At 44.0% G+C, this 288,358-nt stretch overlaps 2 protein-coding genes and 1 pseudogene across 6 annotated transcripts; 2 read left to right on the top strand and 1 right to left on the bottom strand.

Moving 5' to 3' along the window:
• The first annotated feature begins 58,809 nt into the window (after window positions 1–58,809).
• Window positions 58,810–59,973, top strand: LOC129494298 (L-lactate dehydrogenase B chain-like; annotated as a pseudogene).
• Window positions 59,974–68,415: 8,442 nt separating this feature from the next.
• Window positions 68,416–81,662, top strand: RCN1 (reticulocalbin 1). The gene is made up of 6 exons (XM_055301202.1): window positions 68,416–68,687; window positions 73,306–73,499; window positions 74,669–74,847; window positions 76,503–76,563; window positions 79,441–79,640; window positions 80,526–81,662. Exons 1-6 carry the CDS (start codon window positions 68,434–68,436, stop codon window positions 80,631–80,633), a joined length of 996 nt encoding a protein of 331 aa, XP_055157177.1. The 5' UTR covers window positions 68,416–68,433; the 3' UTR covers window positions 80,634–81,662.
• Window positions 81,663–88,480: 6,818 nt separating this feature from the next.
• On the bottom strand, window positions 88,481–261,512 carry LOC129494345 (uncharacterized). 5 transcript variants are annotated; one of them, XM_055301203.1, is made up of 4 exons: window positions 261,427–261,480; window positions 201,753–201,898; window positions 177,086–177,331; window positions 88,481–88,880 (listed from the first exon to the last, which is right to left on the bottom strand). In XM_055301203.1, the coding sequence occupies exons 3-4, from the start codon at window positions 177,301–177,303 to the stop codon at window positions 88,496–88,498; spliced, it is 603 nt and encodes a 200-aa protein (XP_055157178.1). In that variant the 5' UTR covers window positions 177,304–177,331; window positions 201,753–201,898; window positions 261,427–261,480; the 3' UTR covers window positions 88,481–88,495. The 5 variants fall into 5 exon arrangements, with proteins under 5 accessions (XP_055157178.1, XP_055157179.1, XP_055157180.1 ...); XM_055301204.1 differs by lacking the exon at window positions 201,753–201,898 and having other exon boundaries at window positions 261,427–261,512; XM_055301205.1 differs by lacking the exons at window positions 201,753–201,898; window positions 261,427–261,480 and adding an exon at window positions 259,678–259,773.
• Window positions 261,513–288,358: the final 26,846 nt, after the last annotated feature.

Genomic DNA, 288,358 nt, shown 5'->3' with positions numbered 1-288,358 from the left:
CTGATGAAGAAATGAAAATTCGCCGAATTTCTGTATATTTTAGCTGTTGCTTTTGGCTTTATTCATCGTGGCAGATACACGAAGATGACTAATGAGGATTTCATAAAATCTTAATCAGATTATTAATTATCCCTGCACTCTCCATCAGCATTGTGCTTTGCAGTTTTCAAAGTATCTTCATCCACTTAACCAATTTCAGTTCAATTAAGCAAATATTTTAGTAACACAAATATTAAAGGCATGGCCCCTGCCTGGATTCAATCCGGGAGAAGGCATTTGATCCTTAATCTAATTCTATAGGGTAGCAAAGATGTTTTAAATAAGGCCATACCAAACTCATACTCACCACCTTTTTTTTTTTTTTTTGCAATAAATAAATGAAAACATGCCCAAACTTGATCAAAGTAAGTAAAAGCAAAGCTCGGCACAGGCATTTAGAGACTCCAAGGAACCCAAGGGTAGCAACCTATGTAGAACCAGGCCTCCAGTGACTAGAATGGCAGGCCGAGATCCAAAGCTGCTTTGCCTCTAGAGGCCACATGGTCTCCCTCATCCCTGTTCTTCTTTGGGTTTCTGCTCACACTCTTCTTTCTTGACCAGTTCCATTCCTTCCTCTTTCATACATGGTCCAACATGGACCTATCATGTCTGCTCAGCTCCACTGTGCATCATCAACCACCTATAACTTTGTCTCTTAATGTAAATATCTGGACGAAGTAATCTGGTTGTCTGAATGCTTTCGTATTTAGAAATAGCAAATGATGATTCGCTTGCTAGCTGGGCCTCTGGACAGAGCAAGAACTAAAAGACATCTCTAGGACAGCAGATCAAAAATTATGATCTTTATTTGAGAGCTAAGGAAACTAAACCTCAGACAGGTTAAGTAACTTGCTGAGATTCACAGATTATGCGGATGCATCATGTCTACACTCTCTCTCAGTCAGTGCCTTTCCCAGGGTCTAGAAATACTAAACTCATTAAAATAAGAGATTACTATTATGTATAATGCACACAACTGCAGGCTTTATTTGTTATCTTTCATTTTAGTGATTAACTTCAACACTTTTTCCCCTTAACAACTGACAAGAGTACAAATTTAGTTAAAGGGGACATTCTGTTGCTTTAAAATGAGAAAATGAATTATTTCGTTTTGGTAGTTAATACAACTAAAACTCTCATTTGTACCCTATTAGCCAATATATTAGCTATTAATATCACTTTATCACAAAGATGGTGAAGGAGGTTAACAATGACTAAAATACATTCGAGAATTTAATTTGGAAGCCAAATGTTACATTTTTTTTACACACCGAATGCACAATAGTGACGGAGTTAATTTCATTTTTGCCGTGATTACTTTATTGTGGCAGCCTCATATTTCGGTATAAAAATCTAGCTTTATCATGAATGGGATCCAAAAGTACCCTGAATGATTTGTTTTGAATCTTGGCAGAAGAAATTATTTGGATCCCCTCTCTACCATCACCACTGCCACCAGAAATGAGGTGGTTTTGGAGAAACATTGTCTTACATTTTCTGAAATGACCAGTTATTATAAACCATTGTCCAGGGTGGAATGTGTGATATGCAATGGTAAGAGGAGGACAACTGCTGGATGTGTGTGCTGGTGGCTTTTTTAAAGTGGGCACTCCAGTTTGGTTCACCACATTGTGGCTTTAGAGCAGCAAGCTACAAAACCACACAAGCCTTGTATATACAGGTCATTTCTGGGCTGATCCTGCAATTTAAAGATTGTCAAACTCACAGCAGTTAGACAACTATGCTGATTCTCCCCACCTCCCCCATACATCAATCAGTTTTTTTTTATTTGTAATTGTTGGAACAGTTTTATTGAGATATTATTCACAGATCAGTTCACTTAAAGTGTACAATTAAATTGTTTTTAATATATTCACAAATTAATGCAGCCAACACCATAATCAATTTTAGAACATTTTCACCACCAAAAAGGAAACTTCACATCCATTAGCAGTAATCTTTCAGTTCCTCTAACCCTAGCGAACCACAAAACTACTTTCTCTAAAGAGGTGCTTATTCTGGACAATTAATATAAAGGGAAATGTGTGCTCTTTTGTGACTGGCTTCTTTCACACAGCATAATGTTCTCATGATTCATCCATGTGGCATGCGTCAGTACATCCTTTTTTATGGCTGAGTAATATTCCACTGTATGGACATACCACATTTTATTTATCCAGTCATTAGTTGGCAGACACTTCGGTTGTTTCCACTTTTTTTTTTAAAAAAGATTTTGTTTATTTATCTGAGAGAGAGAGGAGAGAATGAGCACGAGCAGGGTGGGGAGGGATAGAGGAAGAGGGAGCAGCAGACTCTCTGCTCATCAGGGAGCCTGACATGGGGCTCGATCCAGGACCCCGGGATCATGACCTGAGCTGAAAGCAGACACTTGGCCAACTGAGCCACCCAGGTGCCCCATGTTTCCACCTTTTTTTTGGCTATTATAAATAATACTGATATGAATATTCATGTGTAAGATTTGATATAAACATATATTTTCAATTCTTTTGAGTACGTACCTAGGAATAAGAGGATTGCATTAAAAATACGCAACAGGTTGGGAGGATGGGCAAAATGGGTGAAGGGGCGTGGGAGGTATAGGGCTCCAGTTATGGATAGGATAAGTCACAGGGATAAAAAGTATGGCATAGGGAATATAGACAGTGGTGTTATAATACCATTGTACAGTGACAGATGGTAGTGATACTGGTGCTGAGCACAGCATGAAGTATAGACTTATTAAATCACTGTCCTGTATACCTGAGACTAATGCAACATTGTGTGTCAATTATATTTTAAATTAAAAAAAAAGAAAATTGTAGAAAAAAAACAGTAATAGATATTTGAAGAACAGGATTTAATGTCCTTTTCGGTGATGATCCATTGAAATATTTTGCCCCTGGTTTAAAAACAAGTATACAAAAGACGTCTTGTATATGTCAGAATTACTTTTCTGGAACTCCCCGTCATTGGTCTATCTCCTACCTACACAGCAGAACCCTCAAAGGTCTTCCCTCCCTCAGTCTAAGTACTGCAAAAGACTGCCTAAAACTCAGCTCAAAGAGGTTCTTTCTTTCCTTTTACCTTATCTGTTCTAGTCACCTTTCTTTACCTATTCTTGTGCTCGGGTCTGTAGTTCCTTGGCCTTTCTGGTTTAAATCTTGCTGCCTTGCTGTGTCCTACATTTTCCCTACTATTTTCCTTTATCTGTACAAATGTAGCAAAAATTTCAGGCTGGTAGGTGCTTCAGAGTACCGAAGTGTGTACATGAGGGTGTGTGAGAGTGAGGAGCTGCTGGGCCACAGGGTGGTGGAGGATGGAGAATGAGCAGAAAACATCACAGAGACTGTAATTAGGCTGCTTCCAGTCACTCTTAACATTGGGATGTATCTAAACAAAATCCAACTCCGAAAAAATATCTTGAAACAGCAATATACATTTTACTGAAGAGTACCGAGGGCAACTGCCTAGCATGACTCAGCCAGGGTCCTAATGATTCTCGTCACTCATCTTTCCCAACAGAACCCATTCAGCATGACAGGTTCTCCCTTTCGCCCCTTTGCCTCCCCACAAATCTGTGAAATCTTACATACAAATGTCTTGAATCCTGTCACATGCATAAAGTAATGGCATTGGGCTAAACTGTCTCTTCCATCTGAACAGCCAACGGTTCCACGAAATCTGTGTTCTCAAAATATAAGTGCTTTGCAACAGGGAATTCAGACCCTGAATGAGCCAAATTTTAGAAACTGTGCCTTCACAATCTGCAAAGCAACTGGCAAGCCCTAAGTCGTATGCCTAGGGTGGTGGACAGGGGCAAAGGGTAGTTCACAGATCTATGAACTCTGACATCAGACTTCACTAAATTCTTCTCCTTTGGAAGAAGATGCTAGGTTTTTATCTGCTCAACATCCCTCATCTGCCAAACTTCCTCTAGTAACAAATCTTGCTTCTTCTTGTGCTACTCACAACCCCTCCCTGGTCACCATGATTGACCAAAGAAGATGGCCAAGGGACTCAAGACTGATCAGAGTGTATTTGGGGAAGATTTTCCCAAATAAAAACTAGGAGAAACAACTCCTTTTCATCTTTGTAACAAGCTGTGAGAATGGAATCCTGGAACGGCCCAAGGTCATGTCTCCTGTCATTGGGAGAATCTCATCTAGAGAGTGGAGACAACATGCAGGACAAGCAGGAGAGAAAGGAAGGGAGCATCATCCTGGTGGTGAAGGTTCTGGATCCTGGCTTCCCAGAGCTCAGATCCACCTTTCTTTTCCCACAAGTTTGAGTCTATGAACTAATGAAGTCTGCCTATTTTGCTCAAGCCAATTGAAATTGCATTTGTATCAAGTGCATCCAAAGAGTCCTAATAATTGGGAAGAGTCAGCATTTTGCAGGAGCTAAGGGACCAGAGGTTCTAGAGACATACCATGTATTCTTCAATTTGCTTGAGGAATGTAAAGTGGCTAAAGGTCTTTATGCCTGTCTCACTTTTTGTGGTTGTTTAAATAAAAATCGAATGACTCCTTGAAAGCAATTTCTCCCTAGTTGTGTTAGGAGCAGGTCTTCCGTGTGTCATTCATTCATTGGTCCTACCCCTCAATCAGAGAATCCTTCATCTACTTTAGAGGGCATTTGTAACTGCCACAAAATGCAGATTTAGGCTATTTCCTTTCATTTTCTGATAATATCATTTATACTGGCACTTTGTATATTACACATCAGCCATAAGATAGGCCATCAGTTTAAAGAAGGCAAAAACTGCAAGGTTTTGAAGACCAGGTGATTTGACAAATCAAAGGTATTCATATGCATGTTTGCAGTTCATGAAATGAGTATCTATGTAGTATTATTTTTGAGTTATTTGTACTCCAACTTTTTAATCTAAAAGATTGATTTCTTTTTTTTAAAAAAAAAAAACAAGGTGTTAAATCCTCTTCTATTTGAGGAAAATGACCGTATCCAAACACTCACTCTTTTCCCCTGAATCTCAGCAGTATGAGAAGCTTGGGATAGTTTATTATCACCAATCTTGTCACTGGAACATGATAGAAAATGAGCTCAAGCTATACCAGTGTCTCCATATTACCTTGGAGGGTCATTATGGCCAAACTTGGCATCCCTTACTAGAGGTATCTTATTTGGGTGAGTCTGCATCATCCCCCCCCAAATCAAAGTTCTTTAAGGTCAAAAACTGTAATCCATACAGCCCAGTTCCAAGGAGAGGACCTGGCATAAGGAGGTACACAATAACCCTGATAATGGGTAATATTTTTAAAGCACCTACTACGTGCCGGCACTCATACCACTCTCATCATGTTACACTTCGGGCTCATTGGCCTTCTCTCTTCCCTTGAACTTGCTAAATCCATCTCTGCCTTAGCATGTTTGCACCAGTCCCCTTTGCCTGGAATGTTTTTCTGCCTCTCCTAGCTCTGATCTGTTGCCCAGGTGTTCAGCTCAAATATCATCTTCTCAGAGAAACTTTCTAGATGACCCTGTTCCAGTTCTCTGTTGCCCTGTGACAGATCCCCACCCCCCAATGGCTTAAAACAGGAATAATCATTTGTGTAGCTCGGGAATCTAAGAGGAGTGAGTTCTCTCAGGTGGTTGCTGTCAGATAAGCATCTTGAAACTTCTTCATCCTACACCTGGCGCCTAGGCTGAAGAGACTCAGCCGAGGCCTGGCATACTTGGCTGCTCAGGTATCTCTCCCTCTCTCTGTGTCCCTCCCAGGGGTCTCTTCACATGGTAGGCCTGGGGTAGCTGGGCTTCTTACACTCAGCTGAAGATGCCTAGAGTTCCTATTCTAAGAAAAACCAGCAGAATCTGCATGGAGTGTCACTTCTCTGCATCCTATTCCTCCAGGAAGCCAAAGGCCCACCCAGATGCAAGGGGAAGGGATCTAAATTTCTCCTCTTAGCAGGAGGAATGCCAAAGAATTCGTGGACTTGTTTTGGAAACCACCACATGGCATGTATGAAGTAGTCTCACGAGCATCTGTCTTGGCATAGTATTGGTGCTACCTTACATTCTCATTGGTTCATTATCTCTTTAAACAAGCCCCCACCCCAGATACAAATTTTGAGAAGAGAGACCTCATGTGTCTTATTTATCACTGGGTCCCTGTGTTTAGTAGAGCAGAGGCTGGCATTTCGCGATAATAGATATATATCCAATGAATGCAAGATAAATGACAAGGGCTATTTTGAAGTGGCCATCTCATTGAGGTTGATATTTGTGGGCTCCATTTTGGATGATGGGCCCTCCTTTCCTTCCTTTTTGTACTCTTTTCTCCTCATCTCTCTCCCCGTTCTCCCCCCACCCAAATCATTATGAATCCCTGATAAGAGATACCTAGAATCCTTAGTAGAATTGGGATCCACTGGGGCGAGCTTTCACTTCCCCACTTTTCTGGAGAACAAACACACCCAAGCATGCTGACTTCATCATTTGGCTAAGTGAGGGATACTTACACAACCCTACACCTTGTTTATTTTACAGATCGTAGAATGGCCTGGATCTTGTTTGTTTGTTTGTTTGTTTGTTACCTGAGATTTTGTTTGTTTGTTTTCTTTATTTTTTGCCTTTCTTCCAGCCAGATAAGCTGAGACCTGGTCTGTTTCCATTTAAGGGCGCTCATCTGTCTACCCTTCTCAACATTTCTGTCCCTGAGATTCAGCTAGAGATTTCACAAGCTTTAACATTCTAACTACATGTCATTGCCACCATTGTCTCTTGTCACAATCTTAATTCTATGTTCTGATAATAAAACTTCATTAGTGTCTGCACCTCCTTTCCCTTACCTTTGAAATACTGTCTTCTGCTGAAACGATTAGCAGTGCTCTGCGTCATATCATTTGGCTGTCTGACAGCCATTGTGAGTGAGCTAAACTGTGAGAAAATGAAAATTTCTGACAATTTCCATTATCGTCAAATGGAGATATTTACTTGTACAAATATTAAAGGTTATTTAAAGATGTAAACTGACTTCATTTCATTAGAGGTTTGCATAAGGTATTAATTTAAAACAACTACCCATCCTCATTTAAATAAATTACCAATTCAATTTCTGAAAGAAAAATGCCACTTCTCTGGGCTGTGTTTTTAAGTGCTTGCGATGGTAGAAGGATGAAAACAAAAACCTATGAATATTTCAGAAGAAGAGATGTTCAAGTTCTCTTATTGAGTCAGACAATGGGTTATTGTTTGGGAAACCTGACTGAGAGTTGCCCAACCAGATGAGACAGTGAAACATCGCTGACATCAAAATGGGTCTTAGAAAGGGGGTCTTAGCAACTATGGTTAAATCCTCCTGAATCTCAGTTCTAGGAATTTATCCTGACAAAAAAAAATCAGGGTGTGTGCAAATATTTATCGATCTTCAGGGATGTTCATCCCAGTGTTATTTATAGTGGGAAAGAAAGAAGGAAGCCAAAGAAGAAAGGGAATGTGGATATTAGGGTGTAGACATATGATGACCTGGAGGTAAAGGTGATTAAAAATCATATTGTAGAAGAATTCATAATGACACATGGAGCTGTTTGCTGTATAAAAAGTGTAAAGGCAAACTCTAAAGATATATAGGCTATGATATTGTCTATGAAAAGATCAACACCTATTCTTGCGTTGAACAAGGCTCAAAGGAAATAGATACTGATTGATAACTTGGTAGTGGGAGTACTGGTGCTTTTCATTCTTGTGCTTTTATAATGTGAAAGATACCAGTAATCCAGTATTATTCAAGCGTTTGCAGCTTAATGGTGCGTTTTTTCCTGCTTAGCTGGATCAGCTCCTCTTTTCATCCAGCACAGCAGGGAATATCTCTGGGTGATTCAGTGAATTAAGGCTAGTGCTATGGGTGTTGGCAAAAGGAGAGCGGGTCAGTCTGATATTAGGCAGGAAGTTCCTTACATTTCCAGGACTTGGCACCTTGGGGTCAGTCCTTCCCTCTTATGACCTTTGGTATTAGCCAGTAAAATACTCTCTAATTATTAAATTAACTCCCTTCCTACAAAACTTTCAAAAGGCATTGTTTTTTTTTTTTTTAAAGAGTGAATTAGTTATCAGTGTGGCCTCTGTGTCACAACGCTCCTCTCCCTCCACCTCCCCCCCAATACGTAAAGCACTAGGGTAGTTTTCTCTCTCTCCGGATGTCCACAGCTGGTAATGAAGAAACCTCCCCCCCCCTTGTAAGTAGGGCCAGCCCTAACCCAGAGGCAGCCCATCCAAGCGTCTTCCTGAAATTTTAGCAACTAAAAGCATTCTGTTTACAATAAGAAAACCGTTTCCCCCCCCACACACCCTGATTGGAATGTCCCTGAATAGGTTCATGTTGACCCTCCCCAAAATCAACCTGGATGCCATGCGACTCCCGCGGTTCTTTTGTCTTTAGGAAGTTTCTTTCCTTTTGCCTTTTAAAAGATCCCTGTAATTGCTAATCGGGGCTCTTTTCCTCCTCGGAGGCGGAGAGCCCGTTTGCGCAAACGTTCAATAAACCCTCTTGCTAATTGCATCTGCCTGTCTGGGGTCTGAGTCTCTGGGGCGTCCACCGGGCCACGGTGGCACCCGTGAGCCAGGGTCCAACATTTGGGGGCTCGTCCGGGATCTGAGACGCCCCAGACTCAATCCTAAAACCGGCAGGAGGTAAGACCGAGCTCGCTAAATGTCATATCTGTCTCGTCCGTTTGTCTGACTGGCCGGGTCTGTTTTGTGCCGGGTCTGTATTGTGCCTGCAGGACGCTGTACTCTGTATTCTGTATTTGGACCAGCGGGGGAGGCAGACGTGCCCGAGACCCCTGGTCCCCCTCCGGAGTCGGACTCCGGAGTGGTCTGGAAGAGGAACGGAGCCCCGGCACTCCCTCCTCTTCGGGGAGGGTCGTGGTTCGCGACCGCTCCCATCTGAATCTGCCGCGCCAGTCCTGTCGTTCGTGTGCGTCTGTTCCTTCCGTGTTTTTCTTCCTTTCCTGTCCTCCTCCTTACCGCTCACCTCTTCTCTACACCCATGGGGCAGACTGTAACCACCCCTTTAAGCCTCACTCTAGATCACTGGAAAGAAGTCGCCGGCCGGGCACACAATCTCTCGAAGTCAGAAGACGAAGATGGGTCACCTTCTGCTCCTCAGAGTGGCCGGCTTTCAACGTCGGGTGGCCCAGGATAATATTGACATTATCTTGCAGGTGAAGGCCCTAGTCTTCCAGCCAGGACCCAATGGACACCTCCACCAGCCGACCTAGGATGACCGCCAACAGCTCCTGCAGACTCTCCTCACCACGGAGGAGAGACAGCGCGTCCCGGGGGCGGATGGGAGGCCGACCCAGCTGCCTAATGAGATTGAGGATGTTTTCCCCTTGGTTCGCCCGACCTGGGACTACGACACTGTTGCTGGTAGGGAGCGGTTCCATCTCTATCGCCAGGTACTCCTAGCGGGTCTCAAAGGGGCAGGGCGTCGCCCCACCAATTTGGCAAAGGCACGTGCTATAGTGCAGGGAAAAGATGAGACGCCGGCAGGTTTTCTGGAGAGGTTAATAGAAGGCTACCGCATGTATACTCCCTTTGACCCCTTGGCTGAAGACCGCCAACCAGATGTAATTATGTCCTTCATTGGACAGTCGGCCTCGGATATTCGTAATAAGTTACAACGGTTGGAGGGACTTCAGGGGTACACTTTACAGGACTTAGTGAAAGAGGCAGAGAAGGTTTTTAACAAGCGAGAAACTCTAGAGGAAAGGGAGGAAAGGATCCGTAAAGAGCAAGAGGAACGGGAGGGTAAGAGAGATAAAAGACGTAATAAAGAACTGACTAGGATACTGGCCACCGTAGTACAGGGCTCAGGGCAGAGTAAGTCAGGACAGAGTAGGGACCTGGGAGACAAAAGAGGACCACGGGTTGAACGAGACCAGTGTGCCTACTGCAAGGAAAAAGGACATTGGGTTAAAGATTGCCCAAGGAAGGGCCAAACGCAGGGACCTAAAAAGAAGCCCATTCCTGTTTTGTCCCTAGAAGATGAAGATTAGGGGTGTCAGGGCCAGGAACCCCCCCCTGAGCCTCGGATAACCCTTAAAGTGGGGGGACAGCCGGTGACCTTCCTGGTCGATACGGGAGCTCAACATTCAGTTTTAACTGAGGCAAAAGGACCCTTGAGCTCTAAAACGTCTTGGGTTCAGGGGGCAACTGGAGGCAAGTTATATCGATGGACAACCGAACGGAAAGTCCACCTGAGCACTGGGCAAGTAACGCATTCCTTCTTACTGGTCCCAGACTGCCCTTACCCTCTCCTAGGCAGAGACCTTCTTTCAAAAGTAGGGGCCCAGATACATTTTCAGCAAAAAGGGGCCACTATTACTGGCGCGGGAGGGCAGCCCCTCCAGGTACTGACCTTGCGCCTAGAGGATGAACACCGGCTGCACGAGGACTCTCCACCGGCCGTGCAGCCCCTAGATTCTGAATGGCTCACTAACTACCCTCAGGCCTGGGTGGAAACGGCTGGAATGGGACTAGCTGTAAACCAGCCGCCCATAATTATAAACTTAAAACCCTCGGCCACCCCCATATCGATCCGGCAATATTCAATGAGCAAAGAAGCCAAAGAAGGCATTCGGCCCCATATACAGAGACTATTACAATTGGGCATTTTAATACCTTGCCAGTCGCCCTGGAATACTCCTCTATTACCCGTAAAAAAACCCGGCACAGGAGATTACCGGCCGGTACAAGATTTACGAGAGGTTAACTGGAGGACAGAGGACATACATCCCACGGTGCCAAATCCCTACAACTTGCTCAGCACCTTACCCCCAAGCCATGTCTGGTATACGGTGTTAGATCTAAAAGATGCATTCTTTTGCCTAAGGTTAAGCTCTCAAAGCCAGCCTATTTTTGCTTTTGAATGGAAAGATCCTGAGACGGGATTCTCAGGACAACTCACTTGGACAAGGCTGCCGCAGGGATTCAAAAACTCCCCCGCTTTGTTCGATGAGGCCTTGCATCAGGATTTGGCAGATTTCCGAGTTGGCCATCCGGACCTCGTCCTTCTGCAGTACGTGGATGATTTGCTCCTGGCGGCTAGGACAGAACAGGATTGTGTAAAAGGTACGGGGGCCCTGCTTGAGAGACTGGGAGAACTGGGGTATAGGGCCTCCGCCAAAAAGGCCCAAATAGGCCAGAGACAAGTGACCTATCTGGGATATCTCCTGGAAGGAGGCCAGAGGTGGCTGACGGAGAGCCGCAAAAAGGCTGTAGCCCTGATCCCAGCACCCACTAATGCCAAAGGACTACGAGAGTTCCTCGGCAGTGCTGGGTTCTGCCGCCTCTGGATACCCGGGTTTGCGGAGATGGCGGCTCCCCTATATCCTCTCACGAAATCCAACACCCCCTACCACTGGGGAAAGGAGCAGCAATTGGCTTTTGACAAAATAAAAAGGGCCTTATTGACCGCCCCTGCCCTGAGCCTCCCAGATGTAACCAAGCCTTTTATGCTATATGTTGATGAACATAATGGAATAGCCAAAGGGGTCCTAACTCAAAAACTGGGACCCTGGAAAAGGCCCGTGGCATACTTTTCAAAAAAATTAGACAGCGTGGCTGCAGGATGGCCCCCATGTCTCCGGATAATAGCGGCTATGGCAGTCCTGGTAAAAGACTCAGACAAGTTGACTTTTGGCCAACCCCTCACTGTGGTGGCCCCCCACGCCGTAGAGACAGTCATCCGCCAGCCCCCTGATCGATGGCTCTCAAACGCCCGGGTCACCCATTATCAGGCCATGTTACTGAATTCTGAGCGGATACAGTTTGGAACGGCTACATCTCTAAACCCGGCCACCTTGCTTCCAGAAACCGAGTCCCCCTCCCTAGTAATGCATGATTGCCACCAGATCCTAGCTGAAGTCCATGGCACCAGAGGGGACTTGACGGACCAGCCTTTGCCAGATGCTGAAGCAACCTGGTACACCGATGGGAGTAGCTTTCTACGAAATGGCTGGACAGAAGCTTTCCCCACCAAGCGAGAAACCGCCCAGGTGGTTGTCAAGAAAATCCTGGAAGAAATTTTCCCCCGGTTTGGACTGCCCAAGGTAATAGGGTCGGACAACGGCCCCGCCTTCGTCTCCCAGGTAAGTCAGTTGGTGGCCAGATTACTGGGGATAAATTGGAAATTACATTGTGCATACAGACCCCCAGAGCTCAGGTCAGGTAGAAAGAATAAATAGAACAATTAAAGAGACCCTAACTAAATTGACATTGGAGACTGGCACTAGAGACTGGGTCCAACTCCTCCCTATGGTTCTGTTCCGAGTCCGGAACACTCCCGCGCGCCATGGGCTAACTCCTTACGAGATTCTCTATGGAGGTCCCCCACCAGTAACGGACTTACTAGATTCTGCTCTTGACCCTCTTGCTAACACTCCTGGTTTACAGGACAGGCTAAAGGTGCTCCAGATTATCCAGCACCAGATCTGGAAACCCCTTGCGGCTGTCTACCGCCCCGGAGACACAACCGGCCCACACCCGTTCCAGATCGGGGACTCCGTCTACGTCAGGAGACATCAGTCCAGGACGCTTGAGCCCCGCTGGAAGGGCCCATATACTGTCCTACTGACCACCCCAACTGCCTTAAAGGTAGACGGCATTGCTGCTTGGGTCCACGCCTCACACGTCCAGCGCGCCCCATCAAGGAGCACCGCTGACGCCAGCCAGGACGGACCGGACGAGCCACTCCAATGGAAGCTCCACCGCACCCAAAACCCGCTCAAGATAAGACTTTCAAAAATTGTTCAATGACAGTTGTTATATTCCTACCTCTCCTAGCTCTCTTCACCTCCGCCAAAGGTGACCCTCATGCCCTCAAAAGGTTAACCTGGCAGGTACTAACGTCTGGGGGTGACGAGGTCTGGTCTATAACTAAGACCGCCCCCGTGGGAACCTGGTGGCCTGACCTATATCCTGACCTATGCAAGCTAACCATAGGGGCCCCTAGCCCATGGGACCTAGAGGGATACTTCGACACCTCTAGAGCCCCTAACCAAGAAAGCCCTCCAGGGTGACTGGGATTAGACCCATGGGGAGGATGTGGCACGCCTGACAGAAGGGCCATGCTAAGCACTCTTCCCTTTTATGTCTGTCCCGGGCACCACAGAGATCGCAGGCTAAATCCCACCTGTGGAAGAGGGGAATATTTTTATTGTAAAAATTGGGGGTGCGAAACTACTGGGGATACAGAATGGAGGCCCTCCTCCTCCTGGGATTATATCACTGTCAAGGCTAACTATACTCACCCGACATTTAGCAAATGGAAAACCCTTAATTATGGGCCCTGCCAAGGGTGGTGTCATCCCCTACGGATATCCTTCACGGAGCCCGGAAAAAGGGCTACTTACTGGGCCAATGGATATACGTGGGGACTCAGGTTATACAAAGAAAGAACAGATGATGGTTTTATATTCAGAATTAAACTAAAAATAGAATCCCCAGACCCCGTGGCGATCGGGCCTAACGCGGTCCTCGGGGAACAAAGAGCTCCTGCTAAACTACCAGCCCGGCCCTAGCCGCAGAGAGCGCCGCACCCACTAACTTCGCGGTCACTCCAACCCCTCGGTTGTCACCCGAGACGGGACAACGACTGTTTAATCTTATCATAGGGGCATTCCTGGCCCTTAATCGAACCAGCCCCGATGTAACTAAATCCTGCTGGCTCTGCCTTGCTTCCCCTCCCCCTTATTATGAGGGAATTGCTACTTCAGGGACCTATAATAACATCACTAGCACTCAGGGATGCACACCCGACTCCCAACCACAATTCACCCTTACAGAAGTTACAGGACAGGGAACCTGCATAGGAACACCCCCCCGGGGCTACCAGAGACTCTGTAACACTACCACCCCGATTTTGGGGACTGATTCTTACCTGGAGCCCCAGCCGGGAACTTGGTGGGCATGCAACAAAGGCCTCACCCACCCCCTGTGTGTCGGCTAAGGTTCTAAATAGCTCAAACGACTTCTGTGTCATGGTGCAGATCATACCCAGGGTGTTCTATCACCCTGCTGAAACTCTAGAAAATCAGTATGATAAACATCCCACCCGTTTTCGGCACGAACCTGTCTCCCTAACCTTAGCCATTATGTTGGGACTAGGGGTCGCTACTGGGGTGGGTACTGGCGCAGCTGCTCCGATCCAGGGCTCACGGCGTTCTATAGAACTCCAAACAGCTGTAGATGAGGATCTACGGACACTAGAGCAGTCCGTTTCTAAGCTAGAACAGTCCCTCCCCTCACTCTCAGAAGTAGCACTTCACAACAGGAGAGGCTTGGATTGACTATTCCTGAAAGAGGGAGGACTGTGTGCGGCCCTGGGAGAGGAATGCGGTTTCTATGCAGACCATTCTGGAGTCATCAGAGACTCCATGGCCAAACTCAGGGAAAGGTTAAATAAAAGACAAAGGGACCGGGAGGCCCAGCAGGGCTGGTTTGAAAGCTGATTTAATCAGTCTCCCTGGTTGACCACCCTAATCTCTACCATTCTGGGCCCTCTAGTTATCCTGCTCCTGCTGCTAACTTTCGGCCCCTGCGTCCTCAACCGGCTGCTCCAGTTCATCCGAGAAAGATTGTCTATTACCCAAGCTCTGGTATTAACTCAGCAATGTCGGGCCCTCCAAACTGAAAAAATAAATGTTCCCTAAGATTTTAAGGTTAAAATCAGCCCAAACAAGAGGAGGGAATGAAGAAACCCCCCCCCCTTGTAAGTAGGGCCAGCCCTAACCCAGAGGCAGCCCATCCAAGCGTCTTCCTGAAATTTTAGCAACTAAAAGCATTCTGTTTACAATAAGAAAACCGTTCCCCCCCACACACACCCTGATTGGAATGTCCCTGAATAGGTTCATGTTGACCCTCCCCAAAATCAACCTGGATGCCATGCGACTCCCGCGGTTCTTTTGTCTTTAGGAAGTTTCTTTCCTTTTGCCTTTTAAAAGATCCCTGTAATTGCTAATCGGGGCTCTTTTCCTCCTCGGAGGCGGAGAGCCCGTTTGCGCAAACGTTCAATAAACCCTCTTGCTGATTGCATCTGCCTGTCTGGGGTCTGAGTCTCTGGGGCGTCCACCGGGCCACGTTGGCACCCGTGAGCCAGGGTCCAACAGTAAGGCATTCCAAGGGTGAGGATTCCAGAGACTGCTATCCTGTTGCTTTACTACTCTCAGCACCCTAAGTCGTCCTCATAGTAGAAGCTCCAGCCATAACAGAACATTCTAGAGGGCAAGGAAGGCAGAAGAGGAAATGGGGCTGTGCCCCTACTCTAAAGATCACAGGCAAGACTTTTGTTACACCCCATTGGCCAGGACTTGGTCACATGGCCACTGCAAGGGTGCGTTATGAGATAAGAACCCAGAAAATGTGTTTATTCTTACCTGACTCAGTTAAAAGTTTTAAGGAAACAAAAGAGAAAATGGACACTGGAGGACAAGTAGTAGCCTCTCCCAAAAAATCATACATGTGGGCATCACAGGATGTCATTAGGCAGAGGAGACAAACCAAGTGTAACTGTTTTCAACATGTTCACTTCCATTCAACCCAGAAAACAGTTCCTGATGCTTGCATTTATTTGAAAACAGTCTACATGCTGCCGAATTCCAAGATATGGTCTCTGGGGAAGAAATAAAACAGCTGCAGCAAATAAAGCAGATGGGAATTAAGAATGCTGGAGAATCTCCAAAATATGATCCCATTGTCCACTGAGTGCCAACTCTACAAAGAATGTATGCTCCAAAATAGAAACTCTATCAAACTTTGAAGCATTTGATTAATGTAAACCTACATGAATAATGCAAGGCTGTGCACCAGGGCTTAGATGTGAAGCAGAGGGAGGAGAAAGATTAGCATGTTCATCTTGGCTTAAAATAAAATTAAGAAGAATTCACAGAGGGAACTCGGGCATTTTGGGGTGAGGGGTGTGACTACTAAAACGGCCACAGCTGACATGATCCTTGGGGGCCTCAGAGCAAACACCAGCTGGCTTGCCAAGGAGATCCCCTCCAGAGGGTAGGCAGAGTTTGTCCTCCCAAGGGTCCCCAGGTCTAGCCTTGTATGTCTTCGGGTAGAACAGACTGAGCCAGTCATGCATATGTGACTACATGCAGGCCCTCGAGACTCTTACTTGCTCTGTAAATATCTTTCCTATAGTTTGCCAAGACCAGACAGCCTTCCATCAGACATCCTATCCTTTATGTGAATGATTTATCTTCTGTTGAAATGCAAACTCCTCTGGGAGGGATTGAACACTCATATTATTCTAAAACCCTGCCCCTTCTCTTCTGCCTACAAAATTTCTTTTACGAACTTTATTACAAAATATTTTAGATGGGTAAGGAATCACCCATCGCCCCAAATCACTGTGAAGTGTTACCAATGAAGCTGAGGGCCCTTTGACTCCTTCCCTAATCACAAACTATTCCCGGCCCCTAGGAGTAACTACCATCTTGAATACAGTGTGGTGTATCATTCTTAAGCATGGGAGGTCACCTGAATTTATTATCTGGCTCTCAAGCCCATATATCCTGTCTTTCTACTGCTTCAAGCCATCATCGTTTTTCACCAAAGACATTCATTCAGGACACTGTGAGCATCTACTCTGAGCCAGGCACCATTAAAACAGTCTTCTAGCCTCCAGAGTCTTCTAGCGTCCATCCAGCTCATCAACATTATAGTGACAATGTTATATTCCTGCTTAAGAACTTCAAGCGGCTTCCCATTGTCTATATGATAAAGTCTAGGCTCCTTAGTATGGCTTCCAATGTCATGTGACCACATTGCTAGGGCTCCTCCCAGAGCCTTGGAAAGGTTAGGGTAAAGATTAAGGTGCACACAGGACTAGCATTAACTTCACAGCAAATGGCCCTCTGTGCAAATGTTTGCGTGACTACAGTAACAGATTTCTGGGGTATATCTTTACACTTTTAGTAGAAGGAATTAATCAGACATGTATTCAAATCCCAGCTCCGCTTCTTGACAGAACTTGGGCAAATTGCTTCACCTCTTTGAGTTTCTATTTCTTATTAAGAATAAGACCATCTATGGAATAGACTTATCCACAGACTTATCCATTAGACTTTGGCTAATCACTGAAGTCCATTTTGCCCTTCTATGGTCCTGGAATGGTAGCCAGGATATTGTTGTCCATCTAAGAATCACATTTCCCAGGCACTTGGGTGGCACAGTCAGTTAAATGTCTGTCTGAGGCTCACTCAGGTCATGATCTCAGGGTCCTGGGATCCAGACCCCTGCTCGGCAGGGAGTCTGCTTCTCCCTCGGCCCTTCCCCCCTGGCTCATGATCTTTCTCATACTCTCTCTCTCTCTCTCAAATAAAATCTTTTTTTTTAAACACATTTCCCAGCTTCCTGTGGGATGTGATTTTACCCTACTTACAAACTAATATGTTAACTTTCTACTGTCTCATTGATGGTGATAGAAGACATGAGACTCCTAAGTCAGAGACAAAGGATTTTATCACCCATGATACAATAAGCAGCATGAACGTGTTGGCATTGATTCCTCTTCCCCCCAGGTCTCATGGGGATGATGTGACACACACAGAGGGATGTAATGCATACAGTGGTTTTGGGTTACAACTGAGGAACACTGAGCTTGGGGAATTCACCACTTTTATAGCAGAGAATGAGCAAGCCTGCTCATTGTTCTTGGGGTTTGTGAATGTGTGTGTGTGTGTGTGTGTGTTCATCTGTTAAGGTTATTATCTGCATAAACAGCCATGAGAAATGGCTAGGGTAAAGGGCAATGAGGGCTTCACAGTCTTGGTGCACCCCAGCAAGACATATTAGAGACCCAAGCAGTAATCTCTCCCCACACCTTTTTTTGAGTTTAGATGTGACCATGTGACTTAGTTTTCTACAAGAGAATTCAAGAGGACCTTCTCGGGTGACAATGTAAGATCAAGCCATGCCTCACCTACTCCTTCCTTCCCCTTCACATTGGCTGGATGGTGGGAATGGCAATGATAAGTGAAACCTCAGAAACCCAGTATTGAAGAAGGCACAGCTGCCTTATGAGCCTGAATCCTTGAATGACTATGTGCAGCAGAGCTGTCCCTCACCTGAGAACATTCATCTCAAATTGTCATGTGAGACAGAAATAAACTTTTTATTCTAGGAGGCACCTAAAAAGTTAATGTGTTACAGTGACTAGGTCTACTCTTCACTGATCCAGCATCTAACTAAGAAAGTTTATGGGAATTAAGTAAAGTTGGAATGGATAGCATTTATGCAGAGCTTACTAAGTGCCAGGCTCTGTGCTAAACATGTACACATATGGTTTCATTAAACAATCACAATAATATTTCAAGGGAGGCCTCACCATCTCCATTTTATAATTGGAGATCAAAGAGATTAACAAATGTTCTTAAGGTTCAAGGACTAGAAAGTGGCAGAAATGGGACCAAATCCAGTTCTGACAAACGCTAAGCCCATGGTGGTCTTCAGTAAGCCACATGCTCTCAGGTCTCAGTTGCAGTTTCTTTTCTCTCTCTCTCTCTCTCTCTCTCTCTTTCTCTCTCTCTCTCTTTCTCCTTTTCTGTCCCACCAATTCCTGATCCCCCCTTTCTCCTTCCCCTCCCTCTTTCCTCCCTTCCTTAAAATTGGATTCCACTTTCATGTAATATAGGATGCTGTAATGCAATAAATACTGCAGTCAGGAGATGGGAGTGATAGTTTCAGCTTTTACAAGTTCTAGTGTGTGAACTTGATACATCATCTAATTCTTCTGAGACCCAGTTTCCTTGCTAAAATAATAGTATGTCAATAGTAGTTGCCTTATCCCTCTTATATGATGACCAAGAGGCTCAATTAAAATAAACTGCATCAAAGGTCTTTACAAATTATAAAACATTCTAGAAATGGCAGGTGTTTTTCTCCACTTACCCTCATTCCATATGCCAGTAGTACACAAAGTATGGTCCCTCAACAGCAGCATCAGCATCACTGGGAACTTGTTAGAAATTCAAATTCTTAGGTCCCACGTAGACCTGCTGAATTAAAAAATCTGGAGTAAGGCCTAGAAAACTGTATTACCAATCCCTCCAGGCGATTCTGATGGACACTCAAGATTGAGGAGCACAGTCACATGTGCTTGGGCATGCACACACACACATGCACACACACACTGACATCAGATGAAAACAAGTTTAAATAAATATTAAGTAGAAAAGAAGTCATGGAAGAGCAGCCTGAGGATGGTGTTTGGAGAAGAAGGTTCCTGGGAGGGAGGAGTGGGTTGATGACATGGATGGGGTGCCAGGACTTCTTTCCTTAGTGGAATTTCTCCCTTCTCCCAAAACCAGTGCCATGATCCATGGCTCAGCTACACCAGTGGAAGAAGAGCAGAAAAAGTGAGACTTGACCTCATATTTATTAGGACTCTTGTTTCCAAGTAAGGTAAGCCCATCATAGACAGTTTTCGTTTGTTTTTACAGAGGAGAGGGGAGGGCAGAGGGAGAGAGAGAATATTAAGCAGGCTCCACACTTAGCATGGAGCCTAGCCTGGGGCTCTATCTCACGACCCCAAGATTATGACCCGAGAAGAAATAAAGAGTCAGACGTCCAACCAACTGAGCCACTCAGGCAGCCCCCATCATAAATGGTTTTAGACAAAAATGCAAATGTATTGGCTTGCAAAATTAAAAAACTTCAGGGGTAGACTGACCTCAGACACAAGCTAGATTCTTAGGCTCAAACCTCATCACTGAGATCCTGTCTTTCTTACTTCTTGGTTCTAGTTTCCCTGTTTTTCTCATTACTCTCAGGGTCTTCTTGTGTGGTGGTAAAAATGTCCAGAATTTATCTGTTTAGCAACTCTAGTGTAAGGACAATGTCTGTTTTCCCATAGTTCCAACAGAAATCTGAGGCTGACTCTCCTTGATCCTTCTTGGGACATAAGGCCGCCCTTGGGCTGATTAGCATGACTCTGATTGGCCAGGCCTAGGTCACATGGCCAACCCTGGAGGTCAACACAACTGCATGTACTGAAAAAGCGGAGTGTGTTCCCTAAGAGAAAATAGGGCTGCTGTCACCAAAAGGAGAATGGTTTGAACCAGGCAGGTAATAACAGCAGATGTTTGCAAGAGACCCTAATCTGCTACCTCTGGAAAGACTGGGCTTGTGAATCAGCCACAAACTCCTGCCAAGGTTCTCATCTTGCCTCTGAATCCTGAGAATTATCTGTGGCAGCAGTGACTGATCCTGGAAGGGGAGACACAGCAGCCAGGGAACAGCAGCTTAAAAAATACTCCTGACCATATCTCGGTTTCAGGCTTGACTCAACTTCTCCAGTCTCAGGAAATCACCCAGAGCAAAATCTTTAAGCCTCATCGCTCATCCAGCCCCCACTTCCTTTTGCAGCCTTCTGTGGTAAATAAAACTCCACTTGCCTCACAGAGAGAGGCCTGGAATCTTCAAGGTCTTTTATGTTTGAGTCCACAATCTGTAGATCAGTGTTATGCAGGAGGACTTTCTCCAGTGATGGAAACATTCTCTAGCTACACTGTGTAATGTGGGAGCCATGAGCTACTCATGGCTCTTGAGCACTTGGGATGTGGCTGTTGTGACTGAGGAATTAAAATTTTCATTATATTTAACTCTAATTAATGTTCAGTTTAATAGCTGCCTGTGGCCAGTGGTTACTGTCTGTATTCTGAATTCCACCAAGCTCAACAGATGGGTTTCAGTTTGAGGCTACTCACTTCCTAGTCTACTCTTCTTCTTAGTAATAAGCTCCTGAGCTTTAGTGGATCCATGGTTACCTGGCAAGAGGCTCTGCTTGCCAGGCCTTGAAGCTGGCAGGGGGGGTGGGGTAGGAAGTCACATGTTAACCAGTTTATGGAATGTGAAGAGAAGTGTTGTGCGCAACTTTTGGACTAACTCCTTAAAGAATAGTCCCTTGCCCTGGACTTTATCTTCTCCTAGACTGGAAGGCAGAGGTGGAATTGAACCAGCCTTAGTCCTCTCAGGACTGCACCCTAGGAGATGGTGGACCATAATGATGGAAAAATTCTGGGCTGCTGAAGTATGTGAGGGAGCAGAGATCCCGTATCAGCCATGAGATGCTCACCTTAGGACCGTGTGGTGAGAGATAATAACACACTTTTATTTAAGCCATTGGGTTCTTGGGTTTCTGTGTCACAGCAGCTTAGCCTGTAGCTACTACATCATGTACCCAGCAAGGCAGCAGCGTGGGTCAATGGACTGGCGATTCAGATGTCTGGCTCCTCATCAGTTCCACAACTTGCTATGATGTGATCTTAAATTTCAGTGTCCCCTTGGTAAAAGAAGGCATTTGGATGGAATCTGGGATGCGGGAAGATGGAACTCACTTGAGCAAAATAGGGAAAATAATAGCAACTACTTTGTAGGGTCACGAGGAGTAGAGGAGATAATGTGTAAAGCACACTTAGCCCAATGCCTGAGCGACAACAGATGCTCTATCACTATTAGCTATAATTATTGTTGTTATTATTATTACTATTAAGTTCTGACCCTGACAGATTGCAGGAGGCTGCCTGGAGTGCTGTGTTGACAAGGAGATGAGACCCCTCAGGACCCCATCAGTGCTCGCTGGAAACGAATGCCAGAATCATCCGGCAATGTCTTCCGTCGGCACAGGAGGGGGAGTTCCCTGTAATGAAGTGGAATGCTGGATTCCTAAGGCCCCTTCCCCTTCAACTTCACAGAATTGTTTCTATCTATATGAAGTAGCGGAGTTGTGTCCCTTTCTCCTTCTTCCCTACACACACACACCACCAAATACTTCAAGGAAAACACAAACAGAGTGGCCCCTCCCGTGGTCTTTCACTCTCTAGCCCTCTCTGAACCCCCCTTCTCATTTTTTTGATCCTAGGCCCTAAATCTGGAGACTCCAGATTTAGAAAAAATGCCTAGACATCTCAGTCTTCCCTTTTTATTTTTTTGGCCCCTCAACCTAACTCAAGTCACCTCTCAAGGCCTGGAAGTTGCTGTGTTAAAATGATATTGTTTAGCCAGGTCCTTAAAAGGGAAGCATTTGGAGGACGGAGGTACCCAACAGGCACAATCCCTTCTGAGGATGATTTGGCCTCGCCTCCCTCAATTGGCCTGATGACATGTGGACCCTGCTAACCAGGATTCCGGTCTTCTAGAAATCCAGTCACTAACAGCTTAGAAAATAACCCCGGTCAGAGAAGCCAAATCTGCATTCCCATCCACAATTTTTAATCTTTTCCAGATGTTTTATTTTGACTCTTTCCCAAAGTCACCAAAATGAGAGAAACAGTGTGAAGAAGGTTCAGTGGAAGAAAACTGGAAACCAGAATCCACTCAGTATTAATAGTGTTTGGTTTGTGCAGGGTCAAGTCACTCTAACACTTCTATTCCTAAGTCTTTATATTTATCCTTTTATATTGGGGTCAGCAAACGGGCCTGCTTTTTTTTATATACATATTTATATTTTTTTATTGGAGTTCGATTTGCCAACAAATAGTACAACACCCAGTGCTCATCCCATCAAGTCCCCCCCTCAGTGCCTGTCACCCAGTCACCCCACCCCCCTGCCCACCTCCTCTTCCATTACCCCCTGTTCATTTCTCAGAGTTAGGAGTCTCCCACGGTTTATGTCCCTCTCTGATTTTTCCCACTCAGTCCCCCTCCTTTTCCCTATAATCCCTTTCACTATTTCTTATATTCCCCATATTAGTGAGACCATATGATGTTTGTCCTTCTCCAACTGACTTACTTCACTCAGCATAATACCCTCCAGTTCCAACCACATGACAGCACATGGTGGATTTTCGCCATTTCTAATGGCTGAGTAATATTCTATCGTATACATAGACCACATCTTCTTTATCCAACATCTTTCGATGGACACTGAGGCTCCTTCCACAGTTTGGCTATTGTGGACATTGCTGCTGTGAACATTGGGGTGCAGGTGTCCCAACGTTTCACTGTATCTATATCTTTGGGGTAAATCCCCAGCAGCGCAATTGCTGAGTCGTAGGGCAAATCTATTTTAAACTCTTTGAGGAACCTCCACACAGTTTTCCAGAGTGGCTGCCCCAGTTCCCATTCCCACCAACAGTGCAAGAGGGTTCCCCTTTCTCGCATCCTCTCCAACATTGTTGTTTCCTGTCTTGTTAATTTCCACCATTCTCACAAGCACATGAAAAAATGCTCCGCATCACTTGCCATTAGGGAAATACAAATCAAAACGGGCCTGCTTTTTCCAAGAAAGCCAGCATCTGTTTTTTTGGATATAAAACTTTATTGGAACACAACCACATCCACTCATGTACGTATTGCCCAGGGCCCCGCTAGCCCTGCAACAGCAGAGTCCAGAGATGGCAACAGAGACTGTGTGGTTCACTAAACTGAAAACGTTGACTGGCCTGTCCCTTTACAGAAAAGGTTGGCCAATTCCTGTTCTATATTTCAGCAACTTCATTTCAGGCCACTGTTGATTTCTGACTTCAGTCAACCCACCAAGTTGACGCAAGCACTCCCATCTGCCCGTGTGCACTTGCTCCAGTAGCTCTGGTAATGGTGCCCACAGGGGCTGTTTGAGTCTGATCTATGTCACTCCTCTCCTGGTCCAGCACCCTCAGAATCCAACCCCACACTCAAGGAGAGAGGAGAGAAGCAATTCGCTTAGGGAAGCCATAACACACCTTGGTTCTCAGAGACAGCCGGGAACTCAAACCCCAAGTCTGTCATTATCTTTTTGGAAGTTCTCTTGGTCTGTCAGATGAGGCCAGCCCACCTTACAGTGTGGCTGACAGGAGTCGCCCCTCCTCTGTGGTGGGGAGAATCTACGAAGGGTGGAGATGGTACAACTGGAGAGTCCTTGCTGGTCTAAAGTGGGCACCACTGCTCAGTTGAGCTAATTACTGTTGTGGGGGAGCACAAGGCCATGTTGCCAGATGTCTAGTTTTTTAAAGGGAATCTGGAAATCTCCTTTGTTTGATATTATTTCCTTTCCTTTCTTTTTTTAAGGATTTATTTGTATTTTAGAGGGAGACAGCAGACGGAGGGGCAGAGGGAGAGGGAGACAAGCAGACTCCCCACTGAGCAAGGAGCCCAACTCGGGATTTGATCCCACGACCCTGAGAGCATGGCCTGAGCCAAAATCAAGATGTCAGATGCTCAAACGACAGAACCACCCAGGTGCCCCTTGTTTCCTTTTAAAGGCAATCACTACACACTGAGATTTGGGGCTAATACCTGATGATCCTACGTAAGTTCATCTGCTTTTCTTAAGTATGGTGTCCCCAGCTGTAGAGGGAGGAAAGCAGGAAGAAGTATACTATCGCATGAGGGTTTTAGGAAGCTTCCCTGTTATAATTCAGGTAAGGTTCTTAGAATGGAGCCTGGCTGGCATGGAGTAAGTAGCCTTCGGGTTTTTGCTGGAGGAGCTCTACATTAAGGTCTCATCTGTGTCACCTATCTTGATTCAGAGTAGAAGGTCCCATCTCCCAAGGCAGGGACAGTAGAGCCCACCTAGAAGAGAGAATCTTCAGAAGTCTCTGGAGTCCCTTGTATGAAGTGTGTGTATGGGGGCGGGGGGGGGGGATACTGCAAGGAACTGTCCCAAAGCACATCTGCTGAGACCTTTTCTACTTAACGGAAAATAAAGAAATAAAGACAAAAAGCTGGAAGGAAAGAAAGAAGGAATGAAGGAGAAAGAAGAAAGAAGAAAAAAAAAGAAAGAAAAAAGAAGAAAGAAAGAAAGAAAGAAAGAAAGAAAGAAAGAGAAAGAAAAGGAAAGAAAGAAAGAAAGAAAGAAAGAAAGAAAGAAAGAAAGAAAGAAAGAAGAGGGGAGGTGGAAAATTAGGCTTAGTAAAAACTCAGAGCATAGACAACGTTGTAATTAGTGCATAAGATAATGCCCTAGAATCACGGTACAGGGATGTAAAAAACTGCTAAGAAACATCATGTTGCAGATTATAATTAATGATGCGTACAGATACTTAAGACATATTGTTGTGCTTGAAAATCAGGTTACAAAAAAAATCAGGTTACAAAATAATGTGTTGAATGAGACTAATAGGGTGCATGTATTTCCACATATCCAAGTAGAAAAAAGACTAGAAAGAAAGCCAACAAAACAAAACAAAACTGGTAATCTCTGGGTGACGGGATTGCGCTTTTTGTGCTTTGTCTTACTTATCTTACTAACATGAACTTTCTAAATTGTCTTCAATAAACCTGTGTAAGTCGTATAATAAGACAAAATGAGAGGTATTAAAAATAATCATTAGGATTGTCATTTTACTACTTAGAGCCAAACTGGGACTTTCAGATTCTTTTTCCAAACTTCCAGCAGGTGGCGCAATGGCAATGTCAGCCTCTGGCCGAATTTCACTCCAGCTTCGCTGGATCTCAGATGCTTTGCTGTCCACAGGCCAAGGCCGGCTCCTGCCCGGGGCGCCCTATGGCAGAGGGCATGTTCCCCCCGGGGTGGGGGCTCTGGGAAGAAACAACCCAGACCCAGGGGCTCCTCTCCCTCAGATCCATGGCCCCAGGGCCCCATTCTTCCCACCCCAGGAGAGACAACATTGTCAGAAATGCAAGGAGATGCTTTCTTTTTCTCTCCTCCCTCCTCCACTCACCTCCTGGGCCATAATTTGGCGGAGGGCAAAATTCAAATTCAACTTTTTGATGGGCATTTCTGGATTAGATTGGATTTGCAGCTCATCTCAGACCTCATGGAGGGGAAATTTTGAGCTCAAAGGCGTAAAAGAAAAAAGAAAAAAAAGGAGGTAATTCTATTTCCACAATGCTCTCTTGTTGGGGGGATCCTTAAGGAACAGCAAACTCCATTTGCAAAAATGGCCGTTTCGGTCACTGTCAGCCTTGGGGCCGGGAGGGCAAGGACCCTGGCAGCCAGGCTAAGCAGCCTCCAGGGAGTAAATGGGCCAGAGTCTCTTCTCAGGCTTGGACACACCCAGGGGGATGGATGGGGCCTAGCTGGGGCCCAACGCTCGCTTGCTCTGGAAAGGGAGCAGCTCTCAGAGGAATCACCTCCACTTCATTTTTACTATCGTTTTGAATCTTAAATCATTTGCCCCCAAGAAAAGCATTCTGAAGGGAATTGAAGAAAAGCATCCAAAAAATTGAATTAAAAAAAAAAAAAGGCCACCAGAGTGTACCATAAAGAGTCTCCATCCCACCCGGACCAGCAAACACGCACACAGTCTGGACATTAGGAATGTTCTGAGCCCTTCACTATTTCTCACGGTGCTTCAGTAAGCCCCGCCTCGTGCCTGTCTCTGTGTTGACATGAAGGAAAGGAAGGGAGGAAGGCAGGGAAAAGAGGGACATCACAGCTCATCTTGGCAGAAAGAAGCTAAGAGGCTCCTCCTGCCTGGTTTCCGAAGTTTTCACTCGCTGATTCTTATACCTCTTCACCCTCGTGGTGATCCAGATGCCTTAACAGAGGACTGACTTGCATGTGGCCCTCATCTGGGTCAGAGAATCAAAGCCCCGGACGTGTCGCGGTTTCTGATCTCAGACAACCCAGGCAATCAGAAGGATCCACAAAAATGATGGACAACAGGGATGTGGCCGTGACTACACGTGTATATGTAGCTTCACCCCGCAGATGTCCATTCCTGTTCCTGTTCTCCACACCCCCCGCCCCCACATACACACATGCACGTAACACAGGCTCACACATGGGGCATTCCTCAAGGGCCCTGCAAGAGTGGAGATCACACAACAACAGGAAGATGAGGCTAAGTGACCCATCTGAGACTATATATCAGTGTGGTTTCAAGGTTAAGAGCTTTGGAGTCGCACAGCCTAGGCTCGAATCCCAGCCCTGCCCCTTCCTGTTGTGATACTTTGGACGGATTACCTCAACTCCGAGTCTTAATCTCCACCTCTGTTAAATGATAATAGTAATGTCTACAAGGCACAATATTGCAGAGGGGATTCGACAAGATTCTGCATGTGGAACGCCTGGTTCAGTGCCTGGCGGTGAGCAGCACTGAGTACGTGTGTGTGCCACCAACTATTTTCTGAAAGCATAGGATAAAGGGGCAGTGTGAGATGGCCAAAGTCGTTTGTCAATTGAAGGGAAATTTCACCAGAGGCAGTTATGATCAGTGACAAGACTTTTGTTACCGAGACCATTTTAAAAAGACAGTTAGTATGCTTCAAAGCAGATCCCAACACTTTTTTGGGAGACAGGCCTTTAATGTCACTATCTGGAGACATCTGTGTGATGAGTTAGCTGGGAGGGTCTGGTGATCCTCAAACTAACTAACAACCAGCATGACAGGAGCACTAGTCGATGGGAAAGAATGCTGGCCCTGATGCTGGAGCAGGGTCCTAGAGGACCCCTGGGTGCCAGGCTGCTTCTGTTGGATTTTGGGGCAATCTAGGGAATCTAGGGAGGGAGCTGGGCATTAAGAATCCAGAGGGGACTTGGCAGGGGCTATTGACTAACTGCTACAGAAGAATTTCAGTATTTAATGACCTGCATGGACCTGCTGATGCGCCCCAGGTCTGTATCAGTTCTAGGTCAAGGTATACGGTTCAGTCTCACTCACCTGAACATTCCTTTATCCATCGGCCAGACTGTACAGCCCATTTGGAAATATGCCTTCTTTGGCAAAAGAGATCAATGAAAAATATATGAATGATTTAAGAGCAATCTCTCCTCAGTTCTGGAAAGGTAACACAATGCCAAAATGGCGTGTGCTTGGTTCCTATTCTTTTGTAATGGGTAGAGGCTAAAATATTCAGGAGCCCCACCCTCTAGCTGTCAACAGCCCAGGAGGGAGCTTACTCCCAGAAAGAATGAAAGGAGAGCCCACTAATGCACAAGGGATCTTCTGACGTGGACTTGGTGAGGCACAGGTCCATGAGGGAATATCCCATAGGTTATGAGCTCTTGGGGTGAAGAGCAGCCCAAGCTCTGTGTAACCCCCAAAACACTGTGCCCAATCAATACTCAGTGCGGCCAGCTATTAGTGTGGAACTGAAGCTTTGGTCAGAAAGGAGTGATCATGTGTCTGGGGGCAAGTTTCACCAAGGTGAGGAAGATGAGGAGATAAAATATGAGAGCATGGAGAGGGGAGAATTTAAACCCAGCCTCTGTGGTCCTGTGTATGGGCTCCAGAAAAAGAGGGCTACGAGGCGAAGCTGGAAGTACGCTTTGTCCCCATATTCTTTGAGAGACAATGGGAGGGTGAGGCAGTGGTCCTTTGGAACTGACGAGAACGGAAGAGGGTAAGAGAAGACACCATTCACCGATCGACAAAGGGCCTAGAGTTGGTGCAGTTTGGCCTCCAAGCCAGCAGAAGAATGGAGCCCCAACAGCTGGAACGAGCTTTGGGCAGCAACAGAAGTGGGAGACACCTTCTCTTGACAGCATTTTCAAGACTTTGCCTGGAGTTTCCCCCCAAAAGCTCTAGGATCTCTGAGGTGGGAATCAGACGGCCTGCTGCAGTGGGGCAGCGAGCCAGAGAAATACACGCCACTCGACGACAGTGGCCTCCACATCTGGAGAGCCTCCTGCAGTTTACCAAGCACTGTCTCAACCCTAACTCTTCCTAATGAAGGTTATTATTCCTAGTATCTAGATGAGAAAGCAAAGACCCAGGGAGGTTGAGGGACAGAGTCAAGGTCTATCATGGTAGCTGAGGCCAGACTGGGTCAGGTTTTCTGACCCTCAACGAGGTATTCTTAATCAGAGAGGGATGCAAGTGGGGCACATGGGGTGCAACATATAAGGAGGGAAGGACCTGATGAGGGAGGTAGCTTGGGGCACAGAATTTAAGAGGCTTGAAATGGCTCTCAGGGTTGTGCAAATGCAGTCCGCCATCTTAAATCCAGCCCCTAGACGCCTTGCCCACCTCACCCATGCCCAGGCCTTCCTTAAACGACGCGTCTCATTTTGGGGGTGGAGGGCTTTGCCAGAGAATCATACTGTTGGGATTGCAAACTGGATATCTCTGGCCCCCACTTGCCTCCTGAGCAAGCTCGGGACCTCACCATGGGGTACGTTCCTTACAGAGAAGTTGCCTGGCATCTCGGTCTGTTTTTGCAGCTAAGAGAGGGAGAGAAAAGGAGAGGGTTGCCACCAGATACGCCGGGCACCACAAACAAACAACAAAAAAGATTCATGTGTTCAATGGAGCTGAATTTTAATTGATACTTTCTCAAACAGTGGTTCTGAACCAACTTCCCTCAGCCCCCAAAGATGATGAAGGGGGTGCGGCTTAACGCCACAATTAGCAGACAACCCCACAACAAATACAGTAAACATTAATCATATTAAATATTGAACGCAGACTTTGGTACGCTTGAAGAGCAATGGGTTTGTTTTTTTTTTAATTTTATTTTACAGAAGACAAAGCAATGATTGTGGAAGAATTATTCCAATGTCAGTGCTGAAGGGAAATAATGTAACATTCTGGAATTTATATAAAAATTACAGCTTTGTTGTGTTTCACACTATATATAGTGATTTAATCATTTGCAGCTGATTAATTTCAGTGAAGAAAATGTAGCATTATGCATCCCTAATGGGGTTCCAAGGTTTGAATTCTAATCGTGAGTTGGGCACAGTTTAAGTCTAAATTAGCAATTAGCTCGGGCAAGGGACATTTAGGTTGAAATGGAGTCATCTGTTGACATGCACTGAGTCAACAAGAGAGCGGCAAAGAGAATCATCAGAAAGAGGTTCGCCGCAGAACACTCTTTGCTAGGTTAATAATTACAATTCCATCCATTAGCAGAATGCGGTTGCACTTTAGAAAACGTTTTCTTGTACATTTGTCTCATTTGCTTTGGTCTTCATCTAAGTCTGCGGAGTGGATATTTGTGCTCCATTTTTACAGCAAGGAAACTGAGGCTCAGAGAAATTAAGGTCGCAGTCAGGAGGAACATACTGTGCCAGTCTTTGGACCCAGATGGTCCAGTTTCAAAGCTGGTGCATTCGATGGTCCTCAACTAATGATGGCTCGACTTACAATTTTTTTTGGCTTTATGATGGTGTGAAAGCAATACCCCCAGTAGAAACCATACGTGGAATTTCGAATTTGGATCTTTTCCAGAGCTAGTGATCCACGGTGGTGGCCACAGCTCCCAGTTAGCCAGTGGAGGGCAGTGGGGAACAGTGGTACACGTAACAACCATCCTGTACCCACACAACTATTCTGTTTTTCACTTTCAGTGCAGTATTCAATAAATTACATGAGATGTGCCATGCTTTATTCTAAAAGAGGCTTTGTGTTAGAGGATTTTGCCCAGCTGTAGGCCAGTGTAAGTGTTCTGAGCATGTTTAAGGTAGGTTAGGCTACGCTAGGATGTTTGGTAGGTCATATATATATATATATTTAAAGATTTTATTTATTTATTCATGAGACACACAGAGAGAGAGAGAGGGAGAGGGAGAGAGGCAGAGACACAGGCAGAGGGAGAAACAGGCTCCATGCAGGAAGCCCGATGTGGGACTCGATCCCAGGTCTCTAGGATCAAGCCCTGGGCTGAAGGCAGCGCTAAACTGCTGAGCCCCCCGGGCTGGTATATTACATGCATTTTCAACTTATATTTTCGACTTCACGATTGTTTATCAGAATGAGACCCTATCGTGAGTCAAGGAAGATTCTCTGTGCCTCAAGATATTTTCTGGGGAAATTTGCTCCACCCTGAGATTCTCCAGAGAGTTGCGCAAAGGTGACAATGATACTAATAAGAGTGACCCTTGATGAAACTTTCACAATGTATCCAGCACTGTGCTAAGTAAGCACCTTACAAGCGTGAGCTCAGTTAATCCCCGGGCACACCTATGAGGCAAGCATGATTAACAGCCCTACTTTTACAGATGAGGCGTAGATGAGTTAGGCTACTTGTCCGGGGATCTGTTGGGATCAAGAACCTTGTTTTCAGTCAAAACACTTTGCCCCTCTCAAAGACAGTTCTTAAATGCCAGGCTAAGGCATCTGGATTGCTTAGTTCATTTGCAATCTGGCGTGTTTGGTTGTGATGCGCATTTGGGGCCAGGAACTAAGCAAAGTCCCTGTACCGGATATGATCACATCCATTCCCCCTTCTCTGCTTGCTCTGAGCCAGGAAGATGAAGCTTCCTGGTGGAAGGAAGCTGAGTGGTGGATGGGCTGAGTCTGGCCAGTGGGAGCAATGGCAGGAGAGAGATAGGAGTGAGGCTCCCGTCAAGCGGTCACAGTGCCCTCCTTGTCTCCAGGTTTAATAACTGTGCCCTGTCCCTGCCCCTCCAGGCTCGGGTTGGACACGGTGACCATCGTCACCAGCCCTGGAGCTCAAGGCTCTCCCTTTTCACAATTTCTCTACAGTCTGCCTTTGACCAATGAATGACACATAGAAGACCTGCTCCAAAGTACAAACAGGCAGAGGTTGCTGTCAAAAAATCGGACACAGAGGAGTGAAAGACAGTCTTTTGATATTTTGTTTAAACACCCACAGAAAGCTGAGACCAGGATAAAGAGCTAGAGCTGTGTTACACTCTTCAAGCAAACGGAAGAGTACAGAGTGTGTCTCTAGAACCGCCGATCCCTTTGTTCATGCAAACTCCTGACTCCTTGTGCTGTTCCCAAATATCAGGACTCTTTGGAGTCAGGTGACATGAACTCAAATTGGCTTAAGCAAAAGCCAATTTCATTAGTTCATGGACCCAAAGCGTGGATCTGGGCTCGGGGGAGCTGGGATCCAGGAACTCCACCATAAGGAAGATGCTCTCTTCCATTTCTTTTCTGCTTCTCCCTGAACATTGTCTTCACTGACAAATGCAGCCTTGTCAGTGATGCCACTGACAAAAGCAACATTAAAACCACCCATCAAGGCGGGGGGTGGGGTGACTGGGTGACGGGCACTGAGGTGGGCACTTGACGGGATGAACACTGGGTGTTATTCTATATGTTGGCAAATTGAACACCAATAAAAAATAAATGTATAAAAAAACCCCACCCATATAAATAAATAAATAAATAAATAAATAAATAAATAAATAAATAAATAAAATAAAATAAAACCACCCATCAGATCGGCACTGGTGATTTGGAGTGAACTTCACTGAATCGGTCAGAGTCCTGGCAGGAAGCTGAATTTCTCAGGTGGTTTAAATTAAAGAGATTTTTTTTAAAATTTTTTTTATTTATTTATGATAGGCACACAGTGAGAGAGAGAGAGGCAGAGACACAGGCAGAGGGAGAAACAGGCTCCATGCACCGGGAGCCCGACGTGGGATTCGATCCTGGGTCTCCAGGATCGCGCCCTGGGCCAAAGGCAGGCGCCAAACCGCTGCGCCACCCAGGGATCCCAAATTAAAGAGATTTTTTAATAAAGGGACTCTTTATAGAGATGTGGACAGGGTTAAGTATACAAATAAGAACTGCTGAAGCACCCAGGCTGGAAGAGGAGGAATCGATTAGCCACATAAGACTGAAGAAACAGGACTGCCGCAGCCAGGAAGAGCTATGCATCAGAGAAGTCACCAGGTGGGGACTCAGGTGTGAGGGACGCAGCTACTGCCAGCAATGAGAGCTGAGGCAGGGAGGGGTTGGGGCACCCTCACCTCTCTCCTCTCCTGCTCTTAGAGGTCTTGCCAGTAACATGTTTCCATAGGCCTCACCTGACCAGAAACCCAATTACAGGTGAATTCAGGTGGGACACCTGGGTAGCTCAGTGGTTGAGCACCTGCCTTTGGCTTGGGTTGTGATCCCGGGGTCCTGGGATCGAGCCCCACATCAGGCTCCCTACAAGGAGCCTGCTTCTCCCTCTGCCTTCGTCTCTGCCTCTGTGTGTCTCTCATGAATAAATAAATAAAATCTTAAAAAAAAAATAAGTGAATTCAGGTGGTACAGGGTTCAAGGGCAGCCTCCCAAGGCATAGAATAGGACAGAAAAGGCAGATGGTAGAACTAAGGAGACAAAGGGAGACAAAACTGCATGTTTATTTTTTATCTTTTTGGGAGCTAGGGGGTAGGAAAAGTGAACATACCAAAGAATGTTTTGATTTTATATGAGAATTTCCTGAGCATTCTAACATCAACGAAATAACTGACTTTTCACAGAAATCATCCAGAGTTGCTAAAACCATTGAGTGATTAGTTGGTTGGCCACCAGGATATTTGCATGATCTCAAAGAACCCTCTTGAAGATTCCGTGTTAATTACAAAATGGAAGTTATCGTCATGCCAGAGAGACCTGCCAGGCAGCTGCTTAACCAAGCAATCCAGCTTAGCATCACCAGTAATAGGACACACTGACACCATGTGCCTCCTCACAGGTTGCGATGGGAGGTACACGACTTCAGCCTTGCTGCATTCTTGCAAAAATGTAAACATTTTACATTACACTGTCTAATCTGGAGGAAATGATCAGGCAAGTCCAGATCACAGGGCATTCTGCAGCACAACTTGCCCAGACTATTCAAAAAAGTCCATGCCCTGATCAGTAACAACCGCAAATATCAGGGGTAATTCAAAGATTTTTTATTTATTTATTCATGAGAGAGAGAGAGAGAGAGAGAGAGAGAGAGAGAGAGAGAGGCAGAGACACAGGCAGAGAGAGAAGCAGGTCCCATGCAGGGAGCCTGATGTGGGACTTGATCCTGGGTCTCCAGGATCACGCCCTGGGCCAAAGGCAGGCGCTAAACCACTGAGCTACCCAGGGATCCCCATCAGGGGTAATTCAAACCCAGACTACGGCACACAACTTGGACAAATCTCACATACATAGTATTGAGCAAAGGAAGCCAGACTCAAAAGAGACTTTATAAAATGTGATTCCATTTACGCAAAGTTAGAAAATAAGCAAAACCTATTTGGGTGTTAGAAGCCAGGACAGTAAAATAAATAAAAATAAAAATAAAAGAATAAAAGAATAAAAAAAAGAAAAAAGAAAAAAAAGAAGCCAGGACAGTGACTTTCCTTGGGGATGAGGCCAGGGAGGGGGCCCAAAAGAGAATTCCAGGTTGCTGATAGCATTCTGTTTCTTGATCTTGCTCGTTACAAGGCCATATTCACTGTGTGGAAATCTGTTGTAGCTGGTGCACTCTGTGTGTGTGTGTGTGTGTGTGTGTGTGTGTGTGTGTGTGTGTGTCTATCAGAGAGAGGGAGAGAAAGATAACATTAATGTGGCAAAACATTGCCAACCGATAAATCTAGGTGAAGGATATGTGAGCACTGATCATTCATTATGTTATTATTTTAATTCTTCTCTAGGTTTGAAATTTTCCAAAGTAAAGAATTGAGAGAAAAATAGAAATGGTTTAAAATTATTTTTTAAAATGTTCCATGATGCACAAATGGCTGGCATATTATTTATCAGCAGGGGCCTCTGCAATACATTCACATCAGTCACCCACTTATTTAAATATATGCAAACTGCTCACCCTCAGCTAATAGAAAACAAAGAACAAAAAACACAACTATTTTGCATTCATCATGATGCCTAAACAGAAGCCAAATACCTCATCTGGTGCTCAAGCACAAAAATAGCAATCTTTTCCCGTGTTGAGAGAAAACCCACTGTGTTGGGCATACTAAGCTAGCTATAGCTTGGAAACCGCAGAACCATACCTACCGGGCTTTGAATTCCTAAAGGTTATTTTAATGGTAGATGATCTTTACTCTGCTCACTGAATTTAGAACCCAGCTGACTCAGCTGTGACATCGCTGGCAATGTTAAGCAACATTCGAACCTTGTTTATCCTTTAAAACATATACTCTTGTTGGGGTAGCAGGAGGAAGAAAACTCAGATTTCCATCTCCTGATGTTTTCAGGCCCAGGCGTGGATAGAAAATCCCAGAAGAGGGGCAGACAGTAAGAGCTAACAAGGAGAACTGCTCTTTGGTTTTGTCCACCTCTAATACAAAATGGCAAGTTGGCCAGAGACCAGGTGCAGGAGGGCCAGTGTGGAGGGGGGTCGCTCTAGAAGTAATGGTTCTTACTTTCAAAGGTCATCATTGCAAAATCCTATGCCACCCCCGCCTCCATCTCATCCCTTTAACAGCCAAGGCTTCAAGAGGGCACGAGTAGTGTGGCCACTTGGCACTCTGGGAAGTGGAATCTGCTCCTGACCCTCCAATCTTCCAATGCAACTCAAAAGACACTTTTAGATCAGCCCAACTGCCAGCTGTCTGTGAGCCACACTCTGGCGCATTCCTGGAACACGGTAGATGCTCGATAAATATTTGTTGGCTAGGTGAATGAGCAATGGAGAGAAGGGCTGCAGAAGAAGGTGAAGGAGTGGCTCTCATGGAGGACTCTGCAACTCAGAGGGTTTTTCACTGACTTCTGCTCAGAACCCAGCTCTGGAGAGCTCAAGGATGCCATCTAGGATCAGTAGAGATGCACCCTCGGATGGACATCAGCAGGGACCTGACACTTGCAAGGGGCCAGAGTAGGAAAGAAATATCATAGCTGTGAGCCAATTAACAGAAGACATACTAATTTTTAAGTCTGCATGTGATACCCCCAGGAGTCCTTGACTAACTCCACGTTTATAGGGGACTAAGGGGGTGACAGCATAAAAACATGAGAGAAAGAGTCAATGAAATTGGGGTGGCTACTGTTACAACTAGTCCAACATTGTGCTCCAAAATTCTGTATTAAGAGTGAACTATGTGCTAGATCCCGTGCTGTGTGCTTTAAATATATTTTATGTAATTCTCACAGCAATCCAATTAGAAATCTATATTATAGAGGAAGAAGCTAAGGCTCAAAGAGGTAACTTACCTTATAGGTGATGGTTAATTTTATGGGTCAACTTGACTGGGCCATGAGGTGCCCAGATATTTGGTTACACAGTATTTTGGGTGTGCCTGGGGTGGCCTTCTTGGATGAGATCAACGTTCGAATCAGTAGACTAAGGAAACAGATTGCCCTCTGCCAGTTTGAGTGGACCTCATCCAAGCTGTTGAAGCGCTGAATAGCGAAAGAGTAGAGTAAGAGGATTCTTTCTCCGATGGACTGTCTTCAAGCCAGACATCGGACTCAGTCTGGAACTACACCATTGGCTCTCCCAGGTATCTAGCCCAGCTGCAGATCTTGAGACTTATCACACGAGCCGATTCCTTATAAGTGTCTCTTTGTATTTATATACAGATTTCTTTACCTTTAACTCAGTATTTCCCCAAATATTATTATGTGCTGCTACTCTGGAGAACCCAAACTAAAACACGAAGATCATGCAATTATATACTGGACATTCTTCGCTGAGACACCCCACTCCCCTTACTGGTAGGACCCACCTCCCACTATGAAGGCTTAGAATGCCAGGTACTCCCCTCCCCAGCTTCTCATTCAGGGCACAGGCATGCAACCCCCACCTAGTCATGTGGAGCTAAAGGAGAGTTTCGAGGGCGGTGTGTGTGGGGAGCGGGAAGGGTCTGCAAAAGAGTTTCTTTCCTAAAAAAGGAGCCACCCCGGAGGAAACGGCTCTTTCCAACTTCGTGGAGGATTGCATCTTCCTGGTGCCAGAAACTACAGCAACGTCTTGCAATCAGAAGGAAGACGCCGCCTTTGTGCTCAGGAAGGCAGAGCACAGAAAACAAAAAGAGAGTCTGAATTCATGACACTACTGTAGAGCCGCTGAATTAACCAAACCTGAAATCACCTGGCCTCCAGATTTCTTACATGACATTATATTCCTATTGTTTAAGGCCCCTTTACATGGAAGTCTGTTTCCTGCATCCAAAGCATCCTAATTAGCTGATTTAATTTTCACTCTGTGGTCTCACATCAAAGGCTGTCAGTTCATCTAGTCACAGGTGTACTGACGGCTTCAGTTACCCTTCAGTTACTCTTCCTCATCTACAAATAGTCCAGCAAAATGCTACACATGTCTATACATCTATGCCCATATCATCCATCCCTGCATCCCTCCATCCTTGCATCCTTCCATCCCTGCATCCCTCCATCCCTACATCCCTGCAACTCTCCATCCCTCCACCCCTGTACCCCTGCATCCCTGCATCCCTGCATCTCTTCATACCTGGATCCCGCCATCCCTGGATTGCTGCATCCCTCCATCCCTCCATCCCTCTGTCTACCTATTATCTATCATCTATCTATCTGAGTTCTGTGGTCAAAAGAAAGTTTGGGAAGCTATGATTGCTGCATTTTATAATAGTTCCTGGAGAACGACGGTGAACATTAGCGAGTTAGAGTCTCTGAGAGGTTCTGCAGTAAAGAAACTTCTTTAACTCAGTATTGTCTCGACTTTTTGTTATCTAATCACAGAACTCTTAATTTGTGCACACACTGTAACAGCAGCCTCGTTCGGGAAACACACATACACACACACACACGTGACTGGGTAACTCTCTCCTGAGGTCCCTACACACACACACACACACACACACACACACACACACACACTGTAAGAGGGCAATTGTTCCCTCTGAAGGCGGCACTTGTTATCCTGAAGCGCTGAAGCAAAACCTCCAGCACAGGGAGGCCACTTGGAATTTGCTTAGCAAATGTTTACAGAGAGCTGATGTTAATTTTTACACAAAAGATATGGTTCTGGCTTTGACTTATTGTTTATGATTCACAACTGCATTCCAGGACCCTCGAGTCTGGCCCGTCATCCTGCTTGAGCTAACCATACTTGACACAAACAGCTCCCATTCATGGTGGCCCTATCCCCTGTTTACACCACCCACAGCCCAAGAGGCAATCTCGTGCTTGTGCTTTAACATAAACTTCAGATCACATGCATACTAACACTACTTCATGAGCAAGAAATTATTACGTCTGGTTCATTGACATTTACTTCTGGGAACCATTTCAATCAGATTAATCCGTTTATCTAAATAATCTTCCACTCACTTCACAACATCAGAACTCACCAATACATTTTCTATTGATGCTTCCAAACCTCCTCCTTTATGTAGACCAAGCTGCAGGATGATTATTACCTGCCGGTCTGCAGACTGGACCCTCATCCAGTGGGCTATGGGGTTGTGGGGGAGCCCCAAATAACCTGTGTCCCATCAGAGTTCAAGAAGGGGGAGAAAGAGCTGGACAGCTAAAGGTGTCGGCGTCAGCCTGTTACTAAGGAGGAGGCTTTGGGGAAGAGTGGCTCAGACTGGCAGGAACAACACACCGAGTGTTAGTCAGGACAGGTAGCTCATGCCCCAGTAACCACCAACCAGGAATCTTGGTGGCTGATCAAAACAAAGGCTGGTTTTTTTGTTCACACCGCATGCCCACTGCAGCTGGCTGAGGGTCTGCTCGGTGTCATCCCCACCCAGGGCCCCAGCAGGTGGAACACTCGCTATCTGGAACGCTGCCAATCATCCTGGCAGTGTGTGGGGGGGTACGAGTGTGGGGAGACCCGCCCTCACTCTTGGAGCTTCTACCCAGAAGGGAGCACCTCGCTTCTGCTCATGTTTCATTGGCCATGTGTGAACCCCATTGCCACAGGCCCCTTACCACTGAACCCCAGAGCCAGACAGATGTGCTCCCCTAACAGGCCTTGCCAGGGAAGCCACAGGCTGTCCTTCCTGCCACGTTATCCCTCAGCAAAGAGCAGATGCTCTCCGCAGACAAGAAGATCCCAGAGGGGGGTCGATGGGGGCTAACCTGAACTCCCATCAGGTAAGAGGGCAGACCATGGCCAGGCAAAAACAGTCAAATCACAGCAGGACTTTGGCACAACACATTATTCTTTCATCACGGTCTTCAGTTTTAAGTTCCCCACCTCACTCTTGAACCCCGTTTGCTTCAGTGTGTCCTCCACCTTCCTCATCATTTACTCTCCCATCACTGTAGCCTGCTTCCTGCTTCTCCAGCATCAGTGGGGAGTCCCACTCCACTGCTGGGTGCCCTGTGACAGGAGCCAACAATCCAGTGGCTGAGTCACACACAGGGAAGTTTATGTTTTGATCAGTGTGTGACAGGCTCATCTGTGACTCGTGCCCATAGGAAGCCTATGGGGAGCACTAAGCTTCAATGGATCAATGAAGAGAGAATGATCTCTTGGATCAAGGAGGAGATCATGTCCGGTGCGCAGTAAATACATTCAACATGAGTTTCCACCCCCAGGGCCATTGCTTATCCTGATCCCTTGTGGCATGCCCCCCCCCCTTTTTTTCTCTTTCTTTATCCCAGAGCCAACAATTCAATGACAAGCTCAGGTCCCACCTTCTCAGGATGTGTTCATACTTCTCTGGCCAACATGGAAGTAGGACCCATAGCCATGGTTTGTCTACGTCCCCGTGCCAGTCCTTGGGGCTCTAGTTGTCTGACCTCCATGGTGATGCTTGACTCTACAAGTTACCTGGAAGTTCAGGGGGGTGCAGGCGATGCCCCATATGCCCTCTGGCTCCCTGACAGTGCCCAGGCCAGTGCTAGACACAGAGAAGCTTTATAACAACTAGTTTCTGGAATGCCTTGGTGTACAGGCTGTGCAGTGCAGTCAGCGAGGTCTGCTCCTGTCGCAGCGGGGGACACCCGATCACCCTGAAACCCGGGAGACTGTCTCCAGGGTGGTCCATGACTGGAGGTAAGAGGAGACTCTTCTTCCTGGAAAGCATGTCAGAGCTGCTAAAGGGAGAGTGTTACTCCCCTGAAGCCCGTATGGAGATGAAGGAACGCAAACACACATTTTATTATAATTATTGTATCATTCAGTGCTCCAGGCTTCTTGGTCTTTCATTTGCTTGTTTTTATTGGATTTTAACAAGTAAAGAGGTTTAGGGGATCCCTGGGTGGCTCAGCGGTTTAGTGCCTGCCCTCGGCCCAGGGCATGATCCTGGAGACCTGGGATAGAGTCCCGCAGCGGGGTCCCTGCATGGAGCCTGCTTCTCCCTCTGCCTGTATCTCTGCCTCTCTCTCCGTGTGTCTCTCATGAATAAGTAAAATAAAATCTTTAAATTAAAAAAAAAAACAACTAAAGAGGTAGAATTTTCCTTGTTAATTACCTAGTAGTTTCATTTGATTCTGGCTTGATGTCAGCGGCTTTTCAGTGAGGTGTTGATGGCAAATGGACTCTCTTGCATAAGTCATTTGCTGTCCTCAAAACAAGAATTCACTTACTATGAGGCAGTTCCTTTTCCAAACATATTATTTGTATTAATCCATTGGATTTTTACAAGAACTATACAAGGGAGGTGCTATGAACGTCAATGTCTCAGAAATCAGAAAGCAGTGTAGCAGAGAGTTGAGTTATTTGGCTAATGTTCCAGAGCCTGGGGTGCTAGTACCAGGGTTTGAACCCCTGCACTCTGCCTGCAGAACCCAGGTCCTTAACCTTTGATACTAAAGGGCAGGTGGACCAAGAATGGGAGGAACCTGGGCCTTCTGAAATCCATCATGTAGGGCATGGCCTTGGGAGACAGACAGACATGGGTTCAAGTTCTTGCTTTACTGTCTACCAGAAATTTCCTTTTTTAAAGAAAGAACCTATTTTTTAAATTTTTAAAGAAGATTTTATTTATTTATTTGAGAGACAGAAGGTATGAGCAGGGGGAGAGGCAGAGGCAGAAGCAGACTCCCCACTGAGCAGGGAGCCTGTCATGGGTCTCGATCCCAGGACCTGGAGATCATGACCTGAGCCAAAGGCAGGCACTTCCCCAACTGAGCCACCCGGGTGCCCCAATTCTTTTAATTTTTATTTTTATAAAGAGAGAGAGTGTGGATGAGCCAGTGGGGAGGTAGTAATGTAGGAATGAGTTAGGGGCAGATGGGCTAGGCAGGGAACCAAAAGGGAAAGGCCCAAAGTCAGGCTCCTAACTATCGCAAGAAAACACAGAGAAGACAGGAAAAATAGAGAAAAATAATAAACCTGGCTCCCTAGCTCCAAAACGTTTGGGAGCATCTCCCTTTAATGGCTACTAAGTAATCGCAGAAACCCATCAGACCACAAAGAAATACATCATTAAGATGTTATCCATAGTCCCTGCTCAACCCAAGACTGCACAAGAGTCTCAAGGCCGTGGGCTCCTTGGCTAGGTTCTCAATAAAAGACTGTCACTCAAAGCCCTCAGTGGCAACCCTGTGGGACCCTCTCACTTCTCTGTATCTCTGCTTAATAAACTTCTATGGCTTAGTTCACTCTCCATTGTCTGCGAGATTCATCTTCGACTCCATGAGACGAGATCCTAGCCCTCCCATATCAGTAGGGCAGAGGGAGAGGGTGAGAAAGAGAATATTAAGCAGGCTCCATGCTCAGTGCAGGGCCCAACTCGGGGCTCGACCTCATGACCCTGAGATTATGACCTGAGCTGAAATCAAGAGTCAGATGCTTAACGGACTAAGCCACCAGGCGCCCCTAGACATTTCATTTTAGGCAAGTTACTTCACCTTGCTAGGTCTTAGTTCCTTCATCTGTAACATGGGGTTAAAGGAAATCAATATATAATGTATCTGGCCCAAGTAAATGCATAGTAAATATTAGGTATGAATTGTTCTCCTATTCTCTTTTCTTCTAAGACTAGAATCGTCATTTCATTCAGACTGCATCCCATCAGAACTCTTCTTACTCAGTTCTGTGGGTTGCAAACAAAGGAAAACAGAAGTGGGGCAGCCTGGGGGCTCAGCAGTTTAGTGCCTACCTTCAGCCCAGGGCGTGATCCTAGAGACCTGGGATCGAGTCCCACGTCAGGCTCCCTGCATGGAGCCTGCTTCTCCCTCTGCCTGTGTCTGTGCCTCTCTCTCTCTCTCTCTCTCTCTCTCTCTCTCTCTCTCTGTCTCTCATGAATAAATAAATAAAATCTTAAAAAAAAAAAGAAAGGAAAAGAGAAGTGTCTGATGAAGGGGACTTTCTAGGCTGGGCAGCATTGAACAGATCACCAGGCACCTCTGCACAACATCTGCACTCAGAAGTTTTAAGATCTCTTATGAGACATCAGATTCCACTGCTTTCACTAGGAGTAAAGATGTAGCTGAGAGGAAAACAAGGTCCTTGAGTATTTATCATTACATCTCCTTAACGCCAACTCCCACCTCTGACTCTTAATCAGATATTTCCAATTTGTTAATAAATCCCAAGTCTAATGACAGAGCTACAAACAGCAAAAAAAAAACCAGGGTTTCCTCACGGTTACTTCATAATATGACAGAGACTCAATCTAGCTGCAAAGAGGGGTGAGCTGGTTAAGTTACCTTTTTACAAAAAGAGGAACGCTCTTCCATCCTATTTTAGTTCCAACAATACTGAAGGCAATTTAATAACTTCATGCAAAAAATAATAATAATAACTTCATGCAAACTGGCCACGTTTCTCAAGTCACTGCCTTCCCTAACCGAAACACTGGTTTGGGCAAGATTGCTGGGTGGGCAGTGTGTTCTGGAGACAGTCCGCCCGAGCTTGAGCCCCACACTTGTTATGTGGCCTTGGGCCAGTCCCCTACCCTCTGTGGTAGGCTGGAAAACGGCCACTCAAAGACATCCCTGGAAATTGGGAATGTTACCTCATATGGTAAACTGTTTGTAGCTGTGATTAAATCAAGACTTTTGAGATAAGACGATTAGCCCAGGTGATCTGGGTGGGCCCTCCATGCCATCGCAAGCATCCTGACAAGGGAGAGGCACGAGCTTAGGCCCACACGGAGAGGGCAGCCTGTGACGTGATGGCGGAAGCAGGGGGACAGGTCTGAAGACGCCATACTGCGGGCTTTGGAGATGAGGGAAGGGGCCAGGAGCCAAAGAATGAAGCCCCAGGAGCCGGGAGACAGGGGGAGCGAATCCCCCCCCAGAGCCTCTGGAGGGAATGGAGCCCGGCCTGTGCCCTGCTCTCCGGCCACCCAAACTCATGTTGGGCCCCTGGGTTCCAGACCCACACCAGAGTACGTGCCTGTCATTTTCAGCCAAGAAGTTAGTGGCACTTTGTTAGGGCAGCCCTGGGCGACTAACAGAGCCTCTAGGAGTCGTGGCCTCCGTGACCAGCAGACACAGAACGGGGCAGGGTGGATGCACAGCCGCACCTGGAAGGGCCAAGGGGAGCGCCCCTCAGCGGGGCCTGGTCCCAGGGACACACCTGGCGCTTCCCGAGCCCTGCAACTCACCACAGATCCTGCGGTTCTGACTCAGTTGTGGGAATCTCACTTTGCCTCTAGGGGACCCTCTAGGCCCAGGTCCCCAAGGCCCCAGGGCCTCACCGGGTACACAGCTGGTGCCTCCCCAAGCAGGCGTCCTGCAGCCCTCTCGGTGGGGGGACTGAGAAGCAGGAGGGCCTCCAGGGGTCTTCCCTCTCCACCAGCCCCTTCAGCTGGACACCGGGACTGGGAGAAGAATGGTGATCCCCGAGACATGCAGCAGAGCACCCCACCCCTCCCTTGGGGGAGAAGGGCCCCCAAGGTCAGCCCGCTGACGGAAGGCCCTTCCGCCTTCCCTGCGCACGCCTGTCGAGCCCAGGCATGGGTAAAGCACAGCTCCCCATGAGATGTTTTATTTATTTATTTTTTTTAAAGCTTTTATTTATTTGAGAACCAGAGAGAGAGAGAGAGAGAGAGAGAGAGGGAGAAGCAGGCTCCCCACTGAGCACAGAGCCTCCCTCCCCATGCAGGGCTTGATACCAGGCCCCCCCGGGAGCATGACCTGGGCCAAAGGCAGACGCTTCCCCGACTGGGCCACCCAGGGGCCCCTCCTAGTGCAATGTTTTAGAGCAGGACCACTGCCAGCTCCAGAAGGCTTTTGTGAAGGCTAGAAAAAGTTGCCCTTCTTGGGAGACACAGCCCTGCGGGCCCACAACTGGGCAAGTAGGAGGCCTCTTTGTGTAAAGAAAGAAGTACCCCCTCTTCCAAGTGGGCGCAGCGTGTGCACAGGCTTGGCCGAGCAAGGACCGGACTGAGGCCCTGCGTACCCTTCACCCGGGTGGCCTGGCTGCATGCAAGGCTCCGACCAGATGCAGTGTCCCCCTCGTCGTGCTTGAGAAAAAGTGTTTTTCTTTGAACACAGTGGACACACGATGTGATGTGAGTCCCAGGTGCACAGCCTAGAGATTCAATTTCTCGACGCTTCGTGCTGTGCTCACAAGTGCAGAGATGGGCTGTCACCACACGACGCCACTGCAGTGCCAGTGACTCTATCCCCAGTGCACCTTTCACCCCTGCGACTTGCTCAGGCCAGAACTGCAAGCCTGCACCTCCCACTCTCCTGCACCCACTTTGCCCATCTCCTGATCCCCTTCCCCGCCGACGACTACCACTTTGTTCTCTGTATTTATGGGTCTGCTTCTGCTTTTTGGGTTTTTTTAGTGATTCGTTTGTTTTGTTTTTTAGATTCCACCTGTGAGTGAAGTCATATGGTATTTGTCGTTCTCAGTCTGACTTCTTTCTCTTAGCAGGATGCTCTCTAGGTCCACACATGTTGTGGCAAATGGAAAGACCTCATCTTTTACGGCTGTGTATCGTTCCCTTGTCATACCCCACAGCTTCCTTGCCCATCCCTCCAAGGATGGACACTTGGGTTGTGTCCATATCTTGGCTGCTGTAGATAACACTGCAGGAAAGATGCATATATATTTTTGAATTAATGTTTTTGTTTTCTTTGGGTAGATTCCCTATAGTGGGATTGTTGGATCATATGCTATTTCTATTTTTAATTTCTTGAGGAAACTTCCTACTGTTTGCCATAGGGGCTGCACCGGTTTGCATTCCAACCAACAGCATCATACATTTTTCTTAAGGCTAACGGTGCTCGGTTCAAGGGCTTCACCTTTATTCTCTCCTTGCACTTATGAAATGATGGCAATAGCAGACGGCACCTGCTTGTTTTATCTCTTTTGTGATGCGTTCTTTCCCCCAACAAAATTAAGTTGGCAACTTTGTCGGTTCTCCGTTTGGGACATCTTTCCGGCCTGTAAAATTTATAACTTGGGACATCTCCGACCGATGGGAGGTGCTGCGTGGTGAGAAGCCCTCTGTTCAAGCAAAGGAAAAGTCATTGCAAAACCCAGAGCTGGGCAAGTAGTAAATTAACATCAGTGGCCCCGAGCTGCAGCCATCTGCATGACATCTCAGAACAGCTAGGTTGCTATGGTTATCACTCTACCTATGTAATTACCTAGGAAGTTGCTGTCTGTGTGACATATGAGGCCCATGCCATGCAGATATTCAAAAGAGGAGAGATTTTTGTGTCTGAGAAATGTACACACGAGCCACAAACGCCACTACTGGAAAGCAGCTGCATGCACACAGGATAATAGTCATGCACCCAGGAGCAGCATTGTCTCTTGCCGGCTTTGGTAATGGGATGTGCCTCATGTGAAGTCCACACAGCTGTGGGAAACAGGCCTTGGTTCCAGAGACAGATCTTTCTCAGCCAGGATTCTTTCAATTGCTGGAAGCAGAAAAGTGGTCTCAGTGAGAGGGGAGTGAATTGGCTTGCCCAACTAAGAACGGAGTGTTTGCGTCAGGAATAGCTTGATCCAGGGACTCAGTGACAGTAACAGGACTTGGCTTTCTCCCCATCCCCCTGACACTCTGCTTTCCCCCGTGATTACTGGGCACGGGCTCTCCCCTGTGATGGCCTCACCACATGGTCAGCTGGCTGCCAAAGTCCTAACCTTGGATCCACCAGAAAAAAAAAGAGAGCTTATCTTTTCCAACAATTCAAACAAACAAAGGTTCTGCGCCTGGGCCTCATTAGCCTGAGTTAGATCACATGCCCAGAATCTGGAGCTGGGTTGTGGGGGAGCCTTAGTTCTCTAGAATATGGTCAGGGTCAAGGGATGGGGCCAGCCAAACTTACTTTCACTCCCAAAAGGAGTGTGTTCTGAATAATCCCCAAAGGGCTATCACCCAGGCTGCTCATTCTCTTGCCTCTGTCTGCCTCCTTCCTGATCTGCTCTCCCCTCTGACATGCTGCCCTGTAGGGATTTCATTCCCAGGCCCCTGGCCGGCTGGGGCCTGATTGGATCAGACAATGAGAGGCACCAGCAGGTGATCTGAGGAGGGAGGGAGGAAAGAAAAAGAGGTGGGGGTATTTCTTCCACTGCCTCCAGGGCCCCTCTCTCACTGGGTACCAGCCGTGCTGCTTCTTCCTCTGCTTCTGTGCTCCCTGGGCCCCCCCAGTGCCCGTAGTTTGTTCCTTTGATCCTGTCCATATATTGTACATGGCCCCTTAAAGTCTTTTCATTTAAACCAAGGGTTAGCAAATTTTGGTCCCGTCCCAGCCACTTTTCATAAAGATAGGCTTCCTGAATGGAACTCAGCCACACTGGTCACCTGTCACTTAGGTGCTCTGTGTGGCCGGCTGCGACAGGGATGACGTGACTCCCCAAAATAAAAATATTTATATCTGGTCCTTCACAGAAAAAAATTACCGACCCCTGGGCAAACCGTCGTGATGGATTTTGTTTCTGCTGGGACCCTGTCTATAACATTTTCTTATAAAATCTAAGAAGAGAATGCTACTTTTGCTGTGAGATTGGCATGTACATATTAATTTAAAAGGTCAACCCTAAAATAATAATAATAAAAAAAAAAGGTCAACCCTGCTGGCTCAAGGAAAGACCACATAGGGGAGACAGGTGTAGCGATTTTTTTCTTTTTTTTTTCCAATCAGTGAGCCCAGCTCTCTCCCAGTCCTTGAGTTGAGGAGTCTAGGACAGAGGATGCTGGCCCCCCCGGCTGGCACTCGTACAGACGGCACACCTGAGTGCTCCAACTCCATCGGAGCATGCCAGTGAACGGGAAAATCAATATGTAAAGAACCAAACCGAAATGCTGGAAGAAAAAGATGAACATTGCTAGGTTTAGAAAATAAAAATGTTCTAAACAGATAAACAGTAAGCATTGCGCTTTGATTTGTACTGTTTTCCAGGCCATAAACCCCTAATATCCACCGACGTTTCATTAAGAGCTTCCATGGCCCTCGGCGTGCCTGCTGCGGCTTGAACAGATTGCTGCAAAAATGTTATCCGAGCTGCAGACCCAATCTTTAGCAATGTTTTACATGGGTGCTAAATGGGGGAGAAGTCTGATCAATCATGAACAGAGCTCTAGTTTAGGGGAAAAGTAAATGCTAGAGTTAAATGAACAATATCTATCATTCTGCAAACCGGTTCTTCCAGGCAATCAAAAAAAAAAAAAAAAAAACTGTAGGCAAAGAGCATTTAGTGGAGTGAGGAACAGAAAAAAATAAAATAAAATAAAAACAGCAATGAACACATGCAACCATATCCTTCGGCTCTCAGAAACAGGGAGGATTTATGTCGTGAATAATAACTTCAGTGAAATAAATGTTCAAATTATGTTGGAAAATTGTTCATTTGGACTCCTAGCCTTTTGCAATCTCCAAAGCTAATCATACTTCAGCTTATGAAATCCCTTGCTAATATATCAAAGCCTCTTCATCTGTTGTCATACTCATTCCCCCAGTGACCACCCCCCCCCAAAGCTTTCCGAATGACTGGCCAGAATTGAAGGCACTATAGAGGATGCCTTTCTTTGACGATCTCCATCCCATGACTGCGAGGAAGAGGAAAAAGCCCTGGATAAGAACTTGGCAACCCAGAAGTGGATAAATTCTAGGCTGAGCTGAGAAACCCTGGAGAAATTATTAAATCACTCTCTGAGACTCAGTTTCTTAATCTGTAAAATGGGACCAAACCCCTCTGCCTCTCACCACCCAGGTTCTTACAAATTCATCTATTTCCATCTGATGAGCATTTACTAAGCACCTTTTACGGGTCAGGATGGTGCTGGGTGAGGAGGAGGATGCAGCCCTTCCCTTCTGGAAGCTCACACACAGAGAAGGGAAGGCCGGTGACAGCAGGGACAGCATGCTGTGACAAGCCCGAGGATGGCCAGAGACAGTTCTTCGAAAGCACCCAGGAGGCACCTGTGGGCCAGAAAGAGCTTCCGGAAGGAAAGGATCTCTAAAGAATTCTTGAAGAATAAGCCAGAGAGGAGGGATGGAATGGAAGATATTAGGGCGCCTGCATGGCTCAGCGGTTGAGCATCTGCCTTCAGCTCAGGTCATGATCCTGGGGTCCTGGGATCGAGTCCCGCATCGGGTTCCCCCCAGGGAGCCTGCTTCTCCCTCTGCCTGTGTCTCTGCCTCTCTCTGTGTGTCTCTATGAATAAATAAATAAATGAACTTAAAAAATAGAATGGAGGATATTATCACCTCACAGGAGACAAGAGGTACTGGGAGCATCTTTGCGTGTCACATCCTAGGATTCAAGATGGGGAGGCAGAGGCCCTGGGAAGGAAGGAGTGCTAAGCAGGACCCAGCCATCAAAGGCCTCGTGGTTCTGCTGCAGACCCCGACTTAACCTCCTCAATGGGGAGCCCACTGAAGGGCTTCTGTTGGGGGAGGTGGCCTTTTAGGAAGGCCACCCCCACCCCACCACAGCTGCCAGGTGGATGAGTTAGAGGGGAGGCTGGAGACAGGGAGACCCGTGGGCCAGTGGAGGCGCTCAGCTGCGGAAGTAGGATAAGGGATGAAGGGTGATGAAGGAAACGTGGAATCGACAGGAAAGCTTGATAGATTGCTGGGGCGAGGAGAGGAAGGGATGATGCTAGGGTTCTAGCTTGGACAAAAGGGCAGGTGTTGGTTCTGTCCACCGAGAGAGCACATGCATGACCGTGGTGCTGGCACAAGGTAAGGTACACAGTAGGTGCTCCATAAGTGTTTGCTAACTCCAAGCAGAATCTTATTCTCCTAGCTTCATTCTCCTCCCACCCCTGGTCCCCACCCCACCCCCCTCCACTGCCCCCACCTACCGTACCTCATCCTGCACATCACTGCCTGGTAAATCTTCTTAAAACACCAATTTGTCTGTCAGATTTAAATGGCTATTTTAAATGGCTCAGGATTTCCCCAGGCACCACTCAGAGCCCCTCTGCTCAGCCTCTCTCATCCAGCTCCCCCACACCAAGCAGCCTGGTTTCTGTCTGGCCTCAGCCAGGCTGTCCAGACAGTGGCCCCATGACCTACTGGCTGTTAGGCTTAATTCAGGCTGTGCTCCCCTCCCTGGAGCACCTACCTTGCCTCCCCTTTATTCTCCAAATTCAAATCAGAGGATCACAGAGGAGACCAGGAAAAGAGAAAGCAATTCTCTCTGTACTTCTGTTACTTCTGTTCATTCAAGACAGGCTTAATTCTTTGACATCCAGGAGGCTCATGGGGTCTGCGGTTAAGGAAGTTGCGAAAGGAGAGAAACAAGAGGTAAGTTTATCTAGATTATAGATAAATTGGCTAAGCAAATGTGCCTTAATACATCCTCCTAGCATTCCAGACCTTCAGAGTCCTTTTGATTTTTGAAATGCTTTTTTAAAGCATGAGTGGATTATGACTGTTGGGGGGGCAGGGGAGTGGGAAGCAGTTTTCTTACTGGCCTTAAGCTGTGGAAACTGCTATTCCCGTTCTTTCCACAAATGAACCCACTTTAGTATGTCCCGCTGGGAAATGAAGGCAATTGCTTTATGCCTGGGAATTACCAAAGATTTACTTGAAAGTGCTACCTCACACTCAGTGGGAAATAAGTCTAAATGAAAAGGAAGACAATTAGCCCAAATGTGCCAACTTCGACAGTGTTGGTTGGTTGATTCTGAAAGCCCATTTTTATTTCTAGAATCAAAATTTGCAAAAACAAACAACAAACAACAAGGCCCCCCAGTAGTTCTCTAGTCCAAGAATGAACAGGGTTACTTTGCAGGCCACCCATCTTTGTGTCTGAGCCCCTCCCAGGACCTGGGAAGAGTATCCCACTGGACAAATTGCAATCCCTCAGGTCAAGAAAGCTACAGAGCTGACTGAAACAACCAGCAGACCCAAGTTCTCTTGTCAGTCCACCATGCTTCCCCATTGCAACATGGCACATCCTCTGCTCCAAGTTGTCTTCACTTCCTTTCCAGCCACTAGGGCAGCGTTGCTCAATCTAGGGTCCAAGAACTATCTACACTTGCATTAATGCACAGTCCCTAGCCCGTGCTTCTTGAGCACAGATCTCTGAAGGTAGGTTCATTCTTCAACTCACTTGTGTGTAGTCAGACTACCAAGGCTTCTCTTTTCTTCTAGTATATCGCATTTTCCTTCCATTGTTGTTCTTATCCAATTTAAGGTATCTGGGCCATCATTTTATTCTAAGTATCCTTGCAATTGTTCCCTGCTCTGCAATTCTACTCTGTTTCCCCCAGAAACTCACTCCTCACCCACCTCAGTAATGTTGTCAAGTCTCTTCTACTCTCTTAGAGTTATAATTTCCTAATTACTAATCCCACAACCTTGTAGCATCGGACCTCAGTCCCTAATTCTCTAAGGATTTAGAGGCTACCAAATGAGAATTCTCTCCTCCTCTAGACACACACACACCACACACACACACACACACACACATACATCCCTGTCTCCACTGGTCCCATCCTTCACCTTGACTCTGGACCCCACCTTGCCCTCTTTCTCAGAACCTTACACTTTATTATGCCTTTTCTCTCCTGTGTTTTTAGGCAGGTTCTTTTAATTGAACCTTTCCCTTTGGCTTTCTTTTCTCATTGTAGAGCATCACTAGAGTAAAAATTACTATGGGAGTCCCCTCCAATATTCCACTTGGAGTATAATTGCGTTGATAAGGACATGTTCTATACTCAGACACCACACTTGAATATTGTCCATAAATCCTTAATAGAATGAAGAATTATTTAACTTAGTTTTTAATACTTGTGATTATAGAAGTTTTCAAATATATTCAAAAGCAGAGAAACTAGTATAAGGAGCCATCACTTACCCATCACCAAACCTCAGTAATTGTCATCAGTTCATGGATGTATTCAAAAGCCAATCCCATGTATCAAGAGACCACAAGGTGCAACTCCAGATGAAAAGAGCAGATTTCAAAAAATATAACATCCATCCATTATTATAACCAAATAATGGACAGTGATTCCTTAATATCCTCTAATACCCAATCCATAGTCCATTTTCCCAACTGTCTCAAGATGTCTTTATAAGCTGGATTGTTCAAAATCAGGATTCAGTCAAGATTCCCACATTTTATCTTTGTTATGTTTCCAGTTGTTTTTATCCTGTAATAGTCTCCTTGCCTTTATTTTTTTTTGAAAGATTGATTTCTTGGGCCATTTGTTATGCAGATTATCCCAAATTCTTGATTTGGGTGATCATATCCTTACAATGTTGATACCTTGTGTCTCTATCCTTCACACTTCTGGTAAACTGGTAATTACACCAAGAGATTTCATTAGATTTAGGTTCAGTCTTAGTAAGAATACTTCATAGGTCATATTTTTTAAACATGACATAGTAGAGATCACTTTTAGAAAACTCTCCCTCATATCACATCCTCTTCCAACTATTAACCTTTCTATCTCCCCATCCACAGCCAAACATTTCCAAAAAAGGCTGTCTTCTCTTTCTTTCTTTCTTTCTTTCTTTCTTTCTTTCTTTCTTTCTTTCTTTCTTTCTTTCTTCTTTCTTTCTTTCTTCCTTCCTTCCTTCCTTCTTTTCTTTTTTTTTAATTTTTATTTATTTATGATAGTCACACAGAGAGAGAGAGAGAGGCAGAGACACAGGCAGAGGGAGAAGCAGGCTCCATGCCCCGGGAGCCCGACATGGGATTCGATTCTGGGTCTCCAGGATCGCGCCCTGGGCCAAAGGCAGGCGCCAAACCGCTGCGCCACCCAGGGATCCCCCTTCCTTCTTTTCTTTCTTTCTTTCTTTCTTTCTTTCTTTCTTTCTTTCTTTCTTTCTTCTTTCTCTCTCTTCTTTCTTTCTTTCTTTCTTTGATTTTTTTTAAATTTTTTAAAAAAATTTTTTAGCTCCTACCCGCTCTTTAACCCACTCAGATCTGGCTTCTGCCCATATTGCTCCTAGAAACAGTAATGACTTCTATATCACCAAATCAAACAGACATTTTTTTTCAATTCCTATTTTGTTCCAGTAGAAAATTTAGGAGCTTAAAACAAGAATTTATTTTTATCTCTCATGGTCCTGTGGATTGACTGGGGTCAGCTGCACAGTTCTCACCTGGGGTTTCTCAAAGGGCTAGAATCATCTTGACATTCAAGATGGCTTCTTTCCTCACGTCTGATACCCAGGCTGGAATAGCTGGATTAACCTGTGTCTGGCCAGGCCTCTCTCTCTCTTCTTGGTCTCTCTCTCTCTCCCTCTCTTCTTCCATGAGGCATTCTTACAGTTAGTTTGGACTTCTTCACAACATGAATGTCTAAGGAGAAAAGGATTTCTTACATGATGGCTGGCCTCCCTTTGAGCAAGCATTTCAAGAGACCAAGGAGGACATTGAAAGGATTCACATGACCTAAACGCAAAAGTCCCATAGTGTCCCTCTGTGCAGTTTAGTAGTTGAACAGCGGCAACCCTCATCCAACGTGAAGGATGCTCCACAGAGGTATTAATTTCAGGAGGCACCATTCATTGGGGGGCCATCTTCAGAGACTAGGTGTTATATTTCTTTGACTTTTTAACAATTATCAGAGCCTCTGTGGACTATTTATTTTTTGAAATACTTTATTACCTTGTTCCATAACACACCACATTTTTATTCTCTTTCTGCCTCTGATAAAAGTCTATCCATGGTCTTTGCATGCCTCATCTTCCTCTTCCCTTGTCCTGCAGGCCTGACCCTAAGCTTCTTCTTTTTTAGGTCTCCTCTCCCAAAGCCATTTCATTGTCCATAGTTTTGATTAATTCCTAAAACATTCATGATGAAAATATTAGTAACTCCATTCCCATCTATCCTCTGAGTACCATACCCTCACTTTCTTGCAACCTCCCCTTGAATATCCAAAAGTACATTCAACTTAGCATGTCCAAACTGAACTCTCAATGAACCTCTTCCTCCAACTGGGGCTTCTTCCAGAATTTTCTATATCATCCAATGGTACCATCATTTCCTCTTTTTGCACAGAAACCTGAGGGTCATCCTCAATATCTCCCTTTCTCTCCTTTATTGGCTCTATTCATTCTTTCACCAAAACATTATTTCTAACATATTTCAGCTACTCTTCCCCACCTCTATCTCCATTATCACCACCTTCTATCCAGGTTACCATCTCAAACATGTCAACTTTAGGGCTAACCCTTGAAGAGGGTGAGACCCAGGGCAATGCAAGACAGTGCAGAGTTCATCAAAAATACTGGCCCTTGAATGGAGGTCATTATGCATTGGCATCTTTCATTGGCTCTTTGAGATACTGTTAAAAACAGCAACATCAAAACTGAATTGTAGTGATGTTGGTTAAATGATGTTCATTCTGCAACTTCCCACCCTAATTGTAGGACTCAAGAAGATTCTCCATCCAAGGGAAAGGCCTGCTATCTGGTCTCCTTGCATCTACTCTTGTACCTTTAGAATTTCTCCATGCAGTAGCAAAAGAAACCTTTTGCAAAATGAAAATATGGGTCATGCTCTCTGCTTAAAATTCTCTAATGACTTTCAATAGATCTTAGGATAAAGGCAGAAAAAAAACCCAGTCCTTAACATAGCTTCCAACATAAATAAGAGACATGGTCTTCTTTTTTAAATTTTTTTGAAGATTTTATTTATTTATTAGCGAGAGACACAGAGAGGCAGAGACATAGGCAGTGGGAGAAGCAGGCTCCCTGCGGGGAGCCTGATGCGAGACTTGATCCCAGGACCCTGGGATCATGCCCTGAGCCAAAGGAAGATGCTCAACCACTGAGCCACCCAGGTGCCCCTACCCCTTCTTTCTTATCATGACATTTTGACCATGAGTACGAGAACTCAGCTCAATCTTGATTGAACAATAAGGAATTTCAGAAGGTATATGCCCCGTATGACAGGAAGTCCTGAGGTAGCGTGGCCTTGGAGCAGGTTGATTCAGCAACTCCACCTTTATCAAGGGAAAGGTTCTTTCCATATGGCTACTCCACCACCCTTGCTGCCAGCTTCATCTTCAGGAGGAGAAGACGGCTGCAGCTGCCGCCCGCCCCCCCCGACTCCCCACCCCTCACATCCAGATTTGACAAAACTCACAGGAACAATTAAAGACTATCTTTTCTTTTGACTCACACTTAGGAACAAGGAAAGTTGGAAGTCCACAGGAAACTTTCCTTCTCTTCTCATTTGCAAGAATCAGGGCACAAGCTGAATTAAATTTCTGGGAAAGGGACCACTCCCTTGAACTGGGAGTGAAGGCAGTGTCCCCTGAGACAAAACACCGTGTTCCAGGACATCTGAATTCCTGACCAAAATGGAAATTGTGCTGGGAAGGAAGAGAGATGTGGGGATTCTGGGTAAGCTCTCCAGTTTGATCTCACTCCAAGTTCCCCTGGTTCTCTCCACCACGGCTACATGAATCTTCTTTCACATCCTTGTCTGTACCTGCTTCTTTTGGTCAGAATCTTCATACATGCTATTACCTGCCCCAGGAATGCTTCCCCCTGGGTAAATCCAAAGTATCCTTCCAAGCTCGGCTAAAGCATTACTTCCCCTTGGACTCACCCTGACACCTGCAAAAAGATCAGATCTCTCTACTAGATAGACCCTCTTAGAACCATGGATTTCTCCCTTGTAGCATTCACCACTGCTGTAGTTCCACGTGGATTTCTGTGATTATCTCATCAATATTTCTCTTTGGAAGTATTTCAGACTGAAAACAGAGACCACTACTTTATCATCAATGCCTAGTACACTGTCTGACACAGAACAAAACCCCAAAACACAAAACTCAAAGAATCATGAGTTGCATGAATGAAAGAGTTTGAAATCAAAGGGAGTGATTTTAGTTAAGGTGACATTTACCTGGGCATTATAAGATCTGTAATCCAAAATGGAAATCTTTTGAGAGTGAAATTGGTTCACTTAATAATTAAGCCAAGACAATTGGGTAAACCAAGACAGTTCCATGAAAACCAGGATCTATGTTTACCCTCTCTGTCCCTCCACATTATCTAGAGTCTTTCCAATACTTCTGTTGTTGTTGTTGTTGTTATTTGTGGGCATTTCTTTTTGTTTGTTCATTTCAAGTTTTTCCAATACTTCTTCAGGAAAGAATAGGACATGCATTTCCAGAGAACCACACTCACACTGGGGTGCCTCTCTTGAGACTTCCAAGGTGACCTTAATTTTCCTGGCTTATGTCTATGAGCCTTTGGGGGCACATCATACAACTTAAGTACAGATCCGTGGAGTGTCCATAGTTTGCATATTTTTCTATACACGATAGTCATCGAGAAATCTGCTCTGTTACTTGCTGTTAGTGGGAATGTAATGGGGTCTACCTTTCTAGAGCACAATTTGGGAGTTTATCTTCAGAGTCTTCAGAAAATGATATACCCAGCAATTCTACTTGTAGGGATTTGTTCCACAGAACAATCAGATAACACGCCAAGATATTCGTACAAGAATTTACTGTAGAAAAAGTCCCCAGTCCTCTACCCCTCCCTGGATCCACACCGTTTGCCCATCATTGTGCCAAGCTGTTCTACTCTGTGTGGTTGGCCACATGGCTTGCGCTTTGGCCAACAGGATGTGAGCAAATAGGACACCAGTAGAGGCTTGCAAAAGGGCTTGCACATTGCTGCCTCGGAATAGCCACAGGAACACGCTGGGGCTAGCCTCCTGAAGGATAACTCACCCGGACAGACCAGAACTGCCCTGGTTGTCCCAACTGTGAGCATCCTAAAGAAGCCAGTAGCCACCCAGTCGCAGACATGTGAACAAGTCAAAATAAGGATTGCTCAGCTAACAGGGAGCTTACTGCAAAGGTATAAGTGAGCCCAGCAGAGAACAGCCCAGCCGAGCCCAGAGTAGCTGAACTCCTGCAATCTTGTAAAGTAAACAAATGTTTATTCTTATAAGCCACTGCCATTTTATGGTCACTCACTAGGTAGCATTATTGTGTCAAAGGCTACCTGAAACAATTGCAGTACATCCAATAATTGAAGAGTGGCAGGATATCATGCAGCCATTAGGAATGTTGTGTAGGAGGGATCCCTGGGTGGCGCAGCAGTTTGGCGCCTGCCTTTGGCCCAGGGCGCGATCCTGGAGACCCGGGATCGAATCCCACGTCGGGCTTCCGGTGCATGGAGCCTGCTTCTCCCTCTGCCTGTGTCTCTGCCTCTCTCTCTCTCTGTGACTATCATAAATAAAAAAATAAAAAAAAAAAAAAAAAAGGAATGTTGTGTAGGGGATCCCTGGGTGGCTGGGCAGGTTTGGCGCCTGCCTTTGGCCCAGGGGTCAATCCTGGGGCCACGGGATCGAGTCCCGCATCAGGCTCCCGGCATGGAGCCTGCTTCTCCCTCTTCCTGTGTCTCTGCCTCTCTCTCTTTCATAAATAAATAAATCCTAAAAAAAAAAAAGAAAGAAAGAAAAAGGACACTTTTTTGTTGTGTAGATGGACACTGACTGGAAATGTTCACAAGAGACTGATAAATTAGAGAAGGAATGCAAAACACTGTATACAATATGACACCATTTTCATAAAACATACATGTCTGCACCTGCAAATGAAAGTGTCAGGTCTGATATACAACAAGAGGCTTGACATGGTTATCTCTGGGTGGTAGGATTTGGGGTGTTTTTCATCTTTTGTTTATCCACATTCACAGTTCTATAAGAATATGTGTTACTTGCATAATTTTTCAGGCAGAGAAAAAAACATATTTGTTATGGAGTACAACATCTGTTTGATGACCTTTCGGTTTACCAGTAATAAATAATCCTGAGTGGCTTTCAGGTACCTGTTAGGGTAGGGTCATTGGTACTTTATGTCTACAACATCCTGTGCGGGGAAACTTGGAAACATCGCCTCTTCTGAGATCCACCAAGGAGTGTGGGTAGTAGAACATACTTCTCTAATCCCCCCACCCCCCAGCAAACCTGAGAAGAGAAGCTCTGTGGGTGGAGGTGGCTTCACACCAGTTTAGAAGAAACCTATGTTTCCAGCCCCCTGTTAGAGCCAGGACACCGCAGAACCCCTTCCCCCAGAGACAAGGGCTGAGGACACTGGGAGCAGACCAGAGCACCCTGGCAACTTCCTGCCTACAGGGCTTAGTTACAACCCTTGAACAAACAAAAGAGACCTTTCTCTAAATCCCTACTGATGGCTATCAAATTCCATACATTCAGAATAAGGAATTCAATGCCCTAGGGCAGACCAAGCATCCCTAACACTAATTCCTTCCTACCTCCCACCCTCCTCCCTCCCTCCCTCCCTTCCTTCCTTCCTTCCTTCCTTCCTTCCTTCCTTCCTTCCTTCTTCTTTCCCTCCCTCTCTCTCTCCCTCCCTCTCTTTCTCTCCCTTCCTGCCTCTTTCTCTCTCCTTCCCCCCTTCCTTATCCAACATTTTACAGTTAGATCCTCATTTAAAATCTGCCCTACTTTATAGCAACTCTATCCCTGCACTCTGTCAATCCTCAATTTGTAATAAATCCCACATTCTTTTTTTTTTTTCTGCCACAAGTGCTGCTGTTGCTCACACCTGCTTCACAGAGCTGGTGAAATCACACATCAGGCTGAGGGGTTCTACAGCAGCCATATAATAATAGTATTATTATATGTAATCTCATTCCAGCTAGCTGTCCCTAAAAACCTGGATTTCTTTTTCACATTACTACTTATTTCCTCATTTCCCCCCTAATTTGAGTGGATCTTAAGCTTTTCAATCTTTTCTATGCCCCAAAACCTCTGCTTTCTGCCCCCTCATACTCCATGGAGACACTGAGTCTTAACATGTCAGATCCAAAAGCTGGCCTTCCTCCTCCTCCAACTGCCTTCTTGTGTCCTGTTAACCAACACGCCCCCCCCAGCTGCCACCCCCATCTCCCGCCAAAGTTCTTGGTCCCAATCCAACAGGTTTCCCCAGGACAGACAGAAGTCCATAAGGTGCTCCAGGTGATGCGTGGATCTTCTGAAATTAATGCAGAATTTTGTTCTTATGTCAATGTTTAGGTGCGAGTACCTGGCTTCCATCTAATTTCCTTGATGGAGAACTTTGCTTCATCAGTTGCCTATTCTTTCTTGCATTTTTTTAGGCTCTTCCGTTTTCCACTGGCATCCTCTTCCCTCTCTACAAATAATCTAGGGCCGTGGACAACCATAAAGTATAATTGCCAGGTATATTAGTCTATCCAGGCTGCCATAACAAAATATCACAGGCCGGGTGGCTTTAAGAACAGATTTATTTTTCCATGTTTTGAATGTTGGACATCCAATATCAGAGCCCCCGCGGCTGGTCTCTGGTGAGGACTCTTCCTGGATCATAGATAGCCACCTTCTTGCTATATCCTAAGATGGCCTTTCTCTGGTGTGTGCATGCAGGCAAGCTATGAGGGGGAGATCTCTCTCTTCTATTTCTTCTTCCCTTCATAATACCATTAGTCGTATCAGATTACGCCCCTGCACTCATGAGCTCATTTAACCTTTATTACCTCCTGAAGACTTCATCTCCAACTATTGTCACACTGGGAGTTCGGGCTTCCACGTATGATAGAGGGAGGGTAGCAGGCAGGAAACACAGTTCAGTTAATAGCACCGGAGATAAAAATAGCTTGGTCTGAGATATCAAGGTTGTACTCTTTGTTAAATTGGCAATGGTTTCCTAACTCATCTTCCTGCTCTTTAATCCTGGCACAGTCATCGTTAACTGGAGGGAGAGACAGGGAAGTGCCCTTCCCCCAGGTAAGATAAGGCTCTGGAAAGTCTTGTTCACTGGAGAGTAGTTCTTTGTCATGGAGAGCACTCTGAGCCTAATGGTTACTGGGTTCAGAATGGTTACTTTAGAACATTGTCTTTTTTTTTTTTTTTTTTTTTTAGAACATTGTCTTCTTCACACGACTCTTACAGCCAGTTGTCTCGGGCACAATGGCAACTCTTAAGGGAAAACTGATTGCACCAGTTGCAGAAGAAGAGGTAGCGATCCCAAACAATAAGATCACTGTAGTTGGTGTTGGACAAGTTGGTATGGCATGTGCCATCAGCATTCTGGGAAAGTCTCTGGCTGATGAACTTGCCCTTGTGGATGTTTTAAAAGATAAACTCAAAGGAGAAATGATGGATCTACAGCATGGGAGCTTATTTCTTCAGACACCTAAAATTGTGACAGATAAAGATTACTCTGTGCCTGCCAATTCTAAGATTGTGGTGGTGACTGCAGGAGTCCGCCAGCAGGAGGGAGAGAGCCGCCTCAATCTGGTGCAAAGGAATGTTAATGTCTTCAAATTCATTATTCCTCAGATAGTCAAGTACAGTCCTCATTATATCATAATTGTGGTTTCCAACCCAGTGGATATTCTTACATATGTTACCTGGAAACTAAGTGGACTACCCAAGCACCGTGTGATTGGAAGTGGGTGAAATCTGGATTCTGCTAGATTTTGCTATTTTAAGGCTGAAAAATTTGGCATTCATCCCAGCAGCTGCCATGGATGGATTTTGGGAGAACATGGCGACTCAAGTGTGGCTGTGTGGAGTGGAGTGAATGTGGCAGGTGTTTCTCTTCAGGAACTGAATCCAGAAATGAGAACAGACAACGGCAGTGAAAATTGGAAGGAGGTGCATAAGACGGTGGTTGGAAAGTGCCTATGAAGTCATCAAACTAAAAGGATATACCAACTGGGCTATTGGATTAAGTGTGACTGATCTCATCGAATCCATGTTGAAAAATCTCTCCAGGATTCATCCAGTGTCAACAATGGTGAAGGGCATGTATGATATTGAGAACGAAGTCTTCCTGAGTCTTCCGTGTATCCTGAATGCTTGGGGCTTAACCAGTGTGATCAACCAAAAGCTGAAGGATGATGAGGTTGCCCAGCTCTAGAAAAGTGTAGATACCTTGTCGGACATCCAGAAAGACCTAAAAGATCTGTGACTTCTGGCTTCTAGGCTGTAGAAATTTAAAACCATGATGTGATTAACTGTGAGCCTTTAGTTTTTCATCCATATACATGGATCACAGTTTGCTTTTATCTTCCTAAATATGTGAATCTGGGCTCACAGAATCAAAGCCCATGCTTGGTTTAATGCTTGCAATATTAGCCTTGAATAAATACAATTAACTATTGTAGTGTGGAAAAAAAAAAAAAAAGAATGGTTACTTTCCCCTTCTACCTACCAGAGACAGAAGGTGATTTTTCTCTTGACACTTCACCATGAGAACCTGGTGGCATTCATGGCGGTAAAACCCATAAAAGTCTGCCCTCTGCCCTCAAGCCTATAGCACTCAGGAGATGCTCACTCTCCCTGTAGCCCACACATTGACTCCAGCAATTCAGCAAAATTGCCATTTTAGTGTTCCTATCAGTTTTTGCTTCCAGCAGCTTCTGCTCCAGGTAAACTAACCGTGGCTCTGCATTCACCTATCTGTCCGGATTTGAGGGTGATGGTTTGCTCTGCAATCTCAATTTTCTGGTGGGTCCAAGAAGTCACTGATTCTCAGTTTGTTCAGCTTTTTTTTTTTTTTTCTGTTATTGTAAATCCAGGAGTGACAACCTCTAAGGTCTTTATTTGTTGAAGCTGAAACTGGAAGTCCTGAGATAGGCTAGTTTTTCATTGCCTGAGGCTAGCTCTTTCATTGGCTACTTCGGCTTTGCCCCTGAAATCCAACAGTTGGTAGTAACAGGCCCGTCCATTTAAATTTATTGAGACTTGTTTTATGGGCCAGAAAATGTGTTATCTTGGTGAATTTTTACACTTGAGAGTAATATGTGTGCTGCTGTTATTGGGTGGAGTTTTTTAAAACGTTAATCAGGCCAAGCGTTGCTAGAGTTGTTCAAGTCTAGTATATTTTTGCTGATTTGCTACTTGTTCCATTTGCTATTGAGGGAGCATTTTCTAAAAACTAATGGCTAGAGTTGTGTATCTGTCTATTTCTCTTTGCTATTTTTTTTCCTTCATTTATTTTAAAGTTTTGCTATTAGGTGCATTAACATTGAGGATTGTTATACTCACTTGATTAAGTGATCCCTATGTGGTTGTGAAATGTCTTTCTTCACTCTTGGCAATATTCTATCCTCGGAAATATTCCTTATCTGATATAAATGTAGTCATTCTAACATTCTTTTGATTAGTGTCAGCATGGTCTATTTCTTCTATCCTTTTCACCTATTTGTATCTTTATATTTAAGATGCATTTCCTGTAGGCAGCATACAGGTGGGAGTTGCTTTTTTATATAATTTGACAATCTCTGCCTTTTAAACTGGAGTGTTTCTACAAATTACCTTTAATATGACCATTAACATGGTCAGGTTTGAGTCTATCATCTTGCTATTTGTTTCTACTTATCTCCTCTGTTCTGGGTTCTTTTTTTTCTCTTTGGGATTGAGTACTTTTTATGACTCCATTCTATGACCTTTGTTGGTTCATTCAGCTCTTTGCTTTGATACTTCTGTGTTGCTTTAGGGTTTAGAGGAGACTTCACATTAACAATGGGAGTTGAAGAGTCAATTGCTAAGGATGAAGATTCATGGAACCCAAAATGGCCATGCTTACAGAGACATATAGATATAGATGTAGATGTAGATATAGATAGATAGATAGATAGATAGATAGATAGATAGATAGATAGATAGATATCTCCACAGTAAATACATACCAACATTAAAGTAAAAACATGCATCCCAACCAAAGGCCATCTCACAGTGGGGGGGTCTGGAAATGTCTGAAGGAGTCTTCTATTGCCTCCTTTTTCTATAAGGGCCACAGAGCCAAATGCAGTTTATGTCTTGGATCAGGAACCACTGTTGTGTACCTTGAACACCTCAGAAAAAAGTAGCCCCAGATGGCACCTTGTCCATTCATGACCAGTCATATTCTTGCTACATGGCGGACTCCTCCAGGAGTCTCAATCAATGATGCCAGAAAGTTGTAAAAATCACCCCCAAATTTCTTGGACCCTTGGTTTCAAGGCAATACTATGAATGGGTATGTTTCATGCCTTTGCTATGCAGAAACTTAAGCAAAATAGCTCAGATTAAGTCCTAACCCACTGGAATTAACCCTTACAGCATAATCTTTACTATGTCATGGTCTACCATCCAGTGATACTTCACTACTTCATGTGTAATATAAGAACCTTAAAACAACGGACTTCGATTTGTCTCCTCTGGGCCTATATCCTATATACAGTTGTTATTATGTGTCTTACTTATGCATGTGTTATCAACCCCACAATACATTGTTATTATAGTTGAGAAATCAATTACATTTTTAAACGTTTTAAATAAGAAAAAAATGTCATAATATTTACCCTTTCGGTGACCATTTCTGATGCCTTTGGTTTCTATGTGTTCAGCCAGATTTCCAGCTGGTGATGCTTTCCCTCTGCCTTTTTCGTCTCTCTGGTCCTCCTTTACTGCTTTCTTTTGCATTAAGTGAATGTTTTCCAGTGTAGTATTTTCAGTCCCTTACTGTTTTTTTTTCAACCATATATTTTTTGAGTTATTTCCTTAATACTTGACCTAAGGCCTATGTTCTACATCTTAATTCATTAGAATCTACGTTAGATATACGAACTTAATTGCAACGAAACATAGAAATGTTCTTTCTCAATAACTATTCTCTTTTCCAGCATGTGCTATTATTTTTACACATATTACATCTACAGATATGTTACAAACCTAACAATACATTGCTATAATTATTACTTTATATAATTTTATGTCTTTTAAAGGAGCTGAAGAAAGAAGGTAAAGCAAATATATATTTATAGCTTTTGTTATATTTACCTTTTATTTGCCTTTTCTGGTTCTTTTTATTTGTCCTGTGGATTTCGTTTTATTTATCATCTGATCTAATACAGTCCAATATAGCTTTGTTCCCATCCACTTCCTTTATACTGTTATTGCCAAATATATTATGTATCTGTATGTTATAGGCCTAACAATACGACTATATACATACTTTACATATACATTTTAAAATCAGTTATGGGGAGAAGAAATACACATCTATATTGCTTTTTATAATTACGTTATTATCTTTACTGGTGCTTGTGTGTGTGTGTGTGTATGCGTGTGTGTATTTGAATTAGTTTCTTGGGTCGTTTGCTTTCTGCCTGAAGAACTTCCTTTAATACTTCTTGTAAGGTGGGTCTGTGAGCAACGAATTCTCTGGTTTTGTTTATCTGGCAATGTCTTTATTTCATCACTACTTTTGAAAGGTAGCTTTGCTGGATGCAGGATTTCTGGCTGGTTGGCTATAGGATCTGGTTTCCCTCATTGGCACTTCTTGTTGCCTCTATTTTTTTTTTCCCTGTCTTGTAATTTTCTTTGAAAACTGGATTATTTTAGATAACATAGCCTAGAACTCTAGATACTGGTCTTCCTATTCTAGGTCTTCTCCTTGTTGTTTGCTTATTTATTTGTTGATAGTCCAGTTGGCTGGAGTCTTTTAGGGGAAATCTCTTCCCTCACATTGTGAAGCTTCTGACATTGCTCCTTTGGAGGTGCTACCTCAGACATGCATTGAACCACAGTGGTTTAAGCAGTGCTCTTTTTGACCATTTCCTAGACCACAACCAATTTTAGGCACCACTAATTGCCAGCTAATTGCTCTATAGTTTTAGCCAATGTCCTGGGGCAAAGACAGCTCCCCAGTCGGATCCCATTAAACTCATAATCCTTTCCAGGGGTAATTTTTTGAGATTGGTGTTTGAGGTGTGCTCTGACCCCAGGAGGGCTCTTCTTGGCTGTCTGTTTTCCCGGTTCTCTCTGGTAAACTAGCGGGCTTATGATTTCATGTGTGTTTTTATCACTTAATTAGCATCCTTTCTTTTTAGCTTAAAGACAGCCCTTTAATATTTCTTGTAAGGCCGGTTTATTGGTGAACCCCTTTAGCTTTTGCTTTTCTGGAAAACATTTTATTTCTCCTTCAGTTCTGAATGATAACCTTGCTAGGTAAAGGTAAAGTATTCTTGTTTGGAGGCTTTTCTCCTTTCAGCACTTTGAATGTATCATACCACTCTCTTCTGGCCTGCAAAGTTTTCGCTGGAAAATCTGCTGATAATTTTATGAAGATTTTCTTGTAACACATTTTTTCTTTCTTGTTGCTTTTAATCTTCTGACATTTTTATTGTAATGTGTTTTGGTGTGGGTCTCTTTGGGTCCTCTTATTTGGAATTCTCTGGGCTTCCTGGATCTAGATGTCTATTTCCTTCCTCAAATTGGGGAAGTTTCAACCAGTATTTCTTCAGATAAGACTCCTGCCCCCTTTTCTCTCTTTTTTCCTTCTGGGAAACTTATGATGAGAATGTTAATGTATTTGATGTTGTCCCATAAGTCCCTAAATGATTTCTACTCTTTTTCACTATTTTATTTGTATTTTTACTGCTCTGTTTGGGTGAGTTCCACTGCTCTTTGAGTTGACTTATCTTTTCTTCTGCTTAGGCTATTGAAGGGCTGTAGTGTATCTTTGAGTTCAGTTATTGTATTCTTCAGCTCTGTGACTTCTGTTTGGTATTTTCTTATATTTTCCACCTCTTTGTTGCACTTTACACTGTGATCATCCCCTTTTCCCCATTTGGTGAACATCTTTATGACCATTACTTTTAATTCTTTATCAGAGATAAGTATAAGTCACTTCTCTTCATTTTACTAAGGCTTTTACTGAGGTTTTATCTTCTGTTTTTTTTTTTTTTCCTTTGGAACATATTCTTCTGTTCTGTTTTTGTTTTGTTTTGTTTTTTTTCTGTTTAGTTTGACTCTCTGTGGTGGTTTCTATGTAGTAGATGAAACAGTCCCCTCTCCCAGTCATGAATGAGTGGCCTTGTATGGGAGATGAAACTTGTCACCCAACCTTGCCTCAGGTCTTTATTGTCTCTCAAACCTTTGCGCTTGCCCAAGTAGTCTATTATAGGTTTAAAAGCTCCCAGTAGTTCAGGATGTACCAAGACTTGATAATGTCCCAAAGAGGAGGATCTCAGCAACTAGTAAGTCAGACTTACTAGAAGTCAGACTCTCAGGCATCAGTTTTTAAAAATATGCAAATATATATAGTCCTGTGGGATCACAAGGACAAGCCCCACTGGCCACCAGAGCCAAGCAATGTAAAAGTGTCCCCTGGGAGCAGCCATCAGAGTGGGCACCAGACATGGGTACCCTCTAGGAGACACTGGTGCTCTGGACTGCAGCAGAGGGTGAGCCTAAAGGTAGAGCCTGCCCTCTGATTATCTCTGGAAAGGATCACAGCCCCCCTAGATGGATGTGTAATTAGAAGTCTGCTCCTCAAGTCTAAGCCTGATGATGCTTAGCTAATAGGCCTCTTTCACAGCTCTAAGCTGCCTCTTGCTGTGCCCTGGGGGTGGCAGCTGTTTAAGAATTCTGCATCCTTTGATTATAGTGCTGTGGACCCACTAAAATAAGTCTTACTGGCCATCAGAGCTGGGTGATATAGAGGTGCCCTCTGGCAGCAGCCACAAAAATTGGCACACCAGATGCAACTATGAGCTCCTTTCTGGGTGACACTAATTATTAGAGTCCTACAGGACAAGGATTGCGAACTCCTTGGTCTCTGGAGCCAAGTGATCAAGAGAACTCCCCAGGCCACAGCAGCAAAAATCAGGACACCATATGTGTGTCAAAGCTCCCTTCCAGGAGGTGCTGGTGCTCTGGCAAACGCTTTCATAGGAAGTGGGGAACCTCCTTCACTTTAAGCCTGGGTGCAATTGGCAGTCCCTGAGCCTGAAGCCGATGAGCCTGAGGCCCAAACTTCCCTGTTTCTTGGTTTCTTGGCTCACTACAATCTTGTGGGTCTTGGGATATGAGCCCCATTGTTTTTCAAAGTTAAATGTTTTGCAAGGTTGTCTCTCAACTGTATAAGAGTTCAGATGCTCAATGTGGGTCTCAACAGTTTACAGTAGGTGAACTGTTATGTTTTTTCTACTTTAAATAAATTACATTTTTGAAATGGTAAAGGAAACCTAAACTCCAAATAAATAAGGTATTTTAAAAAGTAGAGGGTGGCGATGGGAAGAATAGTCATTTTGACATTTGAGGTTCCATCAAAAGAAACAAAAAAAAAATGATGCCATCCCAGGGGAAATGATATAAACTCCTTTGGATTCACAGCAGTACTAGAATTCTCTGGTAATTCCCACAGGAGCCAAGACTACCTCTGGAACAATCTAACTATTGGAAACCACTAGTGTCTGGCAGAAAGCCAACTAGAACAGGGCAGAGGATGTGCCGCCCTCAATCCCGAGAGTCTGGATCAGTCCCAGGGGCCCAGGCCTGCCTGTGGCAAAGTTGTGAATAAGCAAAGCAAAGACTGTCTCCAATCTCCACCCACTTTCCTACTCTCTTCCCAATCCTTCTCCTCCTTTTAAGCCTTGATCTCTGGGCCTCCTCCCACTCCTTCTTCTCCCCCCTACTCAGTTCACATCACAGGCAGGATGTGCCTGTGTGATGAGCACCGAAGGTACAAAGCCACCCACCTCAGTGCCCTCACATTTTAATAGGGAGCTCACCTGCACCCGAAGTAACTGTTGCTTTATTGCTGGAAATTTAAGCCTCTATACTGACAGTGGGTGACATATCTCTTTTTAAGCACTGCATTGCCTGCCCTAAGAAGGTTGTGACACTGAGGTTGACGTCCCCACATCTCACCGTGGGCAGTGGGGATATACAGGGTCACAAGGGCATGACCTCAAACTCCACTGCTCACACCAACTCACACAGGACCTTATTTTCCCTCATATACCCACAGCCCTGCGGTCTGGCTTAGCCTATCATCTTCAGCCTCAGTGTAGATGTCCCTTTCTTTGGGAGGCCTTCCCCCAATGGATCCCCAAATGTGGGTCTTGTCCCTCTGATGTACCCCCATAATACTGAACACCTTTTTCCCTCAGCTCTTGTCACACGGACTTGCCACTCAGTTAACCAGGACTTCTCACAGTAGTCTGACATTTAGCAGGTGCTTAGTTTATTGAATGAATGAAGGATCTGTACAAACGCTCTAGCTCCGCGGACACGATGACTGTCTTGTTCCCTGTTGTATCCTCATCATCCAGTCCAGTGCTTAGGCCATGAAGGTTACACAATAATTATTCATTACTTGATTCAGATAACGCTTCATAAGAAAAGGTACTTGAATCTATGTTGATATGTCCTGGTATCCTTATCACACAGCCCAGTGACCTTTTCTAGACCATCAGGATAGGGGGACAGAAAAAGATAAAGGAAATGTTCTGGGAGTACCACTGTCCCCGGCTGTGGCAGTGGGCTCCTCTCTTCAACCTCAGCTTTAGTGCTCCAGGGATGCTTAACCTAGGCTCATCAGCGGGGCTTCAGAAGATTCGTGAATCTCCTGACACTTTCATCAAACACTCGTGCCAGTGGCCGTATGTGCATTTTTCTGGAGGGAGACCCCTGGTTTTCAAATGAGTCCCAAAAGGCTGTGACACGGAATCTTTGCTCTTAGACCTGTACCGTCCAATACTATAGCCAGAGCCACGTGCAGCTATTTAAGTGTAAACCTAAAATTAAATCTTCAAAGCCTTAGTTACATTAGCAACCTATCAGGCGCTCATAACCACTGCCGGCCAGCCCAGACACGGACGGTTTCCATGACTGCAGAAAGTTCTACAGAGCTTCTCTGTGTCGGCAGCACCCCTCTTGCCTTCAATTTACAGACAGGATTTGTTTAAAGCATGTAGTGCTCTGCAAAATGCGCTGCCATCGTCTAGAAGGGAAAGCATCAGACAGCTGCAATCCCGATTTCCTTTGGGAAACGGGACCATCCAGCAGCCCGGGTCCCCCACTCCGGGCCCTGGGAACGCACAGGGCTGCTCAGGCTCGCGGGCCGCGGCCTCGGCGCACGGGAGCTGCTCGCTGGGCCCTCCTGGACCTTTGAGTTTGCGACCCTCGGTGGTTCCAGGGGACCTCGGCCACCCTGGTTTCTTTCCAGACTCTCGTGTTTGGGACCAGACTCTAAATGCGAGAGGGGAGTGGGGTTGGATTTGGTTTAGGGGCGCATCTTGGGGCGGGGTCTAGGGCCGGGATTCGGGCGCCCCGCTGGAAGTTGGGGAGGGCCAGCGCCTCGCTCCCTCCCTCCCTCCCTCCTCTCAATTCTGCGGAACTGGAGGACGAGAGGGCGCATTTTATCCAGAACATCTGTTGCTTGACAAAGAACTTGCGCGTCTCCCAGGAGCCCTCCGGCCCCCAGCCCCGCGCGCCGGGGCCCGCCCCTCGCGACCAGACCGCGGGGAGGGGCCGAGGCGAAACCCGAGCCCCGCGCCCACCCCCCGGGCCGCCGACGTGGCTCGGGCCCCCCCCCTGCCCCCCGCAGCCCGGCGGCCAATGGGCGCGCGAGCCCGGCCGCCCGAGCCTCCCTGCCCGCGGCCCGGGGCGCGCCCCCCGTCCGCTCCCGCCCCGCCCCGCCCCGGCCCCGTCTCCGTCCCCGTCCCCGCCGCCGCCGCGCCCGAGCCCCGCTGCCGAGCCGCCGTCCCCGCCGCCCGCTCGGCGCCCCCCGCCGGCCGCCCCCCCGCCCCGCCGATGGCGCGCGGCGGCCGCGACCGCGCCCTGGGGCTCGCCCTGGGGCTGCTGCTGGCGCTGGCGCTGGCGCCGCGGGCGCTGCGGGCCAAGCCCACGGTGCGCAAGGAGCGCGTGGTGCGGCCCGACTCGGAGCTGGGCGAGCGGCCGCCCGAGGACAACCAGAGCTTCCAGTACGACCACGAGGCCTTCCTGGGCAAGGAGGACTCCAAGACCTTCGACCAGCTCACCTCGGAGGAGAGCAAGGAGAGGCTGGGGTGAGCGGGGCGGCGCAGGTGCCCGGGGGACGGCGGGGCGCGCGCCGCAAAGCGAAAGCGAAATCGGGTGCGCGGCCGGAGGGCGGGGGCCGCGGCGGGGACGGCGGGAACGTGGCCGCGGCCGCGGGAGCCAGGGCGGCGAGGGCACCCCCCCCCCAGGCCCCTCGGGGCAGCGGTGTGCTGCTGCACGGTGGCCTTTGGGGACAGTGACAGGCTTCTCGCCCACCCTCCCAGTTTCCACATTCCCCGGGTGGAGGGCTTGTGACACTGCCAAGAAGGTCCCCAGGATGAACGTACCCCAGGGTAAAAGACTGGTGGGGGGGGGGGTTGCGGATGCAGGAGAGGCTGATCCCGGTGGGAGTTCCTGGGTGGGGGTGGGGAGGGGGGCCAGAGGTGCCCTGGCCTTCGGCCTGATAGTAGGGATGGCAGGAGGAGGGATATAAAAAGCTTGTTGAGGAGACAGAGGGGCATCAGGGGACAGGGAGTGAGAAGCGGGAATGGAAACTGGTCCCCCGAGTTTGTGCTTCCAGCACATGTGAGCGGAGGCACCCGGTGCTTTGGCAGTGAGGGCAACAAGCTGGAGGGTGTGGTGGCAGATTGCAGAGCTTCGCTGGTGAAGCCAGCTGAATCGGGAGCCAAGCCTGGAACACAAAACTTCGGTACATCTCTGCACCCTCTCCAGGTCCCCTGGGGATTCACTTGGGCTTGGGCAGAGATATCTGGGACCCTTCCACAGAGGAACCAGCAGCCAAAACTTGATCCCAGGTGGAGGCTGCGCTGGGCTGGGCTGGGGGAGGAGGGGGAGAAGGGGGGGAAGGGGGGATCCCAGTAGCCTTGCCTAATGGGCACCAGGCCTTCCTCCCGGAACCTGCTTCCTGGGGGTGGAGGATCTTCTTGTCCTGCTGCATGAAAAAGAACACAGCCATCCCTGTGCTGAGGAGGGCTACCAAAGGCCAATGTGGTTGGTTAAAATAGGAGGTTAAATTATACCTATTGTGTAGGTGCACCATCTGCCTGCTGATAAAAAGATCTTTCAACTTCAAAGTCATCTCCAAACAATCACCCTTTATTTTGCAGAGAAGTACTTTTCTCCGCTGGTTCAGGATTTAACAATGGGGGCCATTGAGGAGTTCGGCCTATTGTATTGCTTTGAAGCACTTGGTAACTGATGTATTCTGGGACCCTGAGAGGCAGCCATGTGCCACGTTGTCATCTGGGAGGAGGACGAGAGGTCTGGGGATTTGGAGTAAGGAACTCTGCAGTTTGCGGTCCTAACATCTTCCGGCTTTGATGCCTTTATCCTGACAGGCGAGCCTAGTGGTGAGAAATGGGGCTGGTGGTTGGTCTCCATCTGATGCTTGCATGAACACCTCAGCTTCATTCATTCAGTCATGCAGCAGACATCTGAATGGCTGTTGTGTGTCAGGCACCAGGTTGGCCGGCTGGCAGACACAAGCCGTATGCTCTAGGCCTCAAAGTACTTAGAATCGCCTAAGCAGACACTGCATGAATGCTGGGATGGCCGCATATACAAACCCCAGCGCACAGGCTCGGGAGGAGGAACCCCCAGAGCTTCAGGTTGGAGAGAGTGGCTTCGGGGCTCAGGGTTGTCACCTGATGAGAGCTTCTGGGATGGCTCAGAGGTTGCCAGGTGTACAGGCAAGGACAGGCATTCCTGCAGAGAAAACAATCTGCTCATAAAGGTACTGAAACCTGTTCTGGGGGATGGGGAGTGTTGGGACAGTAAAGGGACAGCACAGAAGTAGGAGGTGGGAGTGGAGGGAAGCTAAGGGCAGAGCAGAAAGGACCTCTGTGAGGTGGAGATTAGATGTTATCCCGTACACGATCAAATGACATCATCCCCCAAACTTGTCAGGAATGTCAGACGGCAGAACAGAGAACATAACTGAGGCATGGATGGGGCGATCAGGGGCAGGGAAGTGGCCAGGAAGGCCAGAACCAGGCACAGCCAGTCCCAAGGGCCGGAGAGGGTGGATCCAGACACATGTGGGAGGTAGAACGTGGGTACTTGGCTCTTGACTCGATGGGGCGGGGAAGACGAGGGAGGAACCCAGGGGGTCATCTGATCTCTGGCCTGAATCACGGGTTGGGTAGCGGACGCACCACACACCTGAAGCCAGGCCACAGGTGGAGGCTTGGAAACGATGGGTGCCATTGGGGACGGGATGGAGAATGAAAAGCCGCTTCTGTCCACAGCTCCCCGTGCACCAGACACCCCCTCCCAGCTTGGGCTGCTGAGGGAGGAGTGTGGCTGGATCCAGGCCATCACCACCTGACCCTGGTTCTGAGAACGTGACCGTTCTGAGGCCCCTGGAGACACGTAGGCCAGGGGCCCGCAAGGTGGAGGCCCGCAGGCCACACGCATTCACAGACATGCTACATGGTCTAAGAGAAAACGGAAACTACACCCTGAGGGCTTTCACATACAGACCCTCATTTCTGGTTTCTTTGGACACCCGGCGACTTTTATTCCCACGTGTCCGTCATTGTCTGGAGCAGAGCTGGGCCGCTTGCAGGAGGCTGGCCACAGATGTCCAGGTTTGCCCGAGGCTCTGCCTGGAGGCTCTGCACACTCTGTTACTCGCTGGGTGTTTGCTGAGCTCTCGGTCTGTCTGATCTAGGGTCCTGTCCTTCGTAAGGCCAGGCACACATTCTCTGCTTTATTTGCCGCAACATCCCATGTAAAGCAGGCGTTCCAATTTAGAGTCAGGGAAATTGAGACCCCGAGAGGCTGTGCTTCCCTGGAGTGGAGCCTCGAGGCTCAGCTTGTTAGTCTTGAGACCTGTTAAAATGGCAAGTGAGGGGATGCATTAAAGCTGTTAGGAGTGCTCAGGCTTTGCTGAGAAAGAGGAGCTCGGGCTACCCAGATTCAGGAGGGCGATGGGGACTTCACATGTCCTAATGCATTCATCCCCCATCTCTGTTTTTTTTTTTTTTTTTTAATTTAAATTCAATTAGACAACATATTCATTGGTTTCAGATGTGGTGTTGTCTAACTTGTCAGTTCCAAATAACTCCCAGTGCTCATCACATCACGTGCCCTCCTTTTTTTTTATCACGTGCCCTCCTTAATGCCATCACCCAGTTACCCCATCTCCTCACCCCCCTCCCGTCCAGCAACCCTCAGTTTATTTCCTAGAGTTAAGAGTCTCTTGCGGTTTTTCTCCTCACTTGTAGTTCATCAAAGAGTAACTGTCAATTAGGACTTCTGTTGACAGTAAGAAAGTTTTACCACTGAATTGACAGGTTTCCAGCCCAAAGCAAAGAAACAGATCCCTAATTAGCCTGGGTGACCCCATCGCAGGTAAATGGACCACTAAAGGAATTCTTTCTTTCTTTCTTTCTTTCTTTCTTTCTTTCTTTCTTTCTTTCTTTCTTTCTTTCTTTCGTATATTTTTTATTGGAGTTCAATTTGCCAATATGTAGTATAACACCCAGTGCTCATCCTGTCAATGCCCCCCCCTCAGTGCCCGTCACCCAGTCACCCCATCCCCCCCGCCCACCTCCCCTTCCACTACCCCCTGTTCGTTTCCCAGAGTTAGGAGTCTCTCATGCTTTGTCACCCTCTCTGATTTTTCCCACTCATTTTCTCTCCTACAGGGAATATAAAAAATAGTGAAAGGGATTATAGGGGAAAGGAATACTTTTTTAAACCTTAGAAATAGCTTCTGGGTGTCCTTGATCCACAGGGAGAGCATCCCTAGCTTGGGACCCTTGGACCTAGAGATGGACACTGGTGAGTTCTCAACCTGAAGTTTGCTCTGCATTAGGGTTTAGGGTGCCCCAGGCGAGTCCAATGGGCAGTTGCTGGACCCTGGGCCAGCTGTGGAACAGGAGACACCACTCTTGGACCTGGGCATCTTCACCCTGAGGTCAGGGGCATCGGCTCCTGCAGCTGCTCAGCTGATCCAGTTTCTTGAATAATTTCCGTGGTGTGAAGGCTCTTTCATCGCTGACATCTTAGGCTTTGGTCAATAAGATCTGGTCTCTTTCTGCTTTAAGTTTCAAGTCTTTGAGTCCAAAGTGGTGAGATTTAAAAAAAGAAGAGACGCATTCACTTATCTTTTGGTTTACATAGAATGTTCCTTTTTTATTTCTTCTTTTTTTTTTTTTTTTGCATTGGCCCTAAAGCCCAGAGATGTAATTTCTTACCCTGATCATAGCACATACTAGCTGTGTGATCTCAGAAAAGTCATCCCATTTCCCTCCGCCTCTGTGCCATCACTCTAAAACAAGGGTGTTGGACTGCACCCGGAGGAGACTGCTAGGTTTCATCTTACACATCAACTCTGATCAGTTGGTGGTGTCCTCCTGCAAAGCATTGTGTTGAGAAGGCTTCTGAGGCACCTCTGGGTTTATCAGGACATGGCCCTCTCTGGCAGTGTCTGCCATTGGCATGGAGTCAGGGGGAGGCACATTGTCTTCAGAAAAGAGAAACTTCAAGATCCTTTGCAGCACCATCGGATCATTGATTTTATTTAGTTTATGCATTTTTAGATTCTGCGGTGTTTGATCTTTTTCTGGATCAGGATCACACAAACCTTGATAATAGCCTTGTGGGTTTTTTTGTTTTTTGTTTTTTTTTCCTAAACTACAGGAAGATCGTTGATCGAATCGACAGTGATGGGGACAGCTTTGTAACCACTGAGGAGCTGAAAACCTGGATCAAACGAGTGCAGAAAAGATACATCTATGATAATGTCGCTAAAGTCTGGAAGGATTATGATCGGGACAAAGATGATAAAATTTCCTGGGAAGAATACAAGCAAGCCACGTATGGTTACTACCTAGGTAAGAGGTGCTGCACAGCTGTGGCCCGCACAACAAGCTCCTTGTGGGAGCCTCTCTTCTCTCTTGACACATCTACCACCCGCTTGTGTAACATCCTCCTCTGCTTACTAAGAATGTACAGAGCTGCTTAGTCTGAGTCTGTAGGTGGTGAGCAGTGGGAGGGGTCTGGGGTCCAATAATAAGTGACTTAGCCTAGGTGGCTCAGTTGGCTAAGCATCTGATTCTCAATTTGGGCTCGGGGTCTTGAGATTGAGCCCCACGAGGGGCTCTGCACTGAGTGTGGAGCCTACTTAGGATTCTCTACCCCTCTCTCCCTCTCTCTCCCTCTGCCCCTCCCCCACTTCCCTCTATTAAAAAAACCCCACAAAAGTGACTGAGGTTGCTGTCCAATCTGAGCTGACAACCTCAGAGGCAAAGAGAACAGAGCAGAGGTGAAGCGTGTCTGTGGTACAGTTTCAAAATGTTGTCCAGTTTCAGAAAGCAAAGACCAAGTGGGCTGGAGCAGTCAAGGAAGGCTTCCTGGCGGAGGGTGGTCTGGGAGTTGGGCCTTGAAAAATGGATATATATTTGAAGAGATAGAGACAGGAGGGGAAGGTGGGCCAGCTGGAGGAACAAAGGGGCAGTAGTGCATTCAGCAGTGGGCAGGGTTTGAATATAAGACATGCTTGTTCGTGGGGAACGATAGAGGGATGTGGACAAAGCACAGGGTGCAGCCCCACTGGGTACAGGATAGCGAGAGCTAGGAGACAGGTCTGAGGAGAGCCAGAGGAGCACACACTCACGGCTGGGTTCAGGGAGATCGTGAAAGCTAGACAGAAACCTGTAGACAGAATGTCATGGGTACTGGGGAGCCTGTGCATGTTCTAGAGCAAAGAATGATATGACGAAAGCAGAGTTCTGCAAAGAACAGCATGGCAGTAAGGCCCAAAGCCCACACTCTTAACCACTTGCTGTAATGCCCCCATAAGCTCTTAGGGCCTGGATTATGGGGCGGGGGTGGGGGTGAAGGAACAGACCCTAAAGCCATCCTGAAAGAAAATGTTTCAAAGAACTCAGTGGCTCGGGACCTTTTGTCCTGTGTGTACCATTTGGGCACGAAGGATGAGTGATCTGGGAGGAGACGCTCTCCTTAGCGGCCCAGTTTAAACACTTCCGCGCACATCCTGCAGGAAACCCTGCTGAGTTTCAAGACTCTTTGGATCATCACACCTTTAAAAAGATGCTGCCCCGTGACGAGAGAAGGTTCAAGGCTGCAGACCTGGATGGTGACCAGACCGCCACTCGGGAGGAGTTCACCGCCTTCCTGCACCCTGAGGAGTTTGAGCACATGAAGGAAATTGTGGTTTTGGTAAGACAAATAGAGCCTGAGCCAGAGCCAAATCTGTACTAAAATCTTGTCCCTTCTTCCAAAGAGAGAGCATTCTTCAGCTTGACAGGAATTAAGAGAAGAACCCTGAAGTGGACTAGGTGGGAAATACCCGCCTACCCGCTGGCTTAGTCGGGACAGGCTGCCCGCTGTAACAGCCCTGAGCCCAGCCGTGGAAAACAGAGCTTCTCCCAAGACTAGTGCAGGTGGTTCCCCAAGTCAGGTGGGCCTTCTGGGCACTTCTCCAAGTCCTGTCAGGTACCCGGGCTATTTACACCGTGTACTCGACCATCTTGTGGCTTCCGGGTCATCCTGGCGACAACCAGCTAGGAGACCAAGGACAAGAGAGGGAAAGAAAAGAGGGCAACAGTCTGCCATGATTGTTCTGGCCAAGAAATGGATCCTCCCTCCCTTTCACCTTCCGTAGACTCCTTCTAGAGAGGACGAGGCAGGGAGCTCCTGTTCAGATGTGGGCCGGGCAAGAGCAGATGGATTTAGGGATCAACTAGCTGGACTCTGTCCCATTTTTCAGCCCTGAGGGAACAAGAAAAAGACTCTGAAATGGACTGGTTGATTGTTAAACCATTGGGGAACTTGAGAGTGGGGAGAAGGATGTTCTTCATAGGAGTAGGGCTTGGGAGGGCGCATGGGTCTGATTTTGACCCAAGGCTTTGAGGAATGGTTTCCATAGTGCTTTCCATGGCATCAGGTTGGGTCCCAAACGTCTTCATTTTCCAGAACAGTAAAATAATTGCCATCATCTATTTCCCGGGCAGATGTCCCAGGCCAGTTCTAACTGCTTCGATGCTGGGAAACAAGTGGCTTAAGTGTTTGTTCATAATCAGCCCTGGACTATTTCCGTTGCCCAGTTGGTGGATGGGGCCCGCTCTTGCCTCATGCTTCACTCTTCGTGATCACCATGACACCGAGGACTGGGCAGTGGCTCTAGGGATCTTTTTACCACCCACCATCCACTTAGGATAGGTGATTTGCCAGAGGAACTGAATTGTCCACAAGCGCATCCTGTGCCCCTGGATTGGCTCTCTGCTCCCGGGGTTGGCTGTTGTCTTCCATCCAGGATGCCTCTGAGTTGCTGTGACGGTGGATCATAAATTCATTTACTTACTCACCCTAGCCGTAATCCCAATTAAGTCAAATATACTAAATGCAGAACATACACGTTCAAAGGTCAGATATGCTTTTACTTTTTAATTGCCCACTGTTTCATATTTTTGTGACACCAGCTTAGTGTCCGTCGTCCACTGAGCCCCTGCATCTATTTTTTGTGAGTATTTCGTCCTCTGGTACCGCAGGAGATGGTTTGGCTGGATGGTGGAGATGGTTGGCCTGGCAGGGCTTCCTGATAAAAATCAGAGCCCTTCTGGGCTTCTACTTATATTTTCATTTGAAGAGAGTGTTCTGCTCTTAAAATGGTGGGATGGGGGGGGGAGGAACAGAAGCCACTGCCTGTTTTTTTACAGATAAGAAACCAATGCCCAGGGAGGTAAGGAGACCAGCCAAAAGTGGCCAAGGATTTTCAGCCATAAAGCCAGACAAAGGAGGACAACCGGTAGACTTCTCAGATTTACTTGGGGCGTGTAGCCATCTTGCCTTCTCTGTTCCCTTTTGCTTCCCAGGAAACTCTGGAGGACATCGACAAGAATGGGGATGGGTTCGTGGATCAAGATGAGTATATTGGTGAGTATGGCCTGGAGTCTTGCTCTGCTGGCCCAACTGGGCAACATTCCTGCACCCCCACATCGAGCTACTTTCCCCAGACGTCTCTGTTAGCAACAGCTGCAAGTCTGATGTCGTCACTCCTGTGCCCTCCCACTGGGAAGGGACTTGTCACACCAGCCCTAGTGGTACGGTATCAGGGAGGCACTCTGGAGACCTCACACGGTGGCTGCGAGCGGGCCCCATGGCTCTGCGAGGTGCCCCCCACCACACTGTCTAGTTTTACCCTTGCAAAATGGACATGGAGATCCCACAGATTCCCAGTGAGGCCAGAGCAGACTGTGCCAGGCGAGAGCCCCTGAAGTCACACTGTGGGGCCCAGAAGTACAGAGCAGATGGAGCTGTGATGATTCCAGCTGTGGAGATGCCTAGGCATCTGCAGAGGGGTAGGGCTGACTCCTTTTACAGAGTGCATGGCTGCCCCCTGTTTGGCCATTTGGTGCCTTTTTTTTTTTTAAGATTTTATTTATTCATTCATGAAAGACAGAGAGAGAGGCAGAGGGAGAAGCAGGCTCCATGCAGTGAGCCTGACGTGGGACTCGATCCCGGGTCTCCAGGATCATGCCCTGGGCTAAAGGCGGTGCCAAACCGCTGAGCCACCGGGGCTGCCCCATTTGGTGCCTTTACTGGGACTACGGAACCTGGCATTTTGTTCTGATGGGCTCCACTTAAGCAGGAAGTTTTCCGGTACCAGGCACCCACCCGTGGAGCCGGAGTCCACTTAACGGCAGCTGAGTCAGAAGCTGCCTTGCTGGTTAGAGCCCTTCGGAGCTGCATAAAGGACTGGGGGAGGCAATTTGGGGCTCTGGCACGTGGCTCCAAGTGGCAGGTGCCTTCTCACAACAGCTCTCCTGCTCCCAAGTGTCAGTAAAGTATAAGCTGGCAAGTCTTTTGAGGGGTGGGACGATGCGTAGAATTTTTGTACGCGTACTCAGTAGAGGCAGTTAATCATCAGTTAATCCCCGTTCAGTGTGAAACTGGAGCCTGCGCCGCCATCGGTCTCTGGTCTGTGGCTGTGTCTGACTTTGCCACCCCAGGCCCAAGAACAAGCGCCTTTGGTAATGAGGAGCAAAGTTTCTTCTAATGATGAGAAATGATATTTGATCCGAAGGCCCGCACGCCGGTCCGTGGTTAACAGACAGGTAGCTCTCACCAGAGTAATTAAAGTGATCTTGGCGGCCCTACCTCTGCAGAGTAACAGATGCTGACAGGCCCCTCGTCAGGGCAAGCAGCAGAGCCTTCCTCTTGCCCGGTGTGCGTGCGACGGACGGTTCAGAGCTGCGGACGCCTCACCTTGACGGTGGTGATGGAATTAGACAGAAAAGGCTGACGGATCGAAACGAGCAATGTAGCACTTTTGATTAAAAGTGTGTGCTCTTCCTGGCCCTCCTGAACTCCGCATTGAAACAGCGCAGAATCAGGGGCAAAGCTCTGAGTGGCTTTGCCTAAAAGAAACATTCCCTCCTTTATGTTGTGGGGGGTGCATGGTGGGGGGCCTTGTGCTTGAAAATGCAACTCTGAGCACCTTGCAGTCGGAGCGGCCTGATGTGTGGATTGGTCCAGCAAGTGACTTCAGGCACGGAGGAGCCTTCTTTTCTGGTGGGAGTGAGTGGAACACCGGTGGTGATGTGGGGCGCTGGGAGGAGCACTGGACTCAGGAGTCCTGGCCTCTCCACTTTCTAGCTGTGTGACCCTGTGAGAGTCACATGATCGTGATAAGCCTCAGTTTTCTCATCGGGAAAATGGGAATACATAGCCTACATGCTTGCGGGAGTAGATGAAGCCCAAGTTAGCTAATAAATACAGACGACCTTCTCTCAAAAACAGTCTGCAGGTGTCAGGTGTGGGTCTGCCCTGTGGCTGAACCAAGGGTCTTGCCTCTCTTTTTCCTTCGTTCATGACCTGCTCTCTCCACCCCCTGGCATTTCCAAGCCGTGTTTCCATTAAAGAGAAAACTGCCCACAGGGTAGGTATCTCTCTTTTCCAAGGAGATCTAGTCACTTAGCAAACAACGCATAAACTTTGCCTTCTTTTTTTCTTTTTTCTCTGTCATTTTGTAAAAGACGGATAATGATTCATCTTACGGAATTGTTGTAAGGATGAAATAAAACGATCTATGGGAAAGCCCTTTGGAAATAATACAAACAACAATAGGAATAAGTGGTTAAGACCAGGGGTGGAAGCAGAGTAGCCCTGCCCCTATGTAGTCTCAAGCTCATACAACTGTGGGTCTTTGGGTTAAGGGTAAAACTCAGTGTTTTCATCTATAAAATGGGAAAACCAACAGTATCTACTTCATAAGATTATTATGAAAGTTAAATGAAAAAATTATACTTAAAATATTTTATATATAATATATAATACTAATATAATATTTTATATATAAAAACATATATAACATATATAATAAGGACCAACATTAAGCACATCCTACAGGAAAAGGCTTTTCACCTATACAGTGCCAGTTTGGGTTGTAGAGTTTTTTTCACAGAAAGTATCCTACTTAATCTTCGTAATAACTCTGTGATTTGTAAATTATTACCTCCACATACCAGATAAGACAACTTAAGACTTACTGAATGAAGGAACATAATCCCAGTCACTGAACTAAGTCGAGCCAGGATCCATCTTCTGGCTCGTAAGCTCCCTTCTTCTATTCCACAGAGCAGCCTTCGTAGTGGATCAATCACTGCGTCGTTCTCCTCAAGAAAGCGCCCACCAGACATTTGGGTTGGGGCTCTTGATTGGTCACCATCTTTCCCAAAACTCAAGAGGTCAGGCTTTCCTTGACTTACCTTCCCACTTATCTTCATAACCAAGGACAACCTTCCCTTCTAGCGGATATGTTTTCCCACGAGGAGAACGGCCCTGAGCCAGACTGGGTTTTGTCAGAACGGGAGCAGTTTAATGAGTTCCGGGATCTGAACAAGGATGGGAAGTTGGACAAAGATGAGATTCGCCACTGGATCCTCCCTCAAGACTATGACCACGCTCAAGCCGAGGCCAGGCACCTGGTGTATGAGTCAGACAAAAACAAGGTATTTCACGATCTTCTAGAATCATTCCTTGGAGGGACACAGTTTACATAAGATTGGTTTTGTTTGCTTCTTTGGTGATAGCATTGGCCCAGGTCCATGCAGCCACATCCTGATCGACTGCTCTCACGCTTGCCCTACATGTGACTTGTAAACTTAAGCCAATACCATGATAACCCATGTAAACTCATTAGGCCCAGACATTCCCGAACAGTCTGCTAAGGGCCACACACTTAATTCACTCCCATCTCCCAGGATTACAGAAACGGTAACTTTGTTTGCTGTGGGCCAGGCTTGGATTTAAGAGGTATACCCTGAGTTGCCATTAGATAGGTTTGTTCATTCATACAATCAGCAGATATTATCAGACATTTGTAATGCATCAGACACAAGGATGCCCATCCCATTACATCCAAGCAAGCTCGTACTGCTGGCTCTGATGCCCAGCACTTCAGTATCTATTAAAAAATATCCAAATAAATAAACAAGATTTAGAAAGAAGTCCTGCTTCTTCCCAATTTGATCACTGCCCCCAGTTCTTGGGAGACAGGAGAGTTTTATAGTCAAGCCATAAAAGGGAAGTGGAATTCTTTGGGGCATGTTTTGGGGAATGCCAACACTGCTTGTAGACATAACTGGATTCTAGCTTCTGAATTCCTTGAGGACTTGCTTGCTATATTTTACCGCAGCTCTTAAGCCAGGAGGCTGTTCCAGTTTGGTTTTTGGTGGGCAGTGACCGTGGGTGAAGGAGGTGCCTAGCAGCTTCTTAATTATGCCATGTACTAATTTTAAATGTTGAAAATCCATGAAATTATGAGAGCTTCATGCTGAACAACTGCTCAGAGTTCCCAGAACTTCTGTGACAGAGGTCTTTCCTCCCTCTTACAGGATGAAAAGCTAACTAAAGAGGAGATATTGGAGAACTGGAACATGTTTGTTGGAAGCCAAGCTACCAATTATGGGGAAGACCTCACAAAAAATCATGATGAACTTTGATGCATCCTCCCCATAGTACATATAGCAGACTGTCATAGGCTTTCTTTTATTGTTTTGGATGGTTGCTGCAGTTGTCTCATTTACAGCACTTGTGGCCTCCCCAAAAAGCAAGTTTATAACCTCGGATTGGGGTTAAATTGTTTTCCACCCAATATTTACTGGAAAATAGTCATCGCTATTGTTTCAGTAAGACTTCTCTCCAAACACATTAAAATCTTGGTAAATCACCATGCTCTATGGGGACACTTGCTAAAACATGATTTTTTAGCTTTTTGCAGTAAACATAAATGAAAGGGGGAGAGAATGTGAAAAAGCCTCATATTCAGAAGGTGGGTGGGCTGGGGGGCACCGTGTGGAGCGACTGCTATGTATCTTAACTGCACATTTTTTACATTTGCCACTGTTGAATAGTCGGTGAGCAGAAAGTCTGATGAAGCTACAGTGGTATCCTCCTATGCAGGCTTATTTCAGAGCACGTCTCATATTCCAGATTCTTCCTTCTTTACTTTGTACTCTGAGCTGTCACTGTAAATGGTATATAAATCCTCTGCATTTTGCTATGCGGACCTGCTCATGTGCACAACAAACCCGCATCTTTGTGTTCTTTGTTTTTACAGTAAGAAGCAATCAAGAAAGATAATGTGAAAAAGAAAGGAATTTTAGAAGTAGGGGAGAAGTGAATGTCAGGCATTCACAGAGCTATAGGAAAATGATCAACACTATTATACTTGAGAAAATTTTCTTGTCATGCAAATGAGGTAGGTCTGATCTTTGAAAAAGTGAATAGAAATACAATCCATTTCCTCACTGATCGCCAGTAAGAATGAGGCAGTGGGATCCTGGGGAAGCTGGCATTGTGGAGTTTTGGAACCCCTCCGTCTGGTCCCCCGGACCTGCCCTGGGGACCACCACACCCGGGAATTAGGAATGTTCCAAGCCGTTGACCGAACTGGTAGAAACAACTTTTACAGGTTGAAATTTTACTTTATAAATAGTGAACAAAATAAAAGGATCCCACTGAGGATTTTCTCCTGTGTCCTGTGGTGTTTGACCTCACATGTGCTATTTGTGACATTCTTGTTCATACAGAATTAACAGCAGGATGGGATTCCATGTGTAAGATGCTAAAGGCTCTGGACTTTTAATACAATTACTAGAACGTTTAGAACATGCTCACATTTACTTGTTTAACAAATAACATAACTTCCTTCTTCCTCTGCTAGTAAGGGCATCTGCAAGTCTTTGTAACTCTCTGGGACAGGCTTCAAGGCCTCCAAGGTCCGACAGGGTCTGGTCCCTTCCTGCATCAGCATCTCCCTGCCACACTCCCCTCCACCTTCCATAGACAGCCCCACTGACTTTCTGGTCCTCCAACATGCCGAGTTTATTCCCAGCTTGGGCCTTTTGCACCTGCTGCCCTCAGATTCAGAACACCCAACACCCATCTCCTGCATGGGGGGACTCAGAGGGTACCTCTACCAGGGGGTCTTCCACACTGCATCATTTACAGTGGTCCCATTTGAGTCCCTGTTTAGATTTTTGTCTCATTTCCACATTTTATTTTCTTGGTACATATTGCCATTGAAGCCACTGCTTCCTAGGGTTGATGTACAAATTACCTCAAAGAGGGGGGCTTACAACAGAAACTTAGTCTTTCACAGTTCTCCAGGCCAAGATCTGAAATGAAGGGGTTGGCAGGGCCGCGCTCCCTCTGGGGCTCTCGGGGAGAATCCATCCTTGCTGCTTCCAGATTCTGGTGGCCCCAGGTGTTCCTTGGCTATGGCACATCACTCCACTCTCTGCCTCCATTTTATTGCCTTTTCTTCCTCTGTGTGACTTCCAAAGACACTTGTCATTGGATTTAGGGTCCACTTTGATAATCCAGGATGACCTCATCTCAAGATCCTTACAAAGACTATTTTTCCAAGTAAGGTCACATTCACAGGTTCCAGGGGTTAGAGGTAGACATATCTTTTGCAAGGAGCCACCTTCAACCAACTGCAACACTTGACATGTTCTTGTTTGTATGCTGTCCATCTTCCCCATGCTGCAGTGTGAGAGCAGTGGCCTGGTTGCCCAGGACCTAGAGCAGTAGAGTCTAGTCTATAATAAGTACTCCATAATTACGAGCTGAATGAATGAGAGGTTGTTGGCTTTCATCAAAGAGAATTTCTTCAGGGGGAAAAAACTGTATAAATAATTAAAAAATAGCTCACATTCACTGAATGAGAAGTTAAGTAATTTGCTTGACTCCACGGTGATTAAATGGCAGGGCTGGCACTCAAATCCAGGTGTTCCTGGCCCCAAATCTCCACTGAGTTTTTTTTGGGCGGTTTTACGCTCCAACCTTCAGATCTGATCCACGTTCCCTTTTTTTCTTGGCTCACCCATGACATATGATCAGGGAGTGAGAATAACTCTTCTTACCCAGAATTAGGCTGACACCTTTTTTTTTTTTTTTTAAGCAATGAAAACCTGTCTTTTAAAAAATGAGAAAATAATATCTTGTAACCTAATTAGAAGCATAACACTTGTAAAAGGTGCTAACATTATTTTCACCCTAAAAGGGAATGCTGGTTGATTTATTAAGTTATGCATAGTAAGATGTTAAATATATTTTGAGCACTAAATTTTTCCTTTCAAGTCAGTGCACATAAGAAGAGAACCCTCACAGAGACTAGTGCTTCTGGGGCTGAATTTAACACTATTTAAAGAAAGAAAACCTTAGCTAGAGGACATAACTGTTAACATGGTGATTTGTAAAGCCTTAGATTTCTAATAGGGTCTGACTGTTTCAAGGAAAACATATTTTGTTTCTAGGTAACATTTCAAGTCAGATTATGGACAAATGCTACAAAATTGATCTGTAATGGGAAATACTGTAATGTCACAAAGCATTATTTATATGCTTAATGTAACTCAGAGCATTAATTGCTAGGAGCCAAAATCTGTCCAAGCAAAACATGAACACACATCTCGTACCTCTTGTCTCTTACTATAGGTTTTTGAATGAATTCGAGTGTAACAAAAAAAAAAAAAAAAAGGAGTTAGAAAATCAGCAACACCTGAAGGTTTTCTTCACCTTCTTGGATTATTGTAGTTGTTTCTTGTTAGCAAAGGCATGAATCCTATCTGCTCAGAAGTGCCCAGCAAACAACAGCGACGTGGCTACTTGTTAGCCGCCCAACGAAAACATCTTGTGGAGTTAAGTGGTGGATGGCTGACTGTATGTTTTTAAAAGTCTATCTAGACTGATTTTGCCACCTTTATAAAAATCTGGCTTCCAAGTACATGCAGCTAAAATCTGGCTCTCTCTAGGGTCTTAAAACGAGTTTATAGTGCTAGAATTTACCCCCTAAAAGCCAATGAGCACTGTAACGTTCACTGTTTTGGCTCATGCTAAAGTATTAAAAACTTGGATTTTTAAGTGGAAAGACTGTGCCATCAGTACTTAAAATGCTTGTGATTTATGTGAACTTGGCGCTCTTTGCACAGAATCCATCTGTACTGTCAATTCTGGTCAGTTCCGAGTCCGAGGCTAGCTAAACGTATTGTAGATATAACACATCCCACCATCCTGTGTGTCTTCCGTACCTCTATCACTTTTAAAGTAGAAATTGGGCGCACTTGGGTGGCAAATTCAGTTGTGTCTGCCTTCGGCTCAGGTCATGGTCCTAGGGTCCTGGGATTGAGCCCCTCATTGGGCTCCCTCTCTCACTGCAGCTCTCCCTGCTTGTGTGCTCTCTCTCTCTCAAATAAGTAAATAAAATCTTAAAAGACAGAAAGGAAGAAAAAAAAAAACAGTGTGCAACTCCCACTGAAGCACAGGAAAGAAAATGAATGTAATTACTTTCCTATCTTGGAGGTGCTTGGGTAGCGGGAGCACATGGCATTTCTTTTCTTTTACACTAACAGGCACAAACCAGCCACTATTCCCAAGTTCCTGCACACATTTCTCTGAGGCTGGTACCCATTGGGAAGAGGAAGAAGCTGTGCTGTGGGAGCAAACAACTCCACCATCTCAGGGGTCTAAAGCAACAGAGTCCCGTCCACAACAGCTATGGTTGGGGGGTGTGAGCATCAAACATAGGCAAGCAAATGTGTTTGCACCCCCAACAATGCCCAACGTCAAATAGCATCCTCCTAATTAGAAATGGCAGGGCCAGGATACAAATCAGGTTCATCTGATGGGGGACCCCCACCCTCATAATTACCCCACTATGTTGCCCCCAATTAAAGAGCCTTTTGGCGAATCCACTGTTAATATTGCTGCCATTTTAAACACTGGTGATCATGCATGGTGAAATTTGAAAATTCAGGACCATTGGGATGAGATGCAGAGTTGGTGGCATGGAAAGATGGGTCCAAAGGCCTGGCTGGATTGAGTTTTCGCTCTGCTACAGAAGTTTTGTAGGTAAACAAACAACTCAATAGGTCACCTTCCTCCTGAATCCCTATTGTAACGTGGACAATAATAATAATACTCAGCCCTCAGAGTAGTCACAAATACGCATGACACAATGCACATGCAAGAACCACAAGGACTGAAAAGTGACACACGCAGAAAAGATTTTTTTCTTTTTTTAATTATTTTTTATTGGAGTTCAATTTGCCAACATATAGCATATCACCCAGTGCTCATCCCATCAAGTGCCCCCCTAAGTGTTCATCACCCAGGCACCCCTACCCCCCGCCCACCTCCCCTTCCACCACCCCTTGTTCGTTTCCCAGAGTTAGGAGTCTCTCATGTTCTATCTCCCTTTCTGATATTTCCCACTCATTTTCTCTCCTTTCCCCTTTATTCCCTTTCACTATTTTTTATATTCCCCAAATGAATGAGACCATATAATGTTTGTCCTTCTCCGATTGACTTACTTCACTCAGCATAATACCCTCCAGTTCCATCCACGTCGAAGCAAATGGTGGGTATTCATCGTTTCTAATGGCTGAGGAATATTCCATTGTATACATAGACCACATCTCCTTCATCCATTCATCTTTCGATGGACACCGAGGCTCCTTCCACAGTTTGGCTATTGTGGACATGGCTGCTAGAAACATCGGGGTGCAGGTGTCCCAGTGTTTCATTGCATCTGAATCTTTGGGGCAAATCCCCAGCAGTGCAATGCTGGGTCGTAGGGCAGATCTATTTTTAACTCTTTGAGGAAACTCCACACAGTTTTCCAGAGTGGCTGCACCAGTTCACATTCCCACCAACAGTGTAAGAGGGTTCCCTTTTCTCCACATCCTCTCCAACATTTGTGGTTTCCTGCCTTGTTAATTTTCCCCATTCTCACTGGTGTGAGGTGGTATCTCATTGTGGTTTGGATTTGTATTTCCCTGATGGCAAGAGATGCAGAGCATTTTCTCATGTGCATGTTGGCCATGTCTATGTCTTCCTCTGTGAGATTTCTCTTCATGTCTTTTGCCCATTTCATGACTGGATTGTTTGTTTCTTTGCTGTTGAGTTTAATAAGTTCTTTATAGATCTTGGATACTAGTCCTTTATCTGATACGTCATTAGCAAATATCTTCTCCCATTCTGTAGTTTGTCCTTTAGTTTTGTTGACTGTTTCTTTTGCTGTGCAGAAGCTTTTTATCTTGATGAAGTCCCAATAGTTCATTTTTGCTTTTGTTTCCCTTCCCATCATAGATGTATCTTGCAAGAAGTTGCTGTGGCCAAGTTCAAAAAGGGGTGTTGCTTGTGTTCTCCTCTAGGATTTGGATGGATTCTTGTCTCACATTTAGATCTTTCATCCATTTTTAGTTTATCTTTGTGTCTGGTGTAAGAGAATGGTCTAGTTTCATTCTTCTGCATGTGGATGTCCAATTTTCCCAGCACCATTTACTGAAGAGACTGTCTTTTTTCCAGTGGATAGTCTTTCCTGCTTTGTCGAATATTAGTTGATCATAGAGTTGAGGGCCCATTTCTGGGTTCTCTATTCTGTTCCATTGATCTATGTGTCTTTTTTTGTGCCAGTACCACACTGTCTTGATGACCATAGCTTTGTAGTACAACCTGAAATCTGAAATTGTGATGCCCCCGGCTCTGGTTTTCTTTTTTAATATTCCCCTGGCTATTCGGGGTCTTTTCTGATTCCACACAAATCTTAAGATGATTTGTTCCAACTCTCTGAAGAAAGTCCATGGTATTTTGATAGGGATTGCATTAAGTGTATAAATTGCCCTGGGTAACATTGACATTTGCACAATATTAATTCTTCCAATCCATGAGCATGGAATATTTTTCCATCTCTTTGTGTCTTCCTCAATTTCTTTCAGAAGTGTTCTGTACTTTTTAGGGTATAGATCCTTTACCTCTTTGGTTAGGTTTATTCCTAGGTATCTTATGCTTTTGGGTGCAATTGTAAATAGGATTGACTCCTTAATTTCCCTTTCTTCAGTTTCATTGTTAGTATATAGAAATGCCACTGATTTCTGGGCATTGATTTTGCATCCTGCCACACTGCCGAATTGCTGTATGAGTTCTAGCAATCTTGGGGTGGAGTCTTTTGGGTTTTCTATATAGAGTATTATGTCATCTGCAAAGAGGGAGAGTTTGACCTCAGGAGTTTTTCTTAAGGCCCTTTCTGAGCAGGTCAAGTGGGAGCCCTCAGGCAGGCCATGCCTATGGATACTGGCTGCTGGTTCATAGTCTTCCCTTCTTGTGCAAAATGTTCTATGCAAGATGGATCTACTACTGGAGGAAACAGACTGCATTAAATGTCAAAGGAATCGCACTCAGCACTGTTTTTTTTTGTTGTTGTTGTTGTTGTTTTTTTATCGTGGTGACAACATTCCCAAAGCCCTGTGTGTATGCAGCAGGGATTCAGAACTTAATTCAAAAGCAGATCAAAAGAGCTCTCTGCAATTTCAAAAACAAAACAAAACAAAACAAAAAACCATCCAGGGCCCCAACTGAAAAAGGTCACATGGGGTCTTGTTTTCAGAGGTGGAAACTGAGGCTCAGAGAGTCAGTTTGTGGTTCTCCCTTTCTCCGGATTCAGGCAAAGTTTAGACTAGAACTCCTTCTCCTACTCTAGCAAGTTCACTTTAAAACCTCTGCGATCTCATCTGAAAAATGGTCACAGTAATCCCTACCTCCGAGAAGAGGAATGGGGATTGATCAAGGAAATGCCCAGAAAGTACTTGACAAAGCCAGTGCTCAGCAAAAGGTAACCATTTTTATTAGTATGCCAAGCAGGGTCCTTACACGGTTCAGCTGCAGACACTACTTATTTGTGCTTACTTTTAGGTTTCTGTCCATGGCAGGAGTGAGTAAGCGAAGTGGATCAGAAAACTGTCAGAGGGTTGCTTGTTTTAAATACATGAAAGAAAGGTATTGTTGTTGTCGTTGTTTTTTTTTTATGCTCTCATCTTTAAAAAAAAAAAAATAGAGGTCGCATCGTTATTACCAGTAAGAAGCTGAGCAGATTTAACCAGTCCTATCAGATGGGTGGTGATCCCAACCCAGGGACGTGTGTGGCCGTGCTGCCAGGATATTATCCATAAAGGTGCACGCAAGAGAGCACACCCGGGAGACTGAGAATCAGATGGACTCCCCAGCTGGAGGACTCTGGGCCGATTGTTTCGACTCTGCAAACCTCCTTTTCCTCTTCTGAAAAAGGCCATAAGAGTACTACCTGCCCCACCGGGTGTCTGGGGGAGACTGTGTAAAGCACTCTGCCTCTGGCCGTACACAAACAGACGCTTGATCAGTGGAACCAGATGACTGTTTACAAAAACTTTTAAGGAACTGACAGTCATTTTGAGGGTTAAAAGGTATGCCAAGGAAATCTAAAGAAAGCATTTTAGAAGATAAGCAGAATTTTATTTTCTGATGAGCAAACTTCACGGATGATTCACACAGAAGCTGCACTCATTAGCCTCAGAAGGCCCTTCCTGAAGTCTTCTGGAAGGCCCATTGGTTTGCTGGTGGCTGGATTTACAAAGACATGGACTGAAGACCCAGTGGCACAGGCTAGAGATTCAAAATGGGCCAGCTTGGGGTGGCCAAAGAAAAAGCCATCACTGAGGTCCCAATGATTGACAGAAGGCAGCTCCTTGGTGGCCTTAGGTGGGAACAGAGCCAGGCGGTAATGCACGCTGGAGTGACCCATTTTCTCCACAGCCAAAGCAGCCACTGGGACCTGAGGAAAGCCGATGGGTTTGTGGAAGGTACACTGATTGGTCACCATGAACCCTACCATGGGAGATGTCAGCAAGCTGGTTTTCAGGCCGCAGTATCTGGAAGGTTGAATGACAATGCTTATTCCAGGCTCCTGTGACCTTCTCTCCCAGCCCAAGAATATGTTTCAGAGTAAAGGGCTCTAGCCTCAGAGGGCCACCATTCACTAGCTGAGTTACCTGGGCAAATTATTTCACTACTTTGTATCACAATTTATACAACAGAATGTTCATAACCATAACACCTACCCCAGGGGCTAGCAGTAGAAATCAGTGACGCACGTCACTTAACACAGTGAGCATTGTCCTACACGAACAGTTTCTAGATATATAAGCGCTCATCAAACATGGGCTATTATTAGTATTATCAATTCCATCTTATCCTTCTTCTTATTGCGAATAGCTAAGGAACTTTGGCATCAAATTGAGAGAGAAAACTCACTTATACAGATGTTTACCGTGTCTCTTATCTGTGCTATTAGATTATCATTTCTTTAAAGGACAGTGGCTGTGTCTTATTTATTTTTTAAGTCAGTTGACTAGAAATGAGGTTGCCTTGAGATAAATTTGGAAGTTGAACAGGATCAGAAATAAAAGCATAATGCTGAATGACAGTCTCCCCACCACTGCTACCTGTAAGACCCACTTACGACCTAAACATTTTCAATGCACTGCCTTACTGTTTTCTTTTCTTGAGAAAATAAACTATGAATGTGGGAATTCATTGTAAGGGAACAATCAGGGGCTGCAGAAAGGTTTGACTACCAAGTCGTTCAGTGAATCACTGTTCACAGAAAAGCCACCAGTCTGCACCCAGGGAGGGCACGGCAAATACCTGCGGCCAGCCACCCCAGGCACCTGCCGATGTCGCCCATGGTGACATTAGATAATGTTCCTTTGCTGACATCGAAAACTGTTCAGAGGGACACCTGGGTGGCTCAGTGGTTGAGCACCTGCCTTAGGCCCAGGGTGTGATCCTGGAGACCCGGGATCGAGTCCCACGTCAGGCTCCCTGCATGGAGCCTGCTTCTCCCTCTGCCTGTGTCTCTGCCTCTCTCTGTGTGTCTCTCGTGAATAAATAAATAAAATCTTAAAAAAAAAAGGAAAGCTGTTCAGTGAGAAAAATCAGGTTACAGAATGGTATGTACCATCTGATCTCATGTGTCATATAAGACATGTTGATTGATGTACTTATTGCCTAGAAAACATTTTGAAATTTGAAAGGATAGACTCTAAAAAACGTTTTCAGTAGTCATCTAGCAGTGGAGTTTTTGGCTAACTTTTTTCTTCTTTTTGCTTGTATGAATTTTCCAGAATGAACACGATTTGCTTTTGAAATAAGAAAAAAAAAGTTATTTTTAAAAATGTCTGAATACGAATTTTATTTTTAAAAAAACCACCGGAGTAGGATGCCTGGGTGGCTCAGTGGTTGAGAATCTGCCTTGAGCTCAGGTCGTGGTCCTGGGGTCCTGTGATTGAGTCCTGCATCGGGCTCCCTACAGGGAACCTGCTTCTCCCCTTGTCTATGTCTCTGCCTCTCTCTGTGTGCCTCTCTTTCATGAATAAATTAAAAAAAATAAATTTAAAAATAAAAAAATAAAAAAGCACTGGAGTGATGAGTAGCCTAGAAAAGCAAAACTCCTTCTGTCCATTAGGTCCCGCCCCTGGCTACCCTCACTTAGGAGGCTTCCCCAGGAATACCGGAGAGGGAGAAGGGAAACAAGGAAAGAAAAGCCTTGACTCCAAGATCTAGTGAGAATCCAATTCTTGCATTTTCATTCCCATGCTTCTTTGTTCCTATTGCTTTCCTGTTTCTCTGCCACTGGTTTTCCCATTCTTTTAGGACACTGACAGTAAAGAAATAATGCCTCTTCCCACAGGGAGAGGAGTATTTCATGAGCTCCTTGTATCTCTGAGCCGAACCATTGTACCCTTAAATAACTGAAATGCAGAGGTACTTGCAACAGTCTCATCTATGGGCACCTGGTCGCCAGGGTTGTGCCAGGTGCTTTACATTTTATATTTAATCTTCCAAACAACCCTGCAAGGCAGGTCTCATTTTCTCTATTTTACAGGGAAAAAAGTCAAGAGGAGAGGTTGAATCAATCTCCCAAAGGCAAGTGCACAGTAAGTAGTGGCTTAGGCCCAAACTTCAGGCTCTCAAGGGTCAAAGTTCCCACTTTCTCCTCCATTCTGCTTCTAGCCCAAATCTCCATTTTAGTCCAGCAGATGAACTGCATGTTAAGTTCTATGCCTTTAAGGATTACATTTTCCTTAAGTGTTGCAAGTCAGTGTTATTGTGTTTGGACAATAGACCTCCTACTGGCAAATTCATAATCCAATCTGATTTCCCTGGTGGTAACAACAGGGTACTTGGTGTGAAATTTATCTATTGTTTCTTTTCTTTCTTTTTTTTTTTTAAAGATTTGAATTTTTATCAGACTTTATATACATGTACATACTCTGAAGAGTTAAGTCATTGCTCAAGGTGTGTTACAAAAAAATAGTAGTTCTCTGACTGGTTACGTTATGGGTTATAATCTAGGTCAAGACGTTCTTAGAATGACCTCCACAGCACACTTACTCTTTGTGAGATACTGAGGGCACAGCACTGAGTAAGAGAATTCCTGCTCTCGTAAATTCTCAATTTTAGGAGATTGAGGTTGGGGTGCAATGTGTGCGCTCTTGTCCTCCCTTTGGAAAGAAGGAGTGGCTAGTTGCCTTCCTTTCTGGTTCCTCTTCCATGCTTCCCTTCATTGTTTTCTCTCCTTTTTTTTAGGACACTTCGTGCACTACTTTGTTCCATACATGTGCTAGACATAGAAGAGAGAGCAAGGAACAACCTAGAGAGTGACTATTCCTGCCCTCGTGTAGCCTTTCTTGGTCTAGAGAGCATGCCATCATGTTGCCATGTGATGAATGCTATGCCAGGGAAGGCACAGGGGCTCTGCAAGCTTGTAGCAGGAGGCCTGACTCGATCTTGGGTATCAGGGAAGACTTTCTGAGGAAGTAAGAGCTAAGTGGAACATAAAGAAAATGTCACAGCTATTGAAATGAATAGTAAGGGGAAGAGTCCTACAGGAGGAGGAACAGCATATGTAATGGCCCAGCAGCCAGAGATAGTAGGGCACATCCCAGGGATAACACAAGTCCCAGATGACTGGAACACAGACTGCCAGAGGAGGCTGGGGAGAAGGCAGGAGCCAGACCGGGGAGCATCTTGTTGGGAATCTATCCTGGGCCAACAGAAAGCCAGTAAATGGGCTGTATGCAAGGCTGAGGCAAGATCAAGTTTGTTTAATGAGCATTGTGGCTTTGAACTGAGCAATGGGTTAGAAACAATAATGTCCCCAGGAGAATAATCCAGCAACTACCACAGTCCTGGCAAAGGCAGTAGTGGCATGGGCTAGGATAGTGACAGTGAGTCAGAGAAAATGGAATGGAACCAAAAGAGATTTTGCACAAGGTCTGATGTCAAGTCAGACTGAAGGAGACAAAAGGGCCCAAAAGGGCCCTAGATGAAGGGCCTGCTTTCTGGTGATTTCATTTGTGGAAAGAGGGAACGTGGAGAGACCGGGGGTGAAGGTGAGGAAAGTCCTGGGCTCTGTTTTGAACACTAGGATAAACTGAGGTGCCCACAAGACAAGAGGAGGTGCACAGTAAGGATAATAATATCACTAATGTTTACCCTGCCCTGTCCAATGTGCCAGGTCTTCCATTAAATACACAACTGGATTCTGTCCCCAAGAGACCTGTGGGTATATGGGCCCAATGCTCAGAGAGAGGTCGGTGCTGGACACAGGAGTAAAGACACTGCATTAAATCTAAAATTGGGGTCTAGGCAGGTAATGTAAAGGATTGAAGCTGGATGTGTGTGTCACACTCGGGTGTGGTGGGCTCGTGGTGAGCCAGAAAGTAAATACCCAGTCTGACCCTACATGAAATAGGCTTTAAAAAATACTGGGCAGACTAAATAAAACTTGTGTGTGGCTAGCCTAGGTTTGTCTTTGTGGCCCCCAGTTTGTGACCTCTGGGAGAGATGGTAATTAAGCCATGAGCGGGAGGGGTTGCCCAGGAGAGACTGGAGAAGGGTGTGAACTCACATGAAAAACTGGCTTTGGGTAAGCTCCCAGTTGGCTATTTCTTGGGGTGCAGCAAGTGACTGATAAAGTGTCTGATTCCGATGCCACCCAATCACTGTGTGAGGCAGATGCCTACCATCTGTGCTTTCTTATCACCAACTGGGTAAACTTTAGAACACAGGGATGTTTGGGAAGACCCCTTGTGTTCATCTAGTACAGGGCTCACCAACACTGGTGTGGATCACAATCTCCTAGGGAACCTAGGAAACAACCAGATTCCCAGTATCCCCCTGGACCTCCCAAATCAGTCTGCAAGGGTCTGGGCACCCTGATTTTGACAAGCTTCCAGGGGATTCTGAGGCACACACCTGGCACAGCCGTGGCTTCTCTAGGCCAACCACTTTGGATAAGGAAACAGCTCAGAGAGACAAAGTAAGCTGCTCACCTACGTGCAGCTAGGAAGGAACATGGTCCACCTACACTCTACTCTCACTCTAGCCCTTTCAGCTGGGTCCGTTAACCTTTCACACCCAGACTGACTCCCAGCCCAAGGCTGGGACCAATGGGTCTGTGGATGGGTCATGGCTCAGGAAGAGGTAAGCGATGCTCATGTTCCTACACTGACTCTACCCAACTCCGACAACTGGAGTCGGCGTCACCTCATTCCCCTCTTCCTAAGCTCCTGCCTCATTCCTTGAGTCCATAACTAGGTTCTAGCTTGACCCCCGTGCCAAAGCCCCACACTGGTGTCTCCCCATGCTCTGGGTGCCCCTGGAGCAGATGTGTGCACCATGGTGCTTCTGGGTCTGTATCAGAAGCCCTGCTGCCATCTGAGGTCTGGAGAGAAGCATCTTTCAGATGGTAGGAGGCCAGCGGGCATATGGCACCGGCGCACCTTTCAAAAGGATGAGGCTATTTTTGTCATTCACTATAAATAGCAGAACTGGCTTTAGCTTGTGGTCAGTTACCTGGAATGCCAGAGCAGGATTCTGGCAACAAGTCTATCCCACCCTCCTGAAACTAAGAATAAGCACAAGCTTGGCAGCATGACCTTAGGGCCATGCCAAGTCCTCAAAGAGCATCACACAGGCAGCTGAAAGGGATATCAGCTCTGGGGAGTCTGCACAAGGAGGCCCCTGCCCAGGTGGTGTTAGTAGGTTATATGTTACAAGGAGAAATAGAGACTTGGGGGAACATACTTTACATGTGAGCATGTCTGAAGTTAAGAGATTAAGATGATAAAACTAACACGTAGGAATGCAGTGTGTGTCTTGCTATAAATACTTTATCTTCAGTCAAGCCTATTGGATGATTTTGCCTTTACAGGATGATTCTGGACAACAGAGCTCATTGAAATTAATCGTATGCAATGTCAGCCATTCCCACCGACGGCAGCCTGCACTGGTTAAGAGCAAACGTGGTTAGATCTGGGTTTAATTGTGGCCCTGGCGCTGTGTTGGTGAGTCAATGTCCCCAGAGCCTCAGTGTTTTCTCATCTCTAAAACAGAGATAATAACACAGTCCTGGACTTTTGTGTAAATTAAATAAGGTGATGTGTATTTTATATGTCTTGGCTGATTTCTAAAACTTAAAGTTTTTTGTTGTTATTGCTGCTTGTTTAGTTTTTGAACCTTTGTGAAGTTTTGGCCTCTAGGGGTGGAGACTTACATTCGTCTTTGGGCCAAACTTTTCCCTTACTTTGGGAAGCCTCCATGTGTAAGGACCCGGGTAACCAGCCAGTGTGTGAACGCTGGTGATCTCCCAGGGGGGCTGTGGAGAAAGGCCTCTGGATTGTTCCTTCTGGTGGTTTTAGGACAGCGGACAACAGCAAAGGAAGAGCAGAGGCTGGATGAGGCTTGGCGGCTGCCACACTTCAGAAACTTCGAGGAAGAGCCAAATGAATGGGAAGAGAGGATGGGTCCTGCAACTGAGTCAGAATAAGTTTGAGCCAATGTAACTTGCATAGTAAATACTATAGAACTGAACTAATGTTTGCTGCATTGTTATAACAGACAGGAATTTACTCAAGAGGCACAAAGTCTTGCCTGGTCTGTCTGTGGCAATGGTGTAAGCACACCCAACTGTGGAGTTAATTCTCTTCGATGGAAACCGGCAAATCAATCTAGACCACATCTTGAGTTTTTCTGACTTAACCACATCTCTGGGTTTGGTGCTGGCACCATGGCAGTGATCGGTTCTCTTCTCAAGTGGAGCTTAATCAAAGAGAGACAATAATGAATATGTGGAAACAAACTGAAGGTTTGTTCAGCAGGAGAGAGATAGGGCCGTGTGAGATGCTGTAATGAAGGAGCCCTCCCCCCCGCCCCAGATCGAGGCAGGTGGGAGCACAGAGCTTCTAAGGGACCGAAGGGAGGCCAGTGAGGCCCTGTGGCAGGACCACAGGGCTGGAGCGGAGAATGGTGGTGGATGACGTGGGAGAGGAAGGTTGGGCCCAATCATGCACAAACTGGATTTTAGCCCGAACAGAATGAGGAGCCATGTGGAGCTTTAGAGGGAAGCCGAGTCATGATCACATTTGCATTTCAAGCACAGCCCTTTAGGGAACAGGCTGCGGGAGGCCAGAGTGGATGTAGAGGCACCAGTGAGGAGACAAGGGGATGATGAGAACTGGGCCAGGTGGCAGCGGTGGGATGAAAAGCTGTGGCTCCAGAGACATTCAGGGAAGGGTTTGAAGGACCAAAATCTGTGCCTTCTCGGCTGATTGGCTTCCACGTCTCACAAAGGTCAGTGTTTGATAGTAACAGCACCTATAGCAAAAGTGGGGCCTCCTCCAACTACCTTCTAGTCTTTGGGGCTATTTTCCCACTTTCTAGTAGAGTATAATTTTAGGTCTAGGGTTTCCAAGTACTTCAAGAATATTATTCCAAACCTAAAGGAAGTGACCATGCAAATAAATTCATTTGCAAACTTTTAAGCTGTTTTATTTCCCAAAGGGATGAAAGGATATTTTGAACAAGCATGACCTGAGGAATCCTGAGTTTTTCCTTCAGTTAGTTTTAGCACATATTGGCTTTATTTTAAAGGACAAATGAGATCAAGAAAAAAACAACAAGAAAGAGTCCTTAGAACTAAGGTCCAGGAAGACATGATACTGAACAAATATCTAAGCAAGTCTTTACTCCATGCTGTGCTTATCTTGTCACTTGGCAATATAAAAATAAATAATGAAAATGATATTTTTAAACCAGGTTGCCTATCTCCAAACATAAGAAGCTGATGTAATGAGCTGGCGGTAGCTCACATTAAGAAAATGCCCAGACCCAGTGGACTGCAGATCATCACCACTGCAATTTCCACAGCGTATGCACCGGGTCCCCAAACTGAGCAAAACTAATGACAATCATCTGCTGTCAGAGCAGAACAATTTCTTCGCAACAGTGTTCTCGCAGGAAGTTCATTCTGGTAAATCAGTATCAAAATGACAAGAAAATCCAACATGTCTCAAGAGGTACAATATATAATAAGCAAAAATCTCCAAATCTGTGTTCAGAAACTGAACGTTAAAGGGGCTGATGAAGAACTCAAGACAAGAAAATGAAGGAAGTGGAACAAATTCATTAAAACATTTTGAATAAAAATAAGAAGACCGTGACATTATGCTCAATTAACAGGAAAACATAGTCTTAAAGGGTAAATGTGGTAGACGATGATCCGATTTTCTGGGACATCCAGAAGCTGAATCAACCATTAGAGATGGCTCTGCAAGACAGACGAGGGGAGAGAGAAACTTTTAACCTACACACTAACGATATCATAACTGTCGTGCTTTTTGTCTTTGCAGGAGCTGCAGCAAAATTAGAGTGAGAGATTTCAAAGAAGGCATCTCTGAAAAGCGAGATTGTTCCATCTTCCAAGCCCTCAAATTCAGCAGGCCAGGGATGTAGTGATCATTCTTGCGCCTGCTGAGAGCAGGTGGGAACGCAAGAGAAGGAGGTGGGTGACATTTCCCCTACGCACAACACTCAGGGACATCCCTAAAATACAGCATCTCGCCATTAGTTAGGGACACTGGGAGCACAAGCAGCTGAAAAAAACCTACCTTAAATCCACCGGGTGGCAGGAAACACAAAGAATACACAAAGAGCACACAAAGAGCAACCTAGAATACCAAATACACCAGAATGACTCTCTGAGGGCTCTATCTTAAGAAGGCAGAGCCACAGGAGACAGAGGATGGGGGATACAGGGTTTTCTTCTTTAGATCACCACAGGGTGATGTTGGAAATTGGTAGAATGTCAAGCTTCTACCAGGAAAAGAGGTGACTGAAGAAGGCAAATACCCCAGCTCAGAGGGCCCCCCATCAGTCCACGCCTGTGCATGGCTTCAAAGCTTTTTGTATCCTTTGTTTCTTTACAATATTTACTAATTAATTTTGTGGCACAATTAATGCATGTGCAGTGTAGAAAGAAGAGAAAACAGAGATCAACCTAAAGAGGAACATTTAAATTACACTTTATTTCCTAACTCAGCAATGACCAGCACTGACATTTTGGTACACATCTTTCCAGACTGTTCTTCAGAAAAGGAGATTTTTGTTTTATTCTGAATAAAACCAAGAAAGTACTGCAACTTGCTCTCTTCAATCAATTCTAAGTCAGGAACTTGTTTTCACATCGATAAATATATTTCTTTTCATTATTTTTGATCGCTGCCACACATGACCTTGTATGGATATGACATTTATTGCATCAATCCCCAGGCAATTTTAAAAACTTTTTCGTCTTGAAATACTTTCATAACTTAAGGAAAAGTTTGCAAGGACGGTACAAAGGATGCCTGCATATCTTTTATACAGAGTCATCCATTTGTAACACTTTGCCACATGGGCTTTAGCATTAACTCAGATTACTTCTGAACTACTGGAGAGTAGGTTGTGCACCTTCCCTCCCAAATACACAGCTCAGTGTGTATTTCCTAAAAACAAGGAAAGCCTCTACCATAACAATAGTACAGTTAGCACACTCAGGAAAAGGAATACATTTTATTCTAATCTAATAGATAAAATTCCAAGTTTACCAGCTATCTCTAAAAAGTGCTTTGCTTAAAAACAAGGAGGAGGAGGAGGGGAAGAAGGAGGAAGACAAGGGGAAGTGGGAGAAGGAAAAGAAGAAGGAAACTTCTTTTTTGTCTGGGGCAGGAGCTGATCCAGGTTCACATATGACATTTAGTTGTCATGCTTTAACCTGGAACCGTCCTTACCTTTTATGACATTGATATTTTTCAAGAATATAGGCCAGTTATTGTATAGCCTGACCTTTAATTTGGGTCTGCCTCGTGACTCCTCATGGTTGGATTGCGGTTATGTACTTTTTCTGGAATGCTATGTAAGTGCTAATGGGCCCTTCTCAGGTCTCACATATACAGGCCCATGGTGTCCATTTGCCTTTGATCAGTGATGTTAATTTTGACCACTCGATTAAGGTATTTATTGTCCAGTTTTTCTACCGTAAAGTTTTTTTCCTCTTGTCTATTTTATTTATCATGGTAAAATAGACACAACACAAAATTTACCATTTTAACCATTTTTAAGTGTATAGTTCAGCAGTAGTAAATATATTCACATTCTTGTGTATCTTTTCTGTAGATTTCATTAAATATTTATTTATTTATTTGAGAGAGAGAGAGAGAGAGAGAGAGAGAATGCATGTGACCAGGGGAGGGACAGAGGGAAAGAAAGGGAGAGAATCTCAAGCAGACTCCCTGCTGAGCACAGAGCCTGACTCGGAGCTCGATCTCATGACCCTGAGATTACGACCTGAGCCGAAATCAAGAGTTGGACGCCCAACTGACTGAGCCACCCAGGCATCTTCTCTACTCTAGTTTTTATTTTCCCTTTTAACAAGTATTTTGTGGGGAGATACTGAGATAATCATAGTCTCCGTCTCAGATGCTGTTCTTAATAACCTTTCCCTCCACCTCCTACCCCCCTATTTAAATAGTATCCACCAATGACCCCTGCCAAGACAAAAGAGTAAGGCCTTACATTAATTCCGGCCCTTTCCCTCATTCCAGAGACATGGGTAGAAGCTTTCTATAGTCATCGGCTCTGAGTCTGGGTGAGGAAATGCTCACCTGGATGATTTCCAATGGCCATTTCTGCCCTGGTAATTTCTGATACCATGTTTAGATCGTCAAATAACTCTTGGTTCTACTCTGAGCCCAATTCTATGCTGGATGTCAAAATATAAAAATGCATAAAGCAACAGTGCCTTTTCTTAAGCTATTTACATTTTGATGGGAGAGACACAAGTGGTACTTACAGTGCGATGTGGTAAAGGCAACGTGACACTCTGGGCATGGAGGTAGCTCCCGGAGTACAGTAGGAACACAGAGAAGAGGCAAGTCTCACAGCTAGAGTCCAGGCTCATGGAGGTGAGCAACATGTATCTGTAGGGGCTTGGGTAGTTAGGGAGTAGGAAGGGAGTGTGATCCTGCACATAAAATATCAGCAGGGAGCAATGGGAGATGAGGCTAGAGCAGAGGCAGGGCGAGAGCATGGACTTGATCTTGAGGATGATACGGTGTAAGCAGAAGATAACCCAACCAACAAGGTTTGATGATTCACCCTGGAGGCAGCAGAGAAGTCAGGCAAAAGGGCAGCAAATCCAGGGGCAGGAGACCAGTTGGTAGGATGCTGTAATAGTCTGGATGAGCAGAGTCTTGCCTGATGAGGACAGTAGGGGTGAGAGTTGTAAGGAGACAACAGATTCAATAAATACCTAGCAGTACCTGAGCATGGCAATGATGGGGAAGGAAGCATCAAGGTTGACTTTCACGTTTCCAAATTTCAGAGAAAAAAAAGTCACGAGTGATATTACTTATCTCAACTATAAGTATAGTTGTATAGTCGATCACTAGAACAACTCTTCAGATAGATAGGGCCAGTAACTATGATATCCATCTTACATATTATTAAACTGAAATATGGAAAGTCAGAGCGACTTGTAAAAGGCCACACAACCATTCAACAGGACCGCAGAGATACCAAGTTTATCATAGCACATGTACAAAGAGATGATACAGAATTATTCAAAATGCTGGAACCAGAGAACCGTATGCAAAACAAAACAATGACATGGATCCATACCTCACATTGTAAATAAAAACTAAAAATGGCTCATAGATCAAAATTTAGGAGACATACAGAAGAAAGCACAGGAGAAAATCTTAGTGGTTTTGGGTTTAGCAAGATTTTCTTAAATAGGACATAAAAAACAAGCAATCAAGGAAAAATCGAGAAACTGGACTTTACCAAAATTAGTATCTTTTGCTCTTCAAAACCCACTAGTACAAAAAATGAACAGGCAAGCCACAGACTAGGAGAAAATATTGGACAAACCTCTCCAACAAAGGACTTGGATCTAGAATATAAAGTATTCTTACAACTCAATAAGAAGAAGATACACACTACACTTTTAAAATGTGCAGAAGATTTGAACAGATACTTCACCAAAGAACACATACGAATGGCAATAAGAATGTGAAAAGATGTTCAATATCATTACTCTTTAGGGAAATGAAAATTACAACCGCAAGGAGATACCCATCGCACACTCACTAGAATGGCTAAAATTAAAAAGATGGATTATACCAAGTGACAGTGATGCCAAGAACTGGAAATGTCAATCCTGATTGCTGATGGAAATGTAACATGATACAACTGCTTGGGAAAAAACTTTGTCAGTTCCTTGAATAAAAGTAAACAATGCACCTACCATATGAGCCAGCCTTTTCACTCTTAGGTATTTACCCAAGAGAAATAAAAGTCCAGAAATTCTTGTACACGAATATTTGCAGCAGCTTCATTTATAATAGCTGGAAACAAGCCAGATGTCGGTTCACAAGTCCACAGAGTGCGGTACATCCACACTATAGAATATGAGTCATCAATTAAAAAGGAATGAACACACAACAGTGTGGATGAAACTCAAAATAATTATGCTGAGTGGTGAAAGAAGCCAGACAAAAAAGAGTACACAGTGTATGATTCCACTTACATAAATTTCTGGAAAATGCAAACGAATCTCTAGTGAAAGAAAGTAGATCAGTGGATACCTGGGGGTGGGAAGGACCAGCAGGGACAGATGACCAAGGAGGCACCAGGAAACTCTGGGGTGATGTTCATTATCTCAATTGTAGTGATGGTTTCACAAATGTGGAAATATGTCCAAAGTCATCAAATGGTATGCTTTCGGTATGCACAGCTTATTTTATGCCGGTGATACCTCAGTGGAGATGTTTTTAAAAATACTACAATAGAGGGAGATAAACCAATATCTTAGCAATAGCAAATATGCCAACATCTTAACAAAAATCAGGCTCTGATCATGGGATTATGCAATTATTAATGATAATCCCTTTCTTTTTTTTCCTGAATTTTCTAAATTGCCCAAAATGAGCATGTATATTACCAAATTTTTAAAAAGCTACCTTTGTGGGGTCCTGGGTGGCTCAGTCAGCTAAGTGGCTGGCTCTTGATTTTTGGCTTAGGTCATGATCTCAGGGTCCTGGGATTGAGCCCAGGGTCAGGCTCCATGCTCAGTGTGGAGTCTAAGTTTCTCTCTCCCCTCTCCCTCTGCCTCTTCTCTCCCCCACTTGTGCTGTCTGTCTGTCTGTCTCTCCCTCTCTCTCCCTGAAACAAATAAATAAAAATCTTTTTTTTTCTTAAAAGCTACTTTTGTGGAAAAGAAAGAATTAGGTGTACAAAGAAATTTGGAGAAAACAGTCCGTGCTTATGACTCAAGACCATCAGTTAGAAAAATCAAAGACATGACACTTTCTAAATGACAAAGATCCTCTATCGTTTCAAAAGCTGTGGCAGCGGGCAGCCTGGGTGGCTCAGTGGTTTAGTGCTGCCTTCAGCCCAGGGCCTGATCCTGGAGACCAAGGATCGAGTCCTACGTCGGGCTCCCTGCATGGAGCCTGCTTCTCCCTCTGCCTGTGTCTCTGCATCTCTCTCTCTGTCTCTCATGAATAAATAAAATCATAAAAAAAAGCTGTGGTAGGCCAGAGGGGTCTATGTGAGGGTTTTATGTGTTCCACAAGAAGAAAAATATCTAACTGTAAAGAAAGAAGGCAGCACATTAACAAAATGTCTCATTTAGCTGGACAGTCCAGCTCGAATGTCTTCCAAATATATCAGGCAGAGACAGATACAGGGAACAGGGAAAAGAAAGAGACAATGCCAGAGAGCAACAGAAGGTGAATTTTCAGATGATGTCATGACCCATCATTTCTTGAGTTCACCCAGAAGTATAAGGATTAAGGGATAATCCAACATAATTAGCAAGTAATCGACATTGTATATCCTTAAAAAGAATACATGCGGCAAAGCGCAAGTCAGACCATGGAAAAACACTATTCCACAACTGACCAAATATGGTGAAGAATTATTTATCTGAGTTTCCACTCTTGGAAATATTTGCTAACTCTGTCTGTACCGGGCTTAGGATTCACTCTGGATTTTTATTAATAGTGAAAATACCATTTTTAAAAAAGCCTTCAGGGAACATATTTCACCGACTTAGATGGTAAGCAATTTTTTTCAAGCCCTCAGTATTTAGATATCAAGTATTGGGTCTTATCAAGTAGTTTTTCAATGTTCATTTATTCAAAAAAAAAGTCACTGTTAGCAACTGTGCTGTGTCTAGGATATAAAGAAACAAATACAACCCACCCCCTCTTGGAGCTGTTCATCTAAAGACTAAGAAATCTATAAACAGTTGCAGTGCAAAATGTCTGTGGCTTCGGAGAATTAAAAGGAAGTCAGAGCAACTACAGAGAGGAGTAGGGTTTCAAAGGCTATGTAGGAGTTCTCTGCTTAGGAAAAGAGAGACATTCTACGCAGAGAGGGAGGCACCAAAAATACTGAATTATTCAGTAAACGGCGAGAGCTTCGGCGAGGTTTAAGAATAGGATCCTCTTGAAGGTGACAGGACTTAAAGATGGTGGCCCTTTATCCCACACTGGAGACGTTCAGGCTTTACCTTAGAGGGAGCAAGGAAGGGATGTTGGTTACAGCTCTTCATTTTAACAGAAATGAATTCATATGATAGACAGACAGAGAGAAAGAAAGAGATGGTCATATGTCTTTAGAGACCTCAAGGACCTCATGCAGTCATGCCTAGAAAGGAGATGGAAGCTTTCCAGAGGGACTCTCCTCTACCTTTTGTCTCATTTTTTCTTTCTCTCTTCACATCTATGTTATATTAGCCAGGAATTCTTTTGGTCATAAGTGACAGAAATATAACTCAAAACAGTTCAGGCCAATGTAGATTTATTGGCTCTTAACAGTGGGAAGTCTAGGCAGATGCTACAACCTGAATGAATCCTGAAGATGTGGTAAGTGAAATGAGCTACTCACCAAAGGACAAACATTGTAGGATTCCACATATATGAGGTGCTGAGAGTTGTCAAATCCAAAGAGACAGAAAGAATGGTAATTGCCAGGGATTGAGGGGAGGCGAGAGTGGGGGAGCTGCTGTTTAACGGTCTTAGTCTGGGGAAGATGACAAAGGTCTGGGATGGGTGGTGACGCTGGCTGTACAACAATGTGAATGCGCTTAATGCCTCTGCACTGTACGCTTAAAAATGGCTTAAATGGTAAATTGTATGTTATATAAGTTATCATAAGAAAAAATGGGAGAAGTCTAGATTCAACACGACTTCAGGCACTGCTAGATGCAGGGGTCGAGGGACATCCTTGGGATCCCGGCACTCTGTTTCACTCTACTTTCTTCTGTGACGGCTTCATTTTCAAAAAGCCTATCCTGAAGTGCAGGCAAAGATGGCCACTCTCAACTGAAATCATCTGTAGAGCTAATGTTCACAGCCAGAAGCAAGCCTCTCATGTGAAAGTTCCAGCAGAAGTTCAGGGGATGACTGCTCGGTCTGGCGTTGGGCCATGGACCCTTCTGAACCAATCACTGTAGTCAAGGAGTAGAGTGCCCCGATCAGCCAAGCCTGGGTCATGTGTCCAAGCAAATATTGCCAACCCCAGCTCGAGTTACTCTTTCTCTCTAGTCAAGAACTTTTAGCTCCAATTCAGAATCCCTGGGAGAATCTGACCAGCACAGCTTGTCCAATGAACCGTGATGGTGACAATGGGGAGAGTCTTAGGGATAATATGGCAGCTATCGGCCCACTTTTGTGCAGATAGGGGTAAGTTACAAGGGTTACTGGAGCAAGACAGATACCTCAAGAGGTTTCTATTACAACAGATAATAGACAATTTTACAGCAAAGTGGTGTGAGCAGTATGTATGAAAATAGTTTTGGCAGCTAAACATAGGATAGGCTGGAGTAGGAGAATCTGATGACAAGAGGATGAATCACAGGGCTGCTGCAAAAAGATGACTCTGAAACTTCTAGCTTAGGAGAATGGAAATATAGTGGGGCTGTTCACCAAGAACGATACTATAAAAGGAAGATCAGGTTTGGGGTGGGGTCGGAAGAAAAGGATGATGAGTTTAGCTTCAGAAGTATTTCCTTCAAAATGCCTATGGAACAGCCTGGGGGAGAGGCTCAGAAGGCAGTGGAGACCAGAGTCCTGGAACCTGAGAAAGAGAGCAGAGCTGGAGCCAGAGCTTCAGGAATTGCTGGTAGACAGATGGGTGTTGAAGTCAGAAAGCATCTGGCAGGGTACATGGCAAGCACGGAGTGGAGGTAGAGAAGAGAACAGAGGGCGAACCCTGCATTTTGGGGGCCATGACAGATGCCTTCCCATATCTGCTCAGGGCTCAGTTTCCAAATAAGCCCATGGCATCTTACTGAAACTCTCTTCCCCAGGGCCTTCTCTTAGGTTGAGCTTGCTGCAGGCCACAAATCCCAGGGTTAACAGTCCCCAGCCAATGGCTGATGGGAAGTAGAGGGTAACCAGTCTAGCTTTCTTACTTAAGTGTGTCCCACACCACCTCCCGGGGTCTCCCTGGGATGCAGCCCCAGCTGTCCACAGCAGTTACTTCCTCATTTATCTCTGCTCTGGCTTCCTTCACCTCACTGCCTCAACATGTCTATTTTACCTGCTTGTCTTAGGACCACCTCCCCAGTAAATCACTTACATTCCAACCCTTGTTCCGAGGTCTGCTTCTAAGGAGAACCCAACTTGGGACCCAGGCACACAATGAAGAGAGCTCTGAGAAGAAGAAGACTGAGGGACCCAGTGATGTGAGGAAACCCAGGAGGCAATGATTTCCTAGGAGCCAGGAGGGAAAGAATGAGAGAGGAAGTAGGGCTCCCCTGGAAATACTTGAGTAGTGCCAGATCCAGGAGGAGGGAGCTGTTCCCAGACATCATAAGCCAAATGTATCTGAATCTTCTCTCAGGCCTGCCTGGGCACCCTCATACTTCTCCATTTTATAGATGAGAAAACTGAGGCTTGTCTAGAGTCATAACTAGCAATTGATAGCAGTGAAACCCAAACATAAATCTGACTCCAAAGCCCATCCCTCGAGACTGCTTCAGGAAGAAGCCATGTATTTGGTTCAGAAGAACATAGGGAATCTGTGAAAAAGACCTGGTTGGGAAATGGGCTAGAAAAGGCTTGGAGAAATTCCAGATGTGAAGGCCCGGCTGGCAGGCAGGCCTATGAGAAGGGAGAGAAGGGAGAGGCAGGCTGTGATGGGGCACAAACACAGGGACAGGTTTTAGATGTGGCTGGGAGCAAGCAATTTGGACACAGAGGTGAGGATGGGGAAGCTCCTGTGCCAGTGCCACAACAGAAAGCACATTTCCTCTCATCAATGACGGTTCGTAATGATGAAGAAATTGTGAACGCGGGCATCTATAATCCAGTTAAATGGTTTTGTGAAGAGAAATGGAGCGTACCTTTCAAGTGGTATCCACTCAGAGATTAATAGGAGGTGTTGGACTATGGTTGCAAATGGTGCTGGTGGATCGTTAAGGTACATTGCACCTGTGCTGATGTTACAGCTTGGGAGGTAAGGAAGGAAGGCGGTGTAAGGGGCCCTCAGAGCTCGTGCCTACGTCCTGGAAGAGCATGAGCAACAGCAAACAGAGCATCACTGTGGCGGCACCACTCCTGTACGGGATCTTCTGTGGTCTCCGATGGCCAAAAGGCTCTGGCTGGGAAGGTTATCACTGGGACAAAAGCTTCACCCAACCACTTGACTAGAAAAAACTCAGTGCTGTTTTCCTCAAAGCTTCTTCCAGCTGCAGGTGATAGAAAGTCAGCTCAAAAGGCTTACACAGAAACGGAGAACTTTTAGCTCATGGAACTGGGAAGTTTAAGAGTAGTCTCAGGTCACTAGGGATTGAAGCAATGTTCCCAGAAATTAGCCCTGTCCTGCTTTCCTATCTAACTCTGCTTCTGTTTGGTCCTGTGGACATGTCTTCCTGCAGTGAGAGAGGCTCTGTCATCCCCACTTGACCACTCACCCCAAAGGGAGCGAGCTCCAGCCTGCCAGACCTGAATATAAACTCTCACTGGTTCACCTTCAGTCATGTGCCCATCTCTGGTTCAATCAGTGAGGCCAGGTTGACAGTGTCATGACTGCCCCCTGGTGTGGTGCTGAATCCACAGCTTCACCAGAACCACATGGAGGAAAGGGGCACTTCTCACCAAGTAAGGGGGTACCATTATCTAAAGGAGGAAAGGGATGCTGGGTAAATAAAAACTGAAGTCCCTTGATTAACAGAACTTTCCAAGGGATTCTCAGACCCAGAGCAATGGCTAATATCAAGGCTATATAATTATTAAGAGGCCAGGGCCTTCATGTCTTGATAAGACAGCGAGGAGGGAAGAGTTGACAATCCCTGGGTGACTCCTGTGTGACAGATAGTTCTTGTTGCACACACTGCTTCATCTACTTTTTGTAACTACATCATCTTTATTATATAGATGAAGAAACAGAGGATCAGAAGGTGAAGTAATTGCCCAAAGTCACCCAGCTAGTAAGTCTCAGAGCTGGTAAATGGAGGTACAGGTCTCCATCCTCTGGCAGTGAGAAAAGTGTTGATTTTTGGTTCCCTTCCTCATCAAGCTTCACTCTCAGAGCCCAACAAATACCTTTCATGACCCTCCAACCAGATTTTCTTTGGGCTGTTTCCAAAGCTCAAGATGTGCAAGATGTTTCCTCTTTCATCTCTATTTCAGGAGGATGGGATGGACTATTTTAATGTCCCTGGACAGACACAGAGGGATGTGAGACAATGGAGTGAGGTGGTGTTACTTACACTGCCAAAGCGGTCATAGGAACCCTAACCACATTAACTGGCACCCAGCCTGGCTCTTGAGCTTCTCCTGTTCTTCTGCCTTGTGTAACAAGTGGATGTTGCAGACTCAGAACATCAAGGATAAAGCAGGAAATTGGATTCAGTCCCAACTGTCCCTAGTTCCTGCCTTGGCTACGTGCTGGTTATATGACCTCTAACAAATTAGCCTCAGTTTCCTCATCTGGAAAATGGGAAGGATCACACCTGCTTTAAAGATGCATTATCCTCATTCTAGTGGTTTTGTCTACAACTTCTGTCCCTTCTGGCCACAGTGGACCAGGGACATACTCTTGACCCAAGGGAAGAAAAATCACTAGGTGATAAGAAACCACTGATGTTCTACAGAGAATTTCAACTGAGAAGAGTAAGGCCATTGCCAAGCCAGTGGTGGGTGCTTCAGGCAAAAGGCCCTGGATGAAGGGGGTTGGCACAAGCTCTTTGGGCCCAAGCACAAAAGAGATGAGCAGAGGAAGCCAGCCAAGAAGAAAGAGAGCTTTGAGGTAAACAGATAAGAAAGAGAGAAGCAGAATGAGAACAATGACATGGCTCCTGAATGACAGAAAAAGAGCATGGGAGAGCCTACCCTTGGCTCCTTTTTCCTTGGTTTGAGTGACATCCCAGTCTCCATTCCACCCGAAGTTTCCATTCCTTGTAATAAAACACTACAGAACACAACACTGAGAGGAGCAAAGGAGTGTTGTGAGAGTTCTTGGTGGCACATAGTAGGTCCCCAATCGGCATTACCACAGTTCTTCCCCTGAACTTAACTGAGAGAGATAAAATTCACTCAAACTAGCCCCATGTGACTACAGCCAGGTCCGTTTTTGGGTCATCTGCCCCTCTATTCCAGAAGCCACGGCCCAACTAACTCTGCAAGATATACTGCACAATTAGTGTGCACCTCTTAGCCTTGGCTAATTACCTCTTTTATCAATTAAAAATATTTTCCCATTAAACCAAGGAGTGGAGAGGGAGAAAGGAGTCTCCTCTATTTCTAAAGCCTCTGAAAAATCCAGCAAGATAATGTCACTGATTTGGTTAATTTCAGGTGCACATCGGGCCATTCAACCTAGGTGAATTTAATGACTCAGGACAGGTCGGGCGATGAATGTCCCTGTAAATCATTTATAATTGCAAGCATAAAAATTAAAAATCAGTCTGAAGAGCAAGATAACGTAATGCTAATGACGGAGGGCAGTAATCTGAAGATAGAGGTTCCCCGCTTTAATCAGGCCCATTCGGATGACGGAGCACTAAGCCTCTAGGGGATTGTTCTGGAAACAAAAGGCTGGGAACCTACTTCAGTCTTTAATGACTCACCATGATAAAAGAAATTAACTGAATTTTCATATTATAATTATAAAACTTAATAGGGAATTTTTTCCCCCTTCATACTTTTTATTTTTCTCCTGGTCGAGATAAACCAACATACAGTCTATTCTCCTCACAAGGCTGACTTTAAAAGGCCAGTTATGTTCGGCTACATCATGTTGAAAGTCCAGTTAATAAATTATGTCCAAGAAGAGAAATTGCCAGTGCTCTATAAAAGAGAGAGTTTCTAGAAGCCTTAAGAAACTAGAAAATTCTTTGCCTTATTTCCAGTGTTGATGTATATACTGCAGCCCTCCAGGTCAGTCAGAATCAAGAACAGGATGAGGAACAAAACACCAAGTTTGTCCCTTGGGATACTTTCCAATCACAAATTAAACACCCTCTTTCCCTCATCTTTACTGCCTGGTGGATGCCAAATCCCTTTTCCAAGTCTTGAATTCAGGTGGAACTTCTTCCAGGAAGCCTTCTCTGACCACCACCTCTCCTTCCTCTTTTCCCAGAACTTTCCTACTCTGAAGGTTCACCACTCTTTTTTTTTTTTTCTGCGTTTCCTCCAAACCTCGTACATAAACCTCATCCTGGACTTTTCATGCTACATTATGACATACAACATAGTAAGACTGCATTCTCTCCTCCAAGTTCTTTGAGGGGAGACTATATGGGGAACATGACCAACTGACCCTCCAAACACCTGGCCCATTGCAGACATTCCATAAATATTTGTCAGCTAACTGAGATATATCTTAACTATAGGCTAACCTAGAATAGTCAAGGGAGAGAAAAATCAAGAAAATACCAAGCCCTTAAGCACTGATGAATAAAAATTACAAAGAGAGATGAGAGTGGAGGGCAAAAAGGTGGGGGTCTTCAGTAGATAAACTTCTGCATGCACACACACACACACACAAATTCTTGCTCTTGATGATAAAGAAAAAAAAACATGGGTATTTTATCTGAAGCTTTTAAATATTTTCAAGAGTTCTTGATAAAATTACAGTCTTTTCCTGAGCAGCTGGGGAGATATTGCTCCATATAATTTCCTCTCTACATGAACTGTATGTAGTCATATTGTGAGGTGCTTTAGTAGAGATTTTTTAGCTGCAAGCAAAAGAAACTGCCTTCAATCAACTTAAGGGAGAAAAAATAAGTCCAGGCATATTCTATTATTTGGACGTAAAAGTAGCTTGGCAAAGCCAGGAGAAGGCACATGACCAGCTGGGCATCAGAAGGAATGGAACTGAGAACTGGGAAGTTATTCCATCCATAGGAGCTCTCTCTCTTTCTCTCATGGATCATATTCCCTTGGTCCCTATCACCCTCTATACCAACTTAGTGTGTGTCAGAATCACCTGGAGGACTTATTAAAATGCAGATTACTGGGCTCCTCTCCAGAGGTCTGAGGAGGAGCCCGATAATCTGCATTTTTCACCAGTTCTCAGGCCACGCTGCTGTTGCTGATCCGAGCACCAACCAGGAGAACCATTGGTCTATAACCATCAGTACACAGTGCAGGAAGACAGCCACCAGAGCTGCTACGTTCGCAGGTCACAGCTCTAGCCACCAGTAGAAACTCACTCTGGTGCTGCTGTCAACTTCCTGGGAGATAGAACTGACTGATGAGTTTGCAATAAGATAATCCAGCCTGGGCCCCCAGCTATGGCCAGACATATAGCTGATCGTGGCCAGGTGGTACGATTCCTAGGAAGGAGGAGTGGGACAGACACCCCAGTGTGACTGTCATGAGACATAAAGAAGTCTCTCATTTTTACTGGACTAGTAGAAGCGTGGATGCCTTTATTACAAGAAAAGCTCAGGACTCCGGAAATCCACCCTCAACTGAACTAAAACTTGGACTTGCTCTCACGTCTGCAAACAATAGCCCCTATCAACATAGGGAGGAAGGAAGTGAGTCTTACATCAGACTGTGTGAGACACTCCAGCAGAAAGTGGAAGAGCTTCATCTAGACCAGTGGTTCTTAACCAGGGAAGACTGTGCCACCTTGGGACATTTGGTAATTTCTGAAGACAGTTTTGTTTTTCACAACCCAGGCTGGGGGTTGGGGGTGAGGTGCTCCTGACAACTAATGAGTAAAGGCCAAAGATGCTGCTATAAGGCACAAGACAGCCACCCCCACCAAACAATTTTCTAGTTCAAATGTCAGTAGTGTCAAGGTTGAGAAATCCTGGTCCAGAGCCTACAAGATCCTTAAAAACAAACCAACACACCAAAACCTACAGCCTTTACATCCACAAAAGGGACAGCAGTGCTCCCAATGGTTGAATCCCAGTCCCACCTGCTAAACAGGGGTCCTACATTGCTGCTCGCTGGCTGGGTGACCTTGGGTAAGCCACAACACCTCTGAGCCTTTTTCCACATACATGGAATGAGGTAATCGTGGAGTTGGATGGAATTCAATGAGTTAATAGCTGTAAATAATTTAGTCCCATTCCTAGTGCATACATAGTAAATACTCATATGGTTGTTACATATCAATATTCTTATTCTTATTAATTTGTGAATAGAAATAAGACTATCAACAGATTTCTTAACAGAAAGTTTATAGGCCAGGAGAAAGTAGAATGATGTATTCAAAATACTAAAAGAAAAAAGAGTCAACTAAGAATACTATACTAGCAAAGTTGTCCTTCAGAAATGAAGAAATAAAGATTTTCCCCAAAAAACAAAAGCTGAGAGAGTTTATCATCACTAGACATGCCTTACAAGAAATGCTAAAGGGTGTTTGTTCTTCAAGCTAAAATAAAAGAATTAATATGCATGAATGTGTAAAACTCACAGGTAATAGTAAATATATATAGTCAAAGATTTATATTATAATGGTGATGCATAATTCACTTATAATTGTTTAAAAATTTTAAAAGTATCTTAAAAACTATATTAAACATATTAAAAACAATTAAAATAACTTGCTATTAGATACTCAATACAAAAAAATGTAATGTCAATAACCTAAAATATGAGGTGGGAGTAAAAGTATAAAGTTTTTGTATGCTTAGAAGTTAAGATGTTATCAGCTTAAAATAGAATGTTATAAATATAAGATAATTTATATAAGTGTCATTTGACAACCAACAAAAAACCTTTAGCAGATACACAAAAGATTATGATAAAGAAGTTAAAGCATACCACCACACACACAAAAAAATCATCATACCACTAAGGAAGGTAGCAAGGGAGAAAGCAAGTTTCAAATGATCTACAAAACAGTCAGAAAGCAATGAACAAAATGGCAAATGTATATTCTTGCCTTTTCATAATCACTTTGAAAGTAAATGGATTAAATTCTCCAATCAAAAGCCACAGAATGGCTGAATGTAAAAAAACAAGATCCAGTAATAAGCTGCCTATAGAGACTCACATTAGCTTTAAGGACATAAGACTGAAAGTGAAAAGATGGAAAAAGATATTTCAAGTGGATGGTAACCAAAAGAAATCAGGGGTACCAATACTTATATCAGAAAAAAAAACAGATTTTAAGCTAAAAATAGTAAGAGACCAAAAAAAGTCATTATATAATGATAAAGGAGTCAATCCATCAAGAATATATAACAATTCTAAATATTTATGCACCAAAAATCATTACACCTAATATATAAAGCAAATACAGAACTAAAAGGAGAAATAAATAGCAATCTAATAAGAGTAGAGGACTTTAATACCCCACTCTCAACAATAGATAGATTATCCAAAGAGAGGATCAATAAGGAAACCATGGATTAACAACACTATAGACCAAATGGACTTAACAAACATATAGAACATTCCTCTAACAGCAGCAGAATATATATTATTTTCAAGTATATGAACATCTTTTAGGATGGATTGTATTGTTAGGCTATAAAACAAGTTTCATCAAATTCAAGAAGATAAAAACTGTATCAAATATCTTTTCTAAAAAAATTTATCTTTTCTGACCACATGGTATGAAATTTGGAGGAAAGTGAGAAAATTTGCAAGTACATGGAAATTAAACACATTTCTGAACAACCAATGGATCAAAGAAGAAATCAAAAGAGGAAAAAAATCTGAAACAAATGAAAATGAAAACACAACATATCAAAATTTGTGAGATATAACAAAAGCAGTTCTAAAAGGGAAGTTTAATACTTTTTTTAGAGATTATTTATTTATTCATGAGAGAGACAGAGAGAGAGAGAGAGGCAGAAACACAGGCAGAGGGAGAAGCAGGCTCCATGCAGGGAGCCCGACGTGGAACTCAATCTCGGAATTCCAAGATCACGCCCTGGGCCGAAGGCAGGCACTAAACCGCTGAGCCACCCAGGGATCCCTAAAAGAGAAGTTTAAATAAAAGAAAGATCTCAAACTTCACATTTCCAGGAACTAGAAGAATAAGAACAAAGTAGGCCCTAAGTTACTGGAAGGAAGGAAATAATAAAAATTTGAGCAGAAGTAGATGAAATAGAGAATAGGAAAAAAGGGCAAAAGATTAACAACATAAATGAAAAATAATAAAGTAATTCAATAAAGTTGCAAGATATAAGAATAAAAATATAAAACCATTTGTGTTTTATAAACTCTCAAGGAACTATCAGAAAAAGAAATAAAGAAAACATTCTCATTTACTAAAGCACCAAAAACAATAAGACACTTAGGAATAAATTTAACCAAGGAGGTGAAAGAGGGACACTAAAAATTATAAGCATTGATAAAATAAATTGAAGAAGACACAGATAAATGGTAAAATATACTATGTTCATGAATTAGAAGAGTTAATATTATTACAATGTCTATAGTACCCAAAGCAATCTCAATGCAATCAATCCTTATCAAAATGATTTCATGGATTTGACACCAAAAGTATAAGCAACAAAAGCAAATATAAACAAGTAGAACAAATCAAACTAAAAATCTACTGTATAACAAAAAAGAAAAAAAAAATCAATAAAGTGAAAAAGCAACCCAGAACATGGGAGAAGATATTTGCAAACCACATGTCTAACAAGGAGTTAATACCCTAAATATGTAAAGAACTCCTACAACTCAATAGCAAAACAAAGAAAAAAAACCCCAAAACTCAAACACTTGATTAAAAAATGGCAAAGGATCTGAAAAGACATTTTTCCAAAGAAGACATACAGATGACCAACAGGTATTTGAAAAGGTGCTTAACAACCCTGGGTATAACCACGGTGCTCCCTGATTACATCAGGGAAATGCAAATCAAAACCATACTGAGGGGCAGCCTGGGTGGCTCAGCGGTTTAGCACCACCTTCAGCCCAGCATGTGATCTTGGAGTCCTGGGATTGGGTCCCACATCAGGCTCCCTGCATGGAGCCTGCTTCTCCCTCTGCCTGTGTCTCTGCCTCTCTGTGCCTCTCTCTGTCTCTCATGAATAAATAAATTAAATACTTAAAAAAAAACATGCTGAGGCACCACCTCCTACCTGTTAGAATAGTTATTATCAAAAAGACAAGAAATAACAAGGGCTGATAAGGAGAAAAGAAAACCCTTGTGCATGTTTGGAGGAAATGTAAATCGGTGCAGCCACTAAGGAAAACGGTATGGAGTTTCCTCAAAAAAAAAAAGAATATTAAATACGATCCAGCAATTCCACTTCAGGCATTTATCTGAAGGCAATTAAAACACTAACTTGAAAAGATGAATGCCTTCCCATGTTCACTACAGCAGTATTTACAATAGCCAAGATATGGAGACAATCTAAGTATCCACTGACAAATGAATGGATACAGAAAATGTAGTGTGTATATACAGTGGAATATTATTCAGCCATAAGAAGAAGGAAATTTTGCCATTTGCAGGAACATGGATGACCCTTTGAGGGCATTATGTTAATTTAAATAAGTCAGAGAAAAATGAATACTATATGATCTCATCTATATATGAAGTCTAAAAAGTACTGAACTCATAAAAACAGAGGGCAGATTGATGGTTGCCAGGAGAGAGAAGTGGGAGGAATTGGTGAAGGTGGTCAAAGAGTACAAATTTCTAATTATAAGATGAATAAGTTCTGGGGATGTAATATACATACATTGGGGGATGTAAGGGTGACTATAATTTACAATACTGTGTATTTGAAAGTTGCTAAGAGTGTAGATCTTTTTTTAGAATATTTTATTTATTTATTCATGAAAGACAGAGAGAGACAGAGAGGCAGAGACAGAGGCAGAGGGAGAAGCAGGCTCCATACAAGGATCCTGATGTGGGACTCGATCCCGGGATCCCGGGATCATGCCCTGAGCCAAAGGCAGATGCTTAACCACTGAGCCACCCAGGTGCCCCAAGAGTGTAGATCTTAAAAGTTGTCACCACACACACAAAAATTGTAACTATGTGAGATGATAGATGGGTTCACTAATCTTACTGTGATAATCATTGCACTGTTCGCCTTCAAGTTATACAATGTTACATGCCAATTCCATCTCAATAAAGCTGGAAAAATCTAATATTAAAAAAAAAGGAGGCTAAGCTTTTCTAAAAAAAGAATAAACAGGGGGTGGAAGAAGGCTCGCATTTTTCAGAAAGGAGATACTAGACCTTGTGATCAGCATCATTCTGCATTCTCTCTCCATCTCATAGCAAAGTGTTCTTATGTTGGCACTTTTCATACTGCATTAGGGAAAGAGAATATTAATCTGAGCTGATACTAATCACCCATGACAGAAAATTCCCACTCTGATCAAACTTTCATAACATATTAGGAGTAAAAAGCCCTCTCCTGCCTCTCACAGGTCAATCTCCGTGCTGCTTATAAGTGTATGATCCTAACAAACATCTGTCCTGCAAAAGGCTCCTTAACGTAGACCAGTGACAATGTGGAATTGAGACTGCAATCAAAATGTTAAATGGCCAATTGACAAGACCAGCCTCCATCACAGTGGACGGTAGTATCCAGTGTTTCCTCGATTCTCCAGAATGCCAGCATAAAGCTCTGCCCACAAAGATGCCACATTGGGAAAGCATTAAATCTTGGAACTTTTGAGTTGAAAAGACTATAGGTATCTTCTAATCCAATTCTCTCACTTTTGAGTTATCAGTTCCGGAAAGGGACTACTGGAATTTTCTAACCCCAAGATATTAAATCTTCTGTAGGAACTGGACATTAGCCAGGGCACAGGAATCATCTGAAAGTCTTTGCCTCCCAATATAATTTATGATGGACAGTCCTTTAAAATTGAGGGTTTTGTGGTGTTTTAATTTTTACTTGGTTTTGATCCAGTCTGATAGTCTTTGTCATATAATGGATTAGTTACATTTCTTGTGATTACTGAATTGCTTCTGACTTCATAGTTTGTTTTTTCCATTACCTAATCCATTTTCCTGGCTTCTTACCTCCTTTCTTTTTCTGGCTTCTTTTAGAGTGACAAAATTTTTTAATAATTCCTCTTGTTTATTCAGTTGGTTTAAAAGCAATGGCTTGTATTGCTATTCTTATAGTGGTTATCCTTAATATCGTAACCCATCCACTTACCTTTATATTTGTACAACAATGTTCCAAATTAATCAGTAGTTCTATCTTCTTCCCAAATGTGACACAGATGTTAGCATGTGAAAATGACCGTATGGCCCTGAAATATTTACTATCTGAAATAGTTTTCTTCCAGAAAAAATTTGCAGACTCCTGCTTTAGAATAATGGTTTCATGGGGTAGAAAAATTCTAGGTTGACAGTTACTGTCCCTTTGAATATATTATTTCAGAATCTGCTGGTCTTTATTGTTGCTTATAAAAAATTATACTTTATGTTTTAAACAGTTTTACTATGATGTGTCTAGATATAAGTTTTTCTTTATATTTACTGCTTGGAATTAAGCATGCACTTTGAACCTAAGGAGGTCATGTCTTCAGTATCTTTTCAGATACTATTTCTATCTGTAGTATCATGCCATTTCCTGTGTTGTAGTCCTTGATCCATCCTCCATGTCTGATGGTTTTTTTTTAAATATTACTGTTTTGTTTCATTAAAGTGTCCTTCCTGCTAGTGCCATGTTCTGAATTATCTCCTCAGTGCTATCTTCCAATTCATTAATTCTTTCTTTAACTGTGTATAATCTAGACTTTATCCTATTGCTTTTTTAATTCAGTGATTATAATATTTTATTTCCAACATTCCTAATTCATTATTGATTGATGGATTGCCTTTCATTGCTTGCTTAACTCCTCTTGTGTGACAGCTCTGCACTTACGTCCAAATTTTTTTTTTTTATTTACGATAGTCATACAGAGAGAGAGAGAGGCAGAGGCACAGGCAGAGGGAGAAGCAGGCTCCATGCACCGGGAGCCCAACGTGGGATTCGATCCCGGGTCTCCAGGATCGCGCCCTGGGCCAAAGGCAGGCGCCAAACTGCTGCGCCACCCAGGGATCCCTGCACTTACGTCCATACAGGATACCCCAATTAGATATTTTAATGGAATTTCAGGGTTCCTGCCCCATGTATTAATGGGAAAACAAAGATTCAGTCATGAGATGGGGGGCAACTTGGTTAAGTTCTTACTTGGAAGGCTCTGTGTTCTCCAACTTCCATCATTTTTCTAGCCCAGTGATTTCAGTCAGGGCTGATTTTTTCCCCCAGGGCATATTTGGCAATGTCTGGAACATCACTGGTTGTCACAACAGGAGGTGGGCGTTTGCTATTAATAGCATCTGGTGGGTCAAGATCAGGGATGTTGCTAAACATCCTACTGTGTACAGAACAACCCTACTACAAAGAATTATCTGGTCCAAAGCATTAATGGCACTGAGGGTGAGAAACAGTGGCACAGCTCCAGGCAGCAGTCAGCACTTTTAGCCCTTCCACAAAGGAGCTGCACCTTAGCTCTCAGCTTCAGCTCTGAACATGGCCTAGTGAACACTATTCATCTTTTTTACTCCTCACAGGTGGACTTCTTAATCATCCTTGTTGACTTCCAGATCCAGAGTCAGTAAGCCCAAGGGCTCAGCCCCATTCATACTGCATTTCTTGTCTACATAATTATCTTATTTCTGAGCCTAGCCTTTTATACCTCTGCAGTTTTCTACTTTAATATTTTATCTTTCATTACTATGAATTTGGAGCAGAGATATTGGGCCAAAGCATGAACAACCCGCTGAGCCACCTTGATCGAGGCCAACTCCCTAATGAGGTGAGTCTACCTAAATCAACCATTTTTTTTGGCCCTTTTATTTAATGGATAAAAATATCAGATATTGTGCAACACGCTCTGACACAACTCATGGAAAAAAGATACTACCTCCCAGATAGAATCTTCTCAGTTACTTTTTAGCAACTACAATAGGGCTTTCAATAGACTTCCACCTAAAAAGCCTGTAACTGGTAGGTATAAAAAGATACCCCCAATGAATGCCTGTGCCTTTTGCAGGAGCTTCTTTTGCATTTATAAAATGCAGGGTGGAGATTTCTGAGAATTGCATTTCAAGAAACACAGATTCCTCCCTTGTGACATATGCTCCCATTTCCTTGTGTCTTGGCGATCCTGTGAGAACTGCTGTATAGAAAAAGGACAACTATGAGATGCCTAAGGCAGAGATCTCCATCTCAGACAAGATACTAGAAGCTGAGTGTGGAAAGAATTGACCCCTTTATCATTATATAGTGACTTTCTCTGTCTCTTTTCACAGCAGACCCTAAGGTTTTCTGACACTGGATGGAGCACAGCTGTCATTGTCATCTAACATCTTGCTCTTCCAAACCCACTGGGTCTGAGTGATTTAGGGGCAAGACCAGGGCTCAGGTATATGTAGCATTTCACACAGCTTCATCTGATTCAGATGTCACACATCTCCTCCAGCGTCTCCCCTCTAAGGAACCTCCAGCCTAGGCAGAGGTGTGTTTCCCAGAGATGTGTACAGTGTCTCCTCTATTATTTATCATGGGTCTGCTTCTCACTCACTTTGGACACATTTGATTGTATTCATGGGACACAAGGTCCAACTAACTTCTCTCTCTGAGGAAACTGAGTTTGGGTCATGAAGACATGGTCATTGACCTGTGGGGAGCCTAGCTAGAAGGTTATGTAGGATTGGGAGCTTAAGACATCATGTTGGGTGCACTAAGATAGGACCATGTGTACGTAGGGCCAAATGTATGAGAGCACCCAACTGGGGAGCAAGTGGGCACCGAACTCAGCTTGCTATGCTATGTGCCCAGGAAGGGGCACTTTTTCCTAATTTGCACAAAGTTGTCACATGAGCTAGCAGTGAGTCTTCTGTGCAAGTAGATGAACGTGGAAAGACACCTTCAGTCTGCAAAGATAAGAACAAAGGACATGGGCAGCAATGATGTAGCTTCAGGGAGAAGCAAAGAGGGAGACGCTGCCTGGGCCCAGAAAGTATCAAGAAATTTGTTCCAGTTTCTGTAATAACCAGCTCTACTTCCTGTCCTAGGCTTGTAGGAGATGCCCTATTCTTCTTCTGAAAAATGCCCTTAAATTAGCTTTAATGAGTAGGTTTCTGTTTCTTGCAATTAAAAATATCCTGTTGTAAAAGTATATAAAGTATATATATATAAAAGTATATATATATAAAAGTATACACACACACACACACACTTGTGTTGTGTTTAAGCTGCAGGAGGGCAGGGGCTGTATCTCACTCACTACTATATGCTCAGAGCCTAGCACGGTGTCAGCATATAATAGTTGCTCAATAAAGACTTGCCAAATAATGAAACTATATCTCTATCTATTTTAAATTTATTTATTTATCTATTTTTAAGTAATCTCTACACCCAACATGGGCCTTGAACTCATGACCCTAAGATCAAGAGTCACATGCTTCACCAACTGAGCCAGCTAACTGCCCCTAAGATTTGCCAGATAAATGCCTGGATGAGAAAGCAGTGACATGAGTGGTTTAAGAAAGTGGCAGCATTGGAGACTCCTCAGCAAATGCACCTGGAGCAACATAAGGATGAGAGTTTCTTCAGTGAAGTTAAATCACTAACATTTTTCACCGGAAGCCACTGCCAAAATTTCAAGTCTAAAGAAAACAGTGTGAGCCCCAAGACTCAGAAAGCTGTAATGCTCCCTTGACAAAAAGAAACCTCACCTCTGTGGTGAAATAAAACCCCTGAAAAATTTTGGAATTAAAAGAAAATCAATACGTTTAAAAAAAACTTAATTCCTTCTGGAATCATAGATATTACAGCTGCTACAGCCTGCAAAAGATCAGTCCATCCAGCACTACTGTTTGAAGCAGTAGCTCAGAGAGGTTCAAGAACTTACAAAGGTCTCACAGCAAGGGTAGGGGAAGAGAACCTGGATCCCATGTCTTTGGCCTCTGAAGACAGTGTTTCCACTATACCAACCTTGGCAAAGGAGGTTTTTGCCTTTTCTCATTTCTCTGCTACTACAGTGAAAAAGACACTTCTCATGATACCCATTGAAACAGTTCCCATTTACTACTTCCAGTTCTTTTAACCCTGGTCAAATGATTGAAGAAATGACTGCCTTTACGCATTTATAAATTGAGCACACATTTAAGAAACAACAACCCATCAAATATGTCAGCTTCACTGCAGCTAAAGTTTTAAATGACCAGGTTACCAAAAAAAAAAAAGTGCAATTTTCTACTGTATTATTGCCTATGAAATATTACAAGTGCAGAATGTAATTACCTTAATGCTATTTTTGATATCATATCAGCAAATTATGCTCAGTCCCCACTGTGACACTTCTATCAGGGTAAGCATTATCCTGTTGTGAGTGTCGATCCCCAGGGAAAATGAAGTCGCTCTAACGGTTTGGATGCTCCAGCAATTAGCCACCTCAAGACAGCCAGGAAAGGCTGATTCTGAGCCACTTATGGAATGTTTAACCTGTAAACATCTAGGACATTTACCTCCTGTTTGTTTTTTTCCCAGTGAAGCCCCAGAGATTCATGTAAGCAAAGGATCATTTTATATAATAAGAACTTTTCTCCTCCTATTTTCCTTCCTAATCAACAGCAAATCCCCTTCTGCTATTAAAACGCACACCACGAAAACTGGAAAGAGAAGTATTAAGTACATACCATGCTGAAGACTAATACCCAAATGCCATGAGGAGAAAAACACACACAATGTGATGTGTTGGAGGATTAGCTATCTTCACATTGAGCAAACAAAAATAATAACTTCCAGCAATCTCTGGAGGCCAGTGATTTGTTTTCTGAGGTTCAGAAGCTTTATCGGGAGATTAGAAAGGATACAAAACACACACACACACTGAAGCTTTGCAAAATAGCTTCATTTACTTTGGGTATAAATACACAGTGTGCTGAAGTCAGATACAACTTAAAATTTAAAAAAAAACTGTGCAGAACTGACTCTGGGCATACCTGAGGTACCAATAGCATGCAGACTTTCAAACAATTTCTCTACCAAAGTGAAGGACTCTATCCTCATCTCACTCTCTCTGAGTTCTGTTAAAATTTAAACTGGAAAGATCTTGTGATATAAATGCAATAGTAAGTTGTTAATAGAATTCAGACTTGTGATTGAATTTGGTAAAAACTGAAGTTTTGAGGCTGGAGATTATTCATAAAGAACTATTTTCTCCGCAGTAAAAAACCAACCTCTCAGAAAAGGAACAGTTGCCTCCAAGTTGGCAGTCTTTTCAGGTTTAGTTGCAAAGATGAAAATATTAAGGTCGGTTACTAGATCTTGAGCATCTCTACATTTTCAGTGTCTATTTTGGGTAGAAAATCACCCCTTAGGCTGCCATTCCATCTGGAAAATGTAATTAATAAATCATCAGCTCTCAGCTCTGCACACTGCCTTATAAAGTGTACCAGAGGAGAGAGAGAAAGACTAAGATCTATTTATTATGTATCAGGTCCAGCACTGCCCTGCAGACTTCAAGTATCCCTGGGTTTCTGGGAAAACAAGGCACTTGGATGTACCTGGACAAACCCGGCTCTCTCTTCCAAGCACACAGAACTGTCCTTGCATTATCCTGTTGTGAGGGTTCTCCAAGCACGGGCTTACAACCCATCTCCACATAGCTGGAAAGGGGAGGGAGAGGCTGAAATACCCCAGTGGGGCTTCAGGGCCCATCCAAACTCCCCTCCTGTGACGACAGCTTCAGGAAAGCCAAGTAGGAAGGAGGAGACCTGGTTGGGAAGCACCAGGAACATCCTTAAATCAGAATCAGATTGAACAGGTTCAAATCCAGGCTCTATGTGGCTGTGTGAAGTTGGGAAGGTGACTTCATCTTTCCAAATCTTGGTCCCACTCCAGAATAAGCACTTGACTATTAGCTATTAGTGTGATCTACATGAACTTATTTAGAAAAGGGAAACACCTCCTGGTGGATTCTGATTTGTCAGGAAAAGTCATCTCAGGATGCTTGGTAGAAGTTGTTCAGTGACGCAAGCAGGTATTTTAATGTACATTTTAAAGAGAAAACTGCTGCACAGAGATGTAAATGGCCAGGCCAAGGTCAAGGTGGTGGCTCAGCTCCCTGGTTTAAAGTCTGCCTAAGACCCTGGTCCCACCTTCACAAAGGCTTCATTCCGTCCCTCTAATCTGAATATGTCTCTTATCATCCTCAGGCCAGAAGAACTGTTTTAATGCTACATCAAACCTAAAGGCTTACCTTTATTTTCCTGGGCCTCTTTCGCTTTGAATTTACAGTATTTACTCCCTCCGCCTGCAGTCCTGATTAATTTCTGAATTCGACCATTGCAGTGTGTGTGTGTGTGTGTGTGTGTGTGTGTGTGTGTGTACAGATATTTACATACAATCCCAACCCTCCACAGCTAACTGGAGTATGATCTTACTTGGCTTCTGGGTTTCTTTACCTCCCTGCATTAGAGCGCCAGGTATTTGGGATTAAATCCAGCCTGAAATGTTATTTGCTCTGTTTAGTGCTTTTATGATGATTCTCTTATTATCTGCATGTGCTTCAGTGCTAATTGTACATTACAATGGTTGTAAGCAGGCTGCCTGCAAGCAAAACAGGAGAGTGGTGGGGGTTTGGAACAAGCTGCAGCTCCACAGAACCCAGGGAAGAAAGGGCCAGAGCAAGAGACACCAATGAAAAAGAGAAAAGGGGGCAACCTGACTTTGCAGTTCCCTGAAAACAGGGCCCTGTGATGCCCCGAGGGCCCAAGTAACTGTTTCGAGGCATGTAGCCAAGTGTTCCACCAAGAAGATATTTAAAAGATAAAAATAAATGTTATTCCTAAAATCCTAGGAGGGTGCCCGAAATAAACCTGAATCTTCAGACTCTAGAATCCATATGGTTATATCCAAGGGATGTTTAAAAAGGGAAATATACCATTTAAATTATTAAAACAGACGAAAGACTTTGATGATAGTTGGCATACCAATACAAGTTAAAATAGCCAAATAATAAATTCCCAATCCTGAGTTTGAAAAGAAATTTCAAAATCACCCTTGTGATATCCATGCTACTAAAAGAACTCAGAGGAGCCAAGTATGCTTCACCCTCCACAAAAATATTTCCAACAGCTGAGAATCACATTGGGCCTCCGAGTCATGATCTCTAGTGAAAAGCTCCATTTATGTTACATGTAGTTTGCAAGTTTTTTTTAAAGATCACATATGGCACTATAATGTATCTATGGAGGTTTGATAAATTGCATATAGAAAACAAATTATGTAGTAGTTCTTGGCATTTTTATTAGCTTAAAAATGATTTTAGCATTGACATTTTGCACAGGGTAATGAAACACAAATTATAATTAGAAAACATCTTGGTGTTCATTTTCAAATTCATCTTTTGCAATTCCCAGTTTTCTGACAACTGCTCAGCCACCGGAGATGAGGAACAACCATTACCAGCCTTAAACCGAGCCTCCCCTTCAGTCTCTAGGATTTCAGCTCCTTCCACATTTCATAACTGATCTGGCCGGGACCACTTTACATGAGGTTACTATAGCCTTAGCGTCAGGCCCCTGCACTCACTGGGGTCCTTTTCAAGGCCCTGGATCTAATTTTGTATTTGTTGTTCTGTATTCTCTTTTGTAAACAGAAGTCTTCCCGAATGTATAGATTTCAAACTGCATAAAACTGCCCCTTGGTAGATGGATGAACCTTCCTTAAGCATCTCGGTCAAGTCATGGAGAGCAAAATGCCAGCCCCTTTCTCCTCCCTTCACAACCAGGGCATGCTCGCCTGATGTAGCATAACACATACAGACCAGTGCACAGTGGCTGATACCATGAATGACAGGGTCTGTGGGTGATTCTTTTGTACAATGTAGGCCAATACTATATAGTAAAAGATGGTTTCGTGAGATTTTTCTTTTGTGAACAGAAGCTTGTTATCAACTAGTCCTTGTTTTTCATATACAATGAAAATTTTCAGATACCTCTGGAGTGACCCTTAGCATTCCAAAGTCATGATTTTGACTGATTTTGAGCAAGCTTATGTCTTTTAAACTTGCAAAATGGTAATATACTTTGGCTTTTTTGTCTAACCATTTGAAAATTTCCTAAAAATTCCATTTCTAATTTTACTTGGATTTAAAATTTTAATTTATGGAAGCATAGCTCAATCCAAAATGTTCTGCAAAGTTCATAAAAATATCTAAAATATCTAGTCTCTTTTTCATTTTATCCAAAAGTTTGCAGATTTCACAAAATAACTATTTCTCTACAGATTGTCTGGAATCTTTAAGTCACTATGTAATCACATTTCACCTTAGAACTTCTCATGAATACAGCATTAAGAAAATGGGCGAGATCTAATTTTATTGATCACTTCACTCTTCCCAGGCATTTGCTAGTATGTAGCTAATATAAGCCTCAGAATAATTCCATGAGGTAAATACCCCATCCTTACATTATACTCATGGAAACTGAGGCTCGGAAAGGCAAAGTAACTAGTTCAAATGAAGTCACGTAACCAACTAGCAACTGAATAAGTGTGGAGTCCAATCAATTCCATGACACTAGACAACTAGGTATGTCAATACACACATAACCTTTCTCATAGTATATGTGAGAAGAATCACTAAGAAAAGTGATTCTTCTTTTCTTTTTGAAGAAGGGGAGAGAAAGAAAGGCAGAGAGAGGGGTAGGAAGAGGCAGAGGGAGAGAGAGAATCTTAAGCAGCTCCACACGCAATGCAGACTGCAATGCAGGGCTGGATCTCAAGATCCTGAGATCATAATCTGAGCCAAAATCAAGGGTCACAACTTAACCAACTGAGCCACCCAGGCACCCCTCCCAAATCTGGTCATGTGTTACCAGCAGCGTGACAGGCAGAAATTGTGACGAGTTGAAGACAAAGCATAATACGATATTTCCCTGAAAAACAAGTAAGTGTGCTGAAATTCTTGGGCTGCTGCTCAACACTGATCAAGGTTACCAAGTTACCAAGTCCTGCATCCTGGAAAGCATGCTCGATGCTTGAGATTTCAGAAAGAAACAGACACTCTATGGAAACCAAGACCAGGAAGTAGGGGAGATCCTTCTTAGAGGTACTGGGCTTGGCACCAGACCCCATACTCTGAGAAGAAGAGAAGAGGTCGTCAGGATGGAATCAAAAGACAATATCTGTTTAGAAGGAAGTTAAGATTCTGAAGCTGTAAGCTGAAGATCAGAAAAGAAGGTCATTTATTCCAGAAAGTAATGTCATTGAGATCTCTCAGTGGGGCTCAGTGGAGATGGAGGAGTGCCCACCCAGTTATAAAGCACGAAACTGACAGATTGAATGAGAAATGGGCAGAAGCTGAAACACCAAATCAAGGAAGATGGACAGTCTTTGGCAAGAGAAGAATGGAACTCTAAAATGAATTTGGGGCATAGGGTTGATTTTAGGTCTTCTGGCATCGATAAAAAATGACAGCAGCACTCGATTTGATCCTGAGAATCAATGCCAATTCCTTATTAAACTGTCAATCTTTCTTAGTGTCAACCTTAAAGATCTTGATTCTGTGAATGTACCAGTGAACCTGAAAGCTGCAAGTTTCAACAGCCCTCCTTGAAAAGTAAACACCAGCCTCTCACCCAGAATTTCTGGAACTTCTGGTACCATTTGGTGCTACTTTCATACTGATTTTCCTAATAAGCTACACTGGACTATTTGCTTTATGAATAATTTGCAGAAGATGTCTAATCTTGAAAGCTACTTTTAAAATAAATAGCGGGTACTAATTTCTCTAGAGCTCCCAAATAACGAAAATCTATTACTCCCCAGGCTCCACTGGGAAGAATTGTGGCAACAGCCATGCTGGCAACTGGAAAATTTATAAGACCTTGATAAATGTCAATAACTTTGTCCAAATTATTTCTCCCTAAAAGATCATTCCCGTATCATCAGCTCACTTGAGTTCCTTTCGGGCTGCGGAGAAGCCAGAAAAAGGATTCAAATCTGATTTCTCTTTTGGGGGTAGAATATAGGAGCTCCTTAGTTTTGCAGCTCCCAGAGAATATGGAATATGGAATATGTGGTGACTTGCGTCACTTCTTTGTCTACACCAAACTTTAAAGTAGGCTGATTCAGATCACCTAGGGAGTGAAGCACTAGCTTGAGCTCAATTACGATTCCAACCTCGATCAACAGTCTACACCAAAACAGAGAATTCCGAACTCGACCCCGCATCATCTTCATTTCAAATCTGGGCAAGGCAAGTATATTTACATGCAGGATCTCCTCTCTTCTATCCCAGTGAGGCAATGAGCAGGATTTCTCCAACAAGAATGAAAGATCAAGACCATTAAGGACGATGTGGTCATCAATGCAGATGCATACATGGAAATGTATATGTAACACATAAATGCATTTGCTGTGTGCCAGACACTGTGCCAAGCACTTTACCTACAGTCTTTGATTCCAGCGCCTGGTACCATCCACATATATCTGCCCATATACGCCCATGACCCTAACTGCCCACTTGCCTTCTTTTAAAAAATACTACCTGAATGCCTACCGGTGTCAAACATGGTGCCACAGCCAGGAGGTACACAATCTGGTAGAGAGGATGGGGCATATGATAATGTAAAACCGAAGTAGATATAGGGTATAGAAAACATCCTTCTGGGGCACCTGGGTGGCTCAGTAGGTTAAGAAACTGCTTTTGACTCAGGACACGATTCCAGGGTCCTGAGATTGAGTCCCGCATTGGGCTCCCTGCTCCACAGGGGGCCTACTTCTCCCCGTCCTTCTGCCTGTCACTCCTCCTCCTTGTGCTCTCTCTCTCTGTCAAGTAATAAATAAAATATTTAAAAAGAAAGAAAGAGGAAAGAAAGAAAGAAGAAAGAAAGAAAGAAAGAAAGAAAGAAAGAAAGAAAGAAAGAAAGAAAGAAAGAAAAACATCCTTCTGCCCAGTGGTATGGGAAGTGACTCTAGAAGTGACTCCTCCTGGCGTTGGTCCAGTAGGTGTAGGCAAGTCCTGGAGGTCATTCAGCAAAGCAGCCTGAGCAAGCACATACTGGGGGACATCTTTCTTCATCACTGGATCACTGTCTGGTTTCACTGGGGTAGTCCTGCCTGACATTACCACAGAGACGTATTGCTTGAAAGATAACTCCCATGAGCATCAGATGGGCTTTTCTGAGATTGTCCATGGAGCAAGCACACCCACACTACAGAGGGGCAGCCCGTCTTGGGCTTCTCCTTCCACTGTGGACATCTCACCCAGCTCTGCTGCTACAACCACCATGGTTCAACCCAGCCCTGACCAGCAGACCCAATTCAATGGAGGCCGGAGAGTGGTATGTAGATCGGGCTTGGCTCAAGTACAATAACCCAGAAGAACACACGGTTGGGTCATCTGGATTAGGAGGGTCAGCTCTGTCTCACTGCCAACTGGGGCCCTTAAAACCCTTTCCCCACCTGCTTCCATCCTGCCTTTGTGTGGCCGAAGCCACATTCCCAATTCCTACTCCAGAAATGTCTTCAGGCATAGCTAGAAACTTCTTTGTCTAGAACCAAAGAGATGAGCTCCTTTCTCTAGCTTCCAAGGCTTCTTTCCCATCTGAGGCCTCCTCTTTCCCAGACTTCCAGTCTAGGATGGTCACCTTCTTCAACGGAGACTCTGCATTTTCCTCTCAGGTGTGTGACCTCACTCAGGACGTCACCACATCAGGTTACGTCTATGGAAAGGCTGCCAACAAAGTGGAAACACAGGCTGTGAGCCTTTGCTGATGGCTGCTCTCACCGGCAGGTTTAAGTCATGATCTAGTCACTCAAAAACAAACAACGTGGAGAATTCTCTCTGGCATACAAAGCAAATGAAATGTCTCCAACCTCGAGAGAGGCACTGTCCAACAGAAACATAACAAGAGTCACACAGGTAAAGTTAAAATTTCCACATCAGTAGCCACATTAATAAAAAGTAAAGAGAAGCGGGTGAAATTAATGTGAACAGTTTATTTAACCTCATATATCAAAACATTATTGTTCCAACATGTAATTAATACCGACGATTATGAGAGAGATACTTTAGCTTTTTCATACTGTATCCTCAAAGTCCCACCTATATTTTACATTTACAGCACATCTCAGTTCAGACTAGCCCCTTTCCCCAGTGGCCACCCCGGGCTACTGGCCACTCCACTGGACAGTGCAGCTCCAGACCCTTACAGTCTAGTGGAGCTGAAAGTTGTTCCCACTCTTTCTACGACATAAAGTGACGTTCAGACTCAGAATCTGTCTCCCTGGTTTAACCCAGGGATGGTGGGTGGCCCAGGACTTTCCAGGGTGAATTTCTCGGCTATCTGTTAACACTAACTGCTCTGTGGATGAATGGCTCTATTCCAGGCAATGGAGCAGGCCCCCAAAAGTGGAACAGGGCCAGTGCCGAGCACCGTCAGCACCCCAGACTGCCCAACCCTGACTGAGCTCCTTGGGATTCCTGCTATGGTTATGCTTTATAAGGGGGTAAAAAGACTGTTGATACTTTCACAGCTGAAAAAAGTTACCCAAAAGTTGTCACAATTGCTGCCTTTGGCTAAATTTTATTCTCTTATCGATCTCTGACCAAGTGATTCTAATGTGGGGGACACTTTGGATATTAGTGAAGGTAGCGGTTAGGAACGCTTCAGTTGCAAGTGATGGAAACACCAATTCAAACTAACTCAAGCCAAAAATAGGCACAGGGCTTGAGTGCCTGATCAGGACCCCTATAGGGGTGGGGGGCCCAAAGAGGGTGAGCTTCAGGTGAGGTGGCATCAATTCCGAGGACCTGACTTCACAGTCTGTCCACTCTGCCTTCCTCCACACTGACAAGACCTTCCAACCTCACTTAGCAGTCGCCCGCAGCTCCAAGTAACCACCCGGGGTCTCAGAGTGACTTCAACAGCAGTGACCTCGCGTCCAGCAGAAGAAAAGCAGCCTCCTGGCTAGTTCCCCACAAATTCTCGGATTTGTCTTCTGCCATTGGCCAGAACTGGGTCACAATGTCCATGTCTGAACTAATAACTGCAAGTGACCCATGGCTTCCTCAGCCGGCTTAGGCCAATCAGAGCCCATCCCAGGAGCCAGAGGTGGGGTTCATCCCACCTGAACTGTACCCTGAGGATACAAGGGGGTCCCTCCACGTGAGAAGCCGAAGGTCAACACTGGGGAGGCTCCCGACAAACATCCACCACCATCAGCATCATGTGTCTGGGGTTGTTACTTTATCTTGCCGGATGCGCGGGGATTCGACTGGAGGATTGCTGAATTCTCTGGTAGCTTCAACTATGTCTCACTAAATTTATTTCAGTCCTTCCGATGAGAGTTATGAGAGCTTTCCTAACTCCTAGACTTCTCCGGATGGACAGAAATCTCCCCAGCACAAAGCCTTTAAGAAAGCAAGCCCTCATTTTGGATGGATTTTCTCCAGAGTGCTTTATCGAAATCTTGAATATAATCCAGGCATATTAAAGACATGAATGCCTCCTAATAGTTAAAAGCTACAGAAAGAGATTTTATGAACAAAGCTCAGGTGTTATCAGCTGGTACCCTAAGATTACACAAGGAAGCCTGGTCAAGCGCGTGCCTAGCACATTTTTCAACAACTAGTAAAAAAGATTTAAGGAAGCCTGTGATGTCAAATCTCTGTGATGGGCCCTTCAAATGCATTTTTCCCCTCAAGCTCATAAAAGCTTGCCGTGCTAGTTTCTTCTGGTGACAAGAAGGCAGGCATACAAGGGGGGAAGGGGAACCCCAGAAGTAAGAAGCAAAGGATGCTCTTTGAAAAAGAATAATTCTTGACACTAAAGTATCCTTTAGTATATTTCTGCTCCAGGGGGCTTTAAAATCTCACATTCATTTGAAAGATGGAATGCTCCTCCTAAGTTTATAATCTATAGCAATTACTGTAATTAATAATCAGTGACATCCATATGGGCAGGAACTGTGTCCGCTCTGTTCACCACCGTGAACCCAAGTCCTGGAACACGGTAGGCATTCAGTAAATATTTGATGCAGTGAAATCAGATTGAATTTATTTGGTAGAAGGCAACCTATTTTAACACACAGCCTGGGCCTGGAGACTATTCCACTCTTCTAATGTAATTCCTCTAGGTGGTTGGGATTGAGGTGACACAGGTGGTGATGGTGGTCAGGGAGCAGTCAAGAACCAAATGCTTCAAGGTGACCTAAAACCAATCCTTCCAACAATTCCACCCCAGATTGCTCGGTGTGGGGGATCCAGAGATGGAAATAACACAAGTTCGTAGATGCTCAGAGCAAGAGGAACACCTGTGTAGTGATAACACAATGGGATAGAAAACAGAAGGAAATGTAAAGTGTTGTGGGCACAAAGATGATCCCTCGCAGGACCAGGGAGGATTACAAGGAAGAATTTTGGCTTGTGACTGTTCTCACCAGCAGCCTCCACAAAGACAGTATTTACTGTCTCTGGAGACCCAGAGGAGTGGTGAGTAGGAGGTGGGAAGATCAGAGGGGCCGTGTAGTCCCTGGAGCCTTTAACACTGTCTTCACAGATGGACGAGTCCTCCCTTTGCTGCCCCAGGACCCTGGATGCACCCATCGCAGGCCCCCGGGGTCCCCGTCCGCTGGGAACAGAGCCCCAGCCGGGAGGCAGCCCAGTGTCCCAGGAACTGAAGAGTTTAGCAGGGACGGATGGAAAGTACTTGCTTTGAAAGGAGGCAGGGGGTGGTTCCTGCCGTGCTATCTTGTTTCTGGTGGGATGCAACAGACAGTGGTTCTAAAGAAGAGACCACATCCTCTCCGCTAGATAGATCTGTTTTTGCCACATGGTTTTCAGTGTTCCTAATGAACTGTTAACAAGCTGTCAATTAAGTGCACAAATTAGGAGAGATGACACGGAGAGGTTTCTACAACAGAGCATGCTCCCGGGCTGCAAACTACAGACCCTTCCAGAAAACCTGAGGGCCTCCCATTTGGACTTTCCAATGGGAATGGGCACCTTTGACCCGGTTGGGGGAGCTGGTGCCTGTAGGTCCCAGTCTGGGGCTAGGCCTTAAGATGTGACCTAAAAAGTGATATAATTCTTTTTTTTTTTTTTTTTTTTTTTTTTGGCCTCACACGCTCAGTGCCAAAACTCCTCTTGGCTCCTAGCAAATCAGTTAATTCTCTGCTGCAACCTGTAAACCTGTTTTACTTAAATGGGTGCTGACGGAAGACTTTAATCTGTGTGACTTTTACTGTCATTTCCTTTCCAGCCAATTGGTCCCGTGGGCTCTCGGCGGTGCCTTCCCGGGCCCCTCTTCAGGGAAGGAGCTCCTCACAAAAGAAGGAAACTTTTAGATGCCATTCTCCCTGCTGCTCCTTCCCAAGGGAGACTCCTACCAGTCCGTCTCACTGGGGGAGCCCTAAATCTCGCCGGCCCCGTTTATTGCCTGAGGTGGGATGTGAAGGGAACGGCTGAGGGCAGCGTCAGGGGCGCTGAGGAGAAGAAGGCCGCTGAGCACATCCTGGGGGGCGGCGTGGAGCCCCTCACACAAAGGGACATGAAAGAGAAAGGAAACAAAAATCAGAAGTGCTCCCTCGGTGGGAATTGTTGGAAGGGTCCTCACACAGAAGTGGGATAACAAAGAGACCAGTTACTGGTTAACTTGAAGAAAGAGCGGGGCGCGCTGGGGAGAGGGCGGGGGCCCTAATACGCTGAACAAAACGGCCCGCCGGCCTGTCCGTCCCCGGAGTCAGTGGGAGGACTTCTGCTGGGCCGGGACGTCTCTAAACGCATGGAGCTGACGGGAAATGACTGTTCCCATGTCACACCCCAAAGTCGATCCTTTCCCCCCAGAAAGGCCTCTGCTGGCTGGGCCCTAAGACTCGTGGGGCTGACTCCCCAGCAGCCGAGGCCCTCTGGGACTCAGTTTCTCCACCCACTGAAGGCCTGGAATGATGCCCACTCTCTCCAAATGAAAGGAGACGCCTGGGGGCAGGACCCTTGGCCCTCCCAGAGCCGAGAGGCCAGGCTGGGAGGAGGGCTCCTGTCAGCCTGGGGGCCTAGGGCCTCCCCACCCGCCGAGGCCGGGGACCTTCTCCCCTTCCCGGGGCACTGCTGCCTCCTGCTGACCTGCCTCGTGAGCGTCAGGTTTCTCCTCAGTCTGGCTCATCCTCACGGAAGCCATGACCCTCTCCCCCTCCACTCTCAGGCCCTCACCCTACCTGGCTGCGGGGCAGGGGGTCTGAATTTCGAGTCAAGACCCGGTTTCTGTCCTAACTCTGCCATTCACGGAGTGACAACGAAGACATTTCTTGGACCCTCCTCCCCTCTTTGCTTCCTTTTCTGAAAACAGGTCACCGAGAAATAAAGCTGTTGCACGACTCAAATGAGGAAGCAGAAAGTTTTGTAAACCAGAAGGCAATACACTAGAAGTTCAGAAATTCTCCCTCCTTCTTTCTTTCTCTTTGAAAGTAGCCGCATCCCCTGTTCCGTGTAGAAGGGACGAGAGGCAGAGCCTTCTGGTCCAAGCAGGAGCAGGGCCCCGCCCCTCGGCCGCACCCCCCAGTTGTGCTCCGGCCTCAACATCTGAAAACCACTCCCCTCCACTAATAGTTGCTATGCATAATTGCTCATCAAAAGCATCTGGATTACAGCTATGCATAATTGCTCATCAAAATCCATGCGATTACAGATAACGCGAATGGAAGCCAGCCCCCCCCCACCCCCGGGCCTTCCAGGGCTTATTCACATCAGACCTAAAGGGGGGCAGACGTGCACCGCTTGGAGTTTATCCATTCATCTTTCGATGGACACCGAGGCTCCTTCCACAGTTTGGCTATTGTGGACATTGCTGCTAGAAACATCAGCAATGTTGGGTGCAGGTGTCCCGGCGTTTCATTGCATCTGTACCCTACCGCTTGGAGTTTAAATCTCTTGTCACAACCACCTGGCGTCCTCATGATGCCACCTGCCTCATGCACTGCACCACCCTGCTCTATCCTTGTCTTACACCCACGGTTACTTATCCTTTAGAAGAGGCATCGCCTGTCCATTTTGTGACTCAACCCTACACACTCATCAGTACACACACACACGTACACAATAGCTAGCTCAAAGTACAGATTTCTTAAAACCGGTCCAGGAAGAACGAGCCACAGACTCTCTGGAAACCCCTACTAAGCCCCATTACCCGTCGAAAGAAGTTTCCCAAAGTGATTACAGACAGTTGTCCCAGGCTGACTAATGACTCTGCAGAGTCAAGGACGGCCCCGGTCACCGAGGCCCAGCTTTAATTCCAAGGAAGCGTTCCTGCAGGATTCACCACCGCCTCCCCCTCTTTGCACTCTGCCCATTTCATTAAGCATTTCTCCCTCCGCATCTAAATGCTAACTGTCTGGCAGGCTGCAGAGCCGCATTCCCTACCCCCAGCCCCTGAGAGGCCCAGAGGGAAGTCAGCAGGCACAATTATAGCTTTCATGTGTCTTTCTGGAGAGAAGACTTAAGTGTTATTTTATATATTTTCTCTGAACCATGTCAGTGATTTTCCTCGGGAAGCCCCAGCCTCAGGCTTCCCCCCCACCCCCACCCCACTCAGATCCCCCATGAAAATTTCATAGAAAACTTAGGCAGGCTAAGAAAGGCAGCATTTTCTTTTTCCTCCTGAGAGCTATGCAGGCTGCTTTCTGCCACATGGCTCCTGTTACAGAGTCACAGACAAACCCAAGAAGACAGAGGAGGGCTGTAAAATATGAACATGGAAGAGAAGGGGGGAATGAGAGAAATCAAGAGAGAGCAACTCATTTATAGGAAAAAAAGAATCACAGATCGCTTTCTTTACAAATGAGAGAATCAGGCCTGCAAGGGGCCTCTTTCCGGCTTCCCAATCCCCAAACCAACGCGCCAGCCCATGGGCATCCGTGGCTCTCTTGTGCCCTCTCGTGGACGAAGGTGGTCACCGTCCTTCCCTGAGTGACAGCCAAGAGTCTCTTATGCACTTGTCGGCCTTCTTATTACATCATGAATTTTGATAAGCCCATTAGCCAGCCAGGCAGCCAGGAGGAGGATGTCTTTCTCACTTGATGACTACACAATGAGGAGTAATATATTTTAATTTAAACACCATAAACCTATTGAGTGCTTAATTAACTTTAACCGTCTTTAGGGGAATGAAGCCAATTTGAGGGGGTCAAAAGGAGTTGTTTCAATATCAAACAGTTTTACATAGTCAATCCATTCATTCGGCCTACAGCTACTGATTAACACACAAAATTAACATGTTAGTAAAAATTCATATTCAGGCCTCTAGGGAAATTAAGATGCGCATGCACAGGGCATGATTAGCACAGCTATTGTTTTCTCCCAACAATATAATTTAATGGGTTTTTAGAATTACAGAAAGAGAGACTTGGTGCTGGTTTGAATTGATTATTTACCACAATGCTTTGAAATATAGAAAGGAGAGAAAACATCTCAAGCCAAAAGGGCCGGCGAACAGAGGCGGACGGGCTCAGAGTGAGTGTATCTTACTAAGGAGCTTGGCCAGGATGAACCGGCGGAGAGGCAGGCTGGGCACCACAACCAGACGTGAGCTGGGGCCAACAAGAGGAGCGGCTTTTTGGCTGCATGAAAAAGCACAGTAAGAGCTGCCTTCCCAGGGAGGAGGAAATTATTTCATTTAAGATTTAATCATATTACACACACCCAGCCTGTTTCCCAGGTGTAGGGAGATAGGCACCTTATTCAAACACAGATAAAGAGAATAAATAAAAAGAAATTTAAAAAAAAATAAGAAGTCAAGGAAAAAGAATAGAGAGCAATAGAATGAGGTAGTCGCCACATTCACAAAGCAAATTTAGTTCTGAGCTTCCTGGCGGCCAAGGAAAAAGTGGCAAGGGCACTGGGATATCTAGTCCTCATTATCCGACGTCCTTAAGGTAACATACAAGTCTGTCTGAATAGAACGTGTTTCCTTCCTCACCCTGAATTAGAGAGATGGATTGTGTGATGGCTTACAGAAAGGTCATTGTGGAAGAGGGACTGCAGGTGTGTTTTGGGCTTAGCAAAAGATACAAAATCGTGTTTTCAAAAGTACTTCTTTGTTGACACTCCATAGCAGGCAAGGGCAAAACTTGATGCTGAAACTGGCAAAACCATTTCTGTAGGGTAATCATATAATGCAGTCTGGGTATATGCTTTCTGGTGAACCTTCTAGAACCTCCACGGTAATCGTGGTAGCTTTAGGACACAGACTAGCAGGAAGCCAAAAGGACTTGGTCCTCACACACAATTTACAGGGTCTTTGTAAGAACCTCATAACTGACCTGATTGCCTTCAATCTCTCCCCCTCTCTGAACCATCTCTACACAGCAAGAAACGAATCCTTCTAAAACACTTCCTTAGTATACTCCTTCGCTCAGAATCCTCCAGAGCGTCCTTGCTCCCCACATGGATCTACTTTCAGCCTCGTCTCTCAACACTACCTCACACAAAGCCTCCGGCCCACAAGGCTGGTTTTTTACCAACCACTCACCGGGCCCCCAAACCCCTGTTCACACCATCTCCCCATTCCACCCTGGGTGGCCTTTCCTCATCTTCAAATCCTTCCTCCTCCACCAAACCTTTCTCTCCTCTCCTCAAAGACTAATTTTCTGCACAAGTAGTCAAGGAGGCCCTTCCCTATCTGACCCCAACCCTACTCCTGCCATCACCACTTCTGTAATTCCAGCTTCAGGCTATGAACACCTGCTTCTCCCCAAACTCACTACCAACATCTCTGCCCACATCCTCCTCCTGCCTTGCTCTCCACCCTCTTGCTTTCACCACACACCCTCCTTCAAGATGCAGCTCATCACCTCTTCTGTAAGGTTCCCACCCACCAGCAGGTCACCTCCTGGCCGCACCTCTACCCACACCCCTTGCGTACCCACCACAGCTCCCTGCCAATATGTAGGTCGGCTCCCACCTCCCACCTGCCACACTGGGAGCTCCTCCATGACTGGGTGAGCGTTGCGATGGCTTTTTCTTCTTCTTTTTCAGTCTCCTGTGGTTAACAGTGCCTGGCACTTACTAGGGTCCGTTGAATGAAATCACTAGGTAATCCTCAACCACAGACTCAGAGCTCCCAGGATACAGGGCCGCAGGGCTCTGCTTCTCAGTGCTTCTCATGGGCTGGGAAAGCAGTCCTCCTCTCTGCTTGCTGTTGTAGGGAGACCTTTCACTGTCTGATCGACTCATCCACTGTCGATCTATCTGTCTGCCTCCTCCCCCTTATCCCTTTTCTCTCACCAAAGAAGCCTCTGGCAGGTGCTCAGTAGGTTGAGCATCCGAAACTTGATTTCAGCTCAGGTCATGATCTCAGGGTCATGAGGTTGAGCCCCCCACCTGGCTCTGTGCTCAGCAGGGAATCTGCTTGAGATTCTCTCTCCCTCTCCCACCCCCTAATTCTCTCTCATGAAATAAATAAAATCTTTACAAAAAAAAAAAAAAAAAAAAAAGGAAGAAGCCTGGCAGGCAAAAAGGACAGATACAAGGAACCAGGTGGAGAAAAAGCTAGTGGTTGAGAAGACTCAAGAGCACAGCCTCGTTCCTCCTACTTTGACCCAGCTGGCCTTGTTTCTTGGAGCCCTGGAAGGTCCAAGGTCCAAAGGGTTTGCTAAAGCCCAGTGCTTTAGTGAAATGAGCAGACCGGCAGCTGTTGGGCCACTCTACGGGCTGGGGTCAGGGTGACGCAGACAGACACTGGGTTGGCTGGAGCGCAAGAGACAAGACTGAGACTTCTGTACAGGAGAAGCTGGGATCTGGGAACTGTGTGTGTGTGTGTGTGTGTGTGTGTGGTTCGGGGAGGGGCAGGCCAGCAGGCCAGGAGGGAGGAGCCTCGGGGTGTGCTCCCAGGCTGGCACCAGGCTGCACCAGGCCTGTCCTTGGAGGAGTGTGGCGTCTCCAGGCCTCAGTGACCCTGGCCTGCTTCCCCTCCTCCTAACTCTCCCTCTTCATTAACCACGTGAGCTCCCTGTTTTTCCACAGGTTTCAGAAGAGGCAAACATTTCAAGCCACATATGTTCACAGGGAAAGTTTTGCACTATTGGATGAGGGGAGTGTGAGCAAAAGCTGCTCAGAGGCACACACCCAATTCTCTGGCTTCAGTCTCTCGGTTGGGCGCGTTTTGTTGGGTGCTTCGCTTCCACAAACCATCTGACAGAAGAGGCCGATCCTATCCAGCCACAAGCTTTGGGCGCTCACACTCTGATCCCCCTGCCCGGCTCCACTGCACTGTTCTACTGAATAAGCATAGGCACACCGCAGAGCCATCGGATAACCCAACAGGGTGCTGCTAAAGCAGTTACAAAGCCACCAAGGGAAAGGGATCAGCTCTCCATCGGATGTGCAAAGGCAAGGTGGCTCCCCTGGGCATCTGAACTGACCACCCCGAAGGGCACCCCTCAGCACTGATGGGGACAGGCTTTCCGGGGGGCAGTTTGGCATACTCGCTTAAGTCTTTAAATGTGTGCATTCTCAGGATTCTCAGTTTATTTAAGAATTTATGCCAAATAAATCATCATGGATGTGCTCTATATAGACATTCATTACAGCATTTTTTAGTGAAAAGCTGGAAACATGTTCAATAATAGATTGATTAGTTAGTGAAATTATGGCGTCTGTTCAATAAAATACCATCAGTCTAAAGTCCCTTAATATTTATCGACAGAAAAAACATATATCCTATCTTATTAAATCAAAAAAGCATAAAATAAATGTTTCTATAGGATCATCCCATTTTCTCTGAAAATATATGTATGTGAATATATGAAAAAAAGTTCTGGAAGGACAGCTACCAAGGCGTTCACAGCAGTTATCGCTCTGTGATGGAGTCATGGTGCCTTTCCATTGTCATTTTTTTTTTCATTAATCCGCAATTTTAAATTTTCTAACAATAAAATTGTGTTGCTTTTATAAAAGAAAAAAGACAACAGGAGTCATTTTTAATTATTTTTTTAAAAGCGAATCATGCAGCTTTACAGCTATTCCTACACTTTATTACAAATATGATCCTGGATTTTACAAAACCATTACCTTCCTTGGCTAAAATGATTGCCACCCAGCACCTGCTCTTCGCCTCTATGGTAAAAGAACCCCATCGTTACTCCGGGTGACGCTCACTCAGCTAAATGACTGCCTTTTCCAGCCTCCCTTGCAGATGCTGTGGCCTTGAGACCAAGTGATGCCCAACGGGATGGACACAGCAGTGCTGTCTGGGGCTCCCAGAAAACTCTTCAAAGAAGCCGACTCCCCTGGAAGTTCCGCTCAGCATCTGTCCTTCCTGCCCTCCTCCTACTTGCTGCCACGGGGGTTGAAGTTCTAACAAGCTTTTCTAAATCCATTTTTGTATGAAAAAAAATGACATTCTTGTTTAAGCCCCATATTTTGGATTCTCTGCACAGGCATCCTTACCCCTCGCTGCCACCGTGGGACAACAGTCGGGGGAAAAAATAAAGGAGGAAAAGAACTTGAAATTCTAAACTGGGGTGGCAGAGAAAGCCGGCAAATACATCAGGGCCGGGGTCTCATGTGCTATTATTTAAAATCATAAATGCTGACATTTACGCAACCGAGGGAGGAAATGCCATTATTGCCGGCATTAGCCGCACGGAGCTATAGCAAGTTGTTTCACTTAGAAGATGTTTAACACGGGTACCGTGATTGTCACTTAATGGGTCAGGGAACCCAGAGAGACCTGCCTTTGTCTGTTAGAGCTTCCTCTCTGCAGATCACAAATATTTCCTTTTATGTTTAGGAAATGTAATTACGTCTAATGCAAATTACAAACCAGAATACCATCACCACGCTTCTTGCTTTTGTGGGGCTTTAGTCTTTTCATTATTTCCAAGCCCTGCAGCCCCCAGAAGGCAAAGCGTAACTCCCGAGACCCTTGGGGGAACATTTAATCATGCCCTTTGAGGAACCGGTCACTGAGCCTAACTAACACTGATGCTGGACAAGGCTCCCAAGGTGACCTTTTAACCACATGCTTCCCCGAACTGAAGATTTCAGGCACCTCCCTGTTGTTGCCTGACTTATCTGGGTCCAGTGTCCCCTCCTCCCGGTAAAGCTTGGTTAGGGCCTGGTCGCTGGCATTCCCCTAATACGTGCAGTTAGCCTCTCATCATAATAGCTGCCACCTGTCGAGTCCTTACTACGTCGGGACGCTGTGCTAATCGGTGCCTCATATGAGCCATCACACGGGACCCCACAGCAGTCCTAGGAGGTGGGTACAAGTATATTTTATAAATGAGGATACGAGGCTTAGAGAAGCTAATAACCTACCGTAGGCCTTGTAGGATGATTCAAAGATTATGAAGTAATGATCCAACCAAAATTCACCTGGTCCTGGGCACAAAGTCGTACTGTCTTGTAAACCAGCGGCAGCCTCTCATGATGCCATGTGCTTCCCATGGCCTGCGGTGCTCAGCAGCCAGTAGGTACTCAGTAAATGTCAGCTGAATGACTGGGTCCACCGTCAGTTCATTCCTATCCAACTCTACAGACGTAGGTTAAAAATCACCAGATGGAAATGACAATTAGTCCCCAAGGCTGGAAGAAATAACCGCAGAGAAACGTGGCTAAACAGAAGTCTATTGACAGGGAATGGTGGCCCATAGCTGAGGACGGAAGCTCCTTTCAAGAGGCACCTTTGTATTGCTGAGGGATGAGTGGTTGGGAAGAGACCCACATTTCTTCCTCACGATTCCTCACAGACACAAAACAGAACCCACGGCAGCTTCAAGAACCCGTGAGAAACGGCAACCTGGCAGCAGACCCAGCCCTGTGCTCTGATTCCAGAAGACAATGGCTCCGAACTCACAACAGGACATAGAGGGTGTCCGTGAAGAGGCTCCAGAGACTCGCAGTGGAGAGTCAGCTGGGGCTCGGCCAGAAAGGCCCAACCAATAAGGCTTTTCCTCAGCCTCACGATGAGGCTTGTCCCCGACATTCTTACAAAGCCTGGTGCTAAATTCTGGTTTAGCGTTGAAGCTGCCCCTACCGAGTCATTATGGACCTGGCACATGATCCTGCCCCGGGAAGGATGTGCGGATTCAGGCAGGAGAGGCCTCTGCTTCATCCCGGACACTTCTGGAAACCAGGAAGGGACACATCGCGCAAACTACAGAGACCAGGTGGGTTGCCACTCCTCCCCTTGAGCCCTCAGAGAGAGCTTTTTCACAGGCCTTTTTTTTTTTTTTAAGATTTTTATTTATTTATCCATGAGAGACACAGGGAGAGAGAGAGAGAGAGGCAGAGACACAGGCAGAGGGAGAATCAGGCTCCACGCAGGCAACCCGACGTGGGACTCGATCCCGGGACTCCAGGATCAGGCCCTGGGCTGAGGCAGCAGTAAACCGCTGGGCCACCCAGGTGTCCCATTCACAGGACCTTCCGACACCTCTCTCACTCTCTCTGAGACCACCTCAGCAAGGCTCTCCGTGCTTATGGCTGCAGACCCCAGCAGTGGGGAGACTGGGCCCTACGGGGCCAAGCACAGGACAGCCGCCATGACAGAGAGCAAAGCCAAGTGGAGAGCATGGCTTCCAGCAGCAGCACCTGGCCTCCTGGCAACTCCACTGCCAGGCTTGGAGTTGTGCCTGAGTTTTTTGTTTCTGATTTTGACAACTCCCCCCAACCCTCGTTTCTTTTTTTTTTTTTTTTTTGCTTTCCAAATAAGATCCTCTTGTCAAACCCCTCTTGTGGCTTTGTGAGGGGCCAGATAGCACCAGTCCTGAATGGCTGCCCTCATTTTGCTACAGAAGCTATCTCTGACTCCTTAATCAACCACAGGCTAAAAGCTAGCCTCCCTGAAACTGCAATTTTGATTCGTGAAATGACAATGAAACCCCTTGTCCCCTGGCAGTCCACCAAGGCTGCTTTTGCTAAGGTAGCGCATTGGGGGGCAGCTACCCTGTTCTGCAACGGACGCTGGGCAGGATCGTCGCTGGTCTTATCGGTGACCTCTGTGAGACGTTCCCCTCCTGAAGGGGAACATGGCAGACTGGCGACGTGGAGGCAGACCCTACAACCAGGTGAGGTTTGGGCCAGACACCCACCATCTCCCCAGTATCCTTCCTGTGCATCTACCATCACCAAGTGCGATAAAGGCCATGTCCTCAACAGCCGCTTTATGGCCTCTTCTCTATGCCCAGCACCAGAAGGCCAGCCATCAACACCTTCTGTCCGGGCTCCTGCAAAGGCTCCCATCTTTCCTCCACCCTGCCTGCCCACACAGTGTGATTGTGTCCCTCCCACTCTCCTCTGCCACAACACCACAAGCTGGCTCACGTGAGACTTTCCATCCTCATCCTCATCTTTGACAACTCCTATCCCATCTCTACTCTTGCATTGTGCCCCACCGACACCTACACACCTGTTTGTGGGGGAACCCCTGCTTTAAGTCCATTGCTCACACTCCTTGTTCTTCAAAATCCAGTTCACCACCACCCTCTCTGGGATGAAGACTGTTGAACTACACGCTGCCCACTCCAGGCTGAGTAAGTCACTCATTTTTGCCACCCCCGGGAGACTGTTGAGTCTAGAGCATGGTGTGAATTCACCTTTGGGTATCCAGCACCAATATGGCTTCTGTCTTAGGTAGGGACACTCCATTGTTCCTCTGTCACCACAAGCTCATCTGGATGGAAACCAAGCTCCGCATATTCACTTCCTCTGTCCTCATCTCTGACAGCTGATCAATAACTGGCTTATGTCATTCTCACCACCACAGTCACATATTCCTTGCCATCTCTCCTTCGCATGTCCACTTCCACTGCCCTCAGGAGGACCGCATCATCCCACACCTGACCTATGGAAGTGACCTCCTTGGAGCTGACAAGGTGATTATGTCACTCTCCTGCTCAAGATCCTTCAGCGGCTCCCCACTGCCTACAGAATAAAGCCCAAACTCCTTCACTTGCCATTTAAGATCCTCTAATGATTTAGTCCCACCTTAGTTTTGTCATCTCATTTCTGAGCACCTGTATTACGAGGACGTCGCCCTCCTTCCCAACAGAATGATCTCTTCCTTTCAATCCAGATAAAATATCCCCTTCTTTCCGGGTAAAATCAATCCCTCCATTCAAAGCATTTCTGCAACACACAGTTTATATGTTAACAGAGCACTCCTTTCATTCTGCCTATTATTACATTTGGTTGCTTTCATGGCAGACTGGCCTGCTAGCCTGAAAGCTCTCAGGGGCAAGAATCCTGCCTCATCCACCTCTAATCCTCCATGTCGCCTTGAGCACAACAGATGCTCAGTGTATTTCCATTAACCGCAAATGAAGCAAATGAATCGAAGTTATGAGTTGGGTTTAAATAGGTTCACGTGGGTTTGAAAAGCACCACAGTCAAGATCATGTTAAGCAGCAGCTCAGGATGAGAAAATGGCTCTTAAAGAGCTCACAGTATATTTGAGACAACACAGGTGACCATCCAGACATGAAAAGCCACAGAGTAATGTAAGGAAAAACAATGTTCTTCAAACATGCGTGCAGAATGAAGCAGAAGTTGCACACAATTTCTGAAGCCCACAGAGATGTTCTCATGCCACGGCTCTCAATCACACCTCTAGGCTATAAAATTCTATCAGCTTGTTTGGAGAAACAAAGATCCTCTGAAAACTCTTAATATTGTTGCACACGACTGTTAGATGTGTAATCATGATGGGTCCACAGAGGGAACTTGCCCGCGGGAGGGGAACTCTCCTGCAGCCTAATGGTTAAGAGCCAGACCGCCTGAGTTCAAATCTCAGCTTCATCACTTACTCCTTGGTGACACTGCACAATGCCTTAATCTCTCTGTCTCACTTTTTTCCTCCTACAAGTGGAGAGCCGAATAAACACCTACCTCATTGGATCTTTAGAAGAACTGATTGAGTTAGTATATATAAGGTGCTTAGGACATAGTAAACACTATATCAACACCGACTCTTATTTTTAACTAGACCACCTTTCCAGACAGGGATGGAGACCAATCAGCTAACAAGCATTTGTGTAATATCTAGTATGGGGGTACACTATTCTTTCTTTCTCGTTGATTTTAGAAACTACTTTTTAATGGGAAGTTTGTTTTTTTAAGAGGTTACCATTTATCAAGGGTTGACTCTTCTCATACAGTATATCAATTACTCATTTGGGAACACGGTATAGCAGCTAAGAGCTTGGACTCTATAGCCAGGGTGCCTGGATTACCTGCGGGTATCTCCACTATGTGACTTAATCTTTCTGGTTCTCAGTTTCCTTGTTTACAAAAATGGGATAGTAACAGGATCTACCTCTGGCCATCCTTGTGAGGATTAATGAGTTGGGACAGGTAACGGCACTTTGGGATGTTGTTAGTGCTTAATACGTGTAGCTAATCTTATCCAATAAAGATACTGAGGTACTAAGGACCTGCTATGTGCCAGGCACCGTGCTAGTTGCTGGGGATCCAACAGCAAAAAAGGACAAAGTTCCCACCCTCTAGAGATGTATGTGCTATTATTATCAACCTCAATCTTGAAATTGGGACTTAGGGCATATTTAAATCTGCTTGAAGTAACCTGCTAGTAAGTAAACAGGCAGTGGCTTAAACCCAGCCAGGGCTTACCCAGAGTATGATCTCCCTTCAACATGGAGCCTTTGGAGCCAGCACTCAGTCTTTCATAACCCTAGGGACCCTGCCCACTGCTACAGAGTTAGAATTTCAGACTGTTGACCATGGTACCATCTTTACACCCCTTACTGCGGGAAGCAGCCCAAGGCTGATCCTTAAGAAAGGCAGAGCCCCTAATTGGACCACAGGTGGGTTCCTGACCCCAAAACAGTCCAACTATAGGCTTCCCCTGATCCACGATGAGGCCAGCACAAAAACTTTGCTCAGTAGGGATAATGGCAACTAGAGAACTAGTGAAGCCAATCAGGCTCAGTCTCCCTCCAGGATGTGAACAGAAAACTTTAGAGAGAAGAAAGTCAATGGGATAGAGGACTCAGAATTAGAAAACACTGAAAAAGATGCAGAGAGTGCATGGGGCAGCATCTCCGTTGCTGACAGAGGGCAGAAGCAAATATCTCAAGCGCCAGGTACTGAGGACAAGACCTTGGACACAGAACAACAGTGAATCCATGGGATCTTCACCCACCTATAGACCCCACAGCCTGGCAAGAAGCCCCTGTTTTCTGAGAGAGCGCCTAAGACTCTGTGCAGCCATTCAAGGCTCTCCAACCCCAACTTCCTGCCCTGCTTCCTCCTCTACTTTTGCTTTATGCATAACACTCCTGGGGCCCAAACAGACCATGAGCGTCCCTGTTTATACTCTTCCTTGCCCTACGCCTGTATCCTTCAGGCCCAGCCACACTCACTGTCTGCCTGATGCCACCCTCAGCAGGTGTGGCTCACCACCTGTGACCCTTCTGATCTCCAGTTTCCTCCTCTGCCCACAAATCCAAGTCCTGTCTCCCCAGCATGACTCCAATCATTCTGTGGGCCTAGTGCCTTCTAGTATGTTGCCAGTAAACATTTGATGGTTGGCTAGACTTCTGATAATGCACAGAACCATAGGGCTAGAAAAGGAGTTCTCAACCTTCAGCTCTAGGGAGTGATTTGCCCTCCCCTCCCCCATCCAGGGGACATTTGGCATTGTCTGGAGACCTTTTTGGTTGTCACAACTGTGGGGATGTGCTAATGGCATATAGAGGGTAGAGGCCAGGGATATGATCAATGCCCTACAATACACAAGACCTCAACCTCTCCAAAAAAGAATTATCATGCCTAAAATGTCAGTAGATCTGACATTGAGAGACTCTGGACTGGGTCCATAAGAAAATTAAAGAGAAACAAGATTTGGGGAATATACTTACAACAATGACATATTGTTAGAAACGGAATGTTTGGCTAGATGATATTCCTCTGAGTGGTGTTTATGATTTTAGATAAATTACAGTAAAACCCTGTGGTCTCAAGCCCCAGGATAATGCTAATTTGGATATAAGGCAATCAACAATTGGCAGCAAGTTCACCCCAGCAACTCCATTCATCTCTCAATAAACAATAGTGTGACCCTACATCTTATGTGGTGGGGTTTTCGGACCCCACTGATAGCATTACGGTGGGGTCAGATTGCAGCTCCACAGTGTTGGCAGAGATCATGAGCAAACTAATGCCATCCTGGCTGGTGTGACAATCTTTTATCCAATCTGTGGGCTTCACAGGGTTTGGTCCTACTTACCTTCTTTCTAACTTGAATGGCATTTCTCCCTTTGTGTTAGTCACACACATGGCTTTGGAGAACAGAGAGCCAGACTCCACCCTCAGTTTTGCCAGTGACCTGAGCCTGCACAGCCCTGAAAGGCAGGACCGTGCCCATGTCATCGGCCACCGCACACTCAGTGCTTGCAGGGTGAGGGTGCTTGGGAAACACTCCATTCTCCAGAAATCACTAGAATAACGCCCATTCTCTACTCTCATTTCATTCAAACTCAGTTTCTTCACCTATAAGATGGAGAAATTAGCACCAAGGACAGCAGCTGTTGCAAGAATTAAATCAATGAGACCATGTGTATCAGGCTCCTGGAACAGAGGTGGACACACGGTTCAATTAATGACTCTTATCCCTCCCACCTTAAAACTAGTAAAAACACCTGCTAGCTCTTCCAGAATCTTGAAAGGTCCCACGATTACCTCCCCAAACCCTCTGTTCTTCAAAGAAGCACTAGCATGCCAGAGGAAGCTCTAAAGCGCTGAGAGTGGAATAGGTTTATATCTCAGAAACTAATTAAAAATCAAAAGTTCGGCCACAATTTCCAAGTCAAACTGATTCTCACATGTGGGCTTCGCATTTTAAAGTTTAATTTGATTATGCACCCCTCAGACTAGCAACAGGAATGGATGAGGGCCAGGGTTCTGTCGTTTTATATTTTTCTCAGCATTACCCACCTAACCGCAGGTGCCTACTAAACAGTAAATGAACAAAAGAAAGAACCACAACTTCAAGTCCTAGCGACCAGATCTCCTAAGGGTGAAGACTAGCTATACAAACATGAAAGCTTAGCTACTTGTACTCTGGTTCACAACTGGACAGAAAGCCATCAGGATGAAGGCGTTTAATTACAATTAACTTCAGGTAAAACCTCACAGCCCCCATGGCTGCTGCGAGAATTTCCACCAGGCAGTATCTGTGAGTGCACACAGACCGGGAAGTCTGCATGGCTGGGCAAAGCAGTCAAAGGGGCTGGTTCCCAACCAAGCTAGGTTCAATCCCTGGCTGCACCACTTCCTTACTGCAACATCAGGTCTGCATTTCCTCATCTGTAGAAGAGCACTAATACCCCCCACTGCTCTGGGCTGAATGGTGTCCCCCACCCCACCCCAATTCATATGTTGACATCCTAACCCCCAGGACCTCAGATTGTAACTTTACTTGGAGAAAGGTTATCTACTCTAGTGCAGATGAGGTCATCAGTGGGCTCTACTCCAGTATGACTGGTATCCTTCCATAAAGGAGAAATTTGGAGACAGGCCCACAGGGAGAATGTAGTGTGAAGATGAAGCCACCAATAGAGGTGATGCTATTACAAGCCAAGGAGCACCAGAGATGACCAGCAAACCTCCAGACACTGGAGGAGAGGCAGGAACAGATTCCCCCTCACAGCCTTCAGAAGGAGCCAACCCTGCCAACACCTTAATCTCAGACCCTTAGCCTCCAGAACTGTGACACAATACACTTCTGTCATTTAAGCCACTATGGCAGCAAACTAACAGAGAGCCTTGGTGTGCAAAGTTGGCAACTGTTGTTATTACTGATTAGAGTATCACTAGTTGAACATAACACAGGGAGCAGACACAGGTATATGCTGAACACAGGAGATGTCATATTGTCTGAATATAAAGCAACTCCCTAAATGCCAATCTCCCATTTTTCTATGAGAAAACTGGGGGGAACCTTTTCGGGATATAGATGAAATAGCCCAGTGTCTACTTACAACATTCAGTTTAACTCAGTTACACACACACACACACATATAATCACATGTATAAGAAAACCATACACTGATTTTAGAAATGCTTTTTCTAGTTTCATATTTTGTGAAATAATTTTATTCTAACATCAGTCTTCATCATCTTTATTTATTTATTTTTATTTTTAAAAATATTTTATTTATTCATGAGAGACATAGATTGAAGGAGAAGAAAGAGAGAGAGAGAGAGAGAGAGAGAGAGAGAGAGAGAGAGGCAGAGACACAGGCAGAGGGAGAAGCAGTCTCTATGCAGGAACCCTGATGTGGGACTCGATCCCGGGGCCCCAGGATCAGGCCCTGGGCCAAAGGTGGTGCTAAACCACTGAGCCACCTGGGCTGCCCAATCTTCATCATCTTTAGAACTTTTTCATTTTTTGAGTTATTTTTAAGAGAACTTCATCTTGGTTTCCACCTAAGTTGTTTGAGATGTAGCACTTTTGAATCTGTATCTGATGCTAATGGGAAAATTTTGTCCTAACCCCCAAGTACATTTTCACATACCACGATAACTATTGGGTTTTATTTTTCGTTTATAGGTATATTCATGATCTTCACTGTGTAACCACAGTGCTGTGTAGCATGATTTGTAAAAGGTGCATTTAAGACAAATTCCAACAGTTGCCAATGTGAAGTCACACCCAAAGGAATAATTCCTAAATCAGCGCTGGCATTGAAAATTAACCTTGATTTAGGTCATTTCAAGCTAATGTGGTCCTTTGAAATAAAACAGTGGAAAGAGAATCCCATAACATGAGGGAACTTGCAAGATTTGACACTAAGGCATTGCTTTCTTTTCTGAGGGGCAATTCTTGGGGGGAAAATCTGTTACTTTAGTTCACACTACAAGCAGCTTATGCACAGTGGGCTTTATCAATCTCGATATTTCTTGCTTATGTCCCACTGATTCTCATCCATCAAGACCAAGTTCAAATGTCCTTTCCTCTCACCCACAAAGTTGGAATAAGTCTCTTATCACTTCATTCCCCACTGCAAATGCCCATTCCCCATAGTTTTCTCTAGTCCTGAGACTGGGTCCTTGTCTTAACCACTCACACACAGCATCCTGGTTTGCAAATAAAAAGTTCCTTTTGGGGGGTACCTGGATGGCTCAGTTGGCTGAGCAACCAACTTGATTTCAGCTCAGGTCATGATGTCAGGGTTGTGACGCTAAACCCCACATCGGGCTACACACTGGGTGTGGAGTCTGCTTAAGATTCTCTCTCTTGGGATGCCTGGGTGGCTCAGTGGTTGAGCGTCTGCCTTTAGCCCAGGGCATGATCCTGGAGACCGGGGATCGAGTCCCACATCAGGCTCCCTGCATGGAACTTGCTTCTCTCTCTGCCTGTGTCTCTGACTCTCTCTCTCTGTGTGTGTGTGTGTCTCACGAATAAAAAAATAAAATCTTAAATAAAAAAAAAAAAGATTCTCTCTCTCTGCCCCTTCTCCTGCTCTCTCTCTAAAAAAAAAAGTCCCCTTTTCTTTAACAAATGGAGAAAATAACTGTACTATTTTATCTGATTATAAAAGTAGTGCATATTCACTGTAAAAAAAAGTCAAATAGTATAGAGATATTTTGAAAATAAAGTATGTCTGGGGCTCTGGGGTGGCACAGTCAGTTGGCTGACTTTGGTTTCGGCTGAGGTAGTGATCTCCTGGTCGTGGCATCAGGCCCCCTTGCAGGCTCTGGGCTGAGCATGGAGTCTGTCTATGTTTCTCTCTCTCTCTCTCTCTCTCTCTTTCTCCCCCTCTGCCCCTCCCTCCCAGAAATAAATAAATCTAAAAAGAAAATAAAGTGTATCTTCCAAAACTCCCCCACTATTAAATTTTTTGTGTATATACTTCTAGAATTTTTACTATGTGTACACATGCATGCTCATACACATGCATATACACACATACATAAACACATTTTAAACAGATAAGGAATCGTGCCATAGCATGCTGTTTTGTAACCTGTTCTTATCATTCCATAAATTACATAATCTCCCTATGTAAAGAATATAAATTTATATTACAATTTGTAATGGCAGCATAGTATTCGAACACAAAAATTTATTTAGTCATTCCCCTACTGATGGATATTTCAGTTATTTCACATTTTTTAATAAACACAATGAAAAGCTTTGAAATTACAGCTTAGAAAAATGATCATTTCCTTAAGATAAATTCTGAAAAGTAGTATGCTAGTCCAAAAGGGTATACTTAATGTCACTTTTAACCTCAGCTAAACTACAGTTATAACTACTCCCAATAACAATGATGTCACACCTTCCACCTTCTGGTAGAGAAGTACTGCACCACCACACAGCCACAGCCACAGTGCAAGACAAGTGTGGCAAAGGGGAGTGTAGGAGCAGGCAAATGTCCCTAACTGTGTGCAACAGGAGAAGATTTTGCTGCAGATGCAGGTTAGAGAGGGTCAGAGAATTTCTTTGTATCCAGGAGGAAAGGAAGAAGTTGTGAAGGGGAAGGTGTGTTAAGAGGATAAAAAGCCGTCTACATGTCATGAGCATGGAAAGGAACACCTGGAGACAGCAGAGGCATTTTAGGGATGACGAACACCCCCACCCCCACCCCCAGGCAGGCAATCAATGCTCTGGGAATCTTTGTTCCCTTTGTCACATCCTTTAGGAAGCTAGAATCCTGAAAAGGAAAAGCTGAGGAGGATGGACAGAAGCTAGAGCAAGGTTTGTAGCTCCTGGCCTCACTGAGTCGTCATTCTTTCTCATGAGCCAGGTGTGAACACTACCTTCTCTACAGAAGACAAGGCCAGAAGAGCCTCAAAGTGAATGGAGGTTTTTATTTTTAATATATAATTTAAAATGTGCATTCTTTTTGTCCTGGAAAATTCTCCTTCAGAAGAGTCTTCTGATTGCAGAAAATATTACAATGGCACAAATGTCCAATAGCAGGGTCTGTGTTCAATATATGAAGGTATCTCCTACCCACACACACAGTATAGTTACTAAGTTAGCGTTGAAGGAAAAATACTTACTAGCATGAACGATGTTTGTGATGCTGTTCAGTAAGAGAAATTAAATCGTGAAGTAGTGTTATGGTATTATTCAATTCTTACAAAAGAAAAAAAATTAACGTATGAAGAAAAACACCGAAGTGTTCATGGTTACTGATGATTGATGAGTGTGGAATTACTGGTGATTCAGGCTTATCTACATTTCCTAAAGTTTCCATAGGAAAAATTTGTTACTTTTGAAATAAAAAAAAAAAGACACCAAGAAATCAATTTTAAGTGTTCCTCCCACCCAGGGTCAAGACCTAGAACAAGCATACACCTGGCTACAAGCCCTGAGTCTTATTTCTGTGACCTGGCTTATTCCAGGGCACAGAATTCAAGGCTGGGTAACAGAAAGTAGAGTTCCATTCCATCACCACTATTTCATTCAGTGGGGAAAAAAATATCTTCGTGTGGAGTTCATACCTAGGGTGTATAGGCTAATTCTTCAGTTGTAAGAGCTGCCACTTGTTATGCATTGTCTCCATGCAGGGCTCTGTGCTGAGCATCTTCAAATGATCTCATTTAACCCACCAACAACTGTGAAAGTTAGATACCATGACTTCCATTTTACAGACAAGGAAACAGAGACCCAGAGATGCAAGTCACCAGCCCAACCCCTAAATGACCGGTAACTGTAAGAACTGAGTTTCAAACTCCGGTCTGTCTGACACAAAAGCCTTGAGTCTTCATAGGCAATTCTTCCTTCTAAAGATCCAGTTTGTTAATATTTATGGAAAATGCATATGCATTGAAAGAGGTCTTCCAAATGTCCTCGGTCTGGCATGAAAACCTCCCTCCAGGAAGTTACCAAATATAAGGTAATAGAGGGCAACTGACAATCAAGCAAATTATATCAAACAACAAAGGTAATGAACATAGCACCCAAACTCCTCACTTAATTAATTTACTACCTTTTCTACTAACTGCACTCATATCTGTGGGGTGGAAATACTATCCAGTGGTATGAAGCTCCGTATCACTCTCCACCTCTGCATTCCATGACATCTCATGGGTAGCTTGAAACAAGCTACAGTGGTAGGATTACACCATGAAAATCAGCAAAGACTAGAAATCACGCTTGATTTATTGTTTTGTTGTCTAGACTTAAGGAAGTTATAAAGAAAATGTTACTATAGATCACACTTAAACTTTGCCATCTTTGTAGCCATTTTATTGTGAACAGCACAAAAAAAAAACTGAGGAAATATTCCTCCAGTGTTTGAAAGCTAGTATGTACCTCAAGAAAGAAGTAGCTCATGTCATTGACCAGAAGTAGCGAGTCAGGTTCTGGTCTAAGTCTTTGTTGTCTCATTCATGTTGGAACTGTGCTCCTTTACCAGTGATGTGAATAACTTCTTTGCTGAACCAGATTGCAACACCCATTTATTTATGGTCTGATTTTGTCACAGTGGTTAGACTGCAACCACAGGTTGGCCACAGATATGAGGTCTGCAAAAATCAACGAGAGCACTCCTGTGATAATGAGACTTACAATAAAGTATGTTGCCTGTGTCAATATTATTTGTAAGTTGGGAGCTATTCCTCTTTTATGTCAGTGAAGTTTATAATAAACTTTTTTCCTGGACAGTCACCTGTGAAACCTGTAAAGCACACCACTGGGTAGAACTGTGGACAACTTACCCAACTTTAGTGGTAAATTGGTAAATTCTTGTAATTGTACAGACAAGATCCTTAGTCCCAATTACCCCCAAGGAGGTGAGATTTCAGACCTTCCCCTTCCTGCAGACACAAGCCCCAGTTCCTGACTTCTTAAAGTCATGTGAACTCTGGGCCCTCTTTACGAGAGCTAACCACAGGTCACTCAATAGAGAGACATTCTCCTCTGGACCATGAGCTAGAAAAAAAATAAGCCTGGTGAAACAGTAAGCTTTCCTGAGCCTCTGGAGAGAAGGTCACCACATTTTCTTCTTAGTTACTTGTGAATATCTCCTCAGCACATTTACTACGTGACATTGTTTGTTACTGATTTACATGCCAATCCTCTCTGCTGGACCTTGAGCTACATGGAAACCAGGGTGTCTCTGGTCCAGGCCTTGCTGAGCAAGTGTTCAATATTCCTGAGCTCGTGTATGAATGCCTGAACAGACAGAGAAGAGAGGAAAGGATCTCCTTACAAACCTGGCATTGGCAGAAGTCACACGGCTCATTGTGTTATTTAGGTATTTCCTTTAGGATTCAAGAGCAATGTTTCCATTCTGATGCTATATCCAAATGGGTGCAATAGCAAGTCAATTGAAAAAGTCATCCACATTTTTCAAAATATGCTGTATATACTTGTTACTCCTCCTATACAAGGCACATGACCATCACATTAATTAACAACATCCATGGAGTTCATACAAATAAATAAGCTGCCTTTGCAGATATGGCTCTTAAATCCACAAATGTGTGGACTAAAGACACTGTACAAGTATGATGTAGACTCATCACCTCAAGTTCCATATTTGGAGAGAAGAGGGAAGAACAACCCATGAGTGGTTGTGTGCCTGTGTGTAGCAGGAGCAGGTTCCACATGTACAATTTTATCCAGAGGTGATTACATCTACTTTGTTTCAGAAAATCCGGGAACCCATGCCCAGGACACTTTGTGGACAGGAGACTGAGATGCAAAGGGGGTGACAGCTACTCTCCAGAACACAACTGACCCTGAGAGAAATCACAGACAACACTTATACTTGACTTTGCTGCAAAACCATACAGAGCTTAGGTACTCTTCTACATTGTCCTGGAATTTTTTAAGAAGGTGGTGGAGGTGAGGGGGGTGGGAGATGCCAAGCAATACACATGAGATAGTTAAGTCATTGTTTAATTCAATCACTAAAACAACAGGCATCAAAATAGCACTAGAACTTTCTTTCGGGATCCATATAGATTTGGGTACTGGCCCACCTTCCTGATTTCCACAGTTTTTAACTTCTCCTTTCAAGGACTGCAAACCAAATAGACAATTTTATCCTTGGAAATTCTCTCTCACTAGGAACTGGGAATTTTCTGACCTCGCAAGCTAATTCAGAACACGTTACCCCGGCAAGGGTTGCCTTGCAAATCACCCAGCATTGAGGGGTTAATCTCACACATTTACCATCCTCCCTCAAACAGGAGCCAGGAACAGGCTTCTATGACAACCTTCCTAAGATGGTGCTACTTCTTCAGAGCACAACAGTTAAAAAAAAAAAAAAAAAAGAGCCGTGCAAATGGAGATGAATGGTACGCAGGCCACCGAGGTAATTAAAAATGTATTTTCCATCTCCTAGTAATTGAATTGTGTACAAGCTGCAAGTTAATGAGGTCATCTACCCTCGAGCACTGACAGGAAAGCAGGAATAATTATCTTTCAATTTTTTCTTATGTAGCAATTAATTTTAACCATTCGCTTACACCCCACTTCCACTCCCCTCAATCCCAGTCAGTCAAAGTCATGGCTAAACCGAATTGACAAGCAATTGATACGGTGGCGGCACGGAGCTGCCGAGGCGGGCAAGGTAATCAAGGGGCTGCAGCTGTTGAGGGCCAAGCGCTTCCAGGTGAACGTCGCCAGAGATTTCGCTTTCTGCCACTCGGAGGACACAGGACACACGGTGGAGGCTGACAGCACATCTGGTGCCAGGTGGGCTGGGAAGAGGCACCGCTGACTTGGGAAGGCAACAGAAGGATGGACAAGGATTGATGGATGGACAAGACTTTGAAACAAAATGTCACTTATGAAAAGGGTCATCCAAAATCAGGGGAGAGATGCTCAGCCACTCGTTAACCGTGTCCTGAGCTTCTTGGAGGGTTCTGGTCCCCATGGGGGGGGGGTGTTGCTAATGACTCATTCTTCTAGAAGCCACGAGCACAAAAAAGTTTCTTTCCTCATTTAGCTCACCCATCATCATCCTGAGCCCACAGTTCTGGTTCGGGGAGGTGCTGGTGAGAGATTTATCACAGTTTTGCTGTTATTCGATGGACTCAACCCAGATTGCCTCATGTGGCCTAATGTCAGGAGGGGCAGTGGCTGCAGTCTGTCCCTCTGTGACACCAGTGCGACCGATGCTTAGATCAAGTCCTAGTCATTCCACTCCCACCACCACTCCTCCACTTCTCCAATTGATTAAATTAGGGAAAATTCTCATTTTTGACAGGTTTCCACCAACATGACTAAATATTTACAAGTGATAGAGAAAGAGGTCAGGCCTTCGTTCACTTAGCCTATTAAGTCTTATGAAGACTAGAAAGCTCTTAATACTAAACATGGTGGCCAGATTGCTCAGTTGGTATCTTCTTGTCCTGATGCAGCTGTTCACAGCATCTACTTTCATCCCTGCAGGTGTCCCATTACGGATGACAACTTATACGGCCACCTGGTCACCCTGCCCTAGGGTGAATGGTGGGATACAGCGAGGGTACAAGCTTCCTCAAAGGGAGAAGCCCTCCTCACTCTGGAGAATGGGTTGCCATGTCTTATTCTTCTTTTCTTCTGAATGTCTCCATGATATCCTGCACGAACACAGCAGCCTTGCGCTAAATGCGCATCAATGCCCTTGTAGAATCCGGCCGGAGATCACAAGTCAGTACGGGGAAGTGATGCCAGCAAGAACGTGGTTTTTCTATTTGTGCTGAAAACACAGATCTGAGATAAAGCTAGTTTCTCTATTCCCAAACCAAGTTGGGCTTTTTGAAGAATGTCGAGCCAGGCAGAAATACGTGGCTGGAAATCTTTCCATGTTCCTAGAGACTTGCCAAAAGAGAATTTCCTTTTGAAAGTATGAACTGATAGTTTAGAATTAAAGAGAACGATCATCCCAGAGCAAAGCCAAATTCCTCAGAAGGTACCCACTTGGATACCAAACAGAGTGTCTTCTAGTCGAGGAAGCGCAGGAGGCAGCATCCTTTTCCTGTGTTCCTGGGGTTTCATTTTATCTGCATTCACATGTCTACGCCATTGCCCCAAGGGGACCACAGAAGGGAGAGCACCTTAAAGCTAGCCTTACTTTTATCAATGTAGGGGTGACCCTCTTGCTCAGCAGTGATCAGTCTTCAGTCCTATTTTGACCTTCAACTGATCAGATGAGGCCCAGCTACATTATGGAGGGCAATCTGCTTTACTCAAAGGCCTCTGATTTCAAGTAAATCTCATCCAAAATACCCTCCAGAAACATCCAGGATAATGTTTGACCAAATATCTGGGCACCGTGGCCCAGTCATGCTGACACATACAATGAACCATGATAGGCACACAGGAGTGACAAAGCTGGTGTCATTCCAGAGCATCTCCTTGGCTAAGACCAGGAAGAGGCAGGATTTCTGTGCAGCTTCCAGCCTTCACATCATTTTTCTGTTTTCCCTTTTCTGTTTCCTACTCATGAATGGAGTAGAGAAAGCATTTAGGATGCTTATTGGGAAAGACATATGCTAAAAGGTAATGGAAGAATGTTTTAAAGACAGGATGTAGTGGAGCATGTGTCTACACTGCAGGAGTGATCCACTGGAGATATAGAGAGGTAGGATTCAGGAGGGACAGGCAAGACTTCTAGACTAGAAGCTGCTGGTAGAATCATAGAACCCCAGAGCTAACGGGGACTTCTGAGCTCCCCACACCCTCTGCCCACCAGAACGGCAGGGTTAAATAACACAGGCAAGGCTATTCAGCTAGTTGATGGCCCACGCGAGACCAGACCCCAGGCCTTCTCAATGACTTCCTGTTTACTGAGCCCTTACTATGTGTTAGGCATTTATTTTACAGAGAAAACTGAGGTTCAGAGTTGTCCCAACTTAGACACCTCCTAGGGGCTGGAGCTGGGATTCAAACCTGAGAACGTCCGACCCAGAGACCTGAATACTTACTTCCCACACTGGACATCGTCCCGGGCCAGCGGTCCCCTCGCCCTGCAGGGATGAATCACCAAGACTCTGAACTCCTCACCTGTAGCTGCTCACACCCTTCTCGGGGAGAAATAGAGCATCCGAACTCTTGGAAGACAAGGGATGATTCTGTCTCCATCTGTGACACACGGCCTCTCAAAACAAGAGACAAGCCTGAGATCAGATGCTTGAGGGAGTCTGTCGAGAACACCACACACATGTCCACACACGTGGAGGTGCTCACGAACAGACGGCACCACTCCACGTGGCTGTTGAGCAGGAGAAGGGGCCACCAGCGGGAAGCCCCATCATCACCTGCTAACGACTAGCTGTTCTGTCCCCATGCCGAGCCCTGGAACCACCGTGCGCTCTGACACAAAGCAGCCCAGCTTCGTTCTTAGCAGCCAAATTGCCATCCAAAGAAAAGACTGCCCAGGACAACAGATTTCTCTGGGGAGAACACAAAAGGGTGAGCAGGTGGTTTCCCATCAAAAAGCGTCACCCCATAACTTTCTTTCCAGAGTCCAGGCTGCCTGGTCAGGCCTGGAGAGGAAGACACAAACTGGCTCCAAACAGAGACGTTTTTTTGAAATGCAAATGTACCTTTTGAGTTGCTTTGGGCATTTTATTTTCATAGATAGAAGAAACTTCTTGCAAAAAGGTAAAATGGTGATGATGGTGACGACTACTGATTACACTTGATAATAACAGTAGCGGGGATTTTATTGAGGCCTTAGTACATGCCAGGAACTTCACCTGCCCTCTTTAACCTGATCTTCACAACACCTCTGTGAAGGGTATTCTCTTCCTATCACCATTTCACAGAGGAGGAAGGGCAGGCTCCCATTAATTCACTCTCCAAAGACACCTGGTGTGTACATATAGTCACTGAGGTTTAAATCCAAGTCCACCTGATTCCAAAGCCTGTGCTCAGTGTGTGTGTGTGTGTGTGTGTGTGTGTGTGTGTGTGTGTGCATGTGTGTGTGTGTACAGGCAGATGACCTCACATAAAATGTAAAGCACCCTGGGCATTAACAGTCCAAGAAGCAGGAAGGACACAGAAGGAAGTCAAGCTCTCTCCTCACTTTCTCCGTTACCAGGTCCACACGTTAGGAATATACAGGCAAATGCCCAAAGCGCCCCTGTATTCAAGGGGCAAAGGTGGAGGCACCTCCTGCCCTATTGCATTTCCCGACTTTTTTAGTTTTCTAGACATTAGTAAGAAACCCTTTTCTTGTTTCAGGCATGGCACTTGGGAGAGTCCTGTTAGAGCAACCCAGCCACTAGCTTACTCATCCTCTTGGTCTCTGACCTGATATTTAACTTGCCCCACTCTCCTCCAATCTCAGACCTGCCCTATCCACCTGATCCCACATTCTCAGCAGACAACTAGATCTATTTCAGACAGAAAAGGAGGCCAGCATATGGGAACTCTCCCTCTCTCTCAGTTTCCATTATGTAACCTTTTTATGTGACATCTGCACCCAGCCTGCTCCTCCCTTCCCTGCTGGGACTCCATGGGAATGTCCCACCTCCTGTCCTGGCCAGGATTTCCTTCAGGGCTTTGGGTCCCATGTCCCCACTTGCCCTTCAGGGAATATCGGTCATCATTATCGGTCATCCCTTCTCTTTTATAATTCAACGCCTTCCTCCCAACTGTATCCACAGCAGTATTTAAACATGCTCGTGTCTTTTTCATCATAATGATAAAAAAATACATGTATTGATCACACCACCACCCCTTACCCTCAAACCATCTCTTAGTTACTTCCCAGCAACATTGTTTAAAAGAGTTGCTAGGGCAAGTCCCACATCAGGCTCCCTCTCAGTGGGGAGTCTGCTTCTCCCTTTCCCTCTACCTCTTTCCCCTGCTTGTGTGTTCTCTCTCAAATAAATAAACTCTTTAAAAAAAAAAAAAGAGTTGTCTATGCTTTCTGTTCCTACCTCTTCAGTTGGCCCCAGCCTACCCCCCTAATAAGAGCTATACCCCAACACTGCACAAAGAGTCCCAGTTAACTTCTCCAGTGACCTCATGTCAAGAGGTTATTTCTTCCTTGCAACTGTCCTCCATGACATCCCCTCCTGATTTTGTTCCCACTTCTCTTACAGTCCCTATTGTATTTAATTTTGAGCAAATCTATGACGTAGAACTATTCCTATCTCCATTCCAGAGAGAAAGAAATAGAAACCTGAGATGCTAAATAAGTTGCCCAAAGTGATACAGCAAACTGACAGATCTAGGATTGGAACCCAGACTGCTTACACCAGAGTCAGTGTTCTGAACCTCCATGTGATGTTATCTTCTAGACTCAAAAGGCATACGAGTATGAAAATAGTTGATGGTTTCTTTCCCTACAAAGCAAAGGCAGGCATGTAAGGAAGCAGCAAACTCTTTAGCAAGGGCATCTTCCCTATTCTAAGACTGAGTTTTCCAGGAAAAACATGGTCAAATTGCAAAGGAACATGTGACCGCATTGGAAGTTATGTCATTACAGTGCAAGGACTCCCATCTTTGGAAACCCAAGTAGCGGAGTGGAAAGAGACTTGAATTCCGGTTTAGGTTCTGCAGTTAATTACCTATGTAACCCTGGACTATACTTAACCTCTCCAGGCCTCAATCACCTCCAGCGGAATGATGTAATACCTGCCTTCGCACCTCATAGAGTCTTGTGAAGCTCAAGTGATATCATATAACAAAAGATCTTTGACAAATGGAACATACTGCTCATATGCAAATAGAAGCAATGGGAAAGATAAACTTGGGGAATCCCCAGTAATGCTTGAGTAATGAATTCCTATCCCCACCTTGTGTGTCTTGGAGAAAGGAGAGCATAGCATGCCAAGTTCTGATCTACAGAGCAAACACTGGCTTAGCTCCGGTGGTGTCACCAGCCACTCATTCTCTGACCAGTGTTTCTCTTCCCCAAGCCCAGGTACTCCTGTGGTGTCCCACTCCCATTAGAGACTGAGCCATGCCCTCAAGGAGTCAGCTAGAGTCACTGGAAAGGGGCTCCTCTCCTAAAAGCATGGAATTAGGGAACCTCGAAAGCCAGTGAGAAGAGGAGAGGAGTAAGGTTGTGACCAGGAAAGGGGATGTCTGGGGCCATTCAAATCGCACCAGCAGGTGGCTGGCACTGTGCACAGAGCCTAAGAGTGAGAGCGCCGACAACAACAGCCTACAGTAGCCAGCGCTGTCTGCGGATGTGCCAAGTATTCTTCTAAGTGCTTTACCCAAAATCCCCTAAGGTCAGCATCCTTATTAACCCCATTTTCAGGTGAGGAAGCTGAGGGACAGGGAGGCTAAGCCCTTGGCCCTGTCCTCCATGATTCCAACCTATGCGATCTGATCTAGAACTTGCACTGACAACCACCATTACCCGGCATGGCAAGAAGACAGACCTCCCACTTCCCGGGCTTTCTCGCCCTTCTCAGACTCCTTCTTCATAATTACAAAACTTACAAGGTGTATCCGAAAAGAGGCAAAACCTCCATCACTTTTCAGCCAGGACACTTCCCTTGCCAGTAACGATAGCAAAAGAAAAAGAGCTACAGAAGCGGAATATAACTGCAGTGTATTCTTTTTTTGTCCTCTTCCCATTTTCCTTGGCCACACCAGGTGTTCTTCCCAAAGGGATGCCTCAAACCATTCTATTCATGCACCTCTTACCCTTGACTTTACATCTCTCTGTGATTTATTTTTTAATTTTTATATAAATTTATTTTTATTGGGGTTCAATTTGCCAACATATAGAATAACACCCAGTGCTCATCCCATCAAGTGCCCCCCTCAGTGCTCGTCACCCAGTCACCCCCACCCCCCGCCCACCTCCCCTTCAACCACCCCTAGTTCGTTTCCCAGAGTTAGGAGTCTCTCATATTCTGTCTCCCTTTCTGATATTTCCCACTCATTTTTTTCGGAGAAGGACAAACATTATATGGTCTCATTCATTTGGGGAATATAAAAAACAGTGAAAGGGAATAAAGGGGAAAGGAGGAAAAATGTGTGGGAAATATCAGAAAGGGAGACAGAACATGAGAGACTCTCTGTGATTTAGAAACACGGTCACCCGGTCACCGGCAGAGGGGGAGGTGGCGCGATCAAGGATCCACACCACCTGCAGGGCCAGCCGCTGGGAGCCCTCCTAGCAGCCTCATGCTCAGCGGAAGGCTTTCACATGGAGCCATCGAGGGGACCTTCCTTTAAAAATAAACTATAGGGGCCAATGGTGGACTGACAATCCATTTCTAATGTGGAATGAAAATCTGCTTCTAATACGGAATGCAAATCTATTTCTAATGCAAAGTGAGGGAAAAGCAAGTATGTCTTCTCAGTTATTTTAACCTGACACAACCTGAGATGAAAGTCTTCCCTAAACTGGCCTTATTGAAGAAGCTCATGTATAAATGTTTTACTTCCATGGGCAGCGCTAGTGGCTCAGTGGTTTAGCGCCACCTGCGGCCCGGGGTGTGATCCTGGAGACCCAGGATTGAGTCCCATGTCGGGCTCCCTGCATGGAGCCTGCTTCTCCCTCTGCCTGTGTCTCTGCCTCTCTCTCGCTCTCTCTGAATGAATAAATAAATAAATCTTTAAACAAAATAAAAATAAAATAAATGTTTTACTTCCAGGAGCATGAGAGCAAGTACAATGAATCATTCGCACCCTCCTGGATGAACAGGGAGTGCTCCTCACTGCTGCTGTTTCGGACTGGCAAGTCACCTGCTTTCTGATAACTAACACTGCTTTGTTATATTTGATCCACACAGTCATCAAGTTTACCAAGGGCATGTTTCTTTTTATTTTTTAAAAAAGATTGTATTTATTTATTCATGAGAGACACAGAGAGAGAAGCAAAGACACAGGCAGAGGGAGAAGCAGGCTCCATGCAGGGACCCTGATGTGGGACTCGATCCCGGGACCCTAGGATCAGGACCTGAGCCGAAGGCAGACGCTCAACTACTGGGCCGGCCACCCAGGTACCCACTAAGGACATGTTTAATTCCTGAGTTTTGGGGGGAATTTTTAGGGTTGGGCAGGGAGGGAGGAGTCCCTGCAGCATGAACTCTGACCAAATCTACAATCTTCAAAAACAAGAGGACTGTTTCTATGAGCCAAGCTAAAGGATCAGTTCTTTTAAGTCTTCTAGAATAACCGGAAGCCAGCCTGTGCCTTAAATCAGAGTAGGTCTCCCCTCAGGGCACCCCTGCAAACCAACCAGGGAGTGGGTGCCTCTTATCTCTTGCTTTGGGAGCTGAGCACTAAAGAGACAAAAATCTCCCCTGCGGTAAGAGGGCTCAGTTGAGTTCCCTTGCAAAATAGGGCCAAAGAGGACACAGAAGATACTGGCTGCTTCATGGTACCTGTGGAAAGTACCATGGAATCATCAGGGTCTTTACTCCCTCGCAACCAGACACCACCATCATCATCATTACTGTTGTTACTGCTCTTGTGGTTCCAACAGATTTCTCTGGCCCCCTCTGTAGTTTATAGAGAACTTCAAATACAGTACTCTCCTTATGCGCAGCGTCACTCTCCATGGTTTCACTTACCTGTGGTCAACCGCAGGCCCGAAGCAGACGTGGGGTCAGAGGGGCTACATCATAATGCCAATGTCACACACCTCACTTCATCTCATCACGCAGGCATTTTATCATCACACATCATCACAAGAAGAAGGGTGAGTACAAGGGAAGGCTACCAAAGCGAGAAGATACTTAGAGAGAGAGAGAGAGACCCCACTCACATAACTTCTATGATGGATTGTTGCTATAATCATCCCATTTTATTATTAGTTATTGGATTTGGGGTTTTTATTTTATTTATGTATTGGACAGAGAGAGAGAGAGAGCATAAGCAGGTGGAGTGGCAGGGAGAGGGAGAGGGAAAAGCAGGCCCTGCACCGAGCGGAGAGCCTGACAAGGGGCTCAATCCCAGGACCCCAGGACCATAATCTAAACCAAAGACAGATGCTTAACTGACTGAGCCACCAGGCGCTCTAGTTGTTATCATTAATCTCTGAGTGTGCCTAATTTAGAAATTATACTTTATCCTAGGTCTGTATATACAGGAAAAAAACACAGTATATTTAAGTTTCAGTACTATCTGAGGTTTCAGGCATCAAACAGGGTCTTGGAATGCACCCCCTGTGGAGAAGGGGTGCTATGGTATATTAGCAGAGCTGGCCCAGGGCTTTGAACACTCAGTGCCCCTTCCTCTTGCACCTGTGTAGTCAGGTCACACTTGGGTCCTCTCAGCAAGTAATGCTGTGAGGTCCTCCTCACATTCTCATGCTCATCTTGCCCAGACACCAGAGTTCAACGGTTCTACTTTGAAATATCTACTCATCTTTGCCCGACCCCTCCTCCCCTGCACTTCGACTTTATTATCATAAAATGCAAGCAATAGATATATAATCTCATAGGGTAGTTGTGAAGATTTAAGTATATTATACAGAGATACAGACAAAGACATAGATACACATTATAATCAGGATTTTGCATTGCGACCCACAGAAATGAAATCTGGCTACTTTAGGATGAAAAGGGATTTATCAAAAGAATTCTGGAGAGCCCACAGATCTCTCGAAGGGCTGAAAAACAGGTTTAAAGCCGATATTGCCAGGAATATCACCCAAAATCACATCACAGAGGGAGTCCCTTGAAGAAACCTCTGCCACAGCCACTGTCCCCAGACACATGCTGGATGTTAACACCAGAGCACTGTCATGATTGCCACCTCAAGCAGGATGTGGCTGCCATAGATACACCCCCCTCTCAGTCCCCATCTCAACACATCAGCAGCTCCCAGTTCACAGCCTGGGGCAGATGCGTTGCCAAAGCCTGGGTCATTGGCCAGAGTCCTAGCTGCAAAGGAGTCTGGGAAAACAAGTATCTGGCATTTTCAGCCTCCATAATGTGTATGTTGTGTGGAGATCCCTGCAGTCCTATGAAGTGTGTTTAGTGGCTAATAGCCAAAAAGAAGGACTAATACTCACTAAGCAAGGGAAACTCAATCCAGTACCTGATGTGTTAGCACCCTGTACCTTATGTCATTGTACCTTGTGTGTGTTGACAAGTCGGCCAGAACACTGCATTATAAAGATATTCACGACTCTCCCCCCCACATCCCCCCAAAAAACTTCCAACCTGTAAAACCCCCCTATTTCTACACATTGGTCTCTTTATTCTTCTCCCCAAGAAGTCAGTGGCTGCCTGATAAACAAATCCCTGCTAAATGTCTGATAACCTATAATGGGGCACTTAGTGGGATTCCACCCCACCCCCCAACCTCAATCTTTCTATTTACACAGGAGATTCCAGGAGCCTCAAAGCTTCAAACCCAGCAGAATTTCAGGCAGCTGTAAAGTCTACGTAGGGGAGTTTGAGGTCCTTAAAGGAAGTCTTTGGACTGAGGCAACCACCCTCTAATAAACACCCTTAGGAAACCAGTATCACCAACTCCCTAACACCCCCTTAACTTTAGGGGGAACTCACATGCTTCCCCAGGTTTTATGTCACTCAATCTTCCCCCAAACCCCATGCGATCTTCAAGGTAAGTGTGAGGGCCTTCATTTGGCACATGAGACCTCCAGAAAGGCTGAATGAACCTCCTAAGGCTCTAAATCTGGTGACCAGGGGCACCGAGACAGGACACAGGTTTCCTGACTCCTCATCAAACGCTTTCACTTTCTACAGTCCCTGGCGTCCTTCTCCAGGTCTCCACAACAATCACAGTGGTGTCAGTGAAAAAGAGAACATGGGGATCCAAGAGACAGGCACTGGGAGGCAGGAGGGGCTGTCAGGGGGGAAGAAACAACCCCAAGATGATCCCCTTCCTAGAGCGATTCCATTTGCTTTGATTTAACTCTGAGTGTTTTCAAATGAGTTCTGATTCCACAACATTTACATTCACCAGGAGGACTGAATATAATTACTCCCTTTGTGTCTCAAAAATTGCAAAACTTACAGGATGTACAACAACCACAGAAGGAATCCAGGAGCCAGCCGAGGTGGGGGTGGGGGGTAGGGGGCGGGAAGCCCAATCTGCAAAACCAGTGTGAGCCTTTTTAGCCGCAGCGATGGGGAAAGTGTGCTGTCTCGGAGCTCCGTGATTAAAGCAACTGCAAATTAGTTTCTGCAAAGGTCTTTCCCCTTAAATTGAAAAGCACCGTGTAATGGAATTTCATAGATGCTGCTTTGGAAATGACTTCATACCTCACTCTGTTCAGAGCTGAGAGGTGGCTGCATGGCATGAATCATAAGAGGCTGAGGCTCTCTTGGGGCTGCCCAACCTTCCTCCCACTTTCACATCTACACAGTCTCGGGCTGCTCACCTCATCCCTTAACCCCGGCAGGGAATTAGTGAGCTCGGAGTGCCAGAGTCACTGCTACACGATTAGCAGTCTTCTCCTGCCCCAAACCAGGCTATCTAGCCACAAACCATGCTTTCCACCAGTCAGGCTCCTGGGGTTGCTAATTGCATAAGCACTGCCCCGGGAGAAATGCATCTTAAATAAAAAGGCTTTGGAAGACTATGGGGTTTCCAGGCTCTTTAAGATTTCCAGTAGAAACAACTAAGTCAAGGTGACAAAGATTTAACGAATGCTACGACGTTGTTGTTGTTGTTTTTTCACTGTGCTTTCTTCAGGGCACCCCTCAAAAATATAAAAATGAGATTTCCAAATTGTCAGCTGTTTTGCAGAGGAATCAAACAGGTTGCATTCCCGTATCAAGCCTAATTGACTAATATTCCCAGACAGCCCAAATCCTCAATGCACTCATGCAAGAAAAATGTATTCACACCTACTATGTGCCAAGCCCTGGGATACAACAACGAGCACAGCTATTAGTCACTGCTTTCATGGTGCTTGCAAGCAAATGATGGAGACAGGCTGCTTTCAAATCATTATTCCAACAAATGAAAAACTGCAACTCTGACAATGCTATGTGGCGGGTGGTACCGAGAGAGCCTGGGAGAGGGGAACCAGACCTAGTCAGCGCCTGGAAGGTGTCCCCGAGGAAGTGGCCTGTCAGCTGAGAACTAAAGAGAAAAGTTAACCAATAGAAGAGAGACAGGAAAACCCTTGAGGCAGAGAGCCCAGCAGGTGCACAGCCCTACCTGGGCAGAAGTGCGCTGAGGACTGCGGAAAAGGCTAGGATACATTCAGTCTGGTGAGCACGGAGGAGCATGGCACCAGAGGAGCCTGAGAAGGGACCAGACCCTGCAGGATTTTGCAGGACATGCAAAGAAGTTTTGTCTTTATTTGGAATGCAAATGGATGCCATGGAGAAGTTGTAAGTGGCAGTGTGGGTGGAGAGACAATATCACACCTGTAGACAGTGGCTCTCTGGCTGCAGCATGGAGAAGGCCACATTAGGAGGTGGGGGTAGGGCTACGAACTGTCTGGCAAAAACCTATCAGGGTGTTCAGGGCCTTACCTGCCATGGCTGAGACCTGACTCACCCACAATCACAAGGGAAATGGCACAACCAAGTCAGGATTTCAGGGTACCAGTCTCCTACCCCGAAACACTCTCCACCGCAGCATTACTTTGTAGCACAATTTTTAAGGTGTGACGTCACCTAGGAGTAAGTTGGTAAATCAGAGTGTATCCCTAGACCTCTCTGGAAAACAGCCCACACACACAGACAAAAGCACTGACGATGATAAGTAATATAATAATAAAACAGTAAGGTACTGACTCCAATAATGGGATACCAGCACCCACTGGGTGATCTCTTTCCAACCACCTCTGTCTACATATCCTCTGCCTAAGAGAGAAGTTCAATTGTGTGCCCTTAAAAATCATAATAATAAAAACAATTTAACTTCCAGCTGCTATCTATGTGCATTGACGCCTGAGATGAGGGAGAGAGCTGGTCACCCAAAGGACCAAACCGTCCAAACACAGGCTCACCTCATGTAGAAATTTTTTATTTAAGAGTTAAAGTACATTGTGCTCTGTCTTAGTTTGGGCTGCCACAAAACAAAATATTGTGCTGTATTGACTGGGTGATTTAACAGATATTTACTTCTCACACTTCTGGGGGACCTGAAGTCCAAGATCCAGGTTTTAGCAGATTTTGTTCTGGTGAGGGCTTTCTTCCTGGTGTAAGGTGGCCACCCTACTGCTATGTCCTCACAAGGCTAAAGGAGTGAGCTCTGCTCTCTTTGTCTTCCTAATTTTATGGGGATCATGAAGGCTCCACTCTCATGACCTCATCCAAACCCAATTACCTCCCAAAGTCCCTGCCTCTTGATACCATCCCATTGGGAGTTAGGACTGCGACATAGGAATTTTGGAGGGACACAGTCACGTAGTCCACAACATGCTCATTTTGGTAGATTATTTCTTATTAGTTTATAATTTAATAAAAAGATCTACCCAAGATAATGGTATTAACTTTTAAACTATTGTCAATATTTTTTTCTATTTATAACAATCCTGTTAATAAGCATGTTGCACAAATAATCCACCCACAGTTCAGCCCCTTCCTCTCTGCCCAATCTGCTGGGGTGGCTCCCATGCTCTTTATCTCTCTGTTTCTGTTAAAAATTAATAATTATGCTCCTCAGAAGAGTTTTACGTGAGCCCATCAGTTTCCTTTAACCACATCAGTCTGGATTAGATTATTTAATTCGTTAGAAATCAGGGCTCTGCAAAAATAATGGAAGGGAAGACGGATGAGCTTTGATAGGGAAGCAAAAGAAGGTAGAGACATAAAAAGGCAGGCCTAAGTGGGTTCCCGGGGTGGCAACCAACAGTCTTGAAAGCCTCGGGTGCTAGTAAAGGGAGGTACCAAATCCCAGGTTCTGGTATATCCTTGGTTTGTCCTTGAAGAAGGCCAGTGTGGCAGGAAGTGCCTCATGTTGAACAAACTCCATTTCCTTTTTCTCCTGGACACACTTCTAGACACTTCTAGACATTTTTACTTAGGTGAGGCCATGTGATTTCTGCCTACGAGAGTGTGGGTGGAAGTGATGTATGCCACGTCCAGACACGGCTTATAAAAACCTCTTGTAGAATCCTCCTTGCTATATCTTTCCGACTCCCTGAGGAACGCAGAAGGCTCTGTTGTCTTAGAGTAATGCTTCTCAACTGGGGACAAATTTGGCCCCTCTCCCCAAGTGTATCTGGCAATGTCTGGAGATATTTTTGGTTGTCACACTGGGACCTAGTGGGAGAGACCTGGGATGCAGCTAAACATCCTACAATGCACAAGATAGCCCTCGGTAAAAAGGAATTAGTGAGCCCCAAAATGTCGATAGTCCCATTACTGTGAATTCTGAGCTAGAGGGGGGCAGAGCCACAAGGTGGGTTCTTGAATGACTGTTTGGACACATATGCACACACACACACACGCTGACCTATGTTAGTCATTTTAGCAAGAAGTAAACATTTATTGTGTCATATTACTAAGATTTGGGCGTGACTCTATAGCAGCAAGCATTATCAACAAATACAAGAGACAGAGGTTAGTCTTTCTGTGGAGGACAACTCATGTTGCTCTCTTGGCAACAGAGTCCCATCACTTGACAGTCACTGTGGAGGTTTGTGGGATAAAAAGTGAAGGGCAGTGAATGCTTGGTCCTAGCCATTAAGTCCCTAGGCCTCACGCCACCATGGCAGTGAGTAAGGTCAAGGATGCAGAGGACTCTTCATAGCTCTTTCATTAATGACCAGGGTGGTACCTTCATGGGGAAACTCCTAGCAACTCAGCGGAGGAACACAGGAGGACCCCACACCTGTCTGGGAAAAACACACGAACCGCCAGAAGCAGAACCAGTGCTAACCTCTCTCATTTTCTTCTTTCATCGTCCCTTGTTTGTGCGACAGACTAGCTGACAATAACCAGCAAGGTCCGTTTAGTGTATGGTCTGGTCTTGCTGTGACTAATAAGATGATTGGTTGTATATATCCTCTTTATGGTTGTTCATTATATCACCCTAACATAAAGTAATTTAATTTCAGTGGGATAATTAGGGTATTTTTAATCTAACTGATAGTCTGAATGAAATGAGATTCTCAGAGGGAGATTTGTGTATCAGGAGACTGGTGACCTCCGGCCCCAATTTTCACACAATGTATTAATCTGACAGCCCTACTTCCCAGGCATACTGTATCCGTACATTTCCGAGCCTGTGGGTTATAGAACACACCCGCAAATGAGATTACTTTATTTATAATGAGATTTCCTTGGGCTGAGGGAGACAGATCATAGTATTTTAACTGAGGCCTTCAGACTGACACAGTATCCATCCGTTAATAGAAGCCCTCAGATGCAAATGTATTCAAGAGGGAGTGTGGCCTTGTCTGGGGTCTGGGAGATGTCACTCAGCAGGAGAAATGACTGAGCCCCTAGGATGCCTGCCTGCCTGGGGCAGCTCCAGGCCTCCCCAGGGGAGAAGCCCTGAGCCGGCTGAGGGCCTCAGGAAGACTGTTCTCACCTGCCCCCATGAGGAAGCCACACCTGTAGAGTCTGCTCGTGGAGCCAAATTGGGGAATAAGGAAAGAGACCACGGGAAAGTGGAAACCGCAGAGGCTGGTGAAGGTCAGCAAGAAGGGCAGCTGAAAAGACCTACTGGCTACTCCTCAAGCCCCCAAACATACCCTCAGTGACAGTCCCAAACCTTACCAGTAGAGTCCCTCTTTTATACCAGTCATCAGAGGCAGGATGCCGCCTCCTATGAAAGTCTGCTATTGAAAACACTTCCCATTATCCTTTTATTCATTGAGCACCCACTTGCATCAAGCACTGGTCAAGCCCCAGATAAAACCCCTCTTTCTAGGCTATTTGCATCCAGATGATTTTTACTGTTCAAGCCTGCTTGGGAAACTCCTTTAAATCCCTTTTGGAATTTAATTTGAGAGGAGGGAAAAAAAAGCCTGTTTCTCTAGAAGAAATAAGTTTTCTTCTATCAGGTAATGAGAATTAGGTGGCTCATCTTGTTCCCCTGTTTTCTTGGGTGCCAGGAAGCTCAGAGATTAAGATCATGCCCTGGGGAGGTCTCTGCCCCCAACCTCATGGGAGGTTGTAGGAATCTGCTAGATAATTCTGACACATGCACAGACTTGGAAAAATCAGGGAGCTAACACCATGTAGGGCAAGACTCTTCCAATGAGGGATGGAACCAGAAGTGCTCCCCATTTTTGTCCTGTGGGCAGACAATTCTGAGGCCAGTTCTACATGGCTCCTCAGGGACCCCCAGCCACTGTTGCCCACACTGTTGATCAGCACATTAACATTGGGCTGGCTTTCCTTCTTCTAGTTTATACCTCCTAGGTCCCCACTCTTGCTGCTTGGGATCAATTTCTAAAGCAAACTATAGGATCTTGTAGGCAGGATCTTGTCTCAGCTCTGCTTTGGGGGGAAAATCAAGACTAAGACACTACAGTTCTAGCTTGAGGAGTTCAGATTAGGGTGACAGGGCATTACAAGAGGAAAAATTCAGTAATGGTACATTAACAATCTATGAGCAGTGACTCAAGCTATTAAAATCCAAGAGCACAGAGAAAGTAGAATAAGTAGGGTGCTACCATAAAGTTTGATTGGAACACAGCCACATTTACATATTGCCTATGGCTGCTTTCCCACTACCACAGCAGAGCTGAGTAGATGCAACAGAGACCCATGGCCAACCAAGCCTAACATATTTAGTATCTGGCTATTTACCAAAACATTTGTGGATCTCTGATATAGAAAATCCAGGGCCCTATGGGAATAGAGAGGATGGGCACATAGTCTACTCGACAGGTGGTGGTGGGATGGTCACCAAAAGCTGGGAAGAGACAGGATGCAGAAGAACAGGAGCAGGGGCATGCCAGGAAGAGGCATCATGTGGACCAAAGGCACAGCTGAGCCTCAGCAAACTGCTTGCAAGGAATCATAGGTAGCTTCCTGTTGCATAAGAGAAAAGAACCACAAGGGAAGTGATGGGAGATGAGACTACAGGCATAGATTTCCTCCAGGAAATCGTTGCTGGGTTATTTCTCTCATTTGGGGATATTTCTTTCAATAGACAAAGACACTATAACAAAGAGTGACTGCAGAGCCCGGTTTATACCTTCGACCAAAGGGACTTTACGTGAAATTCCTAACGCTAATGCTCTTTTGATGAACGATGGGAGCCCCTGTTCATAAAGCAGCCTGCTTTGCAGCTGGGCATTCCTGACTTTAGAGACCCACTGCTTTGCCCTCCTCAGGTTGTGTGCCTCAGAGTAGGCCAGCTGGGGCCTCTTGCTCCAGATACACAGCTGACTCCTCACCAGGACGGTCAGCCCCCACCGGGTGCTCTCACAGGTCTCCCCCACAGGCCTGCTTCACAGTTTCCTGGTGAGGACGAGGCACTAACAGGGGGCAAGGACAAACCTGAGAGACAGACCTACTGCACAGCCCCAGGAGGTGGTGGTGTTTCTTCACATTCCTGGGAAAGAAAAAACCCCGGGTGACCCTGGCTTGTCGGACAGTGAGTTGGTTTGTGGTGCTCTTTCAGGGAACACTCACGTAGGACAAAATGTGTCCGGCAAGACAATGCACTGGGTATATATAAATGACTAGGGTGCTCACAGTCTAGTGGGGGAGGTGGACATGCTATTGCCAGGGCAGGGGGAGCAGTGCCAACTCTCCTCTGATGGAAGCCACAGCTCCTGAGAGGTAAAGCACGGGGCTGGGGAGGGTATTAAAAGCCTACTAAACATCCTAAGGGAATATGCTTTAATGATCATTTTGGAATAAACCACCCTTACCATGTCAGCTGCTGACTGGTGAACGTATGCACAAAGTACTGAAAGAGACTCCAAAATAGTTTATTCCGCAGAAGAGCTCCAAGACTTCCCTGACAATACATACTTCTACTCTTGGCTGACTTGGTGAACCATTTCTGAAAAAAAGCAATGCAAAGGTAAGTTTCAGTCCCAAAAGGACAGAACTTGAACATAATTTGGAAAACAAATTGATGATACCAAGGTGCTGGCACGTACCCATCCATTTTCAACTGTTTCGGATTTGGCTGTAAAAGCTAAGACGGAAGTGGAGAAAACCAGCAGTGAGGGGCTTTGTTTTGTTTTGTTTCCCAAAGGAAGCAGAACAGTTAACATTTACTGAGTATGTGCATCTTGTCAAGCACTGGGCTGAGGGCTTCATCATGCACACCATCTCCCTGAATCTTCGCAACCGTCCTCTGAGGTCCATTCGAGCACTGTGACTGTCTCCACGTTACAGCCGAAGCAACAGAGCCACACAGAGTGAGGAGTGAGTAGGTTGTCCTCCAGCCATCCTGGAAGAGGCAGGTGTCACCTGCCAGTTTACCCACCGGGGCCGCACCCTTCACCATTGCACCAACTGTCTCCCCTTTCTAGGCCAGTCCCCAGCTCCCAGCCGGGACGTCTTTTTCTTTTTTTTTTTTTCCAGCAGTTTTGCCCTGAATAGGCTTCAGGATAAGTTCCTTCCTTGTGATAAGCAGGGCCCACGATCTCTGACAGCTGTTCCCCGCTCCTCATCATCCTCTGAAACAATCAGTAAGCATTAGAGAGCACTTTTCCCTTTACAAAGGTGATAATTAGATAACAAGCTGAGATTAAAGTAATTACAGTCAGACAGCTGGCGAGGCAGCACAGTCATGTTGAAATATTGTTGGTACTTCAGCATCTGGTTCTAATAACAGCACAGGCTAAAGGATTTTACATTAATTACAGAACATAATTTAATATAAACATATTTAATTACAATTGATGAGCGATAAACTGTTCAAGAATGACTTAACCCCTTCGGTGTGTCAAAGTGATGGGAACTTTGGGCAGGCTGCAGCCTCTTCCCCTGTCTCTCTCACCCTCCCCCATCATGCCCTCCACAGTTCCCTGGTCCCCTCTCCTACAAAAATCCCCCTCAAAGATGGAATGTTCTAGATGGCCATGTCGCTCATTGACCATCACATGGGTGTTTGATGCATGTACAGCACTGTCCATCTGTACAGAGCCAGGTGAAAGGAGGTGAATGTGCCAGTGAGCCTGGCATTGCTTTGGCTGGACCAGCTGCCCTTCCTCACGTTACCTCACACTGGTGAGACGAGGTTGGCTCTCCTCAGCTGGTCTTCCCCATGTTCTCACACCTTTATGTGGTGTTGGCTTGGCTTCTGACAGTCAGTGAGCCACCTATTAGATAATCCTCAGATCTCCTAGAAAAAGTATGTCATGACTAGGAAGTCCCAGGCCACGGTGGCCATGGTATTTTCACAATTTTGGAGTAAATGTGTAATATGTGGAGACCCCTACATGAGAAAGGACATTCTGTTCTGTCAGGAATTCTTCCTTACATGCTGCTAATTCCTATTCCTCCCCCTCCAAACTGGCAGAAACTGGTCTTGTGTGAAACAGTTTGAAACAAATTAGGACCACACAGACACAATCCTCAATGGATAAAGGACTCCGTCATCATTGTCTGTAAATCAACATCCCAGATTCATAAATAAGAGAGATATTCAAAAGCCACATATACGAGATGTTATGGACTATATGACTATATCCCCCCAAATTCGTATTTTGAAATAATAACTCCCAATTAGATTAGGTTTAGATGAGGTCACGAGGGTGGAGCCCCATGATGAGATTAATGTCCTCATAAGAGAAAGAGACTTGAGTTTCCTCTTGTAGCCAAGTGAAGACACACTAAGAAGGCAGCTGTCCACAAACCAGGAAGAGGGTCCTCACCAGAACTCAATCATGCTGACACCCTGATGTGGACTTCTCAGCCCTGCAACTGTGAGAAATAAATATCTGTTGTTTAAACCACCTAGTCTGTGGTATAATATTACAGCAGCCCGGGCTGACTTAGACACTCCACTAGGTCTCAACTACACTGAGATCAAGAGTCAACCCAAAGAAGTAACAAGGCTGACCCTTCCTTTAAAAGAGTGAATAGTCCTAAGTTGGAAAATTCACTGTCAAATTCCTATGGGACAAATGACATGGAATTATAAACAGCCACAAATACTGTTTTTACCACCTGCTGTGGTTTTCAAACTATAAAGCACACGTTCTCCTAAAAGCTACAATGAGTGCTGAAAAAAAACAGTTTATTATTCCTAGATAAGCAAGTGTAAGCTATTTCTAGAAGAATTACTGACAGGTGCACACAAAGTAAAATTAGTTTGAAGATTCAGGACCACATAGTACCCAAGAGAGAACAAGGAACACTCAAAGTGAAAGCTGTTCTGTACATAACTTCTTGAAAGAAGAAAAATTTCAATTCACTAACAGCAAATCTGCAACGTGAGCAAGAACTATAAAGTACTATTTGTAGATTAAGTGTTCCTGTAGAAGTGAGGAAGGGAAAGTAACCAATAAAGCGTTTGCTACTTGAAAAGGTACCACTCTGCCATCTAGGGAGGACAGACAGATTGGACAGATGGACACCTACAGTGGGCCACATGTAACCATGACCTAAAGAACTGCTGGACTCATGGAGCTGCACTTAACTGAGTCTCTTCCCTGCTACTTTTTGTCATTTGTTCCTTTGTGTTGATTTTGTCCTTGGCATAATTTTCCACTCTAAGTAAAACAAGCCCCCTGAGTGTTGTGTGTGTGTGTGTGTGTGTTTTTAAAAGCAAAGGACACTGGTGAGAGTGAAAAAACCCACAGGAGAAAGCATTTGTAAATTACATATACGATAAGGGTCTAATAGCCAGATTATTTGAAGAACTCTTAAAACTCAACAGTAAAAATAGAAATAATCCAATTAAAACATAGAAAAGGGATCTGAACAGATATTTCTCCAAAGAAGATATACCCAAAGGCCAGAATGCACATTAAAAGATGCTCAACATCAGTAGTCATTAGGGAAATAATCTATCAACCAAAATGAGATAACCACTTCCCACACACCAGGATGGCTAGAATCAAAAAGCTAGATAGTCACTAGTGTTGACAAGAATGTGGAGAAAATGAAACGCTCATACATTGCTGGTGGGAATATAAATGGCACAGCTACTGTGGAAATCAGTTTGATAGTTCCTCAGTAAGTTAAACATAGAGTTACCATATGACCCAGCAATTCCATTCTAGGTATATACCCAAAAGAATTGAAAACATGTCCTTTTAAAAACGTGTGCACAAATATCCATAGCCGTGTTATTCTTAAAAGCCAAAAAGTAGAAACAACCCAAATGTCCATCAACTAATGAATGAATAAACAAAATGTGGCATAGCCATACAATTGAGCATTATCCAGCCACAGAAAAGAATGAAGTATAATAGAGGTTATAATATGGATCAACTTTGAAGACATCTTGCTAAATGAAAGAAGACAGACAAAAAAGACCACATACCGTATGATTCCATTTGCCAATCCTGGACAATGATGTGTCCAGAACTGGAAAATCTACAGAGATAGAAAGTAGATTCATAGGTTCCAAAGGAAGGGAGGAGAGGGGAACTGAGTGACTAACAGGTATGAGGTTCCTTTTTTGGGGTGATGGAAATGTTCTGGAATCAGATAGTGGTGATGGTTGTACAACTGAGTGAATACACTAAAACCACTGAATTTGTACACTTTGAAATGGTTAAAATAATAGATTTCATGTTATATAAATTTTAATTCAATTTAAAAAAGCTACCAATTGAGGAACTGGAGCTTAATCCCACTAGAGAAGCCAAGATCCTGTGTAAAGTGGGTTGGGTCACAGTTACCTCACCAAGAGGTGAGGAAGCTGGGGTATTTATATATTAACTCCCATCAGCCACTGACTGAATAAGATTGCTTCAATGCAATCCCTATCAAGATCCCAGTGGCATTTTTCACAGAGATAGAGAACAAACAATCCTAACATTTGTATGGAACCACAAAAGACCCCATATAGCTAAAGCAATCTTGAGAAAGAATAGCAAAGCTGGATATGTCATGCTCCCTGATTTCAAACTATATGACAAAGCTATAGTGATAAAAAGTCTGGATGTGGTATAAAAACAGACACATAGATCAATGGAATAGAATACACAGTCCAAAAATAAACCCATGCATATTTTGTCAATTAATTTAAAATAAAGGAGGCAACAATATACAGTGAAAAAAGAACAGTCTCCTTAATAAATGGTTTTGGGAAAACTGGACAGCCACAGCAAAAAGATGAAACTAGACCACTATCTTATGCCATACACAAGATTTAACTCAAAATGAATTGGATTTTAACATAAGACCTGAAACCATAAAACTCCTAGAAGAAAATATAGGTGGTAAACTCCATGACATCACTCTTGGTGATATTTTGGATCTGACTCCAAAAACAAAGGCAACAAAAACAAAAATAAACAAGTGGGACTACATCAAACTAAAAGGATTCTGCACAGCACAAGAAATCATCAACAAAATTAAAAGGCAATATTCCCAAAGGGACAAAATATTTGCAAATCCTATATCTGATAAGGGGTTAACATCAAAATATATTGAAAACTCATACAAATCAATAGCAAAAAAGCAAATGATTCGATTAAAAAATTGGTAGAGAGGATCTGAATAGACACTTTTCAAAAAAAAAAACACACAGGTGGCCGACACATGAAACGATGGTCAATATCACTCAACATCAGGGAAAAATGCAAACCACAACAACAATGAGATATCACCTCATACCTGTTAGAATGAGTATTTCAAAAAGACAAAGAACAACAATTTTTGGCAAGGGTGTGGAAAAAAGGGAACCCTGTGCACTGTTGGTGGGGATTTAAAATTGGTGTAGCCACCACAGAAAACAGTACGGAAGTTCCTCAAAAAATTAAAAATAGAAATACCATATGATCCAGCAATTCTACCTCTGGGCATTTATCCGAAGTAAGTGAAAACATTAATTTGAAAGGATATATGCATCCCTTTGTTCACTGCAGTATTATTTACGATAACCAGGACATGGAAACAACATAAGTATACACTGATGGATGAATGGATAAGAAGATGAAGTATGTCCACACACACACACACACACACACACACACACTCACTCACTCACACACACACACTGGAATATTACTCAGCCATCTGCAACTATAAGGATGGACCTTGAGGGTATTATGATGAGTGAAATTAAGTCAGTGAAAGACAAATACCCTATGAACTAATTTATATGTGGAATCTAAATAAATGAGACTTATAGATACAGAGAACAGAATAGTGGTGCCGCAGGGGAGAGGGGCTGGAGGGTGAATGAAATGGGAGTCAAGAGGTACAAGCTTCCAGTCATAAAAGAAGTAAGTCATGGGGATGTAATGTACAGCAGGGTGAATATAGTCAATAGTATTGCTCTGCATGTTTGAAAGTTGCTAGAAGAGTAAATCTTAACATTTTTCATCACGAGAAAAGAAACAAGGTTTTGTAGCTTTGTGTGGTGATGAATAGTAACTGGATTTATTGTGGTTGTCATAGTGTGTACAAATATCAAATCATTATGTTGTACGCCTGAAACTAGCATAATGGTATATGTCAATTATATCCCAATCTTTAAAAGTCTGTATAAAATGCATCCCAGTGCTAGACACAGAGAAACTTTCAACAGATGTGAGTTATTTTTATAGAAAACTCAATATGGTTATGTAAGTTGATCAAGGGACACCGGGGTGGCTCAGTGTCTGCCTTTGGCTCAGGACGTGATCCCGGTGTCCAGGATCGAGTCCCATCATTGGGCTCCCTGCGAGGAGCCTGCTTCTCCCTCTGCCTATGTCACTGCCTCTTTCTCTCTGTGTCTCTCATGACTAAATAAACAAAATCTTTTAAAAGAATTATAAGTCTATCAAAATTGCACAGCTAATGCAGAGTGGAGGTAGGATTTACTTAGATCTATATATGACGCAGTCCTTTTTTTTTTCACAGCACTATCTTTCATATAGAGAATTATATTAACCAAATACATACTAACCATCTTGTAAACATACATCAGAAGGCAATCATGCCAACACTGCATTCAGAGGCTATGACAACATCTTTATATTCTTATTCTCTCCTTCTCCCTGATGTTGGGGGAAGCAGCTGCTTTTCTCACAAAAAGGCCCGAGGGCTGATGTTATTTTCTGCTCAAGTTTAAATAGATGTGGTTTTTTTGTACAGACGCTCATTTGATATTCAAAGCCTGCACATTTGCTGACAATTTAGTGCAAAGGACCAAGATATACGAACACCTGAGACTGCAGGAACAGCAGGGCGACACTTTCTCACTCACGTGTCAGTCCACCTGTTCTCCTCTTGAATAACCTGACTCTCAGCTCAACAAAAGAGTGCACTAGCAGAAGAAACTGGAAGGAATCTCTTCCCATAATGTCCTGCATGTACTCCCAACTAAGGGCATGCTGGAGGAATGACATGAGGAAATGGGGCTCAGAAGCCAAGCCTACCTGATTAAGTAGTGGTTGATAATAGTGTCGAAGTAGCTGTAATACACAGCATTGTTCACATGGCCATACTGGTCATTGTCCTGCCACCTCGTCTGGATGGGTAAGAAGTACCCATAGTCCTCATGGTGTTGATGACAATCCACAACTCTCTGGTTCTTTGGTGATGTCCCCAAGGAACGGACATTCCTAGGAAGCAACCTCGAGACCCAGCAGGTCATAGTTGGTGATTGCTGTCTTGGAGCAGACCTTTAAGAAGAAAGCAACAAAGGATAAGGCTAATGTGCAGAAATCCTGACTGCAGGTTTACAAAAGCAATTTCAAAAAAAAAAAAAAGCAATTTCATTAAATTTTGGCAATTGGTTTCAAAAGGAAATTCGATTTTTTTCCCTAGAAAATAAATCATCCCTGATAATCCAAGTGCTTGTCATAAATCTATTTACTTTTTTAAAGGACTCCTTACTAAAAAGGCTTTTTCAGACATTGACAGAAACAAATGAGGCCTCTTTTGAATTTGACTAGTGGAAATTTAAAGTATATTTGTATGGAGGTCTTCTGTTCCACAAAGTATTTTCAAGGCGAGTACGTTTCTTTCTTCTTTCTTCCTTCCTTCCTTTCTTCCTTCTTTCTTTCTTTCTTTCTTTCTTTTTTGTTTTTTAAGATTTATTTACTTTACTTGAGAGGGTGGGTAGGGTCAGAGGGAGAGAAAATCTTAAACTGATTCCATGCTAAGCATGAAGCCTGAGGCAGGGCTCGATCTCACAACCCTGAGATCTCAACCTGAGCTGAAACTGAGGGTCAGACACTTAACTGACTTTGCCACCCAGGCGCCCCAGGGTGGGTACATTTATAATGAAATCTATAACACCACTCAGGGCATAAAGATAGAACTCAGGCAACCAGTATAAAATAAAATGTTTGCCAGAAGATATTATCAACTGAGCCTACCAATATCAAGGCTTTTTGAAAGTGTGTTCTTTCTCTTGGAATGAAAGTAACTTTCCAAAAATGGGGAAAAAATTTAAATATGCATAACAAAGTGGGGGAATAGCCAACAACCCAACAACAGCAGCTATATGCATTATTCCAGTCTGATATTTATGTATCTATCTGTATATGCATTCTTAAACTGGCCCATACTGCACATGCCACGTCATCATCTCTTGTGCCCAACAGTAGATCATTATTATGTGTACATATTCTTCTACATCATTTGTAATGTTGAATTCCATAATATTCCATTGTACTGAAACACTACAATTTATCAAATCTCCTATTGTTGCACACTTAGGACTCTGCTTCCAATTTTATTGACTGAGAGTAGAATCTTTGTAAATAAATCTACTCCCCACACAACCACGATAATTTTCTTAGGGTAAACACCTAGCAGCAGAATTGCTGAGTCCAAGGGCAAATAAATTATTAAAGATTTTGATATAAATCAATTCCCTCCGGAAAGGTGGTGCCAACTTAGACCCTCCCCAGCGGTGTATGAGCAGGTCAATTTCCTTGTCAATTTTAAAATGCTTTGTGAATTTGACAGTGTCATTTCTCTCATTTCCATACAAATTCAATGAAATGTGCTAAGTAGAGAGATGACTCATGCCACCAGCGATGATAGAAGAACTAGGATCAGAATACACCGAAAGTGGTTTGAGAATCGCTATAAAAGCGAGATGACATGTAATAGAAGAACTGTTGGAGGGATCCCTGGGTGGCTCAGCGGTTTGGCGCCTGCCTTTGGCTCAGGGCGCAGTCCTGGGGTCCTGGGATCGAGTCCCGTGTCGGGTTCCTGGCATGGAGCCTGCTTCTCCTTCCTCCTGTGTCTCTGTCTCTGTCTCTCTCTATCATAAATAAATAAATCTTAAAAAAAAAAAAAAAAGAACTGTTGGCAGCTAAGAGCAAATAATCAAGGCAGCAGAACTTCACAGGCTGCAACCCTGGGGACAGGGGAACACACAAGTGAGCCCTGCCCTTGCTACTGCTGTTCCTCATCGGTGGGTTTGCCAGCTTGCCAGGTGGGCAGGGAATAAAGTCGGAGAGATGGCATCAACCTACAGCTCATGGTAGTCTTGCCGTGTTGGAAGAGGGGACAAAAAGTGATAGGCCGACATCCTGGAGAAAGGTGAACTGTAGAGAAGGTTCCCCCTGGGGCACCTGCTGCCTCCAACACTGCTTGTGCTCTGATGAGACAAACAGACTAAAAACCTAAGGAGAAAATACGAGTCTCATTGTGCTGAGGATGCATGAATCAGCTTTCAGGGCTGCTGAGGACAAGGGTAAAGACCCCAGATTTTCAGTTTCAACCCGAGAAGGGCTACCCCGTTACAGTGAGGACAAGCCTTAAATTGATCAGTTTCAATCAAGCTTGTCTACCCAAACATCATCTGTCAGCAGAAGGAAACTAAATCATCTCTAGAGGAAAATAATACCACCTATAGCCTCTACAACTTCTCATAAACAACGTCTGGCATCCGGTCGAAACCAACCAGGCCTACCAGGAAAGAGCAACAAATGACCAAAACCCAAAATCATTTTTTAAAAAAAGACAATAAAGAGACTCAGAGACTCACAGAAATTTTAAGACAGCCATGATTACCAGACATCACAGATGAAGGGCTAACATCTACCCCTAATACATAAGGAACTCTAAATAAGAGGGTTAAGATTTTTAAAAACCCAATAGAAAAATAAATGAACATCACAAAGAGACAATTCACAAATGTTTTTAAATGACCTTTTTAACATATGAAAAGATGAACTTCATAAGAGAAATTATAATAAGATTCTCTTCATAATAGAATTTATAACTATATATACTATTTATGCTATTTATATAAAGCATATGTAAACTCTACATATAGCATAATTTATAACTATGATGAGTTACCATTTCTCAATTATTAAATTTGGTAAAAATACAAAGCTTGACAGCACATTCTCCTGACAGGACTGTAAGGAAAGAGACACTCTTAGACACTGATGGTGGGAATGTCCCCCACCTCTATGTGAGGAGAATTTGACAATATCTAACAAAATCACAAGTGAGGTTACCTTTTCACACATATCTAAGAATTTACCTTGAAGGTACACCTTCAAGAATACAAAAATACATATGAACAAGGAATATCACTATTTGTTATTGAAAAAAAATATTATGATAAAAGATACACAGAAGACTGGTTGCATAAACTATGGTACGTTCCCATGATGGTATATTCTACAGCTGTAAATAAAAACTAAAGAAGGTGTGATAAGGAGTGATTTCCAGGACGTATTTGCAGTCAGTCAAAATAAGCAAAGTGCAATAAACCATATATAGTATCCTACTTCTGTGTAAGAGAGAAGAGATAATAAGCTCTTTTCTGGGAGATACTGACTAGCTGGAGCAAGGCAGAGGGAGAGCACCAAGATGGTATCCACAACCTATGTTCCTTGAAAGCAGCTTTATTAGATGTATGCCAAACCTGAAGCCCACTCATCAGAACAAAGCTCCTGGACAGGCAAAAAGGCCTGTTTCACAGGACTGGGGTGTGCTTCAGTCTGCTATCTGTGCAATGCCCTGGAGGTGGCACCCTGCCAAGAACTCTCTCTCTCTCTGATAGCCATAGTCTCCTGAGACCCAGCAATGCAAGCCCCTACCCCACCCCGAGCTACTAAAGCCAGACAATCAAGGGGTGTCCTCTGGGTAGCAGCTGCAAAAAAACAGGGCACCAAACACACAAAGGCTCCTATCCAGGAAATGCTGGTGCTCTAGAGCACGGCAAAGAGAGAGCATAAAGATGGCACCAGCCAGTCTCCATCCCCAGAGAATGTTCCAGCAGTCTACCAGATGTGTTAAATTAGATGCCTATCCTCCAGGCTGATGCTTTAATAAGATAATTATTTATTTATATTTACGAAAAGAAACTCAAGAAGCCTGAACCTGAAACATTATAATGAGGGTGCATTAACAAGGTGGATAGGGGTGAAGAAGGGGAAGTAACACTCCGCTGAATATAGCTTTTTGTGTAATTTTGGGGTTTTGTTAATGTTTTACATACACAAGATGATGACAGGGATGATGATGATGATGATGATGATGATGATGATGATGAAGTTAAATTAATAATGATGGAAGAGAAAGAAATATAAAATGGAATATAAAAATATTCCATTCGAAAGAAATGGAAAATATTCCAATATTCCAAAAAAATATAAAATGGAATATAAACAGAAACATATGAGCCCAACTATATTTCTAATGAATAACAATCACACTGAAGGGAAAAATAATTACTTTTTCATTTTCTTTTTAAAGATTTTATTTATTCATGACAGACAGAGAGAGAGAGAGGCAGAGATATAGACAAAGGGAGAAGCAGGCTCCATGCAGGGAGCCCGATGTGGGACTCCATCCCAGGACTCTAGGATCATGCCCTGAGCCAAAGGCAGACTCTTAACTGCTGAACCACCCAGATGTCCCAATAATTACTTTTTAATACAGAATTTTGACTCTATACCCTCAGTCTAAAGACAAAAATTTTTAACAAGTACTAAACACTGGTTAGTGCACATGTTTTTTTTATAGCAGTAGGGTTAACAATCCTGAGACTGCTTTCTGTGAATCTAAGACTGGGAAAAAATGGATATGCCAAGGATAATGTGAGCCAAGTTTCTCCCTTGCCAAAAGGATTTACAAATAGAAGAAAAATTAAAATGAACCTTCTGGTGCTAGATTAGATTTTGAAGTATCAATATGAACTCATAGATTAGAGATAGAAAGAGATTTCTTAGCCCCATTGAGCCTAGACGCAATGGCACTCCAGTAGCAAAATAATTATACGTAAGTGTCCAGATCTTAGGTGCTACACACCTTTCTCCACAAAAAGAAACCAGAATGCTTTAGAGAAATGACTGATTCCAGTGGTGGAGCAGATAAAATAAAAGACGATTCTGGAATACCTCACTGTGCCAGCAAGTAAAGAAACGTTCAAAGAAGATGGTAAAAGTTCATAGAAGCCTAACTGAGGGGGTTTGAAATGACCAAATCTGTACTATTTGAGCATTAAATTTGAAAATAAGATCAATGGGTGGCACCTAGGTAGCTCAGTCAGTTGGGTGTCTAACTTGATTTAGGTTTAGGTCATGATCTCAACGTTATGAGAACAAGTCCCACATCAGGCTCTTGCTGGGCATGGAGCCTGCTTGGGATTCTTTCTCCCTTTCCCTCTGACCCCTCACTGCTCTCTCCCTTTCTAAAAAGAACAAATAAATAAAATTAGATTAATGAATTATAAACTTTTCTTTTTTTTTAAAGGTTTTATTTATTTATTCAAGAGAGACCAGAGAGAAGGCAGAGACATAGGCAGAGGGAGAAGCAGGCTCCTTGCAGGGAGCCCGATGTGGGACCCAATCCCAGAACCCCAGGATCACACCCTGAGCAGAAGGTAGAGGCTGAACTGCTGAGCCACCCAGGCGTCCTGATTATAAACTTCTCAAATAAGTCTTCAAAATTAATAAATGAGGTTAAAGGAAAAGTTACTCTTTATGTAAGTATGCCAAGTAATAAGTGTAGAAAGGATAATAGATTTAAAAATCATCATTTTGCAAATATCACAGTAATAACTGATTCAGTCAAGAATCATCAATGGATGCTAAAATACACTAGGTACAAGTCTGGTGAGTAATATAATATTTATATGATCCCCAAATATTTCTCCCACAAATTACTTACCCATTATAAATCAATAACAGTGACTTTATGGTGGATCACACACAAAGACAGTATGATTTTACCAAGTTATCCAAGTCAATTATACCAATAATTAACCAAGAGACTAAGACACAATATCACATCTGTGTCATTCCTGGCAACAATGCATTATCTGAATCAAACATGATGAAGCATCAGAAAAATCAAAACCGAGGAACATTCCACAAAGTAACAGTTCTATACTCTTAAAAAATATCAAGATCATGAAAGATAAATAAGAGTGGAAGAATTATTTTAATTAAGAGAGATTAAATAGCCCTAAATGCATGATCCTAGATCACATACTGGACTGGGAAAAAGTGTAGCTATAAAGATCATTATTGGGATAACTGATAAAATTTGAATTTAAATTGTAGATCACACAGTAATATTGTATCAATATTAAACTTTCTAATTTTGATAGTTATACTGTGGTTATGTAAGATGAATTCCTTGTTTTTAGTAAACACAAACTGAAGAATTAAGGAATAAAGAAGCATGACATCTGCAACATCCTGTCAAATGATTCAGAAAGAAATAATGTGTGTGAATGTGGCAGGGGATAACACCTATACATGGAAGAGAGGGTGATAAAGCAAATGAGGAAAAATATAACACATTTGTGACTCTAGGTAGAAGATACACAGTAATGCTTTCCACGATTCCTACAAGTTTTCTGTACAGTTGAAATTCTAAAAAAAATTAAGGCTGATCCAAAAAGATATCATTCATATGTTCAAAAAACAGGTAAAAAATCTGATCATTTTACCAGAGCACTGGAATCTACTAAATATAATCATTATATTATGAACTCAGTAGATAGGTAAAACAACAGATTAGTCACAGTAGAAGAAAAAATTAATTAACTGGAACATAGGTCAGCCTAAATATTCAGATTGAAGCACAAACAGATAGATTTAAAATACAAATAAGCGTGACTGACATATATTGGATAGCACTTTTTAAAAGTGCTATTGTTAATAATTGTTGTAATTAAAGTTCTAGATAAACAGGAGGCAGGTAATGAGTAAGAAGTAATAGTTGAAGAGATACAGAAAAATTTCCCAAACTGAAAGACAGAGAGCAACAGATTCAAGAATCACTGTAATGCCCATTTGGTTAAATTAAAAAAAAAGCAACCATAACAAAACTGCTGGAACCCAAAGACTCTTGAAGAAAAAAAGACAAGACATTTTACCTTCAAAGTAACAACCTAAGCTAACTTATTCTACGGAAATAATGGAAAACGAAAGACAAAAAAATGGCACCTTTAAAGTTCTTAAAGTAAATAATTGCAAAGCTAGAATTCTACACCCAGAGAAAATATCCTTCAAAAATGAAATCTAAATAAATAGCCATTTTAACAAAACCTGAGAGAATTCATCCCAGCAGATTTTAAGCAGGACAATGATCCTCAATGGAAGCATAATAACACAGAAAAGAATGAAGAGTACTGGAAAAGGTACATAGTGGGTAAATTTAAATTAATATTGACTGCTTAAACAAAAATATGATTAATATCTTCTGGTTTTTAACATATGCATATGATATAAATATATATAGACATATATTTAAAATAGTCCACAATAGGAGGAAAGGGATAATAGAGCAAATTTAGTTCTAAGGTCCTTGCATTCTTCAGTAAGTGGTAAGAATCCTAACTTAAGGTTCACTGTTAAGTCCAGAATGCATGTTGTAACCTCTAGGATAATAACAAAAATAATAGAAAATGAATATTTAATTAACAAAAGGAAAACTAATCAATAAAAACATATTTTCAAATCCAAAAGAAGGAAATATGTAAGATGAAATGACCTAAAAACAAATGAGACAAACAAAAAACGAACAGTAAGGTAGCAGACTTAAGAAAAAAATAGCAAAAATTACATTAGTTGTAACTAAATACTCCAAATGATAGACAAAAATTGTCAAAATTGATTTTTCTTAAACCCAACTACACATTACTTAAATATAAGGACACAGAAAATCTTAGGCTAAAAAGACTGAAAACATACAAACATCAACAACAACAGAAAAAGGCTGGTATAAATGTACTAAAAACAGGCAAAATAGATTTTAAGAAAAGAAGTAATACTATACAGAAAGAAACTTTTGGTAAAGGGAGAAGGTCAATTAAACATGAAGATCTCACAACATAGTCTCAAATGTAGCAAAAGCTAACAAAACCAAAGGAGTAACAAATTCCCAATCCCAGTAGACAGCTTTAACACACCTCTCTCAGCTAAAAGAACAAGAAGAAAATGAATTAGTTAAAAGAAAATTAGAGCAGTGTGATCAACAAACTTAACATAGCACCCAATGATTATAGAATATACCTGAGTTTCAAGTAGCTCTAGAACAGTTACCAAAATAAAATATACCAGCCTGTAAAACAAGTCTCAACAAATTTCAAAGAATTAAAATCAGAATATGCTCTCTCACCACAGTGGAACTAATCTAAAAAACAATAACATTGAAAAAACTTTGAAAATCCTTAAATACCTGAAAATCAATTAATAAAGTTGTAAATAACCTAGGAGTTAAGTAAGAAATCATAATAGATATACAATAAAACATTTTCAACAGAATAATAATGCAAATATGATACATAAAAATTTGTGGGATACAGCTCATCTATACTTAGAGAAAATATAATAGTTAAGTGAAAAATCTAAGGATGAAAAATCAATGATCTAAGGATCCACCTCAAGAAGCAGGAAAAGGAACAGCAAATTAAACTCAAAGAAAGGACAAGAGCAATAATAAAAGGACAAAAATTAATTAAATAAGAAAAAAGTATAATAGAGCACAGGTCAGTAAACTTTTTCTATAAAGGGACAGAGTAAATACTTCAGACCTCGTAAGCTACATGATCTATCACAACTATTCAACTCTGCTATTGTAGTACAAAAATAAGCACAGACAAGACAATACAGAAATGAATGGATTCAGCTGTTTTCCAATAAAACTGTATTTACAAAAACAGGTGATGGGCCGATCTGACAAGAAGCCATATTTTGCCAATCTCCCTGTAATAGAGGAATACAACAAAACCGAAAGTAGGCTCTTTAAATTAAAAAAAAAAGAAGAAGAAGAAAAATAAAATAAAATAAAATAAATAAAAAAAGAAGAAGAAGAATTGATAAAATGCCAATAATACTATAAGGTGGAAAAGAACATCACTACAGATCTTACAGGCATTAAAAATATTAGAGGCATTATAAATAACTGTAGACCAACAAATCTGATAATTCTGATGAAATGGACAGATACTTTTTTAAAAATACTAATTTACCAAAAGCAACACAAGATGATAGATCTAGATAATCCAGATAGTCTTATGCCTATTAAAAATAAGAATCTGTAATTTAAAGCCTATTCATAAAGAAAACTTCAGGTCTGAATCGCTTCATCAGTAAATTATTTAAACATTTCAAAAAGAACCAACACCAATCTTATATAAATTATTTCATAGAGTGGATAAAATAAAATCACTTCTGAATTCATTTTACATGGTCCATACCAAAACTTAGCAATAAATAATTATTACCAGAAAGAAAAAGTATAAACCAATTTCTCTCATGAACATAGATGAAAAAAATCTGACAAAACCAAATAAAAATATTAGCACATCAAATCCTATGATACAGAAAAAGAATAGATTTCAACCAAGTTAATTCATAACAGTAATACAAGGCTACTTTAGCATCTGAAAATCAATCAATATAATTTACCCCATTAACCAAGTAAGAAAAATTATATAGTCACTAAATAGATGCCGCCCAAAAAAAGGCATTTGATGAGATTCAATGCCTGTACATGGTGTTTAAAAGTCTTGATAAACTAGTAATAGAAGGAAACTTCCTGTTCCCCTGAGATTGGGAATGAAAACAGAGTGTCTGATATCATCACTTCTATTAAGCACTGTAATGTTTACTGTACTATTAAACATTATCATCATTGTACTTCCATTAAGCATGGTGGTCCAAAGGAAAGAAATTAAAATTATTAAAATTATTTTTTAAGTTGTAAAAAGAAATCTGTGTCATTGGCGACAGATGATATGATTAAATACATAAAATATTCAAAATAATCTACAAATAAAAGTGAATTTAGTAGTCATGGGATATAGATATCATACTTAAAAGTCAATTATATTTCTATATACTAACACTGAACAACTGGGAAATGAAATTTTAAAACAATATCATTGACATTACTATAATATAAGCTATCTAAGAATATCCAGCATCAAAAATACCAGATACTAGGAACAAAGCTAACAAAAAACATGTAAGATGCATACATTGAAAACTACAAAGCATTGCTGAGAGAAATTAAGGAAGAGCTACATAAATGGAGGGATGTACTATGTCCATGGATTAGAAGACTATCGCAAAGTACGTCAGTACTCCGCATTGATCTTGAAGTTCAATGTAAACCCAATCAAAACCTGAGCCGACTTTTCTATAAAAATTAATAAACTGATCCTAAATTTTTACTTGGAGAGAAAAAAGAGCTAGAACAGCCAAAAGAAACATGAAAAAGAATAAAGTTAAAGAATTTACATTATCAAGTATCAAGATGTATTATAAAGTACAGGGTAATTAAAATACTGGTAGTGGTACAGGATAGACAAATAAATCACTGATACAGAATAGAGGGTCTATGAAATAGACCACTCATATAAGGCCACCTAATTTATGAAAAAAGTGATATGGAATGCAATGGGGAAAAGATGGTATGTTTAATAACTGACATTTTTTAATGAAACTTTAACCTACCTCAAAGCATGCACACATGTCAATTCCACATCAATTACAGATCTAAATGTAAAAGGAAGAACAATAAACCTTCTGGAAAGTAACACAGGCTATATTCTTAATGTTGAAGTGAGCAAAATAATCTCCGAATACAGGACATAAAAATCACTTACCATAAAAGAAAAGATTAATAAATATAACTTCCTCAAATTTAAGAACTTATGTTTATCAAAAGATATCAGTAATGCAATACACACATCCAGCAAAGAACTCATATCCAATATATACAGAGAACTTCTAAAAATCAATGAGAAAAAAATGGACAACTCAATTTTTTTTAAATAAGCGAAAGACTTACATAGGCACATCATGAAAGAGGATATACAAATGGTCAATAAGCATAATGAAAGGTGCTAACCATCATTAACCATCAGGAAAATGCAATGATAACCACAATGATTTCACTTTTAAGCCCCTCAGAATGGCCAAAATTTTATTTTGTTGGTGAGCATGTAAAGCAACTAGAACTTTAATACTCTTCTGGTGGGAGTATGAATGGTAGCCATTATTCAGAAATCTATTTCACAGTATCTACTAAAACTGTACAAACACCTATCCTGTGATCCAACAATTCCACTCCTTTGTATATATCCAACAGAAAAGCATACATATGTCCACCCAAAGACACAGACAAGAATACCTATAGCAGCATTGTTCACGTAGCCCCAAACTGGAAACAAAACGAATAGTAGGATGGATAAATAGTGGTAGATTCATGCAATACAGGACTACACAACAATGAAAAATGACTTTCTGATACACATAATCACATTAATATATCTCAACAGAGTTAATTTTGAGGGAAAGAAACGAAACACAAAAGAGTACTTGCTGTATGACTGCACTCATATAATGTTCCAAAATGAATCAGAGTGATTCTTACTTTTGATAAATAATGGGGTGGGACATAAAGAATGTCTTTGCAGTGTTAGTTGTGTTCTACAACTTGGACTGGGTGGTGCTTACATGGGTATACTACTCTGCAGAAACTTATCAAACTTTTTCGTTTGTGAATATGCTGTACATCAAACAAAACATTCTCCCCAAAAGTATGCTATGTGGACAGAAGTTATGTGATTAGATTAAGTCTCCAGCATCCAGAGCAGTCTGTCATTTTTTTATACAGAGAATTTATCTCTTGTCCATTCTAATGCTAACTCAAAAAACTTGAGGAAGTTAAGATTCTTCTTCATCCATATAAGGCCTTGTTATATCAGCTGTTTTATTTTTTTTATATCAGCTGTTTTATGGATGTGCACATACAACCCCAAGCAGACACTGATACAATGGATTTTAACTCTCACTTAGTAAAAAAAGAAAGCAATGTCTTAGAATTTTAGCTGACCTGAAAATAACCTGCCATCTAGGTGACATGTAAAAGGAGAAGGTTCTTAAACGTGTACATTTTTACATTAAACTTTTTGTAAGGAATAAGCCTTCATCACCTGTACCTTTTGAGGACACAGGAGTTAATATTCATTCACTTGAACACACACAAATATCTCAAAATAAAAGAATGCTCTGCATGATACTGAGTACCAGGTGGTATTTTGACTGACCACCAAGAGAAAGTAGAGGGAAAGTATTTTTTAAAGCAATTTTAAAGAACTGTATTTGCAAGTAGCAAAGAACACTAGCATACCCAAAGGAAATCAATTTTGACACCTGCTTCATAGATATTCAGATTTTACAAACAATATTAATGGCATTCCAAACCCTTTGGGAAGTGCCCTGACTTCACAAAGTAAATCACCACAAATGGGCACTTGCTGAAGCCTAAGTATGTGGGGGAGGAGGATCCTGCCATGCAAAGAAATTCTCAGGAAACTGTGAAGATATTAGCTATTTTACTCAATTTATTCCAAGCTGAAACATAATAGTACATTATAAATCTCTTTTGATTTTACTTAATCTAATGAAAAAATGTTCATCTTTTTGATAAGTGCTCATTAGCCATTTTTTTCTGACATAAACAGACAAGAAAGATGTTCTTGTGCTGCATTTAAAACACAACTCAGCTAATTACAGTGCAATGACGCAAAGAACAAAATCAACGCACTGAAGTTTCTCACTTGAATTGTCTTTATAGTTGAATTAAAAATCTAACCAAAAAAAATGTTTTAAAGGGCCCCAGCAGTGTATTTTGTACTTGGGTTGAATAATGTTTAAGTAAACAAAGGCCAAATTCTAGCACATGATATAAAATTTAAAATTTTCTAATGTCATTTACTCTCTAAAATTAGTTGCTGAATTTATGAACAGGAGGATTACATGCTTGGAGGGGGAGCAGTGTGATCTCCTTTTGGGAAATGGTGATAAATTTGCATAAGCAATTCACCCAATTTTACCCAATCCCTGGTAAGGACCAAAAGCCAACACGTAGATAATATGGGGTCAGAGTGGGAGCCAGGCAAGGGCATATAATAGCATAAAGCTAACTGATTGTGTAAGAATCAAACTTTCAGCCCAGGCTGATGCCTAGACTTTCTAGGAATATCAGATGGTTTGAGCTTCTTGAAACTCAGAGTATTAATCCACTGAAACTTTATTCTGATCCCATCTAAGAGAATTAATGCCATTTCCCAAAACGCTTGATTCATGCTCCAGGAAGAATTTCAACTACAGTAATCTGATCCTTGGGGTATCTTAAATCTGGCCTATTACCTAAACGATCATTTTACTGATTTTTTTAAAGTCATATTTTACTGTTAAATATGTTTACCTGAAGCTAGAAACTTTAAAAATTATTTTAGCTCTATGACACATAAATTATGCATATTGCACCCGAACTCACAAGACAAAAACATTACAGAGAGAAGTAAGTAAAATTGATTACTTAGCTATGTCACTTCTTCCTACCCTATGAAGTCAGCATTTAAATAAACACATGCAGCCTTTTTAAAGCTTGTTTTAATGAACAAACAGGACAGCAAGAGAACAGTCTAAAAAAGACACATCTGTGTCTGACAGTAATTCAAACTGCTCTAATGTGTGTTAAGACAATGGTTCTCCTTCATTAACAGAGACAGAAGCACAGTATAGCTGTACCTTGGAGGAAAATACATTGGAGGTTACAAATTCAGGGTCAAAGAGACAGAGATTCAAGTCCCAACTCCACCACTTGCCCCTCAAGGAAACCTGGACAAGATTCATCACTTTTCTAAGCTTCATAAAAGAATAAATAGTAGGGGAAATAATATCTACATTGCTGTTATGCATATTCAGTGAGATGGTCAGGAGAAGGCAGTTAGCACAAGGCTTGATCCACCAAGATTCAAATTTCAGCTGAGATTAATGAACCATCAACAGGGCACAAGTCTCAAGGATCTTTCCAGGAGCAAGGAACCATCCTTCCTCCTATCCATCCTGTGACATCTTCAACATTCCAGGGCTGTTTAGAATGAAAAGACAGACCCTTTACCTGTGTGGCGCTAATTGGTCAGCGTCCGTCAATACACTTACAACTTTGACCCTGTTATTAACACCCAACCTAACCATCTCTCTTTCTTACATCACACCCCAAAGTTGTCAGCACAGAAGAGGAACACAGTACCTGGTGCGTTCAGTCATTATGGGTCATTAGAAAAAAACACATCTTTTCTGTCATTCAACCGCTGAGTTTATATTTCCATTAACACTGCTTGGTCCACAGGAAATGTTTGCCAACTTATGAGGTAATGGGATGGGTCATGTTCATTTTACTCTTCTTTTGACCAAAGAAAAATGAAACATCAATGTGTCTCAACCCTATACCTACTTATCAAGGTGGACCCAAACACCTCATTCCTCCCCATGAGCATAAGGAATGAAGAGCCTTGCCACCCATGTGGAATGTTTACGAAGTTCCCATAAGTGCCTGAAACACTTCCACAGACCATCTCATTTAATTCTCAAGCAGCCCTAGATGAAAGTACTGACATCCCTCCATTAGGAATGTGAGACTCAGAGAGGTTAAGGAACTTACTTAATGCATGCAGCTAGCAAGTGATGGAGGACTCACATTCAAGTTATCCTAATTCCAAAGTTCATTCTCTTTCTCACAAAACTGTGACACCACAAAGGAGTCCTGGAGATTTTCCGCAAACATATCTGGGGGTCATTCACATCAGCACCAATGGGAATAAAACTAGACACCACTTATGTGTTAGCCTTTTCACTTCAGAGGTCATCTGCACGCTTCTTACCAAGTTCATCCTTTCATTTATTTCTGTTTATATCTATGGAACAACTACCATGTCGTGAGCTCTGGGCCAGGTGATAAAGATGAAAACAGCATGTTTCCTAACCTAGATTTTCAGTCACTCCTCCCAGGACTCATCCAAAGCCCAGGGACATCGTTAAAGTCTTCTCCTCAACTACAATGCTCTGGACAAGCACTGCGCTTGAAAATAGAGGAAGTAAGATTTTCCATATGTTAAAAAAATTAATTTATCAACTTTTCTCTTTACAGGTCTTCAGGCACTTTTTTGCTGTCTGAAGTTCCCCCAATGATAAGCAACATATGTGAGGGACTTCACGATCTTCCTCAATTGTCTGAGTTCATCTTCCATTGTTCTCCACCATATGCCTTAAGTTCCAACCATGCTGAACCATCATCTTCTCCCAACACACTAGGCTCCTGCTCACCTCCATGATTGCGTATACTACTGTTCCTTCTGCACAACACTCTCTTTCCTCTTAAAACTTCAACTCACCCTGTATGACCCAGCTCAAAAATCACCTTTATTACATTCTTTTTAGTCATTCTCCTCTCCTGTCTACAACCTTCAAAAGTCAGACAGAGATTGATGATCGCTTCATTCATTCATTCAACAAACTAATCCTGGAGTTGGGACAGATTAGTACCAAACAGACCAATATCCTGCCCTTGGGAAGCTGATATTCTTGTGGGAGGGAGCCAATAAAAATAAATACAATACTGGGTGCCTGGATGACTCAGTGGTTGAGTGTCTGCCTTGGCTCAGGTCATGACCTTGGGGTCCTGGGATTGAACCTCGCATTGGGCTCCCTTCAGGGAGCCTGCTTTTCCCTCTGCCTATGTCTCTGCCCCTCTCTCTCTCTCTATGTCTCTCAAGAATAAATAAATAAAATCTTTAAAAACAAATAAATGTAATACATATGTAATTATAGAGAATGTTATAAGGTGATAAGTGGCATGTAAAGAAGATACACCAGGATACTTACTACTGTAACATCACCTGTATGGAGGGAAGGCTGCATGAAAGAGGTGCAATTAAAAGCAATGGTCAGAGTAAAGCCAATTAAGAAAGTGACAAAGAGGGATCCCTGGGTGGCGCAGCGGTTTGGCGCCTGCCTTTGGCCCGGGGCGCGATCCTGGAGACCCAGGATCGAATCCCACGTCGGGCTCCCGGTGCATGGAGCCTGCTTCTCCCTCTGCCTATGTCTCTGCCTCTCTCTCTCTCTCTCTCTGTGACTATCATAAAAAAATTTAAAAAAAGAAAGTGACAAAGACACGAGGAAGGTGAGGGCCTCTGGACACTTTGTACTACCTCTTTCCATGTATCATTTTGCAATTTCTCATTTGCATTTCAGTCTTCCTTCTTAAGCTAAGAGCTCCCCAGGGGCAGAGACTAACTGAATTATCTTTTGCTCCCCAGCATATAGTACAGCACTTGGCAGGAACTGCTCAATTTATTGTTTGTTGAATGAATAAATAAAAGAAAGAAAATCATCTGCTCCACAGAGCAGTCACTTCTACCTCTACATGTTTAAAATGATGCTTTACTTTTTTTGTCTTTAGATCTCAAACGGTCTTCCTGTCCTCTAATCCAGTGACCTCCAAAGTGTGGAAGATGCAGGATGATCCAAAGATGAGAAGCATGGGGAGGCAGGAAGAAAATAGGAGAACTTCCATTCATGTTCATTTTTTTATATCAAGACTAAGAGACAAATTAAGAATCACTAGAATGTAATATATGGGTTGATGCTGATACCTTCACTCAGAGTGGGACCTGAGATGTCCTAAGAAAGAGGAGGATTTTGCCCTAGATGGCACCCCTCCTTGGACAGGGCAGGAATAAGGAGATTTGCACATCATATGTTGCTACAGACTGCATGTTTATATCCCCTCAAGATTCACATGATGAAATCTAATCCCCAACATAATGATATTTGGAGGTGGGGGGTTTTGGAGGTGCTCAAGTTGTGAGGGTGGAGTCCTTATGAAATGGAATTAGTGTCCTTATAAAAGAGACTCCAGAGCGCTTCCTCACCCCTTTCACCATTTACACAGTGAGAAGATAATCGTCTATAAACCAGGAAGCCACACCTCACCAGACACCAAGTCTGCTGGCTCCTTCATCTTGGACCTCTCAACCTTCACAACTGTAAGAAGTAAATGTTCGTTGTATCTAAGCCAACAATCCATCCCCCCTAGTTTTTTTTAAAAGATTTTTATTTATTTACTTATTCATGAGAGACAGAGAGACAGAGAGGCAGGGACACAGGCAGAGGGAGAAGCAGGCCCCCTGCAAGGGGCCCGATGCGGGACTCAATCCTGGATCCCAGGATCACACCCTGAGCCGAAGGCAGACACTCGACGACTGAGCCACCCCAGGCATCCCTATCCCCCCTAGTTTTTATTTTAAGATCTCTTTTATTATAAAAGTGATATACCACTTGATAAAAACCTTCAAGCTCTAGAAGAGTATTAAATGAAAAATATCAACTTATTACCTTTATGAATATTACTACCAGATTATTCAACATCTTTTCCCCTACTATCTACCCACACTGGTCCTTCACTCCCATCCCATCCCCTTATCTGGATGTCCACTTTCATGGACAGGATTACTAGAATTGTCATATAACCACCAGACTGAGGTCTCTCTGTCCATTCTCTTTAAGATCATTTAGCACTTTTGTAATTATAATACTGTTGCTGTGGTTGTTTAATTAATATCTGTCTCCTCTTCTAAACAGAGGTTCTGGGCAGCCCCGGTGGCACAGCGGTTTAGTGCTCCCTTTCAGCCTGGGGTGTGATCCTGGAGACCCAGGATCGGGTCCCGCGTCGGGCTCCCTCCATGGAGCCTGCTTCTCCCTCTGCCAGTGTCTCTGCCTCTCTCTCTCTCTCTCTCTCTCTCTCTCTCTGTCTCTCTCTCTCTCTATCATGAATAAATAAATACAATCTTAAATAAAATAAATAAAATAAAATAAAATAAAATAAACAGAGGTTCTTTGAGGGGAAGGACCCACTGCTGTTGGTGTTGTCTCTTGTTTTTTTTTTTTTTGTTTGTTTGTTTGTTTGTTTTTAGTTTGTCCCGATTCTAGAAAGCACTCAACAAATAATGGATAAATGAATGAACATTGACAAGTATTACAAAGAATAAAAGTTCTGGAAAACTAAACCAAAGTTTGTCTTTGCACCTCAGTGACCCCTGGTAAGGGCTGGGAAAGACACAGGTCAGAAATTAAAAGGGCTATACTCAGTCAGGTCAAGACTGTCCTGTTCCCAGAGTTACCCCAGCTGAGAAACAGTAGCCCTGGTCTATCTGAGCTTATAGGAGACAGAAAAACAATTTCTTCTTTGTACTGTGACCTATCCAAAGGAAGAAGCTTTTTCATCAGGCCCTTCCTTACTTCCCAAAGTTTTCTTCTTCATAAACAAAAGGTTCTGATATCTGAGAAGACTCTCATGTTGAGTGAGACTTATCCAGCCTGACTTAGGAGTGTAAAGGGCCATCCACGAACCAACTCTCTGTCCTGATGGAAAATAAGTGATGTGCACCATGACCTCCACTAGTAAAACTTTCTTTGTCTGTAACATGACAAAACCTCACCACTTGGCTTTGGCATCCTGAACACAGCCAAGAAGCACTGATTATCAGACATGAGTAGCCAAAACGCAGGCCTGTTCCAGGCCTACCACACTCACCCTCAAATCTTCTCTTGGGAGAATAAAGCAAGAGTGTGCCAAAGGCACCCAGTGATGACTGGGCTATTGAGTTCTGATCAAACTGTGTAGGTATCTTCCTTCCTCCCCCTTCCCCCAGGAGTTGGAGACCTAGTATATAAAGATGACAGAGGAAGGCAATCATTTTAGCATAACGATAGTATGGGAAACACCCAATATAAGTTGTTTACCATATTTTACAAATACTCCCCACCCAGAGAAGATATTGTAAAAATCCCCTCAAACTCTGTAATTCAGTGCTCTGATACCATCTGGTCAAGAACACATGGAATCAACCACAGAAAGGAGCAGAACTCTGAGGATGGGGAGCAAACAAATAAAAATGAAGAGGCCACACAGCAGTAGAGAAAAAACAGGAGCACAAGAGAAGGAAGATTTACTTGGCCTCCTTGAACCTGCCTCTTTATCTACAAAATGGGAATAATTAATGCAAAGTCCTGGATTTAGGTGTAAAACGTCACCTGCGCAAATCTAAGGAGGGGATTCTCTGATGAGAACCAGGGGGTTAGTTGGCTAAATATCAATATGACATACATGTGAAGTATACAATTGTTTAAAAACAAATACAGTCTCCAGCTGCATGAATTGAAGCAAAATTGTTTGCAGTAAATAAAATAAGAACATGTCTATTCTTTCCGTATGAATTTGAAGTACAAGAGTTTTTAGGGGAACTCTCAAGTTCCAGAGGAAGGCAAGCAGCATGGCAAAGGCCTAGAAGTCACACTACCCAGGATGATGGCAGGGATGGCTCCCGCGGCACATGGGAAGCCCAACCTAGCCTCCTCCTGATTAGGACACCACCCTTTCTTTATCTATCTCAGCAAACAACAAAGGATTTCATTAAACAGGTGAATTCAACCTAATATTTTATGTGTATGTATGTGCGTCTGTACACCTATATAAGCATTTATTTATATCTTGCCTCATTCGAAAAGGGATTCAAGGTGGTTAACAGTGATATATACAAAAAGTGCAAAATAGCATACAGTGGAGAATAGATAAGAAAGATAAGTATTGTTTTTTTCTACCTCTCTTCCTCTCCCATCCCCATTTTTGCCTTGGGTTCCCGAGTCACATATGCCATCCAATTTGACCCAACACCTGCTGTGAATGAGTGTGCTTTAGCAGCAGCAGCCTAAATCCAATCTCTGTATCCAGCTTCGTCTTCCCCAGTCCTCTCCTTCAATCTTAACGCTGTCAGCTAGACACTAGAAACACAGTGGGGGCAAGATGAGGCCTCTGCCTCCAAAGAGTTGCGGGTGTAGCAACCCACCTTCTTCCCAAGGGGAAGAAAGTTTAAGAAATTGGCAACACTGACTTAGTGCAAATTTAGGCACAATAGGATTGCTGCCCCCGCAAAATTTGAAGGACTCTCCTATGACTTACCTTTTTCTTCTGGTTTTGAACTATGTTATTTTATGTGAACCTTTATTGGAAGAGACCTCAAGCTCCTTTTGGATTTAACTAAATGAGAAATGAGTCCATATAGCAACATAGCAGAGCAGTTAAATGCAGGGATATGGGAGTCAGCTGACCTGGTTTCAAATCCAGGCTTGGCTATTGGCTACAATGTTAGATTATTTTAGATTCCTGAGACTTTGAGCAACTTACTTGGCATCTCCTTGCTTCAGTCTTCTCTTCTTTAAAATGAGAACATCAATGTTTTGTGAAGACTAAATGGCATGATGCATGTAAAGCACTTAGTCCAGGAACTAGCAATGGTAGCTAGTGATCATTAAGTATAAGCATACTTGGGATCCCTGGGTGGCTCAGCGGTTTAGTGCCTGCCTTCCACCCAGAGCGTGATCCTGGAGTCCCAGGATTGAGTCCCACATCAGGCTCCCTGCATGGAGCCTGCTTCTCCCTCTGCCTGTGTCTCTGCCTCTCTCTCTCTCTCTCTCTCTCTCTCTCTCTCTGTCTCTCATGAATAAATAAATAAAATCTTTAAAAATATATATAAGCATACTTGAAAATATACATATATATAGAAACATTAAATAATGTAAGCCTACTTGAAGACATATTACGTAAAAAAGGATATCATGATACCAGTGAGTTGAACTGTGATTTTATTTTCATCACTTCTAGAAACAAAGTCTGGGTTTCTAAGATGGAAATTTCTACTCATTAGTTTAAAGAATAAGTTTCTAACATCTAAAGTATTTTAAGGGGCGCCTGGGTGGCTCAGCGGTTGAGTGTCTGCCTTCAACTCAGGGCGTGATCCTGGGGTCCTGGGATTGAGTCCCACATCAGGTTCCCTACATGGAGCCTCCTTCTCCCTCTGCCTATGTCTCTGCTTCTCTGTGTCTCTCATGAATAAATAAATCTTTAAAAATAAAAAATAAAAATAAATAAAATATTTTAAAATGCGTAAAATTAAAAACTGCAACAACGCAAGCATAAATTCTCTGTTGTTACAAATGGATAAGCAGCATGATCTCTCCATCATGGCTGTCACTGGGAGGCAGTTGAGCTACTTGTCCATAAATTCCCTTCCTACCACAAGACTCTGAATTTGAATTAAAATATACTGTAGGATGAGAACACAAAAAAAATCATGTAGCCCCAGGATGGCCCCTCAGCTTGACTTCAGAAGACTAGATCAGAAGAATGGAGGGCAGTTTTCTGAAGCACAGCAAAGATAAGAGATTCCTGGACCTGAGAAGACTCAGATGGCCAGAGGCCAAAACATAGGGTGCTGGATTATTCTGCTGGGCTCCTGGAAACCAAATGCAAATCTAATTAGCAATCAATCAATATTTATTGTTATCCAGGATTATGAAAAGCTCCAGACACGGTACCAGAAATACGACTGAGCCATGGGAAGAGGCTGAGAAATCATTAAGGATGACAAGGATCACGAACCTTACTTTTTCTCTCGGGAGCTGAGCTGTGTCCCCTGAAGCACAGGTCAGAGGTCAGTGTCTTCAGCTACAAGCTCCCAGGCCTGGGTCTCGCTTGAAGATACCATTCCTCAGTCCCTGTCTTTCATAGTGAGGTACATGCTCTGAAAACCTACAGGATTTAATTCTGGAGACTTGATACATAAGGCTGGTGGTGATCTTCCCAAATATGGATTCTTTACGGAATATTCCCCCAGAAGAGTGATAGACAGACAGTAAGGAGTAATCGAGGAGCCCCCAGATGGAATATTTTTAAAATTTGCATTTGAGCTCCTAGAAGAGAGGTACATCATGGCCAAATAAATGTGAACATCTGAAAAATACCTGCCCTTATCAGATAATTTTCAAATAAATTGTTACCTTTAAAGCTACTCCCTGGTTCCTTACAGATGAGTGTTAACTTCTGTTCCCCATCAAAAGCTTTTTTATGCATTTAGTTCCAAGTTGTCATGCTGCCTACAAAATCTGCAATGAAGCAATTAGAAGCCATAGAGTAAACAAAATGTGTTCAGTAGAATGGCAGGCTGAGGAAGCAGATCAGAAATATTCACACACTGTCAGGGTGTTCTCTGGCTTTTTCTCTGTTTTATTCATTTATACTAATGTGTGGACAAGAGGGTTGAAAACATTTTGCTAAGAATGAAACCCTGAGATTTATATGTAATTCCTAAGCTTATCCTTGGGAAAGAAGCCACAATCTGTTTTCAGACAAGACTAAAACACTTGCAATTCCCTTTGAAAAACAACATCCAATCTTCCCTTAAATTGAGATGCCAGAGCAACTAGATTGCGATTTAAATCAGAGAACAAAATTAGTCCAGGTACACCAGGGTGAAAGGAGAAGCAGAGCAGACACTGGTAAATAGCCTATGAATTCAAAATGTAGAGTCTTCCCCCCTCTGCCCCCAGCCAATTCTGACTTCCAACAAATTAGAGAAATAAATTGGCAGTTCACCTACGATTTGCTGGTAAACAAACATTTTTCACCAGCCACTTCATGACTGTCTTTTTTGCTGTGCCTTTTTAAATTCCATAAAAAAAAAAAAAAACTGGGATGGAACGATAACTCTCAGAGTTCACAATATAATCGCTGGCAGGGCTCTAATGAAAAACAAAATCTCCACCTCATTCCAACAATTTGCCATAGTAACAGAAGCCTTCCTATTCTGAATATTAGCATGGCCAGAGGGGGAGCTGGAACCTCAGTGAGGGGCTGGGGCTGGCAACAGCAGCTAAAATATTGCATCTCCTGGTTAAAGTCAATGAGCCTGGGGTTTCAAGTTAGTTCTAGAAGCACAAACAGGGACCAATATCAAGGATGGCCTTGGCCGAACACCTTCAAGAGCCGCAGAAATGAACCGACCATCCTAGGGCATAGAGGCTCGGCCTGCTAGGATTTCCTTGTGCTCTGGGTCAAGAGATCCATTTGTTAGTTCTTCTTACAAACTGGAATAAAGGCCTGGCCTCCATCTTCCCACCAAACTCAGTACACCTGCGGAGAATCAAAACCCCAGATACATCGTCCCTCTTCTCTTTGGGTTCTGTAATCAGCAGAGACCTCTGCTGGCAAAGAATGGCGGGGGCAAGGGAGGGAATGCATTCTGATTGGAAGTTTCTATTCCACAGAGGTGCCTTGATCTCTGCAGAAGTGTCCTGCTGGCAGGTTGGCTGGAATCAGACAACTACTACGGCAAGGGCATTTCAGGACTCAGCCCAAGGTGGCATCTCTTTGGTCCAAAAGTTTGCCATCAGTAGAGCACACAATCTGCCTAGCAGGCTTCATCGGCCCCCACCCTCCCCTGAGAAAGGCACTGGTCTCAGGTGAGGGGATGTAGCCAGACAGGACAGAGCCTTCTACAAAATAATTCTTGCAAAGATTCAGGTAGGGATGAAGGGTTGGGGATGGGGGGAAGAGAGGCCAGAGGTGATTTGCATTAATCTAACATCCTACCATTAAATTCTGCCCAAGTGGGCTTTTGTCAAAACTCATTCCAAACACTGGGAAGCGATAATCAACTGGAAGCAAAGTGGTTCCCCATCTTTTTTTCATGGAGGAGGTAGGTCGGGAGGTGGGAGGTGGAGTTCTGAAAGATACAGCAGATCTCAAATGTGCTGATCTAACAATATCGGTGACATCTCACCCCAGATGGCAAATGAAGGAGACACTGGGATTTAAGGCACCTACACACTTGCCAGCAGATCATGAAGACATAAGGAAAAAACAAACAAACAAGGATCCTTAAATTCATCGCATGGTTTTACAAGAAACATAGGTGTAAAAGCAATCTAAAGAACGATTTTAAGAATAATGTGCATCTAAAACCTCAGAATAATAAGAATTTCCCAAGGCAGAGAAGGGGAATGCTGACAAAATTCAAATCTGTTCAGAGACTTTATTCCAGGGCACGAGGCTGAGTTCCTGCAATGTACACAAGTGGGGTGTAAAGTCAATGGGATTACATTTTCCTAATTATCTTCTGCTTGAGCTTTCCAGCACATACACAAAATGAGATCAGCCGGGACTTGCCTCTCTAACAAATCACTCAGATTTAAACATCGCTCACATAAACAAAGCGGGGTGGGGTGGGAGAGAGGGAGGCACAAGGCTGGGAAAAGACAGAGAAGGGCTTCTTCAATCACAGTTGCAAGGAACAAAAACCTGGAGGGGGGAAAGAGTTGCTGGACCGCCACCAAATCTCCCCCACTGGAGACAAGAGCCCATCTGCTGAGCTCGGCAACTTCGCTTTAACTACCATTCAGCTCGCGTCTCTGCAGAGATCTGTCTGCAGAACTAGCAGATGGACCCCTGCTTCCCCGAGTCGCTGTGTTATTTGTTTAATAAATTTAATTAATATCCATACTGCATTGGATTGCTCCCAGAAAAGGGGCCGAAGTGCTCTCTTTCCCCAATAGCTACATGATGAGTGATTTCCCAGAAAAGAGCAGATAACGGTGCCCCAGGGCCACCGAGAAATTAAAAGTACCCTGTGCTTACATTATTTCCCATGTATTAATTTTTTGCAGTACACTAATATACTTTTTTGAGAGGTATTTTAACTCTCTGAAAGTATGTAATTCCAAAAAAAAAATGCAATCTGAAGATTACCTCTTCTCTCAGAGGTTCGATTTGTTGGAATGGTTTTAGAAGAATCCAATTTAACCATATAAGCAACACTTTCATCTGTTTCCCCCAAATGAAGCATCGTGAATGGTAGGGGGGTTTCTTTTGGCAAACAGCTAGCTCCAGGACCATTGTGAACAAATTGAAAAACCTCACCGGTCATGTTGAACTTGTATTATTTCCTAAGCTGAACCATGTGGCCACTGCAAATACAGAGAATAGAAAGGGTCTTGGACAAAATCGAGGCAGTACATGCTTCCTCTTCATTAAGTGGAGTGCCAAGCTGCTCGGTGACAGAGTCCCTGCAATCAACAAGTATGAATTAAAGCAGTGTTTTACTTGCCTTTTTATCCAATGTCATCCTGTCCTTCTGTGCAGCCTATTTTATCTTAACCTAGATTTCCCACAGTGTGTTCCAAGAAAGAATAGTCCCTAAGGATATAGGAAACATTGTACCAGAGAAGGTTACACAGGTTTCTTCACTGCAGGACTTCTCAGAGCCTTTAATGTGCTAACAGGCATTGTGAATATTTTTGCAGAGGGGTGATGGGGTTCAATATAAAAGGCAGTATTTCCCAAAACGCAGGCATGCATGGCTCACCACCATATCCCAGGGCTTAATGCAGGGCCTGGCAAATAGCAGGTACCCATTAATATTTGTCAAATGAAATCGATCAGTGGATAAATGAATGAAGGAGCAAAGACATGAACCCCCAATGGTTTTGCTTAGGGATAATCCTTGGATACTCGAACATGACCACAGATAAGATTTTATTTAAAAACAAACAAACAAACAAAATCACTTTCACACTAAAGAAGAATCGAAGGGACTTGAATCAATTGCCAACTTTGTTGAGTTTCACTTTCAAAGGTGCTATTTCCTTATATTAGCTTTATTTTGCATTTTGAACTCTTCTTCACTAAACAATCAACCCTGTTCCTTTACATGTCGTGAAAACCTGATCTTGGAGAATTTTGTACACTTCTCAGCTCCTTGGAAATACCATAATTTTGTCTTTGATATGTTTAATACCTTCCTGGAAAGTGAGTAATGAATTCAATTCAATCATAGGCATTGAGGGATCCCTGGGTGGCACAGCGGTTTAGCTCCTGCCTTTGGCCCAGGGCGCGATCCTGGAGACCCGGGATCGAATCTCAAGTCGGGCTCCCGGTGCATGGAGCCTGCTTCTCCCTCTGCCTATGTCTCTGCCCCTCTCTCTCTCTGTGTGTGTGACTATCATAAATAAATAAAAATTAAAAACATTAAAAAAAATCACAGGCATTGAGCAGAGATGAAGAATTACTCTTTTCAAATGAGTTATTTTAAATGCAACAGCTTACGAAGGCAGAATTATTTTGAGAACTTGTTGATAATCAGAATGTTAAATGTACTAAATCGAAATTAAAGTTTTATCTAATAGGAAAGATTAAAATTTATTGTCGTGTAGGTTAACTTTTGTTAACCCTTGTGCATTCTGTGTAAAACAACCCGCGACTGTTCATTTTCCTTACGTAATTTCCCTACAATATTCCATCCTGTTGATATAGCACTGAGTCCACTTGTCTTTCTCCCACGATTTCAGACAACTACAGTCCTTCCTGCTAACCTGATACTCATAGAAAATACACAAAATGGCATTCAATCATACATATCCAGAATAACGACACGATAAATACCTCCCCTCTAGCTCAGCTGGCTCCTAATTTCTAAGCTTAAGAAAAAAATATTTTACCTGGTGATTTCAAGCTACTGATTGCAGTTTTATATTGAAAGCTCTCAGAAGGCTATGCTAACAATAAAACCTTTAGGAATAAAAGGAGAAAGTAGAGAGGCTTTAGACAAACAGTGTCTTTTTAAGATTTCCTGTATCAAAATATTTCTTGAATTGGAGAATAAATTAATCAATAAATAGAACTCAAAAAATATATGCTAGATTTTAGGAAGTAGACAAAAAACAGAAAGGGCAGGAAATTGGTATTTAATGCATGTCTACTATGTGCCAGCCATGGTGTTCAGTACTTGTAATAATAATAAAAATAACCAACGGCTATCACCCAGGTATATGACAAATACCCTGGTAAATCTTTATATGGATTTCTGCTCCTCCCAGTAGATAACATTATAATCTTAAAGTTGAGGAAACCGGAGCTCAGATATGTTAAGCAATATGCCAAAGGTCACAAGACTGGAAAGTAAAATGGGGGAGCTCAGATTCAAGCCCTGCCCATCTGACTCCAGCCAGGGTCCATGCTCCCAACCACTATGCTTTCCCACCTCCTATGTCCTACCTTATTTCAGAGGCTATATACAGTAATACTGGGATTCTCTCAGTCCCTGCAGAATGGAAAAGAACATGATGAAAATATTTTGCATTAACAAAATATGGCAGTGGCAGGAAACTGTTAGCACTGACGTGTGTAAAGACTATCCTTGAACGTAAATCTGTTAACCTCGTCAAAATCCCAAGTCTATCTAAACTGGTTTAGCTGTCTTTTCCACTACCAGATTTTCTGGCCCATGTTTCAATGTGACTGTCTCATGCAGGTATCACTTTTTTAAAAAATTTTTTAAAAGATTTTATTTATTTATTCATGAGAGACATGTGGGACTCTGTCCCAGGACCCAGGGATCACGACCTGAGACAAAGGCAGATGCTCAACCACTGAGCCACTCAGGTGCCCTGTAGGTATCACTTTTAATATTCGACCTAATGTGACTTGCTATAATTGTTTATATCCCCCTCCACTCCCTCTTCACTTTAGGAGCAGCAATTAATACAGAAATGTGTACTTAACATTAAAACTCAGATGAACAATAACATAAGTAGCCCTCTAGAATTGTCTGCTTTCTCTCCCAAAGACCTCATTTTCCTTCAAGGGAATAGGAGAAATTAATTCCTGGAATAATTTAACAAATATTTTGGTTGTCTATCACTTATAAATATCAATAAGCATGTATTGGGCACTTCCCAAGTGCTCTCTGCCACTAGATGCTGGATAGGATACACTGTTGTCTCTATTTCACACAGATAATGGATTCGTTATGTATTGCATCATGACAATTGATCCCAAAACTTTTCAGCTTAAAACAACAAATATTTATTACCTCACTGTTTCTGCGGGTAGGGAATCTGGGTACAATTCAGTTGCTTGATTCTATCTAGCTCTAGCTCAAGATCTCTCCAGAAGCTGCACCCAAACTGTCAACTGGGTCTGCAGCCTCATCTGAAGACTCAGTCAAGTGGGGAAGGATCCACTTCCACACTCATTCACCTGGCTGTTGGCAGGATCAAGCTCCTAGAGAGCTGTTAGGCTGAAGGCTTCAGTTCCTTCTTGGCTATGAGCCAAAACCCTCCTTCAGTTCTTTGCTACATGGGTCTCTCCACAGGGCAGCTCATCCTGTAGCAGCCAGCTTCCCTCGGAGACAGAAAATGACAGGGGGGAGAGAGAGAGAAGCTGTAGTATTTATGTCACCTGATCTCAGAAATGATACCTCATCACTTTTGTCATATTCTATTCATTACATGTGAGCCACCATCAGGTCCAGCCTCAGGGAGAAGGGATTTACACAAAGGTTTGAAAACCAGGAGGCAGGACGCCTGGGTGGCTCAGTAGATGAGCATCTGCCTTTGGTTCAGGGCATGATCCCGGGGTCCTGGGATCGAGTCTTGCATTGGGCTCCCCACAGGGAGCCTGCTTCTCCCTCTGCCTGTGTCTCTGCCTTTCTCTGTGTGTCTCTTATGAATAAATAAATAAAATCTTATAAAAAAGAAGGTGACTGAAATTGTATCATACAAATTCACCAAGACTATGACCAAGCTCCTCTTCCCACAGGCAGAGATGCAGGAGAATAAAGATTAAGACAACCACTGTTCTTTCCTAATTAAAACCACCTCAGCATTTACTGTTAGCAACTATTTTAAGAATGCTTTCTCAGGCTAGAGCAGCGATGAGCAAATCCACTTACCCACAAATATAAAACACATCCTCTAACATCAGCTTTAATAATGATGGTGCTATTTCAGTCTCCTTATGCCTTCCTCTGACAGAATTTCAGAGGCAAAGAGGAGTATTATTTATTGATTCCCTTCAAAACTCAATATACATCAAGTAGAGGTCATCGATGATAGATGGTACAAACTGGGCATCTCATCCCTGACGCAAAGAAAACCCTTAAGCTCCTCCAGAACTTTAATTGCCTTAAGGGAAAAGCAAAGAAGGGTGAGAGGAAATCATTATTAATTTAGAGAGAAATTCATGAGCTGGTTTAGGTATAGAGATTAAATAACATTCCATCTCTCTCTACACCTAAGTTTTCATAAAGACACTCATTACACACACAAATACATACGTTACAACGTGTAATAAGTACCAAGAAGGAAAAAGAAAAGTGATAGACAGTAATAGAGAATTGCTTAGTCAAAGAAAGTCTCTCTAAAGAGGTGATATTTAAGTGAAGGAGAAGGTTCCAGACATGCAAAAAAAAAAAAAAAAAGGGAACGTTCTAGATGGAGGGAATAGAGTATTTCTTGACAAGAGGAAGAGCTTGGCATGCTGTAGGAATCAAGAAAGCCACCATGGGGCAGAGAGTGGAATCAAATGAGAACTCACTGGCTATTGTGTGGGAAATGGAGATAGGGCAGGACTAGCAGCAGGGAGATCTGTTATGAGGCTGCTGTAGTCATTTAGGGGAGAGATGATGGTAGCCTGATCCGGTGCACTGTCAAAAGAAACAGAAGTCAGAGGCAAGAAATATTCAGGAAGTAGAAATGACAGGTGAGATTGGATGGGGGTGGTGATAAAGAGGTGGAGAGAGAAAATGAGAGAGAGAGAGAGAGAAATGACTTCTACATGGATGACTTCTGTGTATCTGGATTAACAAGCTGGTGAGCAGTGTACGTCCATGTGACCCATCTCTCTGGCTTTGAGAAAGCAGCTTCCCAGTTGCCTTGAGAAAAATTCTGCAGAACTCAATTCTCACTTTTCATCCTGTCAGCCATGGGTGAAATCCCCCATTAACTGGGAAGTCAGACAGGAAACAGACTAAAACGCCCACAGATAGAGCACTGAGAAGTTATAGAGTATGCATACAATCAAGAAAAGGTCTTCACTGATCATCTATTCCAACCACTTTACTTTAACAGATGAGAAAAGTGTGACTCAGAGCTGTTGAGGAGCCAAGACCAAAGTTAAAGAGCCGGTTAATGGCACAATCAAGACCAGAATCCAGTTCTTCTGACAGTACAAAATATGAATGAAGCAACACGACAAATGGGTACGATGATTACATGTACTTAATAGCTATGTATTTACCCTTTCCTTTCCTCTCTCCTCCAATCTGGATAAAGAGATTCAGCATTTGAATGCAAATTGCGGGGGGGGGCATAAAATTTTGCATCCTGTTTTGAAGAGAGCCTGCTAAACATATGCTATGGGACACTAAGCTGTAGAGCTCTAAATGTTACTGTATAGAAGGAAGGGAAAGAGGGGGGAGGGAGGGGAAGGAAGGGATAGAAAGGCAGGCAGACGAGGAGAGAGAGAAAAAAAGCTAAAAATTTTAACTTCAAATTATGTTGTTGAAAATAAACAATTGGGACCCTTTATGAACCTGTGATGCCTCCTTTGCTTTACTAGGCTATAAAATGGTATTGAAATCCATGTGAAAATTTTTAATATTTTAATTTCCTAAATCTAAGGATCCAATTTTATAATCTTTTTTCACATTTTTCTAGTAGTCCAATTCTAGTTCTTTTCCAATATGAAGAAAGGAACAGATTGTGAATTCAGAAACAGGTAACAAATGAAAAGAGAGAAGATGATAAATACAAAATATCATTATTTTAGCCAGAATAGTCCCTTCCCAAGTGATATTTCAACACTAGAGACTTTCCATTTCACTCCTCAATCTACTGGCATTTACTCTTAACTCTCCTTTACAAACCCATTCTGATATAAAATTCAGAGAGAAATCTATGTAAAATCTTTCAAATTGTGATTCATCTCACAGAAACATGTTTGACTAAATTCAAGTTCTCAGGAGGGACAACTTTGAGTGAAGTCTTTCATGCAGACTTACATCTTCAAGCTTTAAAAAAAATGCTTATGTCAACAGATATAATTTTACATGAGAAACAAATAGCTTTCATATACATTTACACCCACCAACAGAGAAAACAATCTAGCCTGAAGCTACCCACTTTTCCTGAAATTATAGACAGCCTATGCAACTTGAAAATATCTGTATGAAAGCTTTAAAGCCAGAATTAATTTTGTTTGTTTTAAGATAGCCACCAAATTTTTTTCCCTTTTTACAGGAAAGTTAGTTCTTAGGGCCAGGGCTCAATGCAGATTTGAAGTTTGGAAAGATCAAATGCTTCTTCTCTTTTTTATTTCATGCTCTCCACTCAGAAGGGCTGGCTCAATTTAGGTAACAGTTTTCCCCAAACTCTCATTACACCCCTCATTGTAAAGCACAATGTGACTGCTCAGAAAGTTATGAGTCATGGAAAAGAGGAAATTATAAAGCCTTTCTCCTCTAAACTAAATAATAGCATTTATTGCCAACCTCAGGAGAGAAAAGTCATAACAGTCTTCCTGCAAGCAAGTGAATCATTTCTATAACTTGCCACAAGATTCTTCTCAAATAATTTGCAAAAAAAAATTTGCACAGTCTCCATCAAACAAGTTGAAAACAAATCCCACTGTGTCTCTGTAATTCAGTGATGAATTTATGACTTGGTATTTTTCTTGTCAATGAAAAGATCCAACTTGACCCTCTTCCAATTCAGTACTGTATTTAAATGATACCCTGAAGTTTAAATAATAAACTTTAATCAAGTAACAATGCAACCCCTGGCATTTTAAGTATGTCATAAACAAAGACACAAATTCAACCCACCATGTCCCCAAACTCTATCAGGACCTATGTATAGTGGCTCTGTCCACACCCATGGGATTCATGGGCCTCCAACACCATCAGGCTGGGCAGAAAAGGTAAAGGGAGAAGATGCAAGGCCCAAGCCTACTATTTTTCCCATGCCTTTCTCCAGTTTGTTCAATTTCTCTACCAAGAAAGCAAAGGAGTTTTTAAAATATACTCATCATAGTGGTCTACCCACAGGGACCCAAAAAAGAGTAGGAGTCCATCATTCTTTTTAAAATAGAGAAATAGCATCACTAGCTACAACTAGGTGAATATCCCTTCCATGGACAGACATTCTCCACTTGGATGCATCCATCAGCCCCATCACCTTGCATCATGTCTCCCCGCCACCCGGCCCCTCCCACCTAGATGAGAACAGGAAGATAAGCACTGATCTGACATGTGATGTGCCCCTTCCTCCAGAAAAGTAGTCCATCAGGTAGCCAATCACATGTGGGTAGCCCTCTAGCAGCGCCCATGAGGTGGGCTCCTCAGAAGGACACAAATATGATTAGTAGTGGAGGCATGTTCCCAACTGCCCCCATATTAACTCATCTGTGGCCTCCTCCATCTTTTCCACTTGTCACACAGGTGGGAAGGGGAAGAGTAAAGGTGCTGAGCTTGCAGGGAGGAGGTGTGAGCACGTTCCATCTGAAAGATGATGCCTGACATTGACAAATCAAATTCCAAAAATCTTAGACCTAGCTGATGTTCTCACCAAGAGGCATCCAATCCTTGGGAACCACAACAAAATATTGGGGATAGATGAGTTGGTACAAAAGAAAAAGCTAGAATTTCCCCTGCCTGGGCCCATGTCTTACTCCCAAGCTCTAAAGAGAATTTTATTACCCATCTTTATTAATATTTACACATCCAAAGCTGTGATGACACTGAGTCTTCAAAGAATCCTTAGGCAAATGGCAAGAATCTACAATATCTCAGGGTTACGCAGACATTATTGGCAATGATGGCACCCTAGGATTTTGCACATACATATTCCTTTTGTTTAGCATTGCATCCACTTTTGAAAAGCTTATCTACCTGAGGCTCAGGTGTGGATTCCTTCTGCCAACTAGAACAAAGAATAAAAGTAGTAAATTTGTATGTGTGTGCACATGTGTAGAAAAGGTTATTAAATATTAGAATTGGAGAGTGAAAATTTGGAGGTAGAAGAGTAGGTCTATCAACATGGCCCCCAGGCCTAGGTTAAGAAATATCTTAGGTCTGAATGGCACTTTATAAGCACATCTTTAGCATTTATGAACACATCTGTTTCACTTCAGGAAGCTTCATTTAGCCTAAAAGTACCAAGATGTGTCACAATTTACTACAACTTGAAAACAGAATCCTATACCCAGGTATTGTGTTTCCTCAGGAAGTTTGTACTACCTGTGAGCAGATATATTATCCTCGACATTCACAAATGTGGGAGAAGTTAAAGACTCTCGAAGCCTCGAAGACAAAATAAACAGGCCAACTGTGCTAATCATCTGACAAATGTGGAAGGCCGAGATACTTCCATTTAGAGTTTTATGAGGATATTCTAAAGCTTACTTTCCTGCAAGTAAGATTTTCAACATATAAATTTCACTAAAGCACAAACTGAATAGAATCATGTCAGTATAATCCTCACATATTTCTGCCAGCTGGGATCCTGGATGTTGGGATGTGACCGCCTCTCCAGGGGCCTGAAACCACCAATCCGTTTCACACAGGTCACCGCACAGCCATCAGATGGAGACACTATGTGGTCACTACCCTAAGGAACAGATCCAAACCACCTATGTGGAGGGAAAAGGCTACAGCTCCCGTTTCCAATCTCCCAAGCCACCCCGGTCCCTCTGCACTGGAGTATCAATAGAGAGACTAAATGAATTGTTTACTTAATTGTACTGTGCAAGCTGAATAATTGCACGCTTTCCAGAAAAGCTTGGTAACCAATGAGATGGCACTGGATCTGCCAAAACCTTTACCTTGAAGCCAACATCCTTTCTTTCTATAGTCTCTCTCCTCTCACAAATAACGGCAACTCTGGTATTATTTCCAGAGGAAGCAAAACCATGGCAGAAACATCAAAAAACATGTCTTTCAAAATGGGAAAAAAATCTCCATTAAGGTGCACCCTGCTGAGAACTGCTATCTCCCTATATGCCAGTGAGAAACCTGGAGTTACCAACCTTGATTTAATCCTTTACACGCTGAAACAGCCAACAAATGGCACAGTAATCCACCTTTTGGATAAGCAAAATTATTGGTCCATTAATACAATGACTACATTTTAGGAGGATAAGAGAAATGTCATGAAAATAAAATGGGTTAGAAGCTATTTTCCAAATATCAAATATTGTGCAAGAAGCCTAGTAAGACGGAAAATGGAGTATTATTTATGTGTTGAGTCTTTAGGATGATAAAAATCAACTAATACCAAGACAGAAAATACTGAGATAAGATGTATTGAGTGGAAAAAAATACCCGAACGGTAGCAACAATTGAAATTTTGGCCAAAGAAAACCCCACATTACCGAACAAGTCAAGAGAATAAGGCTAAGGGATATGTCCTTATAACTCGTTCACCAAAATTTGCTTGAAGCATTAAAAAACACAGTGGAAGTTCCCAAAACAAAACACTTGATTCTGGTAAAGGAACTGTTGCAGCACTTCATGTATTTGGTTGTTTTCATTTAGTTATTTCGGCAAGGCTTCAAAGACATGGTTCGAAATTGAAAAGTGTCCCTCCTACCTAGATCTCCAGCCATCTATCTATCCCCCTTTCTGGAGGCATCCACTATCACCAATTTCTTGTTTTCTCCCAGACCAGAGACCTAAATATTCTTTAAGCTCTTTTTCATAATAATGTTCCTCCTATATATTCTTGTGCTTGTTTATTTCTTGTTGTCATTTTGTTTTGTTTTTATGCAACAGTTTTTCATTAATAATATCAGGGTCTTTTCTCCGTGGTGGGTCTGTGTTCATATAGTTTGAGATTCTCCAACGGGCTGTTTCTTCTCAGACGCCATAATCCCCCATGATCCAGGCTAATTGACCACAGGATTAGGACTTTAAAAGAATGGTATGCATCAGAATCTGACAAGAACACAAAGATGCTATTTTTACCCAAATAACCTTCAAAAAAACAAGATATTTAAACCAAAGGGAAACTACAATGTATAGATGTCATGAAACCAAAGTTCTAAGAATGTTTGAGTCTTGACCCGACACTGTTGTCCTGATTCATGGGCCAGTTAGCTTGGATTTTGGAACAACCACCTCTTCCAATTTTTCAGGTGTAGACTGGCCCCAAGCAATATTGGCCTGAGTACCTTTGAATGTGTTTGGGAGTAAAAAAGAGATAATGGGTGTTTTATTGGGAGGTACCACACATAGTCGCAGAGTCCTCCCAAAGAAACCTTGCTGTGACAATACCCAAAAGGAAGGTGATATGAAAATTTCAAATTTATCAGGTCAATTTTTTTTTCCTTCCCAAGCCCAACTGAGGCCATGGACGCAGGGGGAAAAAGACCCAATCTCTAGTCCTGATTTTAACACAAACTTAATGTATCCTTGGCCTAATCTCAGTCTTCACATGTATAAAATGAGGTCTTTGACTTTGATGAGCTCTAGAGTCCTTTTTACCTTCAACTTCTTTGGTCCACTATGCAATTTTTCTCCATATATATTGACTTACATACCTGTTATATGGACATAAAATTCCTTTGATTTCCCACAAATTTACTCGCCCTGAAATAACAAACTGTATACTTCAAATGTTTTTTAAATCCTTGTCAGGAAAGAGAAGTAACTGTAGCGGACAGGTGTCATTTTGAAGATGTCTATCTTTCATTCCTTCTCCCACCCTGATTTCTTTTGGGAGTAGTCTCTGTGTACAATTTGGGGGGAACAAGTTCTAATATTTACCTCCCCAACTACAGCGGATTAAAAGGAAACTGGAAGTTCCTTCTGCCAGATTTTCCTGAGAAATCAAGTCATCCCTAGAACAGACATGTGATCCATCAAATTTTCTCCCACAGGACTCTGAATCTTTACCAGAACAACACAAGAACAGAAGAAACAGCTAGAGATCATTCACTCTGTAAGTGGTACCCAGGCAAGACTGCTGAGTAATTCCTGCTATAAGGCTTTCTGTACTTCAGCTTTCCCTTCAATCCTACAAATAACCCCATATCCTTCCAATATATTCTCTTCCTACTATCCAGTGGGTTGCTGTGTAACAATCTACTCCAAAACTTTTAATGCCTTAAAAAAACAACCAGTTATTTACTTATAACTCAGTAGATTAGTAATCTGGGTCGGGCTCAGCTGGGGTGGTGTGTCTCTGTTCCATGCGATGTCAGCTGGGTTTCAGGAATGGAACTGATCTCCAGGCAGTGAGGAGATCTATTGGGGGCTGACTGATCCCAGACTGCCTCACTCACTCACTTACTTGGAAACTGGCTGGAATAGTCAGCTAAAACGCCTAGTTCTCCATGCTTCCTCTCATTTTCTAGTAAGCTAAACTGGGCTTCTTAAAATGATGGAGAAATGTTCCAAAATAACAAAAGCAGAAGGTGAAACTTCTCTTCCACCACATTTTATTGATCAAAGGTAGTTTAAAATCAGCCCAAATTCAAGGGGTGGGAGGATGGACTTCATCTGTTAATGAGGAGCATAGCAAAGAAATCTTGCCAAGGAAAGTGGCTGCAAGGAGACATGATTCATTGGAGACCACTACTATAGTATTCTACCACATTGGAGTTAGTCTCTGTTGCTTGCAACCTGAGAATAAAAACTAATCCACTAATAATCCACTAATCAGTGAAATGTGACATGGAACACATTAGATTTTGGCAGACTCTACATTTAGGACATATTACCCCTTTATACCTCACATATTAATGAGATTATTTGGAAATAATGTAGGTGTCATGGTAGTGGCGCAATGAATTTAAAGGGAAAATTATCATGGTTCAAGTCCTGCCAGTTATTCAGGATGTAATTTTGAACCTGCACAATCTCTGTGGCTTTCATTTATATTCATTCATTCTGTGACATTCATTTATAAGAATGAATGAATGAATGAATGAATGAATGGAAGAAATGGGGGTGATAATATTTGCCTGAGCTGTAAAATTGTCGTGGATATTCAGAGTATAACTGTGAACTACAGGCAATCCTCACTGTAGTAGAGAACCATAAAAATGACCATGCAGGTTGAGATTGTGCAAGACTGTGAATGAAAACCTTACACCATGACCTCTAAAAATACCTGTCGAAACATTAAAAATTTCCTCAGTATTGGTTAGAAATGTATGGGGGGAAAATGTTGCTTACTTAGTACATTAAAATACTATAAACATTGAAAATAAAGTATTTATTTGTAAAAAAAAAAAAGATCTAATCAGATTAGTTTGAACAGTGCTTGCCTTCTTGTCATTCTATAATGGAGTGAGCATCTTTTCCATGCCCCGGCAAATTATCCCCTCACTTTCTAACTTCGCATTTGCTTACAACCTTTTATGCTTTGCTTGTATTTTCAATGTCATGAAATATCTCCAAGAGCTCCTTTAAGTGAAGTTTTTGCTGGTGTCACCTCCTCTGGGACATTTTTATCCTTTCATCACAACTACTTCCCTCCTTTATGTCAACAACTTTGCCTTCACTAAGTTCCTCTGATGGCACATCTTTCAAAAGGCAGCAGTGTCAACATGCCCCCGATCAGCTATTTCTTTTCTGTTCCATTTATGTTTGATTCCAACTTTACTTGCAGCATTATCACTTTTTTGTTTCTTTGCTGCACCTTCACTTTTCTGGCCAGTTCTCTCTTTTTGATTACCCCTCTAATAAATATCACATGGGTTTATCACCAGAGAACAAGGAGGAAACACAAATACATACTTTGCTGTCTGTTTCTGAGCTGAATAACACATGCGCAGTGACAAATCACTGAAAGACTAGAAGAAGTGACATTGGTCACTAATCATGATGTGCATCTGTCACTTACGCACTGATTGGTGGACTAAAGGGCTAGCAGCACAGTTTGTACTTTATGCAACTTCTCAGTTAATATATTTGGTAACTGAAATTTCAATGGTATCATTGGGAGACTGGTGTTTTGCAAACTGGGGTACTGAAATTTGGGCCTATCAGAACTATGCAAGCAAGCCCTGTGTATTAAAGATTATGTCAGATTTAATTACTGCCACAGTTCTATTAAAGAAGGAAAGACTAGACTTCAGTCTTACTATATTAAAAAAGGGGCTGGGTGGGGTACCTGGGTGGCTCAGTTGGTTGAGCGTCTGACTCCTGACTTCACCTCAGATCATGATCTCAGGGTCATGAGACTGAGCTCCATGTCAGGCTCTGTTCTCAGCATGGAGTCTGCTTGAGACTCTCTATCTCTCCCTCTCCCTCAGCCTCTCCTCCTACTTGTGTGTGTGTGTACGTGTGTGTGCGCATGCACTTGCACGCACACTTGCTCTCTCTCAAATAGATAAATAAAATATATTTTTTAAAAAAGGCAGGGTTGGATTTAATTCAAACATGTCCTGGGCTCCAACACTTTTCATCTTTGCCACCTCCACAGTCTGCAGATTAATGCTAAATTAGGCAGCCAGGAAGAGAGGAGGAAGAAGTGCAAAAACAAGTGCATTATAACCTTCTAAATAGGCCTTCAGGAAAATTCCTAGAGAGGAAAATAGAGCATTCCAAACCCAAAGGCCATCCAAAAGGGAGGAAAGATATTGTCCAAATTAAATAGATCTTTTCATTACTTTTTACATCCATGACCAGAAACAAAATATTTCAACATAGCTTCCCATGAATGTGGTTGGTGGTCTCCAAAATATCCACTTTCCTTTATTAGTAGCAGAATCCCAATTCTTGGCTGATTATGCTGCTACCCAGAATAAAGGACCTATTTCCTTACTTTCCTTGTGGGGAAGGGATGCCCACATGATTTAATACTATCCAATAAGATCAAAATGAAAGAATTGTAGGGATTTGGGAGAACCCAACTTATTTGGTTGGGAAAAGCAACATTTTGTCCTTCCTATCATCTGGACAAGATATTAGAAAGCACAATCTTAGTTAGACTAGGAGGCAAAGTTGAGAGTAGAAGCCAAACTTTGGGGTGGTGGCACATAAATATAGAAGGTGCCTGAGACACCTGATGTTGCAAACATCATACCATCTGTAGGCTGGCTCTCTCCACATGACTTTATGCATAGTTAAGCTATTCGATTAGATTCTTTCCTACCCACAGATCTGAATGCAGCTCCTAATTAATCAACTGAATACTCTTATCTAGTTAGTAGGCTATTTCAATGGCCCAAGTGTCAGTGATTAAATCTTCTATCATTCTACACAACAGAGGTCACAAATGAGGCAGAAACACATGGGCAAAACAGTACCCATCACATGGTACTGGATATTTAGGAAAGGAAACCTTACGGTTGTTTGCAAAATCCTAGTACAGATTCAAATAACCAAAACCCAAACACAGATACGGCTTAAGAACCATTTGGACCAAAAAAAAGTAGAGAGAGAAAGAAAGTACTAGGTCACAGCAACCTTACTATAAATCAGAAACCGCAGGTGGAAATAGAAGTCCCAAAATACAATTCAGTATAAGGCTACACTCATATAAGTATCTAGAGGAATAAAAAGGAGGTGCCAGTTCAGTGCTGGTCCCATATCAAAGGAACATTTAACATACAGAAATTGAGGCAAGAGTAACCAAGGTGGTCTGGATATTCCCATTTCATGAAGGACGGGAGAAGAAACTGGAGTTATGTAACTGGGAGCAAAGAAGACAGAGTAGAGATATGATTGGTATTTCAAATATCCCAAATGTTACCTTGTGGAAGGGGGACTTTGCTTTAATCTGCATAGTTTGAAGCAGAATTGGGACCAATGAGTGAAATAAATATGAAATCCATTTCAACTCAGTAGAAGAAAAAACCTTTCAAGAATTAGAACTTTCCAAATTGGAATGCACTGTTCTGTAAGACAGTAAGCTATCTGACATGGTGAATTGGGTGTACTTTTTAAAGTAATGGCCATAATGGAACTCAGGACTTATTCTGAAACTCGGAATAGAAAACAGAAACCCTACTGTATCTTGAAATCCTTGAAGGAACACAGTGACTTTGATTCTAGGGTGACTATCAATGAAAGATACTGAGGAAGGGAGTTCTGCATTGAGTAGAAAACTAGCAGGTGACCCTGCTAATTCTACTGTTCAATTAATACTCTATTTTCCTATTAAATGTGAAGTGGTTAATACACAGTGATCCAGATGTTGAACCATTGCTCCCTGAGGAAAATTATGATGACTGTATTGGCCGGAACTCTCTCAACTGTAAGTGGATGAAACCGACTCAGGATATTTTGGGGGAAAATAAGAAATTCAGTGGTAAGGGCAGCCCCGGTGGTTCAGTGGTTTAGCACTGCCTTCGGCCCAGAGTGTGATTCTGGAGACCCGGGATCGAGTCCCACAGCAGGCTCCCTGCATGGAGCCTGCTTCTCCCTCTGCCTATGTCTTTGCCTCTCTCGTTCCTTCTCTCTCTGTGTCTCATAAATAAATAAATAAATAAATAAATAAATAAATAAATAAGAAATTCAGTGGTAAGAGGTAAATATGACTTCAGACATGGGTACTCAAATAATATGGCTAGAAACCTTCCTCCATCTCTTGGGTCAATTTTCTCTCAACTGGCCTCAGTCTCAGCAGAGTCTCAACACGCACAAGCCTAGATCACCTCTGCCAACTTCATACTGCATCTCTAGCCAGCAATTTCAATGGTCTGCAGAGAACTCCTTCTTCTCTAAAGTCTTGTAACTGACATGGGCTAATAGGGGACTTCGATTGGCCGGCCATGTTGGGTCACACGAACTGAGAATAGAGCAAGGGTTGTTTCTACAAGGAAAAGAAGGCTTCTGAAGTAAGGGATGCTGTGAAGATAAAAAATACTAAATGTTCACTACCATGACAATGAATGTGGTAAATTTTTAATGACAACCTTAATGGAATTCCAGAGCTATTCTGAATCTCAAAATGGGAAAGAGAAACACTGTTATATCTTAAAATCCATGAGAAAATAAAGTGAATTTGATTCTACACCTTAATCTGAAATTCTAATACTCAGGCAAATAACAATTTTAACAAGTCTGTCTTTTCACCAATTCCCCCCACCTTTTTTTTCTTAAGATGCCTCAATTCACAGACAGCCTCATCAGACAAAGTAATAGCAAACGAAGAAAAAAGCATAAAATGTTTATTGAAGTGGATGAAGGCATGGCATGTAAAGAAAAAAATTCTTCATTAACAGCTGAAAAAAATCTTTCCCTATATTTAATATTTAGGTGGCATATTTCTATTTCAAGAGAAGTAAACATTACAGTCATGAATAGCAAACAGAAACACAAACTCCATTTATTTGTAAAATAAACTCATTTTCTTTTCATATCAATGCAAAAAATGACCCAATGCCATATGTTCCATTTGCCATGATTCTAAGACAGCAAAGCTATACAATTTCTAGATCATTAACTTGTCTTCCTATTTTTCCATGTCTTACAGTTCTGCTAGGTAAGCGTTCGTTCATTCACTTTGATAATGCTACCTTTTATAGGTTTGGTATTTCATTTGCTCAATTACTCCATGCAAAACTACAGCAGCCAGTGGGTGGGAGTGTAGTGAAGAAAAGGGCCCACCCTACAGTTTCTCTAAAAGAACAAGAACTCAAAACTACACTTCCAATGGTTTCAAACAAAAGGGGGTTTTGTCTTTTTGCTAGTCTCAAGTTTGAAAAAGGCATACATATGCCCTCATTTCATGTCATTGGAGCCAGGCTGAATGCCACAGAACTCAGGATAGCACAATGGTACTACACAGCAGCGTGTCAGCTCTGTAAGTAGTGGGTGGCAAGAGGGGCAAGAGGGAGGTGTCCCTGCAGTCATAAGAGAATCATGGAGGGGTCCCTGGAAGAGAAGGGGAGCCATCGTGGACTTAAGATTACCTGCATGAAATCAAGGTGAAATCTGCAAGTATATCCCAAAATTAGACCTGAAAAATATAATCCAGGGTCACTGCAATGATGTAAGAGAGAGAGAACCTGAGGTTAAAGCAGCCATGTATCATCCCTATGTTTTCCATTTTTATTACATTGCCTAGCTAACCATAAAGAGATTTCTTTTGGCCAACTTGATCCATTCAAAATGGCTGCATGGGACTGAAACCATTATGAAAAAAAATGTACTCAACTTCTGAAACAAGCTATAGAGTTCACACTAACTAGCCTAATCTATGTGATTTAGAATATAAAGTCATCAGTAGATGCTTTCCCAAGAAATCCAATAGGAACCAGTACACAATCTGAATATATGAACATATTAACAGGACGCAAGAGCAAAGCAGTTATAGGAGACATAAGAGAATGCAATAACTCATGATAGATGCATGCTTACACTTTTAAAATTTACTACTTTTTTATGGCGATAAACTCAGGAGTTACAAAAATGAACAGACATAATAAGACCACCATGATTTATCGAGCTTGAATAAATCATTTAATATATCCAGCATGGAGGACCTCACTGAATCCTTCCCTTTTTAAAATTTAAATTCAAGTTAGTTAACATACAATGTAGCACTGGTTTCACCAGCAGAATCCAGTGATTCATCACCCACATACAACATCCAGTGCTCATCTCAACAAGTGTCCTCCTTAATTCCCATCAGCCATTTAGCCCATCCCCTCACCCACCTCCCCTCCAGCAACCCTCAGTTTGTTCTCTATATTTAGGAGTATCTTATGATTTGCCTCCCTCTCTGTTTTTATCTTATTTTATTTTTCCTTCCCTTCCCCTATGTTCATCTGTTTTGTTTCTTAAAGTCTCCATATGAGTAAAATCATATATTTGTCTTTCTTGGACTGCTTCATTTTGCTTAGCATAATACACTGTAGTTTCATCCACATCACTGCAAGAGCCAAGATTTCATTCTTTTTGATGGCTGAGTAATATCCCATTACACACACACAGCCCACATCTTCTTTATCCATTCATCAGTCGATGGACACTTGGGTTCTTTCCATAATTTGGCTACTGTTGACAGTGCTGCTATAAACATTGGGGTGCATGTGCCCCTTCGAATCAGCACTTTTGTATCCTTTAGATAAATACCTAGTAGGGCAATGGCTGGGTTTTAAGGTAGCTCTATTTTTAACTTTTTGAGGAACCTCCAGAGTGACTGCACCAGTTTGCATTCCCACAAACAGTGTGGGGGGGAGGGGGGTTCTCCACATCCTCACCAACCCTTATTGTTTCCTGAGTTGTTCATTTTAGCCATTCTGACAGGTATAATGTGGTATCTCATTGTGGTTTTGATTTGCATTTCCCTGATGATGAGTGATGTTGAGCATCTTTTCATATGTCTGTTGACCATCTGGATGGTCTTCTTTGGAAAAGGGCCTATTCATGTCTTTCTATAGGTAGGTACTAATAAGATCTCCATTTTATAGACAAAAAGTGTGGATATCAGGCAATTTTGTGTAATTACTCTAAAGCCACACAGCCAGCAAATGCAGAGCCAGGATTTTAACTCAACTGGTCTGATTCCAAATCTGTGCTATTAACTATCAGTGCTTTTTCTCTTAAGCACTTTGTGTGAACTTGCTCATTCAACTTGATTCTCTTAACAGCTCCAATAAAACAGAAATGATTGTCTCTACTTTTCTAATGAAATAATCAAGAAGATAAATCATTTGTTCTAAGTCACACTGATGGTGAGGAGCAAAGCCAAGACTGGAACTCATGTGCATCTGACTCTAGAGCCCACCATCATAAATAATATTTCATAGACTGCTACCTGCCCACTAAAATCTATTCTCCTCTTCTTCCTGGGCTCCTGTCAGCCTCACCAAAAAATACACTGCTAAGCTTCCTCTGCACCTACGTGTGGCCATTTAACTAAGTTCTTACTACAGGAATATGAGTGGAAGTAAACTGTGGAACCTCTGAGTCAAAAGGAGCTCCCTGGCCCCAGACTTCCTCTCTTTCTCATGAACTGGAACTCCTAATGGCTAGGATCAAGCTTCAGTCACACAGACAATGGCTATATCCTAACGGATAACAGATTTAAAAGCTTGGAAGAGCCCAAGTTCCTGAATGACTGCATAGAACAGAGCTGTCCCAAATACCTGGACCGCCTTGGAACCATTATGGAAGAGAGAAGTCAGTTTCTACGTTATTTAAACCACTGTATTTTTAGAGGATCTTTGTTACAGCAGCTTAACTGATCTCTAACACAGCCAACAGGTATCACACACGCGAGGAAAAGATGCTACAGATTTAGGTAAGAAGGCAGGCATGAGGGTGTGAAAGAATCAGGGAGACTGATATTCTAATTACTGTATCCTTTCTATGAAATCAGCATTGTAATACATTCCTAAACACAATAAAGTATTCTCTACAAAAGACGTCTGCAAAACATCATCTAATGAAAAAAGCAAAACAACAAAAATCAACCACCTGGGATATAACAGACAGAAAATATTGGGATTTTTCATTTTTTGTTGTTACTTTGCTTTAGATCCTTAAACCGACTAAGAATCTTTTTGAAATGTATTGGCTATTGACAGAATTCATTACAACAACCAAGCTACAATCCACTAGATTGTACCAAAACAAAATCTCCTTTAAAACAGATGTACTGGGCGGCCCGGGTAGCTCAGCAGTTTAGCGCTGCATTCAGCCCAGGGCGTAATCCTGGAGACCCGGGATTGAGTCCCACGTTGGGCTCCCTGCATGGAGCCTGCTTCTCCCTCTGCCTTTGTCTCTGCCTCTCTCTCTCTATGTCTCTCATGAATAAATAAATAAAATATTTTAAAAATAATAAAATAAAATAAAAATAAAACATATGTACTGGGGCACCCAACTGGCTCAGTCATTGGAGCATGCAACTCTTGATCTCAGGGTTGTGGGTTCAAGCCCCATGTTAGGTGTGGAGATTACTTTAAAATAAAATCTTTAAAACAAGTGTGCTGAAATGAGCCCAAATCACAATATTGTGACATACTAGGCCAGTATATCTGGACATCACTTCAATTATCTCATTTCATCCCTACCCTATTATATTGCCTCTCTTTGGACATGTTGTGGGTCATGCAATGCAATCTCCTTTGTCATCTCTTTGAAAAAATATTAGGAAAGATTGTATGGACAAATCTTCAATTATACACCCACCCCTGAGTCTGTGGTTACTCAAAGAACCTATGCGATCTTCCAACTGAATCTGAGAAAACTTTAAGCTTTAATTTTTTAATGTAAAAAAATGCATTTTAAAATTCTTCATTCTTGTGGAAAGTAATTTTCTGAACTACTAAAATGATCATAACTTTGGACACCCTAACTCTGGGTTAGAAATGAAAAAAAAAGTATTTTAATGAAATGATACAAAGTATTATATATGCAAAAATGTTCACTAAACCATATTTAAAGGGAAAAAGCTGTAAGCAAAACATAAAACAGCAGAGAAAAGAGTTAAATGATGATCCATCCCTAGGGGAAATGTAAGACTGATATTTAAAAACAAATCCAAAAATCCAAAGGAAGAGCACTGAAAAACAAATTTAATCTTTGTGGATATCTTTCAAAGAGATAAAAAAAAAAGGAGATTTGCTTTTTGCATGACCCAGAACAACATGTCAAAGAGAGGCCACATACAGTGTAGGAATTTAAAAAACAGGTTCTGCAAGTCAAATAATATCATGGAGGAGCAAACAGACAAATGCAAACTGGGGACATTCACAGAACGGCTGCCCAGGCTTTTTCAACAAGTTAATGGCATTTTTTTTAAAGGTGACTCTGCTATAGATCAAAATAAAATTAAGAAATATAACAACCATTGCAATATGGAGATCATTATTTGCATCCTGATGTGTATGAATCAAGATGTTAAAATGACATTTTTGGGACAATCAATGTAATTTGAATATGATTGGGTTATCAAATATCAAAGAATTACTGCCAATGCTATTAAGTATCATTATGGTACTACAGTTACATAGGAAAACACCCATATTTTCTAGAAATGCATAACACAGTATGTAAGGGTGAAATGACAAAAGGACTTGGACTTGAACATAGTGCAGTCCCAGTTAACAACCACCACAACAAAACACGCGTATAGGTGCACACACTACTGTCTACTCGAGTAGTTCCTATTTTGAGTCAACACTGACTAGCTATGTGACCTAAGGCAGGTTACTTGACTTTGCAATGCCTCTGTTCCTTTCTTGTTTACTAGTGACAACAATCCCATCTTTCGTCTCAGGTTATTGTGAGGATCAAATGAGATGAGCTTATGAACCAAACCCCAGTCACCAAAACACTTAATCCCTTGAAATCTCTCTTCTGTCCTGCTCTCTGGTTCTTGGTTCCATCCCATTTCCTCCCTTGCTAACCCATTTCCTTCTTGAGCATCCATTTCAATTGTTAACAATAAATTAACGTCTCATTAATTTTTTAATGACTTTCTTTTTATTTTTTAATTTAATTTTATTTTAAATTCAATTAATTAACATACAGTGTAGTGTATTATTAGTCTCAGAGGTACAGTTCAGTGATTCATCAGTTGCATATAACACCCAGTGCTCATTTCACCATGTGCCCTCCTTAATGGCCATCACCCAGTTATCCCATCCCTGCCCACCTCCCCTCCAAGAACCTTCAGTTTGTTTCCTAGAGTTAAGAGTCTCTTAAGGTTTGTCTCCCTCTCTGATTTCATGATTTTCTTTTGAAAAACTTAATTAGGAAAACCATGGAACAAGATGGATGTAAGGAGAGTACAAAAGTAATGGGAATAATTACACTCGGATATGAACACGGAGAAGGATCAAAGCAAAAGCAGAATATATAGATGGAACCATTCTGAATGAAATCAGAACCTTATACCTGGTAGTTTCTGTTATTAGGTTCAAACAAAGAAGAAAAAGCAAATTCCACAGACTTACGGGACCCTTAAAAACAACCGAATAATAAGTACATGTGTGCGTGTTTTGATGGAGGGCATGTTTGGCAAATCTAGGGCACAAAAAGGCAACGGAAGACACAAACAAATAGAAGTAATAATAATACTACTAATTTCGTTGATTCCATGGTTTCATGGGTGTGTAACCTATGCAGTCACACAGGGTCCTGTGCTTAGAAGGACCCCATACTTGGTTTAATACTTCACTACCACCATTTTGAAATTCTTCATAATTTTTAAGGGCCCCCACATTTTCATTTGTACTGACTGGGCCCTACAAATTATCAGTCCTGATTCTACCTTATGAGACCAGCATTATTATTATTCCTATTTTAAAGAGGAGAAAGCTGGGGCTTTAAGAGATTAAGGGACTTGCCGAAAGTCACACAGCTAACAAGTGGGTAGGATTTGAACACTGGTTCTCTCCATAAAGGACTATGGAAAGAACTGAAAGAGGAAAACAGAGAAGACGAAGAAGAAGAAGAACAAACAGAAAGCCGAGTAAGCCGGACACTAGGACATTTCATCTACCTGGGCACCAGTTCCTGAGTAATACAATCAAGGCCATGGATTTAGTCTGACAATTAATGCAATTCCTTTCTATAATCTTATTCTGTAGCTGATGCCAGACTCCATAACACAAGATTGTGTGAACAGAACATGGAAAGGGTGCAGGCACCCCTCAGCCCTCCGGAAACATGGTCTGCAGGAAGGAAGGGCCACAATCATTTTCCCATGTAAACAGGCCAACTCCTTGGAGGCTCATGTGTTCCTTGGCCAACAAAGCAGTCAAGGATTAGGACGGTCCTGTTGCTCTGTTGAAGTGAAACTATGTTTCAACATAAAGCTTCCTTAGCTTAGCTTAGGCAGCACAAAAAAATTGTTCGTCCATCTCTGTCCTAACAACCACTTCAGGAAGTCACAGAGCTCTCCAGGCAACAAATGCCCAACAGGAGGAGATGCTGGACTTTGATAATTACCCACATCCTCCTTTGGATCCATCTTTGCATCCCTCTTGCCTCACTCTGGAACCTCATCCTATAGGATGAGGAGGATCATCTTGACAACACTAACAAAACACAGAGTCACACAAAGTCTTAAGGGTTCTATTCCAAGAGGTTTAGTGGCTGTGATTGTTCTTTTAAATGGATCAGTAGACTTAGAGCCCATCTCTTTTTTTCTTTTTTTAAGAATTTATTTATTCATTTGAGAGACAGTGAGAGAGAGCGCACACAGAAGCAAAAACAGAGGGAGAAGGAGAAGCAGGATCCCTGCTGAGCAGTTGCCCAATGTTGGGATGGATCCCAGGATCCCAGGATCATGACCTGAGCCAAAGGCAGATGCCTATCCGACTGGCCACCCAAGCACCCCCTTAGAACCCATTTCTAAAAACAAAATAAAAAAACAAATCTTAAGAATCAGGGAACCAGTTCCCAGGTTAGCTGTAAGAAAACAATCCCCCACCTCCCATCTGTGATTTCACTTTGGAGGAGGGGCAATGGATTGTATTTTCTTGCGCTTGTTTCATTTAGGCCAAAGTGATGGAGAGGGTTGGGAAGACTCCTAACAGCAATGAATAGGAATAAGACAGATTTTCAGATGGGAAGCTAGTCTGTAGGGGGTACGTTGGAGAGGGAGGAAGCTCCTGTTCTTCCCTAGGATTCTCTTTCCATATCTGGATCTGCTTCCTGCCTCGTCTTGGGAAAAAATACCCTCTTCGACAGAAGGTAGCCACACAGTAAAGGCAGAATGGTACCCAGAACACCAGCTGGCCTAATTCAGAGATTTCCGAATATGGCCACAGATCGTAATCCTCTGGAGTAGCTTTTTCATATACAAATTCCACGACCCACTCTAGGGCCACTGACCCCACAGTGTTCTAGGTCATTGCCTATAGGTCATCACTGAAGCTGTTGGGGCAGCTGGCTGAGAAGACAGAGTTAAATGAACACATTCTCTCCAGGACACAGGAAGTATAATGTGGGTTATTTATGCTTAGGATTGGTTTGTTTTAGATAAGACAGACTTATTGGGAATGAATTCTCTTTCATTGATTTGACTCATTAGTTAAAACCAGGAACAGGCCTTTTAGCTCCTTGCAAGGATTCAGCAGTTGCTAGAGTGTGGTTCTGATAGGCAGAGGTCAGGGAGAAGAGAAATACGGGCGTGGTAAATGAGGTCATTAGCAATGCCTTAATTATTAACATGTTGGTTTGTCCACATTTGGTTGACCTAGTAATAGGTAATGACTAGTAATAGGTAATGACCTACAACATTCTGAATGCTTGTCTAGGAGATGTGGGAGGCCCACAGCTGCAAAAGACTGAATGGAACTTGATAAGCTGTGTTTATTGACAAAGATGGTTCTTGCAATGCAATTAACTAAAAAAGGATCTGTTTCCAGAAAAGATGTGGCCACAACAACACCAGAAACAAGAAACTTCCTATGAATCAATAAGAAAGGCAAAGATTATCCAGTAGAAAAATAAGCCAAGGATATTAATTATGCCTATGCATGCCACAAAAAAGGAAATCTGGACGACCTATATAACTATGCAATGATGCTCAGGGAACTAGAAATAAAAAACAAGACACCATTTGATACAGACTAGATAATATCAGCTGTAGTGAGCATGTGGGAAAACAGAAACTGCAGTAGAGTGCTGTTGGGGGTAAAGAGGCACAATCGCTTCAGAGAGGATTTGGAACAGGAAAGCAGAAGACGCACGGCTCCATTCCCCAGTGTCTGCCCTACAGAAGCTTGTGCACCTGTGAACAAGGAGACTGTTCCAAGATGTTCACTATAGCATTATTCGTAATGGCAAAAGAAGTAAAACAACTTAACGGCTCATCAGTTAGATGTATACATGTCAAAATGATTAAATCTCAAAAAATAATGTCAAAGAGCAAAAGCAAGGTGCATATTGATAGTAAAGGCAACCTATAAAACTCAAAGTAATACTAAATGCCATTTATGGATACATACAGATGTAGTAAATACACAAAATCATGGAGGGAATGTGACATGGATAACATGCCATCTTTAAGCTGGAGAAAGAAGTAAAAGGGAGGGGGCATAGCTTTGACTCTCATTATTCTATTTTCATTTTTGAAATGAGGGACCAAAGAAATTTGAAGCAAATATGGCACAATATGAAATCTGTATTGTGGGCACAAGGGTTTCCAGAAAATGATTTTCTTTTCTGGTTGGTTTACACGTTCAGTAATTAAAATTTTTATTTCAAATGAACTTAAAAATAAGAATACACACTAGAGAATTAATGTTTCCATGTGTAATTAAAGAAACTGGATATTTAGACCTTTATTACTGATTCAACTTTATTGATTCGACTACATAGATGATGACTGGGTGAGTGGTAGAGAGAAGGAGGCAGGGATAGATGGGTGGATGGATGGATGGATGGATGGATGGATGGATGGATGGACAGGTGACTGGATGGATTGACACTAGGATATAGAGATTGAGATAGAAGAAATAAAGGAGCTTAGACAAGTGGAAGTTATAATGAAGTCATATAAAATGAAGTCCTCAGAGCTGGGAGTCCGGAATCCCAACTCTGCTACCCCTCCGACTGCCACCTCCCGTAGGGCCACCATGTGAACTACGCAGACAACTATGTGAACGGTGCCCAGTGGAGGGTGTGATGCCCCACCCCTGACGGCAAGGTCCCTTCACTCCAAGTCCTCACTTCTTTACCTGAAAAATGAGCCCAATCATACCTGCCTCATAGGGTCTTTAGGAAGACGCTGTATGTGAAGTGCTCAGCACAGAGCCCAACACACAGTGAGGAGTGAGAATACGGTAACTACTATCCAGGTAGTACCAGGAAATATGACACTGACTCTAACATTCAAGAATAGGCTAATGAGGGGATCCTTGGGTGGCTCAGTGGTTTGGCACCTGCCTTTGGCCCAGGGCATGATCCTGGAGACCCGGGATCGAGTCCCATGTCGGGATCCCTGCTTCTCCCTCTGCCTTTCTCCCTCTGCCTTTCTCTCTCATTCTCGCTCTCTCATTGATGGATAAATAAAATCTTTTAAAAAAGAAGAAGAAGAAGAAGAATAGGCTAATGTGCAACAGTAGCTCTAGCACCTGTCTCCTTAGAATTAAAAAAAAAAAATCGCCTACTTGGAGTAGAAGAGTAACATATGTGCCTTACACCCACCTGGCCAGTGTGGCTGATCTTGGTGATGGTAAGTTTTCCAGCAGGCAGCGGCCTTCCTGCCCACTCCCTTCCCATCCGCAGTGCCACAAGGGAGTGGGGTCGGGCTGCTGAGAACAGCACAGCAGATGGGCCTTCCTGTGCCCCTAGACACAGGGATCCCTTAGCTAACACAGGAGATGGAAGAGTTTACAAATGTAAATCCAATTGTACATAAGCTCTCCACAAAACATCTATAAAATGGTCACGGTGTGCAAACAAAACAAGTTCAGCCGCGATGGGGTGTGGAGCGTGGAGGGAGAAGCTAGGAGGACAGGCAGGAGGAGGCAGCAACATGGGGCTGCTAGAAGCCGGCCCTCCTCGTTCACACTGTCATTGTGCAGAAAGTGATTTCATCATTAAAAATAAGCTGGCTTACACACACACACACACACACACACACACACACGGAGCAAACCTAGCATTCAGATTTTCCTGGAGGGCACCTCTCTCGGCCATCTATTTCTATTTCTAGTTCTGTCATCTATTTAAGCTCAAAATTTAGTTGCTTAAAATAACAAGAATTGGGGGACGCCTGGGTGGCTCGGTGGTTGAGCATCTGCCTTCAGCTCAGGCCATGATCCGGGGTCCTGGGTTGAGTCCTGGGGTCACATTCCCTTCTCGGAGCCTGCTTCTCCCTCTGCCTAGGTCTCTGCCTCTCTCTGTGTGTCTCATGAATAAATAAATAAATAATTTTTAAAAGATTAAAAATACTAATAAGAATTGACTATTTCTCTTGAATCGGCACTTCTCTGAGTGGTCCCTCTGCTTTTCTGGTGGGGTCGTTCATCTTCCTGACATCAGCTGGGGAGTCACCTGGACGGGAAGGTCCCAGATGCCTCCTCAGGTGTCCTGCTCTCAGTGGCAAGGTGGCCTCAGTTCCCATCCCCACCCCCCGTCCTCTGGCCAAGTAGAACAGCCTCTTCCCTTGGTGGCCTTAAGGTAAGGACCCAAGAGGACAGAGGGGCAGTTTCTTCACCTGGTCGTCTTAAGGCAAGGACCCATGAGGATGGCAATGGGAGCTTCCAGGCCTCTCGAAGCTGGGGCTGGGACCTGGGCAGCGTAGCTTCCACCGTATCAGCCCATTCTCAGGGTCAAGGCAAGTGAAACGGCCACCAGATCCAAGGGGAGGAGAAACACACTCCACCCCTTGATGGGAGAAGCAGCAAAGCCCTCCTGCAAAAGATTTTAGCAAAAATGATTGTAGCTGTCTGGGGAAACGATCTGACACAGAGATCTTTGAAGCCAGGCAGGGACTGGTCTGGGCTTCTGCATATGATTTATTTAAAAAGAAAAAAAGTCCATGGTTCCAAAGAAAAGTTTGAAAACCACTCTGTTGGGATCCCTGGGTGGCGCAGCGGTTTGGCGCCTGCCTTTGGCCCAGGGCGCTATCCTGGAGACCCGGGATCGAATCCCACGTCGGGCTCCCGGTGCATGGAGCCTGCTTCTCCCTCTGCTTATGTCTCTGCCTCTCTCTGTGTGTGTGTGTGACTATCATAAATAAATAAAAATTTAAAAAAAAATAAAACCACTCTGTTAAAGCAAAAGACCAGAAAATAAAAATAGGAGTGAGCAGCACTTTTTTTTTTTTTTTTTTTTTGTCTCCTGAAGAGAAGTCTTCCTGGTAGGAGCAACAGGGTTCCTGAGGAAGCGAGATTTCTCCTCCACTGAGCAGACACTGAAAGTCATATCGATGTGACCAATGAAGATGGTGAACAAGTGACTGGGGGGAGGAGAGGAGTGGGTCCCCGCTGGAGCAGGTACCTGAGACCTGGCCTCTCAGGGCGCTGATGACAGAGTGTGATGCTGGCGTGGAGACAGGCCAGGCTGTCCGGGGAGAGAGGGGTGCAGCAAGGTGAGGCTGCCCGGGGAGAGAGGTGCAGAAAGGTGAGGCTGCCCAGGGAGAGAGAGGTGCAGCAAGGTGAGGCCGTCCGGGGAGAGAGGGGTGCAGCAAGGTGAGGCTGCCCGGGGAGAGAGGTGCAGAAAGGTGAGGCTGCCCAGGGAGAGAGAGGTGCAGCAAGGTGAGGCCGTCCGGGGAGAGAGAGGTGCAGCAAGGTGAGGCCGCCTGGGGAGAGAGGGGTGCAGCAAGGTGAGGCCGCCTGGGGAGAGAGGGGTGCAGCAAGGTGAGGCCGTCCGGGGAGAGAGGGGTGCAGCAAGGTGAGGCTGGCCAGGGAGAGAGGGGTGCAGGAAGGTGAGGCTGCCCAGGGAGAGAGGTGCAGCAAGGTGAGGCCGCCCTGGGAGAGAGAGGTGCAGCAAGGTGAGGCCGCCTGGGGAGAGAGAGGTGCAGCAAGGTGAGGCCGCCTGGGGAGAGAGGGGTGCAGCAAGGTGAGGCCGCCTGGGGAGAGAGGGGTGCAGCAAGGTGAGGCCGTCCGGGGAGAGAGGGGTGCAGCAAGGTGAGGCTGGCCAGGGAGAGAGGGGTGCAGGAAGGTGAGGCTGCCCAGGGAGAGAGGTGCAGCAAGGTGAGGCCGCCTGGGGAGAGAGAGGTGCAGCAAGGTGAGGCCGCCTGGGGAGAGAGAGGTGCAGCAAGGTGAGGCCGCCTGGGGAGAGGGGGGTGCAGCAAGGTGAGGCCGCCTGGGGAGAGGGGGGTGCAGCAAGGTGAGGCTGAGCGCACGGGGGGCTGGTGGGATGGCACAGAAGGAAGCCAGTGCCGGCAGCAGCAGCAGCTGCTCACATACAGAGATGGACAAAAGGCTGAAAGGCGACCCTCCAGCATTCCTCCCTTCCTCTTCCAGGGAGAGAAAAGGAAAAACAAGAAGTCAGCTTTGTCGAAAGAGCAGAGCCTTATTAATATAATTGAACACTAAGGAAGTAATGCCCTGACAACTCAAAAGGAGAGGACAAAGAGGAGCAAAGACAGACGAGAATAACACGGAGCTTCAGACAATGAGCAAGCCGTCCCCCTCTGGGAAGCACGCTCCCGCTCCCTCTGTGCGGGCAGGTGGGCACACAGAATCACCCTCCTATATGGGGCTTTATAATTGGTTTCATTTTATTCCATAGGAAAATGGGTTAATAGTGCGTCCATATTGTGACAACATTCTCTAGCAAATGTCCTAATTAGGAACCCTAACTAGCTTTCCATTATTTCAAAACTGTCCAAATCTGGGTAGACCCCAAAGACCATCTGGAACCTGGACATATGCCCGGGCAGCAAGGGACTGTCCTTCATTAGACCTCTCCATGCCCCACCTACGTGAAAGACAGAAAGAGAGAAAGGGTGATGGAGAGTTACATGGTGAATACTCTGGAAAACGGCCTTCCCTGCTCAGACATTTGGTTTCATGATTCTTTGCAATTGACCGTGTTCATAAAACTCCAAAGGAGATTTTTCTGATGCTTTGGCTATTGAACATTAACTGGGACAAGCATTTATCAAGTATGCACTGATGTCTGCCTACAAGCGCAGAACACTCATCCAAGAAACAGCAGAAAGTACTGCTATTCTTTATTTTATCTTTAAACTATTTTAGTTTGAAAGGGAAGCTTTTTAAAAATCAAGAATAACTTCAAAATCCAGAAGGAGGAAATGCCAATAAAGTAAAACCACTCACGTTGATTTATCATTGTATTTCTGCAACCATTGCTTGCTTCAGTAGCTTGTCACTGTAGTGGGTGCGGGGGGGGGGGGAGTGGTGGTGGTATTCATCTGGATCTCACATGTCGCATATAAAAAAAATCTGATATGGATTTTAAAATTCAATCATAAAGCTCCCCCAAGTGGGTAATTTTTAAACTACACCAAGAAACTGACCATGGTATCTAGGATTGCCAATCAAGACTGAAGTCCCAAATACGCTGTGAATGGGCAGCAGTGACCTGACTTATCCATCATTTTGTACATAATTTAATAAGATCAGCATCTTGGGAAAAGAATTCTATAAATGTTAAAATGGAGTCTGCAAAAATGCTCCCCCTGGCTTCCTGGGAACTTAACAGGGGCTAGGAGCTGCCTGTGGCTATGCAACATCTTACCTGGACTCAAAGGATGCAGGGAAACAGTGATTTACAGCTGCTCAGGGGTGGAAAATCCCCTTGTGGCCTCTCTGGAAAAGCTCCCTGGTCCATTTAATTGTGTTCCTTATTCCACTATCTGGGCTGATTATACTGAATTACTTGGCACCCCCGTTAAGCCTGTCACTTAGATTCCAGAACAAATTAAGTTTGTTGAAGCCTTTGCTCTTTCTCTCTATTAAAATATTCATATCTACTCTAACAACCTGATAAAAACTGGCTAAAAGCCTTGATAGTATCCCCAACAGGGAGTGCCATTTTTAATGAACACGCAAGCATCATAAATAAAAAATAACTGGTCTTAATAAAGAATTGATAGAGCAGCTCTGACCCCAGATAGGTGTCAATATGGAAGCTACACACAGCCTTGGGAGTCCCAGCGCAGCAAATGAGTCTCCCAGAGCCTAAAGGCATCCAACCAGCAAACTCAAAACAAAGGCAAAATCAACCAAATTCCTGAATAACTTTCCATCAAATAGTTGGATCTGGTGGGTCTCAATGGGGGTAGATGGTAGAGGGTGTCAAGGAAGCCCCTCTGGGGAGCATAAGAAAGTAGGAAGAGGGGCGCCTGAGTGGCACAGTAGGTTAAGCGTTCAACTCTTGGTTTCAGCTCAGGTTGTGATCTCAGAGTCATGAGATCCAGCCCCCCCCCCTCCGCCCCCACCATGGGGTTCCACCTTCAGCACAGTCTGCTTAAGACTCTCTCTCTCTCTTTCCCTGCCCCCTTAAATAAATAAATAAATAAATAAATAAATAAATAAATAAATAAATATTAAAGGAAAAAAAGACAGAAAGCCTTGGAGGAGTACAAAAGGGCATACACAGGTGGTAATAACAGTAACAGCTAATGTTACTTGAGCTTTTACCATATACCTACCATTTTCATCCCAACAACCCCACCAAATGGGCAGTATTAACCCCCCATCACAAATAAAATAAATGGAATATACATAAATAGCCTGAGGTTTGAATTCCAACCCAGGTCTGACCCTAATCCCAAGTCCCTAACCACTAAAGACTTTAGAAACAGTAACTTAAAACTCCCAACTCATTCCAATTAGTTTTTGGTAAAAGATGGGACATGAAGTCAGCAATCACAGCATTCAATCTTGCCCCTGGGCCAAGGCTCCAAACTCCCTGGCTGGAATCCTGGCCTCCTCCCGACTACGCTGAGCAGACGGCGGCGTGCTCCAACCCCATCCCGCGGTCCCACAAGAGTGCACAGGACTTGGACTTAGATCCAGAGGGCTCCAGCAAATAAACTAAATATATACTTACACAGCTTCTGGAATTCAAGCAGAACTGCAGCCCTAGCTCTGTCATTTGGGGATTGTGAAAAGCATTATTTCATCGCTCTGAGCCTGCAAACTTGTCCATTCAATAGGAATGACAGTCTTAACTGTTCACACCAGCTCTGTTCCAAAAGAGTTTCGGGCAGCTAATAACACCTACTTCACTGACTAGTGACCGTAATAAAATAGAATTTTATTAGCTATTTATGACAACAGCATTTGTTATGACACCCTCTCCATAAGGGATCCAGTATAGCATCTGGCTCATGGTGGGCTGGCGGTAAACATGGTCTTCATGCCCCCAGGCCCAGATCGTCCAGCTCCGCAACAAGGCTCCCATGCCCAACCAACCACCCCACCATCCTAAGGCTCCCACTGCACTGCTCTCATTCCTCTCCTGCCCTGGTGCCTCGGGATGGGGGTGGAGGGATATAGGACGAGACCAAGAAAAAGGGAGTTGAAACAATCCTAACTTTTCCTCACTCCTCAAGTGTATTCCCAGAAAAAGTGCTTAAGTAGCCAAAGTATATAGTTGGAGTGATGTCCCCTGCGGAGAGGAGAGGGTTTACCTCACTTAATTCTACACCTTCTTTCCAAGTAGTAGGGGCAGGACAGAGGGAACCCTCCCCTGAGGTAGCCCAGTCTGCGACATCCAACAAAAACAGAAGAAGGAGCCTTTCAGTCAAGGGGTGGCACAGGCAGTCCAGACAAGCAAACCTTCTTCTTCAATCAGATCATTTTCCTGTTTTGTTTAATTGTAAGTTTTAGACAAGTACCATTTTCTGGAATGCTTGCATAGCCAGACTGCATGTCCAAGCCAAGATGTATAGCCTCAGCTTTCTTATCCATAATACTGGGATAGTGATCAATCATACCTCGTAAGGTGGCTGTGAGGATGAAATAAAATAATCCACATAAAAGACTGGAGGGCACCTGATATATAGGGGGTGCTCCACAATACTTAGTTTTTACTATCAGAACTAAAATATAAAATAGACTGCGCTAGCTTTGGCACCTGGCTTCTGGTTAGAACACCACTGCTGATGAGAGAATATTCTAAGGTAAAAATCACGGGCTTCCAATGAACTCCTGACAATTTGAGTTGTTATGAAAATAAGAGTTACCACTGAATTCTCAATCAGCTGGCTGTTAGGAAAAGATTGCCTTTTTTAAATCAATGCGCAAATGCAGATCACGTATTAAAGACAGGATTACAGCACGCATGATCCTTTCCTTCATCTGATGGGTCCAATGTGATCAATGTTCTTAAATTATATTTATTTATGAGACAGATAGAGAGAGAGAGAGAGAGAGGCAGAGACACAGGCAGAGGGAGAAGCAGGCTCCATGCAGGGAGCCCAGGTGAGACTCGATCCCAGGTCTCCAGGATCAGGCCCTGGGCTGATGGCGGCACAAAACCACTGAGCCACCCAGGCTGCCCATGATCAGTGTTTTAAGAAAAGAAAGTATGCCTCTCACAGCACTTGCCAAAAGTTTCTTAGGTTCAGGGTAAGAGAACCTCGTCACCTCCAGCCCACACCCCCAAGGTCTTACTCAAAGTCTATGTGGCAAGGGACCTTTATTCAATGACTGCTGACAGCTACATTGCTAGACATATTTTTCTGACTCCAGACTGCGGGGGCCTGGACCTTTGCAGGGGTGCAGCCAAGAGGCCCCACCTTGGTCTCATCTCAGATGGGAAAGGGAAAGGTCAGGGTTCGTCTTGCTCAAAAATATCTCCTCCGTAATCCTACCAATTGGTTTCACTGAGCCTACCAAATTCTCCTCTTAAAAGTGAATACTGCATAAAAAAGAATTCTAAAAGGAGATGCTCAAGAGTGTAACACTGGTTTTCCCTAAGTGGTGAGATTGTAGGTGATTTCGGTTTTCTACTTTTTTGTGTATCTCTATTTTCTAGGGTTTTTTATTTACAATGAACAATCAAAAGTTCATTTTGATTTCGATTTTAAGACCTTTCGTAGATGAATTAAATACTTTGCGTTTGGTAGGAATCCTCTTTAAAAAGGAAGAAAAGAAACCATGAGGTATCCCTCCACACTCATTCGATGGCTGTTTTTGTTAGAGGTAAAGAACAAGTGTTGACAAGGACAAGAAGCTGGCACCCTTCTATCCTGCTGGCAGGAATGTAAAATGGTGCAGCCCCGTTGGAAAATAGGCTGGCACTTCCTCAAAATCTGACATTAAGTTTCCATATATCCCACAACACTCTACCTAGGTATGTATTTAAGAGAAGTAAAAACATATAGCCACATAAAAATTTGTACACACATAATAGCCAAAAAGTGGAAAAAGCCCAAATGTCCATCAGTGAATAAATAGATAAATACAATGTGGGATATCCATACAATGGAATATTATTTGACTGTCAAAGGCAATGAAGTGCTGATACACACTGCTACATGGATGAACTTTGGAAACATGCTAAGTGAAGGAAGTACAAAAGGCCCCATATTATATGAATCCCAGAATGCTGATCAGCGGTTACCTGGTGTTGGGGATGCAGTGGGGGATGCTGTGGGGGATGGAGGAATGGCAGCTCTTGAATACAGTTTCTTTGAAAAGAGATGATTGAAAAAAAAAGAAAAGAAAAGAGATGACATTACTTATTCGTGAATATGCTTAAAACTACTGTGTTATCTACTTTAAATGGATGAATTGTATTTCAGTGATATCTCAACAAAACAGTTACCCCAAATTGAAAGAAAGCAATCCAAGTAGGATGCAATTATTGACTTGTATGAAGAGGCACACATGTGGGAGCTCAGAAGGCCCTAGAGATGGGGAGACCCGAGGGCACCAAAGACAGGGTATGATACGCAGCCAAATGATCAACCTGCACAGACTGGAAAAATCAATCATCCCCATCCTTGGTACAGGCCTGCGCTTCCTCTCCTATACATTAACCAGTCAATAACCCAGGTGATTCCCTGGACTTACCCTGAGCACTTACCTTACCCTGGACTTACCCTGAGCACTTACCTTACCCTGGACTTACCCTGAGCACTACAAAACTTCTCAAATGAGAAATCAGAATCAGAGCCAGGAATCAGAAACGGACTCCACCAAAATCACACAATGCCCGCTAACTTAGAGGCTTAACCCAAACCTGGCTGTTCATCAGAATTACCCAGGGAGTTTGTTGGACTCTCTGCTTGTTTTGAAATACAGACTGCTGGGCCTTAATGCAGATATTCTAATTCTATAAGTCTGGGAGGTACTAAGGAAACTTGTACCTTTTAAAGGTCTTCTCCATATTTCTGACCATAAGCCAGGCATAGGAACTATATATTTTATATATTTTTTTTATTTTATATATTATATATATATATATATATATATATATGAAGAAAAGAAAAATAAACACGCTTTCTAATTTAAAAAAAAAAAGCCTTTAGCTTCCATGAGAAGGCAATACGTAGAAACTGCTTAATCATGTTTTTTTAATGCCTAGTGCATACAGCTACAAAACCAGTTTTTAGAAGAATAAAAATACTCATGTCTCCACAACTTAGCAATTCCCAGTGTTAGTGAGATGTTCCAATCGATTCTTCTAAAGTGCTCCTAAACTACTGCTTAAACATCACAGAATTTGAAAGCCGACCGAGACTCGGATATCGCTTCAACTCTCTCACCCTAGAGAAGAAGAAACGTCAGCCACAGAGATGAAGGGTCTTTCCTACCCGGCAAGCGGACCCGGATTAGAACCCAGGCAGGTGTGCTCATGGACCTGCCTTCTTTCTAACATCACAGGACTGTGAGCTATTCTGCAAAAATAGTTTACACTGAGGTCTTCAGGTGCAGTAAAATTAGACTTTGTGGATGTGAAGGAATAAGTCAATACAGAATAACTCAAACTACAGGATCCTAGGTGCATTCTAATGAGAAGGAACCTGCAGCTCAGGGGACCAGAACCTACAACGTACAGGTGACCTAGTTCCATAAACCACAGTGAACCAACCAGAAATGATGCTGGACGATACGGACTTGAGGAGGAGCCTTCTGAGAGGGATGATTATTATACCCTCAGACCCAAACCTATGTCCACTGTGAATTACACAGGGGGTGGCTAGAAAGCATCACTGCAGCTGTCGCTACCCTCGCAAAGACTGAATCACACTCAATGTCCAAGCTGATGTCACCTGTACATTTTTCCAAGGCAGCCACAAAGCAGCAAGGAGCCCTCCGCTGAACCCAAATGGAATGGAATACTGGGTTTGGGTTTTCAAGATGTGTCCCAGGCACGATGGTAACACCCCTGCCAAAGCCCTGCTAATTTCTCCCCTGCCTGCCTCCCCCTGAAACCAGGAAGCCAGAGGTACCCCATCCAGTGCTCATGTCAGGGCCCAGGCGGCTAGTGGTGTTTTGATTTCTAAGAGTAAGGACGGTTCACTTACAGAAGCCAGGAGACATTCTTAGCATAGAGTGAAACTATGGCACGAAGAAAGCACAAGATTTCAGTCAAAAGATTGAATCTGTGTGCTGATTCATCTTTTATTCACTCTTAAGAATTTGGTCAAATGAATTAACTGCTCCAATTCTTGTTTATTCCCCTGTAAAAGGGAAGGAACAGGTGTCTTACCTTCCAGCTCAGTTGAACTCCTATTTGTAAAAACCGTATGAACTTCACTAACCTCTATGCAAGTTAAGTTGTTGTTACCACAGTGTTTCATTTCGGGGGGAAAGGCGACAGTTAACCAGAAAAACAAAAATGCCCACCAGGTAATAATAAGAGCTACCATTCATGACCTCCTCCCAAAAGCGTGGCCAAGTTCTTTACGTTCCCTCCACCCCAAAATCTTCTAAAGAAGGCATATTAGTGTTCCATTTGCACTGGGCCCCACAGATAGCAAGCAGCAGAGCCAGATTTTTAATTTAAACAGTCCAACAAAATAAATAAATAAATAAATAAATAAATAAATAAATAAATAAATAAAAATAAACAGTCCAACAAGTCCACCGGACAGTGTTATTTTTTAACTCCTCAAATGTATAGACATCAAATGCAAAGTTTAAAATGAATAGTGGTGGTGGAACTCTTTTTATGTCTTGGGGGTATTTTTTTTGGGGGGGGTACACTTTCTTTTTACTGCAGTGACCCTGTGAGTCACTGCAGGAGGCTGCATGCCCAGATTCTCTATATCCTCTCTCCGTAATGGAACAAAGTAGAAAACCCGTGCCCATCTCTGGGTGCCTAGCTCAGCCCTAAATCTCCTGTGCTCCAAAGCTGTACTTTCACCAAATTGGCAGTGGCTTACCCAGATCTGCTTGTTCGGAAGGAACAGGCTGCTTGTGTCTAAAATCAGCAGAAGGAACAAGCAGCTTGTCTCTAGAATGGTACTTATGTGGTCTGTGCAAATCAGCAACAAAGTGAAGAAATTTTGCAAGAAGAAACATGCCCATGTGTTTTAATCCACAGAAATACAAAAAAAAAAAAAATCCACAGAAATTCCTCCTGAGATTGTGTTTCCTTGTCCATGCAAGAAGCTCAAAGGCAAGAGTCAGCTTTCACCAAAGAAAACCCCCCCAAAAAAAACAAAAAAAGTGATTTGTGAATCAGCATCTGAGACCACAGTGGGCACCCATGCTAGGCACAGTTATTGTCCCTCCCCCTGCCTCCTGCTAGAAGGACAAGGACATTTATCATTAGAAGCTCAAGGGGGCCTTCAAGTGACCAGATCCAGGAAGATTCCCTCACAGGGAAGGCCCCAACAGGGCCTGAGCTGTTGGAGAAAGGCAAGTATATCCCAAAGTTTCCATCCTTCCCACAATTCTCCTGATCTCAAAGCTTTCTCCTTCTTCTTCTTCTTTCTTCTTCTTCTTCTTTCTTCTTCTTCTTCTTCTTCCTCTTCTTCCTCTTTCTTCTTCTTCTTCTTCTTCTTCTTCTTCTTCTTCTTCTTCTTCTTCTTTTTAGGAAAGGCATTTGTTTGTTGTTCTTTTAAGACTCCCTTTTTAAGTAATCTCTCCACCTAAAGTAGAGAGATCGAGAGTCACATGCTCTTCCAACGGAGCCAGCCAGGCACCCCTTAACCACTGCTTGCTTACGGTGGGCAGTAGGCTGCTGGAAGCCCGGACTCTTCAGTCCTCAGCAAGTCCCCCGAGGCCTCTTTGTGAGGCCCTTTGGGTGACAGTCCCACTGTCCAATGTCTCACGCCTTCCCTGCCGCCACCACCACCACCACGTGCCGCAGGCTGACCAAACAACCATCTGTCCTGATCACTCGTCACAGTGCCTGGCACAGACGATCATGGGCTGTATCCGTGAGTCCTTGCATCTCCCTAAATGAACCATGTTCTTTTCCTTCTCCAGGTCTTAGTCCTAGCTACTCTCTCTGTTGAGCTCTCTTTCCCATTCCTCTAACCTCCTCTCTGTTTACGAGAATCAGCTTCAGAGTTCTGCTCACTTGGGAATCATCTTTGACCCTCTCCCTGAGTCCGGTGAGGGACACCCATTACCAAAAAGATCCTGCGTGTGATGAAGAAGAAATGGGACTGGGTTTAACTTTAACAAGCACACCCAAATTTACATCCTAAATGAGTGTCATCGCCTTTAAGGAAGTTATTTAGCCCACTTCTTAAGAGATCAGTTAAGTTTCTGATGCTAGTAATGCCCTCTTCAAAGGCTAAGAAATACATTAAATTTCCCAGGACATGAGACCACAAAGGGTGGCTTCACTTTTCCTACCTCTCAGAATTGAGTGAGTCAAAAAGTCAGGGCCAGAGGGTAACTTGGAGATCAACTCAACCCTTCATTTTACAGATGTGGAAACTGAGGTCGGGAAAAGCTGAAGTCATCCCAGAAATCAAATAGGAAGTTAGTGGCAGAGTTGGGACAAGACCTCAGCTTATCTTCAAGCCAATCACACACTCAAGATTTTCATCATTCTTCATCTTACACTCAGAAGAAAAATCCAGTAACTTCCACCCAACCCCTGCTTTGAATCACATTCCATGTTTTGTTTTGCTCTTTGCCTCACAAGTTAAAGAATTATATTATGCTGAAAATTCAAATCAAAGATGGAAGATTGTAAGAAAGCTCCAGATGGTTTTGACATAAGACATGTTACGTCAAGACATGGGGTGGAGGGGCATCCCCAGTGAACAGAAACTAATCCCAAGGTTCCGACCAGTCTGTAGTCCAATGTTCTTTGAACATCATTAATTCACATATCCTTATCTCAATTTTTGTCAGATTTGACCACCACCTTTACATTATTGGCTTATTTCTTTTGACTTACTTTCCTTTCACTCACTTTTTAAAACACAAATAGCTAATTTAACCTCAGTGTAAGCAAAATAACTAACAATCCAAGAAATCATGTGTCTTATAACTTATACTATTTTCCTAGCACATTTAAGATAGACACATAACTATTTAAAGAAAAATTATTCATGCACCACTTAAAGTCACTCTGCATACTAATGCTACATAATGCATATAACATCATAGGAAATTTGCTTTTACTCTAGAACACAGCTGATTTCATCCAAAGCGAAACTGTTTACTGGTGTTCTCGTTAAGTTTCTATTCGGTCTTCTGTACGCACCTATTTTATCTGAAATGCCAATCAGTAGTAGCAAATGCAGATCCCAAACGAAAGCTTATCTTTACACTAATAGCTTTTCTTATCAACCGCTAGATCACTATGCCTTCCACACATTTGATCTGTCACTTTGTTTGAAATAATCCTTTACCCTAATGTTCTTCACTGACTATTAATAAATTATGAACAAACAGCAAAAATAATTACCCTTTCACCTAGGAAAACATTGGTGACTACGACTTAATGGTCTACCAGTGACATACGGCTTTACCCAGCATAATGGATGCAAATGTGTAACAGGATATGGGTAAGTTATTTTCACACAAGCTGTCACTTGTCACACAAATTACATGGGCTTCTTAGCTGTTTAATTCACAGATTTAAAAAAAAAAAAAAAAAGAAAAAAAAAACAGATTCCACTCACAATACCTGCATTATTCCCAAGCTCCTGGGGAAAGCAGAACCAACCCACGAAACCACCAAAGAATAAAAGACTATGGCAGCTGGACGTTTTTGTGTATGCACGAGAATCCTGCTTGGGAGTGGTGGAAGTAATGTTGGTTAAAGTCATCGAATGATTCAAAAGTCTTCAGAGGAGGAGAGAGAGGCCCACAATTAGGAGCAAAGCCTAAATCTGGTTGCCATATCAGAGCAGGAACTCATGGAGCCAGCCGGGTGGTTTATGGAGCTGCCGAGCCTGGACAAGGTGAGGCTGGTGGGGTGCTGCTGGCGCCATACAAAGGCAATGCTAAGGTCGGCTGCTTTACATCATCAATCTACAGCAGACAGAGCCCTCGGAATGGTGCTCTCCATGCACATTCCTGAGGAGCAGTGACTGGGGAGCAAAGGCTGAGCAGCCTGTGTTGCCAGGGGGCCCCGGGGTCTGGGGCTGCAGCTGTTGGGCCAGCTTCTGCCCGGGGCTCTGTGACCATTTTAGGAAGCTGGCAGAGACTTTTGCCAGCTGACCTGGTTTGAGTCACAGCTCTTACATCTTAGAGTTGGCATATTTTACATTTGGCCTCTTTGTAACACACAGTGATGATAATAATAATAGCCAATATCGATCCAGTCCTTTGCATGTACCAGGCACTGTTCCAAGCAGTTCTCGTGTGTTCACACATGGAGAATCATAGGAAGTTTGACCTGGAAGGAGCCTGGGCTGTTGTGGTGGAAGGAGCCTTGGACCGATGCCAGGAGAAACGAGTGCTTTGACACCTATGACCCGTGAGATTTTGAGCAAGGCCTGCCTCTCGCCCAGGCCTCAGTTTTCCCATCTGCTGAGGTGGTCAGAGGGATGAGAGATGATGAATCGTTTTCTAAAGGAATGCCAACTCTGAGCCAGTTGACCTGTTTGGAGCACTAGGTTGAGTGGGATTCTGAGCCAGCACAGCCAAGTGCCACAATCCATCAGCAGTGTCTGCCACCACGGCCACGGGAGCAGGGAGGAAGCCTGTCATCCATTTGCCATCTCTGACTAGAGCATCTCTAAGGTCCCTTCCTGCTCAAATCACTTGAATTCATGGTTCCAGCCCAACTGTCCCACTAAGTGCATTCTCCTTATAAATTAAAAAAGAGAAAGAAAGAATTCGCTTTGGGCCCTGGGTGCCTCAATTCCGTCATAGAGCATATGACTTTTACAAGTCATTTCATCTCTGTCTCAGTTTATTCATCTACAGAGTAAGGATAAAAACATTTAACCTGCATAGCTATCTCAAGGATTAAATAAAGGTGTAACGGATGCAGCGCAGTGCTCGGGACACAGCAAATGTTCAATGAGGCCGAAGCTACGACTGATATTTGCCGCCTCCACCTCCTCCTCCTCATCATCATCATCGTCATCATCATCATGTCTATCAGCCCCAAACTGGATTTGTAACATGTTCTGACTCATGATTTGTAATTAAAGGAACATATGCTTTCAACAAAAACTGATTACTCTAACTTTCCTTGAGAAATCAACTTGAGCTCCTTCCCAAGGAAAAATCACTAAAAATCATTTAAATAGTTCATTACGGAAAATTTCACAAACACACAAAAATAGAAGATATTATAGTGAACTCCCCTGGACCCATCACTAAGTTTCAAGTATTATCAATTCATGGCTACTCTTGTTTCATCTATATTCCCACCCACTCACCCCTCTTTCAGGCAACCTGTATTTTTTTTAAGCAGATCCCAGACATGTCATCTGTAAATATTTCAGTATCTATCTCTAAACAATAGAAACTGTTCATTCTTTGTAATTTTAAAAGTATTTGTTAACTGAATGACATGGCAACTGCAAGGCATAATTAGGAAATTATTTTCTCGCATGTCTAATAATATTCCATAAAAGTCACTAACAAGTGTATGCACTTAAAAAATAATAATAATAAGGGGCTGGCTCATGAGGCCACGTGGGAACTGTGGTATGCATGATTTATTAGAGCTACACAAAGTGAGTTATTTCATTCTTTCAGATATTTATGACACCGCTAAAACACTGAATACATCAACATCAGAATTAATCATGAATAATATTTAATTAGTGCTTGACAAGGATCAATTTGGCAACTCTTTTTGTTCTTTCTCCTTCCCCCAAATAGAAAAATAGTCATAAACTAAAGTGTTTTATTTTTTCCATCTGCTTCTGGTAAAGCGCATCCCTGAATTGCAAACTTCGTTTGAGATCTCCTGAACTTTCATATACCCAGGTAATTAGACTCAGATGCTGTCCGGCCTGGGATTATAAATCAAGTCTGTATATGTAAGCAGAAAACAGACTGCTCGCACCAAAGTGGGTGTTGCTGTTTCTCACGGACCTGCCCGTGGAGCCAACAGGCCCCACGTCTGCACAGAGAGCATCTTTCGTGTCCGGCTCCCATGTCCATGCACGACCCCTTCCCTCACCTCTGCAACCCCCAGGAAGCACTGACTATAAACTGAATTCTTTATTTACAAAAGGAAAAAAAGAAAAAAGGCCTTTGGGATCCTTGAGCAAAAATCCCGCCCAGAGCTATGGTAGGAGGTAGAAGCCAGAGGCTAAGGCACACGGAAGGGACCCAGCCTTGACGTCTCTCCGACCAGATCCTTAGCACCCCAGGCACGTGGTGACCCCATTTCCCAGCCAGGCAATTGTGTTCTCCCGCAGCAGGATTAGAACTCTCAACCCATTGTTTTCTAACAACACACTCATTCATTTGATTTTAACAGAACAGCAGTCTTTGTTTCAGTGGCGGTTGTATTTTAAACCTCAGAGCCAAGGGCTCCTGGGTTTTTTAAGATATCAGAAAGAAAGTGTTAAATGGTTGTTTTAATTTTTTTTAAGATTTTATTTGTTTATTCATGAGAGACACAGAGAAAGAGAGAGACGGGGGGGGGGGCAGAGACACAGGCAGAGGGAGAAGCAGGCTGCACGCAGAGAGCCCGACGTGGGACTCAATCCCAGGTCTCCAGGATCACACCCTGGGCCAAAGGCAGCACTAAACCACTGAGCCACCCGGGGTGCCCAATGGTTGTTTTTAATATGGGGTGGGGGCAGTGTTGTTCTAACAGACCCCTTTGGCTTTATCTCTGACTCATAGCCAACAAAACTAGGGGTGAAATGCCTCCTGGTGACCATACACAGAATCTCAGAAGATCTGGAGACGGGAAGCCGCCTAACACGTGTGTTAAGTGCCTTGTACCACACACAGTACATCCCGCATCGAACCGAGGCCTCCCAACAGCCCTGGGCTGGAAGCATAGGATAGCAACTTTCGGCAGAGAACCCAAAGGCTCGTTGGTTGTATGAGGTTCCAGAGTCACTGAGTTAATGATGCCTACGAGTCAGGAGTCCAGACGCAGGCCCTTCTGAGCCCACAGTCCATGTCTGTACCCTACAGACTGATCTCCTATAATCGATCCTCCAGCTTCGCAACTATAAGAACTAATACGATGGAGCATCATGTGCTGCTAAGTGCATTATATGAATCACCTCATATATTCCAAACCTGTGTAACTCTCAGTCCCATTTTACAGGTGAAAAAAACCCAAGGCTTAGAAAGGATATGCAAGGCGCCCACCATCACACAGGGAAGTCACCCAACCGCAGGGCCCTCTGTCTTCACCTTTTGCTACATCCACCTGAAAGGCAAATTGGACCACAGTACTGATTATATGGCAGATACGATACCCCGAAGTTCTGGGTTCCCATAGAATTGTAAATACTGCTGAGTGCCTGAGCAGGGCCCCAGGAATTTCACACTATGAAACGGCGTATATAACTAAGAGTTCTAAGCCCTCTGACAGAGGACATTCAATACACACACACACACACACACACACAGCATAAGGACACACACACAAAAATGGGTACAAACTACAGTTGAGTGATTTTCACAACGTGGAGGAATGGTAAGAAGGGAAATGGCCAGAGTTTATCATAAAAAGCGAGGCTCGTAGAAGATATGATTGAGATAAAAATTCTATCTGGTTCTACCCTCCTTGCACCAAATGCTGAAATTCCCTCCTCCGTGGCTTGGGAGATGAGGTCAGTGGATCTTGTTTCTGCTCTACTGACTTTTCCATACACAACCTGATAGCTTCTGGAAACAAACCAATGATTACGAGATCATTAAAGTATGTTATTTTAATTAAAGGAGGGTTGTATGAAGAGGGGGAGGAGGGGGCAGGGGCAGGAAACCTGTTAGTGGTCAACCCAGGCACCAGGTGAGAATCTGCTCACCCCGGCCTATCTCACCACCCCTCCCTCCTTCCCAGTCTACCTCCACCATCACAGCCTGCCTCTGGGCCCGATTCTGCTTTTGCACCCACATCAAACTGGGTCAGCCCACTAGAACCTCACGTGTGATGTTTTCCAGATATGCCTCGAAGAGGTGAAAAGTTAGTGCATTAAAGCTACGAGCTAAGAGAGAGGCTTGAAATTCAATAGGGCTTTGAAAAGGAAAACGAAAAAAGAATGAAAGTCTAGACTGCCAAAAAAATAAATTGGCATTGTTGTAAAATTGTGTTGCACAGCGAGTGTACAAATATTATTCATGTTAAGGAAAGGGCTGACCTGAGATGTGATTTATAGGCACTTCAAATGCAGTACAGGAAGTAAACGGAAAAATTAGGGTGCAAGGTCACCGAGTAGGCAAGAGTCAACTTAAGGGTAAAGTTAAAAACCTTAGGAAGAGAGCACACAGTTCAGCTCGCCCTATAAATTAAGGTCTGTCCTCACTTTGAAGACATGGAGAAAACTGAATATTAAAGCGGCTATGCTCCTAAAGGCGCTTTCTTCTCAACACGCAGGAAAAGAGGAATGCTCCGCACAGGGTGAGAAATGCCAAAGGGATGTTTCATAAAGAAAGCGAGAGGAGGTTGATGCAATTGGAGATGCAACCCTGCGCTCAGCCAGCGATGTAAACAAATGAGGCTGCAAGTAAGAGGGCTCGAGAGGCCCCGGGCTGAGCAAGAACAGGGAATCCCAACCGAGTTTTGTTTTTAGGGATGTGTTGCTTCATTTTTTTTTTTTTTAATTAAAATACTCTCAACTGATGTGCACGGTTCCTAAACTTATCAAGGGCCAGGGGGGGAGCAGTGAGGCAGGAAGGGGCTGCAGGGGTGCTGCGCTGTCATGTCATCTTGGTCCCTGGCCATTCTCTTTTAAATTGGGGGTAGCATTAAACGCTGCCTTTCTAGGATTTTTTTTTTTTCTTGTTTCCTTTTTTTTTTTTTTTTTAAAGGGATCGTGAATGTTTTCTCAAAGAGCCACTAGAGGGCAGAGCTCGGTGGTGTTCAGAAATTCTTAGCTGCTCACCCGGCCGGGAGTGCCGGAGGCCGAGGGGCCCAGGGAGGGGAGCCCCAAGCCGATCGCATCCCCCGGAGCTGAAGACCCAGGGCACCCCGGGCCCCGCATCCTCCGCCGGCTCTCCGGCCCCGCCCCGGAGGATGCTGTCCCCGCAGCCCTTCCCTCCACCCAGGCCCTGGGGTTCATTCCGCGGTGATTCCTTGGGCAGGTGAAATACCGGGGAGGGGCGCCTTGCTGGATCTGTCCCTGGAGCATGAGGTCTTGGGGTCTGAGTTCAAGCCCCGCCCCCCCACACACACAGCTGGTAGGGAGTCAAATAAATAAATAGATAAATAAATAAACGAACAAACTAAACAAAATAAAATAAAATAAAATAAAATAAAATAAAATAAAATAAAATAAAATAAAATAAAATAAAATAAAATAAAATAAAATAAAATAAAATAAAATAAAAAAATACTGGGTGAGAAGAGCCCGCAAATCCACTTTGGCCCTAAAGCATCCCTTATTTTTAGCCTCCATTCATTTTTTTTAAAGATTTATTTTATTTATTTATTTATTCATTCATTCATTCATTCGAGACACACAGAGAGAGGCAGAGGGAGAAGCAGACTCCCTGCGGGGAGCTCAGTGTGGGACTCGATCCCAGCACCTTGGGATCACGCCCTGTGCCAAAGTCAGAGGCTCAACCGCTGAGCCACCCAGGTGCCCCATCAGTGAATTTTAATGTTTTTTTTAAAAGATTTTATTTATTTATTCATGAGAGACACAGAGAGAGAGAGAGAGAGAGAGAGAGGCAGAGACACAGGCAGAGGGAGAAGCAGGCTCCATGCAGGGAGCCCCATGTGGGACTCGATCCTGGGTCTCCAGGATCAGGCCCTGGGCTGAAGGCAGCACTAAACCGCTGAGCCACCAGGGCTGCCCCCATCAGTGGATTTTAATAATAATTTCGGGTGTCCTTAAACTCTCCTTGCTGACTGTTACACCCCACAGCCCACCCCCAACAGAGAGAGAGAGAAACGCTCAGAGTTTTCCATCCCAGTAGAATAAGCTTTGAAACATATCCCGTGTTGGCTCTGGCGTTCACTACCTGCATGACCCTGGGCAAATCGGTGGGATTATCAACAATCTACGTCAGTAGGAAGGTTGTAAAGATCAAATGAGAAAATACATGGAGAAAATGACTTCAAAATCCGCAAATACAATGATAATGGTCCCTCCCCCACTGCCCACATAAAAGCAGCCCCCAATGAAAGGACACCCTACGGGGTAGTTTGTTACGTGACAGCCTGGTGGGGGAACTGAAATGTGCTTTTTGTAAAGTAATATTTGTTACTCATCATAGTCTAACCGAAATCTGGGTTTGATGACTAATGACCATACCATGCCCAAGCTCTGCACTGTACACCATCCTCCTCTTTGCTGCATCCCACAGACATGACCATCAAACCTGGCCCACCACTGACTGATTTCCTTTTTTTCTTTTCTTTTTTTTTTTTTTAAAGATCTTATTTATTCATTAATGAGAGACACAGAGAAAGAGAGAGAGGCAGAGACACAGGCAGTGGGAGAAGCAGGGTCCCTGCAGGGAGCCCAACGTGAGACTCGATCCTGGGACCCCAGGATCACACCCAGGGCCAATGCAGGCACTCAACCGCTGAGCCACCCAGGCATCCCCACCGACTGGTTTTTATTGCCGTTGCAGTGGTGTTTTAGGCCAAGTTCTCTGCCAGGAACTGCCGGGATGGCAGCCCCATATGTGATCACCGGTCATGGGTTCACTTCCAGCAGCTGAGAGCGCACAGCCCACGGAGAGGACGTCAGCAGGGTAGGCCACCCCGTGGCCAGGAAGGTGGAGGAGCATATTTACCACAGTTGCTAGCACTGGAAAAACAAACATCAGTGCTCAGATGCAGTACCTACCATGGAGCAATGAAGGTATTCAGAAAGAGCCCAGGGAGGGTCTAGGTTTATTTAAAATCTCCTCCCAGGGCCATCCTTATAATAACCCAGGCAGTGGTTTCTGTAAAAGCCGAATTAGATCACCCTGCCTTGCCTTTTAGAAGTTTCCACAACAGATGGAGGGACACAGCTTTAGAGGAAAGCCGGGCTCACATCCGTCTACATTCATTATTGGCCCTGTTCTCCGAAATGCTATATGTTATCTTGAGCCTGTTTGTTTTTATCTGTCAGAGTGGTTTATTGTTAGGGAAATGCGGTGTCAGCTGTCTCTTCCCCACCATCAAAGCCGCTTCATTAAAGTTAATAGTGTTTGACTTGAAGAGATCTCTTACTGAGGTAACCCAAGAAAGCCCCTGCTGGCTGTTATTTTTCCGGCAGTAAAGGCACCAAATGGATGCAGTAACTGCATTAATCTTTTAGGAAGAAGATTAAAAAAAAAAAAAAACCCTACTGCATGACTCTATCTAGTAGCTGCTTAATAAATGTGCCTTGAATTCATGAGGCTAATGCCACCCTTCAGTTTGGGACAGGGGGCGGAACTCAATGATGACCTGTGTCCTGACTCGGTCGCTCAAGGCTCTGCGGCCTGTAGCTGGTCACTTCCCCAGTGTGAACTTCAATTTATTAATCTCAGAATTAAGAGGATTAGATTATAAGGAAGTTTTTTCTTTTTTTTTTTTTAAAGATTTTATTTATTTATTCACGATAGACATAGAGAGAGAGAGAGAGGCAGAGACACAGGAGGAGGAAGAAGCAGGCTCCATGCAGGGAGCCCAATGCGGGACTCGATCCCGGGACTCCAGGATCGCACCCTGGGCCAAAGGCAGGCACCAAACCGCTGAGCCACCCAGGGATCCCCAAAGTTTTTTCTTTAAACTGGGGAACCCTTTGGCCAAAAGTAATCTTGCAATGAAGCCTGATGTATAAAGCAGATAAGAGCAAACTTTTTCCACCTAAAGGGAGAGAAACCAGAAGTCCCACCTTCTCAGCGTGTCCACCTGCCTCCCTACCGGCCCTCATCTACACCCATCCTCATCCCACCCCCAGGGGTCCCGGGCAACCTTTGCAGGCTGCCCCCCACAACCATCTGAAATCTACTGGCCCGGAAAGAATGATCTTTAAGGTCTTATCTGCTCGGAGTCTGGATTCTGTGATTAAGCAACTGGAGTCAAACCACATGAGGACAGTTTCTAATTAATGTAATAACTTCATGAAAGTCTCTGCTCAGGGCCCCAAAACATCAAACTGTCTCGGTTTGGCTTTGTTTTCGATCTTCTAATCACGGCTTTCTATTGCGTGCTGTCAAATTTCCCTTCACCATTGGAGGAGTTGGGTCTCAGGCAAGCGCTCCGTCACCTCCGGGTCATTGTCACTTAGGGCCAGTTAGTTCAGTTTCAAATGTCAGTGTGACTCAATTTAAACCTCATCACCTCCCTCCCTGGCAGAGCAGGCTGCAGCTGGGAGTGTGACTCTTCGAAATGCTTCCTCACCCGATGGGCTACCTTTTGGGCCAGAAAACCAGCAAGAGAGTCAAACCCAACAGGCCCTGTGCCAGAGCGTGCACCTGACCACGACAGACTTGGGCATCCTGGCCACATCTGCCAGCGCATGTGCGGGCTCCGTGGCAGCCAGCCCCTCAGCGTCCTGCCTCCTCCTCCAGTCTTCCCCTCTGCTAAGCAGGCCGGGGGACAAATCTGCAAGGCCGCTACCCAGGAAGATATCCAGTAGGGAACCTAAAGCCAGTTTTCCCTTCTTGCAAGCAAGAAGGGATTTCTCCCCTCATTTAATTTGTTGAAGGAATTACCCCCGCCCCCGCCCCCGAAAGGCTCTGTTGCTCCAAAAGGCTGCAGCCAAGAAGACTTGCCCTCTCTTGCTTCCCCCATAACTGCCAGAAAAGGCCTTCAGGATGAGAAAGAAAGTTTGAGTCAACAATTGGAAGTAGGAGGACCTAGCAGGCTGCCCCATGGGGGGGGGGGGGGCGCTGGTAAGGGAAGGAGCAGGGGGCACGCTGTCATCAGCTTTCTTTAAAATGTTGCATCTGCAACTACGGTCCTAGCTGCCAAATCTAATACCACAGAAAGAAATCCCACCTCACATCCTGTACACATGTCCTACTAGGATATCCACCAGATTCGATTTGTATTTATACATGTGGTTCAGACTTGGATGGGTACCAGCCCAGTGCACCTGCGTAAAACTCTAAAGAATCCCAAACCACACATTTAGTTTTATTTTTTTGGCCCAAGTCTCTGAGGGGGAATATAAAACGAGAGCAAAGAGAACTATTCCTTCCTTCCTTCCTTCCTTCCTTCCTTCCTTCCTTCCTTCCTTCCTTCCTTCCTTCCTTCCCTCATTTAGCTCTGTCTATGGAGCCTTTCCTTACACCAGGCAGGTGCTAGGCACTTGCGTGAGGCCATGGCAAATAAAACATGTCCTTTACCTGCCCATGGTTACCCAAAGCCACAGAAATGATTCCACTTTTATGACACTTTAGCATGGCTTTTCCAGAAGCTTTTATCCCCAGTAGCTCATTAGGATCCTCACAATAACCACAAAATGGTTATGGTGGATATAATCACTGTGTTACAATGGAGGAAACAGAAATAGAGCAGCGTTAAGTGACTGGTCCAGTCCCACAGAGAGTTAAGTGCATGACTTCTGGTCCCTGGCTCTTTCTGTGTGACCAAACTGTACCCGAATGTATCCTGTGTTTCCCCATGACCACCTTACAATGACTGTACGTTCCAGATCTTCCAGGATCCTTTCAACTTTAAATATTCCGTTCCTTTGTCTTCCAACTTTTGCTTGTCAGACCACTTGAGCTAGTTCTGAAAATAGTCATTTATACCAATTTTAGATTTGAAAAAATGTAGCTCTCTTCTTTAGCTTAAACGGACTGAAGTGAGATTTAGACTTCATAGCATTAAGACTATGCAAGAGTCACAGTTTTTCAATCAAATCATCCTTTGGTGTAGAAAATGATTTCAGTACACACATTATTTAAGCTATTCCGAAAACTACTCTGACATTCTTTTTATTAATCTTTTTCCTGTTTCAGATCCTTCCATCAGGCATTTCTGTCAGGCTTCTGAAGGCTCCCATATGCACATTTCCAGTGCAGAAATGTGTTCTTTTTTGGTTCACTGGAATCTTTCAGAATGTCTGGCACTGAAACAGATTGGCTTTAATTAAAAGGCTATGATTTCTGTGAATTCCCATTAAGCTAGTGAAAGAAATCTGCATTTAAAAAATACAGTTAACACATTAAGGCACACTTGTACTGAAAAAATGCTTCATGTTTAAGAAACTACTTAAGCAGATGAAACTAAACTGCCTGTAATAAAAATATGCTCATTTTTAGTAAAATCCCTCAGTTCTGAAGAGAGGGGTTAGTCTAGTACATATGTGCCCAATTAGCCATAAAAACTCAACTAGACATGAACCATGCAATCCGCCTGTCGATGTTAAAACACAGATCCTATTAACAGCAATGTAATTTAAATGGTTAAAAAGTGATAAAGTACATAACTATCATCTGATAGGGTTTGAAATATGATACTGCTGTACCCCGATGACAAACCAGTTTTGAATTATGACTCCAGCAAAGTTTGAAATAGCTCAAGCATGATAATTAGTGATCTACAAATTCAAGAACTGCATTATATTATGTTATATATTATACTCAGGCACACCTCTTTGCCCACCAGCAAAAGCATATCCCCTAATACTCAGAGAGGAAAGCCACGTGAATCTTTTTGAATTCTAGGTCCCGGATACCCCAGGAACATCTGACATAACTTCCCCTCATTCAACTCACTTGTCTTTACGATGTGATAACAACTCAAGATAGTTTCTCGGGGAACAATATTTCAGAGGACCCAGGAAGTGCAGAGAAGTTCACCAGTTACTAGGAAAATGCACGAAGAGCAATCAATATAATCACTTCTTTCCACATCGGTGACCCTTAAACTATGTAGGGACACTCCCACACAGGCAGGGGAAAGCCTGTGATAACCAAGAAGTGGGAGGAAGATATTTGAATCATTTATTATTAGCTTTATTAGAGATAAAAGTGAGCTGATGTGCCTTACTTTTTATTATAAAATAACACCCTGTACATTTATGGGTTAGGCTTGAGCCCATCCAGAGGATCCTGCACTCACCAATGAACTGGTGACCCTGCTTTGAGAATCACTGCACTGGGTGCTTATAATGTTAAAGGCAGGATTTCTTTGGTAACCATTTATAAATAAAATAAAATTGATTATTTCGGAAGGCAAACTAAACTCCCGTCATCTAACTTAACTGTCTCGTCTGTTTAAGTGACCACAAAATAGTGAGCCGCAGCCTCCCTTGATCGTGCAATTCCGGTAATCTCCAGGTATCTCCCATCCTTAGAATCAGCCCCTCGGACCTAATCCAAACCCTGTTTGCTCAGGCTCAGCAAATTGCCTCTGCTTTTATAGTCACTGGAAAAAATGAAACGGATTGTATCACCATCCTCTAAATACCATGCCACCATCACAAATGTAGCAAATGGCTAGGAATAGTATGCTCTGCCAGAGGACCTGAGTCCCGTCAAAATTACCAAATGAGAGGCTGAATACCAAATGTGCTCTGGCTGGTGTCTCTAAAATAACTAGTTTCTTGGAGGAAGAGGAAGAGATCAGCCTGTGAACCCTGGCAAATCAATCTATTTAGTTTGCATCAAACTAAATGGTATGAACCATCGGGTATGAAGAGCTCCATTCGAAGTTCACCAAATGTGACTGTGGTTTCACACCAGTGATAAAACTGTGAAATTCAAGACAGAGATCTCGTCATTGCTGCCTTCCTAACCAAGCTCTGATTCATGTCTCCTTTCCATTTTCTGCTGCACCTCTTCCAGGCGGCATTATATTCTTGCTTGGACTGGTGCAGTAGCCTCTTGGCTGGCCCCTCCACCATGGGCCTCTCATCCTTCGCCCTGCTGAAACTTAATCTTCCGTAAGTCCAGCTCCAATAAAATTGCTCCCCTGACCAAACAACTTGAATCATTGGTCACCGCTGCCTGTCAGCAGAACTAAGGTCACATTCCTTAGCCTGGGATTCGAGGCACTTGCCTCTTTCTAATGTCCTTTCTCACTTCATTGCAAGCAATCTGCAAGGCCCGGTCCTCTCTGCACAGACTCTCCTGCATTTGCTCCTGCAGCTCCCCCACCTAGGGTACTATCCTTTATTCCATCTCCTCGTGACCCCTCTGTGTCGAAATCCTTCCCAGGGGTAAAGCCTACAAGAGAGAAGTTCCATCTTTGCTCTAAAAAGTGCAAAGAGTGGTGCCTGGCTTAAGAGCACTCATTTAATGTTTTCTGTTATTATGGTAGTTACTGCTTGTGCCATGAAGTCTTTAATCTTCACAGACGGACTAACCCCTTGCTCCTATGGGATTGTTAACTGTAGCTCTCTTATGATGTACCTAATTACTTTTTCTTTCCTCCCATAGTTATTTCATTATACATTTCATCTCCTCTTGTGGACTGTGAGTTTCTAAAACAGGTCTTTTTTCATTCACCTTTTTATCTTCCATCAGACTACAAAGCCTTCCCGCAAATCTTGGAAGAAAAATGTTAAATATTGTATCGGGCCACGAGGGGGCACGGTTGAGCTACCCTAACAGTGGAATCCTCTTCCAGTTAATCAGGTTTGAGAACTGAGAGGCTTTTTCCCCTTGGAAGTCTATTTGTAAATCTGTGTAAAGTAAATGTATATTCATGATGTGTGATTCCAAATCTATTTATGTTGACGTGGAAAGATAGCTGTGATACAGTGAACCTTGAAAAGGAAGAAGCAAAATAGAATATATATGATCCAATTTTTGCATAACATCTAATCTTTAAATAAACGTGAGAGAAGAGTCTGGAAGTATATCCACCAAAATGTTAACAGCTATAACCTCTGGGAAGGGGAAAGAACAGAGAGGGGAAATATGAAGCTTTGTTTTCTATTTTGTACCTTTCTGGATTTTTTAAAAATAAACCATACCGGGGATCCCTGGGTGGCACAGCGGTTTAGCGCCTGCCTTTGGCCCAGGGCGTGATCCTGGAGACCCGGGATCGAATCCCACGTCGGGCTCCCGGTGCATGGAGCCTGCTTCTCCCTCTGCCTGTGTCTCTGCCTCTCTCTCTGTGTGTGTGACTATCATGAATAAAAAAAAAATTAAAATAAACCATACCTATTAAATTTTACAATCAGAAAAATAAAGCCATTTGCTTTAAAAAATCTCAAAGCAACATGTTTATTTTATTTCTCTTGTGACCTCACCGTCAGCTCCATATTTGATATATTTAAAAGTAAGTATTTCAGGAATTTTCTGATAAATTAAAGCAAAGAATCCCAAATTCTCTTGATAGACGGTGCCTTTAGTGTCTCAGTAATTTTTAATGGCACCCTTGGATGAAAGAAACACTTAACAGCTCCATTTATTAAGTGTTAAAGTCCAAACAACGTATGAAGTATTTATGTCCTAACAATTGTGTGGTCATTGGAAAGAAAAATACACATAAATCGAAAAAATATATTTTTTTATTTCATTCTTAAACGGTATAATTACTTATTAACGGACTGTATACACCTATCGGGCACTTTACAACTTCTTAAACCTGGGAATCAGATTGGACACTGCTGCTCTCATCTCCTACTCCACACTGATTTTCATTAGGTACTCAGTTTTTATCACAGCAAGCACCAAAAACCCAGCTTCGCAAAGATATGACACCACTGGAAGGAATGTAGCACGACCTAATGTTGAAACTATGAGCACCTCCAGCTAGCAGCTCTTGAGCATCCCACAAATGTCAAGTATAGTTCCATTTCCCTTAAAAATGTAATATATCCCACGGTACCCCTGCGTGTTTACTGCAGCACCCCTGGGCACCGTGGCACACAACTAGGGAAAGAGTAAATTCCAAAGATAAAAACCGATTGCCTGCAAGGCTGGCAAAGGAGGAGAAATGCATTAAACTAGACCTGAAATTATTCCAACCTAGTAACTCTGTCAAAACTATTTTGTTTTCTCTGGGGCTCCTGTATGGCTGTCAGTTAAGCGTCTGCTTTTGGTTCAGGTCATGGTCTCAGGGTGCTGGGATGAGCCCCAAGTCTGGTTCCCTGTTCAGCAAGGAGTCTGTTTCGCCGTCTCCCCATTCCTCGCTTGTGCTTTCTCTTTCTCTATCTCTCTCAAATAAATAAAATCTAAAAACAAAAACAGAAAACCTATTTTGTTTTCTCTAAACCAAGGTCTTCAAGGAAGGAGAAAAGAGTGGTGTGGGAAGCTGGCCTGAGCTTTGGACTCTGGTGGTTTCCCTGTAGCCCCATTCCACCGAAGTCCTCTGCCAATGTTTCTCCTATTCAAAACTAAGAACAACAGCAGCCCCCAAAGCAGCATGTTCCTGGGAAACAGTCCAGTTCTTTTCCATGGTGTCTAGGCCTGGATCTCCAACCAACCTCCTCACTTTTCTACCCCTCCACCCCAAAGTTTGAGGCTTTACAAAGATGTAGGAAAGCACAGCAGGCCCCAACACTGAACTGCTAACTGCTGAGTTGGCCCTCATCCATCCTTGGTGAACTCCTAGGACCAAGTGCCCCCGCGCCCCCCAATCAAGTACAGAACTGGTGCTACCCAGAGGCACCTGGGTGGCTCAGTCTGTTAAGCATTGCCTTTGGCTCAGGTCATAATCTCAGGATCTTGGGATTGAGCCCCACACTGGGTTTCCTCCTCAATGGGGAGCCTACTTCTCCCTCCGTGCTTGCTCTCTCCTTCTCTCTCTCTCTTGCTCTCACTCTATCTCTCAAATGAATAAATAAAATCTTTAAAAAAAAAAAAAGAATGGTGCTATCCAAATCCACTTGAAATCTGGATTAAAAAGTATTTTTTCTCTAAAGATGAATGAGCTCAATTTCACATCTTGATTTAGTGATATGGTTTGTGATTTTCTACTAACAATTCAAACCTAATTAAAAAAAAACTCAAAAAGCATCTCCAACTTGTGTGGAGGGAAGTTCCACGCAGGAACTGCTTAAAGAAGTTAATCAAGATCACAGAGAGGTAGAAACAACACCAAGGTCCATACCCACATAAATAGATAAACAAGTGTGGGTTATCTGTCCATACAATGGCATATTATTCAGCCTTAAAAAAGGAAATTCTGACCCCTGCCACAACATGGATGAACCTCAAAGAATTTCTTCTAAGTGAAGTAAGCTAGCCACATAAGGACAAATACTGTGAGATCAGGACCTGAACTGAAACCAAGAGTCTTACGCTCAACCGACTGAGCCACCCAGGCACCCATCTCCTTGTCTTTATCCATCTTTGAAGTCCAGCTCAAATGCTGGGACTTTGTGAAATCATTAATCTTTTGTTTGAATTCTACCAAAGACTCTGACAGTAGGAATTTCATAGTCCATTGTACACTCAGCTTGGTTAAGTGTCAGAAGTTTCAAAACAGTCCATAGTACAGTTGACCCTTAAACCACACAGGGGGTGGGGATACGGATCCCTGCAGAGTTGAAAATCCACCTAAGCCTAACACCGTTGGCCTAACACTGTTGGCTTACGGTTCATATAGTCTATGAACACATATTTCATATGTTATATGTATTATATACTGCATTCCTACATTAAAACAAGCTAGAGAAAATGTTAAGAAAATCATGGGGCGGGGGACGTGCCTGGGTGGCGCAGTCGGCTGAGCCTCCGCCTCTTGGTTTCGGCCCAGGCTGTGACCTCAGGGTTGTGGGATCAAACCCCAGGCCAGGCTCCACGCTCAGCGCAGAGTCTCCTTGGGGTTCTCTCTCCCTCTGCCCCTCCCCACCATGGGCTTGCGAGCGCACATGCTCAACACTCTCTCTCTCACTCAAATAAATAAAGCTTCAAAAGAAATCATAAGGAAAAGAAAATACATTTACAGTACTGTGTTTACCCAAAAAATCCACATTTAAGTGAACCCACTCAGTTTAAACCTGTATAGTTCAAAAGTCCACTGTATACTAATGCATTACATAATTGAAGGACTACAAACAAGTTTGATTATAAAACTGTGCTATCATCTCTTAGTTTCCCCAAATGTTTAACCCAATGCTTTATACATAAAAGCATTTAATAAGTCTGTTGAATAACATTTAACACACACCATCAAATTCCTAAACCTCAGTTATATCCTTAAGCCAGTGATAGTCAATATTTTTTTTTCTTTCTTGCATCACAGACCTTTTTTCTAATGGAATCCCAACATATATTTTATAGGAAGATTGTTTATATGTTCTATATACAGAGTAAAGCACGTATAAGTGGCATCTCATTTTATTTAAAATTAAAATTTACATTTTTTATTATTAATAGACCAGTTAGAAGAGGAGGCTGTTTCTTTCTCTCTCTCTTTTTTTTTTTTAAGATTTTATTTATTTATTCATGAGAGACACAAAGAGAGGCAGAGACACAGGCATCCCAAGGAGGCTGTTTCAATGAAAACAAACTCTGAAGTAGAGGGTTAGGAGTGGTGATTTGCACTCAGCCATTTCCATTTTCAGCTTATTTCTGTGTTTTGATTGGTTTCACGATTCAGAAAATCCCAATTCACAAGCTAAGTCATAGTGTGCAATGAGTTCCATTTTTTTTCAAGTTCAGATACAACCTGTTGTATCTGTGACACATTAAGAAAGCCATACACAATTAAGAACCCAGGCGCTGATTTAAATTCTGCCTCTCCTGTTTGACAAAGCAGACCTTAAGCAACTTATTCAGAGTCACTTTATGCATCTGTAAGCTGGAAATAGTAACAGTTTTCCCTCATAAGTTTGTACAGGAACAAGATAGGCCTCGCAAATGAATAATACCTCAATAGTCTTCAGTGTGTTAAAATGAAGTACAGGAGACTGAAGTGTGTGGTTATATTTACTTCTTTTTTTAAAAGATTTTATTTATTTATTAATGAGAGACACAGAGACAGAGAGAGAGGCAGAGACACAGGCAGAGGGAGAAGCAGGCTCCATGCAGGGAGCCCGATGCAGGACTCCATCTCAGGTCTCCTGGACTACGCCCTGGGCTAAAGGCGGCGCTAAACTGCTGAGCCACCCAGGCTGCCCAATATTTACTTTTTAAAAATATTTTATTGCTTTATTTGACAGAGTGAGAGAGCACAAGGGCAGAGGGAGAGGGAGAAGCAAGCTCTCCCCTGAGCAGGTAGCCCGATGCAGGGCTCGATCCCAGCACCATGGGATCACAACCTACGCTGAAGGAAGACACTTAACCCACCGGGCCACCCAGGCGTCCTTAAGTGTTCAGTTTTAATGTTTTATTACATACTGAACTGTTATTAAAACATTTATATGTGTAAAGCATAAAGAAGAACAGTATAACGAAACCCATGTTCCCAACCAGTTTAAGAAAAATGACAGTAACTGTTGAAATCCCCAGTGTGCCCCTTCCCTGTCCTCCCCCAGGAGGAACTGTTACCTTTTCCATACTTTCTTTTTCAGTTTTGTTTAGCACTTACCCTATTACTATAAGCCAGGTCCTGTCCTGAGTGCTTTCCACAATGCCCACATCTCACCCTCCCAACAAACCCCACGGAGGTACCACCTGCGCCCTACAGGTGCACGGGGTACTAGGCAAGAGCATGCTCACAGTTTGCAAATGGAGCTGCCGGGATTTGAACCCAGGCAGTGGGCCTCCGGAGTCTCCGTTCTCCGACACACACCCAGGCCCGAAACACAGTGTTAAGGGCATCCTCACACTTCCCACTTGAATGGACCCTGACGTCACACCCACCCAGGTGCCAGGCACCTCCAGGGAAACTACACAGCTCAATGGAAAGCTTCTCCTCTCTGGCACCTGACAGCTCCCAGAACACCGGTTCCCCCCACGGCTGGACTCCAGCTCTGCGCATCTGAGAGGCAGGCCCTGGGCCAGGCACCAGTGAGCCCCTGGGAGCTGTGTGTGGCCTTGAGGAAAGGCGGGCAGGCCCGGCCACCTCACCTTGCTGTTGGCCAGGGTGGTTCTCGACAACAATCAATCCCCAAGGAACCACGGGAAATTCCAAACTTTCTGCCCCCACTCCCAGCCTCTTCCTCATCCAGGCTTCCTCTGAGAAGTGAACCACGTAGGACTCCGCAGGAATCCACAGCCTCTGCCAGCAAGCAGGCCAGTTGCAGTCCCGTGGCCCAGCCCACAGGGAAAGACCTCCACTTTAGCGCATGTCACTCCCCTAATTATTCCCTGTGCCTGGAGGCCAACAATAACAGAGCGTTTTTCACAAGCAGCTCCCACCACGAACCTTGCAGCCTCGTGCACGCAGCCAAGCGCTGAGAAGTGCTAAAGGGTCAGGGGGTTTGCAGGGCCAGCAGTCCCAGGCCTCTGGGGGAGAATCCCCGCCACTTTCTAGTCCAAAATCCGGCCCCAAAAAAACTGCCTGAGGCCCCAGCTGCCTCCAGGGCCTACTTCCTGGGGCTGGCCTGGGTCACTGTGGGTGGGGCCCTAAGTAGGGCCAGCAGATCTGGGAGCAGCTGCACCCAAGCCACCAAGGGAAAAAAGCAAGGGAGTAGGGGACAGGAGACTAAAGATGTTTTCTCCACGGTCACAATCGGCAAGTGCTTTCAAGGCTATCCTATATTGCAAAGATTGGGGTTTTTTTAGTAAATTTATTTATGAAACCCCAGTCCTGGCAGATACTGGGAGTGGGAGGTACGGTTCTAGAATATAACAGCAAGTAAGACAGCAAAGTCTCCTACATTGTTGTTGCGGTGGGGGCTGGGGGTGCAGCAATTACCAAATTAATAACTTCAGATGGTGGTGCGTGCTTGGAAGAAAATAAAATATCATTGCATGGGGGTGGGCTGAGAAATGAATATGAGCTAAGATCTAAATAAGGAGGAGCTAGCAAAGCAAAGGCAAGGGAAAAGCATTCCAGAAAGAACAGAGGTGCAAGACCCTGAGGCCTCTGATTAAATGGTGATTAGGGGTTTGAAAAATATCTGATGGAAAACCAGTGCTCTCAAAATCCTAGTACATGGTAAAATTATTTCCTTAAGAGCATAAAGATCAAAGTGCTATGTTGGAAAGAAATTTGTCCTTGGCTTTGAAACGAAGATGCAAAAGGAATGTATGCGAATATATATGTACATTTATATGTCTCAAAAGGATCTTTTTAAAGAGCCTTTCATGTCCTTTATCCTTTAAACTTTTGTAATATAGGTTGAAAGCATGATACAATCTTTAACTTTCAGCTCAGGCACTGAAAGATCTTTCTCCTAGAACTAATGAAGACATCCGTTCTGTCCGGCTGTAATTTACCTCCCTTGCCCCAGAATTTGAAATCAGAATGCCATGTACCTCTAATTGCAACTATGTTAACAACAACAACACGTGTGCACATGGATTAAGGCCGTGGGAGTATAGGAAGGGGTGGCGGTTGTTTTCCAATATTCCTTTTTTGTTGTTGTTGTTGTTGTTAAAACTGGGAAGAAAAGAATACATTGTGCACAACCGGGCAATTTTCTGGTCTCCGATGTCAATAGACAGATGTGTTTTTAACTGCGGCTCCTATCCCATTTCCAGCGTCACCACCACCTACACCCTCTCGGAGCTACAGTAGAGCTGAAAAGTGCAGAGCCCTCCGCAACGCCTGGTGCAGCGAGGGGGTCGGCTCCTGCAGGGTCTGCGCACGCCCTTCTCGGTCTCTGCGGAGGGAGCTTCTTGGGGATCCTCGGGGGATGGGGGGCTCCCCGGGGCTCTTCTAACGGGAGGCGCGCGTTCTGGACCCAACAGGCCTCGCTTGGCCCAAAGCTCCCCTCTCTGGGGCGTTTTCTGGAAGGGATCTCGAGCTGGGCGGGGTCCCCGCCGGCACGCAGGTGTACCCGTCAAGGGGAGCGGCGGGTGCAAGGGCACAGAGTGCGGCTGGGGAGCCCCAAGGCGAGGCCGGGGACCCCGCGCCTCTGCGCCCCGCCCCGACCCCCGGAGTGTGTCCGCGCGCCAGCGGCCGGGGCTCCAGAGCTTCCAGGACCTGCGCGGGTCGCGGGGGGCTTACCGTCGGCGGCGGGGGGCGCGCGCGTCTCGCGACCCGGGGCAGCAGCGGGCCGGGAGCCTCGCCCCCCGCGACCTCTGCCCCGCAGGGCGGACCCAGCGGCGGAGACCGCGCCCCCTCTCGAGCGCGCCTGCAACCTGAGCCCCGGCCCTGAACCCCGCTCCCGGCCCAGCCTGGGGGGTGGGGGCGTTGGCTGCCCCTGAGGTAGGAGGTTTGGGCGGCGGTGCTTTAGTCGGACTCCGGAGCTTTCAAAGTAGAGACCGTGGGCCTGGAAGAAACAGGAGCATTAAGTTGCATAGAATTAAGGAGCAGAGAACAGGGACCCCCCCACAAAAAAAAAAAAAAAACCAAGTTTCCAAATTTTGAGCGGCCACTGCTTCCTTGTGCCAAAGAGCAAACCCACTTGTTTTTGTTTTCCTTTTCTCTAATTGCTGTTTTAAAAAACCCTTTTATGAGGCTCTATAGCTTCCATTCCGACAGCCTTGTGTGAATTTTCAGCAGACAGCGGCCCAGACCAGCCGGGGAGAGGGCCTCTCCATCCCAAATGTTTGCCTGCACGCTCGACTTCATGGAAACCACTCCAAACTGGGCCAGCCCTGCGCTTTCTTCTGGGCTTGGAGCCCTGTTTGATGGGGAAAAGTGTTCTCAGCCCGACCCCAAGACCCTGGGATGGCTAACAGAGGGAATTCTAGGATGTTTCCAGATTCAAGCAGCTCTAGTAATTTCTGGCAAAACATTGTCTAAAGCCAGTTTCTCAAATCGTGGTCCAAGGACCCCCTACATCAGATATCCAGGGATCCTTGGTATAGATTCAGGATTTAGGGCCTACACTCTAGCTGATAAACTAGATTAAGAATGATGAGGCCCAGAAATCTGCATTTTCACAAGCTTGCCTTGTGAGGTTTCTGCTCGGTATGGTTTGAAAATTACTAGACTTGGCCCTTTATTTGACACTGCTGAAATGGTACTTGTTTTTCCATCTGGAGCCCTCCCTCAAAACTCTCAACAGCGTTAAACATTCTTCTTCTTCTTTTTTTTTCTAAGTGTAGGCTACAAAATTTGGCTTCCAAACAAACTGTGCTTTATTTCATGAATTTTTTTAAAGAAAATTATGCTAAAAGTACTACTTCCTACTGTATGGGGCTCTGAGCACATACCAATTATTTAAAAAAAAAAAAAAGTAGGTGGATTTTGCTGAGTGCCTTCTACTAATGTTGAGCAATTTGTCATTCCGGGCCAAACCTATACCTGCCCTGCTGCTAATTGACTGAATGTTTGCATCCCCCAAACTTCATGTTGAGACCTCATCCTCAGTGTGATGGTATTTGGAGGTGGGGCCTTTGGGAGATCATTAGGTCATAAAGCAGAACCTATAGGGATTAGTGACTCCATAAGAGGCTTGGGAAAGCTTCTTTACCCTCCTGCCATGTAAGACACAGCTAGTGGATGGCTGTCTGAACCCAGAAATGGGCTCTCCCCAGACACCCAATCTGTCAGTGCCCGGATATCCTAGTCTCCATAACTGTTAGAAATCTCTGTTGTTATAAGCCACTGAGTCTATGGTATTGTGTCATAGCAAGCCCAAATGGACTAAGACACCTGCTGGGTTTTCTTCTATTGCTTCACTCCAGCCTCAATCAGCAGGGCTTTCCTGGGGAAAATGGAAGCTGAGTCTGTGATCATGGTGGTTTCCAAATTGAACTGTACAACAAAATCATCTGCGGAGTGTTTTAAACTACGGACCCACACAAAATGTCACCAATCCCAAACACATTTGTTTGCAGAAAATTTGTTTCAAAAAGCATCCCAATGGAATTAATGACCTATCAAAAGTGGTACTGCCAGAAGGAGCAGTAACTGAATTTGAGGAAATAATTAAAGATATAAACAATTTTTGCAACAAAAATGTCCAACACGTTCTTGCTTACAATATAAAGAATTTGAAAATAACCCTAAATTGTCCAGCAGTAGAGAGTTGGTTAAGTAAATTATAGTATATTTATATGAAGGAATACAAGACAACTATTAACATAGTTCAGAGAATATTTATTGACCTGGGAAGATGTTCATGGTGGGTAAAGTGAAAAGAAAAACATGAACAATTGCTCCTTTCTGGTTATTAAAAAAAAAAAAAAGTCGAGTGGTAATGGACAGAAGACCCACAGAATCAAACTCCTAAGCAGGTGATAGTGAACACTGAAAAGAATCCCAATTTGAACAGCAGAACTGGGACACAGCAGAAAACAGAGTTTTAGTCTGAAAGCTATTGAAGAATCCATTAGATCTCCTCTCCAAGTCATTACAGCTGGGTGACTGCCCCCCATGGCAGCAAAACACTGAAGGTTTGTTCTCTTGAGAGGGTAAGTGCATTAAAAACAAGAAAATTCAATGAAAGTTTAAATACTGCCCAATGACAAGACATGAGAGACACCTAACTCTGGGAAATGAACAAGGGGTAGTGGTAGGGGAGGTGGGTGGGGGGTTGGCATGACTGGGTGACGGGCACTGAGGGGGGAACTTGGCGGGATGAGCACTGGGTGTTATGCTATATGTTGGCAAATTGAACTCCAATTAAAAATAAATTTAAAAATAAATAAATAAATACTGCCCAAGCCCTCTTCCCCAGCAGGCTGGAAGCCTGATATACATTCTCCAGCGAGGAAATTGCAAGATTCTTTTCTGTGACATGAAGGGCTCCTGATCAGATCCAATAAAACTGCCTTGTGGTGAAGCCCATAGTTGGCAAACCCCATCCACACATACAGAGCTTCTAATCAGCATTTTTCTGCCCACTTGGCAGATACCAAGAATCACCAGGTGTTAGAAGTAAGATTCTAATGTTAAAGATGCGGTAGGAGCAAGCAGAAAGAAACAAAGACTATGAAAAAGAAGAAAAAAACATTTTTTAAAAATTAGGATTCTCAGAGAGATAAAAGAAGATATGAATCCATGAAACAAGAATAGTCTGGTTTGGTTGGTTTTTAAAAAGGAAATAACACAGGCAGAGCTCTTCAGCCTTATATATATGAAAATATAAGGCATAAAAGATATAGGTGAAAATAAAGATCAATGAAATGATAGGTATTCCAGGAAGAGAGGACCAAAAAAAAAAAAAATAGAAGGGAGGCTATCATTAAATAATTAATTGATTAATCAATTGGATTTTCCCACATTGAAGGCCATTAGTTCCTGATTGAAAACCTCTTGAGTGGGACACCTGGGTGGCTCAGTGGTTGAGTTCCTGCCTTTGGCTCAGGTCGTGATCCTGGGGTCCTGGGATTGAGTCCCACATCAGGCTCCCCACAGGGAGCCTGCTTCTCCCTCTGCCTATGTCTCTGCCTCTATCTCTGTGTCTCTCATGAATAAATTTTAGCAAAAGAAACTTTCCTTATTAAAAAAAAAAAGAAGAAGAAGAAAGCCTCTTAGGCTTTCAGAAAAATGGTTTAAAATAAACCTATACAGGGCAACCCTGTAGGCTCAGCGGTTTGGCACTGCCTTTGGCCCAGGGTGTGATCCTGGAGTCTCAGTATCGGTCCTGCATCAGGCTCCCTGCATGGAGCCTGCTTCTCCTTCTGCCTGTGTTTCTGTCTCTCTCTATGTGTGTCTCTCATGGATGAATGAATGAATGAATGAATAAATGAATAAATAAATAAATAAAATAAAATAAAATAAATCTATACAAATTCAGAATATTAGTTCAAATAGATTTTAACCACTTCCAAAGGAAAAAAAAAATGAGTGACCTAGAATGGATCAAGAATCAAAACAGCTAAAAAAAAAAAAAAGAAAAAGAAAAAGAATCAAAACAGCACTAGAAGTTGAAAGGCAATAGTAGCTAATATTTTAGATGAGACTTTAACTCTATTGTACTATAGTAAGTGTTTTACAATCATCCTTACAACAACCTTATGAAATTGGTGTTATTCTTATCCTCATTTTATAGGTGAGAAATCTGAGATACACAGTAGCAGAGTACAAAGTTGCCCAAATGACATAGGTAATAAATAGTTAAAAGCTGGGATGGAAACCAGACAGTCTGGCTCCAGGTGTCTGAGATCTAATTGGCATATCATATGCAAACAGCACTTTCAAAATTAAACATGAAAAGTACATCCAACACAGAATTATATATCCAGCCAAATTATCAATAAGTGAGAAATAAATATATTTTTAGATATGCATGTTCTCAAAATATATACCTTTCATATACCCTTTCTTAAGGACAAAAATATATGATTCCAGTTATATGAGGTACCTGGAACAGTCAAATGCATGGGGACAGAAGGTAGAAGATTGGTTACCAGGGTGTGTGGTGAGGTGAGAACAAAGAGTTTTTAATGGGTACAAAATTTCACTTGGTAAGATCGGAAGAGTCCTGGAGTTGGATGGTGGAGATGCTTCCACAATAATGTGAATATGCATAGTGTCATTGAATTGTACTCTTCAAAATAGTTAGAATGGTAAATTTTAGGTTATGTTTACCAAAAATAATAATAATAATAATAATAATAATAATAATAATAATAATAATAAAGCTACTAGAGGAGAAGATATGCCACCAAAATGAGGGAGTGGAACAAGAAAAAGTTGAAATATAGGAAGCAAGAAATCTAACTCAAGAGCAAGGCAGAAGGATCCCCAGGATAATGATGGAGGGAGGTCGTAGGATAGCAGCTGTCCTATAGGCACAATTAAAGCATTCCAGAATGCAGCAGGTCAGAAGGCTCCAGGAGTGATGTCTCCAAAAAGAGGAATTTATGAAAAACAATGTTTTGTTTTTTTGAACTTCTTGAGAACATATATAGCCAACTGGGAGATAATTTGAGGCTAAATTAATAATTAACAATGATGTGAAAACCTAAGGAAACAAACAAAATGATCCTTGTTTCTGGGAAAACATCAAATTGGGGTAGAAATTAAAAAATAATCTTGGCACTCTTTTATACTGCATGGCTCAGATGTAACTGCATGTACCTAGTCAAAATAATGTGACCATGAAACATTGATTGGACCAAAATTAAGATAGAATTGCATTGAGAAGATGAGTGGTGTGCACCAGGGTGGGCAAATGATCATGAAAGCCAAATTCTTAAGAATCAGTAGATAATGCCTACAAGAGAAAAACCAAGAAATGGCTTAGATACATGTGTTAAGTACCCAAATAAACAACTAAGATACTTAAAGGCAGTTGTCTCTAAAGAAGAAATTGAGGAGGCTGAGTGGTTTGGAAACTGCTATGATTTTATGATAAGCCTTGTTGAACTATTTGACTCTTCAGACCACATGGACATGTAACTTTGTTAAAAACTAAACTAAAAAAAAAAAAAAAAAAAAAAAAAACCACAACTCTGAAACTCCTCCAGATGATCCAGAAAAGTCTATTTCTACCTCCTTCTTTTCTCAAATCAAACTCATTTTTTTCAAGCCGCAGTTTTATGCATGACAACTCTATTCTCTGCCATTGTACACACATTTTCATAGAATAGGCTTTTGTGAGCTAGCCTAGGAACTCAACTATTGCTTATATTACTTCTCCAAAGATGTGTAGCTTCTAACCAAACAACTTCTAAAAAAAAAAAAACTTCCAGAATTTCTGTTTATTTATTGGGCAATATGTTATCCATTCCCATAAGACTTTACAACAAAGCTGAAGAGACATTTGAAAAATCAGAGAATATTGTGATTGCATTCAACACCATGCCAGCTGTTTGGTGGAATCAGTTGAGTGGTGTGGCTCCTGCAAAGAGTAATGTGCAGGAGGCAGTCCCTGGGAGAGTCTTCATCAAAGATGCTCAATTCAAGCTGAATTTGCAGACGGACTGTAGCTTGTGTAAATGGTGGTATGGGTCAGGACTCTTTATGCAAGACACTGAAGCCAAACAAGCTAAGCCAGAAGTAGAATTTTTTGGTTCGCCTAAGTAGGATATCCCAAAAGCTTTGGCTTCAGGCAAAGATTGATCCTGGATCCAGAAGTGATGCTAAGCTCTTTCCATCTCCATTGCTCCCCTCTGCAGCTCCAGTCTTACTCTTCCAGCTTTGCAACAGAGGGTGCTGATGGGGTAGGTGGATAACTTTATTGGTGTACATCAAAATCCCAGGGGAAGACTCTGATTGGTCCTCGAACTGTTCAGGTGAATGGATACTATGATGGGCCAGGCCTGAATCAGCTGCCAGAAAAGGGAAGGTGGGGAATAAATTGCTGGGGTGCCAAAAATAAAACCTATTACATCCCTGTGTAATTGTACATACCAAATATGCTCTAGTGGAGATTTATTAGAGCCTGGGCCAATTGGCAGTATATGTAAAAATGCCTCATAAATGCTAAAGCACCATGAAATGCTGGTTGTGAGTCAGTACTAAATGTAAGTCTACATCAGCCCTACACAGCCAAACTGCAATTACTCCTGGATCTTTAGCTCTCTGGATGTTTTAAATTTTTCTTTCCTCCTAGCAGATTCATTTGTCACAGTTTCCCCGAATATTGGCCTCTTTCTTCTCACAGAGTCTGTTTCCAACTGCAGTGAAAAATCTGTTCATGTCATTTTTCAAAGAAAGTCAGAGGAAAAAAAATGTCCAAAGTTGGAATGGTTTGAAACTGCAAACATAATGGATGTATGTGTGTGTAATCAGATTGTTCTCAGCATCTTTCACTCTACCGTTTCCCTAATCTATTGAGTCACTTTCTTGGCCTCATTGCTCTAGTCCTCAATAAGCCAAAAATATTTTGCTGATACTAGCTGCAATTTATTGAGTGATAGGGTATTTGTAACGTACTTTGAGACTGAGCTTATAGCTGCGAAGATTAGGCAATTAATTAGAGAAATATTTTTGCCATCTAGAGCAAAAAATTTCAGAATAATTAACAGTCCATATTGGAATTTCCAATTTTTATAAGGTTACTTTAGACATCTGATTTTTAATAAGGTGTGAGGTGTTCTTTTACTGTTGACAATGTGAAGTAGGCTGCTGCCTAAATTTGCTTCTGATAAACCTCTCAGCAACGTCAACACTTGAATACCTAATGCTACATAGTATTTTGTGTTTGAAGGTAATATGGATGAAAAACTAACTACCTATGAGTCTGAGTTTTACTAAAAAGACCATCAGTCAGATCCTGATAATATCCTCTGTAATGGACACTAGCAGAATCTTAGGACGTGGTCTCTACTTCGTTAGCACAAAATTACCCAAACAAGACATTATTGGATGACTACTAAGGTCATTCTCAATCCACTTCTTCCTCACCAGCTTCCCACCACAGAAACTGAAAACTCCAGGTATTTATTTTCCCAGCCTCCTTTGCAACTAGATGGCCACATGATCCAGTTAAGGCCAGTCAGATGAAAGAGAAAGATGGTTAGGGCATGTGGGGAAAGATTTTCCTATTAGTAAAAGACAAGATGCATTGGGAAGACAGCCTTTTTGTGTCCATCCTTCCTGCTTCCTTCTTGTTTGGGTCACATCTGAGAAGGTAATACCTGGAGCTCTAGCAGCCTGTCGTAACCATTACTGAAACATGAAGATGACAAAGCAGAAAAAGCCCACATCTCTGGGGCCATTATCGAGCCATGACACCAACTGGAATGGCCCGCCTTCACAGTTCATTCTAAGTGTGACTAATAATCTCCTACATTTCAGCCATTGGGTATTCTAGCATTTTTAACCAAAGACATGGGGTTTTTTTTTGAGACGGAGAGAGAGAGAGAGAGAGAGAGAGAGAGAGAGAGATCAAGGGAGGGGCAGAGGAAAAGGAAGAGAGAGAAGCCTAAGCAGGATCCACACCCAGCCCGACATGGGGTTCAGCGTAGGGCTTGATCCCATAGCCATGAGATCATGACCTGAGCTGAAATTAAAAGTCAGATGCTTAACCAGCTGAGCCGCCCAGGCATCCCATGGCTATCTTTAAATAATCCAAGGATATAAATTATTTACACACTAACCATTCTCTGCTCTCACCTTCCTGACTGTGCCCAGATTTTTATTTGAGTATCCAGTCTTCCTGTGTATTTCCTATAGCTCGTGGATGCAGACACTGCCCACATTTCCAGAGGTGATCATTGATTGACTTAGGTTGGCCAACAAATTCCACTGCCCTGGTTTTGAGTGGTGATTGATTCAAGGAGTAGCTGCAACTTAAGTTGTCCAACCAGGGTGAACTTTGGATTTGGAATGCTAGAAGAAAGAAGTGCTCTCTCACCTTCTCAACTGTTCACATACGAAGCCTGGAATGCAAACAGAAGGCAGAACAGAAAGACGGAAAGAAACTGGGTCCATGATAATGTCACTGAGGTGCTGGATCACCCTTGTCTGAAAGTTGCTATTACATGAGCTCATAAATCTCCTTTATCAAAGTCGGTTTGAGTTGCATTTTCTGTTCTTTGCAACTTCAGAATGCATTCTGATTTGATACACCTCCCATCTGGAGTGACGGGCAACAGAGAGGAAAGCCCAAATGGCAGCCTTTTAGGAAGTGAAAGAGAAAGCATTCCTCCACCTTGGATAGGTGTATGGCCATTCATCCTTTTCTTCACTCACCAAAGCTGGAGAAAAATAGGACGTGTCCGGCTGTCACATGTAATGTGCCCTGCCACTTACTCTGTTGGGCTTTGAGCAAGTCAATCAGCCTCTCTGTGCCTTGGCTTCTGTAGAGGTGGAGTGGAGATGATGACTGTACTTGTCTCCTAGGGAGGCTCTGAGATTAAGTGAGATAATGCATGTCAAGTCTCTCTGACAGGGCCTGGTCGTGGTAATCACTCAGTAGGATCAGGACCCTCTGTCACCTAGGGATTGCACTGGGGAGGCCAATATTTCCTGCCAAATATTCCCAATGTGCTTTGTATAAGGTATCATCTTGTTGCTGTGGAGCTCATTCCTCTTCTTTCAGGCAAGAGAGCAAAGTAAGATTTCTCCAGATTTCTAAACAGGCCCCACAACTCCTTAGCTCCACACACAGGCCTCTTACTCAAAGCTCGGTCCTCCCTTTCGGAAGGACCCAGAACACTCCAATGGTAGTGATTCACACACACACACACACACACACACACACACACACACACCTGTGAGAGAGGTTCTCGCCCTCTGTATCCCCTCACCCCAGGAATCCAGAGCTAGCCCTGTTCATGACTGCACACCAGCACCACACCCAGCATGAGACTGAAAGCCCAGCCTGGGGTGTGTTTATATTTGGCAACTCCCACCTCACCGCTTAGTCCCCTGGGAAAGACCAGGATGGATTAGTGGACCCAGAGGGAAAGGGAGAAACCCAGAGGCTGAGAAGCAGCCTCTGTAAACAGGGTTTCTGGAACGGCTGCATCGGTGATTTCATCCCCAGTCAAGGATGCCATAAAAAAGAGAAATATTCAGTGATCCCCATTTCACATCGCTGTAAAAGACTTCGAATCAGGGCCCAGAAAGCTTGGGTTCCAGCAACATTCTGCTTTGACAGGACCTTAAAATGCCTTCTGGAGTCAAGTCGGGGAGAAAAATTCTTTAGGTAACCGAGTGCAGCAAATAACTAAGTATGAGGAATTTATTCTAATTGCCAAAAAGGAATATGGCCAAGGCTCCTCAGGAAAGGGGGGGAAAAAGTGAAAAAGAAAGCAGAAACATTATGATAAGAAGAGAAGGGATGTTCATTTTCAAACAGGAGATAAGATATGGATTAAAGTTCATCCTCAGAATAGTGTAGCAAGAAACTTTATAGCCAAACTGACTCCCAACCGGAAAGGTTCCTGTTTTCTCGGATCTCTTTGAATTATAGGGAAAACTAATTGGATCTTCATGTTTACCGTGGAGGAAACCAAGTGTTACTCGGGATGTAAATCCTGGAGGTACTTTAAAAGGACAACGTTGACCTTTACAAGCCTCTAAACTTATAGATCTGTAAGGAGAAAAATATTGATTTCCTGACCTTTGACTGGTTCCTTGTCATTCCCCCCCACCCCTCTGCACAGGGGCCTCCATTCCCTTTACTCTCTCCCTGGGGTTATTTCTTTTCTGACTGTGCCCTCTGTCCCTGGTCAGACCCAGTGGAAGGGAATAGGCCCATTTTCCAGGCCAGCCCTGGGGAAAGCCAGCCTGGGCCGAAGTGTGACTCCTCCATCCAATGACCCAGGTGAAGCCTCCTGCCCCACCCCACCCCCCCAAGGGCCTCCAGTGTCTCTGGATGTTGACTCACCTCTTCAGCAATCTCACAACAATGAGACTAGCCTTCACATTGGGTATCTACCCTGTGCTGAGTATTGTGGGAAGACATTTTCAAACAATATCTTGATTAATTCTCACAACAACCCTAAGTGTTTGGGCCTCTGACTGGCTACCCAGAAGTCTCTCACTTCACAGGTTAGGAAACGCCTGCTGTCCTCACCACTTCCTTTCTCCTTCTTCCTCCTTTCTTCAGCCCACCTTCCTGCAAGCAGAGGGGTGAGGTAGATGAGGGGGGGTGCAGATCGTTGCAACGCAGAATTTCAGAACTGGTAGGACAGACAGCTGCTACTGAGAAAGGGAAGTGAGATCTAGAGACAGAGTAACTTGCCAGTACAAGGGCCATCAAGCTCCTGGGAGGCAGGGCCAGGACCCCCCACACCAGCATTCCTTCACTGTGGCACACTGCATTTCTTCACTCTCCCAAGCCCGTTCAAGGAGGCCACAGGGAATCACCATTCTTCAAGGTGAAGTAATTCCCTCTGAGTTATCTGCCATCTTTAGTGTCAGAGGGAGAAGAGAGGGGAATTTGGAGGCCATTGCAGGAATGGAGGGAGAAGTGGAGAGTGGAGGGGGGCTGGGGGGGGGGTGGGAGAGGAATAGATGAGCACACCACTGGAGAAGCCAGACTGTGGGAGTGACAGGATCATGGGGCTGAGGGTGGACGATGCTAAGCGAGTCACCAATTTATCCCCAATCCTGAAGCAAAGATGACCCTTCTCAAAATAAGCAAGGGGCTAGGCAGTGTGATCTGAGAGGTGTTTACCTCAGGGTCCCGCACAGGGCCCCAAATCATTGCTCTTTGTCATTCAAGTGGCTCTTGCTTTTAAGGCAGTTGTTTACCATCCTGAAGATGTTTGTCTTACTTGTGAACCGAATGCAATATTATTTGCTTAACAATTCAGATCTACTTTTCAAAAACAAATAATGTTTTAGGGAAAACTCTGCCTCAGGAGTGTCAATGGAAAGCCAGTGTCATTTGCCAAAAACAGAGGCATAATAATAAATACAATGAAAGCAAAACAATGTTATTAGGTGCTAGCTAGCTAGCTAGCTAGTCAAGGGCCCTGAGCCTCATCTTTGTTCTCTTTCTGTTAAAAAGAGAGATTGCCACCCGGTAGGTGTTAAAGACAGGGCCAAATGGAATTTGTCTCCCTGACCTAAACCAGAAGGATTGACAGAGAAGTTAAATGCTGTTGAACATATCTAAATGATCTTAGGAGCCACCAGTGGTCTTCATCCCAGACTCTGGGGAATTCTGTGGGCCCCTTTCATGTTTCTCCAAAAACCAACACTTCTTCTAGGAGCAGTTCATCAGACACCTATTATCCAACTCTGTGAGTTGGGGTGATTTACTTCTCTGGGCTTCAGTTTTCCTCATCCGTGAAATGGGAGAGAGACCAGATAACGTCTCGCAGTCTTTCCCAGCTCTAGAGCCTACTTCCGGCATTATAGAAGGAAACGAACATCAGATCTGGGACATGGGACAGCGTGGAGGTAAGAGACACCCAGATGGTAACTTGAAAGGTGGTACAGAAGGGGCCTGAATGTTGGAGGAGTGGTGGGGTGTGGAAGTATCACAGATAAAAGTCATCCTGTTCCCAGCCTCGCCTGGGGCCACTGCCATAACATGTTTGGCCCCAAAATGCCCAGATGGTAAAAATATAAAACTCTGATCTTCTCATATTTAGCACTCAGATTTCAGAACTAGGCTGTATAATTTGTAGTGAGAAAATTTGACTTCATTTTCCTTTAAGAAAAAAAAATCTCTATCTACTTTCTGATATGGAACCTCCTGAATAGACTGGCTTCTGTTTGATGGAGAGGTGGTTTGCACGGTGGTTAGGAACTTGGCCCGAACTCCATCACTTATTAAGGGTATAACTTGGGTTAAGTAAGTTTCCGTCTTAAAAGAGGGGTTTATAATGATATCCACTGTGGCACCCATTTGTGGCACAGACCACTATTGAATTGCAGTGACTGGGTAAGAAAATATGTGCAAAGTGTTAAGCACAGGGTCTAGCAAACAGTAAACGTATAAACAAACTTATTAGCTCTTCGTGTTTCCCGCCCCTCTTGGCCTTTCCACTTGCTGTCCCAGTACAGACCCCTGCCCCACAACCCCTGCCCCACTCCAGCCCCTCCTTCCTATCCTGATGATTACTTTTCTCCTGCTCTGGCTGGTACCTCTTTGTATGCCTGTCTCTATGTCCTTTGCCAGATGCAGTCAGCACTCAATAAATCTGTTGAATTGTGTAGAGGCCCTTATGAAAATAATGGGAGCACCCCGTTAGCTGAAAACAGGAAATATTTTACATGGATATTTTCTTATACTGCCTTCAGATTGGCTGCTGACAAACCTAACCCCAAAGTGTGTTTTATACGCGAGGAACATCTTGGGCAGCATATGCAACCTTTGTAGGACTTGGTTGAAACAATTCCTAGTTTGCTAAATTAAGATGGGGAAAAGAACATAATCTCCCACTTCTGTTTCATTTCACCCCAGGATAAGGAAGAGAAGAGGATGCGAGCTTCCTAGCTGTCCTGGTTTTCTTCTTGGATTCATCTAAGTGTGTTTACAAAATATACTCAGTGGATTCCTTAGTAACACACACATGATTAGCCCCTTCTGATATCTGAAAGATATATGAATTGCTGAGCTGCTGATGAGAAAGATCCGTGAAGAGTTTTTTTAATTGGTTTAGTAAGATTATTTCCAGTCAACAATTCCTTAGTTTAGTGGCAGAAGATAGGTCTGTTTTCCATTAAAGTTAGATGCCAGACTTTTGAATCACTCCAAATAAAAACTATTCCCTTAAAGAGCCACTTGCTATCATTTGTTTTACAGCAAAAAATAAAAGTCAAGATAGAAACTATTATCACAGAATGGCATGCCGAAGAGGCATTAGCAATGATAAGAACACAAACAGCTCTTATGCCAGGACTATACTTCCAACTACCGCCACAGGATCCTCTGTGCTTCGTTGGAAACAAATAAACAAACATAAGCCAACTTGCCCTCATTTGTTTCCATCAGCTCAATAAAAACTGCTGCCTCCTACTTGACAGTTAGAAAATGCTCTCTTGTCTCATTTTTATTTGGTCCTCAGGACATCCCTGGGAGGCAAATGGGGTGGGTTAGAGAGATAACATCAGAAACAACCCACGTGTCCATCAACTGATGAACGGGCAAGCACAATGCGGTATAACCACACGATGGAATATTACTGAGCAGTAAAAAGGAACGAAGGATTGAAACACGCTACAACATAGATGAACCTTGACAGCATTACACAGAATAAATGAAGCCAGTCACAAAGGATTGTACGATTCCCTTTATGTGAAATGTCCAGGATCTACAAAGATAGAATGTAGATTGGTGGTTGCCTGGGGTATGTGTATGGTGGGGTTGGGGTGGTAGGGAACCAAGGTGGAAGGGTTTATTTGGGGGTTGGATAATGAAAATATTCCCAAACTGATTGTGGTGATGGCTACACAACCCCGTGGCCATACTAACAGCCAGTGCATCGTAAACAAGAAGTAGCCATATGATATAGTTTTTTTTTTTTTTATGTTTCAGTAAAGCTGTTTTTAAAGAGAGAGGTAACATCATGGAGCCTATTTTTGGCATGAATGTGGGTTCCATCCCAGCTCTACCACTTAGTTACTGTATGACTATAGCCACATTACTTCAACTTTCTGAATCACAACTGACCTCTCTCTCGGAAATAATAATGCCTCCCTTGCAGGGTGGGGCAGAGGGTCCAATCAGTGCTCGCCCACGGAGTACCTGGCAGCGTGCTGACTGTGTGGTTAGTACTTGATAAATGGTGGCTCTGATTGTGACCATTCGGATGTTGAGCCCACTGAGACTCAGAGGATGAAAAGCCTTGGTGATAGATGGGAGAGGGGCCTGACTGGCCTCCTGACGCCTGGCACAGATCTGCCTTCTTCATTGCCTTCTTTGAGGCAGGACAGACATTTATTTATTTATTTATTTTTTAAGATTTTATTTATTTATTCATGAGAGACACACAGAGAGGCAGAGACACAGGCAGAGGGAGAAGCAGGCTCCATGCAGGGAGCCCAATGCGGGACTTGATCCCAGGTGCCCAGGATCATGCCCTGCGCCAAAGGCGGGTGCTAAACCTCTGAGCCACCCAGGGATCCCAGTACAGACATTTAAAAGAACATCAGATTTGGAAGCAGGAGAACCAGGCACTTACACCTCCCCATCTGCTAGCTCTGTGCTTGTGGGTTAGGACACAGTGGAGGGTGAGGTGAACGTGGTCCCTGTCCTCAGGGACATCACAGAATAACGACTAGGAGGACCGGTTGGGGAGCTGAGTTGATAGGAGGTAGACTACGGGCACTACCATGGATTTGCTTTGTAATCCTGGGCAAGTAATTTCACTTTTCTAAGATTCAATATCCGCAAGTGTCAGGTGAAAATAATAATAAGACATAACCCTGTGTGTCAACTATCTTCAAAATAAGTGTTTTCTTTTGCTGTGAAGGTGGGTTTTAAATTTTTTTCATTAATTTTTTTTTAATTCCAGTGTTATTAGCCTACAGTGTTGTATTACTTTCAGGTGTATTGCTTTCAGGTGTAGTGATTTAACACTTTTATATGTTACTCAGTGCTCATCATGATCAGTGTACTCTTAATTCCCTATTTCACCCCCCAAAATTTTCAGTAGTAATATTAACCTGTAATATTGGTGTGATAATTCAGATTATCTATATGAAGTATTAAATGGCACTAATAAACACTAAAGAAATAACTTATGACTATTTTATTATCATTAAGAATAGCATTATAGGGGCGCCTGGGTGGCTCAGTGGTTGAGCATCTGCCTTTAGCTCAGGTCATGATCCCAGGATCCTGGGATTGACTCCCTGCAGGGAGTCAGCTTCTCCCTCTGTTTATGTCTCTGCTTCTCTCTGTGGGTCTCTCATGAATAAATAAATAAAATCTTAAAAAAAAAAAAAGGGAAAAGAATAGCATCGTATCTCTGGCCAAAGGACAATCTACTCAACTTCTATTAGGTTATTTCCTTACTTATGAACTGGAAATATTCATGATCATCTCTAGCTTTTTATGTAAGCCAGACCAGAAAATTTGTGTAAAAAGTATTTTTGATCCAGAATTATTATTTAATCCCCGGAAAGTAGCACCACTCAGAACCCTGAGTGAACCAAAGTATTGCTTTGTTTTGCCTCAAACAGCAAATCCTTCTAAATTACAACCCTGGGAATTCAAGATGATAGTAAATTATCTGGGCCATCCCCTGGCCTGGGGGCCTTAGGGTTAGGGTTCAGGTAGTAAGTCCTAGAGTAAGTGGACGTGTAGCCAGGCTGCAGATTGATGAGGGCTGAGAGGAGCTGGTTATTTGATCCCCAGGAAATGTTTCTGTGCTGGGGTCACTGTTGCCAGCTTTTGAATCAATAAGGCAGCACCTTTCAGACCAGAAAGTTCAATTCTATTTATCAAGTCAAGAGAAGTGAGAGAAGCAGAGGCATGATGAAAGCAGAGCACTAGCTAAGCTGCAGTGGAGGCCAAAACTTTACTCCTCTGTAGAAGAGGGCGGGACCTAGGCAGAGCATCTCCTGGTTCACATGGGCTTCTAGGGGCTTCCAGGGGCCGGGGTGGGGGGGGTGGTCTTCCTTCAAGAGCTCCACCACCTTTCTAACCTCTCCAGAGAAACAATCACTAGACACCAATTCCTTCCAAAAACCTTTATAGAACACATACCAGAGGCCAGGCACCATTCTAGGCACAACCTAATATTCATTCATGCAGGCGTAATAACAGTGAGTTCTGAGCACTTACTCTGTGCCAGACACTGTGATAAACGGGACGATGAATGAGACAGGGCCACTCACAGAGTTTCCAGTTTAGCAGGGGAGAGAAGTAAATCCGCACCTACAGAGTGATAATAGTATGAGGAAGGAGTCAGCAGGGTGCTACCAAAGCACAAAGAGGGGAAACCAGACCCAGAGGAATCTAGGGTGGCTTCCCAGAGGAGGTGATACTTCAGTCAGGAATGGAAGGAGGGGTAGAAGTTACCCGAGGGGAAGGGAGGAAGAGCTGGCCAGCAGAGGGAGTCAAGTATCCAAAGGCCTAGGTGTGAAACCCACAGTGTTTTTGCAGAATAGAAACTCTTCCATTTGGCTGTAGTAGAAAGAGCACGTGTTGGGGATTGGCCAGAAACACGGCCAAAAAGATTGACTGAAGCCACATCTCACCTACCTGCTCCAACTATTTATTCTGTGCTGTTTCGGAACCGGCCGAACCATTCCCAAGCATCCTGGCGTGTGGCAGACAGACAAGGCCGAGAAGGATGGTTTGAAAGGGTGAGAGTCCCTTGCCACGTGTGCCAACATCTGGGGACTGAGAAGTAACAAAGGCTCCTCCCTCGATTCCCATTGCTCATCCCAAGCCTGACAGCCCGACAATTCCTATCAGTCCTCCAGGAAGTAGCTGCACCCAAACCAAGAGCAGGCCTGCTGCGTAAATCGTGACATAGAAAAGCAACCATCAGGGCACCTGGGTGGCTCGGTCAGCGAAGCATCTGCCTTTGGCTCAGGTCATGATCCTGGAGTCCTGGGATTGAGCCCCACATCGGGCGGGGGCGGGCTTCCCGCTCACTGGGAAGCCTGCTTCTCCCTTTGCCCCTTCCCCTGCTGGCTCACTCGCTCACCCGCTCTCTCTCTCTCTGTGTCCCTTAAATAAATAAATTCTAAAAAAAAGAAAAGCAACCATCATCCAAACGTGGGTGACCCTATGTTCATAACCTGAAACCAAAACCCCCCCTTCCACCCTCCACCTGCTCCCCTCTCCAGTATGTTGACTCGGCTTTTGAAATCACTAAGAACCCCCCAAAGGGGGGACACCCCTAGAGGCGGGCTGGCTGGCCCCATGTCAGGGAAATGAATCAAATTCATACTTTTATGTTATGGCATCCTACCCCTTGGGTACTTTTCCCAAGTTGCATGTTACCTGGCCTCCACGGGTTCCCGTCTAAAGCTTTGCTCCCTTGAGTTGTTTCCTGTGACCCATTACTGAGATTTTCAGGCAAGGAGGCACCTGTCACGCGCTGGGCCTGAGGAAGAGGGCAAGGATGCTCAGCCAACCCAGCAACATGGCCGCCAGGGTGGTGTGGTGGGTGGGGGTGGGGGTGGGGGTGGACAGAGGGTCTGGTTTCCTTAGCCAAGGGGAAAAGACGGCGAGGGGAAGGGAATGACCCAAGGTGAGCTCACTTCAAAAGCTTTCCTTGGGCACGTCCGTATGTACTTATGTCTGTATTATTGACTAGGAATGGAGTGGCTTAGAACAGTGTTTCTCAAACTTAACATGCATGTGAAACACCGGGGGACTTGCTAACACCCACCTTCTGACTCAGTACACCTGGGGTGGGGCTTGAGACCTGACTTTCTCAAAAGCTCCCAGATGGCGGCCATGTCAGTTATCTACTGAGGTAATAACAAATTACCCCCAAACGTAGCCGTGTGGAACAACAATAACTTCTTGGCTCACACAGTTTCGGAGGGTCAGGAATCTGGGAGCAGCCTGGCCGGAGGACTCTGGGGTGGGCTCTCTCATGAGGTGACAAGCAAGCTGTCACATGGGCTGCCGACCCTGAAGGGCCCAGCGCCTCCGCTTCCGGGCTCACTCTGGTTGGTGACTGTTGGCGGGAGGCCCTCACCCCGCGGGCCTCTCCAGAGGGCTGCTTACGTGTGATATTGCTTCCCCTAAGGTGGAAGCCACGGCCTTTTTACACATAACCCCGGAAGTGACGTGCCATCACGTCTGCCATATTCTATTTGTCAGAAGGCCACACGCACGTAAGAGGAATTCCACCTCTGGATGGGAAGACACTTCCGTGACTGTATTTGTAAAACCATCACAGACATCCCTGGTGCTGCTCCTCCGTCCACACCCGGAGAGACACGGGTTTAGAATGGTCTTAAAAGCCACCCTGCCGAGTTCGGAAGGTCACTTAACCTCTCAGGACCTCATCTGCGAACTGGACGTAGTGATGGAACCCATCACATAGGGCTTTGCCCCGTGACAGAACCACAGAAACAGCTCAGCTCCCTGCCCAGTGCATGGAAGGGCTCGATTTGTAGTGACCATTGTGATTGTCATCCCCGACGCTGTCGCTTGGGAAGCCGGCCCCCATTGGACTCCCAATGCCAGGGGGCACCAGGCTCTGCTCTCCAGCATCTTGGTCCCTGTACTACTCCAGCGCATGATGCCTTCTGTCCCCAGAAGCAACAAGGCGAGGACTGAGCGGTGCCAGAATTTTGGAGACCTTCTCACCGTCCTCCAGCCTCCTGCACAGGGAAGGCTGGGTGGGTGGGTGGCATGTAGGCGAGCAATGCCTGGAGGGCACGAAGCCACCATCGGGGGTGCTGCATCATAAGGTGACCATTGGTGGACTTTAAGGGTCATCTTAGAGTCAGACCCGCTGAATCAGAACCCCTGGATACCCTGCATTTATATCACACTCTATAGGAGAATTCCCGTCTACACTGGAGTTCGAGAGGCACTGCACACAGATGCAAGAGATTTATTTATTCACCTACCCACCGCCCCCCCCCCCCAAAAAAAGAACAGCAAGGCTTGACTTTGAGTTCCTGAGAACAATAATGAGCTGTCCTCCTGGGGCCCTGTCTGAGGCCAGAGCTGGACTGGCCCTGGGGTTGACCCGGTGCAGAACTTCTGTCCTGGTGACTAATGATCCAGCACGGCCCAGCCTGGCTGCGGTTTGTCTGCAGGCCCCATGACAGGCCCATCCACCCAGATAACCGCAATCTTGCTTTGTGGGATCAAATACTGGCTCAGGATTTATGAGTCCAAGAAACGACAAGGCTGTGTCGGAGAGGGGGCGGCGGAGGGCAGGGGGCGGCCTCTTCTCCCTGCAGAGGCTTGGCGGCCTTACCTAGCTGCAGGCTGCAGGGCAGGCCAAGAGGACAGGCTGCTGACCGTCGTGGGTCCGAACAGGGTCAGGGTGCCAGTGAACAGCAGAGCAGCTGCTTCCTGTCTGCGCTCAACCCCTTCCACTTGTGTTAGAGGGTGAAATCATTGCATGGTACATGCTGGTGCCTTTTGTCATCCTAAAACTGAAGACGAGGCTAAAAAAAAAAGGCAGCCTTCTCCCATTCTGTAATCAGGGAATGGAAAAGATGTTTGCTACTGTTATCCCTTCCACAACTGGAACTAACGGCTTGCTGAGTGCTGAGAGGCTGCAGGCCTGAGCTAGGAATTCCAAGAGGCATCTTTCTAGCCTGGTTCCTCCTTTGGGAACTTGGGCCTGTGTCTCACATGGCTTTCAAAAGTTTGGAAGCGTGGGCAAATGCCAACCTGAGTTTCCAGGTGTCGGGGGCTCACAGATCGCAGCAGAGCAACATCTCCTCACTAATTTATGGATTTATCTGTCTATTTAAGTGATTTCTATTAAGTGCTCTTTGCCGGACACTTTCTTTTCTTTTTTTAAAAGGTTTTATTTATGTATTCATGAGAGACACAGAGAGAGAGGCAGAGACATGGGCAGAGGGAGAAGCGGGCTCCCTGCGGGACTCGATTCCAGAACCCTGGGATCACACCCTGGGCCCAAGGCAGACGCTCAACCACTGAGCCACCCAGGCGTCTCTGCCGGACACTTTCTTAGGCAACTGAAGATGTTCCAAGACTGATGATGGAGCTTCGTTTTTTTTTTGGGGGGGGGCTCAGGGGACACAGATAATAAACAAGGAAACCTGCAGATTAGGCTAACTCCCCCTTGTGATGAAGCAGGGCTGGAGGTGGCGAGGAGCACTCTTAACAATCCTCAACCTGTGCCATGGTTGGAGAAAGCGAAGAATTAAAAATTGATTTGCAATCTAGGTTTTCAATTCTTTGATTGTTTCTCTTCTGAAACAGTTACTTGATGACAAGCTATCTGTCGTCCTCTTTTCAATTTCCATCTTGTTTGGAAGGAGCATCGCACAGCCTTACAGCCCAGGGACCCCATTAATAGCCTGGTTGTTACTGCACAGATTTGTCCAGGTCAGATTTTATTGTTTTTGGCTCAAGGCTGCTGCAAAATTTACAGAGCAAGGAGAGGTACAATGTGGTCGACTGAGCAAGTTACTGAGTTAGAGTGAGTTTCTACGCTTGAAGATACTTAGCATTTAAAGGCAATTTCATAAAGTCACCATTAGACTAATATATCACAGTGGCAGTTCAACAATGACGTCTAAGAGTTTTAACTGTGATTTTTGGAGGATCCAGTACAGGAAAAGCCTTGAATGTAGGATTGGGGTGATTTTGCTTATACTCTTTGGGGGTGATAGTACTCTCTGAGACCTACAGAACACTGTGAACCCGAAAATGCACACACGTGCATTCACATAAAATGTCAGGGTGTGTGAACTCTTGAAGTCCATCCATGGATCTCCCTGGGGCTCCAGGGACCCTAACTTCCTGCTCTAAAATTTATATTCATGGAAAGATGTCCAAGATATTTTTCAGTGAAAAAATAATAATAAATTGCAGGCAGTATATATAGCATGATTCCACTTTTTTTTTACATGTTATATATAAATGAACATTTGATACCTGTGGGGAATGGGATCAAGTGAAAAGCTTGCTTTTTACCTTTTATTTTTACATACCTCATTTTGAATTATTTTATATAGCAAGCATATTACTTTTGTAATAACAATCTTCTTAAAAATTAAGCCTTCTAAAAGTAGAAATCATGACCATGAGTCAGACAAGTGCAGTTGCCCTTTCTGGGAAATTGATTTTGATTGAAACCAATACTTCCAGGAAGCCCTGGTATCAACCGGATTGTAAGGTGCTGAATACAAGGTTATGCGGAAGGTCTCTCTCCGGGTGCTTTCGATGTAGGGTTGCTGGAGTTAAAAGTTCAACTGGGTAGCCAGAAGATAATTTAGAGTTTGTCTCCAATAAAGGAAAGAGCAAATTGATCTAGAATGGTCTCCTCAGATCACTTTAGGTTATATTGGAGAGGTCTCTCACGTAAAGCATTAGGATCAAAGATCTCTGTTCTGAGAAACTGATGCCAGTCTTCTGCTGAGTCCTCATCAGGAAGGAGCAGAGCTGAATTGAGCGAGGGAAGTGATAAACTCAACTCCCACAGTTCCATACCTGGGCAGGGGTCACTGGGAAGGCTGACACTGGGGGTATTTGATCACGCACACAGGGATCCCCCTAGGGAGGTCTAGAAATCGGTCTGTCATGCTTTAAATCATGACTCCCCTCCCATCTGTGCTCCCTGCTAAGGTGGCAAGTAGAACATACAGAAGTACTAAGGAAGGCCCTTTGCGGTCGGGAATCATTTACCACTCTGAGGGTAGATTTTTGCAAAACCATTAGCTCAGCACATCGCACGATGTATTAAAGGGAGCCCGGCCATGAAAGGAAGAAAGAGACCAGGTCCTCTTCTGAATGGAGTCCTGGCCTAGTCTTTGCTGCTTTCTTCCCACCAGGAAACCGCAAGCTGTTGAGAACAGGCTTGGGCCAGCTCCTGCTCGGTTTCCCCTGACCTTGGGGGATGGAAGCCAGTTACATTTACCGGAGTCACTCCAGCTGCTGTGCCCTTGGCCAGTCCTCTTGAGCTTGTGCTGGACAGGATTAATCACCACACTTCGGAATGGCTGTTTCAGGGGAGGTGGGCGAATGTGGTGACTAAGTTAGCTGGTCCTACTGTGATTCTAGTGATGGAGGCAGAGCTGCTACAAGACAGACACCGGCCCTGCCAAAGACCTATTTGGTATCTCTGGGTGAAGGGGACACTTCTGTCCCACCTCCAGGGAGTAAAGCCATGTACGGGGTTGGGAGCATTCAGATCCCTCCTATCTGTCATTCCCAGGCCCTCTTTGAGAACAAAGCCATCAGAGGGTACCAAGACAGCCCATGATATCACTAGGCTTCATGACTTCATTACTCGCCACTGCAACTGCCACCACCTTATATTCACAGCGTACTTCCCAGCCATGCGGCACAGCCACATGAATGAGTTATCTCTTTTGACCTTTACCATATATCGGTGAGCCCCAGATGAGTGGCCCCACTTGACAGATTAGAAAACTGAGGCTTGCAGCAGACAAGGAATTCTTCCCAGGTCTGCCCATCTCGGTAGCAGAAGAGAAGGTGCTTGAAACCAGGTCTCTGACCCTGAGTCCAATGTTCCTCCCCTGCCCCCACCCCCCCACTAGCTGATTAGGCAAGTAACCACGACCAAAGCACAGTCCAGCACTGAACCAGTGAGTATCCCGGGGCATGACATGCAGTTTTCCTGGACACAGCAAAGGAAGCAATCCTTTACCACCACCACCCCCCACTCCAAAACAATAATAACTAGCTACCATGCTTTTAGCTCTTACTCTATGTCTAACACTTCAGAGATACTATCTCCTGCATCTCCCAACGGCCCTATGTAGAAGGGCCCTATGTAAAATAAAATTCCTCATTTTATTAATGAAGAATCTGAGGCTCAGGGGCATCCAGTGTCTCGTCACAGACAGGAAGTGGTCATGCCAGGCCTTCATCCAAGCTGCGGCACTGCGGAGGTCCTGACTCCCAGCCACCACTCTTGCCTCCCTCCCTCCGCGGGCTTGTCCCTCTGCACTTATCAGGCAACCCGCCCCAGGTCCCGACACCCTCAGAACCTCTGCTTGGTAGCAGGTTGGCTGATTGAATCAAGCCGAATCCTTCCACCTCGTCTGTTAACACCCCTTCAGCAAGGGGGCATTAGGGGCCTAAGAGCCCTTAAACCAGCAACACAAGATCCCCTCTTTCTGCAAAATTGCTCTTTCAGATGGCGGTCGAACTCCACGAGGACACAGAGACAGATTCCTCAAACAGAGTCTCACTCGGCAGCATAATTAATAAATGTCCTGAAGAGGGTCAGGGGGAAAGATTTGCTGCCGTTTGGCTGGGCATCTGGGGAGTGAAATGCAAGCAACTCAAATACATTTTTTATTCCCACTTATTACCTTTGTCAAGAACCTCCATATTCCATAGGCCAGATGGATTAGGGTTTTTTTTTTTTAACATATATAGTTCCACGTTTACATGAAATAAGCCTCCCCCTCCCACCTCCACTCAATAAAAAGAAAAAAACGATGCACAAAGAAAGAGAAAAGGCAGAAATCTAAGCCTCGGCTGTTGACACACACTGTGGAAGAAAACTTTCTTTTTTGTCCAATTAATGATGATTCTCATGTTTCAGCAATTTATTCCCACCCCCCCCCACCAAAGCAACGAAGCACAAAGTTAATACAATTTGGTGGAGAGAAGCAAACTTGCAAGGGATTGCCCCCGCCCCCCCCCTGCAAAAAATGTGCTGTTAGTGAAGGCAGGATTTAAGATTTTGGAGGTTTGGGCCAGAAAAGGGGAAGCAGGGCCTATTGCCTATGACCTGGAAGTCTCTGCCAGGCAAGTCCCCGAGTTCAGCCCCGGGTTCTGGCGTTCTCCTCGGAGACTCCGGTTGATAGCTGGTGTCTCTGCGGAGACCACTTGAACTAATTTCCAGGATAATGACCTGGCCTCCCATGATTTACTAACCTCACCGCTGTGCAGCCGCCCGACCAGGGCCGCCTAATCCTTTAATGGTCCCTGCAGTGTGTCCGGGGCTGCTCCGAAAATTCCACAGCCCTCCCTGGAACACTGAGAGGCATTGAATGCCCTCTCCCCTCCCCAGCCCCCTCTCCCCACCCCCACCCCTTATCTTATCAGGTGGCTAATTCCCACAAATTATTGTGTGATTCAGGGGGAGAAAAAAATGAAATTGCTCTCAAATCATAAATTCGTCACTTTCTGGACAGCTGCTAAGTCAAGAAAATCTTGACCAAGTGGGGCTTAGTCACCGTTCTGAACAATTAAGACCTGTGAGTGCTTTTGGCTCTTCCTTGTGCAATGTTTATTGATGGGAAAGAAGAAAACAGTTTATACAGAGATTTAACATGCTATCTCCTCTTAAGTGGAGTGTAATCCTTCACTGGGGGTAAGGTGACTCACAACACTCTGTCCTGGGCAAAATGTCTCTGTGGCCCACAGCAACCCATTTCCTGTGGTCATCCTTGGGATCAGTATTTGCCTTAAGATGGAGAATACCCAGGCGTCCTAAATCCAGTCCTACTCAGAGCTGAAAGCAATCACAAGGGCCATAGGAGGTATAGACCTCATGGGGTCCCATGTGCACGAGCCTCAGAGAGGACCTTGGAGCACTTTTCTTTTAAATCATATATCCAGAATCTCCCCACTTCTCACCACCCCACCACCACTAGCCTGTCCAAGCCACCCCTTGCCTCAGTGGGATTATTGCAAGAACCATCTGATCTTTGTCCTCACCCACTTGAGCCTCTTCCCACACAGCAGCCTGAAGGATCCTTCTATTTATTTCTTCATTGAGGTAAAGTTCATATAGCATAAAATGAAACATATTAACATATACAATTTAGTGGCTTTTAATCCATTCTGAATGTTGTATAACCACCACCTCTATCTAGATCCAAAACTTTTTCATCATCCCAAAGGAAGCTGGAACCCCTTAAGCCATCACAGCCCACTCTCCCCCTCCCTCGCCCCTGCCAACCATGAATCTGCTGTTTCTATGGATTTGCCCATAGAGACTCGTACAATGGACTCGTACAGTATGGGAACATTTTCGTCCAGCTTCTCTCACTTACCATCTTTCTCTGTCTCACTCATGTTATAGCATGATTCAGCACTTCATTCTTTTTTATGGCCGAATAATATCCCATTGTGTGGACATACCACATTTAGTTTACCCAGTTATCAGTTGATGGACATTTGATTGGTTCCACATTTGATATTGTGAACACTGCTGCTACCAACATTCTTTTTTTTTTAAGATTTTATTTATTTATTCATGAGAGACACACAGAGAGAGGCAGAGACACAGGCAGAGGGAGAAGCAGGCTCCATGCAGGGAGCCCGACATGGGACTCGATCCCGGGACTCCAGGATCGCGCCCTGGGCCAAAGGCAGGCACCAAACCGCTGAGCCACCCAGGGATCCCCTGAACATTCTTATACAAGTTTTGTTTGAATACTTGTTTTCAATACTTGGAGATTGGAATTGCCGGGTCATGGTCTTTTTCATCTTTTTTTTTTTCTTTTTCATCTTTAAGTCAGATCAAGTTACTCTTTTGCTCAAAACCCTCCAGTGGTTTCCCACCCTAGAGTAAAAACAAGTCTTTACAGTTCCCTACAAGGTGGATTTGTAGGGAACTTCTCTGAACTCACCTAATATGTACCCATTGGTCCCAACACACCAGCCTCCAGCTGTCCTTCTACATGGCAATGCCCCACCTTGGACTCCTACACTGACTCTTGTATGTGGAACACTCTTCCCTCCTCCTCTCTGACCTCCTTTGGGTCTCTCCCCAAATAATTATCCTATTTAAAAATAGAGCTAAAAATTTTTTAAATAGATAAATAATAAATAAATAAATAAATAAATAATAATAATAAAATAGAGCTCCCATCCCCTTTATCCTGGTTTATTGTTCTTCACCAGACCTAATAAATATTCATTTGGTTTCGTTGTTATTGTTTTTGTTGGTTTCCCCAAATGAATGTAAGTGCCGTGGGAGCAGAATTTTTGTTTTATCCACTGACATTCCAGTACCCAGAACAGAGCTCGCCCTGGCTAATAACAACTGGCACTTACGTAAGTTCCTCAGCTGCCAGAGGGGTGCTTTGACATGAAGCTATCATCTCCCTTGTCTCCAATTACAGCAAGAAACACTAGTTCCATCTCTACTCATGTCTCAGGTTAAGAAAAAAAGTTCAACACAAAGTAAATTAGCCATCACACCCAAACAGAGGTATTCTATACATATTCACTCAAAATTAATCTTGACAAGAAGGCTATGTGTTAGCTTAACTCACAGGCTTCTCGTAAAGAGGTTAAGTGAGTTGCCTACTATCTGGATGCAGTGAATGAGTGGGCGCCCCAAAACATAAGCCTTAGAGATCCAACTTTTCATTTCAAAAATCAAGATGGACTTAAAACATTTGCTGGTATAAGGGTTGTTCAAATACATTTTCTTCCGCAGCCAAGAGTTTTGAGTTGTGGTAGGACAGTTACGAAAGCAGCACATAACTTTCTTTTCCTCGAATGGAACTTAATTCCTATGTCAGACTCCCGTGTCACTCGGGTCTGATCTTGGCTCATGTTAAAAGGCCTAGTGTAAGTTTCAGGAGACTCACTGCCAAAGCCTGGAATATTGTCTTCCTGCTGTTCCAGCGGCTTGTGCACGCAGGTCTTCGCTGAGACACTTCCCCAGTCTGCCTGTCCCCTTCAGGCCTGGAGGGCACTAGACATTCAGCTGGGCCATCTATGTGCCCTACCAGCCTGTCTACCCAACATGCATCACTTAGCTACCTCCCCCTCGGGTCTGGCCATCTCCCTGCCCAAGCCCCTCCTCCTGCATAAAGGAATGTTTTACTGGTCTTCAGAAAAAATCCTTCTTTCTTTTAAAGTGTAGTGATTTCTTTTCAGAGTCATTCGCTCCGTGATTTTTTTTCACTCTGTGGCAAATACAAATACAAAAATACATAAAATCTCAAAGAAGGTATGGGACGCCTGGGTGGCTCCGCGGTTGAGCCTCTGCCTTCAGCTCAGGGCATGGTCCTTGTCCCAGGCTCGGATCCCACACCGGGCTCCCCAGAGGGAGCCTGCTTCTCC

This window comes from Nyctereutes procyonoides, unplaced genomic scaffold, assembly GCF_905146905.1.
Source record: "Nyctereutes procyonoides isolate TBG_1078 unplaced genomic scaffold, NYPRO_anot_genome, whole genome shotgun sequence".
In the NCBI taxonomy this organism is placed as follows: domain Eukaryota; kingdom Metazoa; phylum Chordata; class Mammalia; order Carnivora; family Canidae; genus Nyctereutes; species Nyctereutes procyonoides.
The sequence above is the reverse complement of the archived record's forward strand: the minus strand, read 5'-3'. Positions and strand labels throughout refer to the sequence as shown.

What these genes read in the sequence shown, in the direction of transcription:
- LOC129494345 (XM_055301204.1), bottom strand. Translation starts at nt 177,303, where the DNA reads ATGACCTGCTGGGTCTCGAGGTTGCTTCCTAGGAATGTCCGTTCCTTG. An exon ending in ATCAACCACTACTTAATCAG is followed by an intron (nt 88,881 to 177,085) that starts GTAGGCTTGGCT and finishes TCAACCTTCCAG; the next exon opens with ATACTGCGGCCTGAAAACCA.
- RCN1 (XM_055301202.1), top strand. Translation starts at nt 68,434, where the DNA reads ATGGCGCGCGGCGGCCGCGACCGCGCCCTGGGGCTCGCCCTGGGGCTG. An exon ending in GAGAGCAAGGAGAGGCTGGG is followed by an intron (nt 68,688 to 73,305) that starts GTGAGCGGGGCG and finishes CCTAAACTACAG; the next exon opens with GAAGATCGTTGATCGAATCG. An exon ending in GGATCAAGATGAGTATATTG is followed by an intron (nt 76,564 to 79,440) that starts GTGAGTATGGCC and finishes CTTCCCTTCTAG; the next exon opens with CGGATATGTTTTCCCACGAG.